The 286,559-nt window shown below is 46.4% G+C and overlaps 4 protein-coding genes, 1 long non-coding RNA gene, 1 other non-coding gene and 1 pseudogene across 10 annotated transcripts; 4 read left to right on the forward strand and 3 right to left on the reverse strand.

Moving 5' to 3' along the window:
• Nucleotides 1–14,746: 14,746 nt before the first annotated feature.
• SEC23B (SEC23 homolog B, COPII coat complex component) lies at nt 14,747–50,688 on the forward strand. Of its 3 annotated transcripts, none has more exons than XM_057702957.1 (20): nt 14,747–14,821; nt 17,132–17,355; nt 18,528–18,585; nt 21,773–21,859; nt 23,201–23,437; nt 23,561–23,646; nt 24,550–24,694; nt 25,088–25,246; nt 25,609–25,724; nt 27,749–27,872; nt 28,864–28,944; nt 33,114–33,203; nt 33,920–34,026; nt 35,139–35,292; nt 37,931–38,008; nt 40,322–40,483; nt 41,334–41,420; nt 43,615–43,770; nt 44,150–44,215; nt 50,486–50,688. In XM_057702957.1, the coding sequence occupies exons 2-20, from the start codon at nt 17,135–17,137 to the stop codon at nt 50,573–50,575; spliced, it is 2,304 nt and encodes a 767-aa protein (XP_057558940.1). In that variant the 5' UTR covers nt 14,747–14,821; nt 17,132–17,134; the 3' UTR covers nt 50,576–50,688. The 3 variants fall into 3 exon arrangements, with proteins under 3 accessions (XP_057558940.1, XP_057558936.1, XP_057558937.1); XM_057702953.1 differs by lacking the exon at nt 14,747–14,821 and adding an exon at nt 14,853–15,190; XM_057702954.1 differs by lacking the exon at nt 14,747–14,821 and adding an exon at nt 14,853–15,155.
• A 4,034-nt stretch (nt 50,689–54,722) lies between these two features.
• On the forward strand, nt 54,723–61,584 carry SMIM26 (small integral membrane protein 26). The gene is made up of 2 exons (XM_057700820.1): nt 54,723–54,875; nt 55,812–61,584. The coding sequence occupies exons 1-2, from the start codon at nt 54,758–54,760 to the stop codon at nt 55,976–55,978; spliced, it is 285 nt and encodes a 94-aa protein (XP_057556803.1). The 5' UTR covers nt 54,723–54,757; the 3' UTR covers nt 55,979–61,584.
• Nucleotides 61,585–63,201: 1,617 nt separating this feature from the next.
• Nucleotides 63,202–65,909, reverse strand: LOC130833545 (uncharacterized). The gene is made up of 3 exons (XR_009048494.1): nt 65,282–65,909; nt 63,800–64,865; nt 63,202–63,687 (listed from the first exon to the last, which is right to left on the reverse strand). It is a non-coding gene; the product is annotated as an uncharacterized LOC130833545 (long non-coding RNA).
• Nucleotides 65,272–183,378, forward strand: DTD1 (D-aminoacyl-tRNA deacylase 1). 3 transcript variants are annotated; one of them, XM_057703282.1, is made up of 6 exons: nt 65,279–65,490; nt 71,137–71,227; nt 72,932–73,167; nt 94,363–94,469; nt 174,464–174,630; nt 182,809–183,378. In XM_057703282.1, the coding sequence occupies exons 1-5, from the start codon at nt 65,448–65,450 to the stop codon at nt 174,614–174,616; spliced, it is 630 nt and encodes a 209-aa protein (XP_057559265.1). In that variant the 5' UTR covers nt 65,279–65,447; the 3' UTR covers nt 174,617–174,630; nt 182,809–183,378. The 3 variants fall into 3 exon arrangements, with proteins under 3 accessions (XP_057559266.1, XP_057559267.1, XP_057559265.1); XM_057703283.1 differs by lacking the exons at nt 174,464–174,630; nt 182,809–183,378 and adding an exon at nt 143,944–144,263 and having other exon boundaries at nt 65,272–65,490; XM_057703284.1 differs by lacking the exons at nt 174,464–174,630; nt 182,809–183,378 and adding an exon at nt 141,656–141,700 and having other exon boundaries at nt 65,273–65,490.
• Nucleotides 183,379–184,026: 648 nt separating this feature from the next.
• Nucleotides 184,027–184,145, reverse strand: LOC130834188 (5S ribosomal RNA). Its single transcript, XR_009048582.1, has one exon. It is a non-coding gene; the product is annotated as a 5S ribosomal RNA (ribosomal RNA).
• A 34,977-nt stretch (nt 184,146–219,122) lies between these two features.
• LOC130833964 (40S ribosomal protein S12-like) lies at nt 219,123–219,587 on the reverse strand (annotated as a pseudogene).
• Nucleotides 219,588–223,228: 3,641 nt separating this feature from the next.
• SCP2D1 (SCP2 sterol binding domain containing 1) lies at nt 223,229–223,696 on the forward strand. The gene has a single exon (XM_057700854.1). It carries the CDS (start codon nt 223,229–223,231, stop codon nt 223,694–223,696), a length of 468 nt encoding a protein of 155 aa, XP_057556837.1.
• Nucleotides 223,697–286,559: the final 62,863 nt, after the last annotated feature.

Genomic DNA, 286,559 nt, shown 5'->3' on the forward strand with positions numbered 1-286,559 from the left:
TTCAGGGAGGAGATTGGGAATGAGGCACTCTGTGCTTTGGAAATTGGGCAGAACAGGTCTTCAGATAGTTAGGTGTTTCCAGGAGCTGATTTTGTGAGCCCGACCCTTGCATGTCCTCATATCTAGAAAAGCACTAAATCCCTACATGGTGCCAGCTGCTCCTCCTGACTAGCAGAAACCCCCTACAAAAAAAAAGGATTGGATTGCATGTCCTCCTCCTTTACCAGGAATATATATATTCTAATCTTCCCCCTGCCTCTTTGGAACAGTTTCTCAGAGCTATCTTGTTGCAGAAAACCAATCCCACGAGAGACCAAGCATCACACTCAGAGGGTTGGAGAACTCCGGCTTATTGAGCTGGGAGACCCAGAGAAGCTAACACTCCAAAATTCTGGGGCCCCAGTTCAGGGGAATCTTTTCCTTATATAGGTTAAGGCATATAGCTATAATTGGCACAGACTAATTGGTTGGTTTAAACAAGGCTCTAGTTGAGTTTGGCACAAACTGATTGGTTACATAATTACTATAGGTTACCTGCAGTTACAGAGCGCGGGAGTTGCTATGGGTTACACGTAAGGGGGGTGGGGGGTTTCCAAACAGAAACTTGCATGAGCAAGAGCAGGACATTCCATACTTATCAGAACATCTTAAGCTTACAATTGACAACTGGGTCATCTTGCAGCACAGCAAGCAGATTTTACAGAAACAGAGCTAGCATAAAATTATAAACTTCAAATTTTCCCCCATCATTCCCCCCTCTTGATGCCCTTTAAAGTTCTTACAAGGTGTCAATTCCTAAATCTTCTGGGCCCATGGGTTGATATCCCCTCAGAGCCAAGAGGTGGGTGGTTGCTCTTGTATTTGCTACAGCCTCTGCCAGGCCAGAGACTAGCTTCAGGAGTAATGGCAGGAGGCAAGGTAAGAGGAGGCAGGTTCTGAAGAGGAGCAGAACTATTCCCACAAGGGTTTTAAGTCCTCCCAGGTATGAAAACCAACCTCCAAACAGTTCTCTAGGATTCCATCCTTCCCATGTCTGGACTGGGATGTGGGCTATCTTGGTCATTTTGTCGGTTATCTCTTCTATGACTTTACCCTTGTCATCTATTTATAGGCAGCAGTTACTGAGATTGAATTTCCCATAGATGTCCCCCTCTGCAGCTAGTAAGTAATCTAGGGCCAGGCGATTCTGTTAAATAGCATTACGCATCTTGGTTTGTTGTTTTGTCAATAAATTAAGCGCCTTGGCTGTTTCATCAGTAATGATTTCAACTACCGCCTGGAGCTGGATAATTCTGTTAAGCATATAAATTGGGGTTCGGAAGCCTCAGGACCGGTCTTCCACCCAAGCAGATGTCACCATGTAGGGATTTAGTGCTTTTCTAGGTATGAGGAGATGCAAGGGCTGGGCTCATAAAATCAGCTCCTGAAAATATCTAACTATCTAAAGACATGTTCCACGCATCCTCCAAAGCACAGAGTGCCTCATTTCTGGTCTCCACCCTTCAGGGGATGTGGAAGGTCAGAGGTGATTTAGTCCTTGTACAGGCAGATGACAATTCCAATTTATAGATGACAGGGCCCCCTCATGGTCATAAATTTGACCATGCTTTTGAAGGCATTTCATGACCATTTTGTCCCACAGTGCTAGGAAGGCTCATTCCTAGGTCTGATGAAGATCTCGCAGATAGGCCACTCAATGTGCCAGTACTGGGCTAGGTCTTTGTAACAAAAGCCAAATCTCTCTGGACCACCTGTATTCCTAATCTGTTATGGTCTAGGAAAAATTCCCTCTTGTTGCATCTTCCCATATCCAGAGTTACACTATTACAATCATTGATCACATACAGAACTATATATTTGATCAACTGCATCAAGTAGCCTAGTCATCGTTATTTTTGTTGGTGGTTCAGTGACACATTTGGTAATACAAGAAGCAATAATCTCGAATAGCAGGCAAAATACAAATAATATCGGTAGTAGCATCAATAGAGTAAATACTCAAACCATGAGCTTCCCACACCAAACCAGTTTTTGAAGAGGTCAAGACTTCAGAGTGGGTCACAGAAATCTGAACAGGTATTATTAATTGGCCAGGCGAGGGGATCCCCGAACAGGACTATAATTTTTTTCTCTTTCTCTGGAGTAAATTTCCTAAGGGCCATCCAATTAGAGCCTTGGATGGGAGAAACCCACCAAGCAACCCAAAAGTACTAGTCATAGGTAATTGGCTGCAAACCCAACAATTGGATTGATTTTCAAAATTAGCATAGGATTGTGCCCATGATAGAAAAACATTTGATTTATACATAAAGGTCCAAGAAGTCAAGAAAATATTATAAATGCTCATACGAGTCAGGTCCAGCATCTTGGGCTAGCTGTCTACTTCTGATGTCAGCTTCTTCTTGTCCTAGTGTGAATGTAGTTTCTCCTTTGATAAGCATCCTTCCATCTAGGTTGCAGGTTGTCCTTTAAATTACGTCCTTTTAGTAGGGTTGCAGGTTGTGGGGCATCTGGTTTTCATCCAAAGATAGATTACTGAGATAAGCTTCAGAAACAAACTTAGAGTGTCCTTTTAAAAACTTAGCTGGATTTTACATTACTATAGTGCAACAGCAAGGAACTTTCCAGGGAGTGAATCTTAGTAAATACAGGCCTCCATCAGCAAAACTGGCACTTATTATTTATTGAAACAATCTTCTTCTCTCTAAAATTACCCTCATTTTTACTTAATGTAACCAGACTAAGGCTAATTTGTTTGCAAAATAAGTCTGGTCTCAAAAGAAACTTAGCCTGATAATTTATGTAACTATAATTGATCATATAGGCTTTTGGCTTTGTTGAAACTTTTATAAGCAGCCTCAGACTGGACTTTTAAAAGACCTTTCAGGGCTAGAAAAGCCATGCCAAGGGCTTGGGTGTATCACAGATTTTTGCCTAACAAAAATGTAGGTGAATTCCTCCCTTTTCAAGGTTCCCAAAATATCTTAAGTTTTCTATACCTGTTAGTGAGGGAGCCATTCTAATTTATCTGATAAAGCTGCTGGGAACCTAAGAGTTTCCAATGTCTGGAGGGAACAGATAGAGAGAAAAGATAAATGTTTCAATCCTGCTTACAAATGTATAATTTACCAAATTATTGTAAATCATAATTAGTTTGAAGGGAAGGTTTTCCTTACACCTGGAAAACACAGATTTAAACCACTAATTTTTTCAGAGACCATAAAACTTATAACCCTATTCACCAGTTTACTCAGTCCTATGTAACATCCTTTTTGTTAACAGCTTATGAAGCCATCAGGTTTCTCATTAGGATTCTTCAATTTTTTTTTTCACCCCGTTCAGCATTATGGTCTGAAAGTCAGAAACTTGCATTTATCCAAAAGTCCTTTTTATAAATCTTCTTGAAGAGGAAGCATTTTGCAAAGGCATCAGAATAAAACCAGAATCGTCTTAAGACATAGTCTTAAGAAGGCATGTTTAAAATCTGATTGCAAGGTCAATAAATTTGGTTACTATTGTGTCCTACAACATGTTAAGATAATAACTAGAATTATGACTGATAACATTTTACCAGGACATATCAGAATTCCAGGAACTCCATATAATTTATAGAATATCTACATTAATAACAATTACTATGCACTAAAATCTAACATTTATTATTCATTTGACAATACTTCCTATGTTACTTAATGTACCAAATGAACCTAGTTTATATCTCTCTTTGGGGTGTTTCAGGGGCCCTTTGAAGCATCTCAAAGTTAGCTAGAGGTCAAAAGGACTTTGTTTTAGGAAGTTTTGTCCAAAATACCCAAAAAAGGTTTAGAACACTCAGTCAGATAGGATCACAGGTCACTGTGAAACAATAGTCACTTAGCCAAAGTAACAAGAACAATTCACTTAAAAGGTAAGGAAACTTAAAATCTTTTGTCAAAGGGCAGTTCAACATTTTAAGAAAACTTGTCCTCTTAACAGAGAGAAAAGCCAAATTCAAGTTTTGCACCAACTTACTTTCCAAATTAATTTACTCAACTCAATTTATCTAAACTTAGTCAATCCTGATCATGCACAAATCTCTTTTCTCGGGGTCCACTTTCCATAACCCTTCTTATCACTTTCTGTATCATGACTTTATTTACCATTCAGTCACCTGTAAGTCAGACCCACTTTCTTTTCCCTTAATAAAATGTAATTCCATTCCTCAGGCCTTCTTTACTGAAAACACACATCCTACTTTCTTTAAGCAACCATGAACTGTCCCTTGTGACAGCATTCTGTAGATTGGTGAACATAAATACCAGTGACATTTTCTAAAAACATTTGCTTTCTTTACAGAAAGTGGCACCAAGCATATTTATCAATAGTCCTAAATATCTTTTTGTCTCTCTGTAAAAGGAAGCCAATGTTCAGTAATTTATGTTTCAGCGTCTTATTTTATTTGGGAATGATCCAGCTGGTCAATAAGCTTTCATCACTTAATTTAGGGCAACTCCAGAATTTCAAGTTATTAGGATCTGGAGAGACTATTTTAGGTAGATATTCTTAAAGCATCAGTATTCTTCTTAATAGAGTTTATCTAAAAGCTCTTATCTCATTTACATTTTCTTTCCTCAGAAGTTTCTTTACATAAGGTTACTTTCCATACTGACAAATTTGTAACAGACACAACAAGACCTTATTTAACTTATATTACATCTAGGCACAATAAAAATTTATATAAAAATTATACTTAATGTTAATGACTCTAAAACATGTCTATATTAATCAAACCAGCAAGCTTAAGCCATCTTCAATACCAGATATCAGTTTAGTACTGAATTTTCCAGATGTCATGAACCTGAAATTCATTCTGGCCAGATTATTTTCTATTTCTGAGTATTTATAAGTGCTTAATAATTTTTTAAAGCCAATTAGAGCTCTTTTATGAATTCTTTTGGCGATAACATACACCTACAATGAACATATAGATACATATGAACACACAAACAAACGCAGAGGCCTCATAATTCTCATTCTAAAATTTCAGTACTGAGTCAGGTACAGCATAAAAGCCATCAGTCACAAAGGGTTGGATTTAAGTTGGCTCCTAGCAAATGGAACAAATCGAGGTTGCCTATCTAGAGATCACCTATCTAGATGGCTAAACCCTTTTACTATTTGCAGAAAAGACACTTAGGATTTCTATTTATCTTTGACAAGTCAAGTTTTAAATTATTTTATTTTATTCTTTAATCTGCATTTAAAAAGATAGCAGAGATAAGTGTTTCTTAGATGACCAGATAAGACATTTACCTCTCAAAGGTACAAGCAAGTTCCTCCTAAGATGACTTCATCTCCCCTTTGTTGACAAGTGTAATTTATTTCTTTGAGCAGGAAGGAGGGGGGCTCGTGCGGAAAGGGCCTTGTCTTAGGGCCTTATAACCTAGGTAGCGCTGATGTCGCCACTCGTGGAAAGCCCAGTATTCCCAGACAGCATGATTATGTGCCTCCCTGAAGATGGCCCTGATCATTAAATGTCTCAGGGAGATGGGGCTGAAAGGAGGTGGTCCCTTGTAGTGGGGTTCACTGAGGAATAACTTCAGGTGGGGTTCCAGAGGGGGTCTGAGGTGATTGACCCTCTCTAGTGCACTGAGCAGGCGGAGGAGCAGTATGTGTACTCCTCACCTAAGTGAAGAGCCTGAAATCTTTGGGGAATCAGGGGATTATGAAGGAAAGGTGACAGAGGAAGGCAGCCTCGTAATGAGAATCCAGAAGTATACAAGAACACGTCAGAGTGTGCTGCTCCACACGGACCGGCCCAGGGGACCTAGAGAGAGAGAGAGGTGCAGATCTGTCTGGCAAAAGGGGCAAGTCTTTTGGGGAAAACCTAATTTCTCAATAAGTCGGCTCAAAGAGTCAGCTGACAGAAGGGGAGAGTGAGCCTTAAAATTTTAAGAAAACTTTGGCGGAGGGCCCTAGGGCAAAAGCGCCATTTGGACATGCACAATTGATAAATCAAATCAGTAACCAACTCCCCCCACCCCGTGTCAATGATGCAAAGACAAACAAGGATGGACGTCCCCTCCGAAGAGGAGGGCACTCAGGTGCCCACCTGGCCATGTCCCCGTGGGGAGCTTAGGTGCCTCTTAGCTTTGGCGGGTGGTATAGAATCCCACTTGAATCTGACTCTTTGAGAGGGACTGGGTCTCCCAGAGCCAGATACTGCCCTGAACCATATGAGGTCACCACGGAACTGCAGGTTAGGGCCCACTTGGACTCCATAGCCATGAAGGCCATGGAACCACAAAATCGCCCTGGAACGAGGACGAACCAGGGCACTCACTCACACACCCATTCACACCAGACTTTATCACAGTACCTCCCCACTCTGGGAAGGCCCCTAACTGGTGGGCACCCTCCCCCCCCGGGAAGGCCCCAAGTCCGTAGGGGGTGATCAAGGTCCTCTTCCATCCGGAGATGGGACCTGACTGGTTTCAGCACCCAGGGATCTCACCTGATCCTGTGGCCATTCCTGGTGAGCTGGTCCATCCCTCCAAAGAGTCTGGTTGGGGCCCGGCAGTCTGGAGAGTTGGAGCACTGGTCCGAAATAGAACCTGGAATACCGTCGGGTGGTGTGCCTCCCCTTTCATCTTGGAGCTTCTTCGCCCCAACCCGGCCAAGCCACCGGTCCGGTGGCTCAAGGGGCCGGCATGGTTGGAATCTCCCTGGGGCCTCCAAAAATGCAGAAAACTGACCCCACGAGAGACCAAGTATGACACTCAGAGGGTTGAAGAACTCAGGTTTATTGAGCTGGCGGACCCAGATAAGCTAACACTCCAAAATTCTGGGGCCCCGTTTCAGGGGAATATTTTCCTTACATAGGTTAAGGCATATAGCTATAATTGGCACAGAATGATTGGTTGGTTTAAACAAGGCTCTAGTTGAGTTTAGCACAAACTGATTGGTTACATAATTACTATAGGTTACCTGCAGTTACAGAGCGCGGGAGTTGCTATGGGTTACACGTAAGGGGGGTGGGGGGTTTCCAAACAGAAACTTGCATGAGCAGGAGCAGGACATTCCATACTTATCAGAACATCTTAAGGTTACAGTTGATAACTGGGTCATCTTGCGGCACAGCAAGCAGATTTTACAGAAACAGAGCTAGCATATAGTTATAAACTTCAAATTTCCCCCCATCAATCTGGGATGCTGTCTCCTGGGCTTCAGTGCTAATTTTGCCTCAAATAAACTCAGCTCACAACTCTCACATTGTACATCTTTTTGGTCAACAGTTTTGGCAACCACGAAGGGACCCAGAGTGGACTTCTCTCCTTCACCTGAACTCTACGAGGAACCAGAGCCTTGGTACCAGCAGAGGCCCCTTGAGCCCGTTCGCCTCCTTGGGGAGTCCAGGTGAATTTGGGTAAGTCTCTCCTGGTTCTCGGATCTCCCGTATTCATTGATGATCCTGAGTTTTATTTGGCAGTGGAGCAGGTACCTGCCTCCTCCCAGCTGAAAAATATTGGGGTGTGGGGGGGTGAGACTGGTTGAAAGATACCAGGGAAATACCCACCCAGTGGAAAAATGCTGGGTTGGGCTTGATTGAAAGATAGCAAGGAATACCCACCAGGTGAAATATCCTGGGGGGGGAGGGGGTCCTGGTTGAAAGATACCAGGGGAATACCCACCCAGTTGAAAAATACTGGTGGGGGGGGCTCAGTTGAAAGATACCTGGGGAATAGCTACCCAGGTGAAAGGTATTGGGGGAAGCTTGATTGAAAAATACTGGGGAATACCCACCTAGGTGAAAGATCCTAGGGAGGACCTGGTTGAAAGATACCAGGGTTTGCTCAGTTGTAGGAGACTGAGTGGTCTTGGATGAGTGGTTAGGTGAGAGGCTGATCTGACGCTTTTCCTCAGTTCAGCTGCCTTAATTGAATTTGTCGGGATAAAAGTGAAGATATTACAAGAGAGCTTTGCGCCGAAGACAAGGGATGAGACCTCCTCCCTGCCAGGACTGCTCTCTCAGGTGACTGAGAGACTTACAGGAGTGGTGGAGGCACAGCCCTCATACCGTGCAGTGGTCCCATAGGGAAACCCACTCATTAATTAAAACAATTGCTCCCTGGGGACCGCAATAAGAATTGGCCATTCAGCAATCCAAGCACCCGCAGTGGTCTTAGACTACCGAAGGGAGGACCAAGGCACATAAGAGAGCTGAAACGACTTTGGGGTGATGCCTAAAGGAGTTAAGCTCACAAGCAGCACACTGGCCCACCACACAATTTCACCAGTGTTTTTTATCCTGGACAAATTCAACTTTAAAATGGGAAATAGAGCCTCCCACAGAAACATGGGGCATCAGAAGGCCAGCCTCTTTCTAAAACCCCAGCCAGGTTATGCACATACAAAAACTTATACTTGTAAGTACCTACTTAATTGGGAAAGTTCTATTAAGGGAGATCTCAACCTAAGATGACCAAATTGGGGTTCTTTTGATATTCCAAAAAATATTTTTGCATGCACAGTTAGAAGGAAAAAAAAAATAAAGCCAGCCATAAGATCAGACTGAATGGAATGCTTACTTTGATCGTTATCTGGAAGCTTCTAAAAGAGGAAACCATAGAGTAACTTCTTCGCAGGAGACTAACAATTAATTACTTGAAACTCTATCAGACCAACTTTTCAAACCATTTTAAAAAATAGTAAAAGGGGTATGTATGAAAATTATGAACCTTCAATTGCATCAATTAAGTACACAATGCCAGTCGAAGGTTTGATCGACCCCCATTTTATTCCTAACCAGTAGAAAAAGCTAGCTTGAAGAAAAAAAAAATTCTCTGCAGAATTCTGACCCTAAGGGAATAAGTCCCACTAGGGAGAACCTGATTTTCTCTCCCTCTGCCTTGAGACCAGAGTTCTCAGGAAGGAATACCTTATCTAAACCATCTCTAATTCCTGAGATTGAAAAGGAAAAAAAAAACTGGAAGAAGCCCTATCAATTTTTCTTATTCCAACTGTTTATAAACTAGTGAGTTTTAATATTGTGATATCTAATTCATGACTAAGCTTGGAAAATGAAGCTTTCAGATCTTTCGTTGTGTCTGTCTGGATATATGTATGTCTCAATGTGTGTCTTTGTCTTTGGATATTGATTGTTGTTGAGGTTAATTTGTAAGTGACTTCTATTTGATTGGCTTAAGGAAAAATAGGCACTTACAAATCGAACAATTCTAAAGTACAAGAGAAATTAAGCTAAGTAAATTTCAGGTTCATGTGAACTGGGAAATATTCAGTATAAAATTAATACCTGGTATTAATGTTTGTTTGTTGATCTAATTGTGGCTCCAAAAAGAATCCAAAGCCCACCAATTCTTTTACCACTCCCAAAACGTTCCCTATTTATCTTAAGAGGCTTGTAAGTATTAAACAAAAGGGAAAAAAGTCATCTTGGGAGGAATTTGCTTGTACCTTTGAGATGCAAATATCCTATCTGGTCATCTCAGGAATCCTTATCTCTGCCATCTTTTAACACAATTAAAAAAAAAAGAGGATAAAATAATTTAGAACTTGACTTGTCAAGGATAAATAGAAATTTTAAGTGTCTTTTCTGTAAACAGTAGTAAAAAGACTTAGCCATGTACATAGGTGACTTCTAGATAGGTGACCTCTATTTGTTCCATCTACTAGAAGCCAATTTGAATCCAACCCCTTGTAACTGATGGCTTTTATATTGTACCTGACTCAGTGCTGAAATTTTGGAATGGGAACTATGAGGTCTCTGTGTTTGTTTGTATGTTCATGTGTATCCATTTTTGCTGTATGGTATTGTCAAAAGGAATTCATAAAAGAGCTCTAACTGGCTTTAAAAAATTAATTAAGCCCTTATATAAATACTCAGAAACAGAAAATAATCTGCCCAGAATGAATTTCAGGTTCATGACACCTGGAAAATTCAGTTCTAAACTGATATCTGATATTGAAGGGGGCTTAAGCTTGTTGGTTTGATTAATATACACGTTTTAGAGTCATCAACATTAAGTATAATTTTTACATATATTTTTATTGTGCCTAGGTATAATATAAGCTAAATAAAATCTTGTTATATCTGTTACAAATTTGTCAGCATGGAAAGTAACTTGATGTGAAGAAGCTTCTAAGGAAAGAGAATGTAAATGAGATAAGAGCTTTTAGATAAACTCTATTAAGAAGAATATTTATGCTTTAGGAATATCTACCTAAAATAGTCTCTCTAGATTCTGGTAACTTGAAATTCAAGAGTTGCACCAAATTGAATAATGAAAGCTTATTGACTAGCTAGGTCATCCCCAAATAAAATAAGCTACTGAAACATTAATTACTGAACATTGGCTTCCTTTTACAGAGAAACAAAAGGCTATTTAGGACTCCTGATGAATATGTTTGGTGCCATGTTCTCTAAAGAAAGCAAATGTTTTTAGAAAATGTCACTGGTATTTATGTTCACCAGTCTACAGAATGCTAACATTAAGGACAGCTCATGGTTGCTCAAGAAAAGTATGATGTGTGTTTTCAAGAAGGCCTGAGGAATGGAATTACATTTTATTATGGGAAAAGAAAGTAGGTCTGACTTACAGGTGACTGTTTCTGAATGGGAAATAAAGTCATTATACAGAAAGTGATAAGAAGGTTTGTGGAAAGTGGACCCTGAGAAAAGAGTTTTGTGCATGATCAGGATTGACTAAGTTTAGATAAATTGAGTAAATTAATTTGGAAAGTAAGCTGGTGCAAAACTTGAATTTGGTTTTTCTGTCTGTTAAGAGGACAAGTTTTCTTAAAATGTTGAACTGCCCTTTGACAAAAGATTTTAAGTTTCCTTACCTTTTATGCGAATTGTTCTTGTTACTTTGGCTAAGTGACTAACTACTGTTTCACAGTGACCTGTGATCCCATCTGACTGAGTGTTCTAAGCCCTTTTTGGATATTTTGGACAAACTTCCTAAAACAAATTCTAATGAAGTCCTTTTGACCTCTAGAATACTTTGGGATGCTTCAAAGGGCCCCTGAAACATCCCAAAGAGAGATATAAACTAGGTTCATATGGTACATTAAGTTACATGGGAAGTACTGTCAAATGAATAATAAATGTTAGATTTTAGTGCATGGTAATTGTTATTAATATAGGTATTCTAGAAATTATTTGGAGGCCTTAAAATTCTGATATGCTCTGGTAAAATGTTACCAGTCATTATTCTAGTTATTATCTTAACATGTTGTATGTCACAATAGTAACCAAATTTGTCGATTGACATTGCAATCAGATTTTAAACATGCCTTCTTAAGCCTTATGTCACTATAGACAGTTATGGTTTTATTCTGATGCCTTTGCAAAATGCTTCCTCTTCAAGAAGATTTATAAAAAGGACTTTTGGATAAATACATGTTTCTGACTTTCAGACCATAATGCTGAAGTAGGTAAGAAGTTGAAGAATCCTAATGAGAAACCCAATGGCTTCATAAGCTGTTAACAAGAAGGATAAGTTACTAAGGACTTAGTAAGCTGGTGAATATGGTTATAAATTTTATGGTTTCTATCTGAAAAATTAGTGGTTTAAATCTGTGTTTTCCAGATGTAAGGAAAACCTTCCCCTCAAACTAATTATGACTTACAATAATTTGGCAAATTATACATTTGTAAGCAGGATTGAAACATTTATCTTTTCTCTCTATCTGTTCCCACCAGACATTGGAAGTTCTTAGGTTCCTGGCAGCTTTATCAGATAAATTAGAAAGGCTATCTCATTAACAGGTATAGAAAACTCAAGTTATTGTGGGAAACTTAAAAAGGGAGGAGTTCACCTACATCTGTTAGGCAAAAAATCTGTGATAAGCCCAAGTCTTGGGCGTGGATTTCCTAGCCCTGAGCAATCTTAAAAAAAAAAAAAGTCCAGTGTGAGACTCCTTATAAAAGTTTCAGTAAAGCAAAAAGCCTATATGATCAATTATAGTTACATAAATTATCAGGCCAAGTTTCTTTTGGGAGCTGACTTATTTTGCAAACATATTATTCTTAATTTGGTTATATTTGATAAAAATGAGGGTAATTTTATAGAGAAACAGATTATGTTTCAATGAATATTAGGTGCCAGTTTTGCTGATGGAGGTCTGTATTTACTGATTCACTCCCTGGAAAGTTCCTTGCTGTTACGCTATATTAATGTAAAGTCTAACTAAAATTTTAAAAAGACATTCTAAGTTTGTTTCTGAAGATTACCTCAGTAATCTATCTTTCGATGAAAATCAGATGCCCCATAACCTGCAACCAGGGGATTATGCATATTAAAAAGGACATAAATTAAAGGACAATCTCCAACCTAGACAGAAGGACACTTAGAGGAGAAACCACACTCACACCAGGATGAGAAGAAGCCGACATCAGAAGCAGACAGCTAGCCCAAGATGCTGGACCTGACTCGTATGAACATTTATAATGTTTTCTTGACTTTTTGGACTTTTACATATAGTCAAATGTTTTTCTATCATGGGCACAATCCTATGCTAATTTTAAAAATCAATTCAATTGTTGGGTTTGCGGCCAATTACCTATGACTAGTACTTTTGGGTTGCCTTGGTGGATTTCTTCCCTCCAAGGCTCTAATTGGATGGCCCTTAGGAAATTTACTCCAGAGAAAGAGAAAAAAATTATAGTCCTATTTGGGGGATCCCCCGCCTGGCCAGTTAATAATACCTGCTCTGACTGTGGCCATAGATTCAAATTTTCTTTTAAGGTCACTCAGGCTCAATCAGAATGACAGCTAAGTCTCAAACAAAAACTATTGCCTCCCATCTGTTAAAGGGAAACTTCCCACTCTTATGGGATGGACTTATGTGGTTAACACCAGGCCATGATCATTTAAGTTTAAAAACACCCCTGTGTTGGGAACGATTAAATCATACTAAGGATGATCAGCCCAGTAAGATCAGGAAATTGGGCTGGGTGCCTTATGAACAATGCCTACATGTTATTACCCTTAGAGACAGTGATTGGTATGGAACTGACTGAGTCAGATGACAAGAGATTCACTGGGTTGCACCTAATGGAACTCATTGGATTTGTGGTACTAACTTATGGCCTTGGCTTCCACTGGGATGGGTAGTAAGATGTACCCTAGGATTCCCATGGACTCAAGGTTATATGTGTAACAAATTAGAGACCATTGGCATGAGCTGATGGGTCAAGTGATCTGTATTCTGCTGGTGTGAGCATGTAGCATCTATTTTTGTGCCTTCTAGTTGGCCACATCAAAACCTTAACAAAATTCACTCAACAGGCCTTAAATGATAGGAACCAGTCTGTCAGCCTATTGAATTCTGAACTCTCTATGATGAGAAAAGCGGTGCTATAAAAAACCACATGGCCCTCAACATCCTTACAACATCTCAGGAAGGCACCTGTGCCATAATTCAAACTGAATGGTGTGTTTTCATACCTGATAAATCCTCTAATGTAACACATTTAATGAAACATATGAAAAATCAGATTTCTGCCAAAAGCAACCCATTCCCAAATCTTGACCTCTTCAAAAACTGGTTTGGCATGAGAAGCTTTTGGCTTAAATATTTACTTATAACACTATTAATGTTATTAGCCCTTTGTATTTTGCCTGTTTTTCAAGATTATTGTTTCTTGTATTACCAAATGTGTGACTGAACTGCCAACAAAAATAATGATGACTAGGCTACTTGAAGCAGTTGATCAAATATATAGTTCTGTATGCGACCAATGATTGTAATAGTGTAACTCTGGATATGGGAAGATGCAACAAGAGGGAATTTTTCCTGGACCAAAACAGCTTAGGAATACAGGTAGTCCAGAGACCTTCTGACTTTTGTTACAAAGACCTAGCCTAGTACTGGCACATTGAGTGGCCTACTGGCAAAATCTTCATCAGACCTAGGAATGAGCCTTCCTAGCACCGTGAGACAAAATGATCATGAAATGCCTCTCAAAGCATGGTCGAATTTATGACCATGAGGGGGCCCTGTCAACTACACACTGGAACTTGCCATCTGCTCGTACAAGAATTAAATCACTTTTTGCTGCTGCAGCTGCTGACCTTCAACATTCCCTGAAGGGAATTCAGGGTGGAGATTGGGAATGAGGCACTCTGTGCTTTGGAAATTGGGCAGAACAAGTCTTCAGATAGTTAGATGTTTTCAGGAGCTGATTTTATGAGCCCAACCGTTGCATGTCCTCATACCTAGAGAAGCACTAAATCCCATCTGCTCCTCCTGACTAGCAGAAACCCCCTACAAAAAAAAATGTATTTGATTGCATGTCCTCCTCCTTTACCAAGAATACATATATACTAATCTTCCCCCTACCTCTTTAGAACAGTTTCTCAGCTACCTGGGATGCTGTCTCCCGAGCTATAGTCCTAAATTTGCTGCAAATAAACTCAACTTCCAACTCTCACATTGTGGATTTCTTTTAAGTCCACACATGGAAGGATGACAGGGAAAGGGAGGAACTATGTGCTAATGCCAGGCTCCGCAGAGAGCCTGAAGGTACCTGTACAAGCAAAAGAAACCCTGCACCTTGAAGAAGCACGACTATACCTACTGAATCGACAGGACCCCTACCACAGGCGTCCCCACACTCAAAGCAGCGGTTCCCTTAGCCCCGCCCCTTCCTGCGCGCTGACGCCTTCTTCCGGCCAGCTTCAGTTTCCTCCACAAGGAACCCCGCCCTCTTCCGGGGCTACACGTCATCCTTCTTGCTTCCCGGTAACTAAGGCTGTGAGACGGACTTCTCACTGAAGCCAGTGGACCTTTTATTGGAATAGGACAAGCTCCTGAGGTGCGCTGGATGCGCCTAGGAAACAGTTCCGTAGGCGCGGGTGTTTCATGAAGCAGAAAGGTTTAGACTGAACTTGGAGAAACGTGTATCCTAAGGAATTGTGATTTTGAAAAGCGAAGCACGTCTGTTTTGCCCTATTCCAAGATGGCGGCACAGCCTTTCCGAGTGTCTTTGCTTCCGCTCGCCCACTGGGGAGGCGCTCTTTGATTGGTCAGCTGACGGCGCTGTGGCGTGACGCACAGGGCGGTGACCAATCGGCTTAGAGCTGAGCTGGACTTGGTGGTGGGGGCGGGCGCCCGGCTCTTGCAGTGGTGGGTGCCTCGGCTGCGGCCAGGTGAGCGGCTCCGGCCAGCTGAGTGGGCAGCACAGGTAATGCGAGGCCGAGGGGAGGAACAGGAGTCTCCTCCGGGGGCGGGTGGGTTGCTCCTGGGGCGAGGCCTTTTCCCGGCGGGCAGAGGAACTGAGGGGCTCGGAGTCCCAGGGGTCTGAAGGGAGGGATGCGGTCCCCGCCAGGTGGGGCGGCCGGCCGGATTCTGGCGCAAGATCCCTAGGAACCGCGGGGGAAGGAAGGACCCAAGGTCTATTTTACAGTTGAGGAACTCGAGATTCAGGTTAAATGACATGCTTCGTGACAGAGCCGGAGCTAGAACCCAGCTCTTCGGACTCTGTTTAAGGATTTAAACCTTGCTTAATCTCAGATGTGTCCTGAAAAGTCATGCCTTAAGGTGGAATGAATGGTACAGATTTTTTTTTTTAACAGATACGTCTACGGGATCTTTAGTTTTACCCATTCATTCATTCGTTCATTCAGCTGTTAACTTATTATGAAACCCTTCCCCTTTGAAAATGTGGTGTTAGTGGTAGACTCGTCTCTCTAGAAAAACGCACATTGGTTCATGCACAGAATTTTGCATGCAGTTTCAGAGGATTTATTGACCATGTGAAGCCGCCTGTTGGCTATGTGTCCAGAGTTAAGAATCCATGCTCTTGAGGGAGTGAGGGACTGGAGAGCGCAGGTTTTAATATGTGGATGTCTGGGGACATGGGATGGAGATAGTGCCTTTTAATAATAAACTGTTTTGAGAAGGAAAACGGTCACTTAATAAAGTCTGCTGAGGTGCTTGCTGAGAATTGGGATGTTAGAACTTGTTTGCATTCCCACCTGAATTACCCAGTGCTACACAGGAAGCTGTAGCAGTGTTTCCTGTGTACACAGAGCTACAGTTTCCCGCTTTTGCCAGAGATAACAAATAGATGTCTTAGAGTTTCAGTTGAAACAAACATTTGGAATTTTCGTGGTGTGTGTTGTGTGTAATAGAGTAATGGATTCATTTGCATTTATAGCCATATGTTGTTCCCTTAGTCCAAATTATTAACACTGTGGCACTTCTTAAAGTAACTTGGAGATAGTCGTTGGTCAGCATTGCATAAGTGACCACTAGAGGCCACTATGTAATAGATTCTTTAATTTGCCTTTTTTCTCATTCTTGAGAATTTTGTTCCCTTGAACCCTAATAGCTGAAGTGTGTGTTAGCATAGATTTTATTATGTAAACAGGATGGAGTTGGCATTATCTGGGTTTGAAAAATGTACTTGGTCTGAGTGGCTGTTTTATTAACTGGAATCTTCCAAGGTGTGAGTATAAGCGACTGTGGTGAGGGGACAGGTGCTGGTGGGGAACTCAGCATAATAACAAACTTGCCTTTGTAATTCTGGTGATCCCAAGTAGAAGTACTTTGGCTAAGAACTGGTAGCTGTTCTCGTGGAACAGGATTCGCACATCCGTATCCAGTTCGTTTCTCCGTAGTTAACAGTGGAAGGAGGGAAAGGGCACAAAACCAGGATCACTTGGAATGTAAATTTTAATATAGCGTTTATGTGAATAGAGCAAGGAGGAAAGGGGGTCAGGGAGGAAGGTAGCTGGATGCTGAAACGGGATTTGAGACCCTTGAGCATGGGGGTTGAAATTGGCTTGGCTGAGATGGTATGTGATGTATGAGGAGGTTTAAATTAACTATTATTCAACTACATGCAGCTTACAGATGACCAAATGATTGTAAACCTCCTGCCCCTTTCATTTTTTTAAGTGCTAGAAAGGAGGGTTGAGAAAGGAACCGGAAAGGTAGCTGTGAAGTTAATTGGTTCTTGGGGGTCAGAGAGAAGTGAGATGTTGTCATCCTCCAGTGACAGGTTCTTCCAGACTAAGTATTTAAGAAACATGGCGTTAGATGGTCATCTTTTTTTAAAGTTTACTTGAGAATTTCACATTTGATGAAAGCTTTATCTTTAGTTTTTTTTTTTTTTTGTCAGACAATGGCAACATACCTGGAATTCATTCAGCAGAACGAAGAGCGTGATGGAGTGCGTTTTAGCTGGAATGTGTGGCCTTCCAGCCGCCTCGAGGCTACAAGAATGGTTGTTCCCCTGGCTTGTCTCCTTACTCCTTTAAGAGAGCGTCCAGACCTGCCTCCTGTACAGTATGAACCTGTGCTTTGCAGCAGGCCAACCTGCAAAGCCATTCTCAACCCACTTTGGTATGAATTCTTTTAAAAACTAGTAAAAATGATGAATATAATAAATTATGACCTTTATGCGATTCTCATAAAAATGATTCAGTTCGGTAGCATGTCAAATTTGAGGTGGGTAGTAAATGGTGAGATTCTTAGGTGATGAATACTTGTGGGAATTTCCCTGGCCTAATCCTCCAGATAGAATTAGAAGTTATGGGAATGAGGTGGAGGTAGAGGAAAAGGATTTGTAATTTTTTTTTCTTCTGATTTTCAGTTTCCTTTTGGCTTAACTGTTGATTTTATTGCTGCCTTTTAAAGCATTTTCCAAAAAAATCCAAAAGCTTAGGCAGTTTTGTCGTACCTACCTGGTATGGTGATGTTGTATGGCAGAAAGAAGTAATAGGCAGAAGAAAAATGAACTCAATGCTTTTATTGTTAAGTGTAACTTTTTTGTGCCTGAGATAGTGACCTATAATAGTTCTCTTGAATATGGCACTCTTTGGAAGAATTTTTAAACAGGTGAGGAGTGTCATAAATACTCTTTAAAAGATAAAATTTTTATATGGGGGAACATTTGTTACCTCGTTCTCCTTGCTCTCACTTGATGTGCCCATATATAAGGTGCTGCTGCTCTTTAAAGTAATATCCACTGATTATTTTCTAAATGTAGAACGGGGAGAATAAGCGACTGTAAAGCATTATCTTGAACTAGTTCTAGGAAGTTTATCAACCCAAAAGCATCCCTGCTCAACTTTTTCAAGTGAACTAAGTGTGGTTAAAGTCTGAGAAGTTTTTCCTGTGTGTGAAATGTACTTTCAGTATTAAAATCCCATAGTTTCACATATCTGAACAATAAAGACGTTAGAAAAATCGTAAAGGCTGTGTGTAGGTCACAGGGCAAAAGGAAATAACCTATACTTTTTATAACTCATGAATTTCTAAATGTCATCTAGCAAATCGGAAAAAGGAAAAGGGGATTTAGTAGTTGTTCATTGCTGCTGCTCGAGGTGTCTTTCTGTGCTCTCGGCAGCCAGAACTCTCGCTGCAGACAAAGTGTTGCAAACCTTCATCCATTGATGCACCCACACAGGAGTACACATCCATGCGATTCACTGAACATGAAGTTTATACTTTTAAATGCTTTCTGCCTTAACAATGAAAACGGTACCTGGTTGTAATGTTTTTCTTTCTCACAGTCAGGTTGATTATCGAGCAAAGCTTTGGGCCTGTAATTTCTGTTTCCAAAGAAATCAGGTATGTGAACACTAATTATTTAAAAAGCATTTTCTATGTTTCAATTTAATTGTCCTACTCTGAGAAAAATTAACTGAGGTTAAATTTGTGTCTGCCCTGGCACAGGACGTCTGTCAAGGTGATAGATTTTGTTAAGCAAGATATTGAATGTTGAACATATATGATTTTTCTTTTGAATTGTCATTCAGTTTCATTATTTGAGTCTGTCACTTGAATGGGACATAGAATTTCTTCCTTCCTTCCTTCCTTCCTTCCTTCCTTCCTTCCTTCCTTTCTTTCTTTCTTTCTTTCCTTGTTTTTTTAATAAGTTCTCTGTAAGCACTGAGTATGTTACCCTAGAAAGCAGATAAGCTGTTTATATTACATTTCACTTCAATTTATTCTAATTGGATAATGTACATTACTGGATTTTCATTTTCTAATTTGTCTAACTTTTAGAGTCAAGTATCAGTGTTGATCTTCTTTTGATTTAAACATTTTTAAACTACTAAACTAGGAGCTCACAAATGATGAGAGTGAGACTCCTTTTTGAAATGAACTGTGCCTATGGAGGAAATGTTCTAAAAGTGGGTTATGGTGATTATTGAGCAATTCTATGCTTTTATTAAAAGTCATTGAATTATACATTTAAAATGAGTGAATTTCTAGAAAATGGGTGAATTTTATGTATATAAGCTATACCTTAATGAAGCTGTTAGAAAATAATTAATTATTCCCAACATAATATATAGTTCTCTAGCAGACCTTAAGATATTAATAACATCCACTTATTCTTTTTTTTTAAATTATTTTATTTATTTTTATTGGCTGTGTTGGGTATTCGTTGCTGCACACGGGCTTTCTCTAGTTGTGGCGAGTGGGGGCTACTCTTTGTTGTGGTGCGCGGGCTTCTCATTGCAGTGGCCTCTCTTGTTGTAGAGCACGGGCTCTAGGCGTGTGGGCTTCAGTAGTTGTGGCACATGGGCTCAATAGTTGTGGCTCATGGGTTCTAGAGCACAGGCTCAATAGTTGTGGCGCATGGGCTTAGTTGCTCTGTGGCATGTGGTATCTTCCTGGGGCAGGGATCGAACCCATGTCCCCTGCATGGGCAGGGGGATTCTTACCCACTGCGCCACCTAGGAAGTCTCCACTTATTCTTATATTTGATCATACTTAAGTTTCATTCTCAGACAGCACATACTGAGTCCAGTGGTGAAGAGATCAGTGTGCAGTTGATGACTAAATACAGGCTCAGGAATCAGAAGCAGAAACCATTCAAGATTTATCTCCATGGGCGATTCAGAAGTATATGCAAATCTTAAAAACATTCCTACACCCTATTACATTCAGAATTAATGTCTGTTTAATATAATTTATTGTGAAATTCTAAGGCATGAAAAGACAGTGTCAACAGAGTAAAAGCCCAGCCCATAGAGTGGGTGAAAATATTTGCAAATCATGTGTCTAATAAGAGGTTAATATTTAGAATATATAGAGAACTCTTAACACTCAACAACAATAAGAATGCCCAGTTCAGAAATGGACAAACGACTTGAATAGATATTTCTCCAGAGATGTCAGACAGATAGCCAATAAGCACATGAAAACATGCTCATCGTCACTAATCATTAGTGGTATTTACCAAATGGTCCAGCATTCCCAGTTGCGGATATATACCCAAAAGAACTGAAAGCAGGGTCTTGAAGAGGTACTTACATACTCATGTTCATAGCAGTATTATCCACAACAGCTAAAACACTGCAGTTGACCCGAGGGTCTGCTGTTGGATGAATAGATAGGCAGATGTGGTCTGTATGTTCAATTATATATTAATCAGTCTTAAAATGCAAGGACAGGGACTTCTAGATGGCACAGTGGTTAAGAATCTGCCTGCCAATGCAGGGGACATGGGTTCCAGCCCTGCCCCAGGAAGATACCACATGCTGTGGAGCAGCTTGCCTGTGCACCATAACTATTGACCCTGTGCTCTAGAGCCTGTGAGCCACAACTATTGAGCCCGTGTGCTGCAACTACTGAAGCCCCCGCACCTAGAGCCTGTGCTCCACAACAAGAGAAGCCACCACATTGAGGAGCCTGCGTACCACAATGAAGAATAGCCCCCACTTGCCGCAACTAGAGAAAGCCCATGTGCAGCAACGAACACCCAACGCAGCCAATAAATAAATTAATTAATTAAAAAAATAATAAAAATAAAAAAATAAAATGCAAGGACATTCTGACTTATGCTACAATGTGGTCAAATCTTAACAATGTTAATGAGTAAAAGAAGGCAGTCACAAAAAGACAAGTACTGTATGATCCCCCTTGTATGAGGTACTTGGAGTAGTCAAATTCATAGAGACAGAAAGGAGAGAGGTGGTTTCCAGGGGCTGGGTGGGAATGATGCGGAGTTACTGCTTAACAGATTCAGAGTTTAAGTTTTGCAGATGGAGATGGATGGTGGAGATGGGTGTGCAGTATTATGAGTGTATTTAAGACCACTGAACTGTACACTGAAAAAAAGGTTAAGATGGTAAAATTTGTATGTACGATATCTTACCATGATTTTTAAAGATTGGAGGGGGGAAGTCAGTGTACAAGCTATGAATTTAGAATGTAGAGAAAAAACAAAACACCTGTGACATTATGTTAAGCACCAAAAAGCAGGTTGCAAAATTGTGCGTACATGATGCTCTCAGCTGTGCTTACATAGAAAAAGTGTGGAAGGAAGGAAGCTGAAATGTTGACAGTAGCTACTTCCAGGTAATAGGAGCGTGCAGGGTTTGTTTCTTTTTTCGTGTTCTTATCAGTTTTTCTACAGTGAACATGTATTACTTTATTGATAACAGCTAGAATAATAAACCGAAATAAAAGCTTTAGTCATCCACATAGATTATTGATAAGATGGCCAAAATCTCAGCCCTTAATTTGCAGGGCAACGGTAAGGAAATGGTTTTTAATAGTGTGTGTTTTAATCATGTAGAAGTTACAACATAACCTAAAGCTGCATTAAGAGAAAGTTCCAATGTGATATAGCTATAGGACAGGGTTATAGATTTTAAATTCTGATTTTTGTATTTCAGTAACGTTCTACATTTTGTGCTTTCAGAATTAATATGTGGTCATTAACTTTTTTTATAAATGAAAAATAAAAGGCATACTATGTCTTCCAGCCCTCATGAAGCATTGCTTTGTTTTTTCTCTTCAGTTCCCTCCGGCTTATGCAGGCATATCGGAGGTAAATCAGCCTGCTGAATTGATGCCCCAGTTTTCTACAATTGACTACGTGATGCAGGTAATTGTCCGTTGTGCGTTCAAGGAGCAGTGTTAAATATTGAACTTCTTCTGAACTACTCTGTCTTTATGTCTCTTGCCTGTCTGGATGACGTAAAGCTGTGAGTCCCACAGGATCCTGAACATTAGGTCATGGCGTGTGTGCACACGTTGGCATTGTTTTCCCATCTGCATAGAAGGCTCCCCAAAAGGTAGCGCTGATTCAATTCAGACCTGTCCTCCACAGCCTTCTGCATCTCAGTTGATGGTGCCCCATCTTCTGGTTGTTCAGCTTAGAAATCTTAGATTCATCCTTGACGTCTCTCTTTTTCTGACATCCCATATCTAGTCCCTTAGGAGGTCTCATTCAGTCTATATTCACACTTGATCCAGCATCCAGCCACTTCTTTCTCCCCACGGCTCCTGTCCTGGGCCAGCCCTTGTCTCTCACTTGAGTTACTGGGGCAGTCTCTTAACTCTTCTCCCTGACTTTACCCTTGACCACTTTTATTCTTCACCCACCAGTCAGGGTAACTCTTTAAAAGCAGCATGTTAGATCTGTGTTCAGAAACCTCCAGTGGTGAAAATGGCTCCCTTTCCACCCAGAGTAATAGACAGTCTTCAGAGTTCTGTGTGACCTGGCCACGTTACCCCTCTGACCTCAGCTTCTTTTAGGGTCCTCGTTCAGCCAAATGGGCCTCCTTGACTTTGCTCAAGCGTGCTGGAACAGATGTGCCCCTGGGCCTTTGCTCTGGCTTTTCCTCAGGCTGGAGCTCTCTCCTTGTATCTGTGTTGCTCCCTCCCTCTCCTCCAGGCTTTTGCTCAAATGTTACCGTGACCTCCTATTTAATGCTGGAGCCTCACTGCCCCGCCCCCCCCCCCATGCCTGCCCTTCACAATCCCTGCCCCCTTCTCCATTCTGGAGAGTTGGCTCCTTGGGCAGACAGGGATCTCTGGCCTTTTGGTTCACTGATGTATTGCAGGACCTGGAGCAATGCCTGGTATTCAAAATGTGGAGTAAGTTGTTGGGTATAAATAGTCTTCACGCCTAGTTTGTTTTGATAAAATTTGTCATTTAATGAGGTGAGTAGAGGTTTGTTTTGATGTTTGTATCCCTGACAGTCAGTATAAATAAAGACTTGTTATTTACATACCTGTTTTGCCTTTTTTTTTTTTAATGGCTGAGTCACGTGGCTTGGAGGATCTTAGTTCCCTGACCAGGGATTGAACCAGGGCCCTGGCAGTGAAAGTGTGGAGTCCCAACCACTGGACCACCACACCAGGGAACTCCCGTTTTGCTTTAAAAAGAGTTGGTTAGGTCTATTTGTATATTGATCATTATGCTGTTTTCCTTTGCATAAAGCGAGGTGCTCAGTCCCCTCTGATCTTCCTCTACGTGGTGGACACATGCCTGGAAGAAGACGACCTCCAAGCGCTCAAGGAATCCCTGCAGATGTCCCTGAGTCTCCTTCCTCCGGATGCTCTGGTGGGCTTGATCACGTTTGGGAGGATGGTGCAGGTCCATGAACTCAGCTGCGAGGGGATCTCCAAGAGTTATGTCTTCCGGGGGACCAAGGATTTAACTGCAAAGCAGATACAGGTTAGTGCCCTGCTTGTCCCCAAGCAGGACTGGGGAAGTTTCTTCAAAATTCATTAGGAGAAAGGAAAAAAAAATGAGTCATTCACTTGTAGTTGTTCACTTTAATCTTTCTGGTTTGTGTAGGACATGCTGGGCCTGACCAAGCCTGCCGTGCCCATGCAGCCAGGGCACCCGGCGCAGCCACAGGAGCGCCCATCGGTTTCCAGCAGGTGAGCCTGGATGTGCTTGTGCACAGCGGCAGCCGTGGGTAGAATGGAGGGACAGCAGGAGGGCTTTTGTTTTTTATTTTTAGAGGGGAAAAAAAGATTAAGCCTAATCAATATTTAATGTTTAATAATGAAGATAACACATCGTGTATGTTTAAAATTTTTAAGTTAATATATAAATACACATACATATATACATACACCTGGGGCAGATTTGCTCAAAATATTTTTCTTGTTAGAGTTGTATCATCGCAGAGGTTTTGAGACCACTGTACACAATCATTCCCCTCTTCCTAGATACGTGGCTGTTGTCCTTTTTGGCTCTTAAATGAAGCTGGGGAAACTAAAAAGGCTTCGGTGTCCTCAGACAAGCCTGTGATGGGACACTTGGTTCATACAGCCCGCTGTGCGCCTAGGGCTGCTCAGGGCTGGGTTAACAGTTGGCAAATGTGGTAAGATGTTTTGCCTGACATGCTGGGCACAGCCTCTTCTCTAAGGAACTGGTGTTTCTCCCTGTAGGATTCCCAAGGTTTAAGAGAAACATAGATGGAATCTTTAGAACAATGAAGATTATCCACGTCCATGAACATTACATGGACTGAATTCATGTTAGCATGTCTTTAGGATTTTTTTTCTGCTTAAAATTTAATTAAACTGATTTGCTCCTATTTGAAATTAATTTTTTTCCATGCTACATATGCAGGTTGCTGTATACTAGGCTTTAAGTGATATTCCTGGATAAAATTGCTTTTGAGTCTTTTGTGTTTGTAGTTAGAGACAACTTTGAAGGAAAAAAAAACTGCAGGTTTTTTCTACTCTGATACTTATTTTGAAGAGCAGTGACTGTGTGTCGTGCGGGCTGAAGACCAGAGTCCGTGCTTGATGTGTTCTTTCACAATCATGCAGGTTTCTGCAGCCCATTCACAAGATCGACATGAACCTCACTGATCTTCTTGGGGAGCTGCAGAGGGACCCGTGGCCCGTGCCTCAGGGGAAGAGACCTTTGCGATCCACTGGTGTTGCTTTGTCCATTGCTGTTGGCCTGTTGGAGGTAACTCAGGATTTACCAGGCTCTCCCCAGCCCTGCAAGTTTGCTCACAGGAGGTGTGTTCGATGGCCTTGTCTGAAAAATCAGTTGTGACCTCAGTCAGCTGACTGTTAGTTTATCAGAATGTGCTTCAGTGATTATTATTATCCACACTGAAGGAGCCCTCAGTGTTTTGAAAATACAAAAAGTTTTCGTGGAAACACAAGGCCATCAGGGCAACAGGATCACAGTAAATTAATGAAAGTGCTCCAGACCCTCAGGTGGGAAGAGAGAAGCTGCGTGTTGCTGCAGTGTCATTGGTGACAGCTGAGGAGAACTCACGTTTGGAGCACTTCTGTGGGAAACCTGCTTGGGGTGGGCTCTATGTTCCTAAAATGCTGCCCCTTGCTGCTTTAGGGCACTTTTCCAAACACGGGAGCCAGGATTATGCTGTTTACTGGGGGTCCCCCCACCCAAGGACCTGGCATGGTGGTTGGAGATGAACTGAAGGTTCCCATTCGTTCCTGGCATGATATTGAGAAAGATAACGCCCGCTTCATGAAAAAGGCAACCAAGGTAGGTGCTCCTGCCTCTAGGCTGTAAGTGTGGTCACCTAGGCAGGGTTTGGGCTGCCCTGGAGTGACAGCTGCTCTGTTGAGGCCGTGTTCTGTGGTCAGCAAGTTGCTCCTGCTGAGCTGACCTTCCAGATCTCGGCTGATGTTAAGTGTCTGTCCTAGTTCTGAGACCTTGGTTAGAGTGGGTGGCCTTAAAACTGCTAAAAGTATTTTGAGACTGAAAACTGCATTTTTACTTTATTTGGATGTTTTGAAGGGAACTGTCTCCATAGTCTTTTATTTGATGACATCCTCCGGGTGAGGGAAGGTGCACCGAGTGCGTGCCGTTGCTGTTCCGTAAAGATAATTTTTCTCTCTTCGCAGCATTACGAGATGCTTGCTAACCGAGCGGCTGCGAACGGCCACTGCATTGATGTTCACGCTTGTGCCCTTGATCAGACTGGGCTTCTGGAGATGAAGTGCTGCACGAATCTTACTGGGTATGTGGACAGTGAACCCCTGGGGAAAGCAAGACTGGCTATTCTAAGGAAAGAGACATGAGTGGTGGAAGCATGAGAATGGCCAAGGGTGGCTCAGATGAGCATTCAGGTGGCTCCGGGCTGCGGTTTTGGTGCCTGGGGAGGGTGCGTGGGCCTCTTGGAGGACAAAGTGATCAGAAAGAGGTCAGGGTTCACTGTGAATTTGTGTCAGAGTAGCTTCATTTCTTATAGTCATTGCAGACACCAGGGCAGGAGAGCAAGTGTGGAGTATGTGGTCTTCAGCACTTTCTTGGGGGTGAGGGGGTGGGGAAGAGAATAGGCTGAATGCCAGAGCAGTTAGGAGCCTCTCACCTGGCTTGGTACCCACACCTCCTGACAGCTGGCACTCGCTTGGCCTGGAGGGCGCGGTACGGGGCGGGCTGGGAGCCCAAGTCCTCAAAGCGGGATGGTACTGGGCCAGCCGCCTTCGGGGCCCATGGGCACACTCAGGCCGCACCCCAGACCCCTGCATCAGAGGCTGAGGATGCCGCCTGGTGGTCAGTTTTAACAAGCTCTCCAGGGATTCTGGTGAGAACCACCAATGTGCAGTGCTGGTCTGAAGCCGCTGCACATCAGAATCACCTGGGAACATTCAAAACTACTCTTGTTTGGGTCTTGTTCCTAAAGTTGGATTTAATTAGCATGGTGCCTGGTCTGGGCATCAGCATATTTACAGTTCCTGAGCATTTCTGACGTGGAGCAGGGTTCGAGAACTACTGGTGCAGCCCCCGTGTGCTCCAGGCGTGGCTGAGCACAGGCAGCGTCAGGAAACCTGCATTTGTGTGCAGGTCCCCTGGGGCCTTGTTCACATGCAGTGGGAGAAGCAGCAGCGGAGAGCTGTGGGTGGGCCTGGGATTCTGCGTTTCTAAAGAGCTCGCAGGTGGTGCTGCAGGTCCTCACTGAGTAAAGGAGGGAAGGTAGAGGGTAGGACCCGTGTCACCTGCAGCTGTCCTGGGAACAGCAGGCACGTGACGTGATAGAGGCCCAGTGACGCTGGCCTGGCTGTGCTGGTGAGTTCACTTAATACACTGGACTTCCCCCAGTGCCCTGCAGGGTTCTTGTCTTGGAGCCTCAGAGGAAAGCTTCTGTGTGTTTGTGAACACCCCGGAGCTTACATACCAGAGTTCACATGTGTGTGTGTCTGCTCTGTGGAGAGGGACCAGCACTTTTCTGACACTCTCAGTGAGGCCTTTGACTCCTGAGTGACAGAATTTAGGGCCCATCACCTGTTGCACAAATATAGTATCAGGGAAATGCGTGGACAGTGACATTGGAAACAAAAGACTTAGAGGTTTTAGTTGACAGCTTGAAGTGAGCCAGCTGTTTGGGATGACTTCCAGCAGAGGCAAGGTGACCCTGGGCTGTGCTATGGGGTCTGTTATCTTCAAGGAAGATCGTAGCCTTGGTTTCCTTGGTGCTAGTCACACCTTATCCCGATTATATCATTTTTTTTAAACTTTTAATTTTGAAACAATTACAGATTTACAAGAAATTGCAAAAATAGTGCAGAGAGGTCTGTCCATACTTTCTATCTGGCAACTCCCAGTGGTAGTGTCTTATCAATACATAAATACAGCACCACGACAAAACCAGGAAGCTGGCTTGGTACAGCACAGTTAGCTAGTGGCACTTTATGGAATGTACTCGGTTCTCACCAGTCCGTATATGCACTTATTTTTACAAATCTGTGTGTATATCTAGCTCTGTGAAATTTTGGTCCTCTCTGTAGGTTTGTATAACCACCACAGTGATCAAGACACAGCACTGCTGTAAAGAATTCTGTGTTTAATGTTTCAAAAATAGTGTCTCTCCTGAGTACAGGTTGAACTGGCTGTTTACCGTTATCAGTGAGTGAGCAGTAGCACCTCTGTGGACATGCTTGCTTCTTCCTTCTTCTCTAAATAACTGTTCATAAATACCCAGGAAGCATCTGAATGGCTCTGTCATCCAAAAGGGTGACTTTCTTTTTCTTTTCTCTTTCCTAGAGGCCACATGGTGATGGGAGATTCTTTCAACACGTCTCTCTTCAAGCAGACATTCCAAAGAATTTTTAGTAAAGATTTTAATGGCAATTTCCGAATGGCATTTGGTGCTACATTGGAAGTAAAGGTACAATAGATTTCTGAAACCTTAATGAAAGGCTAGTGTTCTTACTTATTTAGTAGTCGGACATGGGGGAGCCTCACCCTCAGGACACGGGCATCTAAAGATAAGTTAAAAGGTTCCCAGCAAAATAATCCCAACAAAGTATATTCATTCTGTCCCTTTGTTTCTCAAGAATGACCTGCATATCTATCAGTGTTTTAAACCAAGAGTTGTCTGCTCCCCTGCAGGCTCTGCCCTGCTCTAGGACAGCAGGCCTTAGAAGGATGGTGGGCTGAGTGCCCACCCAGCTGCTGGTTTGTGCTTAGCACCTGCCTGCAGAGTAGCCAGAGCGCTCTGAGGTGGGGCAGCATCACGAGTTTGGGTTTTGTTTTTCCATGTAGGGACTGATGGCCCTACGCCCTTGATTCTGAGTCACTGAGAAAACATTCAAGGGGCCATTAGAAAATATGGTGTTAAATACTACTTGGTGAATTGGCGACAACCATTCGATCATCTAGGGTAAATGCTAAGCGACACTGTGAGCTGTGTGGATTTTTTTTAAAAAAGGTGAAGAGGAATGGACTCTGCTGAAATGAATTCAGATTTAAAAGTCCGCGTGTGTTGGCCTTGTTACTGTGACGGAGTTCATGAATTAGGTATTTTTAAAGCCGCACAAGGCAGCCTATTCCCTGATTGGCGGCTCTAACTGTGGAGAATGCAGTACTGTTGGTGGGATTGCTGTCTTCCGTGTGCGGGATAATTTCAGAGTTGAGAAGGTGGGACATGCTGCTTCATCTCTGAAACAGAGATAACACTATTTCTAAAGGAGGGTTTAATTAAAGTTTTAGTCAGTTCACAGTGGCCCTGGAGAAGCGTATATAAGCTTTTATACACTAGAATCCCCGTAGGATTTTCCTTGGGTGGAATGATAACCCTGTCGTTTTAGTTGTGTCCTTTGTGAGGGGGTGGTCCTTGGTGATTGCTAACTGTCTGTTCTCGTGTACTTCTGCCTCAGACCTCGCGGGAGCTGAAGGTTGCAGGCGCCATCGGCCCTTGTGTGTCTCTGAATGTGAAAGGACCATGTGTGTCAGAAAACGTAAGGAAAACTCCCCCATCACTCTCACCTCCTGTGCCCGGGATTTGACCCCTTAGACGTGTCGGGGATGGTGACCTTGCATCCTGTCACCTGCCAGCTTGTGTCTGTGGTGAGGGGGGGAGTAACTTACTGATGCCCATGACTCTGACGGGTGGTGTCATTTCTGTCTTTCCATCCATCAGTCCGAACGGTCAGAGAGGAGAATGCTGAGGCCCAGAGAGGTTCAGTTCTTGCTCAGGAGTCAGAGCTGACACCAGGGAGCTAGGGCCCAGGTCCCCCACCCGACTACCCTTGCTTGGGCAGCCGAGCCAGGGAACCACCAGGCATTCCATTCCATGCAGTGCAGTCCTACAGGGATGAACTTGTGTGCTTATTATCCTTGGAAAGGCTCCCTCCATCTCACTTCTCAGAGACCGCTTTGAGTCGTTGGGCAGTGGGTGACATTGTGGTGCTTGCAGACATCGGTGTTCCTTGAGTGACAGATCCTGAGTACATGGGAGCGAAGTTCAGCTCTCACTCAGTGGGGAGGTGGCCTTGCTCATGGCCCACTTCCTCTGATTGCACTTTAGCTGCCAAGTGTACAGTTGTGGTCCAGTGAGGCCTATCCAGGGTGGGTCTGAGCTGGGGTGTCACAGTCCCATCCTTCCCTCACTATCCTGACTTCAACATGAGGCTGGGCAGGAGAGCTGGGTGTGGACTTGGAGCAGGTGTGGCCCTGACGAGGTGTTTCATGGTTCTGGGATCCAGCATCTCTGTCCGGAAAATGAAGGCAGTACTGGCATCTACTGTACAGCACTATTGGGAGGACTCTATGAGCAGCTCAGGCGAGGCACTTAGAACAGTGCCTGGCACCAGGGACCCCCACACTAGGTTTCACCTTTCACATCAGAATTTTTGTCCTCATGAGCAATGAACATTCATTAGTGACCACTTAGAGTAAGTTTTTTTTGAATTTGCCAGAGACAGGCAATTTGAGAGGATATTCCCATAACCCTCTGGGTGAGGCAGGTTGCAGCCCAAGCCCCTGTGATGAGTCCCTTGTTATCCCCGTGTACTCAGGAGTGTGTACTCCTATTTCTTGGCAGGGCTTTGGGAGGCTGCCCTGTTCTATCATATTCTCCATAGACTTAAAATCTGCCTAAGAAGGTATTATAAGTTAGTACACACTGATCAGCTGTTCTGGGACCCAGTAGGGACTAGCCATGACATTTTCGGATGGGGGATGGGGGATGCAAAGGGGAGGAAAGTACAGGTTTCAGACGTCCAGGGGAGTCTTGCAAAGAGCATGATGAGTCCTGTGTCCCCACCATTTAGAATCGGTGATTGTTGACATTTTGTCATCATTGCTCTGTCCTCGTTTTGGCCACATTTGTGTTATCTACCTGATTTCATCCATTTGACTTTTTTCTTTATCATGTCAATATTTTGCCCTTGAAAACAAGTTGAAGACCTCTTGACACTTAGTCTTTCAGTGTTTCAGTGTGCATCTTCTGAAGACAAGGGTCTTCTACCATGTTATTCTCAAACGTAAGAAAACAATAATTTCCTAATACCATCTAACATTTAGTCATATTCTTCCCCTGATTTCTCTCCAGTTGCCCTTTGTGGCTGTTTTTCACCTCTATTTGATATTACATATCCTTAGTCTTTTAAAATCTAGAATGGTCTTCCTGTCACTTTGTTTATGTCTTTTTGCTTGCTTTGTTTTGTTTGATGATGACGTTGGTCTGTTGAAGAGACAGTGCCAACTGCCAGGGGTCTTCTGTGATCGAGTGTCCACAGTCTCCGTTGTGTCTGTTTCCTTGTCTGACTTGTTTTCTGTCATGGCTAGTATTTGCTGTGAAGTGGAGGTTAGATGAATGATTAGATTTGGGTTAAACCTTTCTGTCCCCCATGCTTCCTGGGTGATCTGTGTTCCTCGTGCTGAGTTGTGGTGAGGTGATGACTGTGTGTGTCCTTCAGTTATAGGGGTCTGTTTCCTTTTTGCCATTAGCAGATCTGTTGAATGAGATTGTAGCATGACATGAGTGTCTTGTTTGCCAGCAGCCTTTCACTTGATGGTTTTAGGTTATCCGTTGAATATCCTGAATCAGTGTATTTGAGTCAAAATAAAATGGTGATTTCCTAATTTCGTCTTTACAGTTTTTCTGATCGAGGCAGGGTAGATGCTTACGTAAGGAATTTGTGTATTAGTGAGAGAACGTACAATATCTGTGGAGCTCTGGAGGGTTTGTGGCCACGCTTGGGTGTTGGTGCTATGGGGAGGAAAATTTTTCTTTTTCCTCTACCCATTTTAGTTTCATTGGCCGGGACCCTGCAAATTAGACTGACAGAACGCAGCTTAACAGGAGGAAAGCAAGCAAGTTTATTAACGTGTGCATCGCACACATACACAGCACGTACATACTCAGTGATGAGTAACTCGGAGGGGTGGTTAGAACTTGGGATTATGTTGCATCTTAACAATAAATGTTCTTTAACAGTAAATCTGTAGACAAGGGACAAGACAAAGGAAAGAGACTTTGATCTTCTAGGGGTAGCAAATTGTGGGAAAGTAGATAGATGGGGGAGACTAGTGGGGAAGAAGGGTTGTTTCAGCAGGAGTTATTACGTAGATTTTCTGGTGCCACTCTGGGCTGATGAGCATCCAGTGTTATCTTTGGTGGTTCAGAAGCGCCTGCCTTCCTGGGAGGAGGAGGATGGAGAGTTTTCTTACGTCTGCTTTTTAAGAATTACCTACAGCTTAAGATAATCCTTATGCCAGCGTGGCACGTTTTGGGTGACATGCTCTGAACCTCCTTGCTTTGGAACTTAAAGTTTCATATATTAATGGAGTTGGAGTTTCATATATTAATGGAGTTGGAAGGTATGGAGAGAGATTCTGGAAAAGGAATTAACGAGGCAAGAAAGGGGAGCAGACAAGCTCCTTTTATTTCCTTGCCATTGTTCGTGGGAGCAGCCTTCAGTTTCCAGCAGATGTTACCTGCTTCTTTTAGAAAAGGCCCTGAAAGGGAAGGTGAACACCCAGGAATCCATCCGTCTCACGATCTTGCTTAGGAACGACTCCTGAAACACAGGCTGTCCTCCCCAGTCTCCACTTTAGAGCTGCGAGGTGATTTCACCTGTGACTCTTCCCTTTCCCCTCTGACCGTCACCTTCCTGAGACTGCTGGTTCTGTGGCCAGGGACACGGGCTCCTGGCTTGGCTTTGTAGAGAAACTGGACTGGTATCAGCTGGTTTCAGCTGACAGTGTACATTTTGGGTGGATTCAGAGTAATATAGAAGAGGTACCATGACTCTCTTAATGCACAGTTGTGTTACTTTCTGAGGATGGTATCCCATAGTATAGTGAGGTGTTAAAATGTATAAAACTCGCTGTCTCTAGAAGAATAGAATGTGTGTTTCAGAGTCTAGTGATCATCTTGGTTAATGGTTCTGGGTATTTGACACTCGCAGCCTTTTCTCCTGTGTGTCATCAGTGATACCCTTCACATTTTAGTGAACTAGTCAACATAAAGCAACCTTCACATGACTAAAATCTCAGTTCTCTTACCAAGAATTTACATGTAGCTTTTGCATAAAGAAATTGGATTAAAAATTAGTATTTAACAGCTAACATTCTGTAATTATTTCTTGTTCTAATAACAATGGAAGAAGACATAAATCTTTCAGGCTAAGCAGATAATTCTCTTTCTTTTCTACTACTTACTTCTTTCCCTGACTTGATTCTCTCAGTTGACGTCAGTGTTATGTACTGTGTGGGGGTTGGGGGGGGGGTGTAGAGATATAGCTCAATGACATAAAGAAAACTGATCAGAGTGCCAATATAAAAAGCCTAACTTTAAAGTACTGTAAAAATGTTAAACTTTATTCTGGTCTGCAATTGTACTTTTTTCAGTGAAATTTCAATTTTTTAAAAATTTTATTTTTTGGCTACGCTGCGTGACATGCAGGATCTTAGTTCCCTGATCAGGGATGGAACCCGTGCCCTCTGCAGTGGAAACTCGAAGTTCTAACCACTGGACCGCCAGGGAATTCCCAAAATTTAAATTTTCATTTGGAATGAGATATTCTAAGGGGCCTTCCCTTCTCAGAGTCAGTATTTCCATCAGCCGTTAATCACAGGAGTGTCTCTTTTGTTTCTTTTTAATTCCTCTTCTTACCCTTAGGAGCTTGGTGTTGGTGGCACGAGTCAGTGGAAGATCTGTGGCCTGGATCCTACATCCACGCTCGGCATCTACTTTGAAGTAGTCAACCAGGTGGGCTGGATTTCTTCATGAATGGTCATGTCTCAGTCTTGTGTTTTCTGATTTATTACAGACTGGTGGCCTCCAGTTTCTTTCTCCACAAACTGATGCTACTTTGGGCTTGTGTTTGACCTGATACCACCTGGCATCATCTTTTTTATTCCTTCTGGGGTTTGGTCAGAGTCAGACAGTGAATCGCTTTTGTCACTTTGTTGTTGAACTGATAAGGTCCTCAGAAGAGGAATGGCTTTTGCCAGCCATCATAATGTTGGTGAATTTTTAAGTGTGTCAATTTTCCCTAGTATTTTATTATTTAAAATTCAGACATACCGAAAGATGAGTAGAACTGTACAGTGAGTGCCCAAGTATCCACCACTTAGGTTCTGTAACTAACGCTTCACTGTGTTTGCTTTGTCACTTATCCAGCCACCCCCCAGTTCATTGTGTTTGGGTACATTTCGAAGCAAATTGCCTTCATCAGTGTCTGTCATCCCTAAAGCCCTCAGCATGTGTATCATTAACTCGCGTTCAGTGTTTATTTGCATATGGTTCTGTTTTTTTGAGGTAAAAACAGTGAAATGCCCTGAACTTAAGTGGACCACTCAGAATGCATCAAGAGCTTTGCGGTCACCGTCCTGTCGGTCGTCTTAGGACGAGTGCATGGGCTCTGTGACCGCTTGTGTGGGTCATGCGGTGACAGTAACAGGTGCTGGCCTCTCGCCCTGCAGCACAACGCCCCGATCCCGCAGGGGGGCCGCGGCGCCATCCAGTTCATCACGCACTATCAGCACTCCAGCACCCAGCGGCGCATCCGTGTGACCACCGTCGCCCGCAAGTGAGCAGCCCCGGCCTCCTCTCCGCTGGACCCCCGGCTCTTTGCTGTGGAGAGAGTCTACCATTTAGTAGTTTATCTGTGGGATTCCACTGAGGGAATGGTCCTCACCTGCCGTCACTGGCTCGTTGGGTCAGAGTAGGACGGGGAGGAGGAGGAAGCACTGCTGGCTTAGAAGGCTCTCATTTGCGTAGGAATAAGTTCATTAAAAATCATTTTTCATCATTTTATTTACAAAATAAGTGACCTATAAATATACCCTCCTTGTGAAAGATTCAAGCAGCACATGATTGTGTAAAGAATGGGTCTTTCCCGCTCTCCCCAGAGGTAAAATGCTATCACTGTACTGACGGGTAACTTCACAGTCCTGTTTCTGTGCAGTTATAGACCACATATGTGTATTATATACATGATGGCTTATATGCAGATATTCATAAGCTTTTCTCATGAATGTGTCAAGGACACCTTCCATGTCAGTGCATAAATGCCTCTACCTCATTCATTTTATTTTATTTTGAAAAAAATTTTTTTGAAAGTATAGTTGATTTACAATATTTTATTAGTTTTGAGTATATCCTATAGTGGTTCAAAATTTTTATAGATTATATTCCACTTAAAGTTATTATAAAATGTTGGCTCTATTCCCTGTGCTGTACAATATACCCTTGTAGCTTATTTACACAGTAGTTTTTACCTCTTATGCCCCTCTGTCCTCCTCCTCCCCACTGGTAACCACTAATTTGTTCTCTGTATTTGTGAGTCTGTTTCTCTTCTGTTATATTCATTTGCTTGTTTCATTTTTTTAGATCCACATATAAGTGATAACATAGAGTATTTAGTACTTGTCTTTTTCTGTCTGACTTACTTCACTAAGTATAATACCCTCCAGGTCCATTTGTGTTGTTGCAAATGGCAGAATTGCATTCTTTTTTTGTGGCAGAGTAATACTGCATTGTGTGTGTGTGTGTATAACAATACAGGAACAGATAGATGAAGAAGGTGCGTGCATGTGTATGTATACCCCCCTCCTTCGTCGATCCGTGCCTGTGTCTTACTGGAGAGCCTCTCCCGGGCCTCTCCCGCATGCACACGTGCACTCACTCTCGAATGGTCAGTTGGGCAGATGCACAGAGTCAGCTCAAGCACATCGAAGCAGCGTTTGACCAGGAGGCCTCTGCAGTCCTCATGGCGCGGCTGGGAGTGTTCCGAGCAGAGTCGGAGGAGGGCCCGGATGTGCTCCGGTGGCTGGACCGTCAGCTCATCCGCCTGGTAAGTTGGGGATGGTGGCACTGCGTTCAATCTTGGTCTCTGCTCTACTTTTGAGAAAAGAAAACTGTCATTTAAACTTACTATTTTATATAGTCAGTAAATAAAAAGTTTATCAGTGGCCTACCTCATGCCAAGCACCAGACTTCCTGAGAATGATGTAAAAGAAATGTCGAATATGCGTCTCCCCCAAGGGCTCACGTTATAGTTGGGAAGAAACGCCACACACAGGACATGTAGGTAGTGGTGCACATCTCAGTGTGTTGAGGGTTGACTAAGATGAGTCCCTGTGACTGCTGTAGTCCTATATTTTCCCTCCAGATCCTGGAGAGTTTTGGGAGGAGTAAGGGTCCACGACCCAGTGAGTATGAGAAATGCTTAATGTGTCATTCTGGGTCTAATCAGGAGAGAGAAGCCACACAGTAATTTAAACAGGGGAAGTGTTATATAAAGAATTAGTGTCACAAAAAGGGATTAGAATAATGAGGGTTTGGCTAGTAAGAGGTAAAGAGAGGTCTGAAGGATACAGGATAGCAGATCTGAGGGCCGCTGCTTCCAGGCTGAGGCAGAGCACCTGGGGAAGACCCTCATCCCCCCCCCCCCCCCCAGGTCTGATGAAGCCCCAGGTGGGGCAGGGCCAGGGCTCACTGGGCCTCTCAGAGCAGGAGTATTGCTCTGGCACCTGCTGGAGGGACTTGGTAGAAATTCACCCTCTGTGGTGCCAAGAAAAACTGCTCACCAAGAGGCGACTCAGCAGAGGTGTGTGGGGCTGGGGGGCTGCAGGCACCAGGGCTGAGTGAGCACATTGGAACCCTCGGCAGGGGAAAAATATTTAAGGGGCCCAGATCCATTTCACAGGCGGCGGAAAGGGTAAGTTTGGAGCCACGAAGCAATAAATCAGTAATTGAGATACCTTACAATCTTACCCTTTGGAAAGTCACAGCACGTGTCAGTGATCAAAGGTACTGAAAAGCCTAGTAGCGACACCTGTTTAACTTTGTGTAGCCCTGTGTGTGCCCTTGCTGTCCTACAGAATCGTCTCTCAGGGAATGTCAACATTGCAAACATAATTTGAAATTGAGCAGAGGGTTCAAGTGGTTGACGAAGGCTTCCTGTGGGAAGTGAGCCTTGAGTTAAGTCTTTTTAAAGAACGTAGAAGGCAAGGCTTACCAAGTGAGGGCCCAGCACCGACAAGCCTGTGTGGCGCAGCTGTGCATTCAGTGTATACTGGGAACCCTGGAGAGGCCGCTGTCACGTGTGACTAGTGTGTACGGTAAGGTAGTACACCAGCAGTGCAGGTGCAGGTCGCCTGTGCAGTGCCTTGAGCGTACAGTTAAGTCGCTGCCTGGGTGTTAGGGAGAGGGGAAAGGTTAAGTGTGGTTCTTAGGCAGGGGTGCTAGACCAGCATGATGCTGTGTTCACATTGCCTGTCCCCGTATAAGATAAATTGGAGGGTGGAAGGGCTGCTGTTAGGGAGACCAGTGGAGGATTTTGCCAGCTCCAGGGAGCTGAGACCAGGGTGGTGGTGGTACAGCTGGAGGGGAGAGAAGCTTTGGAATCAGGCTGTATGCTGAGAGGAGAATTCATCAAACTCGGTCAAACTGTATGTGGAATCAAAAATGAAAAAATCAGCGCCAACTCAAGTTGTAAGTGTGGGCAGCTGCAAGAATGATGGAGTGGTGGGAACCAGGAAAGGAGTGCAGCTGTGAGGTGGAGGGAGGGGAATCCCCTTTTTTAATGTACTGGTTTAATTTATTTTTAATGTAAACTTGTAAAAGCATGTCTAAGGAAAGCCACCCTGTAGTTAGGAGAAGTCCGGACAGGAGCTCAGGTCGGAGGTCAGCACTGCATCTGGGGGAGTGATTTGGGTGACTCTGGCCTGGCTGTCGTGTTGTTTGTAGCCGAGACAGGGAGAATGGGAGCAGAGGGCCAGGAGCTAACCTCAGAGGGATCCGCCACCGTCAGGAGGAGGTAGGGAGATGGGCCATTGGACGAGGCAAAGAAGGATCAGTCGGAGGGGTGACAGGATTTAGGTAAGTGCTGCTGCAGTGGCTGAAGGAGAGAAGTCAGGAGGTTCGGGGAGTCACATGGCTCATGGTGGTAGGGAGTTCGGGAAGGTGAGGTCTGTGTGAGGATGTGGTTGGAATAGGGTCGTTGCCAGAGGTGAACTTTCTTTAGATGGTGGGCAGTCTGATTTTCTGGTGACCAGAGCAGTGTGTGAAGTGAAGAGGAAATAAAGGCAGGAAGAGAAAATGTTCAGAGATATGCCTGTGAGAGGAGTAAGAAAATGGAGTTGTAGAGTGATAGAACCTTAGGCCTGTCTGTAACTGCTAGGATTTCAGGGTCCTGGAGGGTTTTCTTATGGAAGAGGCGCCTGAGAAGGCTCCTCCAACCTGTCGCTGTCGGAGCGGCCTTGGCCAGCATTGCCTGGGAGCTGGTTAGGACACAGGGCCTCCAGCCCCTTGCAGATCTGCACTGAACACCGCCTGGGTGTTGAGTCTGCCTGAGCGTGCTGAGCAGCACTGGGCTGGAACTCGGGCAGGCAGGTGTGGAAGTGAGAGTGGGGCGTGGCCCTCCTATGCCAGGGAGTTTTCAGGTGACACTCACTCTGTTGGGGTTTTTTCCTGTTTTCTCTCAACAGTGTCAGAAGTTTGGGCAGTATAACAAAGAAGACCCTGTGTCTTTTAGGTTATCAGATTCCTTCTCTCTCTATCCTCAGGTAAGTAATACGTGTTTTAAAAATAAAGAAAAACAAAGTGATGTAAATAAAACTTGCTGCTCTCTGGGTCAAGTGAAGACTTGGTATGTTTTGAGACTCCACCTATCAGTGATGAAGTTCAGGGCCGTATGGTGCCAGAGTCCCACAGAAGTTGCAGGTGACACACAGAGAGCAGCTGCACAGACTTTGGGGAGAAGGCACGACAGGATCGTTTCTGTGAGGCCGCGACACAATCTCTGATTTGTAGAAGTTCTGGGTGGGCAGCCACACGTGAGGATGAACACAGCAGAATGAGACCGCAGTTACTGTGGCAGGTGTTCGTGCTGTGTGTGTGTGTAGTGGCCGTGCTGCGTCTGCACAGTGAAGACCGCACGCGCGGGAGCAGGCGTGTGGAGAGCCGTTTGGAGCAGGGAGGGGGCGGGTGGCGCAAGAAGCCGCCGGCGGGGTCTGGGTGCTGCCTTTCTGAGCCTCCACCCTGGCCTGGAAGCGTGGCAGCTGTGGCCCAGCTCAGTTCGGGGGGCGAGGCTGGCTGCTTGTGTGTCTGCCAAGGGCCAGGCACCTGTTTGGCTCGGCAGCTGGGAGCCGGCTCGGCAGCTGGGAGCCAGCTCTGCAGCCGGGCGCGGGGTGTGCGGGTCGGGCTCCTCACAGAGGCAGCTTCCCCAGAGCTGGAGGCAAACTCGGCCTTTCCCTCCCCCTGCCCTCAAGGATGCCTTAATGAGGAAGAAGTAGGAAGAAGCAAACTCTCAACTTTAAGTGCACTTGTTAGGATTTTGGTACACAAACATGAATTACCTTTTTGAATACTCGATTTGGCACATGGACGCAGGTTTCAGTCATGAACTTGTACAGTTCGGACTCTTAGGGCTAAAGGGGGATTCAGAGGTCACCTCCCTGGATGCCCAGCCCAGGGTAGGGCTCTGTGGTCCCTGCCGTGTGCCTGTCTGTCCTGTGCCTGAGCAGTTGAGGCTGGACGGCACTGTGTAAAGCGGCCAGGCCAGGGTCAGGGCTGAACCGGGCTCCAGCGCTGGCTCTGCTGCTGCTGGTCTTGGATGAGGTCCTGAACCTCTTCAGGAGGACGGAGTTGGTCTGGGAAGGGGCTTGCAGTTTTTCTAAATCCATGGATTCCTTTTTTCAAGAGGAGCCTCTCAACAGCCAGCATGGAGAACAGACAGACGTGGTGGGGCTCCGGTTGTGTCTCCGGGTCCCCCTGCAGCACCTTCCACCCCACCCCTGGGCTCAAAGGATCTGTTAAGGCTCAGAGGGCAGTTTGAAAACCAGCATGTTTAGATGGAAGCATCTAGCACAGCGGTCCAGAGCAGACAGCCTGGAGCAGAGGCTGGCTCTGCCTCTCGGTCTCCTGGCCTGTGAACGAGGGGTGGTGAGAGAGCCTCCCTCACGGCTTGTCCAGAGCTCTGTGCCCTGCGCGTAGGATGCGTTGGATACAGCCGGGGTCAGTATTTAGGAACCTACGATTCTCTGTATTCAGCACCTTCTCAGGAAGCTTTGTACTTCTCAGGGCAGGTCGTTTTCATCTTCTGGCAACTCTTTACCGTGAGCTAACAGCTGCTGTCAGCTCTCTGCTCCTCGGGGGCTGGAAGGAACGCCCCTCTGTCTGCAATGGCTTCTCCTGTCCTCTTCCCTCTTGCACTCCTCACTCCCAGCACTCTGGCCTCTCCTGTGCTGTCACTGTGCCTGGCACCCCCGCCCCCGCCTCTGGCTTCTTCTCACACGTCTTTTAGGCCCCAGTGGCTTTGGGGAGGCTCCTGCTGCCCCTCCATGCCCACCCCATCATACCAGGGTGTGTCTGTGCTGGGACTCTGAGCGCACCTTCTCCCCACTGGGCTCTTCAGAGCAGACTGTCTGCTCTAAAAACTGGCCGGTGACTCCGGAAAGCAGTGCGTCTTTGCCTTGCCCCTTTCACGTGGACGCTTTGACACACCCAGGGGACCCCCTCTTTTTCTAAAAACAATGTTTATTTCTAATTGTAGTGAAAACCCCATAGCATAAAACAAACCATCTTAACCATTTTCAAGTGTGCAGCTTGGTAGTGTTAAGTATGACTGCTTGTTGAGCAGGGAATCGCGAGAACTTTCTCATCTCGTGCACCCGAACTCTGTACCGTTAAACAACAGCTCTCCTCTCCCTCCCCCCAGGCCCAGGGGCCGCCGTTGCACTCTGGCTCATTGAACCCAGAGGCCTTGCTCTGAAGGGCTGGGTTCTCCTGTTTCTGGGGCAGGGGCGGGGCAGGTCTGCTCTCTGGGTGTCTAGGAAGGCGACAGCTGTGTGCATTTGTCTTTTTCTTTGTCCATTCAGTTCATGTTCCATCTGAGAAGGTCTCCGTTTCTTCAAGTCTTCAACAACAGCCCCGACGAGTCGTCGTATTATCGACACCACTTTGCCCGACAGGACCTGACCCAGTCCCTCATCATGATCCAGCCCATCCTCTACTCCTATTCCTTCCACGGGCCCCCAGAGGTAAGGGCTGCTGTGTGAGTGAATTGCCGTGGTGATTCTCCCGCAGTTGGAATCACCTAATACAATGTTTTTACTAGCAAGTTTACTCTGAGAGCAAAACTGTAAAAAAGAAAACCTTTGAGTCTTTATATAATTTAACATTATTTCTAAGTATTAAAAAAATGTGCATAGGAAAAAGTCACAGGATGTGTAAAGTTAGAAAACAATCTAAATGTTCAGTAGTAGGAAAATTAAGCAGTCTAAGAAGTATTCACAAAGCTTACGTAGCATAAGAAAGTAAATCTTCATGTTAGATAAAAATAAAAATAGAAACTTTTCTAAATTATGATTTTTAAAAAGCCTGCAAGAATTAAAAACTGTAAGGAAATAAACCAAAATATCAATATTTGTTGTTCTTGAGTCGAAATTTTCAAATTTTCCTTAATGAGCATGTTTACCTTACTTTTATTATTGAAATAAAAATCATAAGATATATTTTGTAGTAAACTTTAAAATTTGTATTAAAGGATGTTCTTTTTCATGTAGGCATTAGAGTTCTCTCTTATCTACACAGTAGATTTGAGAGAAATGTGTCTCTGATGGGATATATTTCTTGCACAAAACCGAGAAAATTTGGAGTTATTTCTGGTTCCTAGAGCAAAAGATAATATTTATCTCGCTTCCCAGTTGATGAGGGATTATTTGGAGGCTCTTTCTTCTACAGAGTTGAAACCTAGGACTGCCCAGTCAGGGAGCAGAAAGTGGGAACATGGCACGAGGAGGAGGAGACCCTCGTGCTGGGTGTGGGGTTGGCGGGTGGCGCGTGGGCCCGGAGGGGAGACTCACACCGTCTGTGTCCCTTCTGCTTCAGCCTGTGCTCCTGGACAGCAGCAGCATTCTCGCTGACAGAATTTTGCTGATGGATACTTTCTTCCAAATTGTCATTTATCTTGGTGAGGTAAGATGACGTTAACTCTTTTTCTTACTATCATTTTTTTACTTTTTTTTATTAATTTAGGTTTTTGTGACATTTGAGAAAAGAATTTGAGCTTAGAAAACCCACAATTTATTATAATGAGTACAATGGCTTTTATGCTAGTGAATAAAATTTTTTTTCAGGCCCCTGAAAAAGGGGGGTATTTGTGTGTTTAATTTTAATATTATTTGCTGTAAGTAAATCTCAGGTGGTCCTTTTGTTTTTTTATCTTTTTAAATTTTTTATACAGTTTTTAAAGGTTGCTTTCTCATGTTGCCCAACACATTCTTGAGCCAATAGTTTGTGCCTCCCACTCCCCCACCTCTATACTGCGCCTCCACCCCCCGCACCACACTGGTAACCGCTGGTTGTTCTCTATATCTGTGTCTGTTTCTTTTATGTTGTATTCTCTAGTTGGTTGTATTTTTCAGATTCCACATATAAGTGATATCATACAGTATTTGTCTTTCTCTGATTTATTTCACTCAGCATAATGTCCTCCAAGTCCATCCATGTTGCTGCAAATGCCAAAATTTTGTTTTTTTTTTATGGCTGAGTGGTATTCCATTGTATATATTTATATGCCATGTTTTCTTTATCCATTCATTTGTTGATGGACACTTAGATTGCTTTCATATCTTGACAATTGTAAATAAATGCTGCTGTGAAAATTGGGGTGCATGTATCTTTTCAAATTAGTGTTTTTGGTTTTTTTCAGATATATACTCAGGAGTAGAATTACTGGGTCATATGGTAGTTCTATTTTTAGTTTTTTGAAAAACCTCCCTACTGTTTTTCAGGTGGTCCTTTTAAATCACTGTGATTTTATTGCTTTCTGAGTTGTCAGGCAAGATCAGTTTACTTTTCCTCAGTGAACTTTTTATACTCTTGCTGTCCTTTCAGAGTTATGTTGGAGTCACTAGTAAACACTGCCAAGTTTGGGACTAGAGTTTTTCTCTGAGTGAACCCAGTGCCGGGTCTGTGGATCCTAGGGTGGGTGTGGGTGGCGTCAGGGCAAGTGTGCGTTTCTTTCTCAAAGAGCTTCGTGCCTGAAAGAGAGGAATGGCTCCTCAGAAGAAAATCCTTTAACTGAACATTATAATCAAGGATATAGTTTTCATTTCTCTTGTACATTCTTTATCTTGAGTACGTTGCTTTGGCAACCAACTTGACTTCCTGGTGTCTGTACATTAGAAGTGATTTCAGGTGTCCTGAAAAGATATAACTTATATTTCAAAATTCCCTTAATGCCCTAGGAAGAATGGTTTTCTAATACTAATGGGCATTTTATAACTTTAACCTTTTTTCAGCGTATTAACAGCCACTCTGCTAGCCACTTGCCCACAGGTGCCAGGTCAGTCATCAGTAGTGGTCCTAGACCTACAGCTGGGTGACCGACCAGCTGCTGTCCCCACTGATTCCTTCAGGAGCTTCCTGTGTCTTCAGCTCATCCTTTATAGACATCTCTGACCATCCTGTTCCTTCTCACATGTATTGAGTACCTACTGTGTGCAAGTGATAGGTTCTAAAGATGAAGACAAATGACATGGCTCTTGCCCTTTAAAAGCTCTAAGTCTGCTAGTTGCGGGGGTTCTTATGAACTCCCAAGCGAGCTGATGGGCATTTCCTCCATGCCACCAGCCAGTCAGAAGTTAAGACCTGGGAAGCAGTGCTGGCACTGTGGAGGGGGCGAGAGCAGGCTGGTATCATAACAACAGTTCTGTTTTCAAAGCACATCCATCACTTGTTACATGCTCCTCCATTTTCTCTCTCCATTGTTTTCTTTTTCAGTACTCCCCTGAATAACATGTGAAAGCACTGTGTTTAGTTAGAAAGATATATTAGTCAGTGTGTATTTCTTCATTTCTGGTGTGATTAACATGTTTCCTAGAGCACTTGCTGATGGGAATGAACAAAGGAATGAGATACAGCGTTTAGTGGGGGAGACACTCTTTCCTTTCCACACTTTGGTGCTTTGCCTTCTGCTTGTTGCCTGATTAACACCCATGCTTTGATTCTTACAGTTTATCTCCACTGCAAGAGTATCCCAGTTTGACATAAGACTTTGTCACTGGAAATAAATTCCAGGTGGGGCATTAGAATGTTGGGGGCGTCACTGAGAAGGCTGTCATTACAGGGTCTCCACGGTAGTGTTTTTTCCTTTGTTTTGGTGTAGACCATAGCCCAGTGGCGGAAAGCGGGCTACCAGGACATGCCTGAGTACGAAAACTTCAAGCACCTTCTGCAGGCGCCCCTGGACGACGCTCAGGAGATCCTGCAGGCACGCTTCCCAATGCCGCGGTACATCAACACGGAGCACGGAGGCAGCCAGGTGAGCGGGCCCAGCCTGGCCCTGATGCTCTTTTGTCTTTATGATGCAGTCTTATGGCTATAAATCCAAGCCCCTGGCTAGTATTTTATGTGGTGACATCCATCGACATACAGGTCAGCTTCCAAATATGACTTCGTTTTAAATAAGTGGTCAAAATATGTTGGTGTAAAGCAGAGGATTGCCAGAACAAAATATACTTCATGTCATGTTTCAGGAGCCCTAACAAATGGACAGTCTTTGGGCTTAAACTAGAGAAATGGGTTCCTACGTGGTAAAAAATTCCTAATTTAACAAAAAAATGGAAAAACCTTTTTTCCTATTCCCTTAATATTAATGCCACTTTTAATCTTTAAATCTACTTTTTTTTTTTTTTTTAAAGGCTCGATTCCTTTTGTCCAAAGTGAATCCATCTCAGACACACAATAACCTGTATGCTTGGGGACAGGTGAGTAACTGTCAGGTATTTGAGGAGGAGGCCAGGCTACTTTTTTACAAACTTATTTTTAAATTCTACAAATTGGGGAATTCTTTGGCGGTCCAGTGGTTAGGACTCTGTGCTCTCACTGCCAGGACCCAGGTTTAATCCCTGGTCGGGAAACTAAGATCCAGCAAGCCAGGAGGTGTGGCCAAAAATAAAGAAAAACTAAATAAAAATAAATTCTACAAATTGAATGCCTTTTGGTCCAGAGACAGAGTAACTTGGTTATTTTGCTGGGGAAGAGAACTGAATAATACAGTAATCCCCCTTATCCACAGTTTTACTTTATAAGGTTTCAGTTACCTGAGGTCAGCTGTGGTCAGAAAATTCCAGAAATAATTCATAAGTTTTGACTTACACACCATTCTGTGTAGCCTGATGAAATCTTGCACCTTCCTGCTCTGTGCCATCTGGGGAGTGCGTTATCTTTGTCCAGTGTCTCCATGCTGTACATCCCACCTGCCCATCAGTACCTGTTTAGGAAAACTGTAGTATGTGCAGAGTTCCATCCTACCTGTGGTTTTAGGCAGCCACTGGGGTCTTGGAAGCTGTCCACCATGGGTAAGGGGGGACTAGAGACTTCTGTGTAGGTTGGGGGGTGGGGACATGCCATGTGGATCCCCTTCTGCAGTGCACGGCAGAGTCTGACAGGTTCAGGCCAGAGGACAGAACACTGAACTGTGGCCTACATGTGCTCCCCTTGGAGACACATCGGCATCGCCCCAAGCCTACCCTCCTCCCCAGTCTCCCCCAGGAGTGCAGGGCAGACGCTTGGACTCCTGCTCACCGTTCCTTCTGCCGCCTCTTCACTTTTCAGCTCTGCCTTCCTTCTTTATCTAATTATTCCCAAAAGACTCCCTCAAATGAGTCTTTTCTTTCATTCTGTTTTCTTATAACACCTTTTGGGAAGTAATTGTAAATTTATATGCATTTGTAAGAAATAATTCAGTGAGATCCTCTATACCCTTTACCCAGATCCCCCCAGTGGTAACATCCTGCAAAACCGTAATACAGTATGATATCATGTTACCCTTTTATAGTTGCACTCACATCCCTCCTGCATTCACCCCTTCCTTAACACCTGGCAACTGATCTCCTGTTTTCCATTTTTGTAATTTCCTCATAAAAAAGGTTATGTACACAGGGAACTGTATTCAATATCTTATAATAAACCATAATGGAAAAGATTATGAAAAAGAATATATGTATGTATATGTGTATGTATAGCTGAATTACTTTGCTGTACACCAGAAATTTAACAAAACATTGTAAATCAGCTATACTTCAGATTTTTTTTTTAAAAAAGGTTACTTATGTGAAACCACATGCTTCATAACCTTTTGGGATTGGCTTTTTTCCCTCAGCATACTTATCTAGAGATTCATCTAGTTTGTTGAATGTATAAATTATTTGTTCCTTTTTATTTGCTGAGTAGTATTCTGTGGTATAGACATACTGCATTTTATTTAATTATTTTCACCCACTGAAGGACAGCTGGGTTGTTTACAGTTTCTGGCCATTAGGAGTAAAGCTGCTGTAAACATTCTTATGAACTTTTTTTCTTTCTTTTGGCCATGCTGCGTGGCTTGTGGGATCTTAGTTCCCCAGCAAGGGATTGAACCCAGGCCCTCAGCAGTGAGAGTGCTGAATCCTAGCTACTGGACCACCAGGGAATTCCTTGAATATTTATTAAATCTGTTTTTATTTCTTTCATCAGTGTTGTGTATATTTTTACTTTTTTTTTTTTTTTGAGTAATTGTGAATGGTACTGTATTTTTGATTTCAGTGTCCAGTTGTTCGTTCCTAGTACAGATCTTCCTCAACTTACGATGGGATTACATTCCAATAAATCCATCATAAGTTGAAAATGCATTTAATACACCTAACCTACCGAATATCATAGCTTAGCCTGGCCTACCTTAAATATGCTCAGAACACTTATATTAGCCTAACGCAAAGTATATTTTGTAATAAAGTGTTGAATATCTCATGTAACTTATTGGATACTGTACTGAAGTGAAAAACAGAATGGTTGTGAGTGTCTTGGTTGTTCACCCACGTGATCAGTGTGGCCGGAAGCCACCCAGCATCATGGGAGAGGCTCGTACTGCATGTTGGTAGCCTAGGAAAAGATCCAGATTCAAAATCTGGTGTATGGTTTCTACTGAATGAGTACTGCTGTCATATCATCATAGAGTCAAAAAATCATAAGTCAGCAGCCACCTGTATATATAAATTATTTTTGTATACTTGTGTCCTGTGACCTTCCTGAGTCACTTATTACTTTTAGGAGTCTCTTGGTAGATTCCTTGGGATTTTTTACATAGACAATCAGGTCTTCTCCATTAGGGACAGTTTATTTCTTCCTTTCCAATCTGAATATCTGTTATTTCCTTTTCTTGTCCTGTCGTCTACGTGAAGTGTCACTTATTTCTGTTCTAATCTTTATTTTCTTCCTTCTGCTTGCTTTAGGTTTACTTCTTTCATTTTCTGGGTTCTTCAGGTAGCAGCTTAGATTATTGATTTGAGACCTTTCTCTTCTTCAGTGTATGCATTTGGTGCTATTAATTCCCTTTGCAGCACTGCTTTTGCTGTGTCCCACATGTTTTGATTATGTTGTATTTTCATTTTCATTCAACTTGATATATTTTTTCAAAATTTCCCTCGCGGGTTCTTCTTTGACTCTTGGGTTATTTAGAAGTGTTGCTTAGTTTCTGGAGATTTTCTTGTTGTCTTCAATTATTGATTTCTATTTTGATTCCATTGTGGTTAGAGAATGTATTATTTCAATTTTTAAAATTTGTTGAAGCTTGTTTTATGGCCCAGGATGTGATCTGTCTTGGCATATGTTTCATGGTCACTTGATTGTTCTATAAATGTCAATTAGGTCCTGTTAGATGATGGTGGTGTTCAGTTGTTATATATCCCTGCTGATTATCTGTGTAGTTCTATCAGTTTTTGAGAGAGGATATTGAGCTTTCCAACTCTTAATGGTGAGTTTGTTTCTCTTTTGCATTCTGTCAGTTTTTTGTCCACATATTTTTCAGCTCTGTTGTTTGTTGCATACACACTTAGGATTGCTCTGTCTTCTTGGTGGGTTGACCCTTTTATCATCATATAATGTCACCTCTATCTCTGGTAATTTTCTTTGTACCACTGTCTACTTTATCTGGCATTGACAAAGCTCACACTTATCTTTCCTTTATTCTTTTTATTATGCAAAAAAATTAATGTTTGCATGATATACCACTTTCTATCCTTTAACTTTCAACCTGCTTCCATTTAATCTATTTTGCTAAACTCTTATAATAAATTTGTGTATTTGGACCATTTATACTTAATGTAATTATTGATACGTTAGGGCTTAAGTCTTCCATTTTATTTATTTTCTTTGTTTTCTTTGCTTTTCATTTCTCTGTTTTCTTTTTCCTTCCTTCCTGGGGGTTACTTGAACATTTCTTGTAATTCCATTTTAAGTTGTTCATAGTGTTTTTTGAGTATATCTCTTTCTGTAGCATTTTTTTAGCAGTTACTCCTGGTTGCTCTAGATGTTAGAGCATTACATTACATTATGAATACATAGTTTATCACAATCTACTGTGTTATCTTTTTTACCAGTTCAAGTGAAGTATAGAAAACTTAATCCCCACTTCCTCTTTTTACCCCCTCCCACTTATAATTGTGTTAAATGTTTCCTCTACATGCATCAGACAGTTACAATTTTTCTTCAACCATCAAAGGTAATTTATAACTCTAAGAGAAGATGAAAAACCTATTGTTATCTGTAGTTTTGCTTACTATGTTTATGTTCTTTATTCCTTCTTATAGCTCCATAGTTCCTTCTTTTATAATTTCCTTTCTGTTTAGAAATCTTTCTTTAGCAATTCTTTTAGGGGTAAGTCTGCTGGTGATAGACTCTTAGTTTTACTTCATTCGAGAATGTTTTGATTTCCTTTTCAGTCCTGAGTGATATTTTCTCTGGATATAGGATTCTGGTGACAGTCCTTTTTCTTAGGAAGTTGAAAAATATTGATAAGATGTAATTTTTCTCTGGCTGCTCTCAAAATTTTTTCTTTGTTGCTGGTTTTCAAAAGTTTAAATAATATGTGTTTTGTGTGAATTTCTCTGGATTTATCCTATTTGCTCAACTTCTTAATTCTGTATCTTTATGTCTTTTGCCAGAGTTGGATAGTTTTCAGTCTTTATTTCCTAGAATACTTTTTCAGTTTGCCTTGCTTATCTTTCCCTTTGAGACCCCACTGACACAAATGTTAAGTCTTTTGTAGTTCCACAGCTCAGTTGGTAATTTCTATTATTTTATCTTACAGTTTACTGACTTTTTCTATTCCCTTTCTGTTATTGAGTTCATACACTGAACTTTTATATGTTATTGTATTTTTTAGTTATAATATATTCATTTGGTTTTTCTTTATGTCATATTTCTTTTCTGAGCCTTTATGTTTTCATTTGTTTCAAATGGTTCCTAATTGCTCATTAAAGCATTTTTATCATGGTCGCTTTAGTCTTTGTCAGGTAATTCTAACACTGTCGTCACTTCAGTGTTAACACTTGTCTTTTTTTTTTTTTTCCCCGTTCATTTTGAGATCTTGACTCATGATATAACAAGTGATTTTTGACTGAGACGTGGACATTTTCGTATTTGTTATGAGACTGGATCTATTTAAACCTATTTTAGCTGGCTTTTTGTCACACTGCTCTGTCAGGAAAGAGGCAGTACATTGTTTCACTTCTGCCAGGGGAGACGGGTTCAGGTTTTCCATTGGCCTCTATTGACACCTGAGGTGGAGGGCGATTTCTTGTTACTGTGGGTGGGATGGGCATTCCAGCTTCCCACCTGGTTCTCACTGATTCTGCTGTGAGGTGGTCTTGTAACTGATGGGTTATGGTGAAAGGGCTTTCCCTGCACTTGGCCTCCTCTGATACCACCCCAGTGGGTGGGGCGGATACATCTTATTACTACCAGTCCAGGTTCCCTGTATGGTCTCTGCTGACACCATGGGTGGGGGGAGCCTTCTTACTGGCCATCAGGGATGAAGATTCTGGCTGCATACTCGGCCTTTTCCAACACCACCCTGGTGGGATTGTTGGGTCCCTCGGTACTGCTATGCGGGCATGCAAGTCTGTGCTACCCGTTCAGCCTTTTCTGTCTTGCTAGGCTGCCCTGGTCTTTTGCTAGAGAAAGTGAGCTTCTTTTGTTGTAGTTTTTGTCTGTGCTCAATAACCTGTTGCCAGTTTTTTCTGCTGCAAGCCTGGTGTGTGTGCATGAGGCAAAAAGAAAACCCCAGGAACTCACCGCTGTGTTGTTCCCTGCGTCCAGGGTCACTAGTTAGTCTGCTGTCTTTTCTCCACCTTTCAAAGTCTTCTTATGTTTGTTTTATATAAAATGCCTAGGGGTTTTAGTTGTACTTAGTTGAAGGAATGAGGAAAAGTACATCTACTCTTTCTTCCCAGAGAATCCTTTTATAAAACTTTAATCATGCTTATATTTTTCTAATTATAGCAGTAGTACAGTTTCATTTTTAGAAGACTTGTACATGTAAAAAAAATATTAAGAAAGTTTAATAGAAAGTTACATAGAATGCCACTAGCTAGACTTAAGTACTTCTAGCTTTATTCTAGTTAATATAAAAGGTATATACCATGTATATCTGTGTGTGTGTGTACGCGCGTGTGTGTGCATGCATATTTTTTTTTAAATAAGTTGGAATCTTATTAGAAATCGAGGTTTCTATTCAGTTTTTTTCCCTTAACGTTAATTAAGTCATAAGCATTTCTTGATAGTGCAAAGAGCCATCTATTTAGTGGACACTGATTCAGTCATTGTGAATACATTGTTATCAAGCTTCTGTTGTAAGCAGATCATTTAAGAGCGTCAGGCTAGGTGCTGGCGGGGTGGTGGGGAAGATGAGAGATGAGGTGTGTGGGCCCCTAGGAGTTCATGCCTGGTGGGAGCCAGACTCTGGATGAGTTGTCAGAACTACACAGAGGTAAAGTAGAAGGGCGTATGCTCCAGACTGTCGGTAGTGGCAGGAATGGTCTGATCTGAGTGGAGAAAATTATGCTTCAGTTGAAAAAATTAGTTAGCTAGGCAGAGGATGGGGTCGGCGTCAGGAACATCCTTGACAGAGGGATAGCACTTGCTAATTTTCTGAGGGGGAAACATCCTTAATAACTCTTGAAGGTACCTGCCAGTAAACCTTTTTCATTAAATTTCAGGAAACGGGAGCGCCCATCCTGACTGATGACGTCAGCCTGCAGGTGTTCATGGACCATTTGAAGAAACTGGCTGTGTCCAGTGCCTGCTGAGCTTAGGACATGAGCAGGAAATGGAAGAGAACACTGTCACGTTGTGCTCACAATTGTTTATAAAGGTTTAACATTCCTTTTACTTTTCTGATGGATTTTAATAAATAATCAAAGGAAGTGTTATGTAACTCTTTAGATTTTAATTTATTTGTATTCCTTATCTGTGTCCTTTTCTTACACCATAACATTATAAGGTCCTAAACATTTTGGTACCGGTAGATGTTTATATGCTTTTTGTATCCTAACTTTGAGAGTCTGTATAAAATCAGAGTTAATGTATTTTGACAGCTTGCTTACAAGAAAATCATAATGATCAGAAAGGAAATAAATCTGGATGAAGAAGCACTGGTTAAAATAATGCTAATGCAGATTTGATTTCTGAGGTCTCCGTGTAAGTGTGTGTGTGAATTCAGTGTGTAATTCCTGAACTTAATCTTCATGTACTGTCCAAATATTAACAGGTAAGGGAAAGTAAGAAATATATGACACTTTGTTGAGGCAGACTGGTTTGGAGTGGCACTGTCCCTGCCTCACCTGAGATACAGAGAACAGGCTGGTGGTCACCAGAGGGGAAGGGGTGGGGGAGGGTGGAATGGGTAAAGGGGGGCCAACTGTATGCGGATGGATGGTGGTGAGAACGCTGTAGTGCACACAGAAGTTGAATTATAACGTATGCATGAAACATGTTATAAACCAATGTCGCCTCAATTAAAAGAAAAGAAATTCCAGCTTATTCTCCTCAGTGGAGTTCGTCCTTGTTTAGAGGTTAGGTCCCCTTTTAACATAGGCCAATCGCTATGACAACTGTCATCCAGGAATCTCTTTTGTTTGGACTCCGAGGTTAGTTCCAGTCTTCCTTTTATCTCTTAAGTCATTTTGCTACCTTTAGTAACTGTTCCTAAAAAGAGTACACGAGAGAGAAGTCACAGAACCTATTTTGTCTTACCTGACAGCTTTACTGAGTATAAAATCTAGGCCCAAGATAATTTTCTCTCAGAACCTTGGAGCCATTTTTTCAATCATTCAACAAATAATTAACTCAGTACTTGCTGTGTACAGAGTGGTCTTCTAGGTACTGGGGATGTAGCCAATGAAACAAAAATTACTGTTCTCACAGACTTACATTCTAGCTAGGGAAGACCAACAGGGAAGAATAAGAAATAAAGTATATAATTTTTTAAAGAAGATAATGAGTGCTATGTAGAAAATTAAAGCTGGGAACAACTATTAACTGGATATTGGACCATCTGGATTGATTCCAATGCTCTTATCTTTTGAATTTGTATTTACTGCCTTCTTACCTCTGCTCAAAATTCTGGGAGGGTTTCCTATCTTAAAATGTTTAACAAGTACATTTTAAATGCCTGAGGCTATAATTTACTGTACCTTTTCCATAGAATATTTTCTTGTATTTTGGATATAATTTTTAATTGAGATAGATCATATAGAAAAGTTATAAACCTGTGTATCCAGATTAGGGTCGAAAGTGTTCCTCCTTGGGCCTGTTTCCAATTGACAGAAGAAAGAACATGAGAGACCCAGCTGACTCTGGTGTCTCTCCAGTAACGAGTTAACATGCTGAGGAGCACCTCGGGCCATGCAGGTCCCACCTGTGGGTGCTCGTGGCTGTTTCCAGAGAACGTGGAGGTGGGTGTCAGCGTTCTTTGGAGAGAAGCCATCCTGAGAGGGAGACACTGAGCCGGGTGTGCTTAATGAGAACTCTGAACTCCGTCTTGAAAGCAAGGAAACTGCTGAAATGATCACTTAGAAGAGTGGCGGGCTGGATGGAAAGAGACTGGAATCCAGCTGGAGCCAGGACAGAGGCAGGTTTTAGACACAGGTGACAGATGAGGCATTAAGTGAGAAGATGAGTCAGGAAAGGTCTCTGTTTGGAAATGGGGGGGGAGGGGGTGGCATTGATAAAATTCAACACTCGAGTTTCAGGAGCTTGTGGGATATAACTGAAAATGCCCTGTAGGTTAGCAGTAATTAGTAGCATTTGCTTTCAGGAGAATGTGGCATATATTTGAGAATCATAAACATAAAGTCTATAACATGAGTAAAGTTGCTCAGTATGAAAAGAGAAGCAAGCTTGGAACAGAATACTGATTTTCCTGTTTTTAATAACCTTATTGGGGTATAACTTACATACAATAAACTGCACCCACTTAAAGTGTACAGTGCAATGAGTTTTAACAGATGTGCACGCCCATGAAAGCACCACTGTCACCATCAACACAGAACATTTCTACAGCCCCCAAAGTTTCCTCAGGCCCTTTTTTGTCCTTCCCTTTCTGCACACCTTGACCGGAGGCAACTAATGCTGGTCACCTTTCTCCCACTATAGATGAGTTTGCTTCCAGAATTTTGTGTCTGGCTTCTTTCACTTAGCATTCCCCATCTGAGACTTACCCATGCAATTGCATGGATCGTACAGTAGTTCCTTTTTATTATGGAGTGGTAGAATCACGCTTCCTTTATCCATCCACTCGTTGATAGACATTTGGGTTGTTTCCATTTAAGGGCTCTTATGAGTAAAGCTCTGTGAACACCCATGTTCATGTCTTTGTGTGGACTGTTTTCATTTCCTTTGAGAGAATAACTAGGATCCGCACACCTGATTCATATGGTAGGTGTAGTTCAATTTTTAAGAAACTGCCAGGATTGCAAAGAGGTTGTGATGTTTTATGTTCCCACCAGTAAGAGGTCTGATTGCTCCAAATCCTTACAACCCTTGGCATTCTCAACATAATTTTTAATCATTTTGATAGGTGTGTAAGGGTGTCTCGTGGTTGTAACTTGCATTGCTGTGATGACTAAAAATGCCCCTGTGCTTATTGGCCATTTGCATATCTTCTTCGGTGAAGTGCTTGTTGCCTGTTTTCCAGTTCAGTTGTCTTTTTATAAATGAATTGTAAGGTATCCTTACATATTCTGATACAAGTCCTTTGTCAAATATAGCTACTTTGAGTATTTTATTTTGTGGCTTGTTTCGTTTTTTTAGCTGTGCCTTTCGAAGAGCAAAAGATTTAATTTTGGAAAAATCCAATTTACCAATATTTGTTTTATGGTTTATGCTTTTTGTATTCTAAGAAATCTTTGCCTTTCCCAAGGTGGCGAAGATCTCCCCCCGTTTTTTAGAATTTTTATTTTATATAGGATATAGTTGATTTACAATCATTATGTTAGATCTTTTCTTCTCTGTTTGTAGTTTTAGCTTTTATAAAATTTAAGCCTATGAGCCATTTGGAGTTAATTTTGGTGTGTGGCAAAACACCAATTTCTAGAGAGTGGGAGAAATGGAAAGAGCCCTGAAGGATAAATAGATCCTGAAGAAAATTATGTTTTCGAAGCTATGAAAGAAAGAAGCAGGTGGAGTCAGTGGTCCAAATGCGCTAGAAATCAAGTCTGATTATGGCTGCAAAGTGGCTACTGGATATGGCCGTTTCCTGAGTGTTCACTCTGTGCCACACACACCCCTTTTGCTCTCAAGTTGTTTGGTTTATTGGAGTGGGTGTAGATACGCTTCCAAGAAATGTACGGATAAGAGAAAAGCTGCAGGTAGACCGAGTGGAAAGAGACTTTTTGTTTTTGAGGCGCGGGCTCGTTAGTGAAAAGGGCGTGGGATAGAGACGGAGAGTTAGTGTAGTTGTTGGGGCAGGGCCCTGAAAGGCAGTGAAGAATGGGACTCACAGCCCAGCGGAGGGGTTAATTCAGACCTGGAGGGACCCACGCGCACCAGACAGGGTTCCAGGCAGGAAGATGGGGAAGATGAGTTGCGAGAGGTAGACAGGGGGTATCCTCGGAAATCTGAGAGCTGGAGGAGGGATGGATGCCACCTGAAGCCTATGTAAGGCAGGCATTACAAATTTGCAAGTGGGAAGCTTGCCTGAGAGAAAGTGTCATTGGGGACCGTCACGTGGGAGAGAAAGTATCACTGGGTCAAGGTCGTCGGTTGGCGGCCGAGGAGGGACGCCTCCGGACCCCAAGAGCCACACCTGAGTCCGTTGCCGGGCTCGACGTCCGAACTACACGCCCCAGGATGCATCGGGGCCGGCGCAGGAAGCGGCCGCCCGGAGCGACTCCCCATTGGAGGCGACGGCGGCAGCGGCGGTGACGCGCCCACCGGAAGGCCCGCCTCCGCTCCGCGATACCGAAGAGCGAGGTCTTCCCGGCGGCGCCATGCACCCGGAAAATGCTCTGGCTTGGTACCGGCGGATGTCCGTGGTCTACGGACTGGGCGCCTGGACCCTGCTGGGCTCCTTGATTTTGTGGAGTAAGAAAAAGAGCATGCCGCCAGGTACGGCGCTCGGGCAGGACCTCCTCGGTCGCGCGGCCTTGCGTGGGGCATGTCCGGGGGTCGCACGAGTGGCTTCGCTGTGCCGCGACTCCAGGTTTACTCTGCAGAGACCGAGAGCTGCCAGCAACGACCTTTTAGATCTTCTTCCCCGATCCTTGCTGGTTTATTGAGTGAGGCCGTCCCTCTCAGGATTTGAAGAATCTGTGAGATTCCAGGTGGAATTTCAAAGACCCTGGACGGTGGTTTAAAGAGGCGATGCTTCTGTAACATCAGCCCTCGTCGCATTCGGCGAGCAAACGATGCCAGGACTCCCACCAGCCAAGGAGTATTGGCGTCTTCCCAGTTGCTGGGAGAAAAGGAGATCCCGCAGCTTTCAGAAATGTGCTGGAAATCTGTGGCTTCGTCTAGATTAGGGGCTACCTGGGGCTTCAGGGGAGGAGTTGGTGGGGAGCGACTGCTATAAAATAAGGGGTTTCCTTTTGTAGATGAAAATATTCTAAACTTTATTTTGGTGCTGGTTGCACAGATCGGAAGATACTAAAAACGAAATTATATATTTTAAATGAATTAATTGTATGATAAGTGTATCTCAGTTAAGCTTTTTATATAAAAACTGTGCTAAAGATTACATTTGGTGGTGAAGATCACCACTGGCCTGAAAGTACACATGTGCAGTATTAAGCATTTTAAAACATTTATCTCTGTAGTGGTCATTTTTTAAAAAATTATTTAAATTTTCTTTTTTTTATGGAAGGAAAACGGTGTCAGGAACTTGATGGGATTGAGGGTAATTCTTACTGTAGTTTATTTTATTTCAGACTTTACTAATAATCCTAATTAACGCTAAGTTAAAAGTTAGCCATCAACTATACTTCAATTAAAAAAAGATAAATAATAGTAATGCAGATGTTCCTTTTTTTCTTCTTTTTTTTTAAGGTGGTGAAATAAAACAAAACGATGTCTCAACAAATGAACTAGCTGAGCCCCGGAAAGGGTTTTATGTGGAGACGGTTGTCACATATAGAGAAGATTTTGTTCCAATTACTGCCAGGATCATCAACTATTTGAAATCATGGACTGGTGGCCCTGGACCAAAATCATGATTGACAGCTGGAGTCTGAAAACAGGACTTTGGTTCAGCATATAAATTTGAGAGATACCTTGATTTCCACTTTCTGTTTTTGGAAAGTGTATACATTTAATTTTGCTTTAAAATAGAATCACTGATAATATGCAATAAATATTTCTTTGAAGAAAAGTAAATTTGCATATTCAGGAGTTGTCCTTCTATACTCACCGGAGTGAAAGATTGAAGTGAAATGTCGTATTGAGCTTCCATAGGCTCGGTTTTCTGAAATCAGTTCATGTAACCTTATATTTCTTTCATGTTGTTGTCAGACACAGCTTTTCTGGTCCTTTTAAGGTTAGATTCAGGAAATTTCCATGTTCAGTTTGGGACTTAGAGCAGCCCTTTGGGCACTGTTGGGTGCTTGCTAAATATGTTGTGAATTAGATTGTAACTCCTGGATTAAATAGACTCGATCTTTTCTTTAGGAGCAGTGCAGATACCCTTATTTGTTCAACAGGCGTAGATTAAACCCCAGCATGGCTACCAGTATTCTAGAAATGGAGTAGAAAGTGAGGACAACAGGGTTCCTGCCCTTGAGTGCTGCAGCGTTTTCTCCTCTGGTCTCATTTCGCTGCAGGTAACAAAGTCACAAAAGTACTATTAAATCAGAAGGAAAGGTATGTTAAAAATGTGTATGGACAGGGAATTATCTGGTGGTCCAATGGTTAGGACTCGCTGCTTTCACTACCTTGGGCATGGGTGCAATCCCTGTTGGGAACTCATACCGCAAGCTGCGTGGTGCAGCTGAAAAAAAGAGAAATGTGTATGGAGAGCTCAGAATTCAAGCAGAGTATGTTGAGGTCTTCGGAGGGCCTGGCAGTGGGCACCAGAGCATGGGCTCTTCTGCCTTGTTTCCTTTCTCGCTGCACACTGGTTTCCCCCCTGTTGTTTCTGTAGTAACGTCACTTTGCAGCTACAGTACCAAAGTCTGATCGCCTCTTTCCAGGACAGTCTGGCTTCCACTTCTGTGAGAGTCCGTTCCTTGTGTATTGGCTCCCTTTCTGTGGATCCTTGAGTCCTGGCTCAGTTAGAAACTAGCATTTGTTGCCCATTTGGGTAGTGTTTCTTGTGTGCAGCTATTTGGACCTTGTGAGCACTAGGGATTCCTGGTAGGACAGGAATGGGGCGTTTCTGGGTTCCTGCTACAGTACTGTCAGCTTCAGACCTTTGCCTTCATTTCTTCTTGGTGTCAGTTCCAGCCTGTGGGTGGCCTGAGCAGTGCTTTGGTGCAGTCAACCTAAGTGACAGATTCCACAATGGCAAGCAACAGCTTTAGATGCCAGCAGCAGAGACTCCTCATGGGATATCAGGGGTCCAGAATGGGTCAGTGCCAATGGTCTTGGCGCCCCGGTGGATCTTTGTGATTGGCATCAGACGTGAGCAAGAAGCAACATGCAATGGATGGTGGAAGGGAGTTTCTGAACAGCTTCCCAGAGCAGCCTGCCTCTCATCACTCACCTCGGGATCTCAGTTTTGTGCCTGGGCCCTGGCTGCCAAGGGGACTGGGAAAGTGCGTTTCTGGCTTCTGCATCAGGGATGTGTTGACTCTCAAAGTGGGGCGTCTCCCAGATGTAGGAAGGATGCTCCCAGCATGCTGGGCAGGCGGATACCAGGACAAACGTCCACTCCAGGCAGCAAGCCAGACTTTCATCTGGAGGTACCAAGATACCTGCCTCTGTAGGTCAGTTTCCCCAGAGAAGGTTTCTCCACCGGGGCGTTGAGCGGGGAGAGGAATGCCTGGCTGTAGGAATGCTGGGAGCTGAGTATATATATTTTTTCCTTTTTGTTTAAAACACTTCAACCCCCAACCCCCAACTGCTTGTGCTAAGACCATGTTTTTTCTCCGTAACACTTACTACTGACCAACCAGTAAAACAACAATTGTGGCTCCAAACAGCCTGGAGCTACAATTCCTATAGTTCAGCTGAACCATGGCATCAGTAGGCCTTTGTGGACTAATCTGACAACCAACGTATAATTTATCATGTTCCTCTGGGAAAAGGTTTTCAGAATTCCAAACATCTATCTTGCAGGTGCCGTTGGAACACGGTCTGTTCAGACTGGGAACCACCCATTGAAGGAGAGTTTGCAGAATTGGAAACGTTTCCTGAAATTCTGAGGTCTGGCAGTATTTAGAGGGAGTGGATTTTCTTTTCTTTCTTTTTCTTTTTTTAAGATGTATGTATCTCATGGGCATGCGCCCCCTTCCTGATGTCCGTCTGCATTTGGATGAAAAGGACTCCCAAGGGGCGGTAGAGCAACAGGAGAGGAATTGGGTTTTCCAGCCCCATAGAGTAGCACATAGCCCAGGGCTTTATGAAAGAAAGAACCCCTATGAAGTTTAAGCCACTGTGACTTTGGGTCTCCGCTACAGTTGTGACTAAGTAAATCACATCTCGCTATTAATTTCTTTTTAAAAATGGAACCTAACTTTCCATGATGGAAAAATCCCCTGTGTTTTCTGAGCTTCAATGTCTTTTGAAGAAGAGGTATAATATCTAGCCTGTCCACTGACGGGGTTGTGACTTTCAAATGAGAAAGTGCTTTGTACGCATGTGGTTATTCTTAGGAAGAAAATGTCTTGGCTACTCCTGGAAAATACACGTGAGAGGCCTTCTTTTTGGTGATAAATCCTGTCCTCTTCTGCCATCCTCCAGCCACTCTGCTTTCTTCCCTGTGGCTTCCCAGAGAGTCACTGCTCATCACAACTGGCCTGTCCTCTGAAAGTAGGGCTTCCATGGGTAGTAACTTGCTTCTTCGGCATAGCAGGTTATCAGCGTGTATCAAAATGGAAAGCGGGGGACTTCCCTGGTGGTCCAGTGGTTAAGACTCTGCGCTCCCAATACAGGGTTCCCAGGTTTGATCCCTGGTCAGGAAGCTAGATCCCAAACGCTGCAACTAAGACCCAGTGCAGGCAAATAAATAAATAAATATTAAGAAAAAAAAGAAGAAAAAAGGAAAATGGCACATCCTTTGATCCAGCAATCTCACTTTCAAGAATTTGGGAGATTCTTGAAAAGATTTAGGAAGACACCTTTTCAATATCACTTGTTCAGTGTGGCTTTGAGCTGAATGAAACAACCTCTTGGTCAACCCAGCTAATTGCCTTCCCAGCATCTGCTGATCCCACTTCTCTTTTATAACGGAGCCTGAGTACACCCTGTCAGGTGCCCAGTCCCAGAGGGCCCGTCCTGATTGGTCCAAGAGGCACTGCAGACTCTGTGGATGTGACAGTCCATTTTGTGGTTTGCCCCAGGTGTTGCAAGAGCTTTAGCATTTCAAGTTCCCTGAGCACTAAATGCCAATGACAATCTTCAGACCTGCGACAGCTTCAGACACTCCTCCCCGCACACATTTCCGGTAACCCCCCAGGGGCTTATGCCCCAGGTGAGAACCTCTTGTCTGAGCCAGTCATGGGAAGCAGGTTCCATCTCTCTTGCTGGTGACTGGGTTAAGCCTGGTCATGTGATCTCATTCTGGCTAGTGAAACTCGAGGGGCGTCTGGGCAGGATGTCCTAGCTTCAGAGGAAGCACCAAGAAGAGATAGTCTCCTGTACTTCTGCACATTGTGTCTGGATGGGATGCTCAGTACAGCCACGGCCATACTGTAAACCTATGATACCATGTAAGCCAAAAAATCAAGTTCACACCACATTCATTCAGCAATGTTATCTGAGCTCCAGGCAACTGTGCTAGATGTGTAGGATAGAATGGTAAACACGCGATACTAATAGAACACATTAATGGGCACTAGGGTAATTGGAAGTTGCCAGAAAAAGAAAACTTGTCAGAAGACCATGAGGGGGAAACCATAGGATAGTGATGGAGAATAACAGGGAACCAGGACACTTACTTTTATCTGTGTGGTCAGAGAAGTTCTCTCTGATGAGGAGGTATTTGATCTGGAAACTTCAAGGAAGGAGAGGGGCAAGATGGACAAAGAAGGTGGGGAGAGCCTTCCAGGTGGAGGACCAGCGGATGCTGAGGTCCTGAGGTAGCAACAAGTGGACTACCTGAGAAATGTAAAGAAGACCAGAGTCTGGAACATAAAGACTTTATTGACAGAAACCACTTTTATCTCTTATAGAGAATGGATTGGGGGAGGACAAAAGTGGCAGTAAGGAGACCACTGAGCAGCTGTAGTAGATGCAGGTGAGAGATGATGGGGCTGTGGACCAGGATGACACTGGGGCTGGAGAGAAGAGGGCACGTGGGGTTTTGGGGAGCAAGGAAGTTTATTGATGGACTAGATACTCGGGGAGAGGGCAAGAGCAGTCATGAGTCACTTATGGCTGGAGGAAACAGTGGAGCCCTTATTTGAATCAGGATGGCCCAGCTGGTGGAGTTTGGGGGGATTGAAATTCAGTCCTGGCACTAACCACCCAGACTTAGCACAGATCCTGCGAGTCTAAGGGCACGTCCCCAGTAGAGCAGCCCTCAGTTCAGGTGCCAGGCACACCTTGGGGATCCCCAAGCCATCTTTACTTCCAACCAACTGGCTACAAATTTGGGAGTTTCTATGGCTGCTGCAGGTTTGATAATTTACTGCAGTGACTCACTGAACTCAAGAAAGCCTTATATTTACAATCACAGTTTTATTATAAAGGGTACCAATCAGGACTAGCCAAATGAAGGGACACATCAGGAGGGGTCTGTGAGGGTCCCCAGTGCAGAGCTTCTGTGCTGTCTCCCTGTGGAACCAGGGTGCACCCTCCTCATCAATGTGTTTACCAGCCGGGATGCTCAGAATTCTAAGGTTCAGTGTCCACAGCTTTCATTGGGATTCCATCTCGTGCACACGACTGACGGACTCATTTGCCTTGTGACTGAACTCAGTCTCCAGCCCGCCCCCCTCAAAGTCCCACCCTCTAACCACACGATTGGCCTTTCTCGTGACCGGCTCCCATCCTGAATTGTTTATTTATTTACTTATTTATTTTTACATATTGGCTGCGTTGGGTCTTTGTTGCTGCGCATGGGCTTTCTGTAGTTGCAGAGAGTGGGGGCTACTCTTTGTTGTAGTGCTTGGGGTTCTCTTTTTTCAGAGCATGGGCCCTAGGTGCGTGGGCTTCAGTAGTTGTGGCACACAGGCTCAGTGGTTGTGGCTCACGGGTTCACTGGCTGTGGCTCAGGGGCTCTAGAGCACAGGCTTAGTAGTTGTGGTGCACAGGCTTAGTTGCTCCGAGGCATGTGGGATCTTCCGGGACCAGGGACTGAACCTGTGTTGCCTGCATTGGCAGGTGGAATTCTTAACCACTGCGCCACCAGGGAAGTCTCTGAATTGTTTCATTAGGACACTCCTACCCCTTGGGAAATTCCAAGGATTTTAGAAGCTCCACGCCAGGAACCCAGAACAAAGACCAAATTCTTTTTTATATGGCAGGGGAGGAAATCCTGAATCCCATTTTCAGTCGGTTAACTTGGTTCATGGAAGTGGAGAGGTCAAGAGGCATTTGGAAACACCAGCGCAGAGGAGGTGTCAGGAATGGAAATGAAAATGTGAGAGTCCATAGTACAAGGTGGAATTCAAAAACATGACGAGGGTGGCGAGTTACAAGTTAGCTGACAAAGGAGAGTGTGTGTGGAGGGGAGGAGGCACCAGAAGAGGTGCTGCTGGATACTCTTGCCTACTGATGTTGACCTTTTTGAGCTCAATAAACATAAAAAAAGAATCCTGGTGTTTTAGTGTATTTTTTTTTTTAAAGAATAAACTTTCTTTTGGGTTTCATAGACATTTTTAAAAATGAATGGATCAATCGATTGGCTGCTTTGGGTCTTTGTTGCTGCACACGGGCTTTTCTCTAGTTGCCATGAGTGCGGGGTACTCTTCATTGTGGTGCGCAGGCTCCTCATTGGGGTGGCTTCTCTTGTTGCAGAGCACAGGCTTCAGTAGTTGCAGTACATGGGGTCAATAGTTGTGGCTCACAGACCCTAGAGCATAGGCTCAGTAATTGTGGCAGAGGGGCTTAGTTGCTCCACAGCATGTGGGATCTTCCTGGAGCAGGGATTGAACCCATGTCCCCTGCATTGGCAGGCGGATTCTCAACCACTGCACCACCTAGGAAGTCCCTTTGGTGTATTTTTACTTTTTATTTTAATTTTATTTTATATTTTTTAAGATTTATTTATTTATTTATTTTGGCTGCATTGGGTCTTCATTGCTGTGTGTGGGCTTTCTCTAGTTGTGGCAAGCGGGGGCTACTCTTACTTGTGGTGAGCAGGCTTCTCACTGTGGTGGCTTCTCTTGTTGAGGAGCACGGGCACTAGGCATGCAGGCTCAATAGTTGTGGTTCACGGGCTTTACAGCACAGGCTCAACAGTTGAGGTGCATGGGCTTAGTTGCTCCGTGGCATGTGGGATCTTCCTGGACCAGGGATGGAACCCATGTCCCCTGCATTGGCAGGCAGATTCTAAACCACTGCACCACCTAGGAAGTCCCCTTTGGTGTATTTTTAAAACATTTTATTTTGAAATGAGTTACCTTCACCTACACCCCCAAGTGGTCAATATTTTACTTCATTTGCTTTATCATGCTCCTGATTTTCTCTGTATATATCATTTTTCTCCAAATCTGAGAGTTGCAGATATGTTGTCCCTTTACCCCTAAGTACTTGTATGTATCGTCAAAAACAAAGATGTTCACTTGCATAAAAATCAGGAAGTTAATATTGATTCAATGCCATTATCAGATCCAGCAGTTCTCAAAGTGTTCTTTGAGATCCTCCTTAGAGGATTTACGATTTCCAACTATTGTTATAATAATAGATAGACAATATTTACCTTTTCCATTCCTATTCTTTCAAGAGTATACAGTGGGGTTTCCCAGAGGCTTCATGGTGAGTAATGATCTCATTGCTCTAATGTCAGGATATAATGGATTTCTTATTGTCATTTAAAAAAGTATTATAAGTCAATGTTTAACAATTCTTCTCAGTTGTAATTTCTAGTACAAGTAAAAATCTTTAGATATACGCTATTTGGGGTGTTCAGTAATTTTTAAGAATGTATAGGGGTCTTGAGATCAAAATGTTTTGGGATATGTTGATTTAATGTAAAATTTAAAAAATATTTTTTTACCAGTTGTCCCAATAATGCACTTCTTTCTTTTTATTTTTTTCTGGCTAGGATAAAACTCAGTTTATGTATCACATTCAGTTTTCCTGTCTCTTTAAAAGCTCCCCTTTAACTTGGAACAGTTCTTCAGACTTTTTTTTTTTTTCAGCTCTTTATTGGAGTATAATTGCTTTACACTGTTGTGCCAGTTTCTGCTGTACAACAAAGTGAATCAGCTGTATTTATACACATATAAATCCCCTCCCTCTTGAGCCTCTCCAGACTGTCTTTTCCTTGACATTTTTGAAGGATCCTTCTAGTTATTTTGTAGAGTGTTCCTTAATTTAGGTTTGTCTGATGTTTCTTCATGATTGGATTCAGATTATACATTTTTGGCAGAAATACCACAATAGTGACATAGTGTCTTTCTCAGTGCAATATCAGAAGTACATGCTGTTTGTCTCATTACTGGTGATGCTATCTTTGGCAATTTAGTGTGCAGTATTTAACACTCAAGCACAGCAGTATAGTCATTTCTGGCCAAATGGCTGTTCCTTGTTCTCCACTTGAAGTTTTCTCTTGTAGGAGAGGAAAAAGTTTTCCTCACTCTATTGGGGTCCCTGGCTGGGTCTGAAAATTAAAGTGACAAATACAGATGAACAGGAGAAAAGCATACAAATTTATTTCAGTTTCACATGACATGAGAACCTTCATAAGGAGATGAAGACCCAAAGAAACAGACCTGTGTCATTTTTTTTAACCTGTGTAATTTTTGTTGTTAGGTTTGATGAAGCATGAACAGTCATGGAGGAACATGATAGACTAAGGAATGTGTGGTAGGCAGAGTAGACTTAGCAAGGCTTGATGATTCAGATTCTTCTTGGTGTGTTTTTGTCTTTGGAGATAAGGCTGTTCCTTTTCTCCTTGTACAGATAGGGCACCTCTCACATGAGGGCTTATGACCTGTTTCAGGAGAGAAGGGTTGGGTTGAGAAAGGCTAGGACCTGGGACCTGGGACCCTCTACCTGCGTGCTTGCACCTGGACAAACATCTCCTCCAGCAAGAGATACAAAGAATCTATACAGGACTGCACAAAACTGCACCCATGCCCAGTCACAGGGGCAATTATGAACCATCAGTTACAAAAAGGCCACAAACCAACTGCCACTTCTGAGGTGCCGGAGGAAAAGCAGGGTAGAGTGGATCCGAGTTGGTTTGGGAACATCCTGAATCCCATCCCTCTACACCCACCAGCACTGTTAGGCTGTAAGAATACACACTTGAGAGGGGCTTGTTTTTACCAGTGATAATAGTTTGTTAGGGTAACACTTGTACAGTTCTTTGCAGCTTTCTAACACTTTTACACAGTGTTTATTATTCAAATCTTCTAACAAACCTGTGAGAGGGGCCAGATATCAGTATTAGAGAAGGAATTACAATCACAGAATCCTGTATCTGCGCACTGCCAGGATATGGCTAGGTCAAATGAACACTTAAACAATTAAATCGCTATTTTAGGCAGCAGATCCTCTTATATCTGGTTTCTGAAGAGCTACAGAGGCAGGAAAACAAAGGAAAAAGAACGTGGGGGTAGGCACTTCCCTGGCTCTGGTGGTGCAGTGCTTGGGAGTCCGCCTGCCAATGCAGGGGACGTGGGTTCGATCGCTGGTCCGGGAGGATCCCACATGGTGCGGAGCAGCTCGGCCCACGCGCCACCACTGCTGAGCCTGTGCTCTGGAGTCCTCCAGGCACAACTGCTGAGCCCATGTGCTGCAACTGCTGAGGCCTGGGTGCCTGGAGCCCGTGCTCTGCAACGGGAGAGGCCACTGCAATGAGAGGCCCGCGTGCCGCAGCGAGGAGGGGCCCCCAGCTCGCTGCAGTTGGGGAAGGCCCGCGTGCAGCAACGAAGACCAACGCGGCCAAAAAAAAAAAAAAGAACTTGGGGGTGTTTGGGGGCAAAAGAGTGGAAACATGCAAGGAGGCACACGATTAGGATTAGGATTCAGGACAAAGCTGCGATTCAGGGATGACTGGCTCTCAGGCCGCGGATGTGAGAAGAAACCGGGCACCGGTGAGTCGGGCTGGGGGTGGGGGCGAGGATGAGGGTTGCGGTACATCCGCGGTGGTGGGGGGCAGGACCGAGAGTGGGCGGGGACGGACCCTGAGTGGGCGGGGCCTGTAGCGGGGCGGGGCTACACGGAGCGCTCAGGTGGGAGGGACCAACCTGCTTTGAGCTCGGCCGACGTGGGCGGGCCGCTCGACCCGCGGGTCCGGAGCGGCCGGGGCGCGCTTCCTGGTGTCCCCGGCAGAGGGCGCCGCCCGCCGCGCCGCCCGCGGAGTCCCGAGGCCGGAAGCCGCGCGGCGCCGCCCCGCTCGCCCCAGCCGTCGCCATGAAGGCCGTGGTGCAGCGCGTCACCCGGGCCAGCGTCACAGGTCAGTCGGGCGGGGCTGGGCCGGGCCGGCCGGGAGGTGCCGCCCTGACCCCGCGCCCGGCCGCCCCCGCCCTCAAGCCGCCGCCGCCCCCGCGCGAACCCGGCACCCGCCGCCCCGAGCCCCCGGCGTCCCGGGGCGCTGTCCACGGGCTGCAGCGTCTTCGCTTACGGTCGCCGTGACCGCGGCTGGTTGTCTTCTCCAGGGTTTCCTTTAGTCCGGGGCGCAGGTGGCCGCACCTCCTGCATCCCCCGAGCATCCCCCGGCCCGCCCTTCCGCGCGGTGTTGCACAGACGGCGCGTGGGGAGCGTTTCCGGGGCACGCACCCCTCCCAGCCTTCTGCCCCGCGTTTCGCTTTCTTGCCTGTTTTCTCCGTGTCCCGGTGCTCCTGGAGCTTGCCTCCCCATAAGGTGCACGCTCGTGACAGGTGCTCCTAGGGATGGGTTGTGACCGTGTCCGCCCACGTGACCCGGGTCGGAACCCGAAGGATCCAGGATGAGGTGTTTTTCTTTTCCACCAGTTGCTTGTGGACCGAGCCCGGCAACCATCAGTCATGGCTTGATCACTGTGGTCTAGTTTGAACATCAAGGCTCCAGATGATTAATGGGTAGAAGGGAGTCGTTTTAAAAACTCAAGCCAAGATAAGCAGAAATAGAGACACGTACAGAACAAACCTTTGGGCACCAAGGGGGAACGGAGGGGGTGGGGTGGTGGGATGAATTGGGAGATAGGGATTGACATATATACACTATTGATACTATATATAAAATAGGTAACTGCTGAGAAGCTATTGTATAGCACAGGGAACTCTACTTAGTGCTCTGCGGTGACCTAAATGGGAAGGAAATCCAAAAAAGAGGGGATATATGTATAGGTATAGCTGATTCACTTTGCTGAACAGTAGAAACTAACACAACATTATAAAGCAACTATACTCCAATTAAGAAAAAAACCTCAAGCCAAGATAATAAAGGTGTTAACATTTTTTCAAATGACTGACTTTACGTTGTTTTCTATTTTTTATACGTCTTTCCTATTTTTATTGGAAGAATTCTAATATTGTTTCAGTTCAAGTATTTCTAGATATCCTTTCCTTCAAGCCTATACCAAATGTATGTTTCTGTGTCCTGGAAAGTAAATCTAAAAACAAAACAACAAAATCCCCTAAAGAAATAATCAAATTCAGTAAAACCATATATTTAGATCCGAGATTCTACTTTTCAGTCCTGGCTAATGATTTCTAAGCTGCTTTGATAATTGGTTTTGGATATGGCCCTAGAGTAATAGGGAATAGTATAGCTGTGGCAGTTATGGAATTTTAAAAGAAAATTTTTTTTTCATTTTAGTTAATATGTACGTTTACTAAAAGTGGAAAAATTCATAGATGAAAAGATTTTTTTTGCTTTTTTTTTGAGAAGAATCTTGCAGTCTGCTCTATGTGGTCATCATGACCAGTGAGCAGACTTTGCAGAATGTATGTTTTGATCAGAATGGAGAACTCTGGAATATCAAAAATATGATTCTGTGAGATTAGCTGAATAGTTTGAATGATCTTAGTTTACTATTTAAATTGTATGCTTTTAGTTAAAAACAACAAATTAACCGCCCTGTGTATGAAAAAAGGTAAGAGTGTTAACTGTGGGAAGGTGTTAATAAGATTGAATTCTCTCAAGGTACTGGAGGCACCTTTGAGTTCGCTATGCCTTCTATTGAATTGTAATGGAGAGAGGTTTTCTGAGTCTTTTAGAATGTGATTGGCTTCACTCCCATGTGGCTTTTCTTGAATGACATTTTATTTCAAAGGTTCTAACATGTCACTTCCAGTTTTATGGGTGGGACAGAGTAGAGCATTAGGAGTCACATATTACTTGGCAGACTCACTTTATGAGCCTGGTCAGGCACATTTGATGCCTTAGCCGGGTTACTGTGATAATCTAATTTTAAAAACTATGACAGAACATTTCAAACATATTCCTGTGGGTACACAGATGGAATCACTCAGCTTTATGAGCTGAAATCTGAATAGAATCATAGAATGTTGGGAAGAGATTGGTTGGGTTTGAATGTGTTAATTTGTGAGCTGGTGAATTCTCAGAAAAGAAGTCTTGGGTGATGCCAATACATGACATCAAATAAACGTTGACCAAATAAAATAGCTCAGGTCTTTTCTAGCTTGTGACCTTTTGTCTGAAATGGTGATTTTCAAGTTTTTTCCCTTGGAAATCTGTTTGTCAATAATAAAACATCCCGCTAACCTCCTAATTCTCCTTCTGCCTGAAGGAGGTACAAAACTTCTCCAAAATAAGAGAGCGAACTGTGTCCTCTCAAGGCTTTGGTGCATCATTTGTTTCATATTAGGACAATACCACATGATAAAAATGTTGAAACTATTCAAAGAGTGATTTGAATCACTTCAAATAGAGATTCTGCTTTTGAGAATCTATTCTAAGATAATCCCAATTATAGAGAAAGCTTTAGAGAGGTGAACAGGTGGAGCACAGAGGATCCTTAGGGCAGTGAAACTACTCTGTACAATACTGTCTTGGTGGATACGTGGCATTACATTTGTACAAACCTATAGAATGTACAACACCAAGAGTGACCCCTGATGTGGGCTGTGAGTGATAATGATGTGTCAGTGTAGGTTCATCATTTGGAACAAGTGTACCATCTGGAGGGGGACTTTGGTAATGGGGGAGACTGTGTGTGTGGGGGCCAGGGATATGTGGGAAATCTCTGTACCTTCTGTTGTTCCTCTGTGAACCTAAAACTGCTCTATACACAAAAGTCTATTAAAAAAACTTTAGTGTGCGAAGATTTTCAGCACAGTGTTACTTATTGAAGTGAAAAATTTAAAATAAGCCATTTATCCAGGCAAATAGGATAGTTCATCCGTCCATGGATAGAATGCAACTATTAAAAGATGTTTAGGAAAAGCTCATAATGTGGAAAAATCCTAATGCAATGTTAAAAGATGAGACACAAAAATTTATATACAGTATTATTATGATAGTTGAGAACAAATATGAAGTAAAATCTATGAATAGAGGAAATATCAAAAGGAAATCAGTAACATACTAACGTGCAAGTCTTTGGGTGTTCTTTTTTCTTTCCTGTTTCTTTTATTTTTAAAAAATTTTCTGTACTACATATGCATTACTTTAGTGGTGGACATAGTTCAATAATCATTATTTTTTAAGTTTTTAAAATATACTCTGGGGAAAATTTTAAAAATATATTGATACTGTAAGAAAATACTGTTGACCTCCTTAAAGAACAAATAAAGCCGAAATTTTCTCAAGCAATGCAAGCAAGCAACCGCAATTGTTTACTGCTTATGTCAGGCTAGATGATTTCTGTTTCAGATTTTGAGTCAGTGGCTCAAAGGACAGTAAGTCACTCATGATTCATTATAAAAAAAGCAGCACAGAAGAAAATATTAAAATATTTGGGTTTTTTAAATCATAAAAATGAGAAGGTAAGCTTTAATAAGAGTTATTTCAGGGACTTTCCTGGTGGTCCAGGGGTTAAAACTCCGTGCTGCCAATGCAGGGGGCCCGGCTTCAAACTGTGGTCACGCCGAAACGAAGATCTCGCGTGCCACAACTAAGATCCTGCACGCTGCAGTGAAGATCCTGTGTGCTGCAACTAAGACCCGGCCCAGCCAAAATAAATAAGAAAATATTTTTAAAAAAGAGTTATTTTAGGAATACATTGATGCTTGTGCGCCCTTGGTGTCTGTCAGATGGTCCCTTGTCAGACACCTGCAGGAAGGGGCTTCTCACTCTTCCCTGAGCTTGCAGGAAGTGGCGACCTGGCAGGTATGTTTATAAATATTATCATCCAGCTGAAGCAAATGACAAGAAAATGGCAGAGCTGACCCTTCTCCTGATTGGAACATTAGGTCAGTACATGATAAAATAACCAAACATCAATAATTTAATGAGCTTTGGCCAAAAAATTTGAAAATTATGAACATCAGCATTTGAAACATGGGTTTAGTCTCACCACTATAATGAGGTGTCTTGGCCTAAGGCCTGTGCCAGCACTGAGATGCTGTCTAATGGTTGTAGAGTGTACATTTGGCTCTACATGTGCAGATGTTTGGAATAGGAATCTATGTTCAGAGGTTTTTTTTTCTTTTTTTATGGATAGGGTACATCATTCAAAAAGACTTGGAGGTCATTGGCTTAGAATGCAACCTTACTAATAAACTGGGAAATAATAGAAGTTTGCTGACTTGAAGCTTTATTTCTATCATTTTTTTATTTTTAAAATTTATTTTATTTATTTATTGGCGTGTTGGGTCTTTGTTGCTGCACACGGGCTTTCTCTAGTTGCAGTGAGCAGGGGCTGCTTTTTACTGTGGTGTGTGGGCTTCTCATTGTGGTGGCTTCTCTTGTTGCGGAGCACAGGCTCTAGGCATGCAGGTTTTGGTAGTTGTGGCACACGGGCTTGATAGTTATGGTGCAGGGGCTTAGTTGCTCCACAGCACATGGGATCTGCCTGGAGCAGGGATTGAACCCATGTCCCCTGCATTGGCAGGCAGATTCTGAACCACTGAACCACCTAGGAAGTCCCTGAAGCTTTACATTTAACCTGTGTTTTTTTTTTTTTTTTTTTTTTTTTGGCGCACGGGCTTTGTTGTTCCGTGGCATGTAGGATCTTCCTGGAGCAGGGATTGAACCCATGTCCTCTGCATTGGCAGGCAGATTCTTAACCACTGCACCACCTAGGAAGCCCTAAACTGTGTTTTTTATGTATAATACATTTATCTTTTCTGCAGTAGGTAGAGAAATCATTCCTTTATTTTTATGACATGTTTTCCATTTTGTGCTGTGTACTGTGTTACCACATTTGCTGATTTGCAAGAAAAGCAGGCATCTCCTTTCTGAGAATTATGAGGGTGAGTCAAAAATTATCTGTACTCTGGCTGTAGAATTTAATTAACTTTTAGAAAAGACAAATAACATCATTTTTCAACATAATTTCCTTGCTTTTCAATACACTTTGTCCATCTGTCAACAAGCTTTCGTAGTCCCTCATTAAAAAATGTTTTAGGCTGAGCTGCAAGCCACAAATGCACTGCTGTCTTCACTTCTTCATCAGAGGTGAATCTTTGTCCACGTAGGGCTGCTTTCAGGGGACCAAACAGGTGAAAGTCCGATGGAGCAAGATTAGGACTATAGGTGACCTCCTTTGAGACAAAGCTTTGAATGGAAAGCACTGATAAGACAGTGTGGCCAACAGAAGTTTTAATATAACTGGAGTGTGGATAATTTTTGACTCACCCTCGTAATATAGCTGAGCTGGATTCTCTGGGGAGGAAAACTTCTATTGTTACAGATGGGCAAACTCATAGAAAGTTTCAGGTGTCTCAACCAAGGTAGCACAGATGAAAACATGGCCCGAAAGTCCTGCGTTATGGTTGTTCACAGCTTATTCATTCCAGATGTAAAATCAGAATGGACAAAGTATGATCGTCACACTTCATTGACGTAACCCCTTTCATGTTTCAGTACCTACTGCCTTTGCCAAAGGAGTTACGAGAAGTATGTGCAGTGTTTAAACTTTCCTGTGGATCCTCAAATGTGTTTTATGGCACCTGTTTGGTTCTGAGTCTTTTTTTCCCTTTTGTTTCCTTTCCAGTTGGCGGAGAGCAAATAAGTGCCATTGGACGGGGCATCTGCGTGTTGCTGGGTATTTCCCTGGAAGATACGCAGAAGGAGCTGGAGCACATGTAAGAGGCAGATTTCCGCATCACTGCCGTTCTGCTGGGATGCGTGCTGGTCATCTAGCTGGCTGGCTAGCTATTTATATAAATTATATACATATATGGAACTTCCATAGTATTTTGCTCCCATAAAGTGAGGCTCTGTCACTTTTTTCCATGGCCGTTTTGATGCAGTATGGTTATCTCTGTGTCCAGACGGGGAGAGCCAGGAAGAGCCGTCACCCACTAAGTCAGCGACAGGGCGGGAGCAGGCTTAGCCTTTGTCCCTCTTTGCTGCCAAAGCCTCGAACCATTCTCTTAATGCAAAAATGGAGCCTCTTTTCATATGGATGTTTTCTGTTTTCGCTTTGAGCAGTGTGATCTGGGCGCTGCTTACACATGCTAAGAGTGCCCCATTGTTCAGTGCGCACACAGGATCTGGAGCTCAGAGAGGTCACGTTACCTGCTGAAGGTCATGCATGTGTACGTAGCAAAAAACCTGACTCCAGATTCGAACCTAGGCCACGTGAGCACCTAAGCCAGTGCTCTTTTTACTAAGGTGGGAGGTTTGTCATTGTTGTTGCCTGACTGGCCCTTGGTACAGGCAGCCTCCCCCTCCTCACGTTCCCTCTCCCCCAGCACCACTTTGCACACATGCTACAGATGCTTGGATCTGTTTTTTCTGCCCCTGGTGCCCAGAGCCTACGTGCAAGAGCACCCCGTTGTCCCTTTTGTATTAGGTTGAAAACCAAACTTGGAATCAAGTTCCTGCTGAGGGTGTGGATGATTGGTAAGGACGGTTCAATACCACTCATGGATGTTGGTATTTTAATAGCTGTCCCCTGGCTACGCAGAGAGGCAGCGGAGTGGTGTAGTGGTTAAAAGCTGGGGCCCTGGTCTGAATCTCTCTTTGGCTCTCACAAAATGGAGAGCTAGTACCTAACTTGGTGGTTAAGAGAGATGCCTCAGCATAAGGCAGACCCCGGCTGTGGCGAAGGGGTGATGAATAGCGCCTCCTGCAGAGGGTGTTGGTGTAAGGCATCAGCGAAAGAGTATTAGTTCAGGCTTTGAACGTGTCTTCAGCATCATCCGAAAAGGGGGCTTCACATGGTGGAATTGTAGCTTTCACGGAGGTAGCTCTTTGTCATTCATCTCAAGTTTGACCTATAAACGCTACCCAGTCCTCTTCCTCTTCCTTGCCAGGGTGGCTGTCCTTTGTCACCCACATGTATAGGGAAAGCCCCTCTGGCATGTAAGGAGCGTGTGACATAGTTGTCGAAGTATCTCTCCCCAGATCTTTTTGCATATCTGCAATGGCCATGAGTTTTCTCCAGGGTGTTTGCTGAATTGTTCACTCTGAGAAGTTCCAAGAGAAGGTATAAAAATGGGGCATCATTTATTCCAGTGTAAAGGCGGAATTCTATAAAAAATCAGCCCATGTTTTGACACATCTGGTTCCCACCAGAATCTGCCATGAATTGGAGGGGCTGACAAAAAAAAAAAAAAGGGAAATCACCTTTCAACTCTAGGAGGTAGGACTATTATTACCCCTATTACAGATGAGGAAACAGAGGCACAGAGTGGAAATTAAGGTGCCCAAGGTCACCCCTCCTGTAAGCGATGGAGCCAGCACAATGTCCCGAGTCAGCAGGATGCTGGTGACATTTTGGGGGAGTGGGTGTGTTGGGAGGCTCGTGATTCTCCGGGTGACTCTCACCCATGTTTCCCCAGGGTCCGGAAGATCTTAAACCTGCGTGTGTTTGAGGACGAAAGTGGGAAGCACTGGTCGAAGAGCGTGATGGACAAAGAGTATGAGGTGCTGTGTGTCAGCCAGTTCACCCTGCAGTGCGTCCTTAAGGGCAACAAGCCCGACTTCCACCTGGCGATGCCCTCGGAGCAGGCGGAGGGCTTCTACAACGGCTTCCTGGAGCAGCTGCGCAAGGTGTACCGGCCGGAGCTTGTCAAAGGTAGGCTGGAGCCCAGTGCCCAGGAGGGCGTCCCCCGGACACGTCCCTGCAGGGGAGAGGCAGTGTGCAGATACAGCATCTCCTTTTCCAGAAGCTTCACTCTTCATGCTTATTGCTTTCTTAAAACAGCATAAGGGCCGCCGCCACCGCCACTGTTATGTGTGTCCTCTGAATGCCTTGGTACTGTTTACCCTTCTTCATCCTTCTGTCCACATTTGGAATGTTTAGCAACCCAGCAGTGCACTTGATATAGTAGTGTTTTATTTTGGTGCTTACCCTGCCCGACAGAGAAATACAGCTGCCAGCCACACATAGGAGCCGTGTGTCATTTTAAATTTCTAGGTGCCATATTAAAAAAAGGAAAAAGAAACAAGTGAACTTCATTTTAAAACTTTATTTCATTTAGCCCAGTATATCCGCAATATTCTGATTTCACCCTGTAGTCAGTACAAAGAGTTATTAATGAGATAACTCACATTCCTTCTTTGTTCTGAAGTCTTTTGTGCTCCCAGCGCATCTCCATTCAGACCAGCCACACGTCCAGCGCCCGGCGGCCCTGTGTGGCTCTCAGCTGTTGTTTGGACAGTGCAGGCTTAACGGCTTGTCGTGGGGACTGCCAGCCGAGCTGGACGGACCAAGATTAAGCCTGAGAAGAGTAGGCCTGGTTTGTGGTAGGGTTATGAATCTGAACTTACGAATCTTCTCAAGAGGGCCACTCATTTCTAGTCTTTTCATGTTCCTAGTGTGCCTCTTCCTTCAGGGTTCCTGGGAGGCGTGTTTAGCCTCCTTTGGTGATGCACCTCAGGGTGAGACCGTGCTCAGCAGGATGTCTGCCTCCCTGTCTGACTGCAGCGGCTCCTGCTGCTGTCGGACCCTCATAGACACCGCGTAGTTTTTTTCGGTTGACTCCGTAATGTTTCCTATGTTCTGACTTTCTGTGGGTGAAACAAACCCACATCCCTTTGTTATTGGACCTCTTTTCAACCGTGAGTGAGAAAAGTCCTGACCTGACTTTGGAGTTCTGTCGCAGAGCCGCACACGGAGGGTCGTCAGCTCCCCAGATCGGCTCGTGTTCTGAGGAGTGATGTTCCGGCCCCTCACCGGTATTTGCTTTCATTTTAATCCTCCTCTTACTCGTGTCAGGTGACCATTTGCCAAAAGGACAAGTGGATTCTGTGTGATCAGGACCCTCCCACCTTAAATCAAATCCTGCTCTTTACTTGGGTCCTGGTAGAGCAGGATATATTTGCCTCTTCTGGGAACATCCAAGCGTGGAGCTCCATTGGCAAGTCCGATCGTGGAGGTCCACTGGGGTCTCTGTCTGTCATGGCTTTGCTGCAAACAGAGTTCTTCCCAGAATTAGCCGTTAAGTCAAGTGCTTTGAATAATTATTTTGCTTTGCTGAGCCAAGGCTTAGTGCTGCCAGCATTGTCTTCTCTGCTTGATGTGTACAGAATCATCCCATTTCTGAGTAATCTCAGGCATATTTGAGGATGCACTGAAGTCCTCTGAAGGATGAGCACAGGGAATATCATGAAAGCATGGGTGAGGGCCCTTTCCACGGGAGAAGAGTGATGGTCGTGGAAGAATGCTTGAGTGCAAACAAAACTGCTTTCATCTAAGGCCTTGAAGAGAAGTGTTTTGTGTATTTTTCAGTGCTTTGTGCTCCTAAAAACACCTTTTACTTTTTGAAAAGATGAGTATTTTATCCAGGTAATTACATGAAGTGCCTGAAGCAATGTACTGTAAACAATATAATTTTATAATGAATCAGAATTTAAGCTCATGGGATATGATACAGCTGGTCATTTTGATGAAAAATCAACATGAATTATGCCACGAGTTTTAATCCGAATTTATCTTCAGTTCCTTTGGGCTTTCAGAGGCACTGCGGTGATTTCCCAGAGCCTCACTCACTCTGCCGGCCTTTTATCTCCTTCGTGGGCTTTAGTGGAACAAAGTGCAGGGAGTGTGTTTTCCATGCTTGCTGTCTTTTGGTAAATTTTGAGATTTTGGCTTCCAGCTCCAGTATGGAAAGTCCTTTGTGAGCTGAAGGGAGGATGGAACACAAACTGCTGAGTATGTTTTCTTTTAGTATTTTCAGGGCCGCTTTAGTGGCTTTAAGACTTAAAGGAGTTTAATTCGAAAATTAAAACATTAACCCTGATCCTAAGAAATTTAAAAAAATTTCTGATTTTATTGAGATATAATTGACCTATAACACTCTATTAATTTTAGTTGTACAACATGGTGATTTGATATATGCATATACTGTGAAATAAGTTAACAGCTATCACTTCACATGGTTGCAAAAGTTGTTTTTCTTGTGATAAGAACTTTTAAGAACGACCCCCTAGCAGCTTTCAAACACAACTGTAGTCACCAGGTAACAGTTAAGGTAAGGATGCTGTACCTTATATCCCCAGAACTTAGTTATCTTCTAACCAGAAGTTTGTACCTTTTGACCACCTGCACCTGCCAACTTTGGCAACCACCAGTCTGTTCTCTGTATTTATGGGTTTGGTTTTTCTTAGGTTTCATGTATAAGTAAGATCAGATAGTGTTTGTCTTTCTCTGTCTGACTTTTTTCACTCAGCATGAAGCCCTCACAGTCTGTCCATGTTGTCACGAACGGCAGGCTCTCCTCCTTTTTTGTGGCTGAATGGTATCCCACTGTGTGGCTAGACCACATCTTCTTTATCCCTTTATCACCAATGGACACTGAAGTTGTTTCCACGTCTTGGCTGTTAGTTTAATTAGAGTTAACATTTATTTTCACTCCTTTCTTCTTTCATGACTGAAACTTATTTCAAATTCATGTTTAATCTTCTCTTACTTGTTAAGGGTTGGGTGGGGGGAGGGTCGTTGTCCCCTTTCCTCCTCCTCTCTGTTGCTTCTGCGTCTCCACCGGTGCCCATCCCCTTCCAGCGTTTCTCCAGCTGCAGCTCCTCTGCAGGGCCCAGCTGGGGCTCCCGTGCTGGATGGCGAGTCTGCTGATCTTGGCTCCTAGCCTGCTCGGTGCTGTGACCCCAGGTGTTTTCCCTGGGTTCCATGTGGAACGGGAGCCCTGGAGGGCAAGCTGTCTATGGTGTGGTCCTCACCCATTTTTATTACAATTGTTACTATCATTAGTAGTAGTGTAAAGCACGCAGAATACTTCTCTCTGGGGCTTGTTATGTGCCAGGCTCCGTGCTAAACACTCTTCATGCTTTACCTCAGTGAACCCTCACAATGACCCTATCAGGCGGGCACTGGGATCACCCCCATTTTGCAGATGAGAAAACTGAGGTGCAGCAGAGTAACCGAGGAAGGTCACTTAGTGTGTAAGCAGCAAAGCCAGGAGTGCAACATGCAGACATCCCTAGAGCCCGAGCTTCACTATAAAATTCACCCCCTCTTGATTTGTTTTCCCTTTCGTAATCCTTCTGAATTCATCACGTCTGTTGGGATTTTCCTCCCTTCTCTGCTGCTCAGACTCGAGTATGTCCAGTAAGAGGGGAGCAGTAAGGCTTGAGGCCAAGTGGGCCTTCATCCTGGAGCAGTGATGTTAATCCGGAATCTTAGTCCTGTTCTGTTGGGGGAGATTGTCCTGGTTCTTTCAAGTGCTATTTCTGTGCCTCCTCTGTCAGTAAGTCCCTGTTTATCTGCGGCCCCGTGCTGGGCTCTGGGTGTACGGTGCTGTCCCTGCGGTAAAGAAGCTCCCAGTCCAGTTGGGGGAGAGAATGGGCAGCATGGCTCTTTCTGTCAGAGCAGAAAGAACCTCTCATTCTGGAAAACCACCTTTAAAACCACGAGGGCTTGTGGCAACCACTGACGACCTGTAGCTAGTCCAGAAGGGAGTGCACACCTCTTCCCACTTTCTTAAAATGCAGTCCAAAGAGCTGCCGGTGCCGGTGCCGGGGCTTTCCTGTGCCCCTGCTGTCCCACTGCCTTTGCCTGAGAGCATCTCTGACCCCGTGCAGCCCCTGGGCTGCGCACACACACCCTTATTTACCACTTGTGTATGAGCGCGTTCTCATTACGGAAACAAGTATTGGGCCAGGACCGTTTGTCATTCCGGTGTGACGCATGCTTTGAAGGAGTGACCAACAGATACTGGTGGCTGGGGGTGGTTGGGCTTGTTTTTATCGGTTCCGCGTTTCCCTTCTTGACCCATCTCGCTAATTCGCGCCTACAGGGTTGTGACTCTTGATGTGTGTACTGGGCTTCTAGGTAGCACACTGGTTACTCGCACTGGAAACACCCTCATTTGTCTCTCTTCCCAAACTCTGGGGCCTCTTCCCCTTCTGTTTTCCTGGCCTGGAGCACTGCACAGACGAACCTTAGAGCAGAGGTCAGGTTTACCAGGACTCTCTTGGTTTTAGAGCTGAAAGCCCTGCTCCCCCTATCCCCACCCCGGAAACCCTTTGGTCCTGGGCAAACTGGGGCAGCTGGTCACCCTAGCAGCCACTGTGCAGCAAGAAAGTACTCGGAGCTCCCTGAGCCAGGTGGGGTCCTCAGTGCAGGGTGCACTTGCAGTCCTGTGAGTGTGGGAGATGAGGTGGGGCTGAGGATGACCGTCCCCCTGCCCCTACCTCGTCTTATCCCCCAGGTTCTACCCTGAGATGCTTGGCTTCTCGGGGTAGTTGGATTTCTGCCATGGTGCCAAGAGTGGGTGCTCCGAGGGACAGGAGGTGGGAAGTGCCAGCCCTGTGAACCAGGCCTCGAAAGTGGGCCCACATCACTCCCCACGTGCTGTTGGTCAGAGCAGTTTCTCAGCGCGCCCAGCTTCAAGGGGAGGGTCGGACATCCACCTTGCAGCAGAAGGAATGTCAGAGTTTGTGGCCATCTTTACTGCTCTGCAGCTGGTAACTCTGGTGCTTTCAAAGGGTTTTCTCTGGCTCCTCTTCAAATAATTGCTTTAGGGGGAAACTCCTACAGCACAGACCCATCAGTTCTCCCCTCCACTGCAGAACAAGCCCGAGGTTAAGGGTGCTTGATTGGACCCCCAGCCTGCACGGGCCCTCTGTAGAGCCCCCCAGGAATCTCCATGCTTCACATGAACACTGGGGGTCATTCACCACTCTCAGAGTTGAGATTTGAGCGTGCACTGATTTTACAGTCAGGAAAAAAGATCTTGTACCAGAATGGAATAGTTGAAAAGAGGGATCTCCACCGTCAAGTGTCTTGTCCCAACTCTGAGCTGTTTGTGATGGGCCCAGGAAAGCACTCACCCGGAGGCTTTGTTCAGCAAATCAGAAGCTTCTAGCGTATTAAAAAGAGCTACCCGCGTATTCCCTGAGGGACCGATCTGTCCCGGGCGGCAGAGAGCTCGAGAAATGTGGAGGGACATGTAGGGAGTGCAGCGGTCTTCTGACTACACCCCTGCCCCCTGTTCCCTCTGGGGAACCCCATCACATCCCAGCCCCTACAGGTACGTCTTGCAGAGAAGGTGCCAGAAGGAGGAAGACCACGTGTAGTCTTTGCTTCATGGTTAGTGTTTAGTTTTTTACGGGTTTGCTTAATTTCCTTCTCTTTTTACTGCTTAAAACAATTTAGCAGCATGGGTGAGCTTTCAGTGGAAGCCTAGTTTATGTATTTTGGTGATGGTTGTGATGCCAGAGGCATTATTGTTCTTGTATATTTAGGAAATCACGATTGGGATCACATCTTCGTTGTGATCTGAATATGTAAACCCTGAATCAGTGAGGTTTTAAACTCTTCCTCTTTCCCCTGCTGAAAGATTCAGACTTTTCTTTTCATCCTGAGTCATTTCATGTCTCTGGAAGGTGACAACAGTGAAAGTTTCTTTCCACCCGTACCTGTATCTTCTTTTTAAAAATTGCCTTTATTTCTTCCAATTGAATTATTATAATAGATTCCCCTGGGCCAGGAGAAAGAGCTGGCCTCGAAATTCACGGCCAGAAGTATGGAGGAAGCTGAGGAAGTGAGATAAAGGGGACAGAGGAAGATAAGAACAGGAGGTGGAAGGAGTCTTGAGAGGAAGAGGGTGGATGGGACAGCACAGCCGCCAGGATGAGCGTGTTCTCATCTCCCTTGACCCAGAGGTGCTCCTTGCACAGCACAGGTGGGTGCGGGTGGTATGTGAGGTGCTGTGCCGCGTCCTTGGGGTCCTGAACCGCCACCTCATCACTGACCCTGGTTTTAGGTGACACAGATGCTTAGGTGGAGAAGAGCTGGTAAAATCGGGTGCTTGTTAACTGTGGAATAGTCAACTAAGCAAATTAAGGAAATCATGAAGAGCTAGGATTTAAAGACAAAAATGGGTAGACCTGGCCGTTGGGGCAGAGGGAAGGTCAATCACGGTAGCCACGGATGTGAGAGAGTTCGAGCATAAACCGAAAAGGGAAATGAGGAAGCTGATCTGCAAAATACTGGAGAATAAAAGAAGAGGGAGGAAGAACACACGGCATTCATGGATTTGGCCAGAATCAGGCTCAGGTCTCTCTGAAACTCCCGTGTGACAGCTTCAGCCCGGGTCGTGGTCTGCCAGGCGGCCTCGGTCAGCGCTGTGCCGTTTTGCGTGTGGGAGGCTGCAGTATCCCCAAAGGTTTCATCTTCTGGAGTTTTTCCCACCTTATAGATGAAAATGCCATCTCATTGTGGTTCTAATGTGGAGGGTGTGTTTGAACATTTTTCAGGTGTTTGAGTGACTCATATTAAATTTCTGTGAACTGTTCGGGTTCTTTATTTCTGCGAGCTTTTTATATAAGCTACGACGTGCAGATTTTCTTTTCATTCATTTTGTCGTTGTCCTTTGACCTTGCTTAAGAGATTGTTTGCTAGACAGTCATTTTTCATCCTTAATTAGTTGATTATCATTTTTTGGAACCGTTTGTTGGATTTTTACTGTGCTTGTATATTGGGTAAGGTGTGTCTGGCCCACAGCACTCTTTGGAGTTTTCCTAGCTATTCTTTTTTTAGGCCATGCCATGCAGTTTGCAGGATCTTAGTTCCCTGGCTAGGGATTGAACCAAGGCCCCTAGCAGTGAGAGCACCAAGTCCTAACCACTGGACCATCAGGGAATTCCCCTAGCTATTCTTAACTGTTATTTTTCTATATGAATTTTAAAATCAGGTTGTTTAGTTCCAGAAAATAATCTGTTATTTTTATTTGATTTGCATTAAATTTATAAATTCATAATTCCTGTGTTTCATGATATTAATTACTCTCTAGCATATTCCCTTACCTCCCTTGACTGTTGTTTTGGGATGCTGACCTTGCTTGGAAAAACTGCAGCCCTGGCAGGATGCCAGCCCTCAGCCTACCCTCGGTCTGTGTAGCTGAAAGTGGCTGACGACAGTGTCCACATCATCTGGTTTCACGGTCATGACTTGACCTGCAAGTGGGCCCAGCAGTTGTGATACATCGGCCTGTTCATTCACTCTTCTGTTCTCTCTCCTCAAAGCTCCATCCTCACCTTAGCTATTGACCTTACTTCCCATTTTCCTGAGAAAATAGAAGCACTCAGGAGAGAACTTCTGGAATTCTGTAGGTTCCACCTGCTAGCATCTGCACCAGGAACCGCCCTGCCTTCCTTTGAGGTGGCTGACCTCCTGCTCTCGCCTGTGCAGGGACATCCTTCTGCCCCCTCTTCTGTCTCCAGAGTTGGTTTTGCTCCTTTCTCCCAGACCATCCCCACTGGCTTGCAGATGTGCTGTTAGTCCTCCCATCTTGGAGACAGCCTGTGAGCCCTGCCTCCAGCTCCCTCCCTAGCTCTCTGCTCCATTTGGCTGTGTGGTCTCTAGAGGGCTGTCTGCTCCTCATCCCATGCCAATCCTCCTTTGCCCCCTCCCACTGCCGTAACTGCTCTCTGTGAGGCACCATGCCCTCTACTTGGCTAAGTTGATTCTCGTCCTCAGCTCTGCGGCCCATCACTAGGTTTGGTCCTGCTGCATCCTCCCTGCTCTGTGGAACAGTGGTCCTTCACTGGGTGTTTAGGACTGCAGAGTTCACTGCACTCCCTTGCTTTCCCTCCTGCATCACCGATTGCCCCTTCTCAGTCCTTGGTTACTTCTTCCTTTTCCTCAACTTTGTAGCATTAGAGGGCTCTGACCTTTGAACTTTTCTCATTTACACTTGGCCCTTGGGCATCTTGTCCAGTCTCTTGGCTTTAAAAACTATCTAGGGAATTCCCTGGTGGTCCAGTGGCTAGAATCCATACTTCTACTGCAGGGGGCACAGGTTTGATCCCTGGTCAAGGAACTAAGATCCTGCAAGCCACATAGCATGGCCAAAAAAAAAATTAAATTCTTAAAAGCCATCTGTGTGCTGGTGACCCCTGAATTTCTCTTCTAGCCTGAACCTCCCCAGCCCCAAACTCGACTCTCTGCCAGCCTGCCTCCTTGATGTGCCACTTGGGGGTCTCACAGGCCCCTCAGGTTTAAAATGTCCAATGCTGAGTTCTCCACTTACTGCTTGACCCAAACTGTGCCACCTGTGGGCCTCCCCACCTCAGGGGGTGGCAGGTCTAGCCTCCCAATGACTTAGGCAATAACCTTCTCAACTAAACCAGCTGAAATGCTGGATGAAATATTTTAAAAAATTATTTTAAAATTTTTATTGATTTAAATTATTTTGACATAATTTAGACTTACAGAAGAATTACACAAATAGTATATTTCTGGATCCTGGTCAAGATGATGGAGTAGGGGGATGTGGAGTTCACCTCTTTTCACAACTAGGGCACCTACCAGGCGCTGGTGGGGGACCTCAGACACCTAAGGGGACAGGAGGAATCCCTGCATGACTGGGTAGGACATGGGGGGAAGGAAGGGGAGAAGAAAAATGGAGGTAGGATGGGACAGGCACCCCTGAGGAGCATCTGGGGTAGGGGAGGGGTTTCTATGCTCGGAGGGGCCCACTCATGATAAGGGGAGCAGTGGGGATGGGGAGAGACCCTTGGGGGATTGGGGGATTGGAGGGGAGGGTAGCTAGCATCTCCCCTGCCTGCTCAGGCCCCAGTGAGCCTGCTGGGGTCCCAGGCCTGAGCCTTTGCCCTCTGGCGCCCCTTCTGGCCAGTTCAAGGCCTTTTCTGGCTTTTTTTTTTTTTTTGCTGTTGTGGTTCTGTTTTGCTTTGTTGTTGTTGTTTCATTTTTATTTTTATTTTTTCTAATATATTTTTTATTTTTCTAATTTTATTTTATTTTTGATTCTTTGCTATTGTTCTGCCCCTCTTTGTTTGTTGCCTTTTATTTCTTTATTTTGTCATGCTGATCAGCTTGAAGGGTCTTAGTTCCCAGGTTGGGGATGGGGCCTGAGGTCCTGTGGTGGGAGTGTTGAATCCAAACTGCTGGACCAACAGAGAACCTCAGACTCCAGGGAATATTCATTGCAGTGAGGTCTCCCAGAGGTCCTCATCTTGGCACCAAGAGCCGGCTCCACCCAACTGACTACAAACTCCAGTGCTGGATGCCTCAGCTCAAACAACCAGCAAGGCAGGAACACAGCCCCACCCATTAAAAAAATATGAGATGACGAAAAATATGTCACAGATGAAGGAGCAAGGTAAAAACCTACAAGATCAAATAAATGGAGAGGAAATAGGCAACCTACCTGAAAAACAATTCAGAGTAATGATAGTAAAGATGATCCAAAATCTTGGAAACAGAATGGAGGCACTGATTGAGAAAATACAAGAGATGTTTAACAAAGACATAAAAGAGCCAAAGAACAAACAAACAGAGCTGAACAATACAATAACTGAAATGAAAAATATGCTAGAAGGAATCAGTAGCAGAATAACTGAGTCATAAGAACGAATAAGTGAGGTGGAAGACAGAGTGGTGGAAATAACTGCCATAGAGCAGAATAAAGAAAAAAGAATGAAAAGAAATGAGGACAGTCTCAGAGACCTCTGGGACAACATTAAATGCACCAACATTCAAATTATAGGGGTCCCAGAAGAAGAAGAGAAAGAGAAAGGGTCTTAGAAACTATTTGAAGAGATTAGAGTTGAAAACTTCCCTAACATGGAGAAAGAAATAGTCACCCAAGTCCAGGAAGCTCAGAGTTCGCATACAGGATAAACCCAAGGAGAAACACACTGAGACACATGTTAATCAAACTCACAAAAATTAAATTCAAAGAAAAATTATTAAAAGCAGCAAGGGAAAAACAACAAATAACATGCAAGGGGAATCCCCATCGGGTTATCAGCGGATTTTTCAGCAGAAACTCTGCAAGCCAGAAGGGAGTGGCAGGATATATTTAAAGTGATGAAAGGGAAGAACCTACAACCAAGATTACTCTGCCCAGCAAGGATTTCATTCAGATTCAACAGAGAAATCAAAAGTTTTACAGACAACCAAAATTTAAGAGAATTCAGCACAACCAAACCAGCTTTCCAACAAGTGCTAAAGGAACTTTTCTAGGTGGGAAATTTAAGAGAAGAAACAGACCCACAAAAACAAACCCAAAACAGTTAAGAAAATGGTAATAGGACCATACATATTGATAATTACCTTGAATGTAAATAGATTAAATGCTCCAACCAAAAGACAGAGACTGGCTGAATGGATACAAAAACAAGACTCGTACATATGTTGTCTACAAGAGACCCACTTCAAACCTAGGGACACATACAGACTGAAAGTGAGGTGGTAGAAAGGATATTCCATGCAAATGGAAATCAAAAGAAAGCTGGAGCAATACTCATATCAGACAAATTAGACTTTAAAGTAAAGACTATTACAAGAGACAAGGAAGGACACTACATAATGATCAAGGGGTCAATCCAAGCAGGAAACAGCAATTATAAATATTTATGCACCCAACATAAGAGCACCTCAATATATAAGGCAAATGCTAATAGCCATAAAAGAGGAAATTAACAGTAACACAATAATAGTGGGGAGCTTTAACACCCCACTTACACCAATGGACAGATCATCCAGATAGAAAATTAAGGAAACACAAGCCTTAAATGACACATTAGAGAGGATAGATTTAATTGATATTTATAGGACATTCCACCTGAAAGCAGAATACTCTTTCTTCTCAAGCGTACACGGAACATTCCCCAGGATAGATCACGTCTTGGATCACAAATCAAGCCTCAGTAAATTTAAGAAAACTGAAATCATATCAAGCATCTTTTCCGACCACAATGCTATGAGATTAGAAATCCATTACAGGGAAAAAACTGTAAAAAACACAAACACATGGAGGGTAACCAATTTGCTACTAAGTAACCAAGAAATCACTGAAGAGGGCTTCCTAGGTGGCGCAGTGGTTAAGAATCCGCCTGCCAATGCAGAGGTCACGGGTTCGATCCCAGCTCCAGGAAGATCCCACATGCCGCGGAGCAACTAAGCCCGTGTGCCAAAAAAAAAGAAAAGAAAAGAAATCACTGAAGAAATCAAAGAGGAAATAAATAAATACATAGAAATGACAAAACATGATGACCCAAAACCTATTATGGGACACAGCAAAAGCAGCTCTAAGAGGGAAGTTTATAGCAATTCAATCTCAATTCAAGAAACAAGAAAAATCTCAAGCAATCTAACCTTACACCTAAAGCAACTAGAGAAAGAAGAACAAAAAGCCCCCAAATTAGTAGAAGGAAAGAAATCATAAAGATCAGAGCAGAAATAAATGAAATAGAAATGAAAAAAACAATAAAGATCAATAAAACTAAAAGTTGGTTCCTTGAGAAGATAAGCAAAATTGATAAAACTTTAGCCAGACTTGTCAAGAAAAAAAGGGAGAGGATTCAAATCAATAAAATTAGAAATGAAAAAGGAGAAATTACAGCTGAGACGGCAGAAATACAAAGGGTCATAAGTGACTACTACAGGCAACTATATGCCAATAAAATGGATAACCTGGAAGAAATGGACAAATTCTTAGAAAGGTACAACCTTCCAAGACTGAATCAGGAAGAAATAGAAAACACGAACAGACCAATCAGAAGCACTGAAATTGAAACTGTGATTAAAAATCTTCCAACAAACAAAAACCCAGGGCCAGATGGCTTCACAGGAAGATTCTATCAAACATTTAGAGAAGAGCTAACACTCATCCTTCTCAAACTCTTCCAAAAAATTGCAGAGGAAGGAAGCCTCCCAAACTCATTCTATGAGGCCACCATTACCCCGATACCAAAACCAGACAAAGACAGCACAAAAAAGAAAATTACAGACCAATATCACTGATGAAGAGATACAAAAATCCTCAACAAAATACTAGCAAACAGACTCCAGTAACACATTAAAAGGACCATACACCATGATCAAGTGGGATTTATCCAAGGGATGCAAGGATTCCTCAATATACGCAAATCAATCAATGTGATACACCATATTAACAAATTAAAGAATAAAAACCATATGATCATCACAACAGTTGCAGAAAAAGCTTTTGACAAAATTCAACACCATTTATGATAAAAACTCTCCAGAAAGTGGGCATAGAGGGAACCTACCTCAACATAATAAAGGCCATATACGACAGACCCACAGCAAACGTGATTCTCAATGGTGAAAGCATTCCCTCTAAGATCAGGAACAAGACAAGGATGTCCACCCTCTCCACTATTATTCAACATAGTTTTGGAAGTCCTAGGCATGGCAATCAGAGAAGAAAAAGAAATAAAAGGCATCCAAATTTGGAAAAGAAGAAGTAAAACTGTCACTGTTTGCAGATGACATGATACTATGCATTGAAAATCCTAAAGATGCCACCAGAAAACTACTTGAGCTAATCAGTGAATTTGGTAAAGCTGCAGGATACAAAATTAATGCACAGAAATCTCTCGCATTCCTATATACTAACAGCGAAAGATCAGAAAGAGAAATTAAGGAAACAATCCTATTTACCATGGCAACAAAAAGAATAAAATACCTAGGAATAAACCTGCGTAAGGAGGCAAATAGCCTGTACTCAGAAAAGTAAAACACTGATGAAAGAAATCAAAGATGACACAAACAGATGGAGAGATATACCACGTTCTTGGATTGGAAGAATCAATATTGTGAAAATGACTGTACTACCCATAGCGTTCTACAGATTCAGTGCAATCCCTATCAAATTACCAATGGCATTTTTCACAGAATTAGAAAAAAATTTTTTACAGTTTGTTTGGAGACACAGAAGACCCCGAATAGCCAAAGCAATCTTAAGAAAGGAAAATGGAGCTGGAGGAATCAGGCTCCCTGACTTAAGGCTATACTACAAAGCTACAGGAATCACGACAGTATTGTACTGGCACAAAAACAGAAATGTAGATCAATGAAACAAGATAGAGAGCTCAGAGATAAACCCATGCACCTGTGGTCACCTAATCTATGACAAAGAAGGCAAGAATATATACAATGGAGAAAAGACAGTCTCTTCAATAAATGGTGCTGGGGAAACTGGTCAGCTACATGTGAAATAATGAAATTAGAACACTCCGTAACACCATACTCCAAAATAGACTCAAAATGGATTAAAGACCTAAATGTAAGACTGGACACTATAAAACTCTAGAGGAAAACATAGGAAAAACGCTCTTTGACATCAGTCACAACAAGGTCTTTTTTGACTCACCTCCTAGAGTAATTAAAATAAAAACAAAAACAAACAATTGGGACCTAGTTAATCTTAAAAGCTTTGGCACAGCAAAGGAAACCATAAATAAGACAAAAAGTCAACCCTCAGAATGGGAGAAAATATTTGCCCTTGAAGCAACTGACAGAGGATTCATCTCCAAAATATACGAACAGCTCGGGCAGCTCAATATCAAAAAAAGAAATAACCCAATCGAAAAATGTCTAAATAGACATTTCTCCAAAGAAGACATACCAGTGGCTAAGAGGCACATGAAAAGATGCTCAACATCACTAATTATTAGAGAAATGCAAATCAAAACTATAATGAAGTATTACCTCACACTGGTCAGAATGGCCATCATCAAAAAATCTACAAACAGTAAGTGCTGGAGAGGGTGTAGAGAAAAGGGAACCCTCCTACACTGTTGGTGGGAATGTAAATTGATACAGCCACTATGGAAAACAGCATGGATGTCCATTGGAAAACTAAAAATAGAACTACTATATCACTACTGGGCATATAACCTGAGAAAACCATAATTCAAAAAGACACATGTACCCCAGTGTTCATTGCAGCACTATTTACAATAGCCAGGACTTGGAAGCAACCTAAATGCCCATCAACAGAGGAATGGATAAAGAAGATGTGGTACGTGTATATTGAGTTGGCCAAAAAGTTCGTTTGGATTTTTCCGAAAGATGTTCTGAAACTCGAGTGAACTTTTTGGCCAACCCAATAGAATGCAGTATTACTCAGCCATAAAAAGGAATGAAATTGGGTCATTTGTAGAGATGTGGATGGACCTAGAGTCTCTCATACAGAGTGCAGTAACTCAGAGAACAAATATCATATATTAATGCCTATATGTGGAATCTAGAAAAAATGGTACAAATGAACTTATTTGTTGGGCAGGGATAGAGACTCAGACATAGAGAATAGACATGTGGACATGGGGTGGTGGGGAAGGGCGGTGGGATGATTTGGGAGATTAGGTTTGACATAAATATACTACCATGTAAAACAGGTAGCTAGTGGGAACCTACTCTATAGCACAGGGAGCTCAGCTCGGTGCTCTGTGATGACCTAGATGGGTGGGATGGGGGTGGGGAGGGAGGAAGTTTCAAGAAGGAGGGGATATATGTATACATGTAGCTGACTCACTTCATTGTACAGCAGAAACTAACAGAAAGTTGTAAATCAATTATACTCTAGAAAAATAGTATATTTCCTCCAGCTTCTATTGATAACATCTGACATGGCCATATCAAAATTTATCAAGATCAGGAAATTAACTTTGCTGCAGCACTGTTGACTGAACTACAGACCTTGCTCCAATTTTGTCACTGTTCCCACTAGTGTCGTTTTCCTGGTCCCAGGATCCAGTCCAGAACCCACATTGCACATGGTTGTCGTGACTCTTCCTTAATCTCTTCTGGGGGTGGGGAGAGGTGACTTCCTCGGTCTCTCCTTGTCTTTTGTGGCCACTTTTGAAGAGTGACTTGTTTTGTCAGTTTGTCTCTCTGTGTCCTGCTGCATGTGTTTGCCTGACTTCTCATCATTAGGCTGAGATTGTGAGTTTTGGCAGGAACACCACGGAGTTGATCTTGTACTTTATATCCTGGGCACATGCTGTCAGTCAGTCTGCTTATTTGCCAGATTTCTCTCTGGTCAAGTTATTCTTTTCCTCTTTGTGTAAGTATCCTGTATGGAGATACTGTGAGACTATGCAAATATCCTGATATTCAACACACTCCACCCACTGGTTTTAGTTTCATCCCTGGTCTTTGCTGCAACAGTTATCACTGAGGTAGTTTCCTAATCAGTCCATCTTTTTAAGTGTCTACTCTGCTCCCTGGAAGGTGGGGAAGGTCATTAGGGTGCCTTCGTTACCTGACTGTGAAAAAAACAGGTCACCACATGGTCTTTCTAAAGTTGAAAGGAGTGAGCTTCCCTTGCTAGCCAAATAAGTGTTTCATTTTTAAATAGGAAGGGGAGTTGCTTTTTCTCCAGTGTCTTTTTCTCTCAGTGTTAACCTGGTGGATGCCCTTCCTAAGCAGGAGCTGTGCTGACTCGCCCTTCACTGGCCAGTGCACCATGTTCCTCTGGTGTGTGTGCTTGGGAGACTGCCCATGCGTTCGTGTACAGTTTTTGCTTCTGTATTCAAAGGCGAAAGTGGGCTATGCTTTTTTTTTTTTTTTTTTTTTTTGTATATCCCGTTTTTATATTGGGGTAATACTAGCCTTGCAGGATAAATTGGAAAGCTTTTCATCATTTTCCGTTGGTCTGGACCAATCTAATCAACAGGAAGTATCTGTTTTAATAGAACTTGTCAGTCCAGCCCTGTGGGCAGCCTTCCTTGGTCACGGCCCTGGTCAGGATTCCCAGCACCCTGGAGCCCTTGTAGGCAGTTTGCCTGTGTCTCCTTTCCATCTGGAGTTTCAAATGCATTGGGAGAAAGCATACAGATATTTTGGGGGGTGGTTTAGAACGATCTCTGCATCTAGAGTCATATACCACGTATTTTCCCCTTTAGTTCTCTATCAGAGTTTTTAATGTTTTTTCAGAAAACTAGCTCTTATATGAGTTCATTGTCTAGTTATATTTTTTTGTTTGACATTATTTTCCTTTAATCTTCACTTTAAAAATTGTGTATACTTTTTGTTGTGAGGTTGATTTGGCTTCTTTTCCTGGTTCCTTATGTCACTTACTTTCAGTCTTATTTTCTAACAGCTGCATGTAAGGTCCAAAACTTCAGTTTGACTTGGCTCCTCTTTCCCCCACTCTGGTCCATCAGCAGGTCCTGTGGGCCTGATCTTTGACATACACACACAGTCCAGCAGCTACACACGGCGTCTGCGGCACCCACCCTGGCCCGGCCGCCTCTCCTCCCACCCGAATTGTCCCGACAGCTCCCTCGTGGGTCTTCTGCCTCCACAGCAGCCCGAGCCAGTCACTCTCCCATGGGTGTTGATCCTCAGGTTATAACATGCTTTCAAGTTTGGGAAACTTGGGGATCGCTGTGTCTTCTCAACAAGAGATCCAAGAACAATTACATATATATGTATACATGGCGGGGGGCGGGTGCCGGCCACTCTGAGCACTGGGGCTCTAGCCCTGGAGGTGGTGGGAGCTGATGGCCGGTGGTCCTGAGCAGAGGCGCCCTCTGGAGGGGGCTCGCTGCTCAGGCGAGGGTCAGAGTTTACAGGCTCAGTCCTTTGAATCCACCTTTAAACTCTGAAGCTGCTCCTGTTGTGTGTCTTTTGGCCCCAGAGGCTCTGAACTGGGTCAGAACCTTGCTCTGAAGCCCCTCCAGGGCCACTGTGCTTCCAAGGTGAAGACTTCTTTCCTAGTCTGTGTCCTAAACTGTATCCAGCTGTGGCCCCGCCCAGCGCATGAGCGGTTCTGCGGTGAGGGGACTTGGTTATAGCACCACGGGAGCCTACATGTAGTTTTGTAGATATGTTTCTGTCTTTTAAGATTATTTAAAAAAATGTTTTCATTTTCCCTGGCCAATGTAATGTTTCTTGGGGGCTTTACTCTTTGATCTGAGCTGGAAAAGAATGTGACCATTTTAAGACCTCTTACACCGTGTCTTTGGATTTATTGTCTGTACAAATGGAAATTCAGATAGTAGTTCTGTTCTTCACTGAAGAAAAACAGGAAGAGAAAATAAATTTCTTGCTACTTGGAATGATACACATGGTGAAGCATATGCCATATATCCTGGCAACAGAAATTCAAGGTCGGAAATCATTCCTTTCCTCCCGAATCTGCCTTCAGCTTCCCTAAGGAGTGCAGGGGCTGAAATTGGCTCCTAATTGTAGCCATAATTTTAGCCTGCAATTAAACACATGATTTCCTTCCCAGCTGATGTCTTTTTAGCTCTTCGGACGTGGAGAAAACAAAAGCCCTGTAGATTTGGGTGGCCACGTTAATCTGGTGGAAGGTCACAGGAAGTCACCGTTATCTGAGCACGACTGGCTGCCCAGTGGGAACTAGATTCATCTTGCCTCTAAAAATGGTGTGCAGCTCTGCTTCTCTCAGCTTCTAGGGCTCCTGTCTGTGCCTGTTCTGCTGGGACCCTCCGTGAGGTCAGGGGTCACCGCCGGGAGTGCCAGCAGGTGGGGAGGCGTCGAGCTGGTGGGAGTCCCTTGCTGCCGCAGGGTCTGGTGTCTGGAGCCCGGGGCGAGCGGCTCTGGGGAGGGAGCTGAGGGGCTTCTGGTGCAGGCTTCTGGGCTTCTGGGCTGCTCTTCTCCTCCTCAGACTGTTCCCAGAGGTCGGCCTCTCCTCTGGGTCAGCCTGTCTCCCCCAGAGGTCGGTCTGCCTCCCAGGGATCGGTCTGTCCCCAGAGGTCAGCCTATCCCCCAGGGTTTGGCCTGTCCCCCAGAGGTCGTCCTGTCCCCGAGGGGTCAGCCTGTCTCCCAGGGGTCGGCCTGTCCCCTGGGTTCGGCCTGTCCCCCAGAGGTCGTCCTGTCCCCCAGGGGTCGTCCTGTCCCCCAGGGGTCGGCCTGTTCCCCAGGGGTCGGCCTGTCTCCTGGGTTCGGCCTGTCTCTCAGAGGTAGTCCTGTCCCCCAGGGGTCGGCCTGTCCCCCAGAGGTCGTCCTGTCCCCCAGAGGTCATCCTGTCCCCCAGGGGTCGGCCTGTCCCCCAGGGGTCGGCCTCTCCGTCAGGGTTTGGCCTGTCCCCAGAGGTCGTCCTGTCCCCCAGAGGTCAGCCTGTCCCCCAGGGTTCAGTCTATCTCCCGGGTTCGGCCTGTCCCCCAGAGGTAGTCCTGTCCGCCAGGGGTCGGCCTGTCCCCCAGGGGTTGGCCTGTGCCCCAGAGGTCGTCCTGTACCTCAGGGGTCGGCCTGTCTCTCCCAGAGGTCGTCCACCCCATGGAGGATGTTCCCTGTGAGCGAGGGCTCCCTGCCCAGGGGAGTGTGGGGACCACCAGAGTGAAGAACGAAGCAGTTTCCCTCCTCCAGGTCCTGAGAGCCCGTCCGTGCTGCGATGCATCGTGACCCCCAGGGCCAGGCAGGCGGGCGTGGTGCCCGAGGGTGATGCAGAGAGCAGGCCCTGATTCTGCACAAGCACGTGCCGGCCTCAGTCCTGAGCACGTCCATGCGCGGTCTCTTTTTTTAAAAAATAAATGTATTTATTTATTTATGGACTGCTTTGGGTCTTTGTGGCTGCGCGCAGGCTTTCTCTAGTTGTGGGGAGCGGGGGCTACTCTTTGTTGCAGTGCATGGAATTCTCATTGCGGTGGCTTCTCTTGTTGTGGAGCACGGGCTCTAGGCACGTGGGCTTCAGCAGATGTGGCACGTGAGCTCAGTGGTTGTAGCTCGCAGGCTCTAGCGCACAGCCTCTATAGTTGTGGTGCATGGGCTTAGTAGCTCTGTGGTATGTGGAATCTTCCCAGAGCAGGGCTCGAACCTGTGTCTCCTGCATTGGCAGGCGGATTCTTAACCACTGCGCCACCAGGGAAGCTCCTGCTCGGTCTCTCTGAGCTTTCACACGACCCAGGGCTTCCCTTCTCGTTGGCCTCCCTGTGGTGCAAGTGGGACGTGGAGGCCTCGGAGCTGGTCGGGGGCTGGGCCCGTCCTGGTTGCTCTTCACATCCTGTACCCAGTGAAGCCCTCTCCAGGGAGCCCCTCTGATTCCCTCCCCAGCCCCTAAGTGGGGGCCTCAGGCCTCCAGGGTGTTGAATGGTGCTGCATCATCACCACCCTGCTCCTGTCTGTCCCCTGCGAGGCCCCGGGTCACGCGCGCTGTGCTGTCCGCACCCCTGGGCCGAGTGGGGTCTTCGGTCTCCAGCGCCGAGCCTGGCGCTTCATGGCTGTGAGTGCATTTTCTGAGGTGCGTGGATCTCACACGCTCTCTGCTCCTTCCTGGGGGGCGGAGCAGAAGCGTTCCTGATGGTTTTCAGACTCTGAGGGCTCACACTGTCTTTACTCTGTGGACCCGGTGCCTTCTCCCCGTTGGGTTGATCGGGAACGTGTGCCGTCACTTGAGCAGGTGTCCGCCTGCGTCATCGGCCGCGGTTGGACCCAGTGCGCATCAGAACTCCTCGGGTGGGTGGAGGCGACATTCGGATGATTCTGCGACACCAGGTCTCAGAGTGTGTGCTGGACTTTCTTTACACGTGTCGTTCAGCATTCGGGGGTTGATCAGACAGTTTTAGTGGGTTTGGGTTGGAAGGTTTGGAGTAGGACATGGAGAGGAGCTGTTTCCTGGGGTGGCCCATGGCCACGTTGAGGACGCACCCTGGGGAGCAGGATGGCTCTGCAGCCTCGCTGGGGCGAGGGGGAGCGTGGGGCAGGGGGAGCCGAGCAGCCCCCAGCTCTGGGCAGTCCTGTCCTGCGAGGAGCGAGGTGTCCCCTCGATTCTCTGGCCTCTGGGACCTTCTTTAGTTTGACCTGCCTTTTGGCCTCACGGTGAGGAACCCCCTCCCCATCTTGCACGGAGGGGCCCATGGGCCACTCACAGGGCCATGTGTGAGGTTGTTTTGGGGGAGCCTCCTAAGCTCTCTTTGCTCTCTGTATTTAATTTGTTTAATAATGTTTGTTATGAAACATTCAAAGAACAGACACCAGGTGGTCACGTGTGCTTCACGTGTCTCTCAAAACCCACCCCCCTTCTTCTCAGTGTGGACGTCACTGCCATCCTGCATTTGACATTTGTCGTCTGGCCGTGTTTCTTTATATGTCTCTCTTCACAAGTAATAGAATTTATTTTCGTGTTTGAACATGTTGTATAAATGGGGTTGTACTGATGTGTCCTCATTTCTGTTTAAAGATCACATTGTGGGTTTGAGATTTGCCGTGTTGATGGGTGTGGCTGCCGAATGGTGTTCCGTGGAGGAATTCAGGCAGAGATTCTGCATTTGTCCCCAGCTGGGGACAGTCACATTGGGTACACTTTCTCTTTTATAAACACTGCCAGAGTGAACACCCTTGAATGTTTCCTTTTGGATAAGAGTCTCTAGAGTAGACGCTCACAAATGGAATTCCAGGGTTGTAGGATTTGTTCAACTTGAACTTGACTGAATGCAGTACAAAAATGCCCTCCAGAGTGGTTGTACACTTTACCTTCTCAGCGTTTCATGGTCCTGTTAACCCACGTTTCCCCTGACCCTGCCTTCTTTTTTTTTTTTAATAAATTTATTTATTTATTTATTGGCTGCGTTGGGTCTTTGTTGCTGCACACGGGCTTTCTCTAGTTGCTGCGAGCGGGGGCTGCTCTTCATTGTGGTGCACAGGCTCCTCATTGCAGTGGCTTCTCTTTTGTGGAGAACAGGCCCTAGGCACGTGGGCTTCAGTAGTTGCGGCACATGGGCTCAATAGTTGTGGCTCACGGGCTCTAGAGCACAGGCTCAATAGTTGTGGCACACGGGCTTAGCTGCTCTGTGGCATGTGGAATCTTCCCAGAGCAGGGCTTGAACCCGTGTCCCCTGCATTGGCAGGCGGATTCTTTACCACTGCGCCACCTAGGAAGTCCGACCCTGCCTTCTTGCCAGGTCTGCAGGGCCTGCAGAGGTGCCTCTACTGTGTAATTTTGTATTTCCCTTACTACTGGGGGTGGGGGGGTGGGGGTCCTGCTCCCAGGTTTCTGATTACACTGATCGAGGTGAGCTTTTAATCTGGGGTCTCCAACTCTCGTAACTGTTGGGATTTCTCTTACAGATGGCAAGTTTGGTGCCTACATGCAAGTTCACATTCAGAACGATGGGCCTGTGACCATAGAACTGGAATCTCCGGCTCCTGGCGCTGCTACCTCCGATCCAAAGCAGGTAAGCCCTGAGTCGGGTCTGTCTCCTGGGGTCCGGTAACCTCTTTTGGCCTTGATTTAGTTCCTGGAGCATTTCTGAGTCTGAGGTGGAGAAAACGCTTCGTTGCAGTGACCTAGAGTTGATTTTCCTACATCCCTTCCCGAGAACGCACCTGTCGCCCTACCTCTCCTCTGTGCTGCGGCCTTGCCTCCTCCTGACTTCATTCCAGAGCACAGTCCTCTGGCCGGTCCCTGGCGAGGTGCCTGGGCGCCCGCAGGCCGCTGGGTGGCAGCAGAGGAGCGGCACAACTCCCCTCGGCCGGCCCGGTGGAATGGTTGTGCGGAGTGGGTTTATCCCAGGCGTGGGTAGATGTGCCACCCGAGGGTCTTTGTAAATCCTCATTTTTCTAAAGCAACACCTGACCTGGATTTGCTGCCAACTCTGTAAGCTTTCAGAAAAAATTTAATTAAAACAGAGAAAGGAAATCTGTGCTAGCCCTTGTGAGCTGTGTGCTTCTCACAGGTGCTTAGCACTTCTGAAGGCTTTAATTAATGCAGCACTTAATGGCCTTCAGAGGCAGGGGGCAGGAAGAATGAGAGCTGGGGGGAGCAGCCCCATTCTTCTGTGCTCCCCCCGCCGCCCCCTTCTAGGACGCCATGAAGTGGAAGAATACAGGGGTCAGGGGAGAGCATTAGGTAAACGTAAATCTCTGTGACCTGTTTAAAGTCATCCTTTCCAAGGGGAACAGAGCCCTTCTTTTTTTGTTACTGATTCTTTGGATTGGGAGAGAAACAGGAACGCATCTGGTGCAGTAGTGCTGGGCTTCAAGGGTGATAATTGAGGTTCCTGGAATTATTGATAACGTGAAAGAAAATCACAAATGAAAAAATTAAACTTTGTATTTTGATATAACTTCAGACTTACAGGCAAGTTGAAAAGAGTCTGAATTTCCATACACTCTGTACCCGGCATCCCCTAAATCTCCCATCTTATGTAATCACAGTCCACTCATCAAAATGTTGACGTTAGTATGGATACAGTGCTATTGGCTATGCTACAGACCTTACTTGTTCCACTAGTTTTCTGTAATGTCCTTTCTCTGTTTCAGGATAATCTGGGACCCCACAGGTGTCTTTCTTTTCTCCTTTGTCTTCTCCAGTCTGTGACAGGTCCTTGGCCTTTCCCAGTCCTCGTGACCTTGGTCTGCTGTTTTGTAGAATGGTCCTCATTTGGTTTCCTGTGGTTACGCTGAGGTTGTGCGTTTGACAGGCTCGTCTTTACCTGGTTTTGCAGGACACCAGCCTCTCCCGGTTTCCTCTTGCTCCCGGCTGTTCCCTCTGCTTTTATTTGATCACTGTTTTGTTGTTTTGATTTATTATTCTGCTTTAACTCTATTTGGAGAAAAAATTTAGTCGTTTTTTTCTTTTTTTCATTCAAATTATTTTTCTAGAAGTGGTAGAATCATACATGAAATCTTTGGGATCGTCAACCTTTTTGAGCAAGCAGCCCCTCTTTTCTTCTTTACCATAAAGAAAAAGACATCATTTTTTAAACTTCTTAACAAAGCATGCTAACGTGTTATGATAAGAAAGTCTTTTGTTTTTGTTGGTTCTGAATCTTTTAGGAGCTTTCTCTTCAAATGCAGGAATTGTCCTGAGTCAGTTTCAGTTACTTGTTCTAGTTAATGGACTCCAGAAGCCTTAGACCCTAGAAACTGCCCAGATCTCTGTCCCCGAGCCGTCAGGAGGTGCGGACAGGCAGGCACGGGGGACCCTGGGGGTGGCCCGTCTGCCTTTCCACTCTCAGTAAGAACAGGCTTCCTCTTGGGGCTTATAGCTAATTTGTTCGCTTTTGTGTTGTGTTTTTAGATACAGGTTCTTTAAACCTGAACAGATGAGCAATGTGTGTGTGTGGTTTTCTTTTCCTAAATGAAGAATAGTTGATTTGCAGTGTTGTGTTAGTTCATGGTGTACAGCAGAGTGGTTCAGTTATACATATATGTGTACCTATCCTTTCTCATATTCTTTTCCATTATGGTTTATTATAGGATATTGAATATAGCTCCCTGCTCTACAGGAGGCCCTTGTTGTTTGTGTGTGTGTGTATTTACGCATCAGGTATCTTGTTAGTGTGTGACAGTGCGCTGGGGGGGTAGGAAGTTCCGTGACCCGGTCCCAGCTCCAGGGACAGATTTAGGGCAGCATAAACCTGCATGGTTCATGACAGTAACGGGGATAAAGGTCAGTGTCTGACAACTCGGGACACGTCACAAGGCCACCACTTCATGCTCTGCTTTAAACCCCTCCGCGCCGTCCGGAGGCCTCTGGGTTCCAGCCTGAGCGCCCTCCTGTCACTTGCCGCCCGCGTGCCTGGCTGCTTTGGCTCGTGGCCCGCTCTGCACCAGCCGCCTCAGGCCCCCCGCTTCCCTTGACTCTGGGTTCTGGTCTCAGCATCTGTCTTCTCCTCAGAGGGCATCCTCTGACCGCTCACCCCGGTGAGCCCCGCCAGCCACTTGTCCCATTGCTGTGACGGCGTGTTTCAGGGCACTGGGCTCCGTGTGTTGCTGTCAGCTCGGCTCCTTCTTCCTCGTCTGTCCACACCGCTCCTAAACCCCAGCCCTCTGAGTCTGTTCACTGCCTGGGGCTGAGCCCGGGGTGCAGTTTGCTCTGGAGTCGTGTGTCCTGGGCCTGTGAGCTGTGTGTCCGTGAATGTCCTGATGGCACTGCTGTCGCCGCAGAGCTGGCCTGGACTCCCAGGGGACTGGTGGTTTCACTGACCTTTAAGGATGCAAGCTGGAGGGGAGGGGGCATTCTCGGTTATTGTTTCCAAACTTTCACTTGAGATAGGGCTAGATTCCTGTTTTTAAGAGTCCCAGAGCTCTATTTAAGGGTGATGCAGCTACTGCTGGTGAAGACTGGGCTGGTAAAGGCAACTAGTTGTGTGCCTGCCTTAACCAGGGCTCTGCAGCCCCTGCACGTTCCCCACGGCTGCACAGGCACCATGCCCAGTGCAGTAAGGACTGCAGTGTGGGTCCCCTGATGTTCCCGATGGAAAGTGGAAGAAGAGGGGTAGTGCTCACTCTGAGGGACATCGCAAGGGAACAGGGGGTGGAATCAGTAGCAGAACCACCAGACAGAGGCTGTCTTCCCTGTTGCATTTTTGTGGAAGAACATGGTTCTAGTAGGAACATCTTGATTATAACCTAGAGAAGATCGCTAGTGTGTGAGTTCTTCCATGCGTGGCTAGATATGGGGAGATTTCAGCACCCTCGCCAGCCACGCTCAAGGGGAGAAACTTACAGTTGTTCTTGTTTTCATCTTAATTGTTCCCCTTCGTGGGGGGTGTTTTCCTGAGTCTCACCTGGATAGGGCTGCACGTGGGTGAGAGCAGGTGGGGGCTTTCCTGGTAAGGAGGGGCATTTTGTAATTGGGGGGGGGTCTTTCCTGGAGCCCAGGGCCCACCTAGTTTGTAGTGTTGCCATTAAGTATTTATATTTTCATTTATTTAGTGTGATTGTAAACCTCACTAAATCAAAATGCTGGAAGGAGCTGAAAAAATGAACTTAGAATACACATCGTTGAATTGGCTCATGTGTTTACTGGCTGATCCCTGGGATAAGCTGACTAGTGAAAAATGGTGCCAGAGCTTTTCATTTCATGCTTCTCTGAATATCACTGTCTCTTCTCCTGTAACTTTCTCTGCACTCATCTTATCAGCAAGCACCCATCCCTTTGCCCGGAAACCTTGAGACGTTGAGATTGAGACACTCGTGGCTTCTGTAGGGTCATCTGTAGGGTCAGGAGGAAATGTGTGGGCCAGAGAGGGGGTGGGGAGAGACCTCCGATCAGTCTCATTTACCTGTACTTTTCCGTAGCACATGCCGTGGAATCCAGAAGGTGAAGTGGAGCACAGGCCAGGACACAGGTGGCAGGCCCACTGCAGGTGCACAACGGCAGATCTCAGTTACTACCCAGTTCAGTTTGAGGGACAGTCTAATGAGAAGTGTTCTGAATATAAGGAAGAGTTACACTGATGCCCATGAGTTTGCATTTCTTCATGGAGGAACGCTTATCTAACTGTACGTATTCCGTTTTTCATCCTGTTTTAGTCTTGAACTCTGGTGCTAACTCCCAGGTCTCTGTTGGTGTCAGCGTGAGGTTTTGTGTGGCCTGAGCCGGGCCGCAGAGCGAGCTTCCAGGTCTGGTTGCCACGATGACACCCGGGTCCTGTCCTTCACTCCAGTCGCTGGTTCCTTGTGTCACGTTGATTTATTGGAGAAATGTTGCCTGAGGGTCCTGCCTTGTTTATACTGAAGTGTTACTGAGACAAAAGCGAGGACTTTGCAAGAGCTTCATCACAGAGTTTTTGTTGCTGCTCATGTCCATCTGTGTCACCGTGTTACGGTGGGCGTACCGGTGACCCTGAGTCCCAGGACGCCACCTTTTGTGGCAGGCTTCCCACCCGACCCCTGGGCCTGCGGGAATCACCGCTGGTTTTCTCATCCTTTCAGCGTAAATATCCACTTTCCTGAGTTGGGAGAGCAGCGCAAGCCTCTGGCCAAGGGTTGAGTGTGGAGTCTGGGGGCTCCTCTGCTTGCAGTGGGCAGGCCCCTGTGGGGTGCCATGGGTGTGCGGGCGTCCGGCGTGCACGTGCGTGTCTGGCTGGTTGGAAGGGTTGAGAGCCTTGTAGAAGTTTCCACACAGGCTGGCTTCTTCCGAGCTGGGGAGTTGCAAGGGCTTGCTTTTGTTTTAGCATTTTAATTTGTTTCCATATAGCTGGTTGTCCTAACTCGATATATACCATAGAGTTAAAAAGAAGCCTTTCCAAGAGTAAATGATGGCTCTGTCTGGAGACCCACTGATGAACTGATCGGTCAACTGACCTTCATCTTTCCTTCTTCAATCCAGAATGTGTCACTGAAATTGCAAAAATCGAAAACAGTTTGTTTCCTGCTATTGGAATATGGCTGATAAATTAAAAACTGCAATCTTCTCCTCTTCTACCTTTGACACATGAAACATTTCTTAATCTCCAACTAGAGAAAAACATCTGTTTTGCTTTAAATAACTCTCTCGGGGCACTAATGGGTTAGTGTATTGAAGGTTTAAGGGCTTTGTTTGTTCCTGTGTATGTGTTTTGGGCAGATTCTTAGTTATTTTAATCTTCTAATCTCATTTGTGGATGTGTTAAAAAAAACAAACTCCTTAAATTACTGAGTTGGCCTGACAAAGATTAACTAGCATCTTTCTTTATTCCCAAGGGAGGGAGGTAAAGTTTATCCTGCCAGGGGTTTATACATTGAGCACAGCAATAATGTAATCACCCAGACTCAGGATTATAATTGGGAATTCTTAGCTTTTTTTTTTTTTTTTTTTCCCCAAACTAAATTTATTTTATTTTTTTTAATTTTATTTATTTATTATTTTTTTGGGGGTACACCAAGTTCAATCATCTGTTTTTATACACATATCCCCGTATTCCCTCCCTCCCTTGACTCCCCCCCCACCCTCCCTTGAGTCCCCCCCACCCTTCCCGTCCCAGTCCTCTAAGGCATCTTCCATCCTCGAGTTGAACTCCCTCTGTTATACAACAACTTCCCACTAGCTATCTATTTTATAGTTGGTAGTATATATATGTCTGTGCTACTCTCTCGCTTGAGCACAGCAATAATGTAATCACCCAGACTCAGGATTATAATTGGGAATTCTTAGCTTTTTAGCTAATTTGTTAGGAGCTTCACAGTCCTGGGTAATTGTAGAAAAACGTTCGACCAGTCAGTGGTGTTTTGTAGAAAGCCCTGTTCAAACATCTGCATTACTCATGGAGAGACAAGAATGATCTGGAAGTGAAAGAAATAAAAAATGAAGCTCTTCCTATAATTTTTTAAAAAGGACTGCTCAATAAATAAAACCTTTAACTATACAGAAGTGTTTTGCCAACATTTGTCAGCCTGACTGACAAAGGATTTATCTTTTTTGATCTAGTTGGTTTTTAAGAGAAGGTAAAGATGGGAGGATGGGGTGTGAATTGGGTCAAGTGGGCTTTTAGGGGTTCACGAACTGCCCTGGGCTCTCCCAGGTTTTCTCTGTGTCTGTAGGCACCAAAGCTTTGGCTGGGAGAGTCCAGGGCTTTCATCAGACCCTCTGAAGGCCCCAACGAAGTGAAGATGCTGGGGCCGGGGGCTGTTGGGTGCAGGGATTACTATTCTGTCTCCATCAGAGTCACTCCGGACTGCTGACTTTAAGCCACCAAGGGTGTGTATTAAAATGCAGTCTTGGACACCACCCCCCACCCCCGCCCCCAGGTTTTCTGAACCTGAGTTCCCAGCATGTCTGGAAAGGGAAGACAGAAGAGTAGCAGGTTTGTGTTTTTAACCAGTTCTTTCTGTGCCCCTCAAGGACACTGACATAGAAGAACTGCTGGGCTGGAGGCAACTGAACAGTCGGATGTTGCCATTTTTATCTGCTCCAAGTGTTGGTCTCTTCTGGACCACACCCCATCCCCAGCTAAAATGTCTAAAAATACTTTACAACCTGCGTTACTGCAGCTGCCAGGAAGCAGGATGGCTGGCCTTGATTATTGAGGTCACGTATGAGGCCGTTGTCATTCATCACTGCCCCTCAGTACCCACCCCACCCCCCCAGTGGTGATGGAAATACTCCCAGAGCACGGGGCCTTCTTGACGCAATTGCAGATGTGTCAGGAAAAGCCCATAGAGCAACAGCAGCTCAGCACGTTAGTGGTGGACGACAGGCTCTCTGCTGAGCGGCACTGAGGCCTGTGCTAGTGGAATAACTTGTTTCTTAAGAGAGTGAACCCTAAGCGAGCAAGATTGCAGTGCTGTGGCCTTACAGTTTTTAGTTGAAAAGCAGTTTATGATTTTCTTGGGTTTTTGGGTAGCAGACACGGAAAGACTTACTCACTGGTCAGCTTATTGATTGGACCAGAATAAAGCCCTGGGGTGACCAGCACCGCAGCCTTTGCTTGGGGAATTTCAGTTTAATGAAGTGCATGACGTCGAGGCTTCATGGCCAGTTGACCAGTTGCTTACGTTCAAACACACACGGGACATTGTTAAGGGTTCACTGTTTGTGGTGCATTACTTGTTGGGTTTATGGTAAAAAGCTTTTCACATTGAACTGTAGAACTAGTTTCCTGCAGGTTATTCACTGTTTCTTGAATATTGTGTTTCTGTTCGTGCCCCTGAAATGTCCCCCCTCCCGCCTGTCACCATCTTCTCTGTCTTTTAAGGTCCGTTTCACACCGTGCTTCGTGCGCGGTGCTCACCTCAGCGCCGCCGGGCGCGGCCTTCCGGCCTCTGCGCCCTCACTACGCAGTGTAGTCAATGGACAGAATGACAGCCATGCTCCTCCTTTGTTAGTTTGTTTGTTCACTTCTCCATCTGTCCTTCCAGCCCTGTGTGTGCCCATCGGTCCGCTCTCCTACCTACCCGCCACTCATCTGTCCAGCCAGCAGGTGCTCACAGGGCGCCCGCTGCTGCTGGCCTTGCGTCGGGAACAGCGCCGGGCAGTCGTGCCCTCACGGTGCTTGCACTCCAGTGGGAAACCTTCGCGAGCAAGTGTGATGTAAAACTGTGATAACAGAAAGAGCGCAGAGCCGGGAGAGGCGCAGAGAGTGCTGCTGGGAGGGGCCCCCTCAGGCACAGGAGCTGGGGGAGGGGCAGATGCTGAGCTGGGCGGGGCCAGCCACGTGGAGGTGGGGCGGGGCGTGCTGGACAGAGGGGCTGGCCGGGGAGGGGTGGGGGGGGCAGGGAGAGAGTGGGAACGAAGGCAGAGCTGTGACCCCGGCCTCCGGGCAAGGGTGAGGAGTATGGCGGCGCGTGGAGGCGCGTGCATGCGTGCGCGTGCGTGCGCGTGTGTGTGTGTGTGTGTGCGTGCGCGCGCACAGAGCTGGCTGAGGCCGGATTGTAGAGCAGGCTGGGGTAGAGGTGATGGGGGCAGTTAGGAGGTGCTGCAGCAGGTGGCCAAGAGCTGTGGGCAGGATCTGGACACCCCTGGATGCTCTCAGCCACCGTTGTGCTTTGCCTCCCCCAGCGGAGCTTCCCTAAAAGTGACTCGTGTTTAAATTCTTTTATCCCGTGGTGTGAGTGTCAAGACACTCTGCAGAGTCCATTCCCCACAGGTCACTACAGGAAGGACCTCATTCCCACCTCCAGTGCAAGACGGTGAGGGGATTTCCGAGTTTCTTTGAGTTTCTAGGTTGACATCAGACATTTCGACATCAAGGGGTGTGATGCTCGCCCTGGTCCTGAGTGACCCCTGGGCACAGTCTGAATGCAAAACCAGAGCCTCTTTTTGATGGGGTTCAAAAAAGAGCAGATTTCAGGGATTCAGTTCCCCGTCTTCAGGTCAGCGTGATGCTTGCTATGGCCCAGCTTTCCCTCAATGCAAAAAGCTTTAATTATAAGAAGAAACTGTGAAAAGCCCAAGAATCAACGTTTATATTGGATTTGATTTCTATGTACCATTTTAGCTTATGTTGTCAGGGCAGTTTCTAAGTGTTCAGAGCTTGTCAGAGAAAAGAAAGGGTTTATTTTTGGAAGAGTGTGTCTCCTGGTCTTCACTGCTCTTGGAATTATGGGGAGTAGTTGTCAGGAGGGCGCAGCAGCTCCTGGGCTGGAGGAGGTGGTCCAGCCCGGACGCCGGGTACCCCTCGCTGGTGACAGATCCAGAATCTCACAGCAGCACTTTTGCCTGCCTTGCCCCCACACCTTCGTTATTTTTGTCAACATGAAATGCAGAAGAATAACTTTTCCATGAAGATTCTTCACAGAAAATGTGTTCCTTTTGACTACTTTCCGTAAAATGTGAAGTCAGTTTCTTTTTCTGTTTTTCATCATGAAAGTGGAGCCTGCAGCTTCTGTTTCTGTGAACGGGAAGAGCTAGTTGACGCCCTTGTCTGCATTTCCACCTCTCAGCCCCGTGGGGTAGTGGTGTCCTGGGGTGGGGGGCCGAGCTGGAGTCTGTCCAGCAGCCACGGCACTTTGTCGGCTCAGAGGGCAGAGGCTGCCGTTAACTGTCGGTGTGGTTGCTGGGTCATGAAACCTTGGGGGTAAGGACACTTTCTGTAAGATTTCACTTCAAAATCCAGACTTGATCTGGCCCTATTCCTTGTGAAGTCTTTTTTTTTTTTTCCCATTTCATGTTGTCCCTTTGCCCCCTTCATTTTCTCCTGGGAAGTGTCTTTTATTGTCCTTTAAAAAATTTCATGCCAGCAGTGTATTAACTGGAAAGTACAAGGTTAGAAATGGTATTTTTTTTTATTAGTAAGTTTTTATGGTATTCCTGGGTAGAAAGATATTTTTATGGAAACAGTTCTTTTCCTGTCTCTTGTTTTTCTCATGAGCCTATAAAATAACATCTTTATTATCATTTTTTAAGCTCTTTGTTGGAATTTAATTCCTTTCACTGTTGTGCCAGTTTCTGCTGTACACCAAAGTGAATCAGCTGTATTTATACATATATCCCCATATCCCCTCCCTCCCACGACTCCCTCCCACCCTCCCTATCCTAGCCCTCTAAGTCATCACCCATCAGAGTGAAGTAAACCAGAAAGAGAATAGCAAATACCATATGCTAACTCATATATATGGAATCTGAAAAAATGGTACTGATGAACCCAGGGACAGGGCAGGAATAAAGATGTACATGTAGAGAATGGACTTGGGGACACAGGGTGGGGGGCGAAGGGGAAGCTGGGACGAAGTGAGAGAGTAGCACTGACATATATACACTACCAAATGTAAAATAGATGGCTAGGGGGAAGCTGCTGCATCATTTTTTGTTATATATAATATATAAAATCAATAGCTTTTAAAAAATTAGAAGTTTAACCAGAAGTTTAACATAAAGTTGATTTTGACTATAATGTCTCATTCCCAGAGTTAACACCATTAATAAGCTCTATGTGTTTTCTTCTAGACATAATAAAAATATGTTAACCCACATTTTACACATACTCATAGAAAATACATGGCATCTCTCAGGGTGTGTATGTGTGTATGTCATACAGGTTTTTAAAAAATTATAGTAAAATATACATAACATAAAACTTACAATTTTAATCATTTTATTTGGGTGTACAATTCAGTGCCATTAAGAACATTAACATTGTTTTGCAGTCATCACCACCATCCATCTCCAGGACTTTTTCATCTTCCTAGACTCATCCTCTACCCATTAAACACTAACTCCCTGTTCTCCCCTGCCCCTGGCCCCGGGTAGCCAGTATTCTACTTTCTGTCTCTGGATTTTACTACTAGAGACCTGACCTAAGTACAATAGTTGTCCTTTGTGCCTGGCTTATTTCACTTAGCATAACGTATACAGAGCTCATCTATATTGTAGCATGTACCATGATTTCTTTCCTTTTTGAGGCTAAATAATATTCATTGTATGTATAGACCACATTTTGTTTATTCACGCCTCTGTTGATGGACATTTGGGTTATTTACACTTTTGGCTGTTGTGAATAGTGCTGCTATGAGCATGGGTGTACAAATACCTGTTTGAATCCCTGCTTTCAATTTTTTCTGGTATATACTTAGGAATGAGATTGCTGGATCATATTCATAATTCTTTGTTTAATTTTTTGAGGATTTGCCCTATCATTTTCCACAGCAGCTGCACCATTTGATATTCCCACCAACAGTGCACAAGGGTTCCAGTTCCTCCACATCCTCCCAACACTTATTTCCTATTTTTTTTCTTAATAGTAGTCACCCTAATGGGTGTGCGGTGATGTCTCACTGTGGTTGTATTTGCATTTTCCTTATGCTCAGTGATGTTTAGCATCTTTTCACATGCTAAATGGCCAGTTGTGCGTCTTGTTTGGGGAAATATCTACTCAAGTGCTTTGCCCATTTTTGAATTGGGCTGGTTTTTTTTTTTTAATCTATTCTAGATATTAACCTTTTATCAGGTATATGATTTAAAAATATTTTCTCCCATTCTGTGGGTTGTCGTTTCACTCTTAATAGTATCCTTTGATGCACAAAAGTTTTACATTTTGATGAAGTCCAATTTATCTATTTTTTCTTTTGTGGACAGTGCTGTTTGTGTCATAGCCAAGAAGTTGTTGCCAAATACTATGTCATGAAGGTTTTCTCCTATATTTTCTTTTAAGATATTTATAATTTAGCCCTTCATGTTTATTTTCACTTAATTTTTATATATGGTGTAAAGTGAATGTCGTAAGGCTTTAGTTGCAGACAAGTTGGAAGAACAGTACCAGTGACTTTTTTCCTGAGCCACGGAAGAGTAAGTTGCTGCCCTGATACCCGTCACCCCTGAAAATTATTAGTCTATATTTCCTGCAAGCATATCCTCTTATAGAACCCCAAAACATCCATTAAAATCAGAAAAACTAGGGAATTCCCTGGCGGTCCAGTGGTTAGGACTCCATGCTTCCATTGCAGGGGGCATGGGTTTGATCCTTGGTTGGGGAACTAAGACCCTGCAAGCTGCATGGTGTGTCCAAAAAAAAAAAATCAGAGAAACTATCTTTGGCATTTTAATACCATCCAGTCCTCAGACCCCATTCATGGTTTAGTGGTTATCCCAGTAGCTGGTCTTCTGCAGTGGTTCAGAATCATGTTGCATTCAGCTGTCTTATGTCTTTAGTTTCCTTCATTCTACATCAGTTCCTTGGTCTTTCCTTGACTTTCATGACCTTGACTCTTTGGAAGAGTACAGGCCAGTTCTTTTGAAAAATGTCCCTCAATTTGGGTTTCCTCAGGATTACCTTCGGATGCACGTGTGTATATACACGCACACGCCCTGGACCTCCGTGGTATTGTTCTACACTTACTGTCCTGGAACAGGGTGCTTTCCCCACCGTCACTGTTGTTTGTGTTGTTACATCCACAGCTACTTTATCCATTTTAACTGCAAGACAGGATTCTGTCATATGAGTACACTGCCTTTGATGAGCTGTTCTCTTAATGGACTTAGGGGTGGTTGGCAGCTTTTGCTGTTACTAACAGTGACGCAGAAATTATCCTTGTTTACGTTTCTTTTGTGGATGTAGATTTCAAGGCAACAGACTTTTATTATTTTTTTAAAAACTTGAAATGTTTCACACACGCTGAATGCATGAAGAGTAACATAACAATATCCAGCTGTAGCCAGACTTTTCAAGCTCTAGAATCTTGAAGTGGGTAAAGTTGTCGTCCCAGTCGGTTGCCGAGACCAGCTCCGCGACTCGAGGTGAGTGACGGGTGCCGCAGGCTTAAAGAAAACACAGACACAGATTGAAGAGAAAGATGGGACCGGGGGACTCAAGACCTCTAGGATCAAGAGCCTTGCTGATTGATCCCACGTTGCTTTTATTGAGTTCTTGGCATAGCCTAAGGGTCTAACACTCCCAGTTTAGTCCCATAAACAAGGTTATCTTTGAAATAAACAAACAAAGGCCTCACCTGACTGGGGCAATGATATTTGTTTACCTCCTGGGTCTGATTTGATTTGAGCAGGGTGTGGATCTGAGCTGGGCGTGGAGAGCAAAGCAGCCCTGGAGGCAGGAGACCTCTCTCAGAAGGATTAAGGGTCTGTGCCCCACCCCTGTTGGCCCCTCTGCGACTGTGCCTGTCTTAGGTTGTTCCTCCCCTGAGGAATCTTACCCGTCTCTGGCTAACCAGCCATCCTCCAGGGCCAAACAGGGTGATATGAGGTGTGCAAGTGAGAAAGGGGCTGCGCCCCCAGAGAGGGTCAACTTTCTGCCTATGCCCCCATAGTCTCCATGCCCAGCACCCTTAGCTCCTCTACTGCTCAAGCAGGACTTTCTGCATCCAGTCGCTCGGCCCACATACTTTAATTACTTTTAGTAACATTTTCAAGGTTTCAGAAAGACTCCTGAATGTCTTCCCACAGTCGGTAAATGGGAGTTTTACTGGGGCTTACTCAGCGTTTCTGTCTCACCGAGTGAGAATTATTGTTAATGATGAAATTGCCTCAGAAGTGTGTTGCTTTAGGGACTTCTCTGGAGGTCCAGTGCTTAAGACTCTGCACTTCTGACGCAGGGGGCACAGGTTTGATCCCCGGTTGAGGAACTAAGATCCCACATGCTGCGTGGTGCAGCGAAAAAAAAAAAAAAGTGTGTAGCTTTATTAAAAGAGAGGTATTTGGGGAAAACCAATCAGATTTAAAAAGTGGAAAATGTAGGCCTATCACCCAGATGTGAACTGGGAATAAAATACCAGGTAAACTCAGCCAACTTTCCTTTTAGGCTTCCTTCATGTCTCTCTCAATAGAATTTAATGAAATGAAAGAGGAGGAGGAATCACCGAAGGTTAAGGATAATGGACCTGAAGGACTTGCTTGGCGCCTGGGGAGTCTCACTTCTCAGCTCAGGTCCCTTCCTCGGCTGTGGCGTTGGGTGACGTGAAAAGTGCCTCCAGGGGTTCATTCCGAGCCTGCTTCGGGCCCCAGCGTAGACCGGTGATAAATCAGCTCCGTGCTCATGCCTGATGTTTGGCAAATCGAGGGAAGGAGAGGGAGGGAATCAGGTCAGAGCCCAGCTGGCTTCACGAGCCGTGGGAAACGGAATTCTCCCAAGATAAATAGGTCCATAAATTCAGGGCTTAGAGACGAGGCAGTGATAGGCAGTCTCACGAGTTTTGTTGAAGCGTCTGGTTTTTCACCTGCGGAAATGGAAACATGTTGTCTCCTGATCCCCACACCTGCAGGGAGAGCTCTGCAGGCCACCCTGGATGGCGTAGTCCTCACTGCTTACAGCCTCGGCCGGAGGCAAGCGAGCGGCCAGCTGTATCTTCCATCTAGGAGTAGAGAAGCGTGAGCCAGTCAAACACCAGCCCCTACAAGCTTCGGAGAGAGACATGGCTGCAGTCCCTACAAGTGAAGTCTCTGTGTTCTGTTGCTGGGAGTTTCCTGGGTTTTGCTCTTAAAGCTAAGTAACATTGCTCCTGGCCTGTCTATTAACAGTGGAGTAAAGGGAACCACAGAGCTTTCTTAATACTTAAACTGCTTTGGAATCCTGTTCCTGGCCGAAGTTGTGTCTGGTGGGAATGTGGCTTTCACGTTGTGAGTCCTGATGCTTGGATTGTGGGTAGAAAAAGGAGACAAAGGCTCACATCCTGAAAGACACTGGCAGCAACCGTAACCACAACCAGGAGCTCGTTTGGGGCTCTCGGGGGCTCATTGCCATGCTATTTGAAGTTCTGTGTATTTTAGGCTATAAAAAAATATCAACATTTTAGCATACAGCAGAGTGGACCTCACTTGTTTCAGTCATCACATGAGGATTCTGGTGTGGATAGTAATTCTGAGGGTTCTTCCTGCATACTTTCTAGGGATGCAGAGTATTCAGCCTTTGAAGTGATGCTCTCTGGGGGCCTCAGGCTGCTGCTGTGGGTCTGTAGGCTGGGAGGTGCCAGTGTTATGGGTACCAACTCACATTTGTCCCGAAGGCACTGATAGAGACCAGGGCAGAAGTGAGCCCTCTCTGGACAAGGGTGAGAGCAGGGCAGCCATGTCAGACCTTTACCCTAAATGCTGTCGCCTGCCTTCTGCATTCAAAGCAAGACCTGGTTCAGTGGGATATGTGGCCCCTCTGCGCTGTCGGCACCCGGCTTCCTCAGTCCTGGACCTGACACCTCCTCCCCGACGCCCTGTGCTCCAGGATGCTATGGTGGATGGGGCAACAGACACATGTCGTGTGCACATCTGCCCTGCTCACGCTTCTTTGTCCCACTGGACTTTGCTGCAAAATACATAGTCAAAGAAAAAATTATTACGAATTTCACAATGGCGCTGGCAGAGCCGCGGACCAAGTGCAGGTCCTCTGAGCACAAGCCCCGCATGCCTGCTGTGGTCTCAGGCCTGAGAAGTCAGCCCTGCCGCCCTCTGTCATACTGCAGCCTGCTCCTCCTCTTCCTCCCCCCCGTGCCCCACACTCCTGCCCCCCCATCACCCGACTTTGTACTGCAGCCTGCCCCCGACCCCAGCCTGCTCTGTACTTCCAGTGCCTCCTGCCCCACTTCTTCTTTTTTAAGATTTATCACCTTCTAAAATACTATAACCATAACTATGGGTTAGTTACTTTAAAAAATTATCGTTTATTTCTCCAAGGGCAGGGATCTTCCACCAATTAAGGGAAGGCAGTTCAGAATTGAATATTTGATATTTACTGTGTAAGAATATAATGTGTTATAAAGTAGGCATTACACATTAATGGCAGATGGAAGGATTTCTCAATGAGCAGTAATTGGGCAACTGGTTGGCAATTATGGAAAAATTAATCATTTTAGATCCTTTTTACTGTACCTTAAAATATATTCCAGTGGAATTAAAGAGATAAATGTAATTTAAAAAAATCTCAGGGAGCATACTTGGCCCTCCTAGATATAAAATGTATTACAGCTTTACAGTAATGAAAACAGATGGTGCTGGCCGAGCAAGAAAGAAACCTATCACCAAGGAGATGAGAGGCCTGAAAGGGAGCCTGATTATTTACGAGAAGTTTGGTTTGTAGTAAAGATAGCATTCCAGATCAGGGCAAGAGGCGGGTTTTCATCAAAGGTGTTGTGACAACAGGCTGGTTAGTTTTAAAAATTGATCACAGTAGAGATCTATGAACTTAAGTGGAAAACATAGCAGCTGTTTTCTTATACCAAGCAAGCACATCTCCAGAGAATATGTGTAGTGTGATTCCAGTTATGTAAAAGCAAGAACTATCTGTTGGTGTGTGATTCATTTATCTGCCTCCCACTGTTATGGATCTGCTATCTCTAATATAGTCTGGTAAAGAGAGGATTTATCTTTTTTAAAAAATTGAGATATAATTGTCATATAACATTATATTAGTTTTAGATGTACAACATAATGATTCAATATTTGTATATATTGTGAAATGACCACAATAAATCTAGTTAACATCTATCTCCATACATAGTTACAGATTTCTCTTTTCTTAGGATGAGAGCTCTTAAGATGTGTTCTCTTAGCAACTTTCACCCTTTTGTCCATTCTGCCCATCCCCCACCCCACATCTCTGGCAGCCACCAGTCTGTTAAGAGGGGATTTATCTTGAACCTCTGATACTGGTCCCCTCGAGAGTCGCCTCTCTGCATCTTTTGGCCCTCCCTGCAGGGCTCCGCTTGACTGCATTCCTGGTTACGTTGGAACTCCTGGGTCCTGGTATAGGGTGAGCCCTAGGCAGCCTGCCCCACCTGAGACAGGTCAGTGTGATGTTTCTGGGGGGTGATCTGAGCATCAGGGCTTCTCACAGCTCCCCAGGAGATGCCAACATGCAGCTAATGCTGAACACCACTGTTCTTGTTGGATCTGGTAAGAATTCCTTCTTTGGGGGCATAACAAGATTTAGGCCAAGAGCTGCTCCAAACAGGGCACGGGGCTCACCAGATTCTTACAGTTAAATAGAGACAGAGGTGCATCTGTGGTACTTCTGACCAGCCCGCTTATAAAAAGTGTGCAGAATGTCCTCTGGGGTTGTCTGTCCAGAGGATGGAGATGGGGCCTTTAGCCACTGGTTCCTACCCCTGTTGGCTTTCCAGGCAGGCCAGCAGGGTCCTGGGCCTTCCGAGAAGGCCCCGGGGCAAAAAGAGCCTTAGTGCTTGCTTGAGGGAGGGAGTCCCGGCCGTCAGCTGAGCTGGAACGTGCGTGGTACCATCAGCAGTCGTGGCTGGCATCAGATGTGGGCTGAGGGGATGGCCTGTGGGCTTTCAGAAGGATCTGGGTTGAAGTCTTCGCATATCCTTATGTACCCATCCTTAGCATTAAGGGCACTTCTAGGCATTTTGGATGATTCTTATTAAATGTTACCTGGAAAATAATCGTTGTAAGAATAAAATATTCTGTAAAGCAGTGAGGAGAATGCCCTGGTGGTCCAGTGGTAAGGATTCGGTGCTTTCAGTGCCGGGGCCTGGGTTTGATCTCTGGTTGAGGAACTAAGATCCTTCTGTTTCCTGTTTTCAGTCTGGCAGAGGAGCTCCTAGGAAGCATAAGTCAATCGCATCCTTAGGCATCGTTTTTCTTTCTGGTTCCTGTGTGGCTTCTGTTTGGGAACCAGTGGCTGAGCCTGGAGGGGCCCATCTAGCCTTCGGACTAGCAGGTGCAGCCTGGAGGCCTCAGCAGGTGGTGTGGGGTGAGGGGCAGGCGAGCACCCTTCTGGGGACGCACACGGCGACTTCCTGGATCCAGCTTTGTGAAATGTGTTGCTGTGGGGCACCTCACCTTGGGTGTAGTCTTGAAGGATGTGGGTCAGGGATGCCACGTAGAGGGACCCTCACAGGGTCAACCTTCCCAGCCCCCTCGGGCATGTGGGTCTCACTTGGGGAGAGCACTGGCCCCTTCAGCCGTGGGCACCCCGCAGACGGGAGGGACAGTAGCACCGGCGTCAGAGGACAGGTGCTTGGAGAAGGTGTTGGCTGACTTGCTTTAGAAATGTAGTTTTTGAAAACTTTTTCTTTTGTATTGGAGTATAGTTGATTAACAATGTCCTGTTAGTTTCTGGTGTACAGCGAAGTGATTTAGTTATACATATACATGTATCTATTCTTTTTCAAATTCTTTTCCCATTTAGGTTGTTACATAATATTGAGCAGAAATGTAATTTTTGCTGGTGTGTCTGAAGCTTCCTGAAGCACAAAGGGGTCTTAAAGCTGCGGATGTGGCCTTTAACAAATGTAATGTGCCTGAGTACCCTGTCGCCTAATGTTAATTGAAGAACAGTGACCAGATTCATGAAGTGTCTTTGCTTGAACTTCAGTATTGATCTAAAGTATACGAATATTTGAAAGTAGTAGTTGCGTTTGGTGTTTTGAGTGTGAAATAAAAATACGCTAAAACATGAAAGCAGCTTATGAAATATAATTAATGTTACTTACAAGGGGCTTATAATAATGTGAGAGGTAAATCAGCTCAACAGACAGTCTGCTTGTTTACAAGTTAGCCAGACACAGATTCATCAACATTTAATCTGCCTTCTCTCCTTGCGTAGTAGCTCTGCTGTTCTTTCCAGAAGTTTCCTTTTTTTTAAAAAAAAGTGTGGAACTATATATAAAATAGATAAGCAATGAGAATCTGCTGTATATAGCACAGGCAACTCTACTCAATGCTCTGTAGTGGCCTGACGGGCAAAAAATCTAAAAAAAGAAGTGGATATATGTGTATGTATAACTGATTGACTTTGCTGTACCCCTGAAACTAACACAACGTTTGTAAATCAACTATATTCCAATAAAAATTTTTTACAAAAGTGTTGAGACTGTTGGGGGTTTTTTTGGGGTGGGGGGAAGGGAAACGTATGACTCTGAAAGTAAACCTTGCTCTTGAAAAATGAAATTATTATACCCAAAGGAGGATTGTGATCAATAGCAGACTCTCACTGTTAATAACAACAAAGTGAGAACCAACGGGTTCTAAGCTTCGTATCCGTACCTGTGAGCCTCACAGCCACCGCGAGAGGAGAGGAGCCCACTTCTCTCCTTGATTGACTTGTTCAAGGTCATGGGATGCGGCCACCAAGCAAGCGAGCTGGGTGCCAACAGAAGACAGTCTTTCGGGCCATCCTGCCTCAGGTTTCTTCTGACTGCGCTTTCCTAACTACCATCTTTCTGATCCATAACAACGTCTGTTCAAACAAATAAAGCCTCAAGACTTCTCAGACCAAGGGGTGGTGCTTGGTCCTCCAGGAGTCAGCTGTTCTAGAAATGGAGGTCACGTCCTTGCCATTGACCTTCGGTTTGCTTGTAGTTGCACTGAGGTTTACAGGTCTGTGTGCTCCTTTTCTCCCCAAAAGTGGGATGGTATTGACCAGAATCCCTCCGTAGCTGCTTGCAAAGCCGTCCTTCAGGGCTTACTCATTCTGTTGTATCTCTCCAGGTTCTGGAAATCACTAGCCCGTCTCCAGAACCTGTGTCTTTCACAGTTAGAAGCATTGTTTGTATTTGATAGTTTGGAAACGATTTTGTTGAGTAAAAGGTTAGGTTAATAAGGGATTCATATGCAAATAAAAGTGTCTTGCAATGTTAAAAGAAGGTCCTTTTTTGAGCATTAATTGATATTAACAGTGTTCTTTTTGGTAAAATCACACTTATGTATCTGTCTATTTTATTGAGGTATAATTAACATATAATATTATGTTAGTTTCAGGAATACAACATAGTGATTCGACGTTTAGATGCGTTACTAAATAATCACAGTGATAAGTCTAGGAAGCACCTGTCACTGTACAAAAGCACTACAGTATTATTGACCATATTCCTTATGCTGTATATCATGTTCCTGTGACTTGTTTATTTTATAACTGGAGGTTTGTACCTTGGTCTTCTTTACCTCCTTTTCCCATCTCCCTCCCTCCTCTGGCAACCACCAGTTTGTTCTCTGTATCGGTGAGTCTGTTTCTGTTTTGCTTTGTTTGTTTTTTATACTCCACATAAATCATATGGTATTTGTCTTTCTCTGCCTGACTTACTTCATTTAGCATAATGCCATCTGGGATCCATCCATGTTGTTGCAAATAGCAAGATTTCATTTTTTTTTCATGGCGGTTTAATATTCCATTGCATATATTTATATATATACACCACATCTTCTTTATCCATTCATATATTGATGGGCACTTGGGTTGCTTCCATATCTTGACTATTATAAACAGTGCTGCAGTGAACATAGGGATGCATACGTCTCTTTCAATTAGTGTTTTTGTTTTCTTTGGGTAAACACTCCAAAGTGGAGTTGCTGGATCTTATGGTAGTTCTAATTTTAATTTTTTGAGGACTCGCCATACTGTTTTCCATAGTGGATGCATCAGTTTACATTCCCACCAACAGTGCAGGAGGGTTCCCTTTTCTCCACACCCTGGCCACACTTATATGGTCAGTTCATCTACAGCAAAGGAGGCAAGAATATACAATGGGGAAAAGACAGCCTAGCCTCTCCAATAAATGGGGTTAGGAAAACTGGACAGCTACATGTAAAAGAATGAAACTAGACCATTTTCTTACACCATATACAGAAACAAGCTCAAAATGGATTAAAGACTTAATCATAAACCATAAAACAAGAAGAAAATAGGCAAAACATACTTTGACATTGATCTTAGCAGTGTATTTTTGGATATGTCTCCTCAGGCAAGGGCAACAAAAGCAAAAATAAGCAAATTGGACTATATCAAACTAAAAAGTTTTTGGATAGTGAAGGAAACCATCAGCAAAATGAAAAGGCTGCCTACTGAATGGGAGAAGGTATTTGCAAATTATATAACCTCTGATACAGGGTTAATATCCAGATTTTATATAGAAAACATATAACTCAATATCAGGAAAATAAGCAATTAGATCAAAAAATGGGCAGAGGCCCTGAATAGACATTTCTCCAAAGAAGACATACAAACGGCCGGTAGACACATGAAGAGATGCTCAACACCACCGTTTTCATCAGGGAAATGCACATCAGAACCCCAAAGAGATATTACCTCACACCTGTCAGAATGGCGTCACCAAGATGACAACAAACAACTCGTTTTGCACATTATTATTTTAAAAAGTAATCATGAGGGACTTCCCTGGTGGCATAGTGGTTAAGAATCCGCCTGCCAATGCAGGAGACACAGGTTTGATCCCTGGGCCGGGAAGATCCTACATGCCGTGGAGCAACTAAGCCTGTGGGCCACAACTACTGAGCCTGTGCTCTAGAGCCTGTGAGCCACAATGACTGAGTCCACATGCCACCACTGCTGAAGCCAGCATGTCTAGAGCCTGTGCTCTGCAACAAGAGAAGCCACCACAATGAGAACCCTGCACACTGCAATGAAGAGTAACCCCTGCTCTCTGCAACTCCAGAAAGCTCGCGTGAGCAACAAAGACCCAATGGCAGCCAATAAAAAATAAAAAATAATAATAAATATATATATATATATAAGGTAATCGTGAGTTGGAAAAATGAATAAATGTTTATGGATCATGCTTCTGTATTTTATCTATAAAATATTAAGTTATTTCAAAGGTTGTTTTTGGTTATTATTTTGTTTCACTATGTTTTGATATTCCATTTAAATTTAATTTCAGTAACAACAAAACAGGAACTGAATCTCAGGGTCTACAGTATAGTCTAGAAAATGTGAGTCCATTGGGAATGCTTCCTAGTCAATATATTTGTTTTTCAAACAAGGTCATGAACTCTCTTAAGTTAACCTAGATACAAATAATTTCAATTACCGCTGAATTTATGTGAGTGATTTTCGTAAGACTGAGTTAATCGGCAGCCCATTCTAACCACTGATGTGCTAGAGCAATTGCTTTATCTGCCTGGGTTAGTTTTCTCGCCTCTTTTAGTGAACATAATCATTTCTGTTTATTGCAAGGATTAGCTTTAATTATGGCAATTTTTCTCAAATTTACATTTTAAAAACTTTGTGTTATAGAAAACTTTTAACTCAGGTAAATGGAGAGACTAGTGTAACAAATCCCCATGTTCTCAGCATCCTATATCCAGGACTATCATCCATCACAGAAAACTCACATCGGCCAGGGGCACTGCTGATTGAGTCCAGCTGGAGAGAGGTGTTGACAGAGCATGTCAGGGGATGTGTGTGGGGACAGCAGAGAATAGGTCTTGAATGGCTGTATTCTTTCCCTGTTTGACAGGCATTTAGTTAAATTTTTTTTTTCTAACACAAATAGGCAGTGTGGCAGTAAACGTGCTTGTATGTAAATTTTTTCCTACCTGTGTGAGGATAGTGGAGGAAACACCTAAATATGAAGGAGGCTTGGATATTTTTGTTCTGCCCTGTGAAGATATTATTATAACCTGCTAAATTTTAGCACTCTACTCTTTTCTTAGAAGTTCTAGGTTAATTATTCTCTGAATGGAAATGCTAGCTGCCACAGTAAACACTCAGAAATCTCTGTGGCTTAACACAAGAAAAGTTAATATCATCAAAGTACCACCTGGGTTGGTAGGACTCTCCATTTGCTGACTCAGGGATCCAGGCTCCCTCCAGCTGGTAACACTGGCCACCCCCAGCAGAAGGAGAGAGGGTTGGAGGCACCTTACCAGCTCTGACACGTCACCACTGTTCCTGTGTCCGTCAGGGTCACTCCCTTCATGGGGGGCCTGGGAGGTGTGCTTGGATGCTGGGTGAGCGCCGTGTCTGTGCCCATGCTCAGCCAGTAAGGAAGGGGACGTTGTATACTTCACTGCCCTTGACCTCCAGCCCCATGTTTGCCTGTCCCAACTCCCCCCAAGGGAAAGGAGGTTTGAAATCAAGCTTAGACTCCTTGTGTCTCAGTCCCTCCTCAGCTATGGCCATGTTAGAATAGCCTTTCCAAGTGCGTTCCGGAAAACTGGCATCTGAGCCAAGGAATGGATTTAGTGTCATTTATATTTTAACGGCAGTATTCTTTTTTTGTTGCCTTAAATGCACTTTATTTTTTAAACTTTGTTATTTTGAAATAATTTTAAACATATTAAAAAGTTGCAAAAATAGTATCCAGGGGACCTGTATACCTTCACCCAGCTTCCCCTTTTGTTATCTTTCATGGCCATAGTGTAATGATTTAAACCAGAGACTGACATGGATAAATACTAATCTACAGATCTTATTTGTATTTTGTCAAAGGAGATACTCTTATAATTAGAGCCAGAGTTGCTCTCAGGTTCTTGTTTGTACATCCCCATCACTGGTGGGCGGTCTCTCTTTGCTCACAGGTACCCCTTCTTTACAAACAAGCAGGATGAACCGAGAGTCACCCAAAGACCCCAGTCCGGGCCCCACACTGCTGACTAACTGTAACCCAGTAGTTAACGCGTTACTGCTCTATTGACAGGATGCCAGAAAAACAGGAGGGAAAGCCTTTCTTATTTATTAGACAATAGACAGAGACCCTCCAGTAGTCTTGGAGACTTTTAAGATAAATATGACCTAAAACTCTCCTTGGATCATCACTTTTCCATCATCTCCTCCGAGGCCACAGATAGCGCTGCTAACCTTAATTAATCAAGTTACCCAAATATGGGCTCGGACACAAAAGAATCAGAATGAGGGGGTCTAGATGAATCAGCAGAAAATCATTCTCATTGCTGCCTTAATTCAAGTCTACTGAATGCCTGGACTCTTGTAAAGAAATATGGGTGTATTAGTCATCTATTGCTGCATAACAAATTGCCCAAACCTTAATGGCTTAACATAGCCATAAACATGTATTATCTCATACAGTTTCTGTGAGTCAGAAATTCATTAGTGGGTGGTTCTGATGCAGCGTCTCTTGTGAGATTATAGTTCAGATAGGAACTGGGGCTGGAAGATCTGCTTTCTTTTTATTATTATTATTATTTTAATTTTTATTTTATATTGGAGTCTAGTTGATTTACGATGCTGTGTTAGTTTCAGGTGTACAGCAGAGTGACTCAGTTGTCTCTCGGTTATTGGAGGACCCACCTTCAAGACGGCCCGTGTGACTGGCCTTTTGGGGCTGGATGTTGGCAGGAGGCTCCTGTCCACATGGGCCTCCCCGTAGAGCTGCTTGATGTGACTGCTGGCCTCCCCAAGTGAGCCGCTCAAGAGAGTGAGGCAGAGGCCACAGTGTCCTTCAGGACCTGGCCTCGCAGGCCACCCAGCACAGTTTCCTCAGGATCCTGTTGGTGATGTAGGTTGGCCCTGTTCAGTGTGTGTGTGGGGGGCACACAGGGCTTGAAATCCAGGAGGTGAGGCTCCCGGGCTGTCTTGCAGGCTGATGACCACAGCGGGAGACAGAGCAGAAGTGACAGGGCTCGGCGAGGCTGGACTGGTCGTTTACTGAAGAGGTCATCTTAGTTATAATCCCCTAGTAGTAGAGGTGTGGTAACCTTTCCTGGATTTTAATGAAAAACAGAACTAAGAACCATAAACAGAGGTGGGCCTCGTTGCACTGAGGTTTGGTGGCAGAAGTGGAGCGGTGGTCAGAGGGCGTGGACCCCAGCTCTGACCTCCACTTCCTGCAGGGCATCCAAGTCTCCTCAGACCCAGGGCGGGGCGAAAGGGTAACGATCCCTGCCCTGCAGGTCTCACAGGCTGTCGTGAAAGGCGAAGTCGTGTGCAAGGAGGTGTTATAAATTGTGCTGCGTGTTGTGGGAATATTAATTATGATAATTAATTATGAAGATTTAAAAAATGCACTGACAGGGACTTCCCTGGTGGTCCAGTGGGTAGGCCTCCAAGCTCCCAATGCAAGGGGCCTGGGTTCGATCCCTGGTCAGGGAACTAAGATCCCACGTGCTGCAACTAAGAGACCATATGCTATGGGGAAGATCCCACATGCTGCAACTAAGACCTGGAGCAGCCAAGATAAATAAATTAAAAAAAAAAAAAAGCATTGAGATTTGTTGAGTACTTAAACCTGGGAGCAACTATGTTGTTCAGACCCAGTATCTTAGGATTATTATTATTATTATTATTTTGCCCTAGTTAAAAGCATAGATGACTAAGTGTCTTTATTACAAGGAGCTGTGCGGTGAGAGCCCTGGGTCGGAGGCTGGAGCCTTCCGATTCTATAAGGAGATTGAGACCAGGCAGTGCCTACGTCTGGGGTTTCCTCGAAGCCTTTTCCTCTGGGCCTTTGCCCTGTTGCCCTCTCCCATTGGCCAGTCCTGAATTATTGTCTCAGCTCGTTGACATAGATCTGTGTCAGTCTAAGGATCCCCTTCGGCCTCTCCTGTGGTGGGGAGGTGAGAGCTCACTCGGTCCTCAGCCTAATGGTGGTTTACGTGGTCTGGGGCTGGATGTTTAGGGGCTAATCCCCGAGATCTGAGCAGCAGACCTGGAGAAATGGCTACAAAGTGAGCTTCATAGCAGGGCAAGATTTCTAAAAATTCACTTTATAGGTGGGAAAAGCTTGAATTATCATAAATATTTGGTATCCAGTATTTTGAAATAAGGTTTGTTCATTAGAATGATGTCTGTTTACGCAAAGCTATTATTTATTAAAGCCCCTTTCCATGGATACTTGGGAGAAGAATATTCCAGGGAGAAAGCACAAAGGCCTGAGATCTGAGATGTCTGTGTGTTTTCCTAAAGATTTAAATGTAGGTCTAAATATCAAACTATAGCCAGTCTTTCTTCTATTTATACTTAATTTCTTTTAAAACAAATTTTATTTTATTCAAGTGTAGTTGATTTACAATGTTGTGTAAATTTCTGCTGCACAGCAAAGTGATTCAGTTATACATATATATACATATTTTTTTCCAAATTCTTTTCCATTATAGTTTATCACAGGATATTGAATACAGTTCCCTGTGCTCTACAGTAGGATGCTGTTTTTTATCCATTCTATATATAATAGTTTGCATCTGCTAATCTCAACCTCCCAGTCCTTCCCTCCCCCAGCTTCCCTCCCCCTTGGCAACCGCAGGTCTGTACTATATGTCTGTGAGTCTGTTTCTGTTTCATGGATAAGTTCATTTGTGTCATATTTTAGATTCCACCTGTAAGTGATATCATATGGTATTTGTCTTTGACTTACTTCACTTAATATGAAAATCTCTAGGTCCATCCATGTTGCTGCAAATGGCATTATTTCATTCTTTTTTTATGACTATGTTGTATTCCATTGCTATTTATACTTAATTTCTAATAATGAAGTGCTTGTCATGCTTTATGTACTTGCGATTGATATTAATAGATGAAGTCTGATTTTCTTTACCTAAATGAAGGAATTGTGTTGTCCAGCTTCATTTCTCATTGGCCACTGATGATTAGTAATTTGGGTTTGACTCCAGATACACAGGTCATTTAGTTAATAAAAGAAGATTCATGACTTTACTATTTGTTTTTCTTTTTTCTTTTTAATTTTTTCTTTCAGCTTTATCGAGATATAATTAACACATGACATGGCATAAGCTAAGGTGTACAATGTAATGATGTGATACACATGTATATTGTGAAATGATTACCAGAATAAGGTTAGTTAATGCCTCCATCACCTCATAATGGCAAGGTTTTTTTTGTTTGTTTTGTTTTTATTTTGTGGTGAGAACTTTCAAGAGCTACTCTCCTAGCAACCTTCAAGTATACTATACAATATTGTTAACTACAGCTACCATGTTGTGCACCAGAGCCCCAGAACTTACCCATCTTAAAACTGGGAGTTTATACCCTTTGACCAACATGTCCCCATTTATTCACTCCCCAGCTTCTGGCAACCACCATTCTAATCTATTAATCTATTTCCTTGAGTTCGGCTTTTTTAGATTTCACATATAAGTGAGATCATACAGTATTTATCTTTCTCTGTCTGACTTACTTCACTTGGCATAATACTGTCTGTCAAGGTCCACCCCTATTGTTACAAATGGGAGAATTTCTTTTCTATGACTGAGTAATATTCTTGTGTGTGTGTGTATTACATTTTCTTTATCCCTTCATCTGTTGATGGGCACTTAGGTTGTTCTTTGTCTTGGCTATTGTGAATAATCCTTCAGTGAACATGGGGTTCAGATGTCTCTTTGAGATAGTGATTTCATTCCCTTTGAATATAGACCAGAAATGGGATTGCTGGATCATATGGTAGCTAGCTCTATTTAAAATTTTTCAAGGAACCTCCATACTGTTTTCTGTAGTGGATGCACCAATTTACATTCGCACCAACAGTGCACGAGGGTCCCCTTTTCTCCAAGTCTCACCAGCATTTCTTCCTTTTGTCTTTTTGATAATAGCCATTCTAACAGGTGTGAGGTAGTACCTCATTGCGGTTTTGATTTGCATTTCCCTGCTAATTAGTGATGTTGAGCATCTTTTCATGTAACTGTTGGCCATTTGTATGTCTTCTTTGGAAAAAGTCTATTCAAGTCCTCTGCCCATTTAAAAAATTAGAATATTTATTATTGTTATTATTTTCTATTGAGTTGTTTGAGTTCCTTATATATTTTGGATATTAACCCTTATCTGTATATGGTTTGCAGATGTTTTTTCCATTCTGTAGTTTGCCTTTTCATTATGTTGATGCAGTATGTTTTTCTTACCTCACTAGTTAAACATGATTGACATATAAGTGTCTATGTTTCAGTTTCTCTGAGATAATACTTATAAACACATTCCATGTTAGCATCAAAGAAGGAAGTTTTAATTCAGGCAGCTTACCTGCTTACAGAAGGCTGGGACACGGGTGGGCAGTGGACAACGTGACTGTGGTGTAGTGTGAGAGCCTGTGCTTCGAGCAGCAGCACCCTGAGGCCCCAGGCGCTGGTGTGGGTCGGACTCAGCTCTGCCTTGCTGTGCAGCTTTGGACAGGGACTCACCTCTCTGAGGAGAAAGTAGGTAAAATACCTGCATGGCATCTGGCACATTTTAGGTGCTGAAAATGGAACTTTATTATTTGTAGTTCTGTGTAAGATGTCTGGGATGTCTGAATAGGTACTTTCTTTAAAAAAAGAAAAAACTCTAAGTACAGATAACTGTGCATAATAGCTTTCTTTCTTTAAAAAAAATTTTTTTTTGGCTGCGTTGGGTCTTTCTTGCTGTGTGCTGGTTTTTTCTAGTTGTGGTGAGCAGGAGCTACTGTTCATTGTGGTGCACTGCTTCTCATTGCAGTGGCTTCTCTTGTTGCAGAGCACAGGCTCTAGGGCACGCGGGCTTCAGTAGTTGTGGTGCATGGGCTCAGTTGTGGCGCACGGGCTTAGTTGCTCCGCAGCATGTGGGATCTTCCCAGACCAGGGATCGAACCTGTGTCCCCTGCATTGGCAGGTGGATTCTTAACCACTGTGCCACCAGGGAAGTCCCCCATAACAGCTTTCTTAAGAAGAATTTACAATTTCAAAATAAAGTCTTTTTCTATATCCTGCAAAATTTTTAGAAAACAGACATCTTTGTGGGGTCAGGTCCTGAGTCAGGTGCTAAAGAACTTGACCCAAAGCAGACCAGGTGCTGGTTTGCACTTTTGGCCTGACTGCCACGACTACCCAGGCTGACATGGGGGAGGGTGGAGTGGAAGTACTCTAACGTTTACCCGGCTTTACAGAGCCTTTCCTCCCTCCCTTCATGAGTACTTCCACGTACGTGTGCTTTCCTTGTTCTCTTCATGATGTTTAATTTCTCTTTTGTTGTCATATCAGCTAAGCCTGAAGCTGAGATCATTTAAACCATCTTCTTTTAAGGTCACACCTGGGTTTATTTAGTTTTATGTTTCATTGGGCTTCTTATGACTAATTACAAAAAACCTTTTTATTATAAAAATACATTTATTTAGTATAAAAAAGACTTAAATAATAGATGTACTAGTTGCTCATATTAGCAACTGCAAGAAAATTGAAAAATATAAAAAAATTCTGTAACTCCAGGAGACAGAAAGAGAAAATTAAATTTGACTAGATAAAAATTAACCCTCCTGTAACCGTAAAGAAACTCAGAAGATAAACGTTAGATTAGGAGAAAATATTTTCAGCATTTTTAATTGAGGTTTTTGTTGAGGTAAGTATAGGTTCACGTGCAATTGTAAGAAATAATATTGAGATACTGTGAACCTTCACCCAGTTTCCCCTAATGGCAGCACCTCGCAAAGTGTGGTAATCAGGACATTAAGACTGATGTAATCCACCCATCTTTAGGTCAAAGTTCTTTTTTTTTTTGGCCTATGGATGTCTAGTAGATCCAGCATCATTTGTTGAAAAGACTGTCTTTCCCTCATTTTTATGCTTTTGTCAAGAATCGGTTGACTTACTTGTGTGGGTCTGTTTCTGGGGTTTCCATGTGCCGACCCCTCCCACAGCACCACACTGTCTTCATTGCTGTGGTATATATACAGTGACTCCTCCCATTTTATTCTCCTATGTCAGACTTGTTTTAGCTATTCTAGACCCCGTGCCTTTCCATATTAATTTTAGAATAACCTTGTTATGTCTGCGAAAACCATGCTGGCATTTGGATAGGAATTGCATTAATGCTCTATGTCAATTTGCAGACAGTTCTTTTTTTTACTGAGTTGAATCTTCTAATCCATGAACATGGTATGTCTCTCCACTTATGAAACATTTTGTTTTTTAAAAATAAAGAACTAGGACATCCCTGGTAGCGCAGTGGTTAAGAGTCCACCTGCTAATGCAGGGGACACGGGTTTGAGCCCTGATCCAGGGAGGTCCCACATGCTGCGGAGCAACTAAACCTATGTGCCACAACTACTGAGCCTACCACCCTAGAGCCTGCAAGCCACAACTACTGAGCCCACATGCTGCAGCTACTGAAGCCCGCATGCCTAGAGCGCATGCTCTGCAACAAGGGAAGCCACCGCAATGAGAAGCCCACACACCACAACAAAAAGTAGCCCCTGCTCTCCACAACTAGAGACAGCCTGTGCACAGCAACGAAGACCCAAGGCGGCCGAAAATAAATAAATAATAAATCTAAAAAAAGATAAAGAACTAATACTTAGAATCTGTAAAGAGCACCTACAAACAATAGCAAATAAGAGGTCAAAACACATAGGAAACTGGGAAAAGGCTATTGTCAGGCAGTTCCCAGAAGAAAGACCAGTGGTGACCAAGGTTTGACGAGAGGTTCAGTCTCACCGATGGTGCAGGAAGTGCAGATTAGAAGCTCCTGTTGCTTTGTCTGTTTAGCCTGGTAAAAGTTAACAGGGGATAGTGCCAGTTGGTGAAGAGCACGAGGAAGTGGGGCTGTGGTACACTGTTGGTGGCAGCAAGTTGGTGAAGAGGTTTTTTGTTTTTGTTTTTTAAAAGAACCTGCATTTTATTTTATTTATTTTTTCTTTTTTTTTTTTTCTTTTGGCCATGCCATGTACCATGCAGGATCCTAGTTGCCCAACCAGGGATTGAACCCATGCCTCCTGCAGTGGAAGCACAGTGTCTTAACCACTGGACCACCGGGGAAGCCCCTGGTAAAGCATTTTCAGAAGGCACTTAGTAATATTGATCAAAATTAGAACCATACGGGACTTGCCTGAGCAGTTCTGCCGCTTCGAGCATCTCCTTCAGGAGTCTGTGCACATGTGCATGAAGATATTGGTACAAGGATGCTCTGTACAGTGTTATGGGAACAACCAAAGTGCTAGTTGGTAGAGGAAAGGCTGGACAAATTACATCTTGTCCATAGTGTGGGATACTGTGCGCTAGTTAAAAAGACTGAAGCCCACCTGTATGCACTGACATCTCAAGTTAGATGAGAATACAGGTCAGATTATACCCCCTCCCCCCCTTTTTAGTTCTACATTCCTTTTAAACAGACATAAAACAGCCATCTGGTCCCTGCTGACTTTCTTGTCACATTGTTGAACTGATACAGCTGCTTCAGATAATTCCGTTGTGGCTCAGGGAGGCTAAATTACTGATAAACTAACTTTTTATGGCTCTTACTTTGAAATCATTTTTATTGCTTTCATCATGTACCGGGAATAGGGAATAAAGGTCCAGGACTGGGGGGAGGGATTGTGCCTCGGCAGGAACGACGTGTCTCTGGCCTTGCCCAGTGGTCTGGCCTTCCCAGTTCCCTGGCCCCTTGTCATCCTACTTGGGTCAGAAGGGCATTGCTAACCCCTCTGAGAAATGGCATTTCCTTTGACAAGGTCTTAATAGGACTGATGTCCTGAAGAACTCTTGTTTTCATGATCCAGTTTGGGAGAAAAGTTTCATGAAAAGTATTCAACAGCAGTTGACTAAGTACCTTGATCTAGGCTCCTTTCATAATGGATTGTGCATTTAATTTAGTAAGTCAGAATATTTATTTTTTTCAAAAAACTTCAGAATTGCTTCTGTAAGCCAAGATCATTTTCTGTATGTTGTTTTCCAATTAAAAATACTTTACTGTGAATTAAGACAAATAAGAAGGAGTAAGACAGTAGACAATGATACGTCCACTTCCCAGCATAAGAAAGTGTTCTTCTCACTTGTAGATTCTTTTTTTTTTTTGGCCGCACTGCACGGCATGTGGGATCTTAGTTCCCTGACCAGGGATCAAACCCACGCCCCTGCAGTGGATGTGAGGAGTCTTAACCACTGGACCACCAGGAAAGTCCTTCCTTGTAGATTCTTGAAGATGCTCCAGTGAAGGGGGGGCTGGCCACTTTAATGTCCCTTGTGCTCGCGCCTTCTGATTGAATACTGGTATCTGGGGCTCAGCTCCCTGGTGCTTCTCGTGCTGTCCCCAGCGATGGAAAATCCTCCAGCACAGCTCAGATTCTGCAGCGATGTAGTGCCGGGGGAGCAGACTTAGGAAGTGGCTCCTTGTGATTTCTCTGTAGATGAAACACCATTTTAAGCACTTCGTATCTTCAAAGTCTTGGGGGGCCCTGGAAGGATTTTAAGCAGAGAAATGACACGCTCAGCTTGCTTTCTCGTTCTGCCTCTGGTCTCCGTGTGGAGTGCCTTCGGGTGGGAGGCTGGTGTATGATCCAAGGGCGGCTGGAGGCCTGGAGGCCTCACCCGCACCCCGAGGGCATCGGGAGCTGGGTTAGAGCCCCGACAGGCCTCAAATCCCACTTCCTCCTCACTCCTCCTCCAGGAGGGAGACTCGGACACACAGGTTCCAGGGGCTACAGACTTAATACTCCAGTGGCCTCCACAGTGGGCTGTGGGGAAGAAAAGCCATTTGGAGAATGGGAAGTAAGTATCTCCACTCCTATCCGTATGTGTCTAATTTTTAAAAATTCTATTTTGGGGGCACTTACAACATCCTTAGTGTATGAGTTCCACAGAAAATGTATGTGATTTATATGTAAGTGGATGTGTGTTTCTGGGGGCACATGCCCCAAGCCTTTTACCAGTGGGGTGGATGCTTCCTGGGTGGAGGGTGGAGACCATTACTGGGGGGGGGCGGCAGTCCTTGGAGGCCAGGGTGGGGGTGTTGGCAGATGTGCCCAGTGTCCCTTCCCATGACTGGCTGCTCTACGAGGGCCCTGGTGTTGCCTGCAGCACCGTCCTCAGAAGGCCTGTGCTGGCGGGGAGTCCACTCAGCACTCTGCTGGCGGCTGGCCTGCCCTCATGCCCCCAGCAACCACCCTGGTGACCCAGGTCATGATCAGGAAGCCATCCTCAGGCATCGCCTGTTGTGAGCTGGACGCTGGCTGCAGGGTCAGACCTGCATTCACATAGGCTCTGGAAGTGGTGGTAGTTCTGCCTGGGGCAGGCTGTTCAGTTTTTCTGGGGACCCCTCCTGGCTTATAAACCAAGGTGGCCTCCTGGGCAGGACCCTCCACTGGAAGGGCCTCATGAGGGCCCGGCACGTGGTGTCCCCACACCCCCGTCACACACACGGACCAGCACAGACCGCAGACTCCTTCCTGATGGTGTCCAAAGCCAGGATCCCAGGGGGCTACCACTGTCCCCTCTTGAAGGCCCGGGGTCCCCCTAACACACTGAGTTCCAGGAAGATCCTGGCTCACCCAGCCTGGTTATCCACGGTCCTTTTGGATGGTGCCCCTGAGTTCAGAATGTGACAAGTGGTTGATAACGAAGTGAAATGTCCTTCACCTTTAATGAAGCACAAACACCAAGGCTCAAACATCCTTTGCAGCCTTTGTTTGCAAGGGTTACTTTGTAGTCTGAAATCTAAAAATGAAATGAAAGTCAACTTTCATAATCTTTTCAATAACCTTGAAATGTCTTTACAAAAGAATACATCTGGTCTGCAGGGTTTGTTTTTGTAATCTCTTACATGTTCCTTGCAAAATGTCTCTTTTCAAACTTTTTATTTTGAAATGATCTTAGACTTAGAGAAAAGTTGCCAAAAGAGTAATGTTTCCTCGTTGAGCTCCTCCTTGGTTAACGTCTTACATGAACACAGCACAGTTATCCAAGTTATCCAAGGGATTAACGTTGGTGCAGTACAGTTACGAGAATCTTCAACTCTTCCGTGAATTTCTCCAGTTTCCCCACTTTTCTGTTCCGGGACCCGTGTTGCATTAGTCATGACTCTTTGGTTTCCTCCAATGTGGATGCTGCCTCAGTCATGTTTATATTTATATGTTCATGTTATAGTTTTGAAAATATGTAAGTCTGAGTTGGTAGAAACCCTTTGACCATAATTTTATTTTCTTCTCAAAGCCCCTGCGTCCCCAGCTACGACCTGGCGTTTTCTGCTGGGTCACAGCGGTCGTGTGCTTGGCATGTAATAACGGCTCAGTGAACGGCAGCCGTGGTTGGCGTGTAAACGAGGCGTGGTCACTGCTGTGCTGCATTCCTCACTCCCTCACGGAGAAGCTGGTCATTGGACTCCTTACCTGGCCCCTGTGGGCAAATGCTTTCAGTTTCCTCCAGTTCAGTCTCCATGTGCAGGTGTGAGATGGGCAGACGCCCCAGACTGTGCACCAGGAGCATCTGTTTCCAGTCTCAGGACGGGATGGGGCCGTGGCGGGGCTGACCTGCTTCTCTGTTACAGACGTCCGTGCTCAGGCCGAGGCAGGCCAAGCCCAAACACACCCAGATCTCACTGTTCAGGTTTGTGCTCAGTAAACCACATGTCCTCTGTAAGTGGACTGCTTATAGGGTGGACTTTCCCAGGGCTTTGGGGTGCTCTAGAAACCTCCCTGAGGCTGTGGAAGGATGTGTACGAGAGTGGCCCTGTGTTTACACACCGGGTGTGATGTTGGGCACAGATCTGTAGCAGTGGTAGGTGGTGGCAAAGAGGAGGGAGGGCTGTTTTATTCCAGAGTTTTCTGTAAAAGTGAGTTACCTGGACTCTGGAGGTGTGCCCAGCTTTTTGTGTATTCAGATCAAGAATCCCAGTGTGTGCACGCGCGTGTGCTTACGAGACAGACGTATAGCCACACACATGCAGGGAGTCAGAGCTGGAGAGGCCCAGCTTTGCCCAGCAGCGAGGGCGTCTCTGGGATGTGGGACCTGCCGTGTTGACCCTGGGACGGTCCCAGCAAAGTGTGAAGAAGCTACTTGGCAGAAAGCGATGGGGTTGGTGAGACCTGAGATCCCCCGTGTGAAGTTTCTAGTCATCATCTTCTGCCATTGGCTCATGTCCCTTTTCAAAGAAATTCTTACTTAAAAAAGGTAAAGATTTTTTTTTTTTTTTTAAAGTTAAGATTATCAGCACCTCATTAATCTTGTTTTTTCAGTTTCTTCCCTATGTTTTGCTGGAGAATTTTGAAGCAGTTCCCTGATACCCCTTCATTCTGTTACATCTGATTTTTTTAAAGTAAAATTTTATTTTGGAGTAATTTTAGCTTTACAGAAATGTTGCCAGGAGCACAGAGGGTTCCCAGATACCTCCCAGCCACGTATGTCATTGTCACTCTCTTACATTTCCACAGCACATCTGTCAAAACTAGAAACTGACATTAGTGCACGACTGCTGCCCAAACTCCAGACTTTGTGTGGATCTCACCCGTCTTCCATCACGCCCTCTCTCCGTTCCAGGACCCAGTCCAGGGCACCATATTGCCTTTTCTTGTCTGGGGTGGTTTCTCGGTCTCTCTCAGTTAACAGAGGGAAAAAGCAGCACTTTTCATGACCCTGAAGTCTTGAGGGGTTCCAGCCAGGTACTCTGCTGAATGTCCCCAAGTCTGGGTTTGTCCCACGTGTCTTGTAATTAGACCAGGGTTGTAGGCTTTTAGAAGGAGCACCACCGACGGGAAGAGCCCTTCCTATCTCATCGTATCGGGAGCGTGTGACGTCCACATGACACGTGCCCAGTCACCTGGCTGATGTTGTCCTGGCTGGTCTTTCCGCTGCAGGGCTACTGTTTTTTCCTTTCCTTACTCTGTTCTTAGAAGTGAATCCCTAAGCACAGCCCACCTTGAAGGGGTTCTGGCAAGAGAGAGTTCCACCTCCTGGGGGCAGAAATATCTGTGTGCATTACTTGTAGGATTGCAGGACACCCAGATGACTTTGATTTTTAGATAAACAATGAGTAATTTTTTGGTGTTAGTATATCTCTTGCGATATCTGAACTTCACATTTAACTGGGTGTCCTGTATGTGGTTAAATCTGGCAACCCTAATTATTTGGAATTCTTCTGTAAGAAAAATTGGTCTCTTTGTCCCTACGTTTGATTTTTAGTTTGATTCCACCATCTTCCTATTATAGTTTCCTTCCCACTTTCTGTCATCCTTTAGCAGAGGTTGATGTATTTTAGTGATTACACTTTGTCTACTTAATTTTCTTTTAAAACAACATGGAAAATAGTTTTGTTTGTTTCAGAAGATGAATTAGTGTGTGTGTGTTTCATCAAAGGATTTTTTTTCTCATTACATGGGCCAAAAAGCACATTAGTTTCCAGCCCCTATAAATGAAACCCAGAGTGGAAGGAAACGAGATTTGTGCTGAACTTGCAAGTGTGGATCGAGGGCGAGGCAGGGGAGCCGGGCTCCCATGCTCCTTACGCAGCAGCGAGCACGTGGATTCTGCTGGACTTCACCGTGCGCGGCAGGTGTGGTTGCCTCAGCTCCTGGACCTGGAGCAGGTGTGGGAGAGCACTCGCTGAGAGGACTTGAAAGTGTAGAGGGCTGGGGTGGTGGGGACCTGCTGTTTCCTGGAAATTGCCTCGCCCCTCAGCTGGTGTTGCGTTGCACTAAAGCCGCAGTTCTGCAGTGCCGTAGCCTTGGCATTTTGTTCTCCGCAGCTGGTACCCATCAGATCAGGGCTGGCTTCTCGTCAGCAGCAGGTGTTCCAGGATGCGGCGGGGACTGTGTGTTCAGAGGCGGCCCAGCCCCCTGTGGACAGGAGGCTGCTGCGGTCCCAGGGTCCTGGGGGGCCTCTCCAGAGCGAGATTGCTGAGGGGCAGGTGGAAGGGAGGTTTGGGGCTCAGTGGATGGGACGTGGCTTCTCCCTGCTGTTGCCTTCCTAGTTCATGGAAAGGAGGCACAGGGCTGGGTGTGTGTCCCTTGGAGGTGAGATCCTGCCTGGCACATAGTAGGAACTTTAGTAAATGTTGTCCGTGCAGCGAGGGCATCGTTCTTTGCCCAGCCACGTGTTCGGGTCGTCCTCAGTAGTTGTGACAAGGACCCACCTGCCCTACCTAAACCGACTCCGTCTTCTGTGTTGATGAGGCCGGTCACTTGTCTTTGCTTTACTTCAGTTTTCTTGAATTCTGGGGGCTGACTTCTGCCAGGTCTCCATGGAAAGCCTCCAGCATTCCCGGGGCTCTGGCGCCCTTTCATCCGAGCGCCCTCTCCTTTTCCCAGTGAGGATGGAGCTGCCTGCACCGCTGCTTCTGGAAGGGTCCCTTTGCTGCCTGCCTCTGGGGCCAGCACAGCCCTCGACCTGCCCTCGCCAGGCTGGGGTTGTTTGCGTGTCCCGAATGAGAAATGCTTACAGGTACAAAGATGCCCAGGGCAACTTACTAAAATACCTGCACATGCGTACAGGTAATAAATTTAGTCTGAGGTCCCCAGTTCTTTTTTCATAAGGAAACAAGGAGCATCGCTTTTCATATTGCTTCCTGAAGGTGCTACACGTGTCTGTGTTTGGCTCTCGTAATCCTGTTGAATAGAACAACATATGTTTGTCCATGTGTTTAGGTTTTTTTTTTTCAGATACCAGATGTCTAGTACAAGTTTTTATTATCTATTTTTGAATTATGTTTTGAAACTTAAAAACACATTTTGGGATATTGCTGTAGTAAGGAGTATTCCTTGCTACCTGACTGTACAATATGTTTTGGCAAGCTGTTTTAAGTTCTGAATTTCCTTGGATTTCTGTTTATGGGATGCCAGTGGGATAAATACCCAAATTGTAAACAGTGAGGTCAGTTCCTAGCAACTCTAAAAAAGAGCAGGCGCTTATGTTTTTGGCAAGGACTTTGGAGTGAAAGTGTAAGTCCCCAAGCGCGATGGACACATTCTGCCTTGTTCAGAGGTGAGGACGCTGGGAGTAGGGCCCTGGGCCAGTGGCCTCGTTGTTGGTTCAAGTCAGCGTGATGCACACCTGTCTCAGGGCCCCATGCTGAGTGTGGCCTGGAAGGGAGCTCGTGGTGTGAACGTGGTCCGTGTCACAGAGACGAGCCCTCCGACGATTGTCATGAGGTGTGCCTCTCTGGGGTGGTGCCCTTCTGGGTCTGGAGCCACAGAGGAATCGCTGAGTGAAGTGAGCAACGCAGTTCTCATCTTTACACAGACCACAGTCTCTTCTTTTATGAGGAAACTTAAATAGCTTTACTTGCCTGTTTCCAGATTTTTTTTGCCTCTCCTTTTTATAGCTGAATATGAGGTCACCAGAAGGTTTTCTTTTTGGCTTTAATGTTACTGAATTGGACATTTTTGCAGCTGTGACTCCTTGTTTTCAGATAGTTGTTTCCCTTGGTTCTGGCTAACAAGCATCTTGGAGGTGGGGAGACTCTCCCTAGAAGAGGGGTCTCTGCGGGGCACAGCTCGCAGTGTCTGGGCTCCAGCTGCTTTTGTGGTTAGGGAAGGGACACCATGGACGGCTTGTTTGCAGACTGCCTTAGTAGGGACCCCTTTGTACACATATGATTGCATCCCCAAAACTGTCTGACACCCAAATGGGCTGCCATGTGGCGTGGGGACTGGGTGAGAAAGAGCGCGCAGGGGCTTAGCGCTGCGTCTGCAGGAGGCGGTGGGGAGGGCTGCCTCCAGGCCGCCTCTGGGGAGCCTGTGGTCACGCAGCGTGGAAGCCATGGCTCTGGGCTGTGGACTCGGGCGTCTGTGGGCAGGGTCACTGCGCTCCCCGGGGTCTGTCCTTGGCGCTGCTGCCTCCCGCGGGCCAGTGGCTCCTTCTGACCTTTGGGCTGGACGGTCCTGCTCGGAAGCACGTCAGCCCCCGTGTTTCCTTGGCCGCGATCCTTTTCCAGGTCACGTTCAGCATCTGGCGTTGGCCGGGCCCTTGGGACCGGCCCGTCTTCTTGGCCTCTTGCTTCTCGTGGGACACCAGGGCCTGTTCAGCAGCATCTCGGTCATAAAACAGCACTCGTGGCCGGTGGTGCCGGGGCCCTCGCTGTGATCTCACCCTCACCCTCACCTGGGTGAGCCGTCCTTCCCTTGTCCTTGCGGATCACGGGGCCTGCTCACCCTAGGCTGGGGTGGTTGTAACTGCCCCCGCAGGCCTGCATGAGGGTTTCTGTGCCGCACCTCGCATCCAGGGCTTGCTTGATCTTCTTCAAATCTTTGATTACAGCTGTCCCCCCACACAGGAGGCTCCCCTGCCCTCAGGGAAGATGGGACCTCGGCCACCCCCGCCCGTGTCCCTGTGTCTCCGGTCCCGCTTCCCACGGCGTCCCTGTGGGACCGACGGCATCAGTGGAGGCTCACTCGTTTTCTCACCCCCAGGACGGGGCTTGAGCCTGTTCCCCCCGCACGGCGTGTGTCCGCTCTCGTTGCCCCGAGATGTAAGTTATTTCCATTTGGCTGCTCAAGAGCTCATGCCCTGTTCTGCTGTTAAATTACAAACTCTTTTTCACGAGAGAACCAGAGCACCCATCACCGATCACAGAGCCGGCAGTCGACAAGCGCTCACTGTCCATTAGATCTGAAGATGCTCACTGCTCTGTGTCCCTGTGTGAGGATGCGGGGTTCCTGGGCCCCCGCCTCGTTCTCCATCCATCCATGGGAGCTTCACGCTGAGCAGGAGAGCGAAGAAGCCGGGGGGTGAAGCTTGCTCAGGGTTCTGTGCGTCGGGAGCTCGTCTCAGCATTGTCGGTTCGCAGGCCTCTGTGGGTCTGGCGCCTTGGGGGCATCCACACGCTCCTGATACGTTGGACGCAGTCTGGCTCCGTGGAGTCTCAGCTAGAAGCGGTGGCAGCCTCATGGAAATGGACACTAGAGTTGCTTTGTCCCTCCTTGGTCAGCCTTCAGCGAAACGCCTCTGCGGCGTAGATGTGCTCGAACCCATGGAGCGTGGGCGCCTCTGTCATTGGCGGGAGGGAGGGACCACCCTGCACACTGTCTCAGGCTGAGGGTGGGATGGGTTCGGAGGGTGGGGCTCCTCCTTTTCCAGTATTTATTTCATTCTGAGATCTTGGTCTCAGTACAGTTTAAATTTTGTTCTCTTACTTTCACGGCTTATTTAATTGAGAACATTTGATGAGAAGACGTTTAAAACATAGCAGTTGTAAAGGATCTGGGGTCCCACAGAGGTTTTAATTGATCCTTGTGATAAATAAGAGTATCCTGTAAATGGCCTCCCTTCTGTGATTTCTCAAGGCCTTCATCCCGTCTCCATCAGCGCGGAGCAGTGTTGTGTCTTTGGCCAATTGCACTCTGGGTTATGCTGCTTTCAAAGCCTTGATTTCATAAGAGAGGCTGCACCAGAGTAAGCTGGACCCCTCACTCCTGTGCTCTTCGTTGCACGAGGCATTAAAAACAGCATCAGCGTGGTCATCTGTTCTATTTTTTTATAGGCTCTGTCATCACTTTAATTGGTTGTCGTTAGAACAGATGTTTTACAAGGAAGATTTTGGCATGACTGTATTTGCTTATTTAATTTCTGATGACTTGCAGGACATTTATTTCTACATTAAAAAAAAAGAGAGAGAGCTGCGGGCCATGGGAGCAGAGCAACCCATTGGCCCTTTCCAGGCCTGGTCCTGGGAGAGTAATGAGGCTGCTGGGGAGGAGGTTTGCGGGGAGTGAACTCGAAGAGCTTGGCCAGCAGGCAGAAATCTCTCCATTTACAGTCAGCAGGACATTCCAGAGCTATCCCAATGCCAAGCCACCTTGCAGGATGAATGGCTTTTAAGAATGCAAAAGCTGGACTTCCTAGGTGGTGCAGTGGTTAAGAATCTGCCTGCCAATGCTAGGGAACATGGGTTTGAGCCCTGTTCTCAGAAGATTCCACATGCCACGGAGCAACTAAGCCCGTGTGCCACAACTGTTGAGCCTGTGCTCTGGAGCCCGTGAGCCACAACTGTTGAGCCCAGGTGCCGCAACTATTGAAGCCCATGTGCCTGGAGCCCGTGCTCTGTAACAAGAGGAGCCACTACAATGAGGAGCCCATGCACCACAGTGAAGAGTAGTCCCCGCTCGCCGCAACTAGAGAAAGCCCGTGTGCAGCAACGAAGACCCAACACAGCCAATAAATAAATTAAATAAATAAATAAATTTATATAAAAAATAAAATTATATATATATATAAAAGGATGCAGAAGCCAAGTTACCACTGTTTTAACATCAGCAAAATTCAAAAGAAAATCGTCATCCTGTTTAGAGAGACCTTATGAGCCAGTTAAGGCTTTTGCAACTTTGATACCGTTGTGAAGTACTGAGCTGACTTCAGACTTGGACATCAATTTGGTTCACAAGCCACAGCTAAATAATCCAGTGGCATGTGAACCAAATTCATGTTATTTTTGGTTCTTTGAATTTGGGCATTCATAGAAAAGCTTATCAATACTAACTTTCAAAAAAAAAAAAAAAAAAGATTTGCTTCCATGTTTGTGCCAAAATATACTTCCTAAATTGGTATTTCATAGCAGTGTTTGTAAAATAATATTGTAACTGTATTTTAGAGAATTTTAGATTCAGAAAAAGCCTCTAAGGATAAAAGAATTCTTTTAAATATTCTTTATTCTTTATATTTGATTCATCCTCCCTGCCTTTAAAATGTTTTGGATAGATAGGGGAACTCATTCGATACGCCGGCTGACTGGGGGCTGTGTCGTTACGATTGTATAGAAAACGTCTGTTATGGGAGGACAGGCAGGTGCTGCTCAGCCATCATCAGGCTTCCTCAGTGTAGACATACGTCTCCTGCTTCCGCGCATCTGCTGTCGTCCAACTGGGTCCTGTCTTACTCTTCTCGCCATTGTCAGCGCTAAGCGTGGTGCTCATTCGGTGCGGAGCCAGCGCTCAGTAACTGCTTGTCTGATGAATGAGTAGCCAGAGAGTGTACAAGTGACCAGATGTCATTTGTCCATAGGGAGCAGCTTACTGGTGGAGGGCCACCTGGTCTCCACCTTGTTGTCATTACCTGTGAGTGTTAATTGATAGCCAGGCTGATTAGTCTGCCCAGTATATTTCAAGTCCTAAATTGAAATTCTGAGGTTTTCTTGGATGTTAGTTTGGTTTTTGTTTGTATGTGATGTCTTAAACCATTTGAGGTCTGTTGATCTACTTTTTTTTTCACTTTGTACTCACCTAAAGACCTTATGGTTAATAAAACGTCAAACCTTTCCTGGTGTGAAAAATGCTACAAATCAAAGCACGCGGTAGAACATGCCTATGAGTCATATTTTATTTTGTGGTTGTTATTCATCTTTACATGTTATTGGTGAAGGGAATGGGAGGAACTTAATTCTTTGCAGTTCCTACTCTTATGTAATAAAAAGGGAAAGGTCTAGAGTGATGAAAATTGTTCTTGTCAAGTTTATGATTCTTGCCCTTTACAGAATAACTTTACATCCCAGTTGGTGAGGAAGGTGGGAGTGAAATATTGTCACTCATTGGCTTCCAAAGAACTCTATCTCTTTAACACCTGGGTCAAGTCTAATCAACACTAAAAGCCTCACTTTTACCAGGTAGAAGTGGTATTTCTAGCTTATGCCTGGGGAAGCAAAAACAGGAGTCTTTGACGGCTGAGTGGACTTGAGTATTTTTCAGCCAGGTGTCCTGCTAACGTGCTCTGGCAACGTTTATCTTATCACTTTTTTCCAAAAAAAAAAAAGTATCCAAAATGAAATAAAACCCTACACTGAGATATTTTTATGTTTAGAATTCACAGTTAAAACATTTTGTTATATTCTATTCTGATACCATTTCCTAATCACTTTTTCAAAAATGTTGGTAATAAAGGGAAGAGGATTCCTAGTTTCTCTTCTTAAGTTACCAAATTAAATTTCTCAGGTTTACATTTTCCCTTGTATTTGCATTGCTTGTTTTCTGTTTTTCCACGTAGATTTATATCAGAGGTACTTCTCTCCTACTTTGGTGATTTCTTTTTCTTTCTTTTTTTTTTTTCCAGTTTACTGATTGGATGACATAAATATACACGGAAACTGTTACAGTTGAACTATTTATTCTGAGCATTAATAATTTTATTGACTTGGAAGCCTGAGTTGTCTTGATTTCCAGTGGTTGTTTGCATTGCAGTGTTTAAAGTAACTGACAACCTTGAGATCCTTACCAAAAGTTTGTGACAAAAAAAGAAAAGAAAAAAAAGGAAGAGGCAGGGCAGGGCATGGAAAAAATGCTGTTTAAATTACAAACTGCTTGTAGCTGTTATATTGGGAGGGCAGTTAACCCAGGTCACTTAAAATATTGAGAGTTAAAAATAATTTTGCTTGTAGAAGAGCTAGGAGCAGAAATCAAAAAGTCCAGATGAGTTAAAAGTTCATCAGAGGCGTCGCTGGGCAGCAGGCACAGTTTGGAGTGTTCCTTTGGGGAAGGCCGTCCGTGCTGTGGGCTGGCCTGCAGTTTGGGGCCACGTGTGTGACCGTGTGACCCCAGGTTGATTCAGAGCGCTCTCTGCTGACCAGCTCAGGAGCTGTCTCCTCGGGGGGGGGGTCGGTACCGCTCCTCCACTGCCCCATTTAGAGTGTTCACCAAGCCTGTTGGAAGCTAGCGGACCCCCCAGGTGTCACTGGAGGAGCCCTGGACTGCGGTGACAGGAACGCGTCCCCACCCCGTTCCCTGGGGAGCTCCCCTCAGAGCTGCCGCCTGTGCAGAGACCTCCCTGCAGCCACATAGGTGAGGGCCCCCAGCGCCTGCAAAGTGAAGCCTGCCTGGCTCACGCGGGTCGTGCTTTAAGTCAGACCATCTGTGTGCGGCGCCAACTACCCCAAACTGAGTGGCTCAGCACAACAGTAAACGTTTTCCACACCGTTTCTTTGGGTCAGGGACTTGGACCATGTAGCTGGGTGCTTCTGCCAGGGGCTCTCCTGTTAGGCTACGGTCAGCATGTTGGCAGGGGGGGCAGCAGGGCCTGTGTCCTGTGTGGCCCTCGGGGCTGGCAGGCTGGCAAGCTGGTGCTGGCTGTTGGCAGGAGGCCTCAGTTTCTTGCCACGTGGACTTTGCCACAGGGCTGCTCTGGTGTCCTCCCAATATGACAGCTGGTTTTCCCCAGAGCCCTCGCCTCTGAAACCACATGCTGTCATCCGTGCAGTCTCCTGTGGGTATACTGGCCAGCCCTGTGCCACGTGGCTACACAGGGTCACAAGGTCCTGGAGAATCTTGAAGACTGGCCGCCACACCATCCCAGACATACCTTCCAGTCGGTAAGATCCATCCTGTCTCCCTATAATGAACTTAAAGATGAACAGAACGCTTACTGTGTGTGGGTACCACAGAATGAAACCTGTCCTGGGAGCTTGCAGGGTGGCTGCCCAGACATAATAGAGGAAAGCTTCATCCTTGCCGAGTGCATGGTAGAAGCATTTTATTCAAACACTGTTCTTTTAAAATCAGTGATGATACTTAATCTTCTTAATACTTAAGAAGAAACTAAAATCATCTTTTAATCATACCCTCCATTGCACTGAATTATACTTTAGCCTGTTTTCTGTGTAGTGCTTTCCCCACACACCTCCGTGTGGCACATGCACCCTTCTGTACCTACATATAAATTTGCAAAATGAGATCACTCCGTACTGTTTTATAATTTAATTTTTTTCCACCGATGATATAGTGGACATTTTTGCATATCTTCAAATAGTCTTTTCAACCTCAGTTTTTTGTTTTTTTTTAAAATTTATTTATTTATTTATTTATTTATTTATTATTTTTATTTTATTGGCTTTGTTGGGTCTCTTTTGCTGTGCGTGGGCTTTCTTTAGTTGTGGTGAGTGGGGGCTACTCTTCGTTGTGGTGTGCGGGTTCCTCGTTGCCGTGGCTTCTCTTGTTGCGGAGCACGGGCTCTAGGCACGTGGGCTTCAGTAGTTGCAGCACATGGGCTTAGTAGCTCCGCAGCATGTGGGATCTTCCTGGAGCAGGGATCGAACCCATGTCCCCTGAATTGGCAGGTGGCTTGTCAACCACTGCGCCCCCTAGGAAGCCCCTCAACCTCAGTTTTAATGGGCACCTACTGTCTTGCCATGAGTCTGTTTAGCTAACTCACTCTTGTTGGACGTTTAAATTTTGTCCTAACCTCTCCCCTTAGGGCTGGCTCTGCGGTGAGGTGCATCGTGTCCGATGTCTTGGCCTGCACCCTGGGTTGATTCTTGGCATAAGTTCCCAGACCTGCAGCCGCTGGACACACGCTCAGGGTGTGATGCTTTTATCAGCAGGCTCCTCTATCATATCTTTAGCAGGTGCCCCTTCCCAAGCATTGGGCTCTGCACATGAGTGTGAATTTTTGCCAATTCGATAGATTTAAAAATGGAAAAAGACAGAATTTTTGTTTATCTGGAGTATGCCTCACTTAAAAAAAAAGTCAGTTAATTCCTAATTGCCCCAAGAAATTGTGTGGAGGCAGCAGGGTGGGGAGAGGAGACTGGCCGTGTGGAAGGAACGGCCACCAAGTTCAAGCAGAAACCCACGGGGCCTCCCGGGTGAGAAACCTACTCCTCCACCCATGCTGGAGCCAAGAAATTGGAAAATTATCTGTTATGTTTCCTTGCTCATGTCTCTCTCTCCACAACCTGTGGTTCTGCCGAGCTGAAGAGCAAGACAAGGGCAGAGAGGATGGCACGGCGGTGCCCATCCCCAGAGTGTGGGGGCCAGCGAGGTCCTGTACCCCTTTGCTGGCTCCTAGGTGGGCATTTTGGTCACACCTGCTGTCAGCTTCTGTGCTGCATGATTTAGGGCACCTGGATGGACAGGCCCTTGGACCCCAGCCTGGTGTCCAATGCTCATGTGTCCTTGACAGAGACCTGATGGCCAGTTGAAGAATTCTGGCACCGAAAGGGCAGGACTGGGAAGGCGTGGGAATCCACCATTTACTCAATTCTGCTCCTGTTTCCTGGCATTTCTCTTGTTCTAATTCCTAATAACTGCCCCTCCCCTCTTTAGAAGAGCAGCGGAAACCAGCGTTTCATATACATTCTTTTATGCAGGTGACCAAGTAGTTAATCCCAGTCATAAATAATGTACAACTTAAAAATTTCTCTTACGTGTGAACTTTATGGGCAAGTAAATATTTTCTCATTTGGGGTGTTTGTTTTCTCTGCCTGGATTCAAGAACTGTACAACTATTAACAGCCCATGTACATTTAAATGTTTGCAGCTTCAGTGTGTTGTAAGAAAAACACACACAGCTCTTTCCACTGAGGAGGTGATAAGGGGCTGCATTTTTGGTGACCCGGAGCCCTGACTTTTTTTTGGTCCAGAGCCCTGACTTTTTAACCTGATGCTGAAGAACCCGTGCCGTCTCTGCAGCGCTGATGACTCAGGGAACATTTAAGTGAAGACTTGTTCCTGGTTTGTTTTACTGTTCTGTTTTGGTTTTCTCTGTGGAGCTGTTTTCTGTCATCCAGGATACTGGACACAGGAGGTTGGGGGCGGGCGGCTGAGCCTGGCTGAGGGGCCTTCAGTGTCTGCCTGGTGCTCCGGTGTCGCCTTGGAGGACACCCGCCCCAGGGGATGCTGTTGAGCGCAGTGCCCCGTGCTCCAGGTGTTCAGCGGTGCCGTGTCATGAAGACATCTTACTTCCCCAAGTGTCAGAACCTTCTGCAGACACACATCCCCACATCTCAAAGGAGACCTGCTTCAGCTTTACTGCAGGGAGGGCTGAGAACTGGGGGACTGAGTCTGGTGAGAACTTGACCGGAAATGCCCTCTTATTTTCCTCTCTTTCCTTGACTTTGGTAAACTGTTATTCAAATACATCCACAAACAGAGGCACAGTTCAGGAGCCTCTGCTCTACCAATGTCTTAAATAGTGATTTAAGAAATAGAGTTGCTTATTTTAAAAAGTTAAACCTCTGCTCTCTAGAGGAGAGCAGACTAGACACACGAGTGTGATCTTCCTAAGATATGGGTGGTGAGAGGGAAGAGAGGGGCTTGATTCTGCGACACTGCATCCTTGATGCTCTGGTCTCTTGGGTTTCCCGGAGATTTTTGAGATGGTATGAGAGCCTCATGAGTGGAAATATAAAAGAAAGGCATAGGAAATAATTTGAGACCAAGAGGTACTCAAAACCCAAATGTCAGTGGGGCCAAGAATGGATAGCAAAGAAGGCAGTGGAGAGAGACTGCTTGTGTGTGGGAGGACTAGGGTGCTGGCAGCCTCGGGTCGAGGGGTCTTGGGAGGGTCTTGGCTGGCATCCACAGGCGTACCAAGCCCAGTCACCTGATGGGAGGAAATAGAGCTGACTGTAAGAGGTTTCCAGGTGTGGGGTGGGCTGTGAACACCCCCACTGGTAATTCAGCGTTACTGCCCGGAAACTGTTCTTTCTTTGGAATTGAGTCTTCCTAGGTTAACCCACTGCCTACCTATCACCACCTCTCACTGGAGACGTGGCATCTCTTGAGTTCTGGTATCTGCCATTTTCTGCACACTCATTATAATACACTTCAAGGAATTTATATTTTGAAACTTGATTACGGGGGAGGCCATATTGTACCTGTGATCTGTTCCGAAAGAAGAGATCTGAGAAGTATGTGAGAAATAGACTTTGAAGATTTAAAATGAATATTATCTAAATGCTTGACGTAGAGATGAACCGTTTACCATCCAAGAAGACATCGTACCTCTTTGGTGTCATGCTCATTTTCTGTCTCAACCTCCCTCTGTGCTGCCCCTTGTCACCTTCCCATCCCCCTACCTGCATCGTCCCATCCCTCCCCTGCTCACCCCAGGTCCCCATAGAGAATTGATCTCATTTCTTTTCCGTGTACTTTGCATTTAGAATCAGTGAACTTTTCCAGACACAGGTCTTCTTGCTGTCCTGTCCCTTGGCTTTCTAGGGGAGTGCGTTCCTCCATGTTTGGCTTTACCTTCTGTAGGATGGCTTATGAGGAATGGAAGGAAAAGCTGGTGAGACCCCAGGCTTTATGTCATGGGTACTCTTTGAATATTAAAGAAATGTCAAATTTGCTCTCAGAGTTAAGCCCATAATGAGCCACATCCTTATGAAGTCAATCCAAGATGGAGCCTGGTCTTTCTGAGGCCACACTTGTGAAAGCTTTCTTGATTTACATGTTGTTTGATTGCATCTGAAAAGGCCTGTTGGCCTGACAACAGTTGCTATGGCGATGATACTTGTGGTGAGTGCTGCTGGGCAGGTGCCTCTTTGTTCATGGTGTGGAACGAGGTCCTGTTACCCAGCACGTGACAGTGACTCACCCCCCGCCTTGTTCTCTGCTCGCTGATGATGCTCTGGGAGCCACGTGATGCACATCCCAGCTGTGGTATGATTGTAATTGGCCTCTGCTGTCTGTAATTTTCTAGGTAGTCTGGAACTTGAGGTCCTTTTGTTGAAAAACAGATATTAAAGGTGAGATTTTAAATAATTACCCTGTGATTTATATGTGCCACTGACTTGTCTGATGGGCAGAAGGGAAGGTGGGTAAACCGCTGCTGGAAACTGACCACATCAACCTGGCCATGACAATGCTCAGATTCTTTTTGGTGGGTAATAATCACTACCAGAATGTTTGAGGCGGGTGAGGGTTAGTTTTTCCCCGCAGAACCTCTCTGCAAGATGAGATAGAAACAGGCATCAGACCAGATTCTCCACAGGACTGATTAGAGAGACATGTGTTATCAAGCAGGCACGAAACAGCTTCTCCCCTGTCCTGTCAGCTTGCTGAAGCCCCCATGCTCAAGCAGGTGCTGCATCTTCTAGACTTACAGGCAGAAACTGTCACCTGTAGGGTCTGCACTGGGTCCCTGGATCTGCATTAGGACCAGTGTACAAAGCACTGCTCATGGGCAAAAAAACCTGGGGCACCTTTCGCAGGCACGGAGGCTACACACCAGGTGGATTTTTATATTCTATGCAGGGTCGGGGAGTTTGCCTCCAGTATTATAGCCACTCCACATTTCCTGAACACTAGTCCCATCACTGCAGATTAAGAGGTCACTAATTTGGTACTGAACGCCCACTGCTGACACTCATTGCTCCGAGCACGGCCCGTTGCCAAGGTGTGGATGATGAAGCCCCCGCACCGATCCCTCTGGAACTGGGTCCTGATGAGAACACAGGCCATCCCTCCTGTGGTGTCGGTTCCTGACCGGCCGTGTGGCCAAGGCCTCGGGTCTTGGGGAGACAGCAAAGCAACCACGCAGCTACTTTCTGCAGCAGAGACAGTAACCTTTCACAGGGTGACCTGGAGCAAGTGGGAGCCCAAAGCACAGGGTGAATCCTGTTCAGAGTGGATGGTAGGTTAGACTTTGGCAGCAACATTTTTTTTTTTTTTCCCTTTGGCTGCACGGCACAAAAGCACAGAGTCCTCACCACTGGGCTGCCAGGGAATTCCTGGCAACATCATCTTAAAATGGCCCCCTGAATGAGTGACTTGATCACAAGGACAGTTTGCTACAATGTAAAAGTCTCCCAGTTGATTCCTTATCCCTAAAACCACCATGGGTAGGCTTGTGTTTTGAATGTGTATCGATAATTTATTGGGCTCATATAGTTTTTAACCATTGTTTCCATGAAGTTGACAGATAGCCAGCTGCAAGCAGTAAGCATTCTCTACTCTTTATCCCAGTGATTTTTTTTTTTTTCTGGTCTGGCGAGTGCTTGGTGGTTAAGTGGTCCTGAGTCCCAAGCCAAACACCCTCACGCAGGAGCCTCCTGAGGGGGATGGGAGTTTGTTATCTCTGGGTCAGATGCCAGCTGGACATGTTGAGCTTTCTGTCAATTTGGGACATCTTACACGTAATCAGATTCATTTATAGCATGGTTTACTTGCAAGGCGTGGGATTATTTTAAGCATTACAATGCAACAGTCAGGCGAGGCTCTTCACAGATGCTTTTATGACCAGACGTCACCTACTTGAGCCCATTAATTTGCCTGGGTTGCACGTATTGTTCAGGTTTTCCTCACTGGGAATTTTACAGGCTCCATCAAGAAGGGTCTCTGTTTTTATTTTTGTTTTTTTAAATATTTATTTATTTGGTTGTGCCGGGTCTTAGTTGCAGTAGGCAGGATTCTTAGCTGTGGTTCACTGGCTCCTTAGTTGTGGCATGCGAACTCTTAGTTGCAGCATGCATGTGGGATCTAGTTCCCTGACCAAGAATCGAACCCGGGGCCCCTGCATTGGGAGCACAGAGTCTTAACCACTGCACCACCAGGGAAGTTCCAGGATCTCTGTTTTTGGAGGAAGGTGTTTCACTGGAAGGTTTTCAATATGGAACCGAAACATCATTACCTAGAGAGGAATAAGGATAGGAATTAGAGTGGCTTCTTGTCAGAAACCACCCACGCAAGAAGAGAGTAGAAGAAAATATTTCAAGTGGTGAAAGAAAACCCCACCAATCTAGAACTCTACATTCAGTGAAGTTACTCTTTAAAAGTGAAGGCAAAATAAGAACTTTCTCAGACAAACAAAAAGTGAGACGGTTCATCGCCAGCAGACCTGTCTGGCAGGAAATGTTGAAAGAAGTTCTTCAGGGCAGAAGGAAAATGATACGTGTCAGAAACTTGGCTCTCCCTGAAGAAGAGTCTCAGAGAAGGAATACATTAGGTGAGACAAATGTTTAAATTTTTTTTTTCTTGGGGACTTCCTAGGTGGCGCAGTGGATAAGAATCCGCCTGCCAAGGCAGGGGACACGGGTTTGATCCCTGCTCCGGGAAGATACCGCATGCCATGGAGCAACTAAGCCCGTGTGCCACAACTATTGAGCCTGCGCTCTAGAGCCCATGAGCCACAACGTTGAGCCCATGTGCCGCAACTACTGAAGCCCACGCGCCTAGAGCCTGTGCTCCACAACAAGAGAGGCCACCGCAACGAGAAGCCTGCACACCACAAGGAAGAGTAGTCCCCACTCACCACAACTAGAGAAAGCCCGTGTGCAGCAATGAAGACCCAACACAGCCAATAAAATAAATAAATGAATTAATTAATTTAAACAATTTTTTTCTTAATTGGTCCAGAAGTTTAGCTGTGTGTTTAAATCTGTAATAGTAATGATGCCCTGGGTGATGCTAGCATGTGGGTGGGTGAGCGGAAGGCCATGTCACCAGGGATGGGAGGGAGGAGGTGGGACGCCCTTACGTGGGACCCGCACTCCAGGGGTTAACGCCGCAGTGTTGTTTGAAGGTGCACTTAGATTAGTTACAAACACATATCGTAAGCTCTAGGGCAGTCACAAAAAGTTTTAAAAACAAGTGTAAAAAAAAAAAAGAAGTGTGGTTGATCATTGAGAGAGGGAGCACACATTCATGGAAACGTATTTATCTCCTTCTATGTAGAATAACAGATGTTTCAGTTGCCTGTTTCAATTCTTGGTCCGACTCCTCCTCTGAACGTCATGTGTGATACGTGTGTCCGATTGATGTGATGTGTCTTTGCCCATTGTTGGACACTATGTGCTGTAAAGCGTGACTCTCCTTTGGGTCGTTTTATGCTTAGGAGCTAGCAGTGTCCCCAGATGTGGCGTATATGTCCCCCAAACCCTAGCAACCGGACCAGGTGCTGTGCCTCCTGCTTGGTTCCCAGGGTTGGAAGGGTGGCCGTCTACTTTAGTTGCCTGAGGAATAGCATGGGCGGCTCCTGCCCAGCTTATTTTTAAGAACTTGACTGTTAGTTAAGGCCCTTGAGTGTTTGCTGGGTTTTTCAGCCAGGCTCTGTCATGTGTGTCACCACTGCCTTACTCAGACCTAGCTCGCGCTTCAGTTTCTGGTATTATATCATCAATGGGAAGTCTTATCACACTCAGGACCTGCATTTGATACAAACCCTTTCTAACCGGGTTACAGCAGTAGCTGGTGAATTCAAATAACTGTGGCAACACAGTAAATGTAAATTGGGATCCTTTCCACGTGAAGGCAAACCACAGTTGACTCTTTTGAGGTAGGTATTGAGAAAAATGCAGTTTGCAGGATCAATGACGGAATGTCTCCTGTAGTTTGCACTTTTTCTTTGTCAGTATCCTGTCAGACTGCTGATGCTGCGAGTGTTACTACTTGATTCAAACCTCGATAACCTACTGTGAGTCTCCATGAGCCATCTGCCTCTTTCTCAGGCCGCACAGGGCTGTTACACAGAGAACGTGCTGATACTTCTAACATGCCTTTAATTAAGGTGGTGATTTCTTTTTGTCCATCAGGTATCCTGTGTTGTTTCAAATGAACGGTACGAGGTAGGGAACGTGTTCCCCACTCAGACGGAATATCTGTCCCCACAGTACATTTGGGTAAGGGGATACAGCCAGTTCACATGAAGTCTGTGCAGACGTTCCCCTTCTCACCCAGAATGCATCCCCGTATCCTCCCCGTCAGGGCCTTACCAGGGGGTCCTGCAGTCACAGGGCACTGGGTTCCATGTCAAGGAGCCTCAGAAAAGCTGCTTCTTCTCTCTCGGGCCCTTTACTCACCCGTATGCCTGTGGCCTTGGGTGCTCAGCAGGGGTCGGGCCCAGAGACTGGCTCCTGCATCAACTCTCCTCCTGACTGATGGGCCATGATATCACCCCAGTGATCAGGGGCCAGCCTTCTCATCACCGTCTTTGCCTTCTGGCTTTTACAATTCCTTCAGGCAGTAGGAAGCCGAGCAGCTTTGTTTGGGTCTCATCAGTGTGGGAGGCCCAGGGGGGCGTCCGTCCCTTGACCCGCCGTCGGCAATGTCACGTTGAGACCTCTGTGTCGATACCGTCAACGTCCAGCTTATCCACCCATTTCTTAATAACCATTTAGAGACTCCCTGCTGTTGGGGAGGGTCCCTTGGCCACCCGCTTAGTCTTTCCCTGTTATCTTGTGAATTGCTCTAATATTTTTTAGCATCTTCAAGACCCTTAAGAGGAAGCTGAGACAGCAAATCTGCTACAGTGTTTCAGACTGTTCCTGACTTTGTAGCAGTGAGGTTACATGGGGCCCGTGTAAAGGGGCCCCTTCATCACAGCAGTTTTCACTGCCTCGGTAAAAGAAACATGTGGGTGTACATCCCAGTTATCATAAAGCCGGTCCAGAGCCGCTTCACAGGCAGCACATCAGCCATTTCATCTGGGGTGTTCTATTTTGCATTTAAAGGAGGGGCAGGACGATTCTCCTTCTTTGTGTCAGCAAACTTTCCAGTGGCCTGAGTCCAGTCTTCTAGGCAGGCTGTCCCCTTGGGAGCAGGCTGCTGTGTGTTTACATCATGACAGATCATCAGTGACTGTTCAGTCGTGAGCTGTGGGCCCGGCAGCGACCCAGACGTGCACCTCTGCTCTGCGGTGTTTGAAACCAGGGAACAACTGATTTTAGCTAAGTTCTGCAGGAATCTGGCAATATTGACCTGCAAGATGAGATAGCTCCTTCACTGTACACGCTTTGGTTTCAGTTGAAGTAGTTTCTTGGTTTTGCCCTGACCCCTGGCCACCTGGACCAACCACAAGTCACAGAGGTGCCATCTGTTATTCCAGCACAATTTTTCCATTTGGTAGTGACCATGAAGCTAGTGGCTGCAGCTCAGACTGCCCGAAATCCAGGCTTGACGCAGGGCTGGGATCTGACCCAGCACTGTTCGTTACTTTCATTTTAGTTACCCGGCTAACGGTAATCAAAAGATTATCCATGTAGCCTGTTTCTCCTCATCTTGCATTGTTTACATGTCCAGTGAGCCAATTCTTGGGAGTTAGACCCCTCATTTCTAAATGCCAGTCGTAACTCACCCCCAGCAGTGACCACAGCGCAGCTGCCGTCTGTACCATGATGACTCCTTAGCCACCAGACATCAAAGGGTCAGTGAGTCAGTCGATCTAGGGAATCCCACTTCTGACACGTCTCACTTCTGTCTTGGGGTCTCCAGGACCATCCTCAGACTCAGTGATTTGCTAGAAGGACCCCCAGGGCTCAGCAGTTGTTATACTGGTGGTTATGGTTTATAACAGTGAGAGGATACAGAGTAAAAGCAGGAACCAGGTGCAAGCCTCCAGGTGTGTCCCAGGTGCACCGTTGTCCCCAGCGATCGATGATGTGTGACCGTCTGTGCAAAGTGCTACCAACTAGGGAAGCTCGCTCCATCCGGAGCAGCCTAGCCTTGTCCTGCGGGTGGGTCATGTGGACACAGGTATCTGCATGGCCGACCTCAGTTCCTAAAGCTCCAGCTGTTCCCTACAATCACGCTGTCAGTAAACTGTCTGGTCAGAGTGACACAGGGCCTCATGCTGGCCGAACGCTCATCGTTCAGAAGGTTCTAAGGGCTCAGTTCCCAGGAGCCTCCCCAGGCTGGTCGTGAAAACAGGCCTTTCGCGGATGTGTGCAGGGTTTGAGCAGCCCAGGCCTGCACACCTTGTAATTTTTTGTTGGGGGCCAGGTGTGTTGATGAAGGCTTAGGTACGGAGGTCGCAGGACCTTTGATGTGAGGATTTGGTTCGTGAGATGGGAGTCGGCTCTGCGTGATGGTCGCTGTAGCTGGAGGCGCCGGAGGCTCCGCGCCCCTCCGTGTCTTCACTGCTGTCTCCCTTCTGGACTTTGGTCTTCCCCAGGCTCTCCTCCTGGAGGCTGTCTGTCCCCAGCCCTTCGCGCTGCCCAACCCTCTTGGGCTGCGGCACCGCTTCCTCCTCCACCCCCGGCTCCCTTCCCCGCCTCCTGCCTGCTCCGTTTGCCTGACGCCATGACCCCTTTGGCTCTGTTTTTTGGTCTCACTTAGACGGGGAGCCTGGAGAGGCTGGGGTGGGAGCAGTTCCCTTTCCAGAGCTGAGGGCAGGCTCTGCAGAGCCTGCTCTCCCGGGAGGAGGCTCTGCTGGGGGCGGCTTCTTCCCCATGGGAGCCTGCGCAGCCCCTGGGGGTCGGTTGCCCTGAAGCACGGGGACCCCCGGGGTGCGCACGGCTCCACGCTTGCTCGCCGCCAGCAGCCCGTTGCCGTCAGCGCCCCCGGTGCTGCGCTCTTGCCGCCGCAGGCGGCCTCGCCGTGCCTGTCTCCAGGGGCTGGTCTCTCGTGTCCTGGGTGGTGGTTCACTCTGCGACCTTGCTTCAGCCGAAGTGGTTGGTTTTCAGCATCTTCTGCTTTCCCTCTTCAGATGGGAGTGATGCCGGCCAGGGTCTGCATGTGTCGGAGGTAACGCCGGGGTCTCTGAAATCCTTGTCTAAGTGACGGGGCCTGAGAACGGGTCCCCACAGAGTCACAGAGGGTTTTGACCAGAGGCTTCTGGAAGGAGGGAGGGAGTGTAGACGGAGGTCAGCTGACAGCCGGAGCCAGTCCCCACCTCAGCAGCACTGAAGGAGGGGAAGGGGGCTGGGGTGAAGGCGCTGGAAGCTGGGGGTGATGGGGGCCCGCGGGATGCGCGCGTGTGAGAGAGAGCGGCTCCTGCTGGCGGTCTGTGGCCTCGGGTGACAGGTGACAGTGTAGGGGCAGAGGGGCCATCCCGGGACAGGCAGCTGCCTCCTCCGGCACCTCAGTGACCATCACTTGGGGTCCCAGAGCGTGTGTCATGCATGGTGTGTGTGGAGCTCTGGGAAGCAGCACACACACAGACAGGTGTGTCAGGTGGTAATGATGTGACAGAGACGAGAAAGGGCACGTTTCTGAGGAACTGTTTGCGTGAGGGCCTGAGAGAGGGAGGAGCAGGGTCTGGGGAGAGGCATCCCGGGTGGAGGGAACAGCCCGTGTGGGTCCCAGCGCAGGGCAGTGCTGGGCGGGTTGGAGAAACAGCCAAAGGAAGGTGTGTGCAGCACGGGCAGGTCGGACGTGAGCGTGGTGATGCTGGGGGAGGAGGCGAGGGGTGCCAGGCCAGGGCACGGGACGAGGTGGCTTAGCCATCAGGAATGTGGACTATGACGGAAGGCTCTTCTGGTAAGGAAGCAAGTGCTTCCCGGGGCTGGTGTCCCAGGCCGGGCTCAGTGAGATAGAGAAGAAAAAGGCGGCGCGTTTTGTTTGTCGTAAATCAATAAAGCGTTTCGAAGGATGGGTTCACAGCTTTTAGACAGCAATGAAAAAGTTTTCTAGAATTTGAGAAAACTTGTTTGCAGAAGGCTGTTTCATCCTAATTCTTCCTCCTTAATCTTTAAGCAAGGCTTCCTGACCTCCTCTCCTCCTACCTCTAAGGTCGTTCAGTTAGTCGTTTCTACCGTTAGGCGGAGGGCCATTTCCCAAAACAGCGGTCTCATGCCAGGGGCTGGTTTCAAAGAGAGCAAAACAGAATATCTCTCTATCTCTCTGAGTTAGTAAAACCCATACACCTGCCATCTGTGTTTGAAGCTGAAGTTATATCTCAGGACAAGAATGCGTTTCCTTAACTCTTAAAAGATATTTGTTCATTCAGTAGTTGATTTGTTCATCTTTCAAATATTTATTGATTACCTGCTGTCCCATGCACGGTGCTGGGACAAAGCTGACACACAGCCACTCCTCACTGGTGGCTCAGACTTGTGCGGGTGAGGGAGACATTCTCCAAATAGTCCTACAAATAAGTACGTAATTGTCAACTGCAGTAAACGCCATGAAGTGTAAACACAAGATGTCTTGCAAGTGTGGGATCTGGGGTCCTGGACTCACTGGGAGTGTCAGGAAAGCTTCCCTGAGGAAGTAGAGTTGAGCTAAAGAATGAGGAGCGTGAATGAGGTGAATTGGGATGGGAAGACCATCCTGGGGGCAGGAGCCACATGGCAAAGGCCCCGAGAAAGAGAGCAGGTGTCTCCAGGTGTTCTTCTGAAATGGCGGGGAAACGTACCACGGTTTTTAGATGTATTTAAATACGCTCTGGGGCATGAACAGTCACTCTCTGAGTATCTGGAAGGACCCTTTTCCAGCACAATTTACTTTACTGGAATAGGTAGCTGAATGCTGTTTTTGTTGTCTGCTCTCATTTTATTTCCTAATTCGGTCTTCTAGCTCCGATGCATTCACAGAAATTCCCTGAGCAGAGACTTCGTTGTTGGGGAAGCAGCGCTGGATTGTGCAGTGCCCACAGAGTCCTGTGCTGGGGAGCTTGGAGGTCCTGGCCCCCGCTTGCCCTTGATGGGGGTTAGGGAGGGAGATGGAGCCCCAGCGGCCAGCAGGGGAGGACTGACTGAGAAATCAAAAATGCAGAACCCTCTGAAAGCATTACAGACCATCATGGGACTTGAAATTAGAAACAGTGTGTGCATTTTTAATATTCTGCTAGGAAAAGGCCTGTAGCCCATAAATATTTAATGCACGGATCGTAATAGAGAGCTGAGCAGTGCTCCGTGGCCCCGCGCGTTCCAGCCTGGTCCAGAAGAAAGAAGTCGGGTTCTATTTTAGGCCCGTCTTTGGGACTCGGACCCGACCATGGAGCGAGAGCCCTGAGGTCTGAGTTGCCTTTTCCCTCCGCTATGAACAGATCAATCTGATAGAAGAAAAGTGGTTTATTCCGTGTTATCCATCCCTCCCCCTTGTATATACTTTATGTGCCATTTTCATGGGTATATACAGTTCAGTAATTATAAATTCTTTTACCAGTTTTCTCTCCAGATTTTTGTAGAATCAGTGGTAGATTTTCTTAGAGTAGTTCTATTAGGGACAGAAAAAGGGGTAGAATACACAGTAACCCCCCCAACTTTAGTGTTCATGTAAGCCGTGATATGCTGAGATTTTCATTTGCCTGTGGATGAGTGACCCTTTATCCCCAGGGAGATTTATTTAGACGGTGGCATGGGGGGGCGGGCAGAGAGGAGTCTTTCATCACTAACATTGTTTAGAACTGCCAGTGCATGTTGACAGTAAAAACCAGGGTGACTTTTAGTTAGTTTTATTATTGTTTAAAACCATCTAGGGGGACTTCCCTGGTGGCACAGTGGTTAAGAATCTTCCTGCCAATGCAAGGGACATGGGTTCGGTCCCTGGTCCAGGAAGATCCCACGTGCCATGGAGCAACTAAGCCCGTGTGCCACAACTACTGAGCCTGTGAGCCACAACTACTGAAGCCTGCACTCCTAGAGCTGGTACTCTGCAACAAAAGAAGCCACCGCACTAAGAAGCCTGCGCACTGCAACAAAGAGTAGCCCCCGCTCACCACAACTAGAGAAAGCCCAAGAAAGCAGGCATGCAGCAAAGAAGACCCAACACAGCCAAAAACAAACAACAAACAAACAAACCAAAAACCATCGAGAGGCTTCCCTGGTGGTCCAGTGGTTAAGTCCTCGCCTTCCAATGTGGGGGATGTGGGTTTCATCCCTGGTCAGGGAGATAAGATCCCACATGCCTTCCTGCCAAAAAACCAAAACATGAAACAGAAGCAATATTGTAACAAAAATTCAATAAAGACTTTACCAATGGTCCACATAAAAAAAATCTTTAAAACCATCTGGACCTGCACCGTTCAGTAGGGTTTTCTGTGATGTTGGAAGTGTATTGCGTCTGCGCTGTCCAGTACGTTAGCTGCCAGCCGCTTATGCCTGGTGAGCACTTGAGCTGTGGCTGGTGTGAGTGGGGAACTCGACATTTAATTTCACATACTGACAAAGAAACAGATTTAATGAATTAATCAGGCCTCCTTTTTTAAAATACCTCATACCTTGAACTCTTCTGATTTGATACATGCTGCTTGTACATTTGAACATTTTCTGGAAACATGACATGGATATAGATTCATCTTTTCTGCTTTTAATTGGCACCTGGGTAACCCTGACTCAAATTTTTAGTAACTGGTAAATTTGGTGACAGAATTACTCTTTGCTTTTCTTTTTGACCTTCTGTGTCTCTTCCTTGTAGTGGGGGCTGGGTGGGAAGGGAAGGGCTATTTGTTCTCAAGACTCACATCAACGACGAGAAAGTGCTCAGTGAATAATGTTGTTTTCTACCAGCTTTTGTCGAAAAGCATGAGTCATGCTTATTTCATTTAGCTTCTCTTCTTGCTCCTTAACTAAGCGCCTTGAAGCTGCCAACCTTCATACCCACTGTGTGTTTAGTGCCAGCGTGGTGTCCACACGGGAGTGGGCTTGTGCAGGGTGATGCGGGAGCAGAGGTCTGCAGCATCGTCTGGTAGGTGGGGCACTGTGTTAGAACAGGATAGGTTAGACCCAGATGACCAGGGGAGCAGGCACCAGCCGCATCTGGCCATGGAAGTTTAAATTCATGGAAATTAAATAAAATAAAAACACTTTCCTTCTTATGGCTGAGTAGAATTCCATTGTGTGTATATATATGTATATACCCCCCCCCCCCACATCTTCCTTATCCAGCCATCTGATGATGGGCACTTAGGTTGTTTCCGTATCTTGGCTATTGTAAATGATGCTGTGGTGAACATGGCGGGGGAGGGTGCAGGTATCTTCTTGGGTTAGTTTGTTGTATTCTTTGGATAAATACTCAGGAGGGGGATGGCTGGGTCATATGGTAGTTCTGTTCTGAACTTTTTGAGGAATCTATTGTTTTCCATAGTGGTGGTGAGTATGCTATAGGGTGTATAGAAGTAGAAATATAATGTTGTGTATGTGAAACTTACATGTTATAAACCAGTGTTACTTCAATTAAAAAAATAAATTAAATGAGGATGGTAGTACAAAAAATTATTTTTTCCTTTACACCACCGGCCACATTTCAAGTGCTCAGTGGCCATGTGTGTCTAGTGGCTGCTGTGTTAGCGCAGACCAGGACATTCCCGTCACAGAGCAAGTCCTAGTGGACGTTTTTGGGATGAGCTTTGTTTATTCAGCCAGCAGGCATTGCTGAGTGTCTCCTTGTCAGGCCCTGTTCTGACCTCAGGGCCACCGTGAGGAACAGGGAAGGTCTGGCCCTCACAGAGCTGCCGTCGCCTTGGGGACATACGTGAGAGGCTGAGCCAGAAACCCCCGTGAAATAAACGTCAGGACCTCTGCACCCACTGCTGCCTGGAGCCCCAGGTGCTCCTGGGGACTGTCCCTGTCCAGGGACAGGGAAGAAGATAATTAAGCAGCATGTTTTACGAAAAGGGAGAGTGATTGGTGCAGAGAAACAACCCAGCACATCCTGTCTTTAGTCTCTTAAGCGTCTGAGCCCCATTTTCTTCCATTTGGAGAGTGGGGCTTTTAGTACCTGTCCCGTGGAGCAGCGGTGAAGGTGCAGAGAAAAGAGGTATTTGTAAAACCTAGTGCTCAGCACTCAGCATTAGATAGAGACTCTTATTACTGTAATCTTTCCATCGTAGAAATGGTTTAGAAGCTTGAAAAGCTGCTCCAGCTGGAGGCATGGGGAGGGGCGGCCTTTTCCAGGAACAGGAGCAGCGGGGTCAGGTGCAGCCGACTCCCTCCATCCCAGCACCCGCGTGGGATGCTGCTCGGCCAAGAGGATGCTCCCAGTGAATCCCTGGTGTAACGGGGGTGCTTTGCAGACTCCTGTTCCTCCTGAGGTTGTATAAGTGTTTTGTTGTTTATACCCGGGCTCTGTTGGCCTCTGTGTAAAGAGCACATCTCCACTCCCAAGCCTCTCTTGGAATTCTCCAGAGGAGCACAATGTGGGCGTCCCTCCCGGCCGCCAGCTCAGGACTGCGAGCGTTTGAGCGAGTCAGGTCACCTGCTGGGACAGCCCCCTCACGGTGGGGAGGGACTGACAGCTTCTTGCCAGGAGGAGACCAGATGGCCAGGTGATGCCTGCAGTTTCCACGTCCTTCTCCCAGGTCTTGCCTGCTCTCCCCTGCCCTGCGGGCCATGCTGACCCCAGGTGCCAGCCCTGGATTCAAGGGTCCCATGTGGGTGACTGAATCACATTAGTGAGGAGATTCTCGGGACTGAACAGCATATTCGAGCCGTCGAGAAGAGTTCCTGTGCTCATAGGCGACTGTACCTTTTTCTTGCTTTTCGTTAAAAAAAAACAAAAACAGAAACTGAGAAATAAGAGGAAAATCTTGTACTCAAAATAGAGCAAATCTTTTAAAAATGATTAAACAACATTACAGAAAAAAACATTGACTACAGAAAACCAATTTACTCTTCTTAGTGCAACAGTTTTAATTTCTACTTTATAGTCTTTTTCAGATATTCACATGATCTTTGTTTTGGTGTAATCGCCACAGCCTTCTTCCAGTTAAATCTTTTCTTAAATATCTCCCGTGAGGATGACTGATTTTTATATTTATCATTTTTTGTCAGTATATTATTAAATTGGTCTGTTATAACTTAACTTTCCTTTATGATTAGACATCTAGATTACTTTTAATTTTTTCATAATTGTAAGTACTGCCAAAGTGAACATCTTTATTCTGATAGTTTTTTTTTTTTTTAATGTTTAAGAGAAATTCTGAGAAATGGGTATGAACACATTTGTGGCTCATATGTGGTTTTGGAAGCAAGTCCGTAAAACTTCATCAAAGCACACATTGAATTTTCCTCTTCTGTTAGGCTTTTCTAGAATCTGCTAACGTATTTGTTTTTAATAATAATTACATAGCTCGGTTCTGTATTGTTAACGAGAAATGACCTTAACTTTTTATTATGGAAAAATTTCAACAGTTTAGACAAATATAGAACTGAATGGACCCAGCATCCAGGGTCATCATCACCAAGTTATGGCACTTCTGATATCATCCAACCTCCCACCTTCGGTTTTATTTTGATGCAAATCTCAGCATTTGCTTCAGAATTGATTCATCTGTATATATTCAGTGATTTTTTTTTTAACACATTTAGATTTACGTCCGAAATCTTTACCTTGATAACCTACACATATACTAAGTATCTCCTGTGGGTGTACTTTGACTTTTTTTGAGGCATTGATTCTTTTTTTTGAGCAGAAAGATAAAGTGGTGAGAAATGCACTTTCTAGAGTGAATTTGTAGCTTTCCACAAATGCTTAATGTGGGAATCCTGGAAGTGAAGAGCTGGCTGTCTGCATCCACCCTTCTGCCTGTGACACTGCTGCTGTATAGCTCATTCTTTCTCTGTGTCTCTCTTTACCCTCTTGTGAATAGTGTTGATGACTGAGCCCTGCTTTGGCTGAAAGTAACAGCCACATTAAATTCTTGGTTAAAAGTTCTGTAAACAATGAGAACATTTAATTTCTCATAATAACAAGTCCCTAGAAAGATGACTCCAGGATTGGTTAAATTGGCAGCTCAATCTGTCTGGCAGCTTCTCTGTTGTTCTCTTGGTTCTGCCTCATGGTTGCAACATGGCTGCCACAGCAGTGCCCTTACACCCTCCATATCCAGTGCAGGCAGGAGGGTCGGCGTTTCCTCTCATTTTCCTTCTTTTATTAGGAAGGGGAGTCCTGCTCAGCACTGCCGCAGCATTCTGTCTCTCAGATCCTCTTGGTGGAACTGGGTCACGGTGCAGGAAGTGTCCAGGGAGTTTGGGAGAGTGAACTTCTGACTTCCTGCATTTTCACCCTCTGGAGCGGACCTGAAGCAAAGAAGGAAGGGTATTAATTAAGTCCACAAGCCTGGCATACGAGGCTCTTATTTAACAATCACTTTACACATGGGAAAAAACAAATCTAGAGGAGCTTTCTCCAAAGTGACAGGTAGGGCATGGCAGGCTGGGCCCCACATCCATTCTGACCTGAGTTTAGTGCCCTTTTTCTCAGATGTACCCTGATGTCTGTACAGGAGGCCAGGGACGTGGGGACAGAGCCCAGAAATGGGTCGAGCAGTAGGAATAGGAAAGGCAGGAGAAGAGGGAAAAGCAGAAGAAGGCAACCAAGGTGACGGTAGAGGCTCATCGTGGGGAGAAGCAGGCTGGCGGGAACGTGATGAGATTCAGCTTTTTTTCAGGGTTTTTACGTGATGCAAGCAGGACAGCCATGGCACCGCCCGGCAGGAGGCAGAGGTCTGACCCTGGGGCCGGTTCAGGCCTCAAGGTCCTGCCCAGTGTGTGGGGTGTGACGGGTCCCCCGAGCTTGTTTCCCCTCCAGGGGCTGTGCGGAATCCAGTGCGGAATGCGGGGGATGGGGGTGGGTGCTGAGTCCCCCTCTGGAGGTGGTGCTGCGCATGGTCTGGGTGGGGGGAGGAAGGAGCCCCATGTGTGTCAGGATCCCATTACCTACCTCCCTGTTTTAAATTCCGCTTTTCCCACTTTCCAGACTGGACAGTTGTTGAGCCCAGAGTGAATTAGGGAAGTTGGCTCACTTAGCAGCTGTAGGATAAAGATGCAAGTCCGAGGCTGGCCAGAGGAGCCAAGCTGTAGTAAATGCTACAGGTCATAGGGACGTGGCCTACTGCAGGCCAGGCCGACTCTTTGGGGTCCCCCGGCCACCGGTGACCAGAGCAGGACAGTTTTAGATGTCTCCGCGTCGGGGGCACTGAAGGGAATCGTGCTGTCATCGTGAAGGATGGGGGTCTGACTGCAAAGCTGTTGCTGCTTCTGTTGGAGGACAAATCATATCTGGAATAAGGCAAAAAAGGGAACTGTCTGTTAAATTTTTTAAAGAATTGGCAAACCGATGTCCTTGTCAGCGCATGTCTTTGCTGTGTCCCTAAGGTTTTCCTCTATGTCGTTCGTGCTTCCTGTCCCCGGGACCAGCTTTTGCCCCCGAGCTCCCGGACTTGGCCCCAGCCTGGAGCAGCCCCCGGCCTGCTGCTGCCTCCGGTCATCTGAGGCCCCATAGCAGACTCTGGGTGAGGCCGCTTTCTGGGTACCACCCCAACCCCCCAACCCCCATCTTCATCATTCTCGGGTTTCTTTTTCATTTGTGCTGAAGTTCATCTTCAAGTAACTTTTTTTCTAAGAAGAACGTTTGGAAAGTAAACTTTCTGACTTTTTTAGAAATCTGAACTGTATATATTGTCCTTACACTTGATTGTTAGTTTGGATGAATATAGATGTGTAGATTCAAAATCCTTTCCTTCAGAATTCCCAAGGGCTTTGTCCTGCCTCTGGTGGCGTTTGCTGATCACATTCTCGTCCCTTGGTTGGTTGGTAGCGTTTCTTTTTTTTTCCTGGGATCCCGTGAGGACCTGTCTTTTTCTTTGGTGTCCTGAAATTTCATGAAGACATGTCCAGTTTTCATCTTGTTTAATAATAATCCAGGGTTCCCTAAATCTCAATTCTCTAGCCTTCTTTGGCCCTGGGAACTTTCCTTCTCCTCCTCCTCCCCCCCCTCCTCCTCCTCCTCCTTCTGTTGTTTTTGTTGTTATTATTATTATTCTTGCTACTGTTTTCGCCTTCATTTATTTTTCTGTTTTCTCTTTCTGGAAAGCCTGAAGGTCACTTCATAGTCCTCATAGATTTTTCCCCTGTCTTAAACTTTCTCAGTGTTTTCTGTGTCTTTTTCTATCATTTTTCACCCTGGGACAATTACTGAACTTTACCTACTAGCCCTTATACCGAATTTAAAATTTTTATAGTCGTATTTTAAATATCCATGAACTCTTTTGTTGTTGTTGTCGTTCTAATTGCTGCTTTTTCATAGTAGCCTGTTTTTTGTTTTGTTTATTTTGCTTTTAGGGGTATTATATCTTCTCTTTTCAGTTTTATTGAGATATAATTGGCATACAGCCTTGTATAAGTTTGTGTACAGCCATAATGATTGGACTTACATACACCATGAAATGATAACCACATTAAGTTTAATGAACATCCATCACCTCATATAGATACAAAATCAAAGAAATAGAAAAAAATACTTTTGCTTGTGATTAGAGCACTTAGGATTTACTCTCTTAACAACAGTTCATACACAACATACAGCAACGTTAATTGTATTTATTATGTTGCATATTACACCCCAGTATTTATTTGTCCTGTAACTGGGGGTTTGTACCATTTGACCACCTTCATCCAGTTCCCCTCCATACCCACCACCTCTGGTAACCACAGATCTGATCTCTTTTTCTATGACTTTGTTTTTGAAGTATAAGTGACCTAGAACACAATGTTAGTTCCTATTACACAACATAGTGATTTGATATTTCTGTATGTTTCAAAATGATCATCGCTGTAAGTCTAGTTACAATATGTCACCATACAAAGGTGTTACGTAGTTATTGACTGTGTTCCCCACACTGTAGTGACTCATTTATTTTGCAACTGGAAGTTTGTACCTCTTAATCTCCCGCACCTACTTCTTTCCTGTCCCCACTCTCCTACCCTCTGGCAACTACCTGTTTATTCTCTGTATCTATAACTCTTTCTGTTTTGCTATGCTTGTTCATTTATTTTGTTTTTTAGATTCCACTTAGACGTGAAATCAAACAGAATATGTCTTTCTCTGTCTGACATTTCATTTAGCATAATACCTTATAAGTCCATCCATGCTGTTGCAAATGGCAAGATTTCATCCTTTTTTATGGCTGAATAATATTCCATTGTATACATACCACATCTTCTTTATCCATTCATCTATCAGTGGACATCCAGGTTGCTTCTGTATCTTCACTATTGTAAATAATGCTGCAGTAGACATAAGGGTGCATATTTTTTTTTTCTAATTTTTTTCTCCATTCCCAGGAGTGGAAATTCTGGATCATATGGTAATTCTATTTTTAATTTTTTGAGGAATCTCCATACTGGTTTCTATAGTGATTGCACCAATTCACATTCCCATCAGCAGTGTGTGAGGTTTTCCTTTTCTCCACATCCTTACCAGCGCTTGTTATCTGAGGTCTTTTTGATGATAGCTATTCTGACAGGTGTGAGGTGACATCTCATTGTGGTTCTGATTTGCATTTCCCTGATGATTAGTGGTGTTGAACATCTTTTCATGTGCCTGTTGGCCACCTGTATGTCTTCTTTAGAAAAGTGTCTCTTTAGGTCCTTTGGGAGGTGTTATATCTTCTTAATGCTGTCTGAAGTTACTGATTTCGTTTTTAAATGTTCATTTCTATTTGCTGAATTATCTTTGCTCAGAGTCAGTTGTTCTGCTTTTTCTACTCCATCCTTCTCATTTGAGCTGCAGATGCTCCCTGCAGTATCTGGGTGTTTTTGGCCGTCTGCCCCTACCTAAGAATGCTGACCGAGTAGCTCAGGTAGTCTGTGTGTCGTTAGTTTTACAGGTAGGTCGTTTGGGTCTCCAGTGGGTCTCTTCCCTGAACAGGAGGACAGTGGGGCACTCAGCCTGCATGCACATGTGGGCAGGAGCCCTGATTGACTCAGGTTTTGAAAGGATCTGTGCAAGAAGTGGAAAAGAGGGCACCTAACCAAGGGCAACTATGAGAGAGTATCTTCATCTTACAAACTGAGACTTATGAGCAATTCTAAGAATGGCGCTTTTGTTATTTGTTTGTGTTTGTTTTTAAAAGTTATTTTTATTTCTTAACCATTTTGCACCCCAAGGACATTTGGGGTGTCTGGAGACATTTTTTGGTTATCACAACTGAGAGTGGGGGAAGTGCTACTGGCTTCCAGTGAGTAGAAGCCATGGATGCTGCTAAATACCCTGAAATCCACAGAACAGCCTTCACAGCAAAGAATTCATCTGGCTTCAAATGTCACTACTGCCAAGGTCAACAAACACTGATCGCAGAGAGTGTAGCCCTTTCTTAGGGCAGGGTGAAGGATGGACCTTATTTGCATAAGAACCTTGGCAGCAGCGCCCATTTGGGGTGGAACAGGTCTTTCTCATAGTGCAGGGCAGTGCTGGTGTATTAGAAAAAACACCTGCACGGTCCCTGGCTCTGTCTAGAAATATGTGTATTTTGAGGAGGGAGAATCTCAATAGTAAGAAGGCTCTGAGCATTCCCTCTGCTCTCTGATTTCAGTTTCAGCAAACTTACTCGCAGGAGGCGAGACTTCTTGGTGGCTTCCTGAAAAAGGGCTCGTGGCTGATGACAAAGAGATCTCGGGGCGGGGTGGAGCAGCCTTTGTTCATACCAAAACTATAGTGGGCGTTTTTATAAGTACGTTTTCTCCCACACAAATGGCCTTCATAAAGAAAATGTGGTGATAACAAATGTTAGATTTCTGAGACCGTTTGCGCGCCGCGTCCCTGGCTCCTAGCGGGGGTGTCCGCGTGAGTCCCGGGTCTGGGCGAGCTCAGCCACGCTTGGGGTGCCTGAAGTTGAGGGTTCAATTGAATTCCCAGAAGTGTCGTTTTCTCTGACAGGCCGCGTACTCGAGAATTGTAAGTTTGTGGTCAGCAGTTTTTTCTCCTTACATGTTCTGTTTGGAGACAATCAGGTTGTTGGAGCCGTTTGGGCAGAGCAGTGCTGAAGATGAGGTGTTGTCACTCATGTGTGTTCTAGAAAAATGTATTGCATAATATGTGATAGCTGAAAAAGAACGTGTGTGCAACACGTGTATACAAAGCATAACGTTAAGGTGACCCCAAGAGTAGGCTTCCCGCTTTCAGACGGGAGCCCCAGCCACCCCCAACCCAGGGCTGTTCTGGGTCCTCCCCTCACAACCCCCTGCCTCTGCCCTGAGACACCCCTGTGCTGCGTTTTGTGCCGGTCACCCCGTCCCTCTGTCCCGAGTGGCTTCAGCATGTGTGTGTCCCTGGCTTTCTTGCTGGGGGCTTGTCTTCTGCACGTCATTCTTTTCTGTCGGGCTCAGCCTTGTCGTGGGGGCTGTCGTGTTTCAACACCCTCCACCTCCAGGCCGGCCCTCCCAGCTGAATTTGTACTGTTCTCAAAAATCTACCTTTTTTAATTGGTGAAGAGAGGGGAATTCTAGGTTTTGATTACTGCAGCCATAAACATTCCATAGCAACACCTCTAATGGTAAATCAGTCTATGCAGAATGTCTCATAATTTATTTAAATCTTCTTTTTGTGGACATCTAGATTGCTCCACAATTTTTACTGTTATAGAAACCAATTCAGTGGACACCCATTTGTATATATCTTTGTGCACTAAGCCACTTATTTTCTACAAGATAAATTCCAGGAGGTGAAAGAAATTATTGGGTCAAAATGTGCAGACACAATGTGTGAAATGTCTGTTGCCATTTGAGCCCCTAAGGTCCACATGTACTCTCCATCACCCACGTATAATGTTCCTTTCCTTAAACCCTTGTGAAGGCTGAGTATTATCATTGTTTAATTCTTGTCAACTTGATGAATCATAAATTATGTCTCATTGTTTTTATTTGCATCAATTTAATTGCTAGTGAAGTTGAACTCTTTCTCATAAGCTTATTAGGCATTTGCATTTCGTCCTATTGAAAAAGTTGCTTATGAATCTGAATTTTAGATTCTGATAAGTTTAATTTCTCATTTACATTTTATATTTTCTTCTTCACCGATTAGTTTTGGGACTTGTATAATTCAATTTTATTGGTTACATTGCTTAATACAATTTCCTTTATTACTCTCTCAAGAGGCTGGAGTTCTTCTGTGAGTAATTTATTTATGTATTTATTTTTATGGATGGGAATGGATATAGTATACTCTGAAGACGTGCAAGTTTGGGATTGTCCTGATTGATTCGGTATGTTTGGGTCACCAGCTTTTACCCTCAGGTTCTGCAGGTGTCGTCCCAGTGGACAGTTGGCCTCCTTCCTTCCCTCTGTCCGCACACCTGTCTGTCATCATGCAGCCACCCCTTGGTTCATGCAGCACTCAGGCCACCACTGGTTTCCTGCATCGTGGCTCTCTACTGGCATTTCGTGGTGTGCCCTTCGTGTGGATTTCTTTTCCTAAATGTCCCCGACGGTTGGTCTTTCCAGGATATACTGAAGCCCATGGAATGTCCTTCTGTAATGTCCTTGCTTATTGCTTTTTTGGTATCTGCTTGATCTCTCCTTTTCTCTGTCCTACACATGACTTCTAAGTTTCTGTTCTCTTTGCTTATTGTCTTTTCCTCTGAGTGTTGGAAGGATTATATGAACTGATTTTTCAGAGTCATTAATTTTTTTCCATTGTCTTGGATCTGTTGTTAACTATATCCACTGTATGTGTTTTCTTTCTTTTTCTTTCTTTTTCTTTTTTTTTTATAAATTTATTTTATTGGCTGTGTTGGGTCTTTTTTTTTTTTTTTTTTTGCTGTGCGTGGGCTTTCTTTTTTAGTTGTGGTGTGCGGGCTCCTCATTGCCATGGCTTCTCTTGTTGTGGAGCACAGGCTCTAGGCACGTGGGCTTCAGTAGTTGCAGCACATGGGCTCAATAGTTGTGGCTCACGGGCTTAGTTGCTCCGTGGCATGTGGGATCTTCCTGGAGCAGGGATCGAACCCGTGTCCCCTGCATTGGCAGGCAGATTCTCAACCACTGTGCCACCTAGGAAGCCCCTGCATGTGTTTTCTAAATTAAACAAATTTTAAATTGCTTATTAAAGTCATTATATGCATAATTAAAAATCATTTAGTATATAAAGGCTTGTAATGAAAAGTAACTTTTCTGCCTGTTTTCCCTCATCCTTGTCCTCTTCCCCACAAGCAAGAGCCTTTACCATATTTTCAGCTATTTCTTTGGGTGCTTTCCCCCTCTATCCGTAAATACTACATTTTACTTTTTCTTGATGTATTAAGTTCTGATGTTGTTTACTTCATGCTCTGTAGAGGAGGAGTCAGCACTGTTCACGTCGCATCCCCCCCAATCTTTCCAGTGTTTTGATATCATCCTAACTGAATCAATAAATGGTGTTTATGTTGCTGTGACCCTATGACTGTGGGGCCCAAGTTGTACCCTGTGGTTTTTACCCTGGTTCAGCCTTTTGCTTTTCAGGGAGTACGTAAAATACCTGTCTTTCTTCTCTTCTTGAAATCTTGTTGGAAGCACTGTTTTTTCTCCTCTGCTCCCAGACCTCTGTCCCTAGGCATTCTTTCTCTGTGGGAGCCCCCCCCGCCCCCCCCCCCCCCGAGCACTTGCTCTGCTCCCCTCCCCTGTTGGTTGCCAGCCTGCCCCCCGCCCGCCGAGCGTCCCGGCCTTGACTTCTCCCCGGGGTTGTGGCACTGGTTTTGTGGGTCCCACGTCTTCCTCGTTTCTGGATTATTGTTATGTTGCACAATAATTCTTCATTGTTCCGAATCTGCTCTGTTGGCATTTGTACAACATGTAAGACCAAGTGGGGCAGAGGAAAGGTCCCCTCCCCTTTTTTTAAGACTCTTGCAAATGGAAGAAACATTTTGAATCATTTAAAGAACACTATTAGTTTAAAATGTTCATGCACAGTTTTCTGTTACCAATTATGCCTGGGAATACCAAAGCTGAAATTGTTCTAGTGTCTCCTGAAACTTTGCTACAGCCGGTGATGGTTAACCAGACACGTGCCGTCAGCGAGCTCAGTGTTGACTCCAGCCTGAGGCAGATGTTGACAAAATAGGTGCCTGTTATTTCTACCTGCAAAGAGCAGTGACCTAGAGAGGAGGGGGAGCCGATCGCTGGGCTGCGGGCGGGAGAAGGCTGGACTCTGGCCCCAAGTGCCAGGCGGCTGCTGCTTCTGCAGAGGGGAGGGGAAAGTGGTTACTTCTCTCTCATTACGCTCAAAATATTACAATTAGTCCCCACTGAAGGAAGAGCCCGGACCACAGGAGCGAGGAAGGGTTGTGTTGTGTTAGAAGCGCAGCCCCAGTGGGGCTTGGGGAGTGGAGGACCACATATCCTGGCTGCTAGAACATACCGTTTGCCATGTATATGGGTGCCCGGTTTTCAGAGAATTTGCATATGTGATGAGACGTCACAGGACGGTGTTGCATCTGTCAGCATCTTCAGTGGGGGTGGAACCCTCATCACCCCCGTGGTCCTCCCGTGTCCGGGCTGCCAACCAGTGGAGAACACTGGTTAACACGGGGCTGGTAGCACATAATGAATGATCACATTAAAATGTGGCTCATTTCAGAGCATGTAAAACATTTCTGCTTTGGGTGCCTCCCCAAAGTGAAAGGCTTTCAGTACAGGTAGTTGATTCAGGAAGTCTTCCCAGGAAGCGAGATGGTGAGGGGAACCTGCTCGCCGGTCACCCCTGGGCACCCCCTGGGGGGCCGCATCGAACACTTCTCAGAGTTGGTGCCATGTGGCCCGAAGGCGCTGGAGGTGGACCCCTGATTTTGGACACACGCAGCGGTAAGTGGCAGCTTGCAGCGAGCAGTAGCTGGAAGCAAGATCTTCGTTCCTGGACGGGGAGTCCTAAAGGGGCCCGCCTTGTCAAGAATGGATTCAGGCGAGGAGGCAGAAGGTAAAGAGAAAAGTGAGAAGTTGACTGGGAAAGCAGAGGACATGCAGAAAGACCCCAGGTGAACTCAGAGACAGAGCCGCGCCTTTGATAAGTTTAAATCCTTTATGAGGGGGCAGTTTTCCAGGTCTTTGTCTCCCTTCTGGCCAATCATCCTGCCTTGGCCCCCACCCTGGGCTCATCTATCTCAGAACCCTCCCCTTAGGTGTGCACGCACCTCCCAGCCAAGATGGATCCTGACGTGAAGGCGTCTTGGAGAAGCGAGAGTCACCATGGCCTGGAGTTTCCCCTGACTTTTGACCCCCAAGGAGCCTTTCTGCGCGTGTGTAGTGTCTCCCTTGCCCCCAGGAGCAAAGGGAGTGGCGATTCCTTGATCCTTTCCTCAAACCAGGTTTTGCCCTTCTTTGTTCCTGCCATGGCTGTAACCTTAGGGCACGCGCAAGAGACAGAGTCTCCTGTTTACCGAGGAGGCTGCCATCGCTTCCGTCTTGGAGAGCAAACCGGAGGCTAATTGTAGATGCCCGACCTGGAGCCCATCTATCTCCTGCCTCCCCCCCAGCTCTCATTTCCCTCTGACTGAGATCACGTGCAGAGGTGCTCGCCTCTGGCCACACCCCCGCACTTAGGCCGGGCCACAAGCACCTTCGGGCTGAAGGTGCAGGTGCTCAGGCTGGAGGAGGTCGGAAGTCCTGGGCTGACACTGCTGGCGGACACAACAGGCCCTGACAGCCTCTACTGCGCGGATAGAGGAACCCACACCTGGGCTGACCTCCATCCCACAGTGGCCCCAGACAAGCCGTGTGCCTACGGGGAAGGCTGGACAGGAGGAGACGCAGCTGAGTAAGAATAATGTGAAAGACAGCTGAACACCCCACCCTCACCTGCCACTTTGCATGCCTAAGAGGGTTTTTGTAAACAATGGGGAATTAGAAAATAAAATCAGCTTGCAGGATTTCAGATGGGAATGGATGCCTCCTTGCCTGAGTTTTTTTCCTTTTTTAATTCCCACAAAAACCTCAAGCAGTTAATAATGTATGAAAATTAGGTACCATGTGTGTATTTTGCTTTGTAATGTTTTTACGAAGCAGCCAGTTGATTTAAAAATAACACAACACGACCATTGACATAATGGCAGATGCTCCGATGTGTATGGAAACATCCTCTTTGAATGATCTGTCAGATTTTCCATTATACAAGGACATTTTTAAAAAGGAAGCTTTCAGAATTATCACATAATATGAAATTATATTGTTACAATTTGATAAAACAGATTGCCCAAATACAAATTCCAGTTGCTTTTTAAAAAATGGCTTAGTCAACTAGAGCTAATCTGTGGAAGGAGGTTTCTATAGATTGTTTAAAATTCCACCGTAGCTTCACACTTCTGTCTTCTCCGAGTTTTGCCTCATCTGCTGATTGGAATTTGCCTTCTCTGTTTTCCCCTTGCCACCCTCTGCCCTCTGGCCAGTAGGCAGCAGAAAGAAACAGGGAGGAGCAAAAGACGGTGGACCCAGGGGTTTCCAGTAGCTCAGGAGACGTCCCGCCTCCGTGGGCCCCATGGGCTGGCACATGGGTGTCGGGCTGGGGTGGAGGTGCCCTTTCCTGGGGCTCCAGTGCTGCTCTCCATCGTTCCCTGAAGGGTCCATCCCTGAAGGGTTCCGCGCCCATCGTGGAGAGCTGTGAGTGCTCTGGTTGCTGTGCCAGGCCCCGTGGGCTTTGCTGCATCTCTGGGCAGGGCCGGCAGGTTGCCTCCCGTGTGCGGTCGGGCGGGGCACGCGTGATCCCGCCTGGCCCCAGGAGGCTCACCTCAGTGGAGTATTGCTCTGCTCCACAGCGCATCTTACTTACTCCTCGGATGTGTTAGTTATTCAGCAAACCAGTTACCTGGTGTCAGTAAGTTCTATGGATCTGCAGGGCGAGAGAATGGTCAACAGGCCAGTGTCAGTGACTCGGCACAGTCAGGGTGTCTTTTTCTGGCGGTAGGAGTTGGTGGACGCAGGAAAGACGCGAGCCTCGTGGAGTGCAGGTTCTAGCGCTGTTGAAAAGGGTTCACGGGCTGGAGGGCTTGGGGCATTTTGTCCTTTGGCTCTCATCCTTCCAAGGGGATGTGCCAGCCGTGCCCTTCCTCTGCAGCTTCCTGCGGTCGCCCGCTCGTGCCTCCTGGCAGTGCCCGCAGAGCCGTCATACCTTGTGGTGTTTTAAAACATAATTGCAGAGGGGACATTTGATCTTTACGACTTGCAACCATAAGACTTTCTTGGAATCTTTGCAAGGGGTTGGTTGGAACAGAACGTTTCCATCTACACCACGGTCTATGAAAATCCTAGTAACTGACTTCATGGGGCTTGAGCTTTTCTTTTGTTATTTTCTTCACTCCCTAATTAGATTTTTCTCTATGCGGGACAGAACAGTCTGGCGGGAAATAACCAGCACTAAAAGAGCTCACAGGCAGGGCTGTACCTGGCATCACCCTAGCAAGATCAGAGCCGGGCTGGCTGCCCCGCACCTGGGGCTAACCTCAGAAGCCCCTGTCCAGGTGAGCTTTGTCTCCAAAGGAGCCAGGTCTACTGGAGGCTGGGCCGGAAGTCCGGAGGCCTGGGGCTCCTCCCGGCCTGGCTGCTGCCTGGCCGTGGCCTTGAGCTTGCTCTCTCAACTGATTCCACCTCCGCTGCGCTCAAAAGCAATCTGGGAGTAAGAATACCTGCTCTTGACGTCTCGGAATGCTCAGCAGATTGGTCATCACAATCTAAGGGGGCATTTATTTTCCTAGTGTGAAGGCAGACTTTAAAGGGATGAAATTAAAATTTCAGGTTATGTTCATGGGCCCTTCGAGGAAGGAGTTGCTCCTCTTAGTCAACCACAGTCTAAAAAAGAAGAGAAAGACCTGAAATGGTTTTTGTGGGATTTATGTGAACGTACAAAAGCATCTACAAGAAGCTGTAATTTTTCACATCATTTCCCCAAATCATGTTGGAAGCAAGTGTGAGACATCGTCTTGCTCAGAGAGTGACCCTTCCGTCAGGGGTTCCTTGGCACCTGTTTTGCTCGGAAAGGACTTGCAAAGGTATGGTTTTTCTCAAATCCTTCCAAAACCGCTTCTAGTGCCTGTCGGTTGGGTGGTTGAAATGTTCCCGAGAGAAGCAGGTGGGTGGTGGCAGCAGCAGACCCAGATCTCGTTGCCAGCCCCTTTGAACCCGTCCAGCCTGGGTTCCCAGCTGCAGGGCCGAGCCCTCGGCGGAGCTTCTGAACGCGTGGCGTCTCCGGGAGGCCCAGAGTCTGCGCAGCGCACAGAGTGCGTCCTGGAGCTGCTAGGGTCCACGGCGACCTGGAGGTGCTCCTTCATCCCATGTTCTGTGTCATCGTCCACTGGATCGTCCCCAGGATGAAGGGATCTGCCTTTAGAGATGCTTCAGCAGCTCTCTTCTGTGTGAAAGACCAGGGCAGGTAGGAGGAAGTCACACGTCGCAGAGCCCGTCCTCCGGGGCCCAGGGCCGGCAGCATGGCACTGGAAGCACAGAGGGCAGACGGCCGGCCCAGGGGTCTCCGCTTCTCCCTGTCCGGTGGTCTGCTGTCCGCCCCCTGCCCCAGGAGGTGTCCCTCCCTGGAAGCCCCCACGTGGGTGCCCTGCTGTCTGGGTCGCACGCGTTTCCTTCTCTTGTGCTGCTGAAGAGCATCAGTCACTCCGCCGACAGGGGCAGACGCCTGAGCCTCCCGTCCCCCCGAGGCCGTGACCGTGTCACTCCTCGTCCACCCGTCACCCTCGTCCCCAGGCTTGTTCGTCCAGTGCCTCGTGCGCACCGCGGACTGCCCGCCGCAGGGCTGTCTTCGTCCGTGGGGACTCGGAGCTCCCCCGCACCCGGCCCCCCAGCCAGCCGGTGTCTGGTCGGCGCCCCAGTGCCGGGGGATGGCTAACCCCAGCCGCGCGCTGACCCTCACCGCTCCCGGCCGGGACATTCCCGTCACCGCGGGTGCCGCACCCGGGCCACGACCCGCCTCCCTCTCCCGGCTTCTCCTGGGGGCCCCGACCTCACTTGGCCTCTCGCTCCTCAGCCTCTTCCTCCGCAGCCCTTGCTGTTCCAGTTCAGTCGCCTCCACCAGTCGCCCTGTGCCCCGGGAGGCCTGCACCGCCTGCACCCCCCGCCCCACCCCACTCCCCCCAGTGCGCCTGGCGGTGAAGAGGGAACAGAGGCCGGTGCGGGTCCCGGCGTACACACCTTCTCCCCTGCCTGCAGGGACTGCTGCCCCACCGTCAGCCCTGCTTCCATCAGCCCTCCCTGACCTGCCCCCCGCCCCCCAGCAGCCTCCCACGCACTGGCCACCCTGGTTCCCAGCTGCGATGCTCTCATGCTCACTGCTTTCCTGGGCTGCCCCGTATCAGTGGACGGACCGGGCTGGACTGATCTCCCTCATCCCGGCCCTCCTCTCCTGCTGCCGCTGGCGGGCCTTGTAGGGCCTTTCCTGAGGTCAGGACCAGGGGCCCTGGAGAGCCCCCTCCGGGCCCTCACTGCTTTGGGGGCTTCCCCACCCTGCTTCCTCCTCCAGCCGCGTTTCCCGCTCTCTCGCCTTAGGTCTTAGCCTTCGAATTCTTCAGCCACAGGGTGGAAACACACAGTCTCTGAGGCCCTGCAGCGGCTTGTTGCTGAACCGGCACGGAGCAGGCTCCGGGTTAGGGCCGGTTTCCCTTTAATTTGGCAAAGGGCGATGGCCCTGAGGTCCCTGCGTGTCCCTGCTGTGAGGACGAGTGCAGAGGAGGGTGGCAGTGTGGCCTGCTGTGTGCTTCAGGCAGGGTGCTGGGCGCCAGCGCCCTTGGCTTCTCCACTTCACACCAGGGTGGCAGTAGTGCCCTCCGTGCATGCCGAGGGCTGGGCGCAGGGCCTGGCTCGTGAGTGGGGGTCGCCCGTTATTTCTGTGGTGGACAGTCGGCCCCAGGATGCCAGGGCTCTGCTCGGTTCTCCTCTGTGTCCGTGGTGTCTAGGACAGGGCAGGATGTGTAGCCGGTGCTCAATAAATACCTCATAGATCAAGCGAGAGAGACTGTGTCATTCCTTGGAAAGAACACGGAGTTTGGTGTCTGAGAGGCCTGGGTTTTTGTCCCGTCTCCACCACGTGCACCCTGCAGGTGATGCCCTGAGTAAGTCCCCACCCGTCTGAAGGCCTGTTTCTCCTTTACTTTGACAGTGTGGGATGAGATGCTTTGCTTTCAGCTGCACGTGCTCCAAGCCTGCCTGAGTGTGGCTGAAACAGTGAGGAGCTTGACGACCCCTCCAAGAGGACGGCTGATTCCTCCAGCTCGGCCCCGCCCCTCCCCAGAGGCTTCTGTGTACCCCCGGGAGCCCCCTCCTTGTGCTGAGAGCTGCCACCGCTCCGGATCTCCTTGTCCTCCCCCGGGTCTCCGTGCACCAGTGTTTATTTGGGAGCGAAACCTTTCTCTGAAGCCCCCTGGCACTCCCGCAGATCCTGGTGGCTGACTGCTGTCCCCTGCCCATGTGACAGCAGGCTCAGTGCCACTTCTGAGTAGAAGGCTGCTTGTGCCAGCAGGAGGGAGGAGGGAGCTGGAGGATGACTGTAGTGCAGGCCGCCGATGGTGGCTTCTCCTGCGACGCTGGTGAGAATACAGCTGTTACTGGTTGTTCAGAGCAATCAGAATGAGGTTGGGCGGAGGTGCAAAGCAGGGTACCTATCAGCGGGGCTGTATCTACACCATTAACTTTTTTTTTTAATTTTTAAAAAATTTTATGTATTTATTTATTGGCTGTGTTGGGTCTTCATTGTTGCACACTGGCTTTCTTTAGTTGCAGAGAGTGGGGGCTACTCTTCATTGCGGTGCACAGGCTTCTTATTGCGGTGGCTTCTCTTGTTGCAGAGCATAGGCTCTAGGTGCTCAGGCTTCAGTAGTTGTGGCATGTGGGCTCAATAGTTGTGGCTCATGGGCTCTAGAGCACAGGCTCAGTAGTTGTGGCACATGGGCTTAGTTGCTCTGTGGCGTGTGGGATCTTCCCGGACCAGGGATTGAACCCATGTCCCCTGTATTGGCAGGTGGATTCTTAACCACTGTGCCACCAGGGAAGCGCCCCATTGACTTTGTCCAGATGCTTGTTTAAAAAGAAAATGTGAATGTCCTGGTAGGGCACTGACGGGGCTTGTCCTCTGCAGTGTGGCCACAGCCTCCACTGCCCTAATGTCTTACAGTTACTGCACTCATGTTGCTTCTGCCTAGTCCCTCAGGGCATTATTACATTTGCAGGCCCTGTGATGGAGCATTGTGACATTCGTGTTCAACCGGGTTGTTTGTACATTAGGCAGTCAGACCATGGTCATCGTAATTAAAAAGAAAGTTCTTTATTTTCTCAGTGGATTTAGGCATGAGGCAGGGAGGTTTGGATCTAGATACTCCAGTCCCCCTCCCCTCCTCTGCCTCGCCCTTCAGAGATCCACCATGAGAGGTGCGGGCTGGCCTTGAGACTGTTACCTGGCCCCTGGTGGTGCCTTGTGCCTGGAGCTGCCTTTGGAAGGTTTGGGTTTCTCTTTAAGGCTTTAGAGCCTGGATGGTTTGGACACTGTTTCCTTTGCAATATGGACATCTGCAAGATGATTGAAAAATAAGCAAACAAACAAAAAAACAAAAGTCCTCCATTTTGGTGTTGTAGGTCCCATGTTCACAAGCCTGTAGTGGTTTGTATTTTCCTTGACATGCGTGTGCTAGTTACCTTGAAAGCCATGGGCATGCTGCAGGAGTCCATATGCAGCACCAATTCCTTTTCTTCTTCTTTCTTTCTCATTTGTTTCCTAAAAAGACAAAAAGCAAAAAAAACCCCAACTGCTTTCTTGCCTCGAGATGTAAATTCCACATTTTAGCTGCACTGGATTCCAAGTTTTCCGAGAAAAGGCTTAAATTTATTAGGTTAGTTCACAGTGTTCTCGTAGAGAACTTTTACTCTGAGCCATGGCACCATGCGTGGTTGGGTTGTTTTAAGATAAATAATGAAGAAGAATCAGCATTACATCGTTTACAGAAACTCGGGCTGTGCCTGTCACTTTGGTAATTGTCGCACGTGATTCACAAGCTTGGTCCAGGGTGGGAGGGTTGGAGCTGGGCTGGGAGGTCATGCTGAGGTTTCCGCCTTTTCGCTTGGCAGGCGTTGATGATGCCTCTGGATCCGTGCGGAGTCAGATGGGTGCTGTGGGGACCTGAGCAGCCTCCAGGAAGTCTGCTTCCATTGGGAATTATTCCCTGTCACCCTGCCAGGATCTGGCCTCTCCGCAGCGCTAAGGAGTAGAAAGCGAATAACAGCTTGGCTCACAAACAAGCCTTCGCGTGAGCTGGAACCGCGCAGTGTGGGAGCCTTGGTTTGGTTGTGTCACTGGCGATTGTCACATTTTTTAATGTTTACCTCTAAAGAGTAGGAACAGAACTGAGAGGGCCTCTTTTGGAAATAAAAATCATGCTTTCTCAGGGTCTAACTTGGAACGTGCTCACGGTTATATACGTGTGTATGTGGAAGTATCCTTCCGCCTACGGATACATACACCTATAACACACATGTGTAAGCACACATACAGACACTGATGTGAGTGTACACCGCTGACAGCAGAGGGCGATTATCACAGTTCACTGCCAAACGCTGATTCCCAGATGTTTGGATTTCATGAACGAGGGACACAAAAAATTAGAAAGGGAGTCCAGCATGGATTGCCAACTTCATGTTTTCTAAGATCATTAAAAATTTTTTTTGGCGATGGATGCTAACTAGACTTACTGTGGTGATCATTTTGCAATATATGTAAATATGGAATCGTTATATTGTGTACCTGAAACTATTGTAATAATGTTATATGTCAATTATCACAGTAAAATTTTTTTAGTTGTAAAATGCACATGACATAAAATTTACCATCCTACCCATTTTTAATTGTGCAGTTCAGTACGGTTAAGTGCATTCACTTGTGCATCCAAGATCATTTTGCAAGATAAAAAGAGCAAGACAGAAGGGTCCCCATTTACTGTCCTAATCATGTCATAGAAGAAAGAGCATTTTAACACCAAAAGGGAAACAAGAAAGGAAGGCTGGCATCTTGATGAAGGAAATTCCTCCCACATTTGTGGTCGAATAGCACAGAGAAAAGTAATTGTTCATGGAAATAATAGTGCACAGGAAAATATAACCAGGAGCGCTGTGTAGCCATTATGCAGATTTAAAAAATGCTAACCTTTTCATTTCACAGTGTATACAAGTGTCGAATCATTACATCATAGACCTGAAACTAATATAATGTTGTCTGTCCATTTTATCTCAATTTAAAAAATGCTCACCTTTTGTCATGTTTGCTTGAGGTCATCCTACTCATCGTTCCTGTACCTGAGCTGTTTGTTACCAGGTCGTGGCGAGAAGAGCTCTGCTTTGCCACTAAGCGTACAGTTCAGTGGTCATACTTTTCCACAACAAGACTTTGCTGATGAAAGAAGTTGTGTCCTGGCACGAGTCTTACCGTTGGTGGTCCGAGGGCCAGTAGCAAGCAGCTCACGTCCAGCAGCGGTCAGCGGCTCAGCCTAGAGCTGGTTGGTTTTCATAGAAGCCAAAGCTGGCAGTTACAGTCAGAGCCCCTGTATATTCATCCGACTCCATCCCATTCTCTTCTCTTTCTTCCCAAAGTTAACAGAACTTGGTTGGTAAGCCCCCAGGCCATCCTATACCTGCCCATTAGCAACACGTACCACTTTGTGAAAATGGGCTCCTACTGTTATGGCCTCTTAAGCTGACATTGGTTTGTATATCGAGGGCTTAGAGACGTATCCGTTTCGACACGTCCATCTGCTCTGGAGTATCGCTCTGTGTGACTGCCACATCCTAGTCATCTGCCCTCCTCTCAGTTTGGGTTGTTTCCAGGTCCTCACTAAACACAAGCAGCACCGCAGTGCACATTCCTGCACACACGAGAGGGGATTTATCCAGGGGAGCTCTCTGGGAAGAGTCGCTGGGTCAGAGGGGAAGTGAAGGCTTCATTCACAAAACTGAATTAGCTTGTTAGCCAAGCCAGTTGTTTGCTACAGCTGTTCAGGCACCTGGCGTGGGGGGGAGGTGGGAGGAAAGATAATATCATAAGTCAGCCATTAATAAACTTGGTTTTCTGGACCAAACTGAGAGCTGCTGATTGTTGACCTATCTACAGGTTTAGCTCAGAGTCTGAGAATAATAAAATGACGGTCTGGGAGGTTGGTTACAGTGACTTTGTGTCTTTGGACATGGGGCAGAGACCAGTGGGGAGCAGCCGGCCACTCACTGTTTCCCACTTTCCATGTGGACAGGAAGATGTTTGCAGACTCGGCCTGGGAGACCTGTGAGCCTGGGCTTTGCCATGTTTCGGGCTTTGTTACAGATGGCTCTTCTGCTCCAGGAAAATCCCATGGCCACGGCTTGGCCCGTCTCCTCAGATGAGTTTCTTGGCAGGTCTTTCTGGGGCGGCCAAGCCATTGCTTAGAGTGCCAGCGGATCTGTCTTTCCAGCTTCTGATCTGTGGACTCTGAACAAGCTGGGGAGACACCCAGGGCAGAATTGGCCCCGGGTGGCCTGGGGGGCGTGTGCCCTATGGCAGTGTCCCTGTGTAGCCATCACGCAGCCCACTGGGATCACCCGGGGTTTGGGCTGTGGACAAGTCAGGCTTCAGTCTCAGGGAAAACCGAGAGCCAAGGTGATGTCTAACGTGCCTGATGTACTTTACTCACAGCCTTCTCTTACCTTCAGCAAGTAGTGGAGTGTTTTGATCACTGTTTAGAAAACACTGAGTGGAAAGACAGCTTGGTGAGAAAAAGCTATAGAGACATCAAAGAAAAAAAATAACAGACGAAAGACCTTTTCATTTACAGGCTCTGCTCAGCCTGTCAAAGAAGCCTGTGAGTGAACCCTCCCCAAACACCCTGAGACAGGCCGAGCTGTGGGGGAGCATCTGACGGACATCACACGTCTGACGCATCTGTGTTGAGGATGCCGTGTCTGCATTGGGGATGCCGTGTCTGACGGGCGGATACTTGGTGTGGGATCTGCCATGTCAGAGCCACCACGATGCCGCATGTTATCAGACAGAAAGCGTTTTCAGTTGTTGCTGCCTGTGAAGTAATTGGTGTTTGGATACATAGGCACGAGTTTACATTTGTAAAATAATTCTTTTTCTTTTCTTTTTATTTTTTTATAACCAGCTGTCAAAGCTTGAAAAGCAACAGCAGAGGAAAGAAAAAACCAGAGCCAAAGGGCCTTCGGAGTCAAGCAAGGAAAGAAGTGCCCCTCGCAAGGAAGACCGCAGCGCCAGCAGCGGGGCCGAGGGGGACGTGTCCTCGGAGCGGGAGCCGTAGGGGGCCGGGCGCAGGTAGGGCCCCCGCCTCGGGGCTGCGTCGGCGCCTCGCGAGGAGGCACCAGCCAGGGATAGGGGACAGGGTGGCCTGAGGCAGAGTTTGTTTCATGGACGTTCCTCATGGCTGCCTGAGATCTGCTGCCTCCAGGACGGAGAGAAGAGTTGAGATGCGTCCGCGTCAGGCGACCGCTGCGGCTCTTAGTGTTTCTAGAGTGTTCTGGACGCGAGTTCCCGCCTCCGTGCAGCTGCTCTCAGCAGCTGCAAGGAGGCCGCCCCTCACAACCTGCCGGCCTTCACGTGGCCCTGCGTGGCGCTGCCGGTTTACTTTCCCAGGATGGGGTTTTCTTCTTGACACGCCCAGGCGTGCATCAGGGCTCCCTGCTGCTCTGGGTGCACCTCCCCGCTTGGAGGTCACAGGCCCCGGGACCCTGTCCCAGCCGCCTGATGGCCCTCGGCTCAAGTTCATCCCCTGTGAACACGTCACTTGCCAGTGTTCACGGGGCAGGGAGCAGCGTGGGAACCGTCCCGCCAGAGCGCGGGGCAGTGTGCCCGGGCCGGGTGGGTGGGGACGTGGCTGAGGCTGTAGGCAACCAGGGGGCAGGGCTGGGGACTGGAAGCAGAGACTGGGTGACAGGGACCCAGGGCGGGGAGCGGCCCAGCCGAGAGGAGAGCAGGCGCGTGTCGTGGGTTCGAGGGACACGGGGCCGTTGTTGGGAGCTTGTCTGAAGGCAGGGGCTGGGGAGCTGCCGGGCCATACAGAGTCCCGTGTGCAACTTGCAGAAATTGGATTTTGTCCTGGGGTCATGGGCAAACTTTGAAAGCTGTCAAGTGCACAAGTGACACAGTCAGGTCGCGAGTTTAGAAAGGTGACCCCAGCGGCTGTGGGGAGCAGGCCGGAGGTGACAGGCCAGTGACAGGGCAGTCACAGAAACCAAGGGAGCTGGGCTGGGTGTGCAGTCTGGAGCCCTTGGCTTGTGGGCTGTGGTTCATCCTGGAGATGCCACATGGCGCGAGAGAAAACTCGTGAGATGGCATCTGCCTTCTGAAGGGGTGGGGCTAGGAGCCTCCTGCGGAATGTCCCCAGGATGCCCGCTGCTGGTGCTGAGAGAGATCACCAAGCCCACAGTGAACTGGAAGCGATGGACCAGCTGCAGACGTGAGCAGAGCAGACGGGCAGGATGGAGATCTCTGAAAGGAGCGGTTGCCACGTCCTGGTTTTGGGGGGGTGGGGGGGGAGTCGTCAGTCCTGTAGAGTCCTGTCGATTTTCCCCAGTCACCACGCTCTGTCCCAGTGTAACTCCGGGAGGTGGCAGCCGTGCTCACGGGTCTGGGCTCACGCGTGTCGCACCCTCACGTGAGCGTGACGCCGGAGTCACAGGGGAGCCCTTCACGCTCAGCCTTGTTTGTCGCCCCAGCTTGTTCACAAGCCCCACCTTGTTCTGGAACACGATGCTCTGGCCTAGAGCCGTCGGTTTTTATTCATGAACTGAAATGAAGCAGTGGGTATGAGTTAGGGAGAGTCTTCTGAATGTGGAATTTAGTGTATAAATAGTGCTAACTATTCATGAACACACAGTAGCCTTTTGTGTGGCATGTATGTCATGTAAAACTCCCACCCCGCCCCCTCCAGGATGAGGAGGGTTTGCTTCTCATTGATGTGGTCAGTTTCGGCATCAGAAACACCACCAGTGCTTCTGATTACAGTCCGTCCAGAAATCCGAAATCCAGGGGTGAAACGGGCCACACAAAGACGGTGCTCAGGGCGGCTCTTTAAGTTAGTTTTCTAATGATGCTAATTAAGGGGTCCAGCAGTGACGCAGAACCTCATCGGGTTCTTGTTTTCCTCCTGCCAGCCTCTGTGTGACAGTGAGGAAGTTACGTAATTTCTGCTTCCTCAGTTTTTCTTCTGTGACCCTAGTGAGTGAGGCTCATCCCTTCAGCGATGCGGGGAAAGGCAGGCGGATATGAGCCACCATGCCCGGCGGATGGGGCAGGAGGGATGCGTGGAGGGAGATTGCTGTGTGGGTCCCACGCGGCCACCAGGAGGCAGAGGAACTGAGGGACCATCTCACTGGCCCTGGGAGGGTGCGGAGACGCTGCATTGGGTCCACTGGGCTGACCGTGGGTCTCGCTGGGAGTGGAGAGGTGAGCTCCAGAGGCTGTGAGTGGGCAGCTTCGTCCAGGAGGCCACGGGGCTCGTGGCCTCAGCCCTTCTAAAGAGCACTGATGGGCCCTGCAGGTCTCAGCCCTGACCTCTGTCTGGCCCCTGGGTGAGAACTGAGGGGTCTGTGGTGCTGGAGGAACCCGAGGTGTGGCCGGGTCAGCCGGGGGTCCCTCAGTGCCGTGTGCAGGGCAGGGCCCAGGTGCTGGCACCGCGCTGAGACTGACTCACTGTCCCTCGGGGTCCCCAGCTGCTGCCCAGCGGGGTGGAGGCTCGTGAGGCAGTGTGGACGGGCCTGTGACAATGCAGAGTTACGTTTGCTTTGCACATTTATAGGTAGCACCACCTGGGTTTTGGACCAGGAGCATGAAGAAAATCATTCCTTTACTGACAGGTTAAGGTAGGGGTCTAGGTGCAGTTACTCACGCCAGAGACGGTGGTGGCAGAGGCCTGGTGGCTGGAGCAGGCGTGGATGGAAGGGGGGTCCTGTGAGACACCCGCAGCCAGGCGAGGACTGGGGAGTGCTGGGGGTTCAGCCGCGCTCCCAGATTTGCAGACCCTGTAGGGGTTGGACTAAGCGCCAGCTGGTGCTCCGCTGACACACTGGGGCTTTGCTGCCCACGGACTTTCGTTGCCCCTCCTGCTGGAATTTGTCATCCCAGTCGACCCTCAGAACCACCACCCAGTATTCAGATGTCTGAGAGAGCTGAGCCAGGTGGGGCCAGATAGAAGGTGACCTTGGCATTTGCCCTGTTCCACAGAAAAACAGCACCCCCACCCCCAATGAGGGGCGCTGCAGGTTTCATTTGCTGCAGGTTTCATTTACTTCTCTCTAAAAACAGAGCTCTGGGGAGCCTCACAGGCCCGAAGGGGAGTAGCTCTGAGTTTCCGAGGCGTGAGAGAGAAAGAAAAGGGGAGAGAAAATGGAACGAGAAGCTGCGTGATCTTGGGCGTATGTTTCTTTGAAAGTGAGCCCAAACCTCCTTGGTTCAGAGGACCTTCTGTGGGTGCCGCCATCTCTGTCACATGGCAGACGTTTCGTATTTTACTGCTCCTTTGTCCTCTGCTTGTTCCTTCAGGCTCCTCACCTTGCTGGGAGGATTCAAGGTTTTCTCTGAGGCCACAGCTCAGTGTTCCCCCCATTTCTGGCCCACAGCTAAAGGCACAAGGGCTACTTCTCACAGAAAGAGTGTGGTTTCTGCCTTTGATCGCAGGCTGCAGTGTCCCCTCATTTGAGTATTGACTTAACTGCCATCATGAGGGTGTGCACGAGAGAGGCATGGTCCCAACCAGGATGCCATGTTTCTGTCCTCAGATGTCGCCCTTGAAACCAAGCAAGAAAGGTGTTTTGGAAGCTGCCGTCTGTTTGCTTTTCCAACTTGACCGTTGTCTGCATCGTGAGACGCATCCTGGCTGAGCACTTTTCTTCCTAATAAGCTAGAGCAGGGGTGTGTGTGTGTGTGTGTTCTGTTAAAAGGCTGTTCTATAACTTTTCATTGTTTTTTCCCTGTAGAAAGTGGAATCTTTTATTCCCAGAGCTTCACTTTGCTTCCCTGTGTCAGCAATCATACCACTTTTCCAGTCCCTGTGCATTTCATGGTATAAAACATGCTGTGCCTCTGAGGTAGTGTTTTTATTTATTTTTTAACTTTAAACAACCTTTTTTCACTGGTTGCCCTAGAGTTTGCAGTGTACATTTGTAACTAATCTGAGCCCGGCTGACTCACCTGTCCAGGGACCTCATGGCAGCGTCTCCCAGTCCCCCCATCGTGTTCCTTGCGACGCTGTGTCCCTCACATCACTTTTGTGTACTCCACAACCCAGCGCACTGTTACCGTTATCATTTTATAAGCAGTTTTAAACTGAATTTAGATGAATTAAAAATAAGAAAAAGAACAGATCTCATCTTACCTTAATTTCATCTCTGGTGCTCTTCCTTTCGTTATGTGAATCCAAGTTTCTGACCCATATTGCATTCCTTCTGCCTGGAGAGCTTCTTTGATCATTTCTTGTGGATCAAAGAGAGTCTTTATTGCTCCTTCACTTTTGAAGGATAGTTTTGCTGGCATAGAATTCCAGATTGGTGGTTTTTTCGGTTGAATACTTTACATACCTTATTCCTCTCCCTTCTTGCTGGCATAGTTTCTTCTGAGACATCCTCTGTAGCTCGCAGCTTTGTTCTGCTGTAGGAAACTTGGGTTCACAGCCATGTGCCCCACCCCCCACTCCACCCGCAGCTTCTTGCAAGATTTTTCTCTCTGGTTTTTTTTTGCCGTTTGCATAGGATTTGCTGGCATGAGGTTGCTGGTTGGTATTCTCTGACCCTCCTGGATCTGAGATTTGGTGTCTCCTGTCATTAAGTCTGGGGCCATTCTTGGCCCTGTTACTTCTCTGTTCTCCCTGCCTTCTCCCTCTGGTGTGTGTCTGTTACCTCTTTTGCAGTTGCCCCACAGTTATTGGATGGTCTATCCCCCCCACCCCCATTCCTTCCTCTCTTTGCAGTTCAGTTTGGGAAGATTGTAGTGACGTGTCTTCCACCCCACTGACTCCTGCCTTGGCTGATGAGCCCGTGGAAAGCACTCTGCGTGTCCTTTTGATTCTTTCTGGAGCGTCTGTCTCTCCGCCCACATCACCATCTGTTCTCACACACTGTCTGCTTTGCCAGTAGAGCCCTTAGCATATTAATCATAGTTATTTTTCCTTGTCTGATAGTTCCAGCATCTGTGTTAAATATCTGTCGCATTCTGATGATTGCTTTGGGTTTTCTGAGCTTCTGGAATCTATAAATGTATGTCTTTCAATACATTTGGGCAATTTTGAAGCAGTATTTCTTCCAACAGTATTTTTTTTTGCCCTGTTTTCCCTCATCTTACTGGGAGGAGGTTACTGTTCCCAAACCATAAGTGTTGTTCTGGCCTTTGTTATACAGGATATTGGTCTCCTTCCTCACTGGTACGGAGCAGGCATATTATGTCACTTTACTGGCAGGGGGGTTAGGTTCACTTCATGCCCAGGCTAGCACCTCAGTTGCCTTATTTATTAGGAATAAATTGGCAAGAATCTGGCCATAATAATCTATTCTGTTTATCGCTCAAGGGCAGAGCTAAGCTTGCTGATAACCTAGAGTGCGCCAATACAGTAGCCACTCCCCGTATGTGGATATTTAAATGTAAATTAATTAAAATTAAATGAAGTTAAATTTCCTTAGCCACAGTAGCCACCTTTCAAGTGCTCAGCAGCCACATACGGCTGGTGGCTGCCACGCTGCACAGGGCTGATAGAGGACAGTCAATCACCGCAGAAAGTTCGTTTGGGCGGCACCAGCCTAGAGGGATCAAAGTGAGATTTGAGACTGTTATCGAAACCACTCTAACTTCGGTAAGATGGACACGGTTAAATATATACAAACATACGTTAGAAATACATGGGGTAGCATTTAAGCCCCAAAACAAAAACTAACTGCTGTCAGAGTTTGTCCCTTCCACGATCAGGTGACATCAGTTGGGTTTTTTTTTTTTTTTTTCTGCTTTCCTGTCTCAGTTAGAAACAGCATCACTGTCCTCATTTTCTCACCGCCAGGTCAGGGCCCGTGTGCAGCACTCGTGCGCAGGAAGAGTCTGTGCTCTGACAATGCCGCTGAGGCCTCACTGGGGCCCCTAACATGCTGGAAAGGCCACGTGAATCCTTCATTGATAACATCGACCTCCCAGCAATTTGTGTTTTTCCATGGAATGGGCTGCCTTTTCTGTGTAAATGAATTCACATTAGATTCCTAGCTGTGACCAGAAATAAATAAGTAAATAAAACTGGGTACTTTCGACCGTGGTTTGGAGAGGCAGTCTGTGGTGTGTGTGTGTGTCCTGACTCTAGCACTCACGTCTTGCGATTGCTCGAATGGCCTGAAGCCAGAAATAGATCAGCTGAAAGTCAGCATCTTTGAGAGACTCAGGGTTTAAACAGGCTGTGGAGGTACCCCCTCCCTTCTGATCCTGGACTATTCCCCACTGCCCACAGTGGTTAAAGGCAGTGAAAGAGCACCAGCCCAGCAGCTTCTTTCCTAAGGCCATGAAATGGTGGTGCCAGGCTATTAGATACTTCTTAATGCTTTTATAACATTTTCTCTAAGCAGATGATTCTATGTCTCTCTAATTTTACAAAGTTAATGTGATGTGCTTTTATCATAAAACAGAATATCATGGACATTTTCTAGATCATTTATTCTATAGTAAACCTTACCGCTTCCATCTGCACAACAAACATTTGAAGCATAAATTTACTACCACAATTCATTAAAACATGTAGAATATTTAATTGGCAGAAATGTAAAAGAATAATGTCTTCAAGCAGGATCCCACAGCTGATTTTAAGTTCAAAACAAAGGTTTTAATCAGTGCCAAGAAGATAGAGCTCCCCAAAGGTGGAATGTGGAAACTTGTTTCAGGATCCAGTTACTAGTATTGCAGGTGAGGAAAGAGGTATTAAAAGGCCCCAGGTTCTTAAGTTTGGGTTAACATCTTGATTAAAATATAGGAGCAAGTGGGCTGCTTTTCTTGATTTTAAAATGGAAGTATTATGGTCTCTAGGAATGAAGTTGGGTATTCCCCTTGCGGTTTTTCAAATATCTCTTAGGAAAGAGTGGAGAACTGTGGCAGGTGGGTTTCAGAGCATGAGGGTAGGCCTAGGGGAAATTTTCATCCTTTGTGTGGGTCCCGATAGACCTGAAGAACACAGACAAGCTGCAGTTCCAACCAGCGTTTCCCATGTGGCCCTGTGAACCTTGGCGTCAAGCTGGGTTCAGGAATGAGAGGCTGATAATTTCATTGAGGCATCTGCTCATAACATGACCCTTTCTTAAGAATGTGACCTGTGTTGAGTTCATCTGGAAGCATGTTCACAGATGTGGCATCACCATGGGCAAACGACTGTAATCTTTGGCTTTTACTGAAGTTCATCCAATTAGAATTTAGATCAGAGGGAATAGAAACTGCTCTGTTAAGTCTGGGATTTAGTTAAACTTGGGTGACGAATGCCTGCCACACAGATCTTGGCACAACCAACAGGTTTTTGTTGTAGGCTCAGAATTGCAAAAGGAAACTCAAGACACTGGGCATTTTATACCGAAGAACCTACTTTCCTTTGAGCAGTATTAAAAACATCCCAAGAATAAGCATTTAGTTTGTACCCTGTCCCTGTGCTTTCTTTAGGCTCCCCACCCCTCTGCCTCCTTCATAGTTAAAAGGATGTGGAAATGAGTCTATTGTATTTTTTTCAAGAGAATTTGTTAATTTTATTCATATCCAATTTGTGGTCATAATGTTATGATATATCCTTTTTATTCTTTTAATATTTGTAAAATCTGTATTGTTTGTTGCCTCTTTGATTCCTGATATTCATAACTTGTTTCTTCTTTTTTTTCTTGGTAAGTCTGGCAAGACGTGTCAATTTTATTGATCTTTTCATTTATTTTCTCTTTTGTTTTTCTGTTTGAAATTTCATTGCTTCCTGCTTTTGTTATTCCCCTCTTCCTGTTTGTTTTGGGTTTACTTTGCTTTTATTCTTTTAATTCCTTAAGGTGGAAATTCAGATTATTGACTTGAAAGATTTCTTATTTTCTAAAGTATGCATGTAATGCTGTGAATTTTCCTCTAAGCACTGCGGTAGATGAATGTCATAAATTTTGATTGTTGTATTTTCATTTTCATTCACTTTAAAATATTTTCTAATTTGCCATATGACTTCTCTTAGAAGTGTGTTGTTTAATTCCCAGATAATTTGGTTGGTGTCTTTTTGAGCACTAAGGGTGAAGTTTCTAATAAATTGGCGTCTCTTTGGTGAGACGGTATTTGGATTTATACATGAGAACATGGCAGATTTTTCACAGTAAAGTGAAACACTCTCATTCTTTTGTCAGTGTGTGAACTTGAAAGGATATCTGCAGCTATTTTGTTATGCTTGGTCATGTATTTTAATATGATGTGAAGGCAAATTTTGCGACCCTTCTGAGTAATGTGTCTTATCTTTGTTCTTTTTAGTGCATTATCATTGGGCAGAACTGGATGCTGAAAAATTCATGAAAGATGCTAGGCACCTACACTGCTTTAAGGATTTGGAACTGAATCCTGAAAAGGAAGATGGAAATAAGAAACTGGGAACCTGAATAGCCCTGCAAAAACAAAAACAAAACAAACCCACCAAAGGAGTGGTACCGTTTTCTGTTGCTGCTGTGGTTTAGTAGAGGAGGGGATGCTGCCAGTATGGGGAAGGCACCCCATGTCCAGGGCAGCAAGGGATACACCCAAGCATCCCCCTCAGAAAGGCCGTGTGGGTTCCTCTGAAGTCTCGGCTTGCTCTTGGAACAGGCTGGCCCAACATCATTTGTCATCGAGTCCTCCTTTCACACTGTGGTGTATTTCTGTGTGTCCATGACGGGTCCCAAATGCATTCATGCTGTCCGTGTTTTTCCCAACACTGGCTAAGTCAGGGCTCCTGTTAGGGTTTAAAGAGAACAGTCATCAGTGATAATGTGTTACGTGAGACCTTTGCATCTTGTAAATTTTCTCTTTTTTTCTAAACAGAAATAAATTCCAAAGCTCAACAAACCACTTTATTCTTAAACAAACCCTGCTATGTTTCTTTTTAAGGATTTTGTCTGTAGAAATACAGTGTGTCTGACCCTTCTCTGTATAAACACCTCTTTTCAAATAACTCTTTTGCAAGAGGCCTCCCCTGAGTGGTGCACACAGGCCCCCAGTTCTATGGTGAGAGCCTGTCTGTGGTGATGCCCTTTTCCTTGGACATGAGACGGCGGGAATGGGGAGCATACTTGGGAAGGGAATCCTGTTTCAGAAAGGCAGACGACTGACGCCATGTGTGTGGGGCTCCACATCTGGTTTATCCACCTTTGGGACGTGGGGGAGGGGGCCTCACCATGTTGGACCACACAGATGCCCTTTTTACAGGAGCTGCACAGTTGTCCGTGTATCCCAGTCCCCGTAGTAACATGAAGAAAGAACCACATCTGGCGAAGAATTTTTCAGTTAATGTGATCTAGTGGTACAACGATAGTAATCGTTTTTAGACATTATATTATGTCAATAGTAACATATATATACAATACATAATATACGTTTATATACCATATCTATAATATACTAATGCTTATATAGTTATCCTCTCTTGAGATATTTCTTGCCTGACTATAGAAGAGATGTCCTTATTTGGCATTTTGGTAATGCTGACACTTTTTTTAAAGCCTACAGCACCCGGTATTCCCAGGTGGTCTCCCATCCAAGTACTAACCAGGCCCAACCCTGCTTAGCTTCCGAGACCAGACAAGGTGGGGTGCGTTCAGGGTGGTATGGCCATAGACAGGTAATGCTGACACTTTATCTGTGACTTTATAATAACTTCTGAGTCTCTCTGCTCAGACCCAGTTGTCTGCTTCAGATAAGAACACAGCTAGAAAATATGAGGGGAAAAAAGCTCAAATCACATCTGCACTGAACATTCAAGTACTTAGAACATAGAGTTGGAAAGGGGTTTGCCGAATTGCTTTATTCTGACCCAATGCAGATGGTCCAGTAGAATCCACGATGGTGTAAACCTCTCGATGTGAAATTACACCATCCTGGATGCAGAGCCTGCTCGGCTCCTGCAGCTCACATACTCAGGTCCAGGAAGCTCTCTGGTCTCTGTCGTCTAAGTCAGCTTTTACAGAGTGAATTCAGATTCACACTAAAGTTACTTGAATCTCCAGTGTTGTAAACCCGGCTGTAGGGTGGTGGGCTTGCTGAACAGATATGTCAGATGTTTTCGTGCCACAGGATTTGGTCACCAGCAGCTCATGCTCCATGAGCAGCTGCAGCCTGTCCATGAGGTGATGGGCAAGGAGGCAGCACAGACAGAACCCACGTGCTCCACATGTGGACGGGGTGAAATACGAGCCTTGTCGCTCACAACCTGGTTCTGGATCCCACTTCAAAGGGACTCAGACACATCAGAGTGTGAGCTGCAGCTTGTCGTCAACTTGCTGAAGGGTCCGAAACCATAAAGGGAGACGGGGTGAAACCAAAACTCTGAAGATGTGAAGGACGTGGAGGAGACGCGGGGTCAGAAACAAAACTGGGAGCAATGGGTATAAATGTCACTAACACAGATGCTGGCTTGATAAATGAAACAACAAAATTCAACAGAGGGTGGCAATGTTGAGAGCGGTGGAGCAAAAGTTCTGAGCCTGCTTATCTGTGGGGGGAGCTTTTATTTATTTTCTTCACAGTTGCGGAACCCCCTGCAAACACCGAAGTTTGCAGGTGCTCAAGTCCCTTGCATAAAATGATGTGGGACAGTCAGCCCTCTGCACGCGCAGTTTGGTGTCTGCAGATACGGAGGGCCGACCATATTTTTGGGGGGTGGAGTGGGGCGGGGAGGAGGGCATCGCACTGTGCGGCTTGCAGGATCTTAGTTCTCTGACCAGGGATTGAACCCAGGTCCTGGCAGTGAAAGCGCCGAGTCCTGACTCCTGGACAGCCAGGGACGTCTCCAGACTGTGTTTTAAAGATCTTCCCTCCCTCAACAGTGTGCAGGGAAGATGGTAGATGTCAGAAAATGTCTGCTGCTTTACAGCATTGAATGGAAGGAAACTTTTTCATCATCCTGAAGGTCACTTTCAACTCCTGGCCACAGAGAAGCAGCGGTGTACACACTAAAGACTGTCTGCAGAGGGTCAGATTGAACCACAAAGCAAGGTTATGAAGGAAAAAACAAAAGCTTAGGAAGAAACCCCACGACACCCACAGCTGCATCAAAGAGGATGTTAATTTCTTTCATCCCCCAGCCCCCTTTACTCTCCTTCTGAAGGTCATTTCCAATTCTTGCTGTGGGACAACTGGCTAAAATTAGGTTTTGGGTGCAGTTCTGTTTGCAGAGTGTAAAACTCCCAGTCTTCATGTCCCTCCCAACATCTCCAACTCCTCCTTTCTGCTTATTTATAAAGCTCGCTGTTTATTGTCCATAAAACATCGTCTGAATGAGGATGGGAGAGAATCGTACCATGTATGGGTTTCCTGAGAGGTCTCGGCAGACGTCAGGCCTGGGACTTTAAACAGAGCACTGCCCGACAACAGAGTTTAATCTTGTCTTTCGTGGTTTACTTTAGAGGAGACCGAGCTCTTCTGGCGACACAAAACACAGACTAAATGAGACGCCTTCCGGGGCTGGACACTCCACAGCATCGTCTCAGCTCAGTGGTCCTCGCGAAGGCATCTTCTCTGGCGGCGTCCTGAGTGGAGGTGGGCGCCGACCAGCCGAGAGAACAGAGAAACCGTGCCGAAAACATAGCGGTTCAGCAGTGCAGCCGGGACTCCACCCCAAGTATGTCGAGACCAGGACACCATTGCCCAGAGGCCTTGTCTCACCAGTGGGCAGAGCTGTACTCATTCTCAAGGCCACTGTCAAGGCCACATCGCTGTTGAGACCAGGATACCACTGCCCAGAGGTTGTTTCCGTATCTTGGCTGTTGTATATTCTTCTGCAGTGAACATCGTGGGTGCATACATCTTTTCTAATTAGAGTTTTTGTGTCCTTTGGCTAAATACCCAGAAATGGAATAGCTGCTTTATATGGTAGTTCTGTTCTTAATTTTTTGAGGAATCTCCATTCTGTTTTCCTTACTAGCTTCATCAATTTATGGCCTCACCAACTATAGAGTTCCCTTTTGCCTATATCTTCTCCAACAGTTATTTCTTATCTTTTCAATAATAGCCATTCTAACAAGTGTGAGGTGAAGGCTTGTAAGCTTTCACCAGAATCTTCCTGTTTTCCATGCCCCTCAGGCCCTGGTAACCATCATTCTACTTTGCATTTCTAGGAGTTTAACTTTTTTATTTTTTTTTTTCATTCCACATCTAAGATCCTACAGTGTTTGTCTTTCTCTCTCTGACTCATTTCACTCAGCATGATGTCTTCAGGTTTTATCCATGTTGCAGACGACAGGATGTCCTTCTTTCTCTCCTCTGAATAACATTTCTTTGTGTATTTTGACCACATCTTCTTTATCCATTTATGCATCGACAGACACTGATGTTGTTCCCGTATCTTTCTATTGTGAATAATGCTGCAGTGAATATGGGAGTGTTGGTATCTCTTTGAGATACTGATTTTGTTTCCTTCTGATATATTCCCAGAAGTGGGATTGCTGCATCATATGGTAGTTCTATTTTTAATTTTTTGAGGAACCACCGTACTGTTTTCCATAGTGGCTGCACCAATTTACATTCCCATCAACAGTGTACAAGGGTTCCCATTTCTACATACTTTCACAAACAATGTATGTCTCTTTTCTTTTTAAGAACAGCTCTCCTAACAGGGGTGAGGTGAGATCTCGGGGTTTTGATTTGCGTCTCCTTTAAGATTAGTGATGTTGGGCAGTTTTTCATGTACCTGTTGGTGATTTGTCTATCTTCTTTGGAAAAATGTCAGCTCAGGTCCTTTGCCCATTTTTAAATCAGGTTACTTATTTATTGTTTGCTATTGAGTTGTATATGTTCCTTACATATTTTGAATGTTAATTCCTTATCAGATATATGGTTTTCAAATATTTCCTTTCATCATATGGGTTTCCTTTTAATTTTGTTGACTATTTCCTTTGCTGTGCAGAAGCTTTCTAGTTTCAGTCCCTCCTGTTTGTTTGTTTTTGTTGCCTGTTCTTTTGGTGTCATAGCCAAGAAATCATTGCAAAGAACAATACTGTGGAGTTTCTTACCTATATTTTCTTCTAGAAATTTTATGTTATCAGCTATTATATTTAAATCTTTAATCCATTTTGAGTTAATTTTTGTGAGTGGTATAAAATAGGGGTCAAATTTCTTTTTTCTGCATGTGGTTATCCAGTTTTCCCAGCACCATTTGTTGAAGAAATTATCCTTCCCCCTTTGAGTACTCTTGGCTCCCATGTCAAATATTAGTTGAACATATTTTATAACCATAAACATAAATTAGGTTTATTTCTGGGCTCTCAATTCTCTTCCATTGGTCTATGTGTCTGTTTTTGTGCCAGTATCATGCCATTCTGCTTACTTTATAATATAGTTTGAAATCAGCAAATATGATGCTTCCAGCTTTGTTCTTTCTCAAGATTGCTCTGACTGTTTGGGGTCTTTTGTGGTTCCATATGAATTTTAGGATTTTTTTTTTCTATTTCTGTGAGAAATGCCAATGGAATTTTGCATTGAATGTATAGATGGCTTTGGGTAGTTGGACATTTTAAGAATATTAATTCTTGCAATCCATTAACGTGGGATATTTATCCAGTTATTTGTGTCTCAATTTATTACATCAATCTGTTAACAGTTTTCAATGTATAGGTCTTTTACCTCCCTTGGTTAAATTTATTCCTAAGTATTTTATGATTTTGATGCCATTATAAATGGGATTATTTTCTTAATTTTTCTTTCTGATAGTTTGTTGTAAGTGTGTAGAAAGAAGATGGAGTTTTATATATTGACTTTTTATTCTGCAACTTTACTGAATTTGTTTAGTAGTTCTAACAGTTTTTTGGTGAGTTTTTAGGGTTTTTCTGGTATATAATTGTTGATCATAGTCTCTCATGATACTTTTTATTTCTGTGGTATACAAAAGTATTAAAGTCTCCTCTTTCATTTCTGGTTTTATTTGAGTCTTCTTTCTCTTTTCTTTTGTCTAGCTAAAGGTTTGTCAATTTTATCTTTCCAAAAAGCCAACTCTGAGTTTTGTTGATCTTTTGTGTTGATTTTCTGCTCTTTATTTCATTTATTTCTTTTCTGATCTTTGTTATTTCCTTCATTCTGCTAACTTTGGGTTTATTATCCCCCCTAGTTTCTTGAGGTATAAAGTTGGGTTGTTTATTTGAGGTCCTTCTTTTTTCTTAAGTAAGTATTTATTGCTGTGAACTTCCCTCTTAGAAATGCTTTTGCTGCATCCCAGAAGTTTTGGTATGTTGTGTTTCACTTTCATTTGTTTCGAGGTTTTAAAAATTTTCCTTTTGGTTTCTTCTTTGACCCATCAGTTTTTCAGGAGTGTGTTGTTTCATTTCCACATATTTGTGAATTTTCTAGTTTTCCTCCTGTTATTGATTACTAGTTTTGTACCATTATCATTGGAAAAGATCCTTGATATGATTTCAGTCTTCATAAATTGGTTAAGACTTGTTTTATGACCTGACATATGATCTCTCCTGGAGAATGTTTTTGTGTGCTTGGGAAGAATGTGTATTCTGCTGCTGTTGGATGGAATGTCCTGTGTACGTCTATTAGGGTCATTATATCTAAAGTGTAGTTTAAGTGCAATGTTTCTATGTTGATTTTCTGTTGGGATGATCTGTCAGTGTTGAAGGTGAGAGTATCGAAGTCCCCTACTCTTATTGTGTGGTCTATTTCTCCCTTTGATCAGTTAGTATTTTCTTAATATATTTAGGTCCTTCAGTGTTGGGTGAATATATATTTACAGTGGTTATATCCTCCTGATAATAAATTGACTGCAAGAAAGTATCACAAGACAGCAAGTCACATGAATTTTTGGTTTCCCCAGTGCCTATGAAAGTTATGTTTACACTGTACTGTAGTCTGTTAAGTATGTAATATCATTATGTCTAAGAAAGTATGTTCCTTAACTAAAAAATACTTTATTGCTGAAAAATGCTAACCATCATCTGACTCTTCAGCAAGTTGTAATCTTCTAGCTCATGGACACACATACCTTGATGTTGATGGCTGCTGACTGATTAGGGTGGTGGTTGTACTTTTTTAGATACCCCTCTTCCCATGAATCATGAATTTCTTAATGGCTCTTGAGTGATGAATCATTTCCAGAAGGTTTTCAATTGACTTTGCCCAGATCCATCAGAGGAATCACTATCTACGGCAGCTATAGCCTTATGGAATATATTTATTAAATAATAACACTTGAAAGTAGAAATTACTTATTGATTCATGGGCTGCAGAATGGATATAGCGTTAGCAGGCATGAAAACAGCATTCATCTTGTTGTCCATCTCCATCAGAGCTCTTGGGTGACCAGGTGCTTTGTCAGTGAGCAGTAATTTTGAAAGGAATCTTTTTTCGTGAGTGGACGATCTCAACAGTGAGCTTAAAATATTCAGTAAACTTCTCCTTTCTAGATACTAAAGTCCTAGGTGGCATCTTCTGATATGAGGCTGTTTCATCTCATTGAACATCTGCTTAGTGCAGCCACCTTCATTAATGATCTGAACTTCATAAATGATCTTCTGGAGAACGTGCTGCAGCTTCCACATCAGCACTTGCTGCTTCACCCTGCACTTTCATGTCACGGAGACAGCTTCTTTCCTTAAACCTCATGAACCAACCTCTGACAGCCTCAAACGTTTCTTCATTTCTTCTGCAGCTTCCTTACCTCTCAGCCTTCATAGAATGAAGAGAGTTAGGGCTTTGCTCTGGATGAAACTTTAACTTAAGGGAATGTTGTGGCTGGCTTGATCTTCTTTCCAGACCACTCAGACTTTCTGCACATCAGCAACAAGGCTGTTTCTTCTTGTTTGTGTGCTCCCTGCTTCCTGGGGCCTTTGGATGTAGGCAGACGCCCAGCTGGCCCTGCGTCTTTGGCTCTGGCCCGTTCACTGCCCCCGTCCACCTTCAGTGCCACACTGGTCCACATTGCTCCCACCCGAGCGACCATGAGCTCTTTTGACAGGTTTCCTACTTTCCTCACCCACCCCTTCCAGTCTGCTGTCTACACTAAATGACAAGTGGTTCTCAAAGTGGGGTCCCCAGACTAGGAGAATCAGCAGCCCCTGGGAACTCGTTGGAAACGCAGGTTCTCAGACTACACCCTTAACCTACTGAATTGGACACTTGGGGTGTGGCCCGGCAGCCTGTGTTGTAACCAGCCTCCAGCTAGTGCTGATGCAGCTAAGCAGTGAGCACCACTGCCCTCACCTGTCCAGGTAGGAGGCTTGAGAGGCACGCACCAGGGTGATAGGCATCACATCTCTGGGTCTACCGGAGGCTCTTGGCTTAAGCTGCTTAGAACAGTCACCTGGGGAGTTTGTACCAATCCCAGTGCCCAGGCTGCGTCCCAAGCCAGAGACGTTCCGCAGGTGATGGCAGTGAGCAGCGGGGCTGAGAACCAGCAGGGCTGAGGACCAGCAGGGCGGTAGACCTTGCAGTGCACTTTCTCCTTACAAAGCTCCTAACCACACCCTCCTTTCCTTAAACTGTAAAGATAATGCACAGGGGATAATATCATACATTTAAAAATGCTTTTGCAGACATGACCCCTGAGCTGGAACAACTTTGTGCTGTAGCCAGAGATAGCCATCACTGTTATGCAGATGAGGCTGCCAAGAAGGAAACTGACTTGCTTGAGATGAAAGAAATAGAGACTGGGCTATGGGTTGAGCCTAAGGCTCCTGATTCTTGGGCTTTGTTTATTCGTTCAGCAGTCTATGTCAGCTGCTGTACTAGTTGCCAGGCACACAAAAATGATGTAACTGAGCCCTGATCCCAGGATGCCCTGTCTGCTGAAAAGACGGACAGACAGGCAGACAGGTAAGCAGAGCAGAGTGGCAAGTGCGTCAGTCCAGGTAGCAACAGGGTCAGGAGGAGGCTGAGCAAACATTCCAGAGCATTCTTGGGAAGTGACCTTTGAGGGGCATTTCCCAGGCAGCTTGGTTGATGGTCTGGGACGTGCAGGGGCTGCTCAGGCATCAGCAGACAGCTTATGCAAAGGTGTGCCTGGAGAAACACGCAGCACCCTGGGAGCCTCAGGGAGACAATACCTGGACAGAAGGCCTCGCAAGCCTTTCGCATCTAGTCTTCCTGTGATCTGTGAGCAGGTTATTCAGTAAAATCGGGGCAGTGTCTTGAGGGCAATACAAGCCCAGGTTATGGACCACTTTCAGTGGGATTCAGAGGAAATGGGCTTTGTTCTCAGGGTCTTGTCTTTCTCATCTGCGCCAAACACAGAGGAGGCTTTGCCTTTTTTGTGGCATAATGAGGGGGTGCCCTCCTGGGGGGATCGGAGGAGGCGGTGACAAAATCCAGTGGTGGCCCAGAGCTTGGCTTTTGCAGAAGGTGGAGCAGAAGGAGCTGTAAGCACCTGGGCAGAAGTCCCAGCCTGGCTTCCCATCTCATGGAAGTTCTTAGCGGTCTGGTCGTGCCTTGGTCAGGCCATTGGACCTCGGAGCCTCTTCCTCATCTGTGAGGTGGCCGTGCCCCCCGCATGCTGTTGCCGTGAGACTCAGGGCGGTGATGCCCAGGACCCATGCCCAGGACGGCTGCTGCTCAGCCAGGGCTGCGTCTGCAGCGACGGGGGGAGGTCCCGGGCGTGGGGGACATGGGCTGGGCTCCCATCAGGAGCAGGAGGCCAAGGGAGGTCTGCGGGGGGCTTCAGGTTCCGGGTTTCTTTCTGGCACACATGGATGCAATGCTGCTGCTCAAGGAAAACAGAAATACCGCGTGGACAACTGACAGCAAAGAATGTTCTCCCAGCATTTCTCAGTATTTCTTGAAAACGGGATGCTTCTAAGTAAGGGCAGGGAAAGAGGAGGCCCCCCCTGCGCAGGGGCTGGCGGAGTGGGGATTGGGGGGGGAGTGGGGAGCGGGAGAGGTGTGGGGAGGTGAGTCCCAGGGAGGGACAGACCAGGCTGTGCTCTTTTGAGAGCAAGGCCTCAGGCGTAGTTACCATCCTCCCAACGCCAGAAGCCTTTGCCTCTGAGCAGAGACGGCTCGTCTCCCCTCACACACAATATTCTGGACGCCCTATCGCAAGGTGATGATAACCCCTTTCAGTAAACTCACCTCTCAAAAAAGCAGTCTATAGTAACATAAACTATATTTTGGCATTTTGGGGCCAGTGACATGAAGATACTAGAAATATGGAGAAAGATCCCTGGGTTTCCAGGAATGTGGGATTACAACCTATTATAATAAAGGGCTTAAAGGATTACATTTTAAACCTTTCTTATGGAAATAATTTCAAACTTACAGAAATGTTGCAAGAATAGTGCAACAAATACCCTCATATCCTGTATCCAGATTCACCTGTTGCTGACATTTTGCCCCATTTGCAGTGTCATTCCTCCCTGCCCCCTTGTATATGTGACTTTTTTTTTTCTTCTGAGCTCTTCAAGGATAAATTACCTTCGCATTTGAGGGTAAGTTCCACACCTCACGGCCCTTCACCCCTGAGTACGTCAGCGTGTGTCCCCTGGAATGGGGATGTCCTCCTACATAACCCCACACAGCTGCCACCTCAGTGAGTTTAATGCTCTTTCATTTATAAACCTTGTTATAACCCAATAAAGGTTCTGATCACCAATTCCTATTCCTGTGGGGGTCGGGCGGTTCCCCCACCAATAAGCAGTTCTCAGACCCCAGCTGGATGTCCTACGATTTAGCTCCACTCGACACTATTTACCAGGAGGAGTGTAGATCCCACAAGTGAAGGGCTCAGTACTGCCCCCTCACTGCTTCACACCGCTATCACTTCAGACACCAGTTGCCAGTCCAGGTGTCACGTGTGCTCATGGATGGGCTGTAGAGCAGAGATCCCAATCACTACTCCTTTGGGTTCAACTAACTTGCTAGAGTGGCTCACAGAACTCAAAGAAATGTTTAACTTACTACGCTACCACTTTTTTATGAAAGGATGTAACTCAGGGACAGCCAGTTGGAGGAGATGCACAGGGCCAGGGGATGGAAAGGGCTTCCATGCTCTCTCCAGGCTCACCACTCTCCCAGATCTCCATGAGGCTCTCCAAACCCTGTCCTTTTGGACTCTATGGAGACTTCATTACTTAGGCACATTTGATTAAATCACTGGCCACTGGCGATTGGTTCAACCTCCTCTTCCCTCCCCAAGATCCTTATGTGAGGTCCAAAAGTCACTACACTAACATAAAAAAGACACCTTTGCTGCTCTTATCACCTAAGAAATTCCAAGGGTTTTAGGAGCTCTGTGCTGAAGACCAAATATATATTTCTTATTATAAGTCTCAGTATGACACCCAATAATGTCTTTTGTTGCGAAATTTTTACTCAGGTTTCAGTCTAGGATCAGGCTGCCTTTCTGTAGCTTCTTTTTCCTCCAGACTAGCCCAGGAACAGATCACTTCCCTGCTGTAAGATGCAAGGGTCTGAGTAGCTGACATCCAAGTTCTGTGATATCTGATGGCCTTTAGATGTTTAACTGAAGTCCTGCTTTCTAGAGGGTTGGGAGTAGGTTTGTATTTGAGGGAGCTTGTATCTCACTTCCCACTCTAAAACAGGACTGCTGGCATTGGAAGCAAATCTAAAGACTCTGTTCTGGCCTCTAAGAGATCTCAAAGGTTAACTGTTGAAAGTAATAATAGTAACAGTGCATTTGGTGACTGTAGCATGTGGATAAGTCACCAGGCATGGGAGGGAGGACTTGGGAATCCTCTGTTATAAGGTACCCGCACTACATGTGAAGCAGTATAGTGTTAATTGAAGGTGGGCCTAGGTAAGTTTCAAATGCATATTTTAAACTCTAGGGCCACTACTATATCAATCTATTTTCTATAAGGAGCCCATTTTAATTATAAAAACTCTGATAGGTTAAAAGTAAAGGGTTGGGATAAGATATATCATGCTAACACTAACCAGAAAGCTAGAGTGGCTCCGTTAATTTCTTTTAATTTCTTCAGAATGAGGAAAGTTATTATGGGTGAAGAAGGGCATTACGTAGAGATAAGTGATTCATTTCCCCAAGAAGACATTACAATGTATGTGCCTAACACCAGCTGGTCACGATATGTGAGGCAGAAATTGATAGACCTAAAATCAGAAATAGACAGACCACCAATGTAGATGGAGACTTCAGCATCCCCTGTCAGTGACTGACAGGTCAAGCAGCAGAAAATCAATGAGGATGGAGCTGCCCTGAACAGCACTGGCAATCAACTTGATCTAATTGACATTTATAGAATACTCAATCTACCACCAGCGGAATCCACATTCTTCTCAAGCTCACATAGAACATTCATCAAGATAGACCACATTCTGGGTCATGAAACACATCTTAAATCTAAAAGACCAGCAGTTGTACAAAGTTCTTACGCCACAGTGAATTAAACTAGGAATCAATAACAGAAAAAAAACATTTAGAAAATCCCCAAGTATTTGAAGATTAAACAACATACTTCTGAATAATTCATGGGTCAAAGAAGAAGCCTTGACATAAATTTAAAAATATTTTGAACTGAATGAAAATGAACATACAGCTTATTAAAATTTGTGGGAGGAAGCAAAAGCAGTGCTTAGAGGGGAATTTATAGCATAGATGCATATATATTAGAACAGAAGAAAGCTAAAATTAATAACCTAAGCTTCCATCTTAGGAAACTAAAGAAAGGAGAGTAACTTAAATTTAAGGCAAGTAGAAGAAAAGAAATTAAAAGTATATTCAGTCCCTTCCCCCAAACCCCCCAAAAAAGATGTGCAAAAGAGATAGCTCCACTGCTTGGAGAAATAACTTTGATAGTAATTGTGACATTAACGGTGGTGGTGGTGGTGATGATGGGTGATACTTCCATAGTGCTCTTTAGGTACCAGTGCTGCTCTAAGCAGTTCTCGTGTGGTGAAGATGACATCACGGGCTGTGCGAGAAAGGAATTTGCTCTTATGACCCTAAGGAAGCTGTTATTAATGTTTGAGAAATCACAGAAGATAGGAGAGCTGCCAGGAGGTTTGAGGCAGGTAAATTCTCCGCAGGAATTTGCTAGGGGGATGCTGTGGGCTCTGCTCCAGACGGGACATTTATCAACAAAGGAGATGAAGTCGAGCTCATCAAGGGGGCAAATTTGTACCTGAAAGGAGAGCCATGAGTGATGCCAGGATCTGGAGCCCACTTTCAGTTCAATACAGTTAAACAAGGTTATTTGGGTGAAACAAAGCTTGGAAAATTTAGGCCAGGCAGGATCTAGGTGAAGAAAAGTTTCTGCGACAATGAACTTGGGGTTTAGCAAACCACACGCTACAAATGAGTTGCAAGCGTGTTGTAGCCGCCAAACATCTGGTTCTGTCTCCAGCCTCACTGAAAGGGATCTTGTGTTTGTGCTAGAGGCTGTCAAGCTGGACCCCGCATCGGAGTGAAAGGATTGAAACACCTGAGTCCTGGCCCCAGAGATGCTGACTCAGTGGATCTGGGCTGAGATGAGGGACCAGGAATGGTTAGGAGCTCTTGAGGTGTTTGCAACGGCAGTGGGATTGACAATTACCAGTCTCACAGGCAGCTGCCCCAGAAGTGAAGTCAAGGCGGTTCTGAACATGAAAGTGGAGAGCATGCAAGCGGCTGGGCTATCCAGGGTCAGCCTGGTTCCCAGTAGGAACCTGAGGCCAATCTCTGTCCAAAGATGCCTTCCAAAGCTGTTACTTCCCTTTAGTCTTGGGCACTTAACCTCGGTCAACTCCACATGCCACAGGGGCCTTCCTCAGCTCTGGGCTTTCCCAGCTTTCATTAGAGGTACTGTGAAGATGACGGTGGTCATTAGAAAAGTTTCTCAGAGGGAGCTGACACACAGCAGGTCCCCCTCCCCAGAGGTGCTGGGTCTCTTCCTGCCTCTCCTTTGCTTGCTGTCCAGGTGTGAGGTGTGTACTGTAGCCATGCAGCCTTCCCAGGTGGCGTGGTACCTAGCCTCCATGATGGCCCCCTGAAGACCATCACCTGCTGGTATTCAAGCTCTTGTATAGTCCCTTCTTTCACTGACCTGTGTGATCAGTAGAACAAAGCGAAACTAATGATGTAGGACTTCAGGGTCAGAACAGCCCTGCACTTCAACCTGATCTTCCTGGAGAAGCCAGGCAATATGGTATGAGGACACTCAAACATGCAGTGCTCGGGCTCAATCCCTGCAAGGAAAGGAACCAGCTGCAGCACCAACCCACCTCTCCCGTGAGTGAACCACCTTGGAAACGGATCCTCCCGCCCAGTGGAGCCTTCAGATGATGCAGCATCTGTGAGCACCTTGCTGAACTGTCACCACAACCACACACCTCCGGCCTCCTTATCACGTGAGGAAAACCGCTGATCTAAACTCTAACCCACGGGCTGGCTGCCTGTGTTTTGTAAATAAAGTTTTATTGGAATTCAGCCACGTTCATTTGCATACTGTCTGTGGCTGCTTTCACTCCACAGCGGGAGAGGTAAGTTGTTGCAACAGAGACCGTGTGGCCCACAGCCTAAAATACTTACTGTCTTATCTGGCCCTTGGAGAGAAAGTTTGCCAACCCTTTATCTGAGCCATTGCTCTTTTGAAAAAATTTTATTGAAGTGTAGTTGATTTATAATGTTGTGTTAATTTCTACTGTTACAGCCAAGTGATTCAGTTTATGTATATATATTCTTTTTCATACTCTTTTCCATTATGCTTTATCACAGGATATTGAATATGGTTCCCTGTGCTCTACAGTAGGACCTTGTTGTATATCCATTCTCTATATAATAGTTTGCATTTGCTAATCCCAAACTCTCAATCCTTCCCTCCCCTGTCTCCCTCCCCTTTGGCAACCACAGGTCTGTTCTCTATGTCTATGAGTCTGTTTCTGTTTCATAGATAAGTTCAATTGTGTTGGATTTTAGAGTCCACATATAAGTGATATCATATGATATTTGTCTTTCCCTGTCTGACTTACTTCACTTAGTATGATAATCTCTAGGTTCATCCATGTTGCTGCAAATGGCATTATTTCATTCTTTTTTATCAAGCCACTGCTTTTTTCCTCCTACTTGCAGCTGAACACAGTACCTAAGTGATGAGTGGTCCAATCCACAGGACATTTGCTCTTGAAAAACCTCAGTGATTCAGTGATGGGGAAGCTTGTGGAGAATCTTGTCAGAAAGACCACTGAGCTTTCTAAACTCTGCACTGACCAAAGCTTTGCTTCATCTACAGCATCAGTGAGGAAACAGTCCATCTCAGCTGATTCAGGAGACTTTAATGAAAGGACTTCTTACAGAGGTGAGGGAGGATCAGGAGAGCAAACACAGGACATTGAGGCACCTAGAGGCCTGCACAGAGGGAGCCCTTGCCTCCTGCAGACCTGTGGGGAGAAGGGAGGAAATGCTGCCGCCACAGCCCGCTGGTGCCTTGAACTCCACTGATGCAGTAGGATCAATTAATAATTGGTTCAAGCCACTCTAAGAATGCAGATCCAGGGACTTCCCTGGTGGCACAGTGGTTAAGAATCTGCCTGTCAACGCAGGGGACACAGGTTTGATCCCTGGGCTGGGAAGATCCCACATGCCTAGGAGCAACTAAGCCCGTGCGCCACAACTACTGAGCCTGCACTCTAGAGCCTGCGAGCCACAACTGCTGAGCTCGTGTGCCTAGAGTCTGTGCCCCACAGCAAGAGAAGCCACCGCAATGAGAAGTCTGCGCACCACAGCAAAGAGTAGCCCCCACTCACCGCAAGCAGAGAAAACTAGCATGCAGCAACAAAGACCCAACACATCCAAAAAATAAATGAATAAATAATAAATAAATAAGTAAATAAAGTTATTTTTTTAAAAAAGAATGCAGAGGGCTTCCTAGGTGGCGCAGTGGTTAAGAATCCACCTGCCAATGCAGGGGAAATAGGTTCGATCCCTGCTCCAGGAAGATCCCACATGCCGCGGAGCAACGAAGCCCATGTGCCACAACTATTGAGCCTGTGCTTTAGAGCCTGTGAGCCACAACTGTTGAGCCCATGTACTGCAACTGCTGAAGCCCACGCGCCTAGAGCCCGTGCTCCGCAACAAGAGAAGCCACAGCAACGAGGAGCCCGCGCACCACAACGAAGAGTAGCCCCCACTCACCGCAACCAGAGAAAACCTGCATGCAGCAACAAAGACCCAAGACATCCAAAAAATAAATGAATAAATAATAAATAAATAAATAACTTTATTTTTTAAAAAAAGAATGCGGATCCAGTTTGAACTAGCTGTGTCAGGGCAAAATCGGGTGCGGGAGCAACTACCCGGGAAGCTAGCCTCTAGAATGTCTCTTGCTACAGGTCTGCCTTCTGAGTAATTGTGCAGAGTAGCTTGTGGCCTTATTTGTCTGTACCACAACTGCCTCTTTACTTGATTTTGCATGAATAAACTGACTTTTTCCATCTAATCACAAATGCCCCAACCATGTTTTAGTTGTCATTTTTAGCAGATTTTAAAGCCAGGAGTATTATCTATAATGAAAAGAGAAAACTGACTTTTTGTAGCATTTTTCACCCCCAGGGAAGCCCAGAATATTCAAACCCTCTCCAAAGTACAAAGGTGTCTCTTCTCTAGAGATTTCCCAATTATATGTTTATTGGGTCAGAGTGAAAGAGGCCTTGAATAACAGAAGCAGACAGGGTCTCCCCCCATTGCCCCCATGAGAAGTCTTTGGGTCAGAGCCAAACACTCCAAGTGGTCTCACCTGGCGATTTGCACACATGGCCGTGCTGACTGTTACTTTGGGCGTGTTGATGGTCTTACACACCAGAGCAGGACTGCCACCTTCCTTCTTTAGTTGCTGAGACCCAGGTCCAGCCCCAACCACAGTTCAGATGTTTCAAAAGAGGGGCCACAGAGGACCCTCCCAAGGACTCTGCCTGCAGTGCAAGTAGCTTCAGAGTAACCACCCTGCTTCCCTGCCATTCCAGATACTATTGCTATTCACCAATTACCCAAGAACTTAGCTGCCTGAAACAACCATTTCATTATGCTTAACAGGTTCAGTGGGTCAGGACATTGGCAGAGCCTGCCGGCGATAACTTGTCTCTGCTCCCTGATTTCTAAGCTTCCCTGGGAAGAATTCAATGCGGAGGTGACTCCACACTTGGGGGCTAGAACCGTCCCAAGCCTCCTTCGCTCTCATGTCTAGTGCCTGAAGCTGGAAGACTTGAAGATTAAGAGAGCTGACACTCACCCTCGGCTTCCCCATGTGGTTGGGCTTCCTCAGAACGTGGCAGCTTCCACATGTTGACCTTCCGTGGGCCAGCTCAGGCTCCAGTGCTGGTTTCCAGTTCACAAGGTGAAGCTGCATGGCTTTTTTTTTTTTTTTTAATATATATTTATTTATCTGGTTGCTCTGGGTCTTAGTTGTGGCAGGCGGGCTCCTGAGTTGTGGCTCCAGTGCTCCTTAGGTGCAGTATGCAAACTCTTAGTTGTGGCATGCATGTGGGATCTAGTTCCCCAACAAGGGATCGAATTCAGACTCCCTGCATTGGGAGCACAGAGTCTTATCCACTGCGCCACCAGGGAAGTCCCTGCATGGCCTTTTTTGATCCAGCCTTGGAAGTCTGGATTTTTGTATTTTTGACATTGTCTATTGCTCCAAGCAGTCATAAGCCCACCCAGATTCAAAGGAAGGGAAAATAGTCTCCACTCTCTCAGGAGCAACAAATACTTTTAGGGTCATATTTTAAACCTGCCATACTTGCAGATGGAGGAGCAGTTTCCTATGCCTGGTAGAAAGTTACAGAAACTTAAACATAGCGGTTTCTCATCTGGAGGTTGGAGGAGCCCACCCAAACAGATGCACACAGGGCAGGCTGAGTGAAAGTTTTAGCTGGACTGCAGGGGCCAGAGCTTTAAACTCCAAATAATTGATGTGTGGCAGTGACGGGGACCGTGTGATGGAGTTGGCTATTTCTCCACCATCTTTCTCTCCTGTCTAACATGTGAGACGTATTGCAACCCCGAGAGGAGAGACTTAGACAGTCACCTAATTGCATCCTATTTGGGTAAGGCAGAAGAAGAGCCCTGGGGTGGGGTGGGGGTGGGGAGGAATGAATGTAATGGTGGCCACAGCTAGCAGTTAAATGAGGGAGAGACCTCAGTAAGGTCTCATGACAAATGGGGCGAGGGTGTTGCTCCTGGTTTTGGGTGAAGCAAATTGAAAGAAGTTTGAAGGCTCATGATGTGAGACCGTCGTGGACATGAGACATTTTCCCGGTACTGTAGGGAGGGAGCGGGTTATAAATATATATCAACAAGGTCATGTCTTTGCCACAGAGCATCCCCAGGAGATACACTCGGCCTCCAACATGTTGACAGAGCCCTTGTAATGGTGTGGTTGGCTTTTGCTCCCTTGTCTTCTAACATTCTGGAAATAAACTAGGAACTAGGAGTTTATGGATGTTGCGTGCCTACCTGGCCCTAGCAGGTTGGCCCTTGAGTTGATTTAGGGCTTTACATTCATGATCTCATTTACCCTTGCAAGCTTGTAAAGTAGGCAGGGAGTGCATTTTCACGCCCATCTGGGGACGAGAGAGCTAGATTTGGGGAGGTTAAGTGGCTTCTCCAAGCTGGGCAGCAGCAGGGCCAGGCCTGGAATCCGAGTCTCATGCCTCCTGGTTCTGCCAGGGCCTCTGGGCCTGCCCTGCTGCCTCCTGTGCTGCGCGGGAGCGCAGGGGTGCTGCCAGGGGGCCGGCCCCTCTGCCAGATGCAGCAGGTGTGAGCAGGAAGTGTGTGCTCGCTTCTGGCAGCTGGAGTCCATTCCAGCTTCATTCTTCCGCCTGTATACACTCGCACACACACCCAGAGTCACACTCACACACACACACACTCCACATGCACACACACAGTCACATACACACACCACACAGAGACACACCACACACACACATGTACACACACACCACGCACGCACACACACACAGAGTCACACTCACACACACACTCCACATATGCACACACACACACGCAGTCACACACAGTCACAAACACACCACACACACACACCACACACATGCACATGTACACACACACCACACACACACAGTCACACACACACAGTTACACTCACACACACACACCCCACACCACATACATACACAGTCACACACACACCACACATACTCCACACGCACTCACACACACATGCCCCACACACAGAGACACACCACACACACGCACATGTACACACGCACCACACACACACACACACAGAGTCACACTCACACACACACGCACACACACTGCCAGCCCCACACACGGCCTGGCTGCTGCAGCTGCCAGAGAGTTTCAGCTGCCGCGGGACCCGTTGCTCATTGCCGGGCTGTGCACTGCTGTGTAACGAGCCTCTCCAAAGCGGAGTAGCTTAGACAGTGCCCATTTATTGTTCCTTAGGTTTCCATGGATCAACAGCCGGGCAGCTTTTCTGCGGGTCTCGCCTGGGTTCACGCACGTGGTGGTGATCTGTGACCAGGCTGGGGCTGAGGAGCCCAGGGTGCCCTCACTCCCCCATCTGGTTGTTAGCTGGACACCCTGATCCTCCCGTGAGTGGCCCCTAACCCTTCAGCAGGCGAGCCTGGGCTTCCTCACAGCGTGGCGGCCTCAGGGTTCCAGGAAGGTGAAGGTGGAGGCTGCGAGGCCCCCGACACCTAGATTCATGAAACCACACAGCGTCACACCCACCATATTCTTTTTTTTTCCTTTAAAAACTTTTATTGAGATACAATTGACATACAATAAACTGCATATATTTAAAGCGTACAATTTGATATTTTTTTTCTTAGTAATGTGTTTATGGCAATCCCAATCTCCCAATTCATCCCACCCCAACCCTCCCCGCTTTCCCCACTTGGTGTCCACATGTTTGTTCTCTACATCTGTGTCTCTATTTCTGCCTTGCAAACCGGTTGATTTGAACCAGTTTTCTATATTCCACATATAGGTGTTAATATACGATATTTGTTTTTCTCTTTCTGACTTGCTTCACTCTGTATGACAGTCTCTAGGTCCATCCATGTCTCTACAAATGTCCCAATTTTGTTCCTTTTTACGGCTGAGTAGTATACCATCGTATATATGTACCATATCTTCTTTATCCATTCAGCTGTTGATGGACATTTAGGTTGCTTCCATGACCTGGCTATTGTAAATAGTGCTGCAATGAACATTGGAGTGCATGTGTCTTTTTGAATTATGGTGTTCTCTGGGTATGTGCCCAGTAGTGGGATTGCTGGGTCATATGGTAACTCTATTTGTAGTTTTTCAAGGAAGCTCCATACTGTTCTCCATGGTGGCTGTATCAATTTACATTCCCACCAACAGTGCAAGAGCATTCCCTTTTCTCCACACCCTCTTCAGCATTTACTGTTTGTAGATTTTCTGATGATGCCCAATATAAGTGGTGTGAGGTGATACCTCATTGTAGTTTCGATTTGCATTTCTCTAATAATCAGTGATGTTGAGCCACTTTTCATGTGCCTCTTGGCCATCCGTATGTCTTCTTTGGAGAAATGCCTATGTAGGTCTTCTGCCCATTTTTTGATTGGGTTGTTTGTTTATTTGATATTGAGCTGCATGAACTGTTTACATATTTTGGAGATTAACCCTTTGTCTGTTGATTCATTTGCAAATATTTTCTCCCATTCTGAGGGTTGGCTTTTCCTCTTGTGTGTAGTTTCTTTTGCTGTGCAAAAGCTTTTAAGTTTCATTACGTCCCACTTATTTATTTTTGTTTTTATTTCCATTACTCTAGGAGGTGGGTCAGAAAAGATCTTGCTGTGATTTATGTTAAAGAGTGTTCTTCCTATGTTTTCCTCTAGGAGTTTTATATTGTCTGGCCTTACATTTAGGTCTTTAATCTATTTTGAGTTTGTTTTTGTGTATGGTGTGAGGGAGTGTTCTAATTTCATTCTTTTGCATGTAGCTGCCCAGTTTTCCCAGCACCACTTATTGAAGAGGCTGTCTTTCCTCCACTGTATATCCTTGCCTCCTTTGTCATAGATTAGTTGATCACAGTTTATCTCTGGGCTTTCTATCCTGTTCCATTGATGCATATTTCTGTTTTTGTGCCAGTGCCATATTGTCTTGATTACTGTAGCTTTGTAGTATAGTCTGAAGTCAGGGAATCTGATTCCTCCAGCTCCATCTTTTCCCCTCAAGATTGCTTTGGCTCTTCGATACCCACCATATTCTAGTGGTCAAAATAAGTCAGAAAGCCAGCCCAGACTTCAAGGAGGCAGTCTTGCTGGGAGGGCAGCAGTGTCCCATTGCAAAGGAGCAGGGACTCACAGGGGGCCACTATCACTGTGACCTGTGAAACCCCCACAGTGTGCCAAGTGAGGGCCAACACACACACACACGCCCCAACAGGGAAAAGCAAGACTTTTTCTGCTACAGCACTTGCGTATCAGGAGCATTGGCTGATGGTCAACAACAGAAACAGACACTAGTTAACTTAAACCAACCAAATGTTAGAAGTGCATCAGGAAGTTCACAGACCTGATGGGAGACTTTTGCAGTGAGACCTCAAAAGTGATAGGAAGAGGGCAGCCCTGGGGATCCCTGAAGCAGCTCTTCTAGGGAATGACCTCTGGGATGACTTTCTTCCATCTGATTTGGAGGGGATGGAAGGTGGGTCTTTGTGTCATTTGGCTCAAGATTCCGATTCACTGAGTATATAATGTACAGCGTAAGGAATATGGTCAGTAACACTGTAATAACTTTGTATGGGACGGGGGTTACTAGACTTATCCTGGTGGTCATTTCATAATGTGCACAAATGTCAAATCATAATGTCATACATCTGAAACTGACTTTATATTGTACATCAACTATATCTCAATTAAAAAAAAGATTCCTTGGGGAGCTGACTTGGGACATGTTCCCACTGCTTGGGTGGGTGGTGGGGGCAGGGCATCTTGACTGATTGGACACCGTGGAGTGGGGATGGGGGACTGTCGCTGAGGAACAGTGAGATGCTGTGTGAAAACGGGGAGTAGTGCTGGGCAGGCCAAAATGTCCATTGTCTACTGACTTCTAATCACTACCTGAGGGAGCTTATGTGGATCTTTTGAGCCTGACCGTGACTTATGTATGAAAAACATCGATGTATTGTTTCATCTTAATGCCTCTGCTTCCCACTCCCCCCACCCCCAGTGTAAAAACAATCATTAAAAAGCTTCCCCCCCCCTTCTTCATGCAAAATGTAATTTTAGATTACCCTGTGTCCCACTGGACCTAACTTCCTAAATGGAATTGTCCCCAGAGGTCCTCTCCCTCACTCTGTTTTGTTCTCAGCATCCTCTCTGAGCCATTTAGCCCCTGTTATGCTGTCAGTCCTCACCTGCCTTCAGGTGACACCTCCATTGGGCACTGACCATTGCCAGCTTAGACTCAACCTGCGCCCCCTCCCTAAATACACTGGGGCAGATACCACACTCAGATATGCACACACAGCATCAATTTCAATCCCCTTGTGCATGTCCCCCTGTACTACAGCATCTGGAAAGCTAGAAACGACTTTTCTCAAACTTCTGTGCAGCTGGGGAGCCACGCTAGATTGAATTCCTGCAAGCAGACCCATCACGTCAGACATGATGGCACGTGGATGCTGCTTCTGGGGCAGTGTGGGAGCTTCTACTGCCCAGTTCCCCAAAGTCACAGACTGTGGGTGGTGACAGCACTAGGGTTTCTGCTAGAACATTCCTGTGGGGAGGTGGAACATATGTCATGGCTATATCGCTCCTGGCCATGTGGCACCCAAGCTTCCTGGCCTCGTAGATGTTTTGTGAGACAGCTAATGGGATAAACCTTTTCTGCTTAAGCTTGTTAGAGTGGATTCTGTTGCCTGCGACTGAGAACCCTGCCCAATATAAACACTCACTAGCTCCCCCAGTGCTGTAGTGTAAACGTTGAACAACAGACTCTTTGTCTTCACCCCCCTCCCAGAAAAGCCCTGTATCATTTTGTACTTCCACCAGCAGTGTGTGAGAATTCCAACCGCATTGTCTTCTGGCCGACACCTGGTTTTGTCAGCACTTTATTGATGTTGGTAAAAGAAGGAATATAATTTTTAAAAATGATCCAATATCATAATGTGACTTTGGGTGGGGACAAGATATACACACACACACACACACACACAATTTTTATAAACCTTGGAATGCAGTTAAAAAAAAAAGCATGCTTCTTAGGTCTTTTGAGTCCAGCTCCTTATTTTTTTAAAAAATTTTTATTGCAGTATATTTGATTTACAATGTTGTGTTAGTTTCAGGTGTACAACAAAATGAATCAGTTATACATATACATAGATCCACTCTTTTTTAGATTCTTTTCCCATATAGGTCATTACAGAGCATTGAGTAGAGTTCCCTGTGCTGTGCAGCGGGTTCTTATTAGTTATCTGTTTTTATATAGTAGTGTCTATGTGTCAGTCCCAATCTCCCAATTCATCCCTCCCAGCTCCTCATTTTTCTGACCTATATTGTCACAGATGAGGAATTTCGGGAAGTCTTCAAGGTATTGTTTGGTTTAAACTAGAAAACCTCTCCAAATCTGTGGACATAGCTTCCCTAATTGTTCCTGTCTTCTCTTTGAAGAAGAAGAGCTGTCTGCTCACCAGTCCAGGACAGTCCACGTCCCTGATTGTCCTATAAGTGTGGGAGGAGACCATGAATAAAGAGGCTCAGGTATGGAAGTTCAAGTCACGGCCTGTCTGTAATTTAGTCGTCATTTTCATGTTGAATCAGGAGGCACATTCAGAGAAGAGAGGCATATGGTTAGCAGCTAATTAATGGTCTTGGTGGAATTCTTATCAGTTCAGGAGACGGCGCTAATTTGAAACCACTGCCGGCTCTGTCTGTTATTTGAGCTGTGCTGTTCCCGCCACCCTTCCCCCCAGTGTCCTCCCTGACTCCCAGAGTCTGTTGCAGAGCCCAGTGAGGATTCCCAGCTGCTGGGGCTGGAATCTGACCTCAGCACCCTGGCTTCAGCTTTTCATCCACAGGGAATTTTCTTGTTTCACCATCCAAGGCAGCATTCTCAACACATGATCCCTGATGCCCAGAGAAATCCTTGATTATCAGTGTCAGGGTGTTTTACAAAGAGACTAGGACCCAACGTTGTGTTGTGTTTGCTGGTGTGTGTGTGTGTGTGTGTCTGTGTGTGTGGTGGGGGTGGAGGAGATAGAAGGCAAGGTGGGTGCTGAGGGAGGCAGAGGGGTGGTGAGGTCACTCATTACAAAGAAACAAATAAATTACTTCTGGATAGTCCATCATGTCAACATTTCCTGTTGCCTTTTCTTGCCTCCTTGGTATTGATGACCAGACCCTTTGGGATCTAGTGTCTGGAGGACAGGCACGGGCTGAACCACTCAGGTCCAAGCAGCCCATACTCTGCCTCTTTAAAAGTAGACATTGGAATTGCATCTATTATCTTGTGCTCCACCTTTGAGGCTTCCAGAAACAGATATTTTATTGTCAGACCTCAGTGGAGGTAGTCCGTTCCCCTAACAGTAAGGAAAAGACTAAAATAGCACATAACGGGGCCTGTAAGTTGTGTCCTTTTTGTAAAATGTCAGACCCAGTCTGTCATCTGGTTTTAACTATCATGCCAAACTACAGGCATGGCTATACTCACTCCTGAATTCCTTGACAGCTGTTTTGTCCTGTGTTTTCTCATTTGCATTTGTGACTCTGAGCTTTGATTCCCCTTGATTCTCCTCCCCACTCAGTGTTTGACCCAGTGTATCAGTTAGCTTTTGCTGTGTAACAAGCCACCTCAAAACTTAGTGGCTTAGGATAACACACATTGTTTTTAATTGACTTTATTCTTTAGAGCAGTTTTAGGTTCATAGCAAAATTGAGTAGAAGGTGTGGAGAGTTCCCATATATCCCTGGTCCTACACATGCATAGCATCCCCACCATCAGTATCCCCCACCAAGGTGGTTCATTTGTTAAAATCAGTGAACCTGTACTGAGGCCTCATTATCACCCAAAGTCTATAGTTTACATTAGGGTTCACTCTTGGTATTGTACATCCAATAGGTTTTTACAAATTGATGACATGTATCCACTATTATAGTATCATACAGAACAGTTTCACTGCCCTAAAAATCCTCTGTGCTCCACCTGTTCAGTCCTCCCTACTGCCAAACCCCTGACAACTACTGATCTTCTTCACTGTCTCCATGGTTTTGTCTTTTCTAGAATGTCATATAGTTGGAATTATAAAGTACGTGGCCTTTTCAGATTGGCTTCTTTCACTTAGTAACATGCATTTAAGTTTCTCCCATGTCTTTTCATGGCTTGATAGACCATTTCTTTTTATTGCTGAATAATATTCCATTGTATGGATGTACCACAGTCTATTTTTTAACCTACTGAAAGATGTCTTGGTTGCTACAAGTTTTGGCAATCATGAATAAAGCTGCTAGAAATATCCATGTGCAGGTTTTTGTGTGGACATAGTTTTCAACTCGTTTGAGTAAATACCAAGGAGCACAGTAGCTGGATCATTTGGGAAGAGTATGCTTAGTTTTGTAAGAAACTGCCAAACTGTCTTCCAGAGTGGCTGCACCATTTCACATTCTCACCAGCAATGAATGAGAGTTTCTATTCCTCCACATCCTCGCCAGAACTAGTTGTTATAAGTGTTGTGGATTTTGGCTTTTCTCATAGGTGTGTAGTGGTAACACATTTTTCATTTCTCAGAATTCTGTGGGTTGCCTAGGTGGCTCTTCTCACGTGGGCTGCTCAGCTGGGGCTGGGTTATCCAGGCATCTCACGTCTATTTCTGGGGCCTTGGCTGCAGTGCTGGGGCCTCAATCCATGTGGTCTCTCATCCGCCATCAGGCTAACCCAGGCTTCCTCACATGGTGGTGGAATGGTTCCAGTAACGAGAGGGCACGCACAGTCGCGCAGCACTTTCCAAGCTCCTGCTTGTCTTATATTTGCTACATCCCACTGCCTAAAGCAAGTCACCTGGCCAGGCCCAAACTGAAGGGATGGAGAGATGGACTTCACGTCTTGATGGGAGAAGCTGAAAACTCCTGTGACCCCATTTCCTCCATTCCTCCATCTATGGCAATTGGTGCCTGGGACATCTACCTCAGCAACAGGATAAACTTTGATGTTACATTCAGAACCTCTAAATCTCCATCTCAGGAGTCACCCAGAAAAGCAGTTTCTTGTTAATGCAGAGAAATATTACACGAAGCAGATTAGATAATCTCATTCTTCTTTTCTAATTACCCACTTGGTTTTGTTCCAAAGGGGCAGTCATCATCTCCTTGGATCCACTAGGAATTCACAGCCTCTGGTCTTAATGCTCCATAAAAGAAGAGCAATACATTTATTCTTGTCTTCATTTCTTTTTTTTCCTTTTATTTTATATTGAAGTATATCCGATTAACAATGTTGTGATAGTTTCAGATGCAAAGCAAAGCGACTCAGCCATACGTACACATGTATCCATTCTCCCCCAAACTCCCCTCCCATCCAGGCTGCCACATAACATTGAGCAGAGTTCCCTGTGCTGTACAGTAGGTCCTTGTTGGTTATCCTTTTTAAAATAGAGCAGTGTGTTCTTGTCTTCATTTTTTAACAGCTGAGAAAGATGTTGTTGAGGTTTAGGGGGTGACAGTCATGCGTCTTCCCGTTCCATCTTTGGAATCAGTTGAGAAATAGATGCAAGCAATGGCAACTGGAGGTCAAAGTAGTACCTCTGTTTCTGGCAGCCCTGGACCAGAGAATGTGGTTTGGGCTACAGGCAGACAGGGCTCCCTGCTTCTTCCCCTCTGGACTTGGAATGCCCACAAGCAGTGGTACCTGGGTCTACAGAGCAGGTCCACTGGCTTGTCCAGACAAAAGGAGAATTGTTTCCTCTCACATTTCAGATCATGGTAGTCAGGACAGAGGGATCAGAGCAGGGCTTGGAAGCCCGGGGAAAGGGGCCACTCAGGCTCTGTGTGGCTGTGGCTCCTGCCCTCTCCTCACCACCAGTCAGCCATGGCCATGCTTTTCCCACGGGTAGGAGTGGGGAGGAAGAGGGTAGAAGGTTAGGTGGACATTTTCCTCCAATACTTTCTGTTCTGATTTTTGGGCAACTTTTCTGCGTGCATAGGTATTTAAAGCCTCTCATTGAAGCATAATATACCCATAGAGAAGAGCACACATCGTAAGTGTATGGCTCAATGCATTTTCTCAAATTAAAAACACTCATGTAAAACACCCAGATCAAGAATTAGAAAATCACCAGCCCTGTAGAGGCTGTATGAACTCCTTCTGGAGGGGTGGGTCTGGCTTCTTTTGTTCAAAATTGTGATTGTGAGTTTCACTATGTTGTGTGTAGACATAGATTGTTAATTCCCATTGCTGTTTAGAATTCTACTAGATGGATACCCTGTAATTCATTTATCCGTTCTACTGTTGATGGGTATATAGGTGGTTGCCAGATATGACTGATTAAAACCATTCTAATATGTGTCTTTTATGAAAAAATGCAGGTATTTCTGGTTGATATATCCCTAAAAATACCATCTGCAGCCCGGCGATTCCAGTTGTACAGATATATCCAACAAAAATACCTAATGATTTTAGATGCTGAAACCTCTTTTCCAGAGTGGAACCATTTGGTGCTCCCGCTGGTGGCATTATGAGAGTTCCAGCTGCCACTTCCTTGCCTCCTAATACTTTGGAAAAGGCAGAAGTTCCTGTTCTATAAATGAGGGTGAAATACCAAGAGAGGGAGAAAATAAGTCTCCTTATAATTGAAAAGGGAAAAAAATTTAAATAATTTTTTAAAAATTAAAAATGCACCAATCCTCCTTATTTTTTGATGCATTTCAAAATAAGTTGCAGACAGTAACCGATGGGGTCTTTTTAGGGGCAACACCACCCTGCAAGCCAAAGAGTGATTTATGATCTAACTTTTAGAAACGAGGTGCTCTCAAAGTCTCACCCAGCTCTGTAGAGGGAGGGTTTTGTGGACAAGAAATCCCCTGCATAGGAATTGTGATAAAGCACCAATCAGTGGCTGCAGCAATGAAATGGGAGTGTTTAACCCTTCAGGAGTGCCAACCTCGTGCTCCTTAACTTGAAAATAGGGTACAGAGTGTTAGCAAGTGAAGAAGAGTGATCGTCCATCGCTCAGTTTGATGCCTCTCTTTTGCAGCAGAGGTGAGAGAAAGGAACCTCTCTGCTACATTTATTCTGGCTTTCATCTAACTTCTCAGAGGAAGGACCAGATGCTCTAATGAGCAGTACGAGACAATGAAAATATCTGGAGATAGGAGAAAACATGCTGACAGCTTTCCCTTCGAGAAGCCTACCTCCCCTTGGAGCTCCTCAGGGCACTTTGTATGCATCACCTGGCAGCAAGGTTTATTATCTCTTTTTGCAAACGGTAGAAAAGTGGTGCAGGGAGGCTAAGAAGGCTCACTGGAGGCTACAGAGAAGCCAAATGTTCAGCTCAAAATAGAAACCAAGAGCCCTGGGAAACTCAGACAGCCTGAGAGGGTCCTTTAATCTCTGGACACTTCTGTGCCTTTTTAGACAATAAGCCTTTCCTTGAAAGAGTCCCCTCCCCCACCACCGCTCTCAATGACAGGGCTGCCAGCTCTCCTCCAGGATGCTGTAAAAAGGTGACATTTAACAGTGGAAACTGAAACTCTAATTGACTTCTCCTATAGCAGAAAAACAAGTGCCCTGAATTCCTTCTCTTGGCCGGATGTTTGTAATTGTCCCCTTGGGGATCTACCTTGAGGGAAGCTGAAGAGGCAACAAAGAACAGTTCACTTGAATTGGTGTAGTTACACAGTGGAGATTTGTTTTCCTGTGTGGTAGAAGATGTGGAGGGGCCAACCAAGCAGACAGAGGTTTCACGTCACTAGCCCCTGGCACCAAAGCTGTCCCAGAATGCCTTGGAGTGATCAATAAAGAGCTGGAGGTGAATTCTCCATTTCCAGATCTGGGTGAATGGGGGGCCTGTGATTATTTGGATTAGTTGTGTTACTTGCTTTGGCTAATGGAATTTTAGCAGAACTGTGAGCAAAGTCTTGGCATGTACTTGTGCAGGAGGTCTTGCCTTCTTGTGTTGCAGTTTCATCATGAGAAGAACCTGCCCCTGGGAGCCTGCTGGTCAAGAAGAGTGAGAGACACTCGGGGCCTGGAGCCTAGCCCAGTAGAGCCTGCTCCCCCCCTTCCCATTGGCCAATCCCTAGCCCTTCTGCAACCATGTAAGCAAGAAATAATTGCTGATTGTTGCTGTGAGCCTCTGAGCTTTGTGGTGGTTTGTTATGCAGCACATTGTATTACAGCTGACTGATACAGGGCTGATGGATAGAGAATAGGTAGAGAGAGACCCTTCGTGTGCTGTGGAAAAAATCTGCGAGTGTGCAGCCTGGAACCATCACATAACAAGCACCTAACTGTGAGAGGAACTGAATTCAACAGAGTGATTGTATTTTACATATTTAAAAAAGAATAGTGTGAACCACACAATGTGTTCTGAATGTCTGGCCTGCCTGTTGATATCTTCCTTTTAATTGGCCATAGCTTTTATGAATCCTTTTCTAATAGCTTTTTTCGTGCCTCTTCACTGGTCAGTATGTTGACATCTATCTACAATTCAATACTAGGCTGAATCATGAACAATATATATATCTACCACCTAGACTCTACAATGAACATTTTGCTGTATTTGTTTTGTTACACGTCCATCTATCCATCAATCCATCTTATTTTTAATGCATTTCAATACAAGTTGAAGGTATCAGTACATGTTACTCATAGAGAATTTTGACAGATACATATACACATCACCCCTGAAAGTTTCTTCATACACCTTCCTAGTTAATCTCATCCTCACCCCTCAGAGCAAAGACTACTTTGATTTCTTCCATTATAGATTAGTTTTGCCAATTTTAGAACTTCATATAAATGGAATTATATACTATATAGGCATAACACTTTTGATATTTATTCCTGTTGTGTCTATCAGTAAAGGTCCTCATTTTTAAACGAATAATTACTAGATCTTTGCAGACTCTCTTTAACCTTCAAAACTTGGGCTTCTGTGGTGTATATACAGTTACAGTGACCATGTTAAATAACACACTTGTACCAAACATCCTTGTCAAACAGGCATCGCTCCTGCTTATCTGTCAGAAGTCTTGTTCTTTGGTTTCCACAGCTGTCCCCCTTCTGGCTTAGGGTTGAAAATCTTTCAAAACTGCCGAGGAATTTATCAGGATTTGTCCCATAGGCACAGTGTTTTTGATTTACTGAGTTCAGTAAAACGTACGGGCTGATCCAGCTCTTAGGATTAACTGCATCTCCAGGGGGTCGTCAACAGTTTATCCTGCACAGGCCTCACATCAGGTCCAAACTGTGCCTTAGTGGGCGTGAGGCGAGGATGTGGCAAGTTATCCTCCTTACTTTGCTCTGTTCTGGTGGGGTGACCAGGGTCCATAGTGAGTGGGGAAAAAAGGGTAGAAAATAAGAATAAAGTCGCATTTCCTCCACTCAGCCTATTGGACCACTTTATCCAAAGACTTCGCTTGAGGTTTTAACTAAGCTGTTTATAAGAATCCAAGCACACAGTGTGGCCCTTCTTTTCTAGAGGACAACTTAGCGCAGCTGGAAATACGTTTCCCAGAATTCCCCTCCCCGCAGACTTCCGGGGTTAGTGCAGGCGCTGACCTCGCGAGAGCCTCGGGAGGCGGAAGTGGTGCAACGCGGAGACTTTCTACTGGAAAAAGGTGGCTGTTGAGCTCAAGGTGGTATCGCTGGTCGGGCGGCTCACCTTGTGGGCGAGGGCTTTCTCGGGCCGCCGACCGCTTCTCCAGCCTCTGGGCCCTACTGCCGCCCCGCTGCCCGCAGGCCTGGCCCCAGACACCAGCAAGGGCCGCCCAGAAGTTATGTAGCCAGCTCCCTCCCCGCACGGGGAATGTCACAGCCCTCTAAGAGGACCCTGGGTCGGTGTCATTCTTACCACTGCCACTCGGTGGACTCCTGAGTGGAGACACCCTCCTCAGAGGATGCACAGCGTTCACTTCATTCTTGGTTCCTGCTTTTCCTTCCCAACGCCCCGATTGGGTTCCACGCTCCTCCACACAGCCAGGAGATTAGGAAAAGCTGCCCGAGACCGCCTCAAAGGTGACTTGGTGAAGCACAACCTAAAAGTTGAGAATCGTGTTTTATTTGGCGGGCAAAACCAAGGACTTAAGCCCGGAAGACAATCTGTCTGTTGGCTGTGAGGGACTGTTCTGAAGAGGTAGGGGAGGAGTCAGGATATATAGGAGTTTTGCAATAAAAACCTCCTAGTGGCACATGAAAAGGTTACTGTTCATTAAAGAAAACCTGACACCTCAAATTATGAATTTAGCCACTTTTTTTTGTATGGGAGGATGCAAGGGTCTGGTCTCACTGAGATCATTCCTTTGATGTGCTCTCTAGGGCAGGTACCCTGCTTTTCTCCATCCTGAATCCCCTCAGGGAACACTGTGGGGGGTGGCTGTAGTGGCTAAGGTCTTGATGGCTACAACACCCTTGGTTTACTGGTTTGGCAGGTGACATTTGTCAGCCACAGACCTGGTCCTGGTAAGGGTAATGAACACAGCCCTAGCCAGTGAGAGGGGGGCGAAGTTGCTGGAGAACATGGGGAGAATAGGCCATTCTGGTAAACAGACAAGTGTGGGAGAAACTGGCTCTTTTTGTTGTTCTACTGAATGTTGCCTTAAAGTGTTGCTACCACAAGGGTCACTGGCCTTAGAAGAATGTGCAGTAGGATGATGGAAGGAGGGACCTTGGGTCCTTGAAGACTCATTGAGCTGCTCAAGGAACCAACCCTGAAGTAGCCAATGCCTCCTGCTTGCCTGGAATTTGCTGGCTTTAGCACTGAAGGTCCTGCATCCTAGGAAACCCCCATCCTGAGCCTCCCTGGTGGTCCATCCCTCCAGCCCTGCCTTAGGACTTCTTTAATGGGAGATAATTCCCTTTACTGTTGACGCCTTTGAGTTGTGGCTATTTTCGGTGCTCATAGCTGAAAGCATTCTGAATGGTATAGGGCAGTAAACGAACATGCCTTTTGTTTCTGACAGTGGTTAAAAAAGAGGTATTCTGAAAAATGTTTTGAATACACATTTCCAACATCATTGGAAAAGTGCATTGCTTTTCTTAGAAATTTTATCTGTGTTTTTGTTTGTTCAAAATCAGTTTTATTAATTTATGGGAAGGCATAACATACATTTTGTCTAATTAAAAAAAGTTACCACTTGGGCATACATATGACATATGAAAAGATAAGTATAACTGTTTTATTTTAAGTGTTTTCTTGTCTTTGGGCTTTTTAGCTGTGTCTTAAAATAGGTGTGCCTTACATTGACCAGTGATGCCTTTTGGGAATGGAGGAAAGGGGTGATCTCTGTTCTTTGTATGTAAAAGTCTAAAGTAAGTCACTGGGACTTTAAAAATATACATGTACATGAGTTTGGTGTAATTCACTGACATTTTTTCCCCGAAAGAAATGTTTCCAGGGCTTGGCACTGTCTTCCCGTGGGTGTAGTTGATTAATGTCATTATTCATCTTTGCCCTTTCCTTTGCCTACACCTGTCTTAGCTCAGGCTGCAAGAATAACAATACCATGGGCTGGAGAGCTTATAAACAACAGAAGTTTATTTCTCACAGTTCTGGAGGCTGGTCTCTTGGGAGAGCCCCATTCCAGGTTGCAGGCTCTGGAAGTCTCACTGGATCCTCACGTTAGAGAGCAGAGAGGGGAAGCAAGGTCTCCTGTGACTCTTATTAGGGCACTAATTACGTTCATGAGGGCCCCACCCTCATGACCTCATCCAATCCTAATTACCTCCCATGTCATCATGGTGGGGTTAGGGTTTCACCATGTGAATTTGGGGGTTATACAAACATTCAACCTGTAACATTCTGCCCTGCCTCCCCGAAATTCATGTTCTTCTTGCATGTAAAATACATTCATTCTGGCTCCCAACCCCTCCAAATCTTAACTTGTTTCAGCATCGACTCTAAAGTCTCAAGTCTGAAGTTTCATCTAAATATCATCTAAATCAGATACGAGTGAGACTCAAGATATGATTTATCCTGAGGCAGAATTTCTCTCCAGCTGTGAATGCATCAAACCAAACACGTTATGTGTTTCCAAAAGACAATAATGGGACTGGCACAGGATAGACACTTTCCTTGCAAAAGTGAGAAATAGGGTGAATAAGGAAGGGGGGGGTGGGTTTCAAGCAAATCCAAAACCTGGCGAGGCAAACTATGGGATCTTGAGGCTGGAGTACAGTGCTCTCTTTGGCTCCACGCTCTGCCCTTTAGGTTGACTGGGTGCCCATCGCACCTTCCAGACCCGCTGGGGCAGAGGTGCTGCCCCCATAACTCTCATAAGCAGGGGTCTCACCCCCAGGGCTCCGCTAGATGACCCCACCCCCACTACTTTGGTCACATGCCGTCTGGTCTGTTGAAAGCAAGGCATTCATGCCCTTTTTGAAACCAAGGAGGCAGCCTTGGTCTCTGAATTGCCTTTAGGACCACCCTTCCCTTGCCTTTCTTAGCCGAATCTTTAAGCTCTGCTTCATTTTTGCTTAATAGCTCTGTCTTGAAGTCACTTCCCCCTTCTCACATTTTACCGCAGCCAGTCAGGAGGAGCCAAGCCTCACCTTCCACACTGTGCCTACAGGTCACGTCAGCTGAATCTCCAGTTTTGTTCCTGGCAAGTTCTACCTTCCACAGAACACTAGAACATGGCCACAGTTCAGCCAAGTTCTTTCCTATTTATAACAAGGCTGGCCCTTCCTCTGGTTTCCAGTAACATGTTCCTCATTTCTGTCTGAGACCTCATCAGAATGGCCTTTACCACCCACATGTCTACCAACATTCTCTTCACAACTACTTAGGCACTCTCAAAGAAAGTTGAGGTTTTCTCTACAGCTCTGAACCCATCCTAAATTGCTGGTAACTCAGGAGCTAAATAAATGCTTATTGTTTTAAGCCAGTGAGTTTGGGGGTGGTTTTTTATGCAGCGTTATTGCAGCAATTGAGAACTAAGACATTCTTTATCCATCAGGGATGGTGCTGTCGGAAGGAGTTATACGTGCTGGCTTTACAAGCAGTCATGCCGTATACAGTTTAACTCAGAAGTTACCTGATAATCACCCCCCTTGGGAATGCTTATGTCCTGTTTAAAGATAAACATAACTCTACCATTTTAAGTATATATGTGTGTCTTTAGGCCTTTAGCTTTGTCCAAAAATTGGGGTGTCCTCACCTGAACCAGATCCCACCAATGGGAGCTGGTCTCTGTTCCACATGTGTAGTAGTCTCAAGTGAGTTACTGGGGGTTTGGGGAATGGATTTTTATATGAGTTTGGTGTACTTCAGTGGTTAAAAATGGGCCCCTAGATGCCCATGTAACTTCTTTACAACAGTTAGAAGGATGTTGGGGTCGTTTCCCAGGATGCTGATGGGGAATTACATGTGACTACCTAACTTTCAATTTAATTATAGCTAAATAAAGTTAATTCAGCTCCTCAGTCATACTAGCCATATGTAGTGCTCAACAGTCACAGACGGTGGTGGCTACCACTTTGGACGGCTCAGACACAGAACATTTTCATCATCTCGGAAAATTCTGTTGGTCAGTACTGGTCTCAATTCTTGTGTTCAAACTTATTATTTACAGAATCCTTTTGGTCTAAACTTCTGGTTTCTACCAACTACTTGATTCTGACAGCTTCTCACTCTGTCCCCTCTGGGAAAAATGAGTTATTGTCTAGGTTATCTTATAAAACTCAAGCTAGCCTGTTTTGACACCTACAGTGTTAAATATTCTCTTTGTTACAGGTCACAAAGCTAAGCATTAGAGTGGAGTCTCAATTTATTTACTTATGTATAGTGACAGAGGGCACACCCCTTCTGCCAGGCAAAGCAAGGCTTGGGAGGGAGAGAGGGCAGTGGAGAGAACCCCCAGTTTGAGTTGTAAAAACCCCAACAAAACCTGAGGGGGAAACTGAGGCACAAAAAGAGAATATTGTGCAAAATCATCTTCCATGGAAGAACCCCCTGAACCTACCCCTGTCCCCACCCCAGCTTGAACTAGAGGCCAAGGCCTGTGTCCATTTTCTGGTTCCCTCATGGACAGATTTTCCCGCAAAGCAATTTTTTCCCAAATCACTCCTGGCCTCTCTTCACCCCTTCACTCACCTGGATAAGGTGACTTTTTTGGGTCGTGAATCTAGGAAATATAAACTGAGCTCCTCTGTGTCCAGAACTTTCCCTGGGAGTGCCCCCCACTACCAGCCATATGTGCAGGGACCTCCAAGGAAGGTAGGTAGGTAGGTGGGTGGGTAACTCTGCCTTGCATTGTGGGGTTTAGTTGGCAGGACAACTGGGGCCTTCTTTCCTTCAATTATACTTCTATCAGTGATACAGGCAAAAATTTGGTTCCCATCTGCCATTCCTTGTCTTATTTTGCTATTTCCGTAGGATTCAGGTAGGGAAAAGAAACACAGTTTATTGGATGTTCCCACAGACCCCATAGTCTTGGTAAAGTGTTTTCTGAGGCTGCCCTGTGCTTGACTTGGGCTGCATTTGTGCACCGGTCCCCAGTGTGTCTGACCCCTAAAGTCAGAAGTGTATCCAGCTAGATGCTTGTGTGGATTCGACTGCATAGTAGTGATGGTGATGGTGGTGAAGGTGGTAGATGGTGGTGATGATGGTGGTAGTGGTGGTGATGTTGTTGATGGTGATGGTGGTGGTGGTGGTACAGGTGGTGGAGGCAGTGGTGGTGGTGATGGTGGTGGATTGATAGAGGCTGATGCGGTTTGATGGAAGGACAGAGTTTGGACGAAAATAGACCACAGGATGCAGAAACCTGGAGGTGGGAAGCTCAAGGAACGGTCAGGAGAAGAGCATAAGACCAGCTGGTCTGCAGGGCTCCTGCCAGGACACGAGGAGGGGAAAGTCTGGAGAGACAGGGATCATCAGGTGGTGATATTTCTCTTCACTCAGAATGTTTCAGCATTTCTGCCTTTGCTCATTTTTTTTTTATGCTTTTTTTATTTTTATTTTTTTATTTTTTAAATTGAAGTATAGTTGATTTACAACAGGTGTACAGCAAAGTGATTCAGTTTATATACATATATGTGATATATATATTTCAGATTATTTTCCATTATAGGTTATTACAAGATACTGCGTCTAGTTCCCTGTGCTATATGTATAGTAAATCCTTGTTGTTTATTTTATATATAGTGGTATCTGTTAATCGCATACTTCTAATTTATCCCTCCCCAGTTTCCCCTTTGGTAACCATAAGTTTTCTATGTCTGTGGGTCTGTTTCTGTTTTGTAAATAAATTCATTTGTATTGTTTTTTTAGATTCCGCATATAAGTGATATCATATAATATTTGTCTTTCTCTGTCTGACTTATTTCACTCAGTATGATACTCTCTAGGTCCACCTATGTTGCTGCACATGGCATTATTTCATTCTTTTTTATGGCTGAGTAATAGTCCATTGTATATATGTACCACATCTCTCTTTTTTTTTTTTTGAGAAACAGGAGCCCAGTTTTGTTTTGTCTTATTTGGTCATTTCTTGCATTTGAAGTACTTCTCAATGACATCCTTGGCTTGAGACTCTTTGCCATAGTCCTTCACCACCACACAACTGCAACCAACCACTTCATGGGGTTTTCCCTCTGTCAGTTTTACAGAGGCCTACCCATTCCCCGAGTTTCTTGTTGTCATCAACCTAATCAGGTTGATTTGGTGCTGAGCACAAAGGGCCTCCACCAACTTGACATACCTAGACTCATCACAGTTGGATGCACGCACACAAAGGTAGGCTTGGTGCTGGTCTAAGGCTTTGGCAGCTTTGCGAATTCCCTGTGCTGGGCCATCGTGGATGAGGGCGGTCTTCAGCACCTCTCGCAGAGCAGTATTAACATCTGTCACACCTCAAGCAGCAGCCGAATCTTGAATGCACATGGGCCTCCGCCTCCGTGCCACTCTGTGGTGGCAGGGAAAGAGCTGCACCACATCTTCTTTATCCATTCCTCTGTTGATGGACACTTAGGTAGCTTCCACATCTTGGCTGTTGTAAACAGTGCTGCAGTGAACACTGGGGTGCATATATCTTTTCGATTAGCGTTTTCGTCTTTTCCAGATATATACCCAGGAATGGGATCACTGGGTCACATGGTAGTTCTAGTTTTAGTTTTTTAAGGAAATGCCATACAGTTTTCCACAGTGGCTGCACCAAGTTACATTCTCACTGGCAGTATAGGAGGGGTTCCTTTTTGCCACACCCTCGCCAGCATTTATTACTTGTAGACTTTTTGATGATGGCCATTCTGATTGGTGTGAAGTGATACCTTATTGTAGTTTTGATTTGCATTTCTCTAATAATTACCTCTGTTGAGCATGTTTTAATGTGCCCGTTGGCCATCTGTATGTCTTCTTTGGAAAAATGTCTATTCATGTCTTCTGCCCATTTTTTGGTTGGATTGATTTTTGTTTTTAGGGTTTGTTTGTTTGTTTGTTTGATATTGAGTTATATGGGCTGTCTGTATATTTTGAAAATTAACCCCTTGTAAGTTGCATTATTTGCACATAGTTTCTCCCAGTCCATAGGTTGTCTTTTCATTCTGTCTGTGGTTTTCTTTGCTGTGCAAAAGCTTTTAAGTTTGATTAGGTCCCATTTATTTATTTTTGGTTTTATTTCTTTTGCCTTGGAAGACTGATCTAAGAAAACATTGCTATGATTTATGTCAGAGAATGTTCTCCTCTAAGAGTTTTATGGTGTCTGTCTTATATTTAGGTCTTTAAGCCATTTTGGGTTTATTTTTGTATATGGTATGAGGGAGAGTTTTAACTTCATTGATTTACAATGAGGCTGTTCAGCTTCCCCAACGCCACTTTTCTCCATTGTATATTCTTGTCTCCTCTGTTGAAGATTAATTGACCATAGGTGTGTGGGTTTATTTCTGGGCTCTCTGTTCTGTCCCCTTGATCTATATGTCTGTTTTGTGCTAATACCACACTGTTTTAATTACTGTAGCCTTGTAGTATTACCTGAAGTCTTGGAGGGTTATGCCTCCAGCTTTGTTCTTTTTTCTCAGGATTTCTTTGGCAGTTCTGAGTCTTTTGTGGTTCCATAAAATTTTAGGATTATTTGTTCTAGTTCTATGAAAAGTGTCATGGGTAAATTTGATAGAGATTGCATTAAATATGTAGATTGCTTTGGGTTGTATTAATTCTTCCAATCCATGTTTGCTCATCTCTTAAAAATTGAGGTAGGGACTTCCCTGGTGGCACAGTGGTTAAGAATCTGCCTGCCAATGCAGGGGACACAGGTTCGAGCCCTGGTTTGGGAAGATCCCACATGCCACGGAGCAACTAAGCCTGTGTGCCACAACTACAGAGCCTGTGCTCTAGAGCCTGTGAGCCACAACTACTGAAGTCTGTGTGCTTAGAGTCCATGCTTCGCAACAAGAGAAGCCACTGCAATGAGAAGCCCGCGCATTGCAATGAAGAGTGGCCCCCGCTCGCTACAACTAGAGAAAGCCCATGCACAGCCACAAAGACTCAATGCAGCCAATATATAAAAATAAATAAACAAATAAATAATAAAAAAATAAAATGTTAAAAAAATTGAGGTATACTTGACATTCATTTCAGGTGTACAACACAGTGATTCGATTTTTGTATGTATTGTGAAATGATCACGACAATAAGTGTAGATAACATCTGTCGCCATCCACATGGTTACACTGTGTGTGTGTGTGTGTGTGTGTGTGTGAGATGAGTCATCGTAGTTTTAATTTGCATGTGCCCAGTGACTAATGATTTCGATGGAAAGGAATAAACCTTTCCATGTGCATATTGGCCATTCATACTGGGATTCTTTTAATGGTAGAAATATCCACCTATTAAAGATAGAAACTCATGAAGAGGATATGCACGGGCTGTGGAACTTCATTCCCCTTTGACACGCTGAGGCAAGAGTGGCAGCCCTGTTGGGGACCTGTCTGAACAATTCAGAAGGGACAACCCACCCTTGAGGAAAAGCAGGTACAGTGGCCCTGGGGCTCAGCTCCCTGTTGGCTTCTCACAGTGAGCTTGCTGGGGAACTGCCTGCCTCTGCATTTTAAACTCTTAATGCACCCGGTGACCTCAGGGTAAAGACTTGGTTTTGGGGCCCACTGGATTTTATTTAACGGCTCCATGTTAATAATACCAGCTCATGCATCATGTACCAAAGAAAATGTAGTGAAGCTTTTTGTAATTTCTGAATTCCTCCCAGAGAGAACAGAGCTACCAGCAACTCCATTTAACGTAGCTTCACTTACATATAAAAGCAATCTGGTTAGGAAAGGACACAGGTGCCAACTTGACGGAGCTCCCAATGGCCCAATCTGGGACAGTTTGAAAAAGAAAATAAATAATTATCATAATAGATTATGACCCAGAGAATAAAATAACTATTCATGAGTCCACACTGAGATAAAGAAATGATTGAACAAATAAAGAAATGGGAGAGAAGGGAAAGCTTGTCCTTCCAGCAGAATTCTGACTGTTAAGTCTAAAGGGAGTGATGGGCATAGAAAACGACCATTTAGCACACGTCACACTGATGGACCACAGATGGATGCGAACAGGAGTGGGCTGACGAAACAGGATATTTGCAAAGTATCCGCAAGATACTCATTCGTTACACAGGGAGAAGCAGTAACTCTTCAGGGAGAGACCTGGTGCACACTGCCTTAACCAAGGGATCGAGACCAGCATCATCAGTGGTGGGACACATTGGCACCTTATACCCCTGATACGATGCACTGAGAAGGCACAAGATCACTTCTGTGATATTCCTGCCCAAACCCCTCAACCTCACCATGAAAAACATCAGGCAGACAAAAAGTGGGTTCTGGAGTCATTCTATCTCTGTTTAAACCTGGCTACCCTACCGACTAGCTGTGTGACTTTGGAAAGTCACTTCATTTCTTCTTGCCTCGGTTTCCTCATCTGTAAAATGAGGATGAAACTGTGCCCACCTCAGAGGTTATAAGGAGGATTAAGTGTGTTGGTACAGGCACAGTGCTTAGAACAGTGCCTTGGCTCAGCGTGAGGGCTGGGTTAGTGTAAGCAGTTATCAAGTGAGACCAGCAGCATCTTCTGCTGATCTTAGGCATATTTGTTTCTTTTTTCCCCTTTCACTGTGCTTCTGGAAGCTTTCTGATGCCGGCCCTGGTGCTGATTCTTCCTGCAAACAGCTGTTTTGCTCTAGCAGCATTTTCCATTCTACCCGCAGGCAGGCGAAGCACCAGGATCTGTGCCTGGAGGATCTTCTTCTTTTAAAGGAATCAGAATAACTGTTCCCTCAGTTAGGGTTGTTGAGAAGAGAGAGCTCATATCACCAAAGTACCAACATGGGGTCCAGACCTCTCTGGGCTGGGCTTGTGGGACCTTGTAGTTTGGGGGGGGGTGGTGTGGATCTGTCTCACAATGACCTGTCTGAGCCCTCACCCCATGTCACATTTTAGCATCTGTTTGGCCAATAAGACTGCGGCACACACACCAGCCTCATTCCCCACTTGGCCTTGCCTTTGACGTCACAATCTGAACTTGTGGATATTAATCTGGTCACAGCTGCTCAACAGACCAGTCGGCAAGGTCAAGAGGACCAGCACAGTAAGATGTGGAAGAGAATCGACCATCAACTCAAGATCAAAGTAGGGGATGGGCCTCAGGCAGGCCAGTTCAAGGAATTGTGTCCAGCTCAGGAACCCTCCGTGCCACACCCTTTAGTGCTGTCAGAATTCCAGAGCTTCCCCGTGTTCGAGGACATCAGCCATCACATCAAAGAGGTGGGGGCCCAGCTGGTAAAGAAAGTCAATGCCGTCTTTCAGCTGGACATCACCAAGAATGGGAAGACCATTCTGCAGTGGACCATTGATCTGAAGAATGGCTCTGGGGACACATATCCTGGACCCGCCAGGTTTCCAGCAGACACTGTCTTCACAATCCCTGAGCCTGTCTTTATGGAGATGGTTTTGGGCAAAATAAACCCTCAGAAGGCTTTCCTTGCCGGCAAGTTCAAAGTGAGTGGCAAAGTTCTGCTTGGCCAGAAGCTGGAGAGGGTTTTCAAAGACTGGGCTAAGTAGTAAGCCTGCAGAAATACCAAGGATGACCAGAACTTTTCTCCAATTATCACGTTGAGCGGAAATCACACTTAAGCTGAAGATTAAAACAAAAAGTATTCAATATTTTTACTCAAATCCTTCCTATTCAAGGTTGATTAATTTTTCTGCTGGTGTGTAAATTTGGAGTGAGGGTTCTAGAGGAGTAAAGAGTGTTGCAGTGTATCACCTAAAACCTTTGTCTTTTTCTTTTCTTAGATTCATCTATGTCATAATATGCTAGGATAAAAGCCCCAGGTAGAGAAATGGGTGGTTTTGACAGCTGAATTTAAATGCTCCAGTAATTGAGTTCCTGGGACTTTTGGTTTGGTTTCAGTTTGGTGCTTTGGGAAAGAAGTGATAACCATCGCTCTGCAGGTCTGCATTCCAGTTGGTAGCTAGCTTCTTCAAGGAGACTTTAACATGGCTTGCAGTGTTCTAAGAGGGTGGGCTCCACAGCTGCGTGGATGGAATGAGGCCGCCAAGGGGATGCACTCTTGGTGCAGCGTGACTTCTGATGGATTTTAATTCCAGGGCAGTCCAAGGGCTTGAATGATATTCTAGGCTACTGGTTTTTAAACCAGAACATGCATCAGATTGCCTGGAAGGCTGGAGGAAGCCCAGATTGCTGGGCCCCCCTCAGAGTTTCAACTCTGGGGTCTGGACTGGGGTGATGGGCATCCCCGGTGGTGCTGGTGGGACCGCCCTTGCAGAACCCCTGTTGCGGTTCAGGCGCAGCTCTCGGTACCGATCATAACTATTCTACTCTAGATGCACAAGATGCTGCCATCACATACAGACCTCCTGCAGGCAGATCACAAAGCCCTCTTGTGGGCCATTTCTGGAGTGTCAGGAGTGTGTGCGCAGAGCATTTTACAGAATCAGAGGGTATGCTGGGAGATTTTCCCTTCTGGGAACCCTCTCCACACACCGGGAGGACTGGAATGAAGCGGCTGCAGCCTGCCGTGGCCTCCTTGTGGGTGAGCGTGTGGGTCATTTGCTCCCATGTGACCAGTGTGTTACCTTATCTTGTAGGTTAAATACACACAGTGTGGCCCCTCTGAAACCCGCTTGGGGGCTTCACGAGGATGGCCACGCTCAAACGCACGCCTACCAAATGATGCCGCTCTTCCATTCCTAGGTATTTTCCCAAGTACAAACATGTGTGCGTGAATGGTCATGGCAGCTGTATTTGTGACTGTTCCAAACTGTAAATAAACCAAATGCCCATCAGTGGATGGACAGGTCATGGTCTGTCGTATCCTGGAATACTACTCAGCAATGAAAGGGGATGAATTTTTGATGTGGGCACAAGTACACGATGAATGTCAGAAGTGTGCTGAGTGAACGAAGCCAGAGAAAACCAAGTGTGCACCACATGATTCTGTTTATGTACCATAGTAGACAATGCCAGCCGGAGTGGCAGAAAGAAGATCAGTGGTTGCCAGGAGACAGGGATGGGGAGTGGGTAGGGTTGGAGGGATAATAAATGGCTATGAGGAAACTCGGGGGTGATGGATATACGTCCTGACCGTGGGGATGGTTTCACAGGTGTTATATGTAGGTCAGACATCAAATTGTGTGCTTTATATACACATAGGCACTTTATTATATGTATAAACTCAATAACACTGTTTTAAAAGCCTGCTGCCCTCCGTTCAAAATGAAGTTGTTATAAAGAGAATTTAAGACTCAATGCTTCTCTGGGCACGCGTCCTCTGACCTTATAATGTGTCTGTTTTCCACCCTCACTGACCGGATGCCCCTGCACTGGCTTCCTAAATTCTCCACGTCAGAACGAGGCAGAGCGAGAGCTCATTGCTGACACAGTCTCACTCTCTCAGAGGGACACGAGGAGACCATTTGTTGAGCTGATGCTCAGCTCTGTGGTCAGGAGTCGCTGATGGTTTGGGAGTGGGACGTGGAGCACTCCCTGGCGTCTTGGCTCACCTGGGTCCCTCGGCAGGTGAGGAGGTGATCAGTGTGGTGCTGCTGCCAGCACCCCCGCCCGGGGCCACCGTGGGCGTCTCAGAGGCTTCGGATGATATCAGATGCCGTTGATATCCACGGTTACCTTGCCTGGTCCGCGCACCCCCGTTCAAGCTGTATTATGAGTGTCAGGCATGGCTGGGTAGGTGTTTGGAGGCTGCTTCTAGGGACGTGGCTAGCCCGAGCCTGTTCCCTGAGGGTCCTCCTCATGCCTCTGGGGACTGGCCCTGAGACGGGGTTGCTTGGAGATGGGGTAGGGGGTGAAGAGGGGAGTGAGGGAGGGAGGGGTTACAGAGGGTCGTGCTTGGACTGGCATCGGACCACAGGGAAGCCCACCCCCCAGGCTGGCTGGGGACCTGTGACCCATCATCACTTGGGACAGAAATACGACTTGAACCAGTTAGGTTCCTTCCTCAGGAATTCAGAGCTGGGAAGCTGAGAGGCTGACCTAGAAGCGGGCTGTGGGAATGGAACCCGAAAGGCTGGGATGTTGAGGGGGCAGCTGCTGCAGTAGGAGCCGGACAGGAGCGCCAAGCCTTGAATGAGGAGGGGGGCTGGTTCGCTAGTGAGAGGAGGAGACCCAGGCCTCGGGAAACACACAGCAAATCGCTATGCAAACAAAAGAGCAAAATCGCGTGATGCCAGAATGCCCGTAGAGCAGCTGGACAGACTCAGAGTTTGGAATCAGGAGCATAGTTTCAAGCCAGAGTCACCACCTCACACCCATGTAATCACAGGCGGTTAATGAACCACTCTGGCCTCAGTGGCCGTGTCTGGAAATGGGCCCGTAGCCCTGAAGACGTCAGGTTGTTGGGGGGCTGGGAGGGGTGTCCCCCGCACGGCCACTGGGGGAGGTGGGTCTTCCACGTATGCGGGCTCCCTTTCTCTTCTGGGTGAGGGGAGGGGGTGTCCCTGTTGCCTCCTGGAAAAGCCCACACTTGGGGGGTCCTTCTGCTTTCTCTCTTACCCTCATTCGTAACCCTAGAAGGTCACATCTGGCTCAAGGCACATGTCTCTGCGTTGCTTGCTCTGCACAAGGTTGGGCAGCACAGTGTTTTTAAAGTTTGAGTGAGATTATTTTATGCAAAAATTGGATTTCTGGATTCTCTTGAAGAGTTGAGTTATTTGGTCACGCTGGGCCCTATTCCTGCCAGGCTTGGGGGCTGGGGGATGGGGGGCGCCCTCCAGATGGGCTGGACCCCACCCTGCGCTCTGCCTCCTTGCCCCCCAGGCTGTGTCGGCAGCCCTCCCGCCATTGAGCCTACGCTGTTTTGCTCTCCAGCGGGGCCTGCTTTGCCGGGGCTCCTGTGGGTACCTGCCTAGGTGACCCCAGCTCCCATGGTATTGGTCTCACGCTCCCCTTAAGGAAGTGACCGCGTGTTCGTTCCCAGCGCTCTCCTACATATCACCGCCGGCTCCACAGCTGCAAACAGCACCCATTCCGGCTCTCGCAGTGTCTGCAGGGCAGCAGTGGGGTGGGGGTGGGGGGGCACTGGCTTCTCCGCCTCCATCTCGTCTCACAGGCCTGAAATCAAGAGGCGGGCGAGGCTGGGTGCTCATCTGGGGCCTGGAGGAAGGATCTGCCGCAGCTCCTCTGGGCTGTGGCCCAATTCACTTCCTCGTGGTTGTCCGCCAGCGATGCTCTCTCAGCTCCTGAAAGCCACCCTCGTTCCTGGTCACGGGGCTTCTCCATCTGCAGAGGCAGCAGCGGCACAAGGAGTCCTTCTCAGGCTTCATGTCTCTCTGAACTCGTCTGCCTTCATCTCTGCCTCTGGGTTAAAAGATGGGGGTGATTACACTGGACCTCCCAGAGAATCCAGGATAATCTTCTGTCTTCATGTCAGCTGATCAGTCACCATAATTACATCTGCGGAGTCCCTTTTGCTGTGTAAGGTAACGCTATGTGGACTGAACAGTTACGGCCCCTTCCACCCAGATTCACGTGAGTGCTCTCTTTCTCTGCTGTATGAGGACACAGCAGGAAGGCGCCACCTGCAAACCGGGAAGACAGCGTGCTCACCAGAACCTGACCATGTGGCACCTGACCTCGGACTTCCAGCCTCCAGAACTGAAGAGATAAATGCCCGCTGTTTAGGACACTCCATCTGCAGGGTTTTGTTGCAGCAGCCGCCCTGAGACAGGCAATGGGTTCATGGATGTTGTACATGATCATACCCATAGTTCTGGGCATTGAGGTGTAGCATCTTCTTGGGGCCAGGATTCTGCCTGTTTCCCCCTTGAACGTACCATCTAAGTCCAGCCCACCCTTCAGATCCTCCTCCAGGAAGCTGCCCTGAGTCAGCTGTCATCTTCTCACGGTTCTCATGCCCCCCCCCCCGCCCCCCGCACCCACCCTTCCAGCCCTGGGTTCTGGCTGTGGGTGGGCGTTGTCCTGTCTGGGTCAACCAGACATCTTGATCACCCAGGGCAGTCTCATTTCATACTGCTGTCTTTTTTTTGATGTTCAGTTGGTGGCGCCCCCTTGGTCAGAGGGTCTCAGCCTGGATGACAGGTTAAAGGCTCAGCTGCAACCCCCCTTATGGCGGGGGTCAGCCAGGGCCTCTCCTGCTTTCACTTTATCTCATTCTTTTGATGCCTGATACCCACTGTACACCCCCCAAATTGCTTGTTGAAGGAATACATTCCTTCAGATTTTTTGAAAAACACACACCTGGAAAAAAAAAATCCAATAGTACAAAGGAGCACACAGAGAAAACTCAATTCTCATACTTCTCCTGACCCCCATTCCCTGTTTTTATAACCAAAGTCCCCGCCAGTTACCAGCTTCTCGTGTGTTCTACCAGATGTGCATACACCCCAGTGGGCACGTTCCACCTCTCACCTTGTTGTTTCTACAGGAATGGTGGCTGGTTTCAGATGCTCCTTTCCACCTTGCATTTTAACTTATTCCAAAAGGTTACATGTAAATCTCTTCTTCAAAGAATGCCCTCCTGAAGGGTCAAAGTTAGACCTGACTTACCCAACTGAAACTTTTCTCATAGTTGCCTGCATCCTTTACGGAGAATCTCACGATGGGCTGCTTTACAGGTGAAGGGTGTGAAAAGGACCCCTCTACCTTGGAGGGGGATTTACTTCCTCTTGCTGTGTGAGCAGTCCTGCCAGTCCCTGGAGCCCTGGGCAGGGCTGGGCAATGCCTGCGCCCATGGCGTCTCCTGATCTTCTGGTCCCTCAGGGCTCCATCTGCCTGAGGCCTCACAGGAGCGCCTGGTGTGATGGGCTTCACGTGGAAGTCGCGAAGACCCTGCCAGGAACCGGGTCCTGTCCCTCTGGGACCACATGGGTTATCTGAGCTCTCGGAGCCCTGGCTCTAAGGCGGGAGTCTCCACACAGAGCTACAGAATCAGGTTCTCCTGCAGCCAGCAGACATGGGAGCAGGAGAGAGTGAGGGACTAACAGGAATCCCCAGTTTTCCCATAGCCAGGAGTATTGCATTTATTTGCCTGAGCACAAAAGAAAACAGAAAATCTATTCTGATGAAGTATTTTTTAAAAGACTTTTTGGTTAAAGGCAAGGACTCTTTCTCCTGGGAGAATTCCTGCCCCCACCAATTTTATGTGAGTGTTAAGGAGACCCACACTTGAGAGTTTTTCCGTTTTCCAGCCTCAGGTGATGACTGCGGACAGCTGATGTGGAAGGAAGGGCTCTTTCCAGGAACAGCTCTCAGGTGTGGGTGTTGGCTCGGATGCTGGGCCACCTAAGAAGTTGCCTTTTCGTCACCTATTCATAGCCTGTTTTACAGCTTTCAGGGGACTTGCCTCTCTCTGGTTGGGCAGGTAATGCACAGAAAGTGTTGAGTGCAAGGCCTGCAGGCCATCAGAGCTCAGTACAACCTTTTATTGAAATCTTACCATTCCAGGGACAGGACAGCTCATTCATTTCACCAACATGTATGGTGCATCTTCCCCGAGTGGGCTCTGTGCTCAGTGTTGAGATGCAGTGGGAGTGGCACTCCCTCTCCCCTCAAGGAGATGACACCCATTGGAAGGGGCTGTGAGAGGGGAAAAGCACACCCAGGCCAGGCTAGTGGAAGGAGTTAGGGCAGGGCCTGGGCTAGAAGAGCTTCCCTGGGACGCCACCTCCTTCAGCATGGAGAAGGCTTGGCTGTGCCCGGGGCTGGGAGGGAACAGAGCAAATGGCTCGTGGAGGTTTGTCTGGGGTGCCCGGGCTGGGATGGAGACCAGACGGAGATTCCGGAGTTGTCGGGGCCCCACTGCCTGGCAGCTGATTTCTCCACCCCTCAAACGGGAACCAGGCAGCCTTGGCTCCCATGAGTGGAGCCACTCACACGAGATCAAGGAAAGCATCAGCAATGAGGCGAGCTTTCCGTTCTGGAGAGTCCCAGTTAGGGCAGGTTTGGGGTTTCAGTGGTAAGCCGCCAGGTTGCGTTTGTTCACTGACTTATCCATTTGTCTGGTGACCTTACAGCTCCTGAGTCATGTGCTGGGCTCTCATGATGTTAAGCGGGTGTGAACCGTTGTTCACGAGGCCAGGGTTGGTCCTGGGTGGTGAGACCGTGTTCTGACACTTTTCTCCTTTACCGCACACATCATCCAACCTTCCGGGAGTTGCCGCTGGTTCTAGGTGCTGGGGGACAGTGGCCCGCAAGCCCGGGGCCTCCTCTCCCCGGGATTTAATTTTCAGATGCGGGGTATGTGTGGGTGGTGGGGAGACAAGCAGTAAAGAGTAAATAACCAGACAAGACCTCAGAAAGCGAGAACAACGAAAAGAGAAGCGCACGGGGACTGTGCCAAGGGGAGGGGTGGCCTGGGAGGCTTCTCTGAGAGGGTCTGCCTGAGTTTGCCGCTTGGGGAGCAGACCCCAGGCAAAGAGTCACATGGGCAGTCGTCCTGGGAAACACCAGTTGGGGTGTGGGCACGTGAGACCGGGCAGGAGATGCCGGGTTTGCATCTGAGCAGGTCACCACTGCGGGTGCTCAGGGCTTAGCCCCACAGGGCATCCGGGGAGATGCCGGATGCTCAGCTCCAGGTGTCTCACCCAGGACAGGGGATGTGAGGTTTCTCAACCTGCCCCGTCTGTCTCTGGGTGGGGGGGGGGGGCTGCTCCTGGGACAGGGGTACTGACTCCCAGGCAGATCCGGCTCCTGGCCCCCCCAGGAAGCCCACAGGCAGCTGCAGTCAGCTGGAGAAGACAAGGAGCGGTGATAGCAGGACCCAGAGACAGACCTCGGTGGGGCTGACTCCCAGGCTCCCCAGCACTGGGGGCTCTGATTCGTGGGGGCGGCAGGACACGAGGGTGTGAGCTTGGGCACTGGGGCCACACTGCCTGGGGCTGGGTCCTGCCCTGCCCACTTCCTAGCTGTGGGACCTTGCGCACCTTGCTGTTTTTATTTTAAAATACACCTCTTAGAGGTGAAGTCTGCAAAGCCCAAGTCTGCAGCTCAACAAATGGTCCCAAATGGAGCAAAGCCTTGTAACCAGCACCTGGCTTGAGAACTAGGACACGACAGCATCCTGGGAGCCCCCCTCACGCCCCTCCTGCTCCTCCCTCCTCGAGGGTGCCCGCTGTTCTGACTTCTGATGTCATGGTGGTGCCTGCTTTTGTATTTTATGTAAACGGCTTCTTCCTCACAGCATCTTCCTCTTCCTTCTGTGTCTGAGCCCCCGGCATGTTTGTGGGATGTTATGGTTCATGTGTTTTAAGGCTGAGCAGTGTCCGTGGTATTTGGTTTATTTCCGGTTGGGGATAATTTCCACCAGGGCTGCTGTGAACCTCCTTGCGTGTAATCGGAAGTCCCTTTCCATCACTTAGTGTGTGTTAGTGTCTCATCCAAGTTTGCAGTGACAGCCACCGCGTGGCGACGTGCACCCACAGGCGCTTCATGAGCGCTTACAGCCTGAGTTGGGAGGCAGGGCAAGTCCAGAGTGGAGAAGTAACGCGTGCTGGGGTCGGGCACCTGGCTTGCTCGGTGTTTGGTCTGCTGCATCTGCTTGGACCCCACCTTCTGGGTTTCAGAAGGAGACTCTGACGGCAGGAAGGAGTCGAGCCCGTGCTCACCTGCCATGCGGAGTCCCCCCAGGGGATGCTGGAGATGCTCTTTTCCTTTTCTTTGGGGAAAAAAATTCTTCCAGCCCTGTAACTTGGATAATCACAAGAAACATCTGTGACCTCCTTAAAATATCTGCTTTGTGCCATTTTGTGGAGTAAAATGTTTATATAGCCCCACAGTGTAATTAAACGGGTGTTTAGTTAATGCTCGAGAACAGCTGGAGGCTCCCCAAGCCCAGGATGGGATGTGCAGGTGCCCGTGAAGTGGGCTGTGCAGGGCACCCTGGCTTCCGGCGGGGGGGGGGCCCAGAGGGGCTGCAACGATGAAGAATCAGGGAGGACACAGTGACACAGGGCTGCTGGCCCCGTGGGCCGTTAGGTGGCGGTTACTTCCATGCTTCCACGTGGCAACCCTTGGAACACTTCCTACTGCCGAGAGCTTTGCGCTTAAAGAGCTAATCAGAAAGTGCCTCCCCCCCTAAGTGGCTTTTTTGGCTGTTTTGTACCCTGAGGAGATTAATGGTAGATTTTTTCTGGAGGTGTTCATGCTAGTTTCCAGGGAACTGTTTATATTAATCAAGATTTTAGCCAGTAAGGGCTGGAGCTGCGTGCTCTCTCCTTCTTTTCACCAATAAAGAGTGTGGCTGAAGAAATTTTTTTGACAAAGGATTCCCCTAGCTTTTCACCTGAGCGAGTCTATCTGAGTCCTGAGAGGCTTGCAGGGCAGGATCAGAGCCTATTAGGGCAGTGATCTGAGAACTCCTCTGAAGCCCGTGCATCCGAAGCACAGGTGGGGGGTGGGATTCTAGGGGACTTTGAGGAGGAGTCTGGAGTTAGGAAGACAGTTCAGGGACAGCGCCTCTTCCTTGACTACCCCTTCCTTTGGAATCCTGCTCTTCGCCTGAGGAAAAGGGACAGCCCGTTTATAAATAAGCATGTGTTCATTCATCTGGGCACCTGCTGTGTACGGTACCTCCTCGGCCCTTCGCCCAGTGTGAAGGATGCTGTGGTGAGCAGATTGGACACCCTGGTGCTCAGGGAACTTCCGGTGTGGCGCCTGGCTGCACACCGTGGTGAGGGCTTGGAAGGAGAAGCTGAGTGGGGTGAGGGCGGCTTCACAAGGAATGAGATCAGGGGAGTGAGTGGGAGGTAACGTGAGGTGGGGCAGGGAAGAGACCACTCCAGGCAAATGTCCTATGACTGGCAGAGCTGGACAAGTTCCAGGAACAGAAGACCAGTCCAGTGGGGCTGGAGCACGGCAGTTGGTGATGGACAGCGGCCAGAGGCTGGACAGCAAAGAGGGAGCCTGGACAGAAGATGGCAGCCAGAGGATGGCCCTCAGTCTGGGGACAGGACTTTGCTGTCATCCTCGTATGGTCTGAGGCTGGGACGTGCCTGCCAAGACCTGGACGCCATGCTCACTGGCTCTGTCTTTTTCCGGAAGAGAAGACTGGGTTGGGGGAAGACCCTCTCCAACGGGGTCCAAAGACTCGAAAATCTGGGATTTCCGGAAGGACTTAGTTTTTTCCCCTACCTTGAGATCTGTGACTCCAGATGCCTCCAAGCTCTGATGGTGACCCTCACGATGGAGGTGGCTCTATGACATCACTGGAGGGACAGAGACCAAAGGACCTAAGCCCAAGACTCTGCTCCAGGAAACTCAGGGCTTCATTTCAGTGTCTGTCCAGGCCACGGCCTAATGAGTCCCTAATAGACTCAAGAGGGGAAACAGCCAAGGGAAGAAGGAAAGCCACCCCCTTGTGTTCCCAGCAGTGCCATCTTCCTAGTCTGCAGGAACCTCAAGGCCATGAGTATGTTAGCAGGGCAGTGTGGGCAGCGGGCAGGCTGTCACTGTGGGGCAGTGGGGAGCGGGTGGCAGGGTCAGAGGATGCTGATGGCATCTTGGTTATACGGCCAACCAGCTCTGCGATGCCATCCTTTCCTCTTCAGTGGGCCTCTTTGTCTCCAACCCCACAATGGCAGGCATGAACGCAGCCGATCCCCACTTCCTTTGGATATTTATAATTCTGAAATAAACTCGGTCTGTGGAAGGTCAGACTGGGAAAGGGGAGGTCAGCTCAGTGATAATAGTAAGAGATGGCACTTGGGGCACATCTGTCTATGTGCCAGGTACTGCCCTGTGTGTCTAACGTGTCACCTTGTTCCTTGTCACCTCCTCCGGGAGACGTCCTGAAACGATTCCTCCTGCTTCCGGAAGGTGAAGACCTGCCAGGGTCCAGGCCTCAAAAAGGTAATGATGCTTCCCCCACTTCCAATGCATGAGACTAAAAATAACACTGTGCGTAACCATAAGTCAAGTGCAAGATAGACCAACCGAGTTCTGGGTCTTTCTCCGTCACGAGTAGTTGGATATCTTTTGAAATATTATTATATATGACTTGGTGATTTTTTATGTGAATTTGAATGATGTGATTCTGAAATAGTTTAATATAAAAATAATAATAAATTCTCACTTTATCACCCAAACGTAAAATGGAATACCAAGAACTTAAAGGTGGTCAGGAATTGTGCAATTTCAAAGCGGTCACAACAGAATGGTTTGTAAGCTGTGTATAAGCTACTGTCCATGCCAGGGGGATGCTCTCAGCTGCTAAAGGGAAAGCCCATCATCCTTTGGGAAAACTATGGAAAGCTTGGTCTTGACCTACACGAGCTGAGATTTACAGGGGGTCTGCAGAAAGCATATTTTGGAAAAGAAAAAGCCCGAGTGCCTTTGCAATGAATTGAGTGCCTTTGAACTGCATGAGGCCATGGAAGGACTCGCTCTGCCTAGTGGGTCATCAGGGGGAGAGAGACCAAGTGACTCGCATGAGGGCATGAGGTGGGGTGGAGCTGGGATTTGAAAACAGGGCTGTGTGTCCTTGACCTCCTCCCATAGAATGGAGTAAAAAAAAAAAAAAAGTCTTAAGAGGTAGACAGGACTTTGGAATTCACCAGATCGAGAGTTTGCCTTTCAGATTTGAGTGAACGGAAATTCATAGAAGAACTGAGGGATGCAAGGCCTTGGTTGCCGTGATTCCCTGGGCTTCACCAGCTTTCCAGGGGAACTCCTGAAGGTGGACCTGAGCTCTCATTCAAGCTGGTCTCCAGACTTGCTGTGTGACCACCAGGAGGTCACTTGCCCTCTCTGGGCTCCAGGCTCTTCTCTCCCAGGGAATCAGATGAGTTGAATTAAGTGTCCTTTCACATTCCTTCAAGATGGAAAGTTCTCTGATTCCAGCCTCTTCTCATTGAGCTACTTCCCATGTGTCTTGGGAGGGAGTTGCAGTGCTGGAAGGGGGTAGGCCTGGCAGGATGGCGTGGTATAAGTGAACCAGGGGTGCAGACAGTCATTTTTCTAAGGGAAGTTTATTTAATAAAGAACAAATAAAATTTTCTTTCCTTTCTTTTCTCTGTTTTAAAAGAAATAACCCATATAAGAGCTCAAGGCAACGGACGAGGCATCCCATTGGGCATAAGGCTTTCTCACATCTCCCAAATATTCTTTACGAAGGTGGGTTCAATGTCTTTTTTTTTCTTCAATTTTTTTTGGCCAGATCCCATGGCATGCAGGATCTTAGTTCTCCGACCCGGGATCGAACCCATACCCTCTGCGGTGGAAGCATAGTGTCCTAACCACCTGGACCACCAGGGACGTGCCACCCGTGTCTTTTTTGCGCGGCAGCATACTGTTTACTTACAGCCAGAGAGACTGCGTCACACGTGAGCTCAGCGCTCTGTGGCTTGACGTGCTGCTGTTCACTCTCAGGGATCCGCGGGCTGGCTGTGGGGCTGCCAGCCCAGGGGGACTCCGCTCTGCTCCTTCTGTCCTTCCTCCCCTCCTCCTCCTCCTCAGACCAGAGGGCTGGTCCAGCCAGGTGTGTGGCGGTGGCACGGAGAGCAGACCCGACCGGTCCTGTGTGCACGTCCCTGGGCTAGCCTCCCACTGGCCACAGCGAGCCGCAGGGCCAAACCCAGACCAGAAGTAGGGGAGTGTGTTCCCTGAGGTCAGAGGTGGGGGAGGAGAGGGGGACGATAATTATTGTCACTGCCCACGATTACGATGGACGGGCTGTGGTGGCTTTGAAACACGCCTACAAACTCTTCGATGCTCCTCCCACCAAGAGGTGGACTCTAGGTGGCCCTGCTTTGAACCTGGGCGGCCTCTGTGAATGTGGCAGAAGTGACTGGGTGGCTTTCTAGGCTTCTGCTGGGGTCTTGTACCTGCTCAGCCCCGTGGAGAAGTCTTGCCACCCTGTGGGAGACCCCACACGGGGAGACCAGGGAGGGATGCTCAGGGGTCCCCAGATTCCCGGGGAGGAGTCCTTGGAGAAGAATGCAAACACTGCATCTCTCTTAGCAAGGACTGCCCAGCTAAGCCCAGTTGGCCCTCAGACTCTGAGCACAACAAATGATTATTTTAAGCCATTTGGGGTGGGGTGGGGTGGGGTACTGATTATGCAGTATTAGATAAGTAGAAAGTCAAGGTTGCACTTGCTGACAAGGAGTGGAATTCAGGGGTGAATAGTAGCTCTGTCACTTACTGCCCATTCTGTGACCTTGGATAAGCCCTGTGACCCCTCTGTGCCTCAGTTTCTCCATCTGCAAAATGGTCGCGTTCATGGCCTCAGAAGTTTGCTGTCACATTATATCAAACAGGGAGCACAGACCTGGGTCATAGCAGGTGTGCAGTAAATGTTGATGGAATGAATAACGCTTTGCTGTTAAATTGGGCTTACAGAGTGTTGGGGGAAGGGGGCCAAGACTGGCTGGGAGACACAGGGGCCACAGCGTGGGCACATGCAGTGACTGCAGCAGGGCTACGGGTCCCCTGAGGCTGTGACGTGCGGCTCTCAGCAGTTGTTGGGTGTGTTGTACGTGTGCCTCCGATCTTCCTCTAAAAAGGAGTTTCTTGTAAACATTTTGGCTCCTTCATCCTCTTAGCTGCACCGTATTTCAGCTTGTGAATATTCCGACATTTATTTATTCATTCTACTGTCAGAGGGTAGTTTCCAGATTTACTTCCCATCGACCCATCTCCCTACCATGCAGATTTCTCCAAGTTGTCTAAAACACTTAGAACACGTGCTTAGAACTGGGGGCAAGAAGGACGTTTCTTTTGTAACTTCAAGTCCACACCCCTCCCCTGCTGACACTGCCCATGCGTCCTCATTGGCTACTCCAGCCTCTCCAGCACTAGGCTAGAGTTCGAGGGGTGGCAGGTAAGAACCCACTCTCCCACCTCCCCCGGCCTTCCCTTCCCACTGAAGCCCAGACTTGGAGGCTCTTTCCTTTCCCACTGTTAACATACGAGTACCCGGGAGGCATGTCCCTTGAGTCTTCCAAGTCATTTGTCCCCCAGGGGGAAGAAAGCAAGAGGACTTTTCCTGGGAACCTGTCTGGACCAGGGATCCAGGGACAATTGGTATCTGAGGGAAGAGGTTTTCTGTTTAAGGAGGAAGGGAGAGGAAATTGCCAAAAAGCAAGGTTGGGGACTTTGACCACAGACTCCGTGCGGCTCAGAGTTCTGCCTGACTTTGGCCCGGTTTGGGGCACTGTGGTTGGAGTGAGCGGTTGGATCTGGATTTGTTAAAGCCCAGGACATAGTGCTTCCTTCAACCCAACCTAATCCTAGAGGGCACCTTTGTACGATGTCTCACTGAGGAATGAAAAACATTGCAGCTGTGATATCCTGCTTTCTTATCATTTAGAATTTATCTTTTTTTTTCCTTTCCTTTTTTGGCCTCACTGTGTGGCTTGTGGGATCTTAGTTCCCCAACCAGGGATTGAACCTGGGTACTCGGCAGTGAACGCTCTGAGTCCTAACCACTGGACCGCCAGGGAACTCCCTTAGAATTTAACTTATTGAAAGAGCACTTTCAGACTCAATTACACAAAGATTTTATCATACATTACACTTGGGTTGAACATCAATAAATACAAGCCAAACAAATTGGTTAACGTGGTCCCCTTGCCCCCCTGCCGCCTGACAATACTGTCCAGTGCCCTCAAGAGCCTTGTTGATGTAACCATTCTCAGTATAATCCACACAAGAACTGAGAACCATGGGTTTGGGGCTCTCCAGCTGGCTTCGCAATTAGGGAAAGCTGGCCTGCTTCCTGTCCCCACTTTGGGAGAACAGGTGAGCACACGTGTCCCCTTCCTCTCACCCCCACCCAGCCAGGTGCTCTGCTACTGGCTGCAGCCCCTGCAAGTTTTGATGCTGGTGCTTTTGACATTCAAACATGTACAGGCCACCGCGAATATATAACTGCTACCTAGAGGAACTGGTTGTCAGGAATCTTCGACAATAAGCTGTTAAGATGGGAAAACACCCTCAGAGCTGTTAAGAAAGGAAAACAAGTGTGTCTTCGATTCGAGGCAATGCCACAGCCCCCCAGCTGCCTGCAGGGTGGCTCTGGCGTCCTCCAGAACTGTGACCTTCCAGAAGTCTGGGCCTGGTCATGGATGACGACCTGTGTCTGAACGCTTGGTGTTACTGCCTCTTTCTAGAAATACTGTATATAAACTGATGACGTGGCTTCACGCCCCTCGTCTCTCCCAAGTAAACCTAGGAACACAACCCAGTGATCTTTGCAGAGCAGAATGAAAAAGTGATAGCAGACTTCAGACCCGGGAGAGCTGTGGGTGTGTTCATGAACCGGTTCAGCATCAGAGCAGCCCCGGGGAGGGCGGGGGTGGGGCTGTCTGTGCAGCCTCCCCCTCCCAATCCTAGCCCCCCCCACACTCGCCCTCTTCGTGGGGTGACCCCCGGGTTTGGACCGACAGGCATCCAGCCTGTGAGAGAAGACGGGCAAAGGCCTCGTTTTCTGCTTGACTTTCCCAGTTTGCCCAGGGACGTGGTTTGGCATCGGTGGATGGACACGTTGTTCTTCACTGCTGCTTCATTAAAGCACTGCCTGGAGACCCCTATGAGGAAGTCTGTGTTTTGGACAGGGTTTCATTCAGAAAAAGGCCCAGGCGATCCCCAGGGGAACGTTCCTGTTTATTTTATTTTTTTAATTAATTAATTAATTAATTGCCTGTGTTGGATCTTCGTTGCTGTGCGTGGGCTTTCTCTAGTTGCTGTGAGTGGGGGCTACTCTTCATTGTGGTGTGTGGGCTTTTCATTGCAGTGGCTTCTCTTGTTACAGTGCATGGGCTCTAGGCATGTGGGCTTCAGTAGTTGTGGCGCACGGGCTTAGCTGCTCCACGGCACATGGGATCTTCTTGGAGCAGAGCTCGAACCCATGTCCTCTGCATTGGTAGGCGAATTCGTAACCACTGTACCACCAGGGAAGTCCTCCTGTTTGTTTCTATTGACTTGGGAGCCTAGAGAGTCCATGTTCATCTCCCTGGCTCAGAGCTTGCCCAGGAAAGGGTCTGGAGGCTCATTTTCCTTTTAGAGTTTTGTTGTGGATGACTCGGCCACATCCCAGCCACAGACTGAGGGCTCTGCCTCTTCTACATATAGGTTTTGGACAAATTTACTTTCTTAGCAAACTTCCTGGAGATGTGTAGAGAGAGATCCACTTTCATGGAGGAGATGCTGTGAGTTTTGGAGAAGGAAACAAATGCTTCAAGTCTGAATGAAAGAGAAAGGGTGCAGCAGAGAGGAAGGGAGGGCTTTTCCAGAAGCTCCCAGAGAGGGAAGGGAGGAGGGGGAAGAGGCGGGGCGGGGCGGGGGGCAGGAGATCCCCCTATGGGAGTCTGAATTGTTGATCTCAATTCTCCCCTCCCCTCTGGGATGACGAGCCCACACCCTTGCCATGGTCTCATGGATAGGGGTACTCCTAGTGGGAACTGCACCCTTGCCGATGAGGTCTTGGGTGTTTGCACTGGGACACCCCCCTCAGGGCTAACCATGCCCAGGGAAGCTGCTGAGAGGTCTGAGATGAGGCCAAAGCAGACAGCAGAACCAGGCAGCGAGACGGAGAGAAAGGTGGAGGCAACGAGAAAACAGTAGACCGTGGAGAGAGGACGATGCGAAGGCGGAGAGAGCCATGAGCGATGGAGGTTGGCTGGGGCCTCAGTGGGCTGCTCCCATGTGCCCACACAGCACAGAACAATGAACTTGAAGGGACCACATGAGCCTCAGGTTCCTCATCTGTAAAGTGGGATCACTGTCATCACCAGCTACCTCCTCCCATTATCACCAGGGTCCATCAACCAGATGGCTTTCTGGTCCTTATCTTAGCACCCGGGGTGGGGGCAGGCTGTGGGGAGGAACCAATGTTTAATTAATGCTGTGAACGTCAAGTTCTACACAGATAGGAATCTCCATAGTAAATCACAAATCTTCCTCTGCCAAACAAATATTTTTCTCTGGAAAATATTCTGGCCAATTTTTTCATATGTTTACATATAAATGATCATTTTAAAAAACAGGCTATCACCAGGAAAATTCAAGCAGATGCGCTGACATAGAAAACACTTTGGAATCCTCTAATGCCCCCGGCTACGGTTGGGGCCACCATTTGCCATGGGCAGTGGAGCGCATTGGTCAGAAGCTTATGCTCTGCCCTGAGTTCAAATCCAGGCTCTGCTGTTTATGAGCTGTGTGACCTTGGCTGAGTCCCAGGACCCTCTCTGAGCCTCAGCTTCTCATCTGCAAGAGGCAAATAATGCTGGGATTTCCCTGGCGGTCCGGTGGTTAAGACTTCACCTTCCAGTGCAGGGGGTGAGGTTCGATCCCTGCTCAGGGAGTTAAGATCCCACATGCCTCGTGGCCAAAAAACCAAAGTATAAAACAGAAGCAATAGTATAACAAATTCAATAAAGGCTTTAAAAAATTATAATTGCAATCAAAACGTGGTTTCAAAGGCATTAAGTGAAATAAAATTAAATCTAATATTTAAAAAAACATGAAAAAAAGCAAATAACGAGAGTGTCCATTACATAGAGTGGTTGTAAAAGCTAAATGTGGTTAGTAGGTAAACCCTTAAACAGCTGTGGTACTCAGGTACTCAGGTACTTCGTGCTCAGGTACTCAGCACTCAGTACTTACCAGCTGTCCTACTTACAGTGGAGGGTAGATCAGGTCAGATCCCAAAGGAACGCTGGATAGAAAAGCTGAAACACATTTATTCCAGGTCAAACCCAAGGGGATGGAATGCAGACGTGGACTCCTCCCCGCCCACGACGCAGGCCTCACTGCTCATGCCTTGTGTCAGGATGGGCGGGGCACATGCGCCTCCTTGGGGGATGGTCACGAGCACCTGGTGTGGGTGGGACGTGTGTGGAGGCCGTGCCCCTCGGCTGTCCGGCATGGGCACCGTCTCCTGTCTGGGTTTGGGGGGTGCTCCACCTGTTTCTCTTCCTGGAGCACAGGACTTAACCCCTAGGTTCCGGGTGCTAGTGCTCTCACCCTCCTCTGCAGCCTGGGTGCGGGCTGTGCCTTAGACCCTACCAGCTCACATCTCCCGCTCCACGTTCAGACCTTGCCCTGGGAGCTGGTGCCGGACAGTAGCAGAGCTGGGCAGAGTCCACCCCAGAAGGGTGGTGGCAGCAGCGGCGGGACCCGTCCCCTTCCCTGAGGCCACAGGACCATCATCGGTTGGTTCCAGCAGCAGTGTCCACCGTGGCGGGTGTCACTGTCGGGTGGCTGTTCACATCCTGCCACCCTCCAAGCCATCTTCTCTGTCCTGACGAGTGTCCTGAGACCACTGTGGGCTGCACCGCTGGACTCCCTTGCCTTCAGGTTTCCAGTTGGGTTTGGTCCCTGGGTGGCACCTGAGGGAACAACACAGGTCAAGGTGTTTCTTCCCTCCCCACTGCCTGCCCGGGGGGCGGGGGGGCAGTGCAAGTGTCTGGAAGGGGCCGTGTTTTCCGTGGCTACAGCTCCAGACCAGGGTCCCTCCTCCGAGGCTCCAGTGCTCACTGGGCTCAGGATGCTCAGGGCTCCCTGCCATCGCGAGGCTCTGGGTGTTTCTATGTGCTTATCTTTATTCCTTTAATCTTTCCCACGTCGATAAATTCCTTTCTTGGATTTAAAAGACAGTCTCTCTTCCCTGTTTTTGCTGAACCCTTAAGATACTTCTCTGCCCAGACTTGGGTCTTGCAAAATTCTTGTGTCCACAGTTGCTGGTGTTGAGATTGAAATGCTGCCCCATGGGCATCACGATGAAGGGGGCCTTGAATTTAAGCCCACGTGGAGGGGGCAGTCCTGGGGTGTTCTTTGACCAAAGCTGTTTTATAAGATATCTTGAGTCCATTTTCACAGGCCTGGACTGTGTGATGACCAGGCAAAGGGTCCCAGTGGCAAACTGTGGAAGGTTGGCAAGACTGTAAAAGGGCCACATCCCTCCCTCGTAATGCGACTTCACAGCTCCTCCCGTCAAGAGGGAGTCTAGTCCTGTACTCTTGAATCTGGCCCTTGGACCTGATACAGCCAATGGGATGAAGTGGAGGGGATGTGGGGGGCAGTTCTGGGCCTGTGAGAGAGGCCGTGTCCACTCCTGCTTGCTGTCTTCAGGGCGGGCCCCCACGGTGTGCATCAGCCAGAGGTCACTGCCAAGGGAGGAGAGGCCCACGGTGTCTGAGCCGCTACCCCAGTTGAGGCCTGTGTGTGTGAGGTCCCAGGGTCGACCTGCCAAGTCCTGTGCACCTGGCTGCAGACACACGAGGGCACCCAGCCCAGGTCAGAAGAACCACCCCACTGAGCCCAGCCTAAATTTCTGAGCCACAGAATTGGTGGCTAAGTAAGTTGTTACTGTTTCAGAGGAATTTGTTGCAGAGCTATTGCTGATTGGCTGGTACACTGATCTTAGGTGGCCCGGCAATACCTTCCAAGGGCGTGGTGGGTGGGTGTGGCTGTGGGTCACCTTGGGCTCTCCACAAGCCTCCATCATGGACCTTGGTTCTCATTATTGGGGGAGTGGCGGAATTGAAGAAAAACTCCCTTGTTATTGAGCTGAGGAAGAGGAAGAGGACGTAGCAGAGCGGTTGCTTCTGCCCTGTGTCTGGCTCTGAGCTGAGTAGTTTCTCTGGTCCCGATGTCTTTCAACACCGCTTCCTCTGTCCTGACTCCTCTGTTGCTTTTCCTGTGGAAGCAGCTGCCTCTGTGCTTCTGATGCGTCTGTGTGGTCCCAGAAGCAGCCTGCAGAAGCACGGACTCCCAGGTCTTGGCTGTTCAGCCGGCTGCCGAGCCACCCCTGAAGCAGAGGGAACCTGCCTCTGTGTTGCTCTAAATGGGAAATTAGCAAATGTGATTGCCCCAAATAGGAAGAATTAACGTAAGGATGTGAAAAGGATGGGAGTGAAAACTGTCATCAGAAATAAAGCTGGCTACCCAAAGAAAACCATAATCCCAAAAGAAACTTGTACCATCATGTTTATTGCAGCACTCTTTACAATAGCCAGGACATGGAAGCAACCTAAATGCCCATCAACAAATGAATGGATACAGAAGATGTGGCATATATATACAATGGAATATTACTCAGCTATAAAAAGGGATGAGATGGAGCTATATGTAATAAGGTGGATAGAACTACAATCTGTCATACAGAGTGAAGTAAGTCAGAAAGAGAAAGACAAATATTGTATGCTAACTCACATATACGGAATCTAAAAATGGTACTGATGAACTCAGTGACAAGAACAGGGAAGCAGATACAGGGAATGGACTGGAGAACTCGAGGTATGGGAGGGGGCGGGGGGTGAAGGGGAAACTGAGAAGAAGCGGGAGAGTAGTACAGACATATATATACTACCAACTGTAAAATAGTCAGTGGGAAGTTGTTGTATAACAAAGGGAGTCCAACTCGAGGATGGAAGATGCCTTAGAGGACTGGGGCAGGGAGGGTGGGGGGGAATCGAGGGGGGGGCGTCAAGGAAGGGAGGGAATATGGGGATATGTGTATAAAAACAGTTGATTGAACCTGGTGTACCCCCCAAAAAAATAAAATAAAAAAAAAAAAAAAAAAAAAAGAAATAAAGCTGGCGAAGAATGGAGGGAAATGAGGATCCCGGGGTGGGGAGGGGGCGGGGCGGCAATGCCGCAGCTGGCGTTTGTTTGAGAGTCTGTTCTACGGTAGGAATATACCTTTGTTTTTAGGAAATGGCATTTAGATACCTCAGCGGGGTCCTAGCTCCATACCTCCTGGGCAGGCATCTGGGAAAAGTTGCCCTCCAGCACTTTGGCATCTTGAGAAGCTGAATCAAGTTAAACTCTGTGCTGCCTTGAGCTGGGGTGTCTTCTGGGGGTGGGGCCCAGGGAGATAGACTGCAGTTGATTGACAGCACGTTGCTGTTCCAGACTGCCCACCAGATCCAGACCTCTGAGAACAGCTCTAGGCAGGATGACCACATTTATCACCCACCCAGGACACTTTCCAGAGTGAAAGGGGCTACATGAATAACCACGCAAGGCCTACAGGCATAAACTGGGGTTTTCCCAGGCAAACCGGAGTGTTTTGTTACCCTACCTAGAAGGGACTGACATCTCCCTTTGTGGTGGCCGTGGCATCTGGCAGCTTACATTACTGACACCCAGCTTCTGGGTGAGCAGACGTCGACTGGCCAGACTCTTTTCAGGGAGGAAGCAGGAGGAGGAGAGAATTGAAGAGGAATCAATGTATGTCCGTTAGGATGTACATTATTCCTGGGAGAAAGGAAGCTTGGGGTCTTGTCCCCTTTGGAAAGGATGCTGGTCAAGGTTAGTTACTTAGGAGGTCAGTGGGCCATTGATGAACCAGTTTGTACACCCAGGGATCCTGGCCAGCTCTGAGTACAGAGTGCGTTTCCTAGGATAAGAATGGCCTTGTTTTTCAGGGAAGAGATGGTCTGATTGGTTTTCTAAAATAAGTGATAGCCATGAAGGTTTCCCTGCCTCCTGTTCCTCTCTCTTCAGTGCTAGAGCTCAGCATCCCCTCACACAGAGGCGGGATTGGGCATTGCAGGAAATTCCACCAGTATCGTACACGGGCTCCTGCGGGCTTGAGGGGGCGACACTGCTGCTTGGGTTTTTTCCTGCAGAATTGCAGAATCATTGCTGCTGATATTGTGTGTGTGTGTGTGTGTGTGTGTGTGTGTGTGTGTGTATGTGTGTGTGTGAGAAGAAGGGGTTGGCAATGGCTGAGAACCATGATGGGTTGTAAATGAAAACAGAAGCTTGCTCTGGGAACAGGCTTCTGTTTGAAACTCAACTGCTTCATCGGGGGTGGTTAAAAAGCACCTTCGGATTGAATCAGAGTAAGTAGCACAACATTTATTGTGTTAGTTGAGTAGGCGGGGGCAGTGGATATTGATGTTAGCTTTGCTTCCCCAAGACACACTATTCAGGGTTTACTTATTTCTTGAAAAGATGTGATTGAGAAGTGAGGATCATACACAGAGGTGATGACTGCGAACAGCTAAGGGTCGTATTGGTTTCTTATGGCCGCTGACGAACCATCACAACGTTAGTGGCTTAAACAAGATGAATGTATTCTCTTGTAGCTCTGGAGGGCAGAGGTCTGAGATCAGCCTCATTGGGCGGAAGCCAGTTTCCTCTGGAGCCTCTGAGGGAGAGTCCACCTCCTTGTCTTTTCAGTGTCCAGTGGCCGCCTGTATTCCTGGCCCCACCTTCCATCTTCAAAGGGCATCTCTGCTTCCAACGTTATAGCATCTTCTCTGTCTCTGACCCTCCAGCCTCCCTCTTATAAGGACCATTATGATCACATCCCGACCTACCCAGATAGTCCAAGACAATCTGCGCATCTCAAGATCTCTAGCTTAATCACACCTGCTAAGTCCCTCTGCCATGTAAGGTCACACTCATGGGTTCTGGGGGTTAGGATGTGACTTGTCGGGGGTCATTATTTAGCCCACTACAGGGTCTCTTGACCAGCCTTTTGGAAAATGAATTCTACAGTCAGTCAAGACCAGTGGCTCCAAATAGACTGTTATTCCCAGGACAGTGGTGAAGCCTTTGAATTTGACAATGTTCTTCCTAATTTATGAGGGAAAATTGGAGGCAGCAAGGCTCCAGGACAAGGCCCGTTGGCGGCTCCTAAGAGGCTGAGCGCTTTAAAAGCTGACGGACATGTTGATGGAGGTGGACGCCGTGTACACGGGCAGGTGGAGCCAGGCGGTGCCACGTGCAGAAGAGTGTTTGCCCAAAACAGGCTCCCAGATGGCAGAGAAGTTACAGACCACGGAGAGAGCAGTGGAAAACAGGGCACAGTGTCCTAGGAGGCGTCCCAAGGGAGGCGGCCGGATGGAGGCCCTCAGTGCTGCTGAGGGACTTGCTGCTTCTCCTGGAATACAGCCAGGGGTGTCTTCGGACCCCCGCTGGCTGCTTTCCTCTCCCAGCTTCAGAGCACCAGTTTCGTCTCGTATTCTGCCACTTGCTCCGCTGCCTGCAGATGTGTGGGAGGTTTGTGTCAGCCACATCAGAGGGAATCTCACTGCTGTCTTTGCTTAGTCTCCAGCCAGCAGACTGGGTCCTTCTGCCCCACAGATGCTTTTAGGTGCACAGAAACGGGCTTAGGAAGTGGGCTTAGGGAACAGCCAAGGAGGACCCGGAGGACCGGCTGTTTCTGGGTGGGACAAAGAAAGCCCAGATCGTACCCAGACAAATGAAAATAGGAAATGTGCAGCCACTATGGAAAACAGTACAGAGATTCCTGCAAAAAATTAAAAAATAGAACCAGGATATGATCGAGCAACGGCACTTCTAGGTGTACACCTGAAAGAAATGAAACCATTGTCTTGAAGAGACATCTGCATCCCTGTGTTCATAACAGCATTGTTTGCAATAGCCCAGACATGGAAACAACCTAAGTGTCCCTCTACGGATGAATGGATAAAGAAAATGTGATATGTACATTCAGTGGGTACTATTCAGCCATAAAAAGGAATGACATTATGACACAACACACGCTACAACGTGGATGAACCCTGAAGACATTATGCTGAGTGAAATGTCAGATAGAGAAAGACAATACTGTATGATCTCACTTAGGTGTAGAATCTAAAAAAAAAGAAAAACAAGAACAAAATGAACTCACAAATACAGAGAACAGGTTGTCAGAGGTGGGGGGTGAGAGTTACGTGAAATAGGTGAAGGTGGCCAAAAGGCACAAACTTCCAGTTGTAAAATAAGTCCTGGGTTTGTAACATACAACATGGTGACTATAGTTAATGATACTGCACTGCATATTTGAAAGTTGCTGGGAGAGTAAATCTAAAAAGTTCTCATCACAAGAAAAAAAATTCTGTAACCACTGTAATAATAACAATTAATAATAATAATAAAAGCTCATTTTCTTCTAATGAAAAAAATTCTGTAACTATGTAGGGTGATGGGTGTTAAATATTAAGTAGAGTTATTGTGGTGTTTATTTTGCAATATATACATAGATCAAATAATTATGCTGTACACCTGAAACTCATATAATGTTATATGTCAATTATACCTCAGTTTTATTTATTTTTTTATTATTTTTTTGGCTGTGCCAAGGAGCTTGCGGGATCTTAGTTCCTTCACCAGGGATCGAACCTGGGCCCATGGCAGTGAAAGTGCCAAGTCCTAACCTCTGGACCACCAGGGAATTCCCATACCTCAGTTTTTAAAAAGAGGAAATGTGGTTTGGGCAGCAAGTAAAACCCCAAGACTTTGAAAATCAAGGCTCCCTTTGGGGCATAAAAGAAGAAAATCGTCAGAAAACTGACAAATGATAGCTGAGTTGGTGTTCTCATGGTGTTGCATGCCCCCACCAGAATCTCACCCCCTCCCCCACACGACCCTGTTGACCAGCAGGTGGCCATGATTCAACATACAGCATCAGGAAAATATCACTTTCTACGTAGGCAGTGTGAGCCAGTGGAAGTCTAGGAGCTCTGGATTCTGGTCTGAATCGCCCTTATTAAGACCCCAAACCATTCTGGACTATCTGTGAAAGGAAGACTTTGTCTAAGTCAGTGGTTTTCAATATTTTGGGGTGTCAGGGCCTTCTTGAGGAATCCCGCGTTTTCGTTGAAAGATGATATAAAACCGTGCCGTCCTAACTCAAGTTCCACCAAAAGCAGATGCTCCAAGACAAGGGCTTGAACGCCAGGAGTTGATCTTCGAGGTGATTCCATGGAAGCCCAGATGAGGCGGTGGGGAAATGAGACGGGAAAGAGAGAGAAGCCAGTGAAGCGTGTGAGAATGAGCAGGGTCAGCTCTGTGGGGGGTGGGGGCTTATCCTCTGGGGACCTCTGGAAGTGCCTCTCAAAGAGGAATCCCTGAACCAGCTGCACGGGCATCGCCTGGAAGCCTGTTGGAAATACACATCCTCAAGTACCCACCCCGGACTTACGGACCGGAAGCCCTGGTGGTAGGACTCAGCTCTCCATGTTATTCACGCCTCCCAGGTGATTCTGCTGCACCCTGATGTCTGAGAACCACTGGTAGAGGACCTGTCACAGAACCGACCCACTGAGAGGTGGAGGGGTGGGAGAGCTGGGGTGATCCCCCACCAACTCTCTCCTTCTATTAGTTGCGGTTGCTTGGGGACCTGGACCCCCGGCACCCGCACTGCCCTGAGCACAGTCTGAGCAAGGTCCCCTGGTGCTGGAAAAAGCTCTCAGGCAGAGAAGCTGAAGGACAGGAGTGCTTCAGCTGGGATGCTGCCAGGGTACACAGGAACTGTCCACTGCAAAGACTGAAGAGATTAGTTGAGGGTCTCTGGGTGGGACCGCGAGAGAGTCTGCTACACATACTGAGAGTTCAGGGGCGTCTATACATATTTACACATCAAGGTGCACATAGGCTGTGCATACGTGTATCACCAGATTCATGGTTAGGGCTTAGTTGGATGTGGAGGGGGTACTTAGACGCCTTGCGTGTTTAAATCAGCCTCGAGTTTGCATGTCCATGGATTTACCAGTCACATGGTGTGTAATAATATAATTTTGCCTTGTCGCCCATGCTGTACCTCGCATGGAGAGACATAATTTTTTTTTCTGTGAAAAATGGCTCAAGAAAAAGACATCAGCTAGTGTTGACCATGTAGGTGGACAGAAGAAAGGTTTCAGCTGGTTAAGAGACATCTTATAAGAAAAGTGACAGGCAGTGGTGTCATCTGTGTGGTATTTGGGGTGTTGGGGTCACCAAGAGGTTGGACGGTGGCTCTTCCACATGTCAACGTCTCCTGGATTCTGCCCTTCGTGGTTTTTCTAGATTCTCCCTACCTGGCGCAGGGAAGGAGGCCTGCAAGAATTAGGCAGGGTCCCAGCTCAGAGAGCTGGTGTGCAAGGCACGGCTCTCATCCGAATAGAACTGGGGTGCCAATGGGGAAACGGAAGCAAAGCCCGGTCGTCTGGTCCAAGCCACGTGGTAAGGATTAGGTGAAAGTTGGTGGACACTGAGACATGGGGGCAATGGGGGGAGCTCCCTGTTTGACGTTTCCAGGCTTATAATTGCACAACAAATTGCTACTCCTCACCCCCGCAGCTGGGTGGGTGGGGTCTCACAAGGCTGACGCATGGTGTTCTCAAGAAGCCCATGCTGCCCCGGCGTTAGCCGTGCCGAAGGCTCCCAGGGCAGTCAGGCCGAGGAAGGAAAAGGAGGACGCGGGATTGGGTCCAGGGCATCGTCAGACCCAGATGCAGGCCCGGCGACGTCTGGTCCAGCCCAGCTGACCGTTGGAGGACTGTTGGATAGAAATATGTAGGGCCTTCCTTGCATCGCTGCCTTGCTCCTTGGCTGGACATGAGCCAGCTGGAGGTAAAGCTGGAGGCTGTCAGCAGGACCAGCGACTTAACTTGCAGGGCCCAGGGCAAGATGAAAGTGGGGGCCCCGGTCCAAAAACACGAAGAAAGTCAGGCTGGTGACAGCAGAGCATTCGGCTAAGGATGGGCCTGGGCCACCGTGTGGGTCACACGTCCGGGAAGCCAGCCTGGCTGAGCCAACCACACCGCTCGCACCTACACGCGTGTCCTGTCTTGAAGGGGATCTGGGTGGTGCACCCCTGGCCGCCGTAGGTCAGGATGTTCTGTGAGGTCACAGGAAGTAGCTCACTCTGTCCCCGGCTCTAAAATACATGCCCTTGTTCAGGACTAACTGAGGAATGGGTGTCTCTGACGGAACACGGCTAGAGAAGAAGCTGAGGTTGTTCACCAAAGAAGTGATGTTTTCTCCATTCATGGAGGAAGAACCTGAGAGAAGTAACTTTTGATTACTTGCTGGGAGACATGAGGCCATCATTTTCTTTGGCTGCAACATGGATCCTGCCCCCCTGCCAGCCACCTTCTCAGAGAATCCTCGTGACTGGTCCTCCAAGACCACGGGAACAACTTTGAGCTGAGGCTTTACGGACCACGTGTTGACTCTCCCTCTGTGTGAGGGGAGAACAGCATCCTCTCCAGAGGATGGAAATTGACCTTTACTGGTCCTTTCCAGTAAAGGCCCTGAGTTGGTGGTATGACACCTACATCTAATTTTCAGAACGGAGGAGGGAAATTTCCAAAAAGCTGTTAAGATTAGGGCTGCCCTGGCTTTACTTTTTTCCTGTTTCATTGAGATATAATTGACATATAACTCTGTATTAGTTTAAGGTGTTTACGATGATTTGAAAAACGTATATATTGTGAAATGATTACCACGTTAAGTTTAGTTAACATTCATTACCTCACACAATTATAACTTTTTTCTTGTGATAAGAACTTTTAAGATTCACTTTCCTGGCAAATTTCAAATATGGCATATGGTATTGTTAACTATAGTTACCATGCTGCACATTACATTTCCAGGACTTATTTATCTTATAACTGGAAGTTCGTGTCTTTTGACAATCTTCACCCATTTCACCCGCCCCCATCTTTGGCAACAATTAACCTGTTGTCTATTTCTATGAGTTTGGTTTTTTTAGATTCCACATAAACATGAAATTATACAGTATTTGTCTTTCTGATTTTTTTCACTTAGTATAATGCCTTCAAGATCAATCCACATTGCAAATGGCAGAATTTCTGCCTTTTTTTTTTTATGGCTGAATAATATTCCATTTTTTAATGTAAACCACACTTTCTTTATCCATTCACCTGTCAGTGGACACTTAGGTTGGTTCCATATCTTGATTATTGTAAATAATGCTGTAGGGAACATGGGGGTGCAGGTATCTCTTTAAGACGGTAATTTCATTTCCTTCAGATAACAGGAAGTAGGATTGCTGGATCATATGGTAGCTCTATTTTTAGTGTTTTGAGGAACCTCCATACTGTTTTCCATAGTGGCTGCGCCAGTTTACGTTCCCACCAACAGTGCACAAGGGTTCCCTTTTCTCCACATCCTCATCAACACTTATCTCTTATCCTTCTTTAAAATTTAAAAAAAAAAATTTTTGGCTATGCCACGTGGCTTGTGGGGTCTTAGCTCCCCGACCAGGGATTGAACCCATGCCCCCTGCATTAGAAGGACAGAATCTTAACCACTAGACCACCAGGGCTGTCCCCTCTCTCGCCTTTTTGATGACAGCCATTCTCACAGGTGTGAGGTGATATCTCACTGTGGTTTTGATCTGCATTTCCCTGAGGACTGCCCTTTTCTGAGTTTTATTTTCAACTGTCTGCATATGTTGTGTCATGGTGAATACTACTATTCATAAGAAGGACATAGGTCAGGGGGAGTGGGGCTGGGTCCATGCTGAAGAAATGGGGGAATTTTCTTACCAATGGATGTTGGAGACGGTGGTGGGGTTCTGTGATGCGCTGTCCAGACCCACCTTATGAAGCCTAACCTCCCAGGTCCTGGGAGTACCCACTGGGGGATTGGCTGGTTCAAGGCCACAACTTCTAAGGGCAGCCGGTATCCAGGGACTGGTCAATGTGGGGTATGAAGGCCCAGCCCCTGGCCCCTCAGGAGTCAGCTCTGATGGCCACTGAGCCCCAGAGCCCCCTGGGGGCGGGGGTCAGCTGAGGCCTTTGTTGAGACTGCACTGCAGCTCAGCTCTTCCTTCGTCCTAATCCTGCTTCCTCCCCTCCCCTCCCCTCCCCTCCCCTCCCCTCCCACAAACACCGATCCCAAGAGCCCTCCCTAAAACTCCTCCTGCAAGCCAACCTTCATGCCAGGGTCTGCTCTCCAGGAAACCCAGCCTGGAATGGTGACACAACCCATGACCTCCTGACCCCTGTACTGATCACGTCCCTCAGCTGGCTGTGTGCTCTGCTGGGTCCTGACACATGGGTTAGTTCTGGACTTGACTCAGAGTCTTCTGCTCAACAGCCCTTCCTAATGGAAGTTCCAGGGAGCCCCGGAGGTCTGAACACTGATGTTCTTCTTAGGTTTTCAGGAAGGTGCCAGTCACACTTCCCAGGGACGTCTCTGCTCTGCAGCTGGGGTGGGACTTCTGTTTTTCTTTTAAATGGAGGTATAACTTATGTGTAGTAAAATGCACAGATTTTAAATGCACAGTTCAATGAATTTTGACCAGTGTTTCTGCCTGTGTAAGCAACACCCCCATCATGGTGGAAAACGTGTCCCTCTGCCCCCACGTTTTCTTATGCCTCACGCCCTCCGCCCCTTCTCCCCTCCCTCCTCTAGTGGGGCCTCAGCACACTCTCCCTGTTTTCCCATCCATGCCTTCACCTCCCCTCCAGGCGCAACCCCTCTCCTGCTTTCTCTCAGCATGACTTGCATGGCCCCTCATACAGGCTCACACAGCAGAAATTTATTTTGCACAGTTCTGGGGGCTGGAAACCTGAGATGGGGGTACAGTGTGGTCAGGTTCTGGTGAAGGGCCTCTTCCTGGATTGCAGAGATGTCATCTTCCTGTGTCCTCACGTGGCAGAGGCAGAGACAGACAGACAGACAGAGGGAGCAATCTCTCATATGTCTCTTCTAACAGGGGCCCTAATCCCATCTTGAGGGCTCCACCCTCACAACCTAATTACCTCCTAAATGTCCTGTCTCCAAGTACCATGACATCGGGGATTAGGATTTCAACATATGGATTTTCAGGGGATACAATCACTTGGCCCACAGTGTCCAAGTTGTTGCATCTGTTATTGGTTCCACCTTTTTATGGCTGAGGAGAATTCCATTGTTGGGATGGACTGCAGTTTATTCACTTTCCTGTTGGTGGGCATTTGGGTTGTTTCTAGCTTTTGCCTGTTATAAATATTCATGTACAAGTGTTTGTGTGGACATAGGTTTTCATTTCTTTTGGTTAACGAGGAGTGGGATTGGTTATATGTACATGCACGTTTAACATTACAAGACATGGTTGAGCAGTTTTCCAAAGCGGTTGCGTTTATTTTCCGTTCCCAGGGTGAGAGATTGGTTCTTTGATTGTCTCTTTTTAAAAAAAATTAATTTTTATTGCAGTATAGTTGATTTACAATGTTGTGTTAGTTTCTACTGTACAGTAAAGTCAGTCAGTTATACATATACATGTATCCATGCTTTTTTACATTCTTTTCCCATACAGGTCATTGCAGAGTGTTGAGTAGAGGTCCCTGTGCTGTACAGTAGGTCCTTATTAGTTATCTGTTGTATATACAGTAGTGTGTATATGTCAGTCCCAATCTCCCAATCTTTCCCACCCTTTCCCTTCCCCTCTTGGTAACCATAAGTTTGTGCTCTTCATCTGTGACTCCATTTCTTTTTTTTAAAGCTCTTTATTGGAGTATAATTGCTTTACACTGTTGTGCCAGTTTCTGCTGTACAACAAAGTGAATCAGCTGTATGTATACATATATCACCATATCCCCTCCCTCCCTATCCTGCCCTTCTAAGTCATCACCAATCATCGAGTTGATCTCCCTGTGTTATACGACTCTAATTCTGTTTAGTAAATAATTTCACTTGTGCCATTTTTTTAAGATTCCACACATAAGTGATATCATATGACATTTGTCTTTGTCTGACTTACTTCACTCAGTATGATAATGTCTAGGTTCATCCACGTTGTTGCAAATGGCATTATTTCATTCTTTTTTATGGCTGAGTAATATTCCATTGTATATATGTACCACATCTTTATCCATTCATCCATTGATGGACATTTAGGTTGCTTCCATGTCCTGGCTATTGTAAATAGTGCTGCAGCGAACATTGGGGTCCATGTGTCTTTTTGAATTATGGTTTTCTCTTGATTCACAGACTCAGTCAACATCAGAACAGGTGGTGATCTTGGAGTGTCTCATAGTTTTCTACCAGGTACCTCTAATGTTAGAAGAGAAGAAAGTCATCCTTAGGGAATGGAGAGAGTGTGGCTTGAAGCACCCCGCCAAGCACCAGGGGGCCTTGTGATTTACCCTAAAGGTCTCCTGTTCCCCCCCCCACCCCCAATTTCCCCCCTCCCTGCGGCCAGGTGCTCTGAGGTGAACCTCAGGGATTTGAGCCTGTTTCTTGAGAAGCATACATCTGGTCACCACCTTCGTTTTACAGACTCGGGTGCAGGGAGTCCAGTAGCTTCTCTAAGGTGACACAGCTGCCTAATGACACAGCCCAGTGCTAGAACCCAATTTCCTTTACCAACAGCCAAGAAAGATGAAGTTGTACAGAGCTGGGGCCCCTGGTCACTCCTCCTTATTCCCCAAGTAGGGGCAGTGAGAGGTCTGGCTAAACACTCTCTCCTCTACCGAGGGGAATTTCACAATGTTCTAGGCTCCCACCTTGCCTCCCACTGGTGAGGCCATGGCCTCCAGTTCCTCTGAGAGGAAACAGGGGCTTGAGTTTCCAGGCGAATAAAATCCCATCTCTCGCTTTAAGCAGCCTCCTCAGGATGCAAGCACACAGGAAATTCACAGGGATTAAACTGTTAATATACCAAAGGGGATGCCAGCAAGTGGCAAGAGCGATTAGAAGCACAAGCAGCAAACTGTGGGAAACTGCCCAGAAATAGCAGCCTCCCCCAGCCCCCTGATGGGGAGCTGAGCATGTAAGGAGGGAGGATGACAACCACGTGGAGACTCTGGCTCTGTGCTCCTTCTGCTGGCACAGGAGTGCCTGTTCTTCCTGTTATATGCAAGCGCTTAGCAGGGAGCCAGCCAGACCCAAACCTGGGGCAACTTCACATCACAGCAGCCACACCCACAGGACCCTGCTGTGGAGGTGCTCTGAGCTGGCCCTAGGTGTCCACCCCAGACACCAGCCCTTGGCAGACCCACTGTGCAGAGGGGTGATTGCCAGGCCAAGGTGGTTTTGTCTCCAAGCATCTTGGAGACAGAAGATGTGAGTTCTATTCGTGAATCTTCTATGAACTGTGTGACTTTGGGCAAGTCATTCCATCACTGGAGGTGTTTCCTCATCCATAAGAGAGAGCATTATTTTTTGACTGATTCTTTCATTCTCTCCTAAACTCAGAAAAGCTACTAAGCACTTACTACGTATTGATACCTGGTCCAGTGATAGGCTCTGGGGATACGAGATAAGTAAGTCAGGGCTGCAAAGCTCAGGAGCTTGTGCAGATGGCATCACTGCCCTGATTCTTCATCCTGCCCTATATCTAATCCACCCCCTTTGTGTTTGATTTTGTGGCCCCTCTCACTAAAGAGGTGGGGAAAGAGCCTCTTTCCCCAGTCCTTGACTTGCCTGGTATCATAGCACGTGGTGGAAATCACAGGGAGCCGCTTCTGAGAGTGCTGCGGCACGTCTCCTTCCTGCCCTCTGTTATTGCCATGAAAAGTGCACGCCCCTGGTTCCAGGAGGAGGATGAGAGGCCCATGGAGCAGAGCCGTGCCAGCTGAGCCACACCAGCTGCGGCTCACCCAGATCCACTCACCCCCAGTTAACTCAGACACAGAAGCAAGTCAAACCAAGATCAGCAGAGCCCCAGCCCAGCCCAGCCCAGCCCATTCCTAGATGACCTGTTTGGTACACAGCACTATTGTGGCCATAGTTGGCTGCACAGACCTCTCAGGCAAGCAGACAATTCAACACAGTGGGACAAATACTTAAGAGACAGGGAATGGTGAGGAGGTGGGGTGGGCTCTATAAACACATAGAAAGGCATCTAGCCCAGCGTGGGACTCAGGGAAGGGACGCCCTGGAGGATGAGTAGAACTCAGATGGCGTGAAGGGCAGGGGGCTGGACTAGATAGAGGACCAAACACTGGTTGCTTGAAGTTCGAATATGAGTCACAGTTAATTTTATTTGAACTGCATAGCCTTCTGGAATTTTTCAATTAGTTGCCAACATTTAAAAATGGGAAGATTTCTTATGAAAATTCAGATTTTACCTTTTCTAAAAAAATTGGAGAATCCGACACTGGTTCTGCTTCCTTGCTTGGCAAAAATGTCTTGGGGATGAGTAGGGGATGCCTCTTTAGAAAGGATGTGCCCTCCCCATTCACCATGGTCCCTGGTCTCCCCACCTTACTCACTCTGAGACTTCCTACTCCCACAGACACCTGAGTCTTCACATCCTGGACTAGGTAATCTTCCTGGTCCCTGATGGTTCAAGTTCACTTATTCCCTTGACTCTGTCAAGTTGAGGTGGTCCCATCTATTGTGCTTTTCCCTGTGGCTAATATTTTTTATTTCCAAGATTCTGAATCAGTATTTTCAGTATGCATCTGTTCTTCCTTGTGTTATTTTTTAAATTAAAGCTTTAATTTTGAGGTAATTGTAGATTCACATACAGTTGTAAGAAAGAACATGCAGAGACACTGTGTGCCTTTTATCCGGTTCCCTCAATTGCAAAACTATGGTCCAATGTTACAATCAGGATACTGACATCAGTGGAATCCACCCACCCATCTGATTTAGATTCCCCCAGTTTTCCTTGTCCTCATTTGTGTGTGTGTTTAGTTCTATGCAATTTTATCACATGTGTAGGCTTGTGAATCCACCAGCCCACTTATGATACAGGGCATTTCCATCACCACGATGTGTTTTCCTTTTAGAGCAATTTCCATTTCCCTCCCATTGCTCCCCGATGGCCCCCCTCCAATCCTTAATTCCTGGCAAACACTAGTCTGTTCTCCGTTTTTATAATGGAGTTATACAGTATGCAACCTTTGGGACTGACTTTTTTTCACTCAGTATAATTTCCTGAAGATGCATCCAAGTTGGTTTATCAATAATTTCTTCCTTTTTATTGTAAGCACATTCCATGGTATGGATGTACCACAGTTTGTGCACCTGTGGAAGAATACCTGGGCTATTTCTAGCTTTTGGCTATTATATATAAAGCTGCTATGAACATTCATGCACAGATTTTTGTATGAACATAAATTTTCAAGTCTCTGGGATAAATGCCCAAGCATACACTTTCTGGATCATAGAGTAATTGTGTGTTTAGTTTTATAAGAAGCTATCAAACTGTTTTCCCGTTTGGATGTAGCATTTCACATTCCTACCAGCAATGTGTGAGTGATCCAGTATCTCCATGTCACTGCCAACATTTGGTGTTGTCGCTCTTTTATTTTCACCGTTCTGATGGGTTTGCAGTGGTTTTGATTGACCCTTCCCTGATGGCTAAGCTGTGGAACATCTTTTCATCATGTGCCTTTCCACACGTGCTTTCATCTGCACGTCCTCTTTGGTGAACTGTCTGCTTTGAAGAGAGCACGTGGCCTGATTCGGCTCCTGGAATCACACTGGATTGAAGTCTTGCTACATTTGTCAGCCCTAAAAGCCATCATCCTAGGTGGCAGGGGGCTCTTTCTTTTGGGAGAGCCTGCATGACAGCCCCGCCCTAGCTCCTGGCTTCAAGCAGTAAACCTGATGTCTCGTGTCAGAATACCTTTGTTCTCTTCAGAACACCTTTATTCCAGCTATTTTAGCTGGAACGTCCAAAACTGGCCTGGGAGGGTCCGCCCTGAAAACATTCCCTCTGTTCCTCTGGGGCTCTCAGATTCTTCACTCCACGGCACGGAGTCTTAGTTTTCCAGGAGAACAGCGATGGCAGCTCAACCACATGCTGATGTGTGCTGTGTGGGTTCTGTGCCTGACAGCCTTTTGGGTGATGGATGGCCAAGTGGAAGACCCTCTGCGCGGAGAGCAGGAGTTAGGTGGGGTCCTGCAAGTGGACACGGTAGATACCCTGTCCGTAGCCTCTCAGCCCACCCCAGCAGCCAGCTGCAGACATTCTTGTATGCATCATGGCTTCTTGGGTTTCTCTGCCTTAGGGCTTCTGGCTGCAGGCGTGTGCTCTGTCCATGAACAGGACAGCCTGGACGTGTTGGTGAGTTAATGCCCCAGAAGCAAGCCTCAGCCAAAAGGGAATATGAGTGGGTAGATTAATATGCCTGCTTGCTCCCCCCTCGGTGGTGCAATTTTGGGTAAGTTCCACACACACTCTCAGAGCTGAGCATCCTGCCATGTTGCCTCATAAAGGCCCAATGGCACACGAAGAGCGCAAAAAGTCATTTTACCCCAAATCTTAACATTTATCCTGTTTGCTGTATCATTCTCTCTCTCTTTCTCTCAGCTCCGGTACTTCAGTGTGCATTTCCTCAAAGACAAGAAAATTCTCTTTCATAGTTATAGTGCAATTTTCAAAATCAGGAAATTAACATGCATAGAATACAGTTGCTAAGCTACAGATTGTATTCGAATTTTGTCAATTGTCAATAATGTGCTTTACATCAAAAGACAAAACATTTTCTTTAAGATGAAAACTAATCTTTGTAAATATGTTTGTGAATTAGCATGTGTACAAATGTATCTTCATGATAACTTATGATTTACTAACAAACAAACCAACCCATGGAGTAATACGTACTTTGGTCCAGCCGCTATAACTATTAAGTAGCTTGGTTGTTTTTTTTTTAAGGTTAAGACAACAGCAACAACAGCAAAAAGAATATTATGTAATTGTCATGAGTGAATAATAAATAGTAATAATAATAATAAAAAAAAGGCAAAACGGTTTCTGATGCAGGATTCCACCCAGGATCATATATTGCATTTAGAGGCTGTGTCCTTTTAATCTCCTTTAATCTGCAACAGTTCTTTAATCTGTAAACCTTGATGTTTTTTAAGAGTATAGGCCATTTATTTTGTAGAACGTCCCTCAATTTGGGTTTGTCTCATGTTCCTCATGACCAGATTCAGCTGATGTGTTTTGGGGCAGGAATACCCAGAAATGAGGTGTGTCTTTCCCAATGTATCATATCAAGAGGGAGATGATGTCCGTTAGTTCCATAACTGGTCATGTGAAGACCGATTGTTTCTTCTCTTTTTTCTTTTATTTTTATTGTATCAAAAAGATTTAATAAAAATACTTTTATTGGTGAACATATACCTTGGACCGATTGTTTCTTTTTTTTTATAATGTTATTTATTTATTTATTATTTTATTGGCTGTGTTGGGTCTTTTTTTGCTGTGCGCGGGCTTTCTTCTTAGCTGTGGTGAGTGGGGCTACTCTTCGTTGAGGTACACGGGCTCCTCATTGCTGTGGCTTCTCTTGTTGCGGAGCGCGGGCTCTAGGCGTGTGGGCCTCAGTAGTTGCAGCACATGGGCTCAATAGTTGTGGCTCACAGGCTCTAAAGCGCAGGCTCAATAGTTGTGGCGCATGGTCTTAGTTGCTCTGCGGCATGTGGGATCTTCCTGGAGCAGGGATTGAACCTGTGTCCCCTGCATTGGCAGGCGGATACTCAACCACTGCACCACCTAGGAAGCCCCCGACTGTTTCTTAAAGTAGGAGCTTAAGAGGAAGCCATCAGCAGGATCTTTATGTTAAGTGAGGAATCCCTCAACATGTGTGCCATGGTCGGGTGGAATCAGATTTACCCTTGGACATTCTCTTATTCAGATCACCGGGTGCGGAGTGTTCGTGCCTTGGGGGCAGGTCTCCACCTGTGTAAGGTGATGGGTTTGCCCACCTCTCAGGCCTGAGCCCTGGCCTCAGGGATCATGTGGATGAGAATTCTGCTCTCCCCCCAGCCCCTCGGATTCAGAGGAAGCTGGGGAATGGGGAGACAGGGTAGAGACCATAAAGCCATGTCCCTCGGGCACAGTCTGTCCAACCAGCTCTGGTCTAGACACACCCGGCTCCTGAATCTGATGGGATCGGCGTGTCCATGCAGGTGTTAGCTTCTTTGACTACAGCTGAGGCCTCTCAGCTGCTGCGTCTCTGCGTTTGCGTTTTCTAGTGCAGTGTTGGCCACACCTACTCTTAGCAGAATAGCATGCGAGTTTGGACGAGTTACTTAAACTGTTAAATCTCAGTTTCTTCTTCTGTAAACTGGAATCCTAATACATACCTTCTAGGGTAGTATGAAGATTAGATGCTATAACTGATATAAAATGCAGCAAGTGCCTGGAACATATACATACCCAATAAAGACTGTATCTACTATTGTTCATGTCAATGACTGAAAAGAAGCTCACACTGGGAGTGAGGGAATCTGGGTTTGAGCCCCAACTCAGCCTCTTCCTGACACGTCTCAACCCCGGAGCCTTGATTTTCTTGTCTGTAAACTGTGGATAATCACATGCTCCCTGGCTACCTCACCAGACTGTTGGAGGGACAAAGTGAGTTACTGTGTGTGGAGTCATTTGTCCAGCGCGCCTGGACCCTGGCATTCCATCCTCTACACCAGTCTGGACTGTGCAGCCATGAGGAGGGGTCTGGGCTACATCACAGCAGTGGGGCTGGAAATGGCCCTTGGTTCTAAGGCTCATCAGGGAAACCACTGAGAATCCTGCCTTACTCCTCTCCTGAGTCCTGACTTCCTAAGTTTGGCCCCCAAATGGCCATTGGGATGGTTGGTGGCCCTTTGGTGCTGGCCAGCTGCCTGCTGTGGCGTTGTGTCTCTGCAGGCTCACTCCCCACACGGGCGGCTGCTAGACCTTGGGGGCCTCGGGCCATGCAGATCTCCACGTCTGTAACTGCCCTGGTCATCCTGCTGACCCTGGGCTGGAGCAGAGCCCTCTCTTCATCTGTGTCATTGATACCGGCAGGCTTCTTCCCAATTTCTTACAGATCTGTTGTATCACTTGTTCTCAACCTTGGTTGCACACTCTGCATCACCTGGGGAACATCAAAAAGCACTAGGTGGAACTCAGACACGAGTCTTTCTTTTTTCTTTTTTAATATGTATTTATTTATTTAAGCTGCGTTGGATCTCAGCTGCAGCATGCGGGATCTTACTTGCGGCATGCAGACTCTCAGCTGTGGCATGCATGTGGGATCTAGTTCCCCCGCCAGGGATTGAACCCGGGCCCCCTGCATTGGGAGCATAGAGCCTTACCCACTGGACCACGAGGGAAGTCCCCAGACACGAGTCTTTTAAAGCTGCCCCAGTGATTAAAGATTGAGAGCTACTTCTCCAACATGAGTTTTTCTCCAAGCCAGAATTTTAAGGCTGTGGGGACTCAGAGGCTATCCACCCCCCATGGCCTTGGACCTCCTCCAGTCTGGCTGTGGTTAGACAGTCTGAGTAGCAGGGACCAGCCAGCGTGGTGGACGAGCCCCTTAAGGGCTTTGCAAACAGTAACACTTACCAGCCTTTAGCCGGTTATGACCCTTAATGATTTTGACCTAATGGCTTGACTTTGGAATCTTCTGTCTATAAGAGTGTAGCTCTGCTCCACAAAGTAATTTCACATTTCACCCAATCCCTCATACAATCTTATGAGGCGGGGACCCAGCAACTGGAAAACCAGACTCCGGGGATGGTGAATAGCTTAACACCATTCACTGCTGCCTGGTCATCGTGACCAAATCGAAGTCCTACGACTAGAATTTGTTCATCAGCTCTTTGTGTTTGCACTGTTTGGAGGAAGTTGCAGTAAGCATTTTGCACTTACCTTTTGGGGGACCTGCGCTCTCTGGTCTAGCAGTGGAGTGATTGCCAGGGTTGAGGGCAGATGTACAGTCTAACTACCCGTTGATTCTGTACTGTGAATCTGCCTATTTGCTAAAGCAGATTTGTAGCCCCGGAAGTCAATACTCACGCAAGTTTGCAGTAGTTCTCAGGCATGCATGGAGCAGCCCCCTCGGGCTGAGGGCAAACGAGGCAATGCCCTGCCTTCTTGTTTCAGCTCTCAGACTGTAAACAACTGGCCTTTTCACTGTATGTTTAGTGCCAAGTTTTGAGCATTTTGTGCTTTTTGTTGGTGATTTCAAAGTTTAAAATGCCCCAAGCCTAAGACTGGAGTGCTGTCTGTCTTCCTACATTCAAGAGGTTGTGCTGTGCCTCATGGAGGAAATACGTGTGTTAGATGAACTTGGTTGGGGGTGAGTGATCGTGCCGTGGGCCCTGAGTTCGATGCTAGTGAATCAACTGCATGCATAAAATAAGGTGTCTTGAGACAGACACACACATAAAACAAGGCTATGTGTTGATTGGCTGGTGGCAATGTTGTGACCAGAGGCTTGTGGGAACCTAAGCCTGCATCTCCCTGGGAGCAGGGGTGCAAGAGTCATGACGTCAGTGTTTGTCATGACCTCACAGGACCGCCGACTGTGTGTTCTACTTCAGTAAATCCTGCTCAACGTTTTGCTAAATTGATTGTACCACCAGCGGAGCTTTTAAAACCCTCCTTGGTCAGACTACACCCAGACCAATTAGATTAGCACCTCTGGCAAGGGTGACCCAGGGTTGGTGGTCTTCAAAGCCAGTGTCCACTGTCACTGAGAAACACACAAGGGGAGGAGACAGGACAATCAGAATCTGGTGTAATCGCAATAAATAGCTGTTGATTTCACCTAAATGTGTCCTTTTGCATTCTTTTTATTCGGTATTTTACCCTCTTTGTCTTTATGTATGGTCTGTGCATATGAAAACGTAAAGTCAATGGGAAACAACAGTTATGCAGCTGGAAGGTAAATGACAAGAACTACCCCCATAGCCAGCTGCAACGCTCATGCGATCCCGGGCCTGAGCGTGAGTATAAAGAGGAAACAACCGCTTGTGCAACAGAAATAAAGAAGGCCCTACGGGGCTCCCCTGCATCTCTCAGCACCTGTGATCTTGAGCAGAGGGAGGCAGCAGCGTGTAGCACTCAGAACGGCGCTGCTGCGGGAAACCAAGGTGAGGATTGATTTTCAAATGCAGAGGAGCAGCTCCTTGTTACCAGGAAATCAGTATCTCCTTCCCTCAAAGCCAGCAGGGCCAATTTCCAAAGCAGTCTGCCCAGACTTAGCCAAGAAAAATCAAATTTGCTCTGCCCCTAGAGGATTCGCTCTGTAGTTGAAATTATTATAGTCACACGGGTTAAATGGTGAGTTTGTGAGATTTACCTCTCAGTGACTAAGACAGTCAAGAGCTGCGAAAGGCACTTACTTTGCCTGGTCCTCTAGCACCAGCTTCCCACCCTGGAGGCAAATACACAGATACACGAAGGTATCTATGATACTTATGTATTTGCCTCCAGGGTGGGGAGCTCCAACCAGTAGCATTCAGAGCTGAATTGGAAACTGCTGAAAGGGGTGTCTGGGTTGTTCAGTGGTTCTCAAAGTGTGGTTCCCAGATCACAGCAACAGCATCACCTGGGAACTTGTTAGATAAACAAATATTCCCGCCCCACCCCCTAAAAGGGTTGCCCAACGAAATACAGGATGCCCAGTTAAATGAGAACTTCAGGTAAACAATGGTCATTTTTTTAGTCTATGTCCCTTGCAACATTTGTGACTAAGTACTAAAAAAATATTGTTTAGCTAAAATTCAAGTCTAAAGTCATGTATTTTTATTAGCAAATCTGGTAACCATACAACCCAGACCTATGGAATCTGAAACTCCAGGTTTGGGGCCAGGAAAGTGTGTTTCAAGGAACCTTCCAGGTGATTCTCATGCAGGCTGAAAAGTAAGAATCATGGCTCTGGTTTCAGCTTCCTGTCTTATCTAGTTGATCTAGGAAAGGATTACTTCTACTCTGCTCACATCTCAGTGGTTGGATTTTACTAGCAAAAAATATCTGAGATCTAAGCCCAACTTTTTCCTTAGATTGGAGCTGAGTAACTCATTATCTACTTCCCTTTGTTTCATGTTGAGCAGAGCCCTGAATTTAGGATCTCAGAAATGGATCTTCTGTCTAGATACAGGTAGATGCTTTGAGGTACACAAGCCTGGTTTTTGGCAACTGCACCCTTTGCAGTTTGCTGCTGTGTGGGACCTCTGACCAGACAGCTGCCAAGGTTGCTGGCATCTGTGCCCCATGGTGAGACTGGGGTACAGATTTGTCTCCATTGCAGCCACCGCACAATAGAAATTGGGCTTTCTCACTCTGGGAGTCCATCAGAGGCTTCTCTTACCTGGATAAGGGGACAGTTAATATGATGATGCCACCCCAGGCCTTCTTCCACTGTAGCAGCCACCACTTCACTATAGGAACCCATGATTACAGAGGATGTGAGCAGCTTAGGTCCTGGGTGGAATAATGAGAATCTGAGTAATGGTGATAATAATAACAATAACCAGCATTTATTGAGCACCTACAGTATGCCAGGCATTGTGCTAAGCGCAGAATATATAACATCTCATTGAACTTTTCATAATGACATTGTGAATTCAGGACAATTTCCCTAATTTTAAGGTAAAGAAGCTGAGATTTAGCAAGGGCGTATAACTTGCCCACCATCTCACAACTAGAAAATAGAAGGATTAAGATTTGAACCCCCATTTATACAACTCCAGAGCTGTTGCTCCAAACCATAATGTCCATTGATTTCCATTTGGGAAACTGACATTAATTAAATGCCGCTGTGCTAATCACCACATGCATTGGCCCATATTGAGCCCCTACTGTGTGCAGGCACTGCATCAGGGGCTGTGGGTGTCAGAGGTGCCTTACAGTCCCTGTACGGGGGTCATACACGGGCGGTGGAACAAAATGTTTGAAATAATAAACAATGTCTCTCCCCAGTGTTTTTATCTTCTCCCTTCCTTTGCACTCAGGGAAGGATCGGGGCAGAGAAAATACAAAAGAAGAGTCTCTCTTATTGGCATGTGAATTTTGGAGGCTTAGATACTTTGGGCAATGGGTAAAAGATTTAGGAAAACACTTCCTGGGAAGAGCAAGTATTTTCCACTCTTCCCTTAGACTAGAAAACGATTTCTGGAACAGGAGAAAGGGACAGTGATGGATCACAGAGGGTGAGGGTTCTTGGTCCTGCCTCCTGGGTCATGTCCTAGGGAGGTGACTGAGCCTCCAGATGGTTGTGTAGACTATGAGAACAGGCTGGTCTTGGAGCCTGCTGCCAGGGAGGGGCTCAGAAAGTCTCCAGGGTAGAAATGGCCCTGCCAGCGTTTGGGCAGTCCAGGCTTTGGATGCCCAAATGGAGTTTCCTACACTTCAGCCTGACATAGTCCCAGAGGATGAAATATATTTACCTAAAAAGGGCACTTGAGATAGCATCAAGAACTTCTAGATCTAAAGGAGCCACTGATGGGCTAAGAGATGTCTCCATGGCAACATGCACAGTCCGATGTCTATCTCAGTGCCCTTCAGGGTAGAGAGATGACACTTAAGACTAGATAACAGCTTCCCCAGCAATGGCACTAACTTTAACCCCCAAAACTTAGATACTATCCATGGGAAAGAGGAAGTGACCATAAATGGACTGAGGTAACGTTGCTATCTAGGCTGAACAGGGATTTCAAATAGAAGTTAAAGCAAGTTAAAGAAAAATAGAAACAGTTATCTGCTCAATTGTGCCAGGAAAAATTGGGAAGACTTTGGAATTGGTGAGAAAGATCACTGAGTATCTTGTCCAGGGCACCCTTCCAGACTATCTTTGCCTTTTATTGTCTTTGAGCTATTTTGCAGCTCTATAAGGTGAGCAAAACTATAGTAATTCAAATGATTCTTGCCCACAGAAATATAAATAAATTGTGTCTGAAGGAGATACAATTAATTATTGCCCAATGGTTATTGGCCAGTTTTGCACCTCTTTGAAAATTCATTTCAGGATTTATATTGGCTATATATGTGGGTATTTCATAGAATTCTCTTTTGAGCCAATTACAGTATCTTACTGGTTCCCTCATAATTGATGAGTTAAGTTAATCTTTGATGTGTATTCATTTTATAACCACATGAGAATCATAGTTATTTTGAAACTAAAAAAAAAATTATCCTTAACTTTTGGTTTCTGGTCTGGTATGTAAAGAGCGTAGGAGTCATCCATTTGAACAACTAGTAAAAGCCGAACAAACTGGAAAATCAACAACTCTTCTTAGATTCATCAGACAGGTGAGGTCATAGGGCAAACTGTTTCCTTCCAATGGAGAGATGGACAGGTGGATATGGAGAATCGCAACTTACTGGGGCAGAAACCTCCACGGGAACAGGTTCCAGGTTCCTGAACTGCAATCGATGAATTCCCTCCCGGAGGCTTGGTGTGGACAAGTCTGAGAAATGAAAACAGCTTCAGGAGGGGCAGTCATGGGCTGGGGAGCAGGAATCTCACACGTTTGTCAGTTTGGCCTCCAGGATCTCTACGAGGTTCTTACACTGAAGAAGGGAGGGATAATCCCATCAGGTTTCCAGCAGGAGGAACCATTTGAGCTATGCTACAGCACTCTGTTCTTCTCGACAAGGCCTGCACTCAAAAGATACTATTTTTAAAAATCTTTATTGTAGTATAATTGCTTTACAGTATTGTGTTAGTTTCTGTTGTACAACAAAGTGAATCAGCTATATGTACACATACATCCCCATATCCCCTCCCTCTTGAGCCTCCCTCCCAACCTCCCTATCCCACCCCTTTAGGTCTTCACAAAGCACTCAGAAGATATTTTTACCAGAACCCAATCGATTGGGGTTTTATCAGAGCCTGAATGACCTGGGGGAAGGTAAATACCAAACCCCAGCCCTCTCTAGCCACCCTGTGTCCCCTAAAGGGGTGGCGGAAAACTGAGGAGCACTTATAAAGTTCATAGCCAATGATTTAGTTCACAGAAGTGAAATGAATAACAGCACTGAAACAAGGAATCAAAGGGCAGAATTAAGAATGTTTTGTTATTATAAGGTACTTGCATTACGTGTGACACAGCATAGTGTCATTTGGAAATGGACATGGATTAGTTGTAAATGTATATTGCAAACTCTAGGGCAACCACTAAAAATACTAAAAAGAAGTATCATTAGTATGCTAAAAAAGGAGAGAAAATGGAATCATACAAAATGCTCAACTAAAACCACAAATGGCAGAAAAAGAGTGGAAGACAAAAATAGGAATAAAGAAGAAGGGCAATGAATGGAAAACAGTAACAAACGTGGTAGATGCAGCTATATCAACAATCACTTTAAATATCAATGGTCTAAATACGTCAATTGAAAGACAGAGATTTTCAATAGATCAAAAAACAAGACCCAACTATATGTTGTCTACAAGAAACTCACTTTATTTATTTATTTTTTTCCTTTCGATCTTTATCGGAGTATAATAGGTTTACACGGTTGTGCCAGTTTATGCTGTACAACAAAGTGAATCAGCTGTATTTATACATATATATCCCCATATCCACTCCCTCTTAAGCTCCCTCCCACCCTCCCTATCCCACCCCTCTAGGTCATCACCCATCATCGAGTTGATCTCCCTGTGTTATGCAGTTGCTTCCCACTAGCTATCTATTTTACATTTGGTCGTGTATAAATGTCAGTACTATTTCACTTTGTCCCAGCTTCTCTGCCAGCTCCCCACCCACCCCGTGTCCTCAGGTCTGTTCTCTACATCTGCATCTTTATTCTTCCTCTGCCACTGAGTTCATCAGTTCCATTTTTTAGAAGGAAACCCACTTTAAATACAAAGGTATATATAGACTAAAAGTAAAGGGATGGAGAAAGATATACCATGCTAAAACTAATCAAAAGAAAGTGGGGATAGCTATAATAATTTCAGACAGAATAGACTTCAGAGCAAGGAAAATCATCAGGGATAAAGAAGAGCGTTACATAATAATGAGCTAGTGAATTCTCTAAGAAGACACAACAATATTTAATATTTATACATGTAACAACAGCGTATCAGACTACATGAGGCAAAAACTGACAGAACTGCAAGGAGAGCTAGATGAATCCACTATTATATTTGGAGAATTTAACACCCCTCTATCAGAAATGAACAGATCTATAAGGCAGAAAATCAATAAGGACATAGATGAACTCAATAACACCATCCATTAACTGGATATAATTGACATCTGTGGACTACTTCATCCAACACCAGCAGAACACACATTCTTTTCAAGTTCATGTGGAACATTCACCAACATAAACCACATTCTGGGCCATAAGACACACCTTAACAAATTGAAAAGAAGTCTTACAATGTATATTCTCAGACCACAATGGCATTAAAGTAGAACTCAATAACAGAGAATTGGAAAATCTGAAAATAGTTGGAAAGTAAACAGCACACGTCTAAACAACACATAAATCAAAGAAGAAATCTCAAGAGAAATTTTAAAAAGTACTTCAAGTGAAATGAAAGTATAATTTTGAAGATTTTGTGAGATGTAGTGAAAGCAGCACTGAGGGGGAGATTTATAACATTAAATGTATATGTTAGAAAAGAAGAAATATCTAAACTGAATAATCTAAGCTTCTGCCTTAGGAAACTAGAAAAAGAAAAGCAAATTATATCCAAAGTAAGCAGAAGAAAAGAAATAATAAAAATTAGAGCAGAAATCAATGAAATTGAAAATAGAAATCAGTGGGGGCAAATCAATGAAACCAAATGCTGATCATTTGAAAAGGTCAATAAAGTCAATAAGCCTCTAAACAGATTAAGAAAAAAAAAAAAGGACAAGGGATATTTGGGAAACCTCTGTACCTTCCACTCAATTTTGCTGTGAACTTAAAATTCTAAGAATAAAGTATGTTAAAAAAGTCACCAAAGATGAACTCACACATTATGTTAATAGTTTTTTAAAAATCTCAGCCCTTAGAGTGTAGAAGGCTGGTAGCTTTTGTTTGATATTTTCAAGTGTGAAATACAAAATCTGAAAGATTTTTACACCCACGAATGTGAGGACAGTATCATGTACTTTCCTTTATGCCTCATTTGTTCCCAAGAGAGCTAGAACAGAAAATGAAATGAGGAATCACCTGGTATTTTACCATTAGATTAATGCATTAGAGGGGAACTTGCCAGGTCATATGGTCATCAGTTTATGTGGACAGAAGGACGGGACGAGGGTGGGGATTAACATCGCTGAGACATGTTGTCCACCTTAGATTCATTTCCTACAGAAGATGAGCCTGAGACAAGGACTGAAGTGCAAGGACTTCATTTGGGCAATGAAGGGCACCCCAGGAGGGGTGCAAAGAAGGGAAAGCAACCACTAGACAGCTGTCATCCACTCAGCCAACACTGTGGGCAGCTGGGACTTGAGCCCTCTGGAGAAATGGTCAGCTGGTATAGAAAAGGCCAGAAGAGTTAATGTCCTCCAGGGGAAAGGGAGCTGGGATATTAAAAACTTGTCTGAGTTGGGGGTTGAGAGTCCTGCCTGCTGCAGGCGTGTTTGTGGAGGTAGAGGAGACACAGTGCTCATGTGGCAGAAGGGGTGATGGGCTTTGTGTGGGGCACCGGCTGGTGGGTCAGGGAGACTAAGGTAGTGATGCTGAAGGGGGTCTTTGTGGAAGCTTTACGGGCGAGAGGGGAAGAGTCTTCTAGAAAGAAGGAATAGCATGTCAAAGGAGTGGAGATGGAAAACAACATGGTAAATCCAGAGGATGATGTGTCGGCTGTTCATCTGGCCATCTGGTCACCCAGTCATGTGGTCATCTCATGTGTGGAAGCCTGGGCTCAGGGAAGGGCAGGGAGTGGAGGGATGGTTGCAGCTGGGCCCAGAGGGTTTTATTTGTCTGGGATTTGCCTTGTAAGCAAGGGGGAGGCATGGAAATGTTTAAAATAAGGTCAGATTTGCCTTTTAGAAGGATCTTTTTGGCTGTGGTGGGGAGGGAGTGTGGGAGGGACCTGGAGGCAGAGCGACCAGCAGTAGGGGGTGGAGTCGGCCCTGGGAGAGCTGGGGGAGGAGAGTGACAGGAGGGAAGGATACAGAAGTCTCTGGGTGGGTGGGTGGGTAGGTGGAGGGACTCTGTAGAGGGAGGAGTCGCAATGGCTTCACCTTTTAAAAAAACAGTAGTGCCGTGAGGTGGTTACTCTTCTTCTTTTAACTTTAAGCTGTTGATGCAATCTCACATCTACAGAAAAGTGTAAGAATATTTTTCCCTACTGTTTGAGAATAAGTTACAGATACGATATCCCTCTGCCCCTTTATTCCTTGTATATTTCTCCAAAACAAAATTCCTCTTATAGAACCACTATCCCATTATAAAAATCAGGAAATTGAACATTTATAGAATACTATTATATATGCAGGCATTCTTTGGATTTCTGTCCTTTGTACCAGAAAAAAAAGTCCTGGCTCAAACATTGCAATCAGTTTTCAGGTCCCTTAAACCTCCCGCAGTCGGGAACAGACTTCAGATGTTTTGTCTTTCATCACCTCGACGTTTTGGAAGAGTGTAGGCCAATTATGTTGTAGAATGTTTCTCATTCCAAGTTCCTCTGATGTCTCCCCATGATGAGACTCAGGTCGTGCATTTTTGGCAGGAAGAAACAGAAGTGCTGGTGTGTCTTCTCAGTGCGTGATGCCAGGAAGCGCAGGAGGCCGATCTGTCTCATTACTGGGAGTGATAACTTTGATCACTTGGTTACGGCGGTGTCTGCCAGGCTTCTCCACTGTAAAGTAGCTATTTTCCCCTTGTAATGCATACGTATCTCGTGGGGAGATGCTTTGAGACTAGGCAAACATCCTGCTATTCCTCAGACCTTCCCCCTGAGACGCTTATTTTTAACCCACACTTTTCAAATGCAGAAACTGATGCTTGGAGAAATGAAGTGACTTGTCCAACTCAGGATGTTTAGCAAGGAAAACTCGAGTTTGAATTTCCTGACTCTAGGCCACACCGCTGTGTCTGCTCCTCTCCCAGCTTAACAATGTCAGTTCCTAAAACCAGCCCTCGGGTACCAGATGCTGCCAATGCCCCGGCCGTGTCCCCTCAGCCCATGTTCTTCAGCCCCACTTCCAGATCCCAGCACCCTGAGGGCTTTGCATGGCCACAGGCACCTGTCTACCACTTGTACCCACCGGCACAGCCCCTGGGAACAGCCCTCAACTCACTAGGGACTGCTCTCTGGGGTGGGAGTTGCTGTAGAAATTTCTTAGCAACCCTGGCCACTGGGTGGAAAGCTTGGGATGCGTTCTCCCCCGTTCCTTGGACGTCCCGGGTGGGGAGGAGCTGCGGGCGCCCACAGCAGGGAGCTCCTGCACAATTTACTCTTCCTGACCTCCCTGCATCACACACCCCACGTTGTTTCCCACGATCACCTCCTAAATAAAATGCTTGCATGGGAGGCCTTGCCTCAGGGTCTGCTTCTGGGGGAGCTAAACTGAAGCTCCTTGTGAAGTGTTGGGTTCCATCACCAACCCCCTTTCAGAGTCCCTTAAAAAAAAAGGGTCCGCAAGAATGGGCACAGCCCTTGAAGGGGGTCTGAGCGGGCCAGATTGGCTCTAGTGACATCTGAGAGGGGACTATGAGGGGAACCCGAGCAGTTAGACGCTTGCTGAACTTCACAGAACTGGTCTGAGGCTCCATCTGCTTGTACCGAGACACAATTGAGCACATGAGTGGCCCGAAACCCAGAGTCTGAGCTGGCAGCCGGGCGGCCCTCCTGTCTTGCTTCAGGAGTGAGTAGGACGTGGAGTGCAGGTGGTTTGAATCTAAGATGTTGGGGGGACACGTCCTGTGAGCCAGTATCTTGGGTGGGGCTCCCTGGAAGCCGCCTCTGAGATGATGAGCTGTGAGCCAGTGTTTTATTTGGGCAGGATGCTGAGGGGACATGGGTGAGGGGTAGGGTGAAATTTCAGGTGAAGCCCGAGCCTCAGGCTGAGCCCCTGGGTGGTTCTGGTGGGTGAACTTCCCCAAGGGTTTGTCCCACCTCAAGGCCAGGGAGCGGGACTTGAGTGTCCTGCGCCAGGGCGGGCGGGCACCTAAACTCCGTGCGCTGGTCATGATTCCCAAAGTGCAAGGGCGCTAGATGACAGGTCCCAGGTGTGACCAATGAAGCGTAGGGCCCAGAAGTGGGCGCTAGGCGCACAGAAATGGTGTCTTAGTTTGCAAGGGCTGCCACAACGAAATACCACAGACCGGGGGGCTTAAGCAACAGAAATCTATGTGCTCACAATTCTGGAGGCTGAAAGTCCAAGATGAGGTTGCCAGTGGGGTTGGCTTTGGTGAGGCCTTTCTCCAGGGCCTGCAGACATCCCTCCTCCTGGCGGGGTCGCCACTTGGCCTGTCCTCTGCTTCCTGATGCCCCTGGGGTCTCTTTTCTTATAGTGATGCCTGTCATACTGGACTAGAGCCTCACCTTAATAGCCTCACTGTAATCACCTCCATGAAGATCCTGTCTCCAAATACAGTCATGTCGGGGGTTGTGGCTTCAACCTCTGGACTTGGGGGGATACAGTTCAGCCCACAGCAAATGGTGAGGAGGCTCTGAGGCTGTCTGGGTGGAGTCTGACAGCATCTGTGCAGGCAGACGCCTCTGATCTCAGGTTGAAGCCTCGCTGAGCCTTCTTTAGCCACCACTTCACATTGTGGGCACCTAGTGAGGGTCCTGCCACCAGGATCCCCAAGTCTTGCCCAAGAGCTGTACCCATCACCGCCCACACAGTTGGCCACCACTAGGCTCTCAGTCTTCACTCTTCTTTTTTTGTTTGTTTGTTTTAAAGTTTTATTTTATATTGGAGTATACTTGATTAACAATGATGTGTTAGTTTCAGGTGTACAGCAAAGTAATTCAGTTATACATATACATGTATCCATTCTTTTCCAAATTCTTTTCCCATTTAGATTTGTTACAGAGCATTGAGCAGAGTTCCCTGTGCTATACAGCAGGTCCTTGTGGGTTATCTGTTTTATATATAGGAGTGTGTACATGTCAATCCCAAACTCCCAGTCTATCCCTCCCCTCCCTTCCCCCAGTAACCCTAAGTTTGTTTTCTACATCTGTGACTCTGTTTCTGTTTTGTAAATAAGTTCATTTGTATCATTTCTTTTTTAGATTCTGCATATAAGTGATATCATATGGTATTTGTCTTTCTCTGTCTGACTTACTTCACTCAGTATGATTATCTCCAAGTCCATCCGTGCTGCTGCAAATGGCATTATTTCATTCTTTTTAACGGCTGAATTTAGGGTTGGGTACTTCTTACTCTGCACCCTGCAATAAACACTGTATTTTCCTTCACCACAGCCCCAGTGTCAGTAAATTGACTTTTACCAGGTTGGGTTCAGTAACAGAAAGAAGGCTCAATTTGTCTCCGGGGATTTCTTGATTGCAACTCAGCTGGAGGTCAAGGCATTTGGCTTCCAAGGTGCGACCACCCAGCCCTCTCTGCAGCCATTTCTTCACAGACATGCTTACAGCCCAGAGGAAACTCCTCCTTTTCCACCATTGCGGCTCCCCCTCCGCCGCTCCCCAGATGTCAGCTGGGGCCACAGACACCTGGGCTTCTCTGGGCCGAGCCCAAGATGCCTTCTCACACGCCAGCTGGGAGCTGAGCTGGGTTGGTGGTGTCTTCAGCTCTGTGGTCTCAGGGCAGTTGACTTCCTAGATGGCAGCTGTCCCCACACCCCCTCCCCCAGGGCGGGCGTCCCAAGAGGACCCCGAGGAGCTGCAGGACGTTTCCCACCTGGCCTGGAAGTGACTCAGCATCTCTGCTGCCTCTGTTAACCAGCGAGTCCCTGGGTGAGGCCAGGGTCCTGGGCAGGGGATGCAGACCCCGCCACCTTTGTGGGAGAGGTGCCAACAATTGGCAGACGGCTCTCAAGCCGTGATGGTGGTGGCATGAATCTTCCATGTTCTCTATGCCTTCATAGATATTTTTTTAAAATAAATTTATTTATTTATTTATTTTATTGCTGTGTTGGGTCTTTTTTTTTGGCTGTGTGCGGGCTTTCTTTTTAGTTGTGGTGAGTGGGGGCTACTCTTCATTGTGGTGCACGGGCTCCTCATTGCCGTGGCTTCTCTTGTTGCGGAGCACGGGCTCTAGGCGCATGGGCTTCAGTAGTTGCAGCACATGGGCTAAATAGTTGTGGCTCACGGGCTCTAAAGCGCAGGCTCAGTAGTTGTGGCACACAGGCTTAGTTGCTCCGCAGCATGTCGGATCTTCCTGAAGCAGGGCTCGAATCCATGTCCCCTGCGTTGGCAGGCGGATTCTCAACCACTGCGCCACCTAGGAAGCCCTTCATAGACATTTTGGTGGAAAGTTGGGTGAAGCCAGAGGAGAGTCTGGTTTCATCACTTTTAGGGGAAGACTCATCTCCCTGCTATTGTTTGTGGGCTCTGGTGTGTGGCCCTGGTAGTGGGAGGGAAGCCGGGCACAAGCCGACACACAGGGACAAGGAGGGGAGGCTGGGGGCCTGGTCTGAACAAGGACTTACTTCAGTCTGGAGTGGACCTGCCGCTCTGCATTTTAACAAGCTGCCGGGTGTTGCTGCTGCTGGACCACAGGACCACACTGGAAAGACGAGGGGCTAACCCAGGCTCGCGCACCAGCTCCTGCCGGCAGCACGTTTCCTGTGGGACGTGGGCTAGGAGTGGGCTTTACACTTTTAAAGCGTTTTAGAAGAACAAAGAGGACTATCTGACAGAAAGCATCAGTGGCCTGCAAAGCTCATGCTCTTTACCATGTGGCCCTTTACAGAAGACGTTTGCTGACCCCTGATCCGCGCCGTCCAGAGTTCGCGCTGGGCTGGAGCTGGCGCTTCTCAGCTCTTTGGTTTGTCCCAGCTCCTGTGACCTGTGTGGGGCCTTCGTCTGGGTCCCTTGGGGACCCCACATGGGGCTGCACACTTGGGGCTGCCTGAGAAAGCTCTTCCCCTTGAACTTCCACCCCTTTGATCCCTCCCCTGACAGCCCTCCTGCTAGTGCTCAGCCTTCAGAGGGCGTGTCCAGCCTTCAGCCGCGACCCAGTGTGGAAGGGGCCTGGGCTGGGGCTGGGGCTGGGATGGGACTGCTGCCATCCCTAGGGTGCAGGAGGGGCATGGGGTGCGGGGTGAGAGTGGGAAGGAGGCTCATCTGACCTTGGGGAGTAGTGTCTGAAGGGCAGAGCCGAGCTTTCACCCTGACAACATTAATCTCCCACACTTACATCTCCTGTATGTAGCCGTGGTCATTTTAAAACAAGGCCCCCAGTTCTTTGGTATTCCTGCCACTGAGAGGTAGGGTCTCTGTTCCTTTTCCCTGAACCCGGGTTCCACGACTGCTTGATCAGGAGAATACAGCTGCAGCGACATGGTGTCAGGTTTCGGACCCAAGCCATCTCTCCTCTCCGCCTCTTGGGGTGCTGCTGCAGGAACCCAGCTGCTATGTTGTGAGGAAGCCCAGTGGCCTGGGGGTGGCCGGGGGAGAGGAACCGGCCGCCAGCCTCACCTGGCCGTACCAGGCTGAGCTCCCAGCGGACAGGAGCCCCGCCTGGGAACAATGGAAGTGAGTCATCGTATAGCGGCTTCGTCCCCCTCACCCCCAACCGCACTGGAGCAGAGAGGAGCTGCCCAGTGCACCCTGCCCAGATTGCAGATTTGTGAGCAAAACAGTTGACCGGTTGTTTTAAGTTACTGTTTTGCTGAGCAGCATCGGATAAGTGGGAGATTTACAATGAAAGATCCTCTCTTTCTGGGCCTGAGGCTCCCAACTGCTCTCCTCGTCCTGGGATGTGTTAGAGAGAGGTAGGGTGACAGAGAGAGAACACCAGCCTCTCCTGCAGTAGCCGGATGGGGAGGGCTCACTGGGAGATGACTCACCAGCGTTTTGTAATTTCCCGCCTGCTTTTCCCGCCAGCAGCAGCAGCACTTAAAGGCTAGTGGAAAATACATTTGTCACAAAAACAATATTCGACTCGACGGAGAAACCGTTAGAAGAAATCCCACCTCCTCCAGTGTCCCTGCTAGGAGCAAATCATTTAGATGGGAGGTATTTCGCTTATGAATGGGCTTGGGTCATGAGGTTTTCCTGCTAGCACTTGGGGATTTGGGGCCCGTTTTGCCATATCCTAGTGTTCCTTGCCCTGAAGCTGCTCCTGACTTAGGTATTCCTCTGCAGGAGGTCTGTTGTATTGATAGATTCACACTGGGGGTATGTTTGCAGCACATAGTGAATGCTTTAAACTACCCTCCCTCACCCACAGAGGTGCCCTGTACCAGCCGTATTTGCCCAATATGACCCCACCTCTCAGGGCCCGGTGCATCAAACTGGGGTATGTGTGGGTAGGGGGGCAGGGGACACTGAGCCCAAATTATGCTCGTGTCTGTCTCTGAGGGTGGTAGGGAAGGGGACGTCTGATGGCTCACAGAGAAGGATGCAGCCACACACAGAGAGATGCGGGGGCTGGAGGTAAAGAGAAATCCTGCCTGGGTCTCCAGGGCTCCGTTCCAGGCCTTTCCAGCCCGACCGTTCTTGCTCAGGACTCCCTGGAACCTGATGTCGATCCTCCTGTGTTATGGATGCCAGCTTGATTCCATTTCTGTTATTTTTCACCATATTGTCATGCACAGAATTGCTTTCCGAGTCACTCTCCTTGATGTGTAGATATAAAATGGGCCACGAGCTGTGACCTGGGACCAACTTTCTCGTGTTTGCTAAGCCCTAGGCTCAATTCAGGGCAAGACAGAGATGAGCAGCACAGGGTTCCAGTATGTGCTCCATCTGCCCAGTCCCTGGGAGTCTGCAGAGAGCTGCATTGTGGGAAGATCCTCCACCCCCTCAAAGGACAAGGTACCATGGCAACCATGAATCCTGGGTCCTGCATGTACCAAATTCCCCTGCTTTTAGTTCCAAAGGAGAACATAAAAAAGCCACCTAAATTTGCTTTCTTCCTTCAAAGGTTATTTTCTATTGAGGGAAAAATAAAAACAAAGTCGCAGAATTCTTTTTTGCAAGGTAGCTTTGGGGGCCTAGAGTGACCTTTTGAGTGGGTGGAGAGGTCCATATAAAAACACAGAATGAGAATAAAACTGTGAGACAATTGGATGAGAGTCAAATAATGCTTTTATTTCAGATTCCATCAATGCCAAGGGCAGAGGTTGATTGATAAACTAATTAATTCCCCAAGCAAACAGTTATCGAGTGCCTGCCCTGTGCTGGCACTAACCAGGCCAAGGGAGCCCAGGTGTGTGTCAGACACAAGGCTGGTGGGGTCTCATCTGCCATCAGCTGCCGGCTCTTTGCTAGGAGCCTGGAGAAGCAGGAGGAAGTGTGAGATGCTGCTCACTCCCTCCAGGGCCTCATCATCCCAGTGGGCTGTGAAAACTTATACAGAAGGACAATACGCTCCAGCACAAAACGTGTTCCCAGTTCACATGTGTGGTGCATATGAGACTGCCTCTGGGACTCAAGAGGGAGGGCCCGGTGAGCTAGAGTGATCTGGGAAGACTTCCTGGAGGAGGCAAGTATTGACTTGTCTCTTAAATGAGAGATTTTTGTTGGGCGGAAAGATGGAGGGACGGTGTTCCGAGGGGAGGGTGTTGAAGGTGACACAGTCTGTCCATGTCTCAGTAGCTAGACTTACCGGCTCCTGGACTGAGACGCCAGGTTAGGTTTGGATTGTGGAGGCTCAGGGGACTGGACCTTACCCTTCAAGGAATGGGAAGGCACAAGTTTTGGAATCAAGAGTGGCACATATGAAACTGGGCTCCATAAAGCTCACCCAATGGGGAGGTGACAGCTTGGGTAGAGCACGGGAGACCAGAGCCACATCTGGGGACGGATGCCGGAGCTAGGTGAGAAGTGCTGGTGCTTTCAGGAGTGATAGGATCCTTTGTGAATGATGTAACAATGGAAGCTGTGGTTGAAAGTCTGGAATCACCTCTCCCCCTGGGTCTGCAAGGCAGAGTTTTTTTGGGGGGACTGACTTTATTACCTGATATGATGGGGTTCAGGACATGCTGCCCAAAAGACAGCACCTTGGCATAAGACCCCCCCAAGATGGAAGAGTTAGAGAAATGGCAGAAGCAGGAAGGCCACTCTGCCCCCCACCCCCATCCACCCTCTCTTCTTCCCTGAAATAGGTCAGAAAACTCCGGTGTGAGAGATGCCCGCCCTGAACCTGGAGGAAGGAGACATTTTTAGCACCAGAGACTGGGAACTGGGAGCCAAGAAATCTCTGCAAACAAACCTCGTTGAGCTCATTGTCATCTTCCTACTTACTTCTTCACCACGTGCTCCTCCAGCCCAAACCCCTTCGTCTGATCAATTCTTCACAAATGTATTGATTCTCCATCTACAAGGTATAAAAGCTGCCTGCTCTGGTCACTTCTTCAGGTCTTCATTCCCTTATGAAAGCTCCCATGCATATGTGAAAACTCAAAAAAATGTGTATGCTCTTCTCCTTTTAATCTTAGTTTTAATCTGTCAGAATGACTTGGAGGGAGCCAAGGGTCCTAAAAGAGTTGAGGAAAACTTTTTCCTCTGTTACAGATGCCAGTCCCATGTACAGAAACCCCACTGACTATGGGCCTGACCAGGGAGGCTGCAGAAGAGCAGGTGAACTTGGCCTGAGCCAGGCTCCTACAGTGTCCAAGAAGTGGTGCTGGGCTGTATCCACCCAGGGGAGCAGACAAGGGTCGTTGTACCAATCAGAGGGCTCAGAAAACCCAGCTGTCGAAGCTTGCAAATCTCGCCATGCTGCAGCAGAGGTTAGTGCCCTGTCCATCTGCCCTCCCCGTCAGTCACTGTTCCGGGCTTGCTGGGGGCAGCCTCCTGTGAGTACCTCCAGCTCTCCACTGGCGGGCACTCTCTGGTGTGCTTGGTTAAGGTGGGCAGGCGGAAGTTCGTGTCCTCTGGGAATAGCTCTCAGCTAATGATGATGGTATTTGATGGTTACACACCCGACGTCCTCTCCCCTGTCCCTAAGGCGGGACAGCTCTGTCCCCTGTTGTAGGTGGTCTCTCTGACTGCTTGGTGTGACTGACCTTCAGTTGCCCATGGGGTGTCCCGATTCATCCCACCTCCTTTATTGGGTGGCTTGACTTCCCCCTTCCTATAGTGGTACTTCCTGGGACCACCTTCCAAATAAACTACTTACACTCAAATTTTCATTTCAGGGTCAGTTTCTAGGGGATCCCAACCAAAGGTAAATAAATCAAAACCAGATACCCTGATATCCTCCCTTCAAACATTCTCCTTTAGCATCAGGCAAATTGGAATCCTGCTCTTTGGAGCTCAGGTCTACTCTGGGTCTGCGTGTCTGGATGCAAGTAAGTTACCAGTGGCTTGCTGTGGGATGTCCCCCAAGTTCCGCCCCTGCTCATGGCCCCTACCCTCACTCTGAGTGTTGTAGTATCTTCAGGTTTCCATCAGTTGGGAGAGTCTGTGGGAATCAGCTTTGCACTGTTTGGTAGCTCTGTAGAGCAAAGAGGGTGCATGGTTGCTATGTGGCTTTTGGAGGCAAGGCCAGATCTAGGGATGGAGGATAGGTGGCAGCAAAGTCTTGGTCATATCTATTGGAACATAGCCTCTTTTCCTTAATGTGTTGGAGATGAATTTCAGGCTCACTGCTCCAGGGGTTTGAAAGTCTTTCTCTAGTCATGACTCAGTCTTCCAAAAAGCTAACTTTCCTCATTCTTGAACCCAGCAGGCCCCATAGCCATGTCGTTTCTGAGCTGTTTCCACTGTCAAGTTTGAACATGTAAAGTCAGCAATGGGATGATTCCAACCAAAGCAAATTAGGGAGGACTCTTTAAATCTTACAAATCTACTTGTTTATACATCTGAGACCAAAAGTTTTTGGTGCATGTGAGTAAAAGTAATTTGTTCCCTTGTCTTTTCTTAGTTTCTTTTTCTGAGCCTGACTCTTCCATGATTCCTTAGAGAGAAAAGTCAGTGGAACTGAATTATTTCTGGTAACTGATCTCTAAGTAGGCAAATCAGACCAAGCCAGAGGACCTATAAAAGAGTAGATGTGCATCAAAAAAGTCAGGCAATATGTAATTATGAATTTTTTAAGATCAAAAGTGATTCTAAATAACCAGAAGTAATAGTACTATTGTCCTTTGGGTAGCACAGTTGATTGCCAAAAGACTTATGAGGGTATTTTTCTTGGGCAATTTTAATCCCAATGGTGTTTAAAACTTCTCTGTGAGGTCCTAGTTGAGCTCAAATCTCAGCTTGTGTAAGCTTCTAAAATGGACTTTTAGGCCCTCAGCCATCAGCATGAAATCTTGTCTATTTCTTTTTACATTCTCTTTGGACCTGTGCTGATTGAAAAGGTAACTTTGAGGCCAAAGTGAGAGCAGCAACATAAGTAGCCAGCCCATTTGTAAATAGCTTTCATGATGGGTCAAGGGGGCTTGGACAGCCTTTTTCATTCCAGAGACTCCAGTAGAGTGAGAAAATGTGTATAGCACCAGAAGTTCTTGATAATGTACTTAGAAGTGGTGGGAGCCTTTGATGAAGGGGTGAAAATGACTTTTGTGGGAGTGTCTCCAATCAGGGTTCTTGGCCTCCTTAAATCAATGGAAATTGACAAGAGTCCAGATAAGAAATACAGGCAAGGCTTTATTGGGGCTCCTGCTGCAGCAGGGGGAGTGAGAACAAGTAACAGTTTCCCTTGCTCACTCTCTGAGGGTAGGGAGAGCGGGTTCCTTTACATGGAATGAGGGTAGGGGTGGCTCCAGGGGTCAGGAAAGAGGGGAGGCTTGGGTGGTTTGCCTACCCCTTTGGTGGTGGTATGTGCAGGGGGCTGTGTAATACCCTGCTTTTGCTCCCAACACCCTATTTTTGCTCCTGGCTCTTCAGAAGTGGCAGCTGGGTTTTTAGTCTTTTCGTATCTTTTTGTTCATAATTTGCCCCAACTGCATATACATGCAGTTATTTTAAGTCACTCATAGTTTCTTTGTGTTTTGTTGCTCTGGGAAATGTTTTTCCGGATGCAAGCACTGCAGCAAAGGGTCCCAGGTCCCAGGTCCCAGCCCATCTCAGGAGAAGAGGGGGAAGTGGGGGATTGGATAAAGTTACCAGAATGAATACACCTGTGAACCATGCCCGCTTTTACACTAGAGCCCTAGAAATTACCGAAAAGACATAAAACACATCCATTACACCTCTATAAAATGCATGTATTACCTTTCACGGACCTGAAATTATGAGGAATGCATGAAAGCCAGAAGGGAGATGAAATCAGATTGAAAGTGGAGTTCACTTATCAAACCACGTTCAGGTGAGATTCTTTAAATGGTAGGAGGAGTCCAGGGGTGCTGCATGAGGGCTCCAGCAGAGCTCCAAGCTGGAGGCTGGGGAGGCAGAGGGAGAGGGGTTCTTGAGGTCTTCTGTCCAGGTGATGGATGGTGTATTGCTAGAGCAGCCAAGTGTAGCAGGCAGGTGGGAGCAGGGTACTTGGGAAAGAGGGTGGTGTACTAGGTAGCTGCTGATATTACGGTTGACAAGCTACTGACAGACCTGACATAACATCTTCATATTTACCAGACAGCTGTAGCATTCCTATCAAAGTTGGGAACAAGACCAAGGTAGCAATTGACACTACTATTAAAGATTATACTGGAGGCCAACACAATAGGAGAGGTAAAAATGAGATATTTGGAGATGATGTGATGACCTAGAAAATCAAAGAAAATCAAGTGACAAGTTAGGCGAACTAGGTAGATTTCTATAAAGTGGTCTGGTATAAGATCAACATAAAAAGTCAAAAGATTTCTTCAACATTAGCAATAATAAGTTAGAAAATATAATACTAAATAAGACTCCATAGCCATAAAACTAAAAAATATTTAGTAATAAATGTAACAACAAACATGCAAGATCTACACACAAAAAATTAAAAATCCTTATTAAATGTCACCAGTAGAGATTTGAGTAAATGAAGAGCCATACTGTTTCTATACTGTCTATTTTTCAATTCTCACTAAATTAATCCATACGATACAAACAGGATTTTAAGAAAGCATGTGATGAAGTATATTGCAGGGTTCTTGCATTATCAGCTATAAAATATTGATAAATCATGACATGCATCACATATATTATATACAGTAAACTAGAAGCCAATGTACACATAACTATAAAAGTATTAGAAGAAAATATAGGGACATTCATTAAAAATCTTGAGATAGGAAAATTTTCTTAAGCAAGACACAGTATGCATAAGGCATAATTGATAGATTTTGATGGACGACGTGAAAATTAAAGCTGCAGTAGAAGTGGTAGCACGAAACCATTGAATCACAATAATGTAATGACCAGAAAATATCTGTAACATAGGACAGTTAAATGATTAATACTGTGTAAGTCAATCCAAAAAGCAATAATAAAAAAAGATAAAACAGGGCTATGTGAAAATGAGTGAATCACAAAATTCCCATGTATCCAGAAGCGTAGACAAACTACTGATACATTCCACTATATTTCTCTGTGCCTGATCTTGTCTCCGATTGGGCCCCTGTCCGCTCTAGCAAGCCTAATATGAACAAGGACATTAAGCGTTTTCTGTACGTGTATGCCAGTCTCATTTGGGTAAAATGCCAGACCTGCTGTCTTCCTCCTTCCCCTCTAGGGTGCAGCTGGGTGTGTGGGTGAGAGGGCGGCTTGTGTGGCCTCGTGATGTTGAGGACAAGCAGAAGGTTTCCTTGGTGACTTCTGGCCCCTCCCTCACAGTGCCTCAGTCCTTGTAGTAATGACTCTCCAGGTGCCACGCATTCATCAGCCTCTGCAGCTCAGGTCTGCGTCACTGTCTCTCTCAGCCTGGTTAGCACCTGGGGCCCTTTCTGGCTGACCAGGGCCCACGGCTGCCCTTGCTGTGTCCCCCTCCCCCAAGGTCTAGCTCTGTTCTCAAGCCATGTGGACCATCCTGTGGCTCTTACCTATGAGGAAGAGCTCATCACTCTGTCCTCCTTGCCCTTCCACATGCTCCCCAGGGAGCCACCTGGAGAGGCTACAGGAAACTCTGGGCTCCATCCGTGCCGTGTGTGGGTTGCCAGATAAAGTTCAGGATGCCCAGTTACATTCAAATTCTAGGTAAACAACAAATAATACTTTTTTAGTATAAGTATGTCCCAAATATCGCACGTCTCAAAAATTGTACAGTGCATAGTTCTGTTACCAAGTCCAAGCTTGGTCTGCTTGCCGCACAACAGGCCAATAAATTGGAGACGAGGTGTTGAGGCAAGGAATACAACTTTATATTGTGAAAGCCAGCAGACGGAGAAGATGGCAGACTAATGTCTCCAAAAACCCATCTTTTCGGGGTCTGGATGCCAGTTTCTTTTATAGAATCAGAGAGGGAAGTAAAGTAAAAAGGCAGAATAGAGAGGGCGAGGCAGGAAGAAAGTAAAGTAAAAAGGGCCAAAACATCTCCTGGAATGGCCAGCCTCCGGGAGGGGATGTGTTAGTTTCTTCTTTCTTGCAGCCATTCACAGGTGGGTAGGGTTCCCTGAGGCAGGCCATTATGTATGATTATATCAACGGAAAGCAGAGGCTAAAGTCAAAGGAACAAGTCCAACCTGGAGTCAACATTGGCCTTCCCTGTTACAGTTACAGTTTCATTGTTAATCTGAAATTCGAATGTAACTGGATAGCCTGTATTTTTGTTTGCTGAGCCTGTCCACACTAGCCACATGGGAGCTGAGAGCTGCTTCAGAGAGTTTAACTCAAGCCCCCCACCTCCCTCTGCCTGGCACTCAGCCACCTTGCACACTGGGTTGATGTGGCCGTACCCACCCCTGCTGGGGCCAACGGCGAGTGTGGGGCTGGCTCCTTCCACAGTCTGCAAGGGAATCGAGGTTGAGGTACTGCTGCCTTTGGCTTTTCCCCCTCAATTTATACACATCTCTGCTGCTCCTTCAACCCAGAGCAGTTAAACTAGACACACTCCTTTCTCGGCTGGGACTGTCCTCCCTACTCTTCCCTATCTCCAAGGTCCTCTCTTAGGTCCTCCAGACTCCTGAGGGAGGGGGATGAAAGAATTTAGAAAATCCCCTTTTCTCTGCTTTGGAGCCCATTGTCTTGTCATAACTCAAACCTCACAGAACAGCTCTGCTCAAAAGAAAAAGGAAAAATTGGCTGTAAGATTAGAATGTTTCCCAAAGGGAACGCTGCATGTTTTGTCAAAATGCAGTGAGCAAGGGGCTTCCTAGGTGGTGCAGTGGTTGAGAATCTGCCTGCCAATGCAGGGGACATGGGTTCAATCCCTGCTCCAGGAAGATCCCACATGCCGCAGAGCAACTAAGCCCGTGTGCCACAACTATTGAGCCTGCGCTTTAGAGCCTGTGAGCCACAACTATTGAGCCCATGTGCTGCAACTACTGAAGCCCACACGCCTAGAGCCCATGCTCCGCAACAAGAGAAGCCACGGCAATGAGGAGCCCGCGTACCTCAACAAAGAGTAGCCCCACTCACCGCAACTAAAAGAAAGCCGGTGCACAGCAAAAAAGACCCAACACAGCCAATAAAATAAATAAATAAATAAATAAATAAATAAAATGCAATGAACAAGAATGATGATTTAAACAAAACAAAATAAAACCATTTTTTCCCCACCCCACCCCCAAACTCTGAACTGGAGTCAGGAAAGACAGAGGAAATGTCAGAATCTGAACATTAATTCTTTTTATTTTTTTAAGCTCTTTATTGGAATATAATTGCTTTACACTCTTGTGCCAGCTTTTGAGGTACACCAGAGTGAATCAGCTGTATTTATACATATATCCCCATATCCCCTCCCTCCTGCGACTCCCTCCCACCCTCCCTGTCCTGGCGGTCTAAGGCAGCACCCATCATCGAGTTTATCTCCCTTTGTTATACAGCAACTTCCCCCTAGCTATCTGTTTTACAGTTGGTAGTGTATCTGTGTCTATGCTACTCTCTCACTTTGTTCCAGCTTGAACATTAATTCTTGATGTCACTGCTGTAGGTGATTCTAAAACCCCTCCCTGGTCCCCAACCCCAAGGGTAGCTGAATTCCTCAGGCTGACCAGGGAAAGTCAGCCAAGGTATAATTTTTCAAGAAGTTAGAAACATGGCACACAAATATAAAATGAACACACGTCCGAGATTTTATTTAGCTCGTTAATTACTGAAGGAGTCTGTCAGTTGTTAAAACAGATTCAAATCAGAATTTGAGTTACAGAGAGCTATGGTCTCTCTGGGGCAAAATCCATTTGCATTGCTGTGGACAGGAACCATTTACATTGCTACTAGCTGTCTTTAATTTAACTGCTACCCCTACAGGCGTGTAAAATAGCCTAATCGACGGAAAGTCAATTAAAGGCACACACCTCTGTGGAATTTGATCATTCCTGGAAGGTCCCCGAGACAATGCCCAGAGAGCAAGTGAAGGGGGACCCAGGGATCTCTTGCTCATCCTCAAATCTTGGACAGTTTTTCCCTGAAAAATTATAATATTCTCAAAAAAATGTTTAACCTGTTACAAATACTGAAAGATAAGCAGCTCAAAGAGGAAATACAAATGGCTAATAAATACATGAGTAAGTGTTCAACATCACCAGCGTAGGCACGGGAAATCCACATTAAAACAACGTAAGAATTTTTATGAGTTACTATCCAGGGTGAGGAAGCAGAGACGACCAGGCTTTGATGTTGGAAGTGTAAACTGGTTACATTTTCTTCAGGACAATTCGGTTGCGTCGATTGAAATTTTCAGTGCGTCCATCTGTGGCCAAGCCGTTTCCCTTATCGGTCTGTCTCCTAAAGAAATATTTACAAACATGCAAATGACAGATCCTGAAGGCATCATTAATTCATGTATCACATACTCATAAAGTGCCTACTGTATGCCAAGCTCAGAGAAGCTTGCGAGCAATCAGGCAACAAACCAGGCAAAGATCCCTGCCCTCGTGGAACTTGTGTCCTCATAGGAGTAGATAGACAGGAAGCAATTAATATAAGGAATGTGATAATTCACTAGTATTTTAGAAGATAATAAGGGAGTGTAGGGGAGGGAACAGTTTTCCTTGACCCTCTTAGGGTCCCTGGCTGAGTCAGAAAATTAGACAAAGATTAACAGGACAAAGGCATACAGATTTATTTAAAATATGTTTTATGTGGCACGGGAGCCTTCATAAGGAAATAAAGACTTGAAGAAACAGTTAGACCTGAGTATTTTGATGCTGGGTTTGGTGAAGAGACAGTCACAGGGTAAGGAGGAAGAAAGACCACGGCCCTCCCTCCCCTCTCTCTCCACACCAGCACCCGCCCTCTCCAGCAGAACCGGGCGGCCGAGAGACAGAGAGCTAGGATAACGGATTCTGAGTCAGCCTATGGTCTTGGGAAGGTGGAGGAGGCTGAGCAGCGCGCAAAGGCAGCTCTCCCTAAGGGTGAGGGGAGGTTGGAGGAAAGGCGTGGGAACCTGGATGGGGATAGCGTTTTCTCGTAGTACCTCTTGATGGGAAGTGAGGCTGTGATGTTGGACACTGGGGTTAGCATTTAGGGTCCCCAGGGAAGCACTGACTGACAGATCATGGAGGAAGCAGCTCGCGATTAGCACCCAAGGAAGCCAGTCCCGCATCGTTAAAACACAAGATCAACCCGGTGTCCTGAGGAAAGGGCTCGCTGTTTAATTCACTGTTCCGGTACCAGACGCTTGGGTCACCTTGAGCAAGTCACTGGGCTTACCCAGGCTTCACTTTCCTTCTAGTGGTGAAAAGAGGGAGCAGCAAAGGTCCCCTGTCAGCGTCTGTGGGTCTGTGCTTCCTGCTGGCTGCGGCAGCCGCACCCATTTCACTTTGGCAAATGTGTGCCCTGCCCGCCCCTTCCTTCACCATGGTGGAGGAAGCATCTGTCTGTTCCTGTGGGCTCTCTGGAAAGGTTCTTCCTGTTGACTCACGGCACCAACCTCAGGGCGTGAGACAGAGAATAGTGATCACCAGGATGCTCTCTGGTGGTCCAGAGATGTTGGGTTTGGACTAGGGTGAACTTCAGGGAA

This window comes from Hippopotamus amphibius, chromosome 12 (assembly GCF_030028045.1).
Source record: "Hippopotamus amphibius kiboko isolate mHipAmp2 chromosome 12, mHipAmp2.hap2, whole genome shotgun sequence".
In the NCBI taxonomy this organism is placed as follows: Eukaryota; Metazoa; Chordata; class Mammalia; order Artiodactyla; family Hippopotamidae; genus Hippopotamus; species Hippopotamus amphibius.

Excerpts from the sequence above, each read along its gene's own strand:
- SEC23B (XM_057702957.1), top strand. The coding sequence starts at position 17,135 with ATGGCAACATACCTGGAATTCATTCAGCAGAACGAAGAGCGTGATGGA. Across the intron at positions 34,027-35,138 it reads GTGACCACCGTCGCCCGCAA|TTGGGCAGATGCACAGAGTC; the intron begins GTGAGCAGCCCC and ends TCGAATGGTCAG. Across the intron at positions 41,421-43,614 it reads TTGTCATTTATCTTGGTGAG|ACCATAGCCCAGTGGCGGAA; the intron begins GTAAGATGACGT and ends GTTTTGGTGTAG.
- SMIM26 (XM_057700820.1), top strand. The coding sequence starts at position 54,758 with ATGCACCCGGAAAATGCTCTGGCTTGGTACCGGCGGATGTCCGTGGTC. Across the intron at positions 54,876-55,811 it reads GAAAAAGAGCATGCCGCCAG|GTGGTGAAATAAAACAAAAC; the intron begins GTACGGCGCTCG and ends TTTTTTTTTAAG.
- DTD1 (XM_057703282.1), top strand. The coding sequence starts at position 65,448 with ATGAAGGCCGTGGTGCAGCGCGTCACCCGGGCCAGCGTCACAG. Across the intron at positions 65,491-71,136 it reads CACCCGGGCCAGCGTCACAG|TTGGCGGAGAGCAAATAAGT; the intron begins GTCAGTCGGGCG and ends TTTCCTTTCCAG. Across the intron at positions 94,470-174,463 it reads CTACCTCCGATCCAAAGCAG|CTGTCAAAGCTTGAAAAGCA; the intron begins GTAAGCCCTGAG and ends TTTTATAACCAG.
- SCP2D1 (XM_057700854.1), top strand. The coding sequence starts at position 223,229 with ATGTGGAAGAGAATCGACCATCAACTCAAGATCAAAGTAGGGGATGGG.